The 288,358-nt window shown below is 43.5% G+C and overlaps 1 protein-coding gene across 4 annotated transcripts; it reads right to left on the reverse strand.

The window, feature by feature from the left end:
* Nucleotides 1–21,690: 21,690 nt before the first annotated feature.
* On the reverse strand, nucleotides 21,691–242,357 carry GRIN2B (glutamate ionotropic receptor NMDA type subunit 2B). 4 transcript variants are annotated; one of them, XM_072335356.1, is made up of 14 exons: nucleotides 241,840–242,357; nucleotides 240,561–241,035; nucleotides 206,943–207,371; nucleotides 157,643–158,241; nucleotides 117,045–117,159; nucleotides 70,792–71,000; nucleotides 70,298–70,469; nucleotides 69,472–69,625; nucleotides 67,791–67,916; nucleotides 64,558–64,787; nucleotides 49,206–49,366; nucleotides 46,914–47,101; nucleotides 44,665–44,903; nucleotides 21,691–42,846 (listed from the first exon to the last, which is right to left on the reverse strand). In XM_072335356.1, the coding sequence occupies exons 3-14, from the start codon at nucleotides 207,351–207,353 to the stop codon at nucleotides 40,939–40,941; spliced, it is 4,512 nt and encodes a 1,503-aa protein (XP_072191457.1). In that variant the 5' UTR covers nucleotides 207,354–207,371; nucleotides 240,561–241,035; nucleotides 241,840–242,357; the 3' UTR covers nucleotides 21,691–40,938. The 4 variants fall into 4 exon arrangements, with proteins under 4 accessions (XP_072191457.1, XP_072191448.1, XP_072191439.1 ...); XM_072335347.1 differs by lacking the exon at nucleotides 241,840–242,357 and adding an exon at nucleotides 241,499–241,525; XM_072335338.1 differs by lacking the exon at nucleotides 241,840–242,357 and adding an exon at nucleotides 241,428–241,496.
* Between the last annotated feature and the right edge of the window lie 46,001 nt (nucleotides 242,358–288,358).

Here is a 288,358-nt window from a genome sequence, read left to right on the forward strand (position 1 = left end):
TCCTATAGCACATGGGGATTACCTAAGGCAGTTTTGTCTCCCTGTTTTGCCTCTGCACTGACAGCAGCATTGCAAGTGCTGTGACACCATAGCAGCACACTGGGACACAGATGGCAGCAGGGTTAAGTGTGCCCTTAGCTTAAGCGAGTCAGTGTTTATTTCTCTCCATATGTCTGATGTTTAAAATCGTTGTATGACAAACAGGAGGAAAAGAATATATCAGGAGAAGGAAATAACCAACTCTTGTCCTGCTTCTCTTTGGCCAGTAAAGTGATAAGACAGAAAAGACTGAGCAGGCTTTTCCTCTGCTGCATTAAGAAGCTGAGAACTGCAGAGCAAATGAAGAGTATATTTGAAGATAGCACAAATCCTTGATAAAGCCTCTCTGAAACTTGCAAAAAAAATTTCAAAGTGTATAGGGAAAGCTGGGATTCTCTAAAGGATAAATCCATTACACAGGGTGAATGGAGGAAGGGAGACAGACAGATGGTCAGGCTGGGCTCTCCAGAGCAAGGCAGGGGTATAGCATGAGCTTTAACCACTTTGCAGCCCATAGGATCAATGCCAGGGATGAAATGAAGCACTTCAGATGGGCCTTCAGTCTCTGCTGTCCTTCAGTCTCTCATTTCAGAGTCCCAGTATGCTAGCACTGAAGACAGAGACTGCTGGAGCAAACATGAGTATGGCCTAGTCTCCATCTAATCTTGCTCTCTTCCCCAGGCAGGGAAAAGGCTGTGAGCAGGATAGTTGCAAATATGGTGTTGACGTCTGTGGGAGGAGCTGTAGGTACAATCACTAACTCAAAATCTCAGTTTTCTCCAGTGCCTCCTAGAGAGCAAGCAGAAGCAGGCTCTGCCTTATTTTCTAGATCTGCACTAACCTTAGCTACCCCAGTGTGAGATCATTTGGCCTAAATTCTCTGTCTGCTCTTCAAGGATTTCTCTTCCTCCTACCCCCCATTTCCACATCCAACAAATTAATTCAATTGAAATAGGCCTGTAATTAAGAAATTGTACAATTTGTTGTCAGGTAAATACAGAATATGCTGTCTGGAGAAAGACATTTCTTTCAATGAAGATTAATTAGACAGAGCTCCCATTCCAGTCTGTCTGGTAGTTGGGGAAAACATCCTTTAAATTGCTGTAGAGAAGAGCCAATGATCTCCCTGCTGCATATCCAGCATGCATTTCTGAGGAAGGCTCCTCAGAGGATACAAGCTATTTATCCCTTTCATAGAGTCATAAAATCATTAAGGTTGGAAAAGACCTCAAGGATCAAGTCCAACCATCAGCCCATCTGCACTAAATACATCCCTCAGTGCCACATCCATGCAATTCTTGAACACTTCCAGGGATGGTGACTCCATCCCCTCCCTAGGCAGTCTGTGCCACTGCAGCACCACTCTTTCAGAGAAGACCCAACCTGAACCTCCCCTGATGCAACTCAAAGCCATTCCCTCTCTTTCCTATTGCTGTTACCTAGCAAAAGAGACTGACCTCCACCTCACTATAACCTCTTTTCAGGTGGGTTTGCACTCTTTCAGTTTAAGAAGAGACGCTGCCAAGACCAACTCACACAGCATCAGTGAAAAAGGCCAAGGAAATATTCTTTCTATCAAAAATAAGCAGACAGTAACCAACATCTGTGGTGCCCTAAGCACTTAGTGGGAGGGCAGGTCAGAGAGAAGAAATAGGACACAGCTATACCTGTTCTTGGCAACAGATGTTTTGCCTTAGGAGTTTGTGCTCCTGAGAGCACACCAGGCAGGTAACCAGATCATGACTACAAGCAAAGGACAGGAGCAGGCCCCGGTGAAGAATGAGAAGAATTGGTATAGGAAAAAGCAATCACTCACCCATGAGGAGACTCACACACTTAATTCTTGCTAAAGGACAGCAGATTACCCCAAATGAGAAGGCTCCTCTGCATCCATCTTGCACACCCACACATGAGCCTTTCCCCTATGCCTGAGATTCATGTCCCAATGCAGCCAACAGCACTGGCAAAGATAAGTAAAGAAAAATTTGTGTTATTCACAGCGACTCCTTCCTCATCATCACTTTCACATGGATAGCATGGGCTTCATGGTTCTCAGCAGCAGATTTTGACCTGAGATCATAGAATAGCTTGAGTCAGAAAGGACCTCAAAGATTATCGAGTTCCAATCCCCTGCCATGGGCAGGGTTAACAACCACTAAGTCAGGCACCAGCTCAGGCTGCCCAGGGCTCCATCCAACCTGGTCTTGAACACCTCCAGTGATGATCCACAACTTCTCTGGGCAGCCTGTGCCAGTAACTCATTAGCCTCTCAGTGAAAAAACTTCCCCGACTTCTAATCTAAGTCTCCCCACTTTTATATTAAAATTGTTCCCCCTTGTCCTATCATTACCTACCCATGTAAAAGATGAGAAGGGTTAAGCAGACTGGCCACCTCTGTTCATCCTTGCCTGCAGTAAGCAGCAAGAGGAAAACACAGTTCTAGAGAATGATCCTAGAAAATCTCCTGCTTAGGCATTATACTTTGTTCATTTAGTAACTGTGACAATATTTGCTCTCCTTCTAGTAAATTCAGCTCTCTGGACATTTAAAGGCAGAATCCCAGAAAGCTGGATTAACAGACTGGGAAGGCATAGGCATTTCAGGGAACAACAGGTCTCAGGTCTCATTTGGGGAGGCAGGCAGCTTCCAAGTAAACTGTTGGCCCTGGGTAGTGACTGAAATGCTACCAGCATTTCCAGGAAGGAAGAATGAAGTAATTGTAAGAGGAGGAAGAAAGCCTTTGATGCTTAGTTTATTGAGAGGCATAATATGATATATGAGAGATTTAGCCAGCATTATTGAGAACTGGAGACTGCCAAGTCCTTCAGAAGAGAGATGCAGAGTTGTTCAGGATGCTTCCAGAGAACTTATAAGAGACAACATCATTGAAGGTTTCTTGTAGGAGTACTGGGCTACTCCTTCAAGCTTGACCCCACACTGATTTTGTCAAAAAAGAAACAACCCAAAAACAAAACAACAACCAAAAAGACAGAAACAGAACTAGGAGAGCATCTTCACATTGCTGCCTTCTCAGTTATTAATCCCCTTACTGTTGTTCTATACATTGAAACAGCCCATTAAAGTAATTAAACACCTCACAATGCCTTCCACTGCAGATATTACTTGGCCTCATTTTAAAAGAAAGTTATATCATAAAGACTGTAAGGTGTAAGATTTCAGCTGCTGCTATAACACCCCAAAGGCAAATACACCTTGAATTACCAAAACTCCAAATATAGAGGCAGGCATGAATTCCAACAACCTGCACACTACTGGCCTAGTCTTTAGAAAAAGCTCCCTCCTGGGGCTAGGGGGAATGTAACACAATGGAAAGCACAGCAGTAACAGCAGAATAGCAAGGTCCTAGGCTAGAGCAAGTGAGGATTTGATCAAATACAACAGCCACAGAAATAAAGGAAAAACTCTATTTACCTTCAGAAGGCCTCAAGTATGCAAGAATCTCCAGAGAGATACCCTTGCCTCCACTACCAACCCTTAAATGAGGTCTGGGATCCTAACTTCAGCCCTTCCAGTCACTCAAGTTCATTGCATGCACCTGAACTCCTCTGTATTGTCCCTGCCTTTCCACCAGATGCTCAGTCACTGGTTCAAACTGAGCTAATTTATTTGATCACCTAGACATCCTTGGTGTCATGCAAGATCTACTTCTCCTATCTGTCCAGCCTTATCTTTCTCATTTTTATGTTCCTTCAGGTCCACTGAATTTGGCCCATGAGGGTTGAAGCTGTTGCTGAGAAAAACCCACCACCACCTGAAGAAAGGGAAATTAAAGCTATCTTTTGGTGTGGGAATACAAGAAGGACTGTACAGAGCAGCAGCTGTGGAGTAAGATAAACAACATAAGAACCAAGGACACCTCTAGAAGAAGAAAGAACAGCTCGTGGCTCTGATTGGATATGCGCCCGCATGAACGGTTGAAGAAGTGTTTGTGGAATGTTCTGTTGACATATAGGGTGAATGTGAAAGCTAGGAAGAGAAAACTTGTGAAGATATATAAGTGATGTGAGAACTTGTAATAAACAATTTGGATCGTTCTCATCTGAGTCCATGCATCAGATGCAGCAAGTTGGCTTTTCTCTTTCTGATTGGCAGATAGATGCAGACAAAGAGAGTTGTGCCGCTGTACAGTGTCCAAGAGGTACTTCACAGAAAAACTGAGAGGATGATCTTAAGAAAAGTCTCTCTTATTCTAGGAAACTCAGAGAGACAGCTCAGTTTTAAAGGTACGACATACAAGTGAACAGTGACAGCTCAGGAGCCCAGCCCCCCTTCCGTATAGGAATTATCCATGCCAGTTTCCAGCTGGAGATATTTGTGTCTCAGTGTTGGAGAATGACATTCTATACTGGAGACAAACAGTTATGGAGAAGTTTCCCAGTGCTTCAGTATCTCTATATGAGGGAAGAAGCTGGTTGGCTCTATCTCTGGCATCTCCTTAGAGACTGCCAACAAGAATGCAATTAGTTCCAGTTGCAGAAAGCTGTTAGTCTTATATATGTGTCAGCAGATGTGCTGACCACATAAAAACAAGCTTACAAAGCTGGAAAATAATAATTTTCCACTTGCATAAATTTCTTCTCCATCCTTTGCGCTGATACAGTAGTCTGGGCAATGCCCACAAGTGGGAGAATTCAGGTAGCACCTGGAGAGCACCTTGAAGAAGGAAAATGTTACTGCCAGGACAGAATGTAGGGGGGAATGTTGTGGAACTGCTTTCCAGGAGCAGACATACAAGCCACATTTTTTTGAATAAAGATGCACCCATGGGGATTCTTTGCAAACGGTGTGCTGGCCAAATGCCAGCCTGAGTTACTGCATCTCAGGTCTCCTTCCGGTTCACATCCTCACTTGTGCAGGTACACATCTGTTAGGGGTAGATTATATGTGTCCTATTTCCCAATGAAACATTCAGGGGAAAAAAAAGAAAGGAAGTTATGGTTCTATATGCATGAGCTGGTAGCATTCTAATTACAACAGCCATCCAGAGGCAAATTGGGGCCATTCATTTAGGATGTGCATAGAGAAGTTTTTGTTTTGCAAACACCAGATCTAGAAGCTTACTTTCCAAAAGTCCCCTGAGATTTCATGAAATCACCAGAGTCCAAGCTTAGCAAGCTTAGTAAAATCCTACGCAAGTCTGGGAAGCTTACTTCAGTAGCTTTCAGCAGTCTCTGGTGTTACCACTAGCTGTAAGGTAGTAGTTACAGACTTTAACTTCTACCTGTAATAAATTACAAAAGCAAGTATCCTGTAAATAAACACAGACCAAATGAGGCTGTTCACCATCTACCCTGCCCACAGCGCATGGTTTCTCTGTCCCATTACCTTTTATCTGTACTCTTCTGTAAGTACAAGCTGCCTTTGGAGGCACCTCGCACTTGCAGCACCTGAACGAAGAGTACAATCACAACACAAGCAATTAAAAGTGGCCTCATAAAACAGCTTCATCCTACAAAGGGACTGTGGAAGGTGTCATGTCTGACACTAAAGCCCAGATTCATTGCTTCATAAAGTCCCAGGAAACGGTGCTTGGAGCAGAGGAATTAGAGAGTCTAGTTTGGCAGAAGACTTTGCGCCAGACTGCCTGAAGGATGCTAAGTACATTCATCTTGTCCACAGATGAATGAAATGTTATCAGTAGAGCCAGAGAGGATAATTTGACCTTTCAATCTCTCTCTCTCTCTCCCCCCCTCTCTGCAGCTCAAGGAGAGAAAAATAAATTCTTCACAAGTTTCAAGTTCAGTTCTTCACAAGAGTATTGCCTGGGAGTCATGGGGGCTCACAAAGCAGGAATAAAGCTGCAAAGCTGTACTGTAGCAAAGGGACCCCCAGCTCCAAGGCTCCTGAGCTCCAGCACTGGCCTGTTTTGCAGTTTCAGCCTTTTGCCATGGCTTGTCTCTTGAATAGGCAATGAGCAGTGTGCGTATCTCTGCTCAGTGAGAACGTCACTAGTGTAGAACAAAGCTACTCTCACTAGCAAGTGTTGGAGGAAGAGTGCTTCTGCCCTAAACCTAATAGAGGACAATTCCTAATGCCTTGCCATTTGCCCCTGTCCTTCATGCAAAAATGGCCACCAATGTTTTTGCAGAAGGTCGGTGAGCGCTGGGGATAACCCTTCCCTGCCACCGGCTTTTCTCTGCCTTGCTGCTACTATTCCTCACAACAAAATAGCCCAGCAGCAGTCCCTGTCTCAGGATCACAAAGAAAGAAGCATTTTTGGTGTTACATTTCCAAATTCTTCGGTGTAGACCTGCCTAAAGGCAGTGCAGGAAGCTACCTTGTTTCTTTGGATCACCATGGGGTCTCTGGACATTACCTGGTAGAAGTTTTACTCTAAAAGTTATGAAATTATGGTTTGTTTTGTTTTGTTTTTTTCTTTTTGGCAGAGAAAGAAGAAAAAGATAATTGCAAAGCTTCTGTGGAGTCCAAGAGTGGGAAAATGTGTTCAGCAGGAACAGTACAAGCACCGCTTGAGTGTGTCTCAGGAGCACAGGGAGAAAAGAAAGCAAAACTCAACACATCATCTCTTCTATCAAGATCCAATGCTCCATCCCTCTAGTACCAGCACTAAATGTAAAATCTGATTTTCCTCCAAAAAGCAGCCTAATTGATGCACAGGAGCATGAGCATATTAGCAGGACAGGGAAGCACTGTGGGTCTTTGTGTGTGTAGACATCAATGGGGGCAGAAGGAGGTGGGCTGGGCCCAATGTCCCTCTGGATGTCAACAAAGGGGATCAGAGCTGCACAGGGGCCACAGAAAGTAGTACCTGCAAGGCACCATGGAATGGCCCAGACAGGCCCAGAGTGTTCTGGTGCTCACGCCAGTGCACAGCTGACACACTTGATGGGAACTGCCATTTAAACAAGCCAGTTGTTAATAAGTGAAACCTTTTAGCCCTAATTGGTGGAGAACCACAAGTCTGGAAACCTCCCAGAGCTCTTCAATTATAGATCATACCCCAGAACTGCTGGGAAGAGCTGAGTTTCGCAAGTCACCACAAAACTGCTGCTGCCCATCCCAGCACACAGAGCTGGGCATGGCTGGGGTAGGCCTGCAACAAACCCCATGGGCAGGAACACCTGCAGCTGGAGACTCTGGGCCTGAATGAGAAAGGCTTTCTTTACAGTAGTTCGCAGCTCTTCTGCACATTGTCCTCTGTTGGATGCTTTCCTACCTCACACCCATCAGCTCAGTGGGACCAGCTGACCCACAAAAGTTTTGCAGCCAAACAACCCCAAGGTGTTTCCAGCAGCAGTCCCCTTGCTGGTTTCCTGCATCTCCCATGATTTCCTTAGTCTTCTCCCTCCAGATGCTTGACAAGGTGCTTTGTTTCCACACCCAAGCAGAGCCACCACACTGTGGTCAGAGCCTTATCCCTAAGCTGTTGGCATTTCCATACCTTCAGACTGTCTCGCCTTTCCCTCTTGATGCCTGTCTCATCTTCAAGATGAACTACCTTCTCCTGGGCAGCCCTGAACACAAAACATGCAGACCACTGAAAGAAGTGTGAATGATCCCATGGGTGAATGCCTGCACCATGTGAGGCAAGCAGCCAGCACACAGCTAGTTATAGGGACTCCATTAAGTGATAGCAACATCCACTGAAGGCAGCAATGGGCTCTGAAACCCCTCTGGCTCCACTGCTTGAAGCCCATGTGGCTCCACCACATGAAACATTCAAAATGTTTCATTTTGAAAATGCCTAAGGGACAGCTACATTATAGCAGCCAAAAAGAATAACAAATTAATAATAATAATAATTATTATAGTAATTAAAAAAAAAAAAAAAGAAAAGAAAGAAGAAAAAAAAAAAAAAAAAAGAAATGAAATGAAAGAGAAAAAGGAAGAAAATAAATTTCCCAGCCTGACTCCAGAGCAAAAAGCCCAGGTAAGAGGCAGGATAACATCTGACTCCCTGCTATTTTTCTGTCTCACCAAATATTTAGTATGACCAAGCCCCATCTGTGGATTGGGAGCTGTGGATTCAAGTCAGCACACTTTGCCAAACAGCAAGAGCCTTGTGATTCAGCATTTTCTGAAAGAAGCTCACACTGTTGGAAAAAATCCTTCCCAAGCCCCCAGATCCTGCTCATCCTAGGAGACACTACAACATATACAACACTTCAGGAGTGAAAATCATCCCCATAGGTTTTAGATCCATAGCCTGGACCCTCTTCTTTCTCCAAAATGAAGTAACTTTTCTGTCCTCTGGTACAGCTGTGTGCCTTCAGTTTCAGATCCCTCAGTTTTAACTCACAAAGATAAAGAAAGGAATAAAGGGAGGTTTTAGGTGACATAACAGGGTCTGGACTGCTTCTCTAAGGCCAGACTACTTACTCCATTGCCTGTGTCTTGCAAGGACTTTAGCTGGCTGCTCCTGAAAGCACATTAATACTAGTAAACAGAGTAGGGAAGAGAATGTTCTGTGTGTGTAGTGGCTCTGGGTGGGAGCCAAATCCCTATTCCAGGGCAATCTCTATGTAGATGAGCTGCTGACTGACCCAACCAGCAAGACCCCTCAAGGAGAATGCATGCTGGCAGGGAGGCACCACGAAAGCCCCTGCACCAGGGAAGGCTGGGCTCTGCAGGTCATAAGCACACTGTATATGGAAGTGGGGAGTACTGTGTATGGATGCTGAGGGCCAGTGGTCATCCCCACCCCTGCTCCTCATACTGTGGTGAACAGCTAACCTCTCAGACATATTCAGATACAGGCATACACAAGAGCTTTCTACCTCCTACTGTCCCTTTCCTCCCAGCCTTGGGCTCTCTTCCCTGACTTTCAAGCTTTCCTTTCTGCTTCACTCAGCAGTCTGTGTGATCCGCTCAGCATGGCTCTTATGCAATGGCCAGTGGCACTGCTAATGGCTTCAACAATCAGTCACTAACAGGATCTGTGACAGACTGCAAAAAGACCGCTTGTACATGTTCATGCCAAGACCTTTCTGGTGTTTTTCATATGCAAACCATATGCTACAACATGCTTTTACTGGCACAAGAATGAACATACCAAATGAAATCCACACAGAGCATCACGTTCGGTTTACTTTTTGGATCCTGTAGCAATGTGCTGTTCTAGCCCACCCCCTATATCTATGGGCCATTGGAATACCAGGCTACACAGCACAGTGGTATATCTCCTCTCAGCAACAGACTGCCTCCAGCATAGTGTTCCTCAAGCTGGGCTCCACAACTACTTTTCCTAAGGAGTCAGCCTTTGTAACAAGGCAGTACCGAAGAATGATAGAGAAACCAGAACAAAACACAGAACCTCTTCAACACAAATAAATATATTTGAAATGAAGAAGCGGGTCTGTCTGCTTTGGAGCAGATTTGCAAGAAGACTGAGTTCTGGAGTTTGTTGCCTTTGGGCTATCACCTGCCCTAACCTCTTGATTTGTTGGTGAGAGAGGGCAGCAAAGCCACCAGGGCTTGGCTGTAAGAGCATAGTTTTGAATCAGTGCTCCCATGTGCCAGCACATACACTGACATGAGAAGGCAGTTCACTTAGAGTCTGCTTCAAAGGCTGGAGCTGTCTTCATCTCCTTGGTCTCGCTTAGGAATCACCTGCCCTATGCTCTGAGTTTCTGCCACTGCTCATTGTTGCAGATGATCGTACAAAGAGCTGTAACAGCACAGCAACAATGTCTCATACTTCTCCAAATTTCTGCAGCATGCAAAGCTGCAGACAGCAAAGCTGTTCTTGACATTTTGCAACTTCATAATCTGCCAGTAGGGTACAACAGCTTCTTGTTGCAGCTCTAGCAGCTTTTTGTGCAGGTAAGTGATTAGATCCTGCCTTCTCCTTATGAGACTTGCAGCCATTCGCAGAGGTGGCAGACTGTGACAGGCCAACCACAGAGGTGATGAGCTGCCCTGAGGAGCCTCAGAAAGCAGAGAGATGCACAGTTTAAGAATGTAGGTCCATGTGGATGCTGGAGAGCACAGAAGTTAGAAAGGTCGTGTAATACGTGAGCCCAATAAAGAGATAGGCTTTTAGATGGTTCACTCTCTGAGTAGGTGAACTGTTGTGAGGAAGGTGATTTGACAGCAATGAGAAGTGTTACCTGGGTGCAAAGGCGGCAAACCCACTAGGTCAGAGCCTACAGGGTAGTAGGCAGGGGCATGAAGCAGAGAGGCAAAAAAGAAAAAATCCTGTGTTCACCTGGGGAACTCTAGGTACATGTGAGATAAAGGAAGGAAGAAGGTGCAAAGACTGCATGTGAAAGGATTGGGCTGGTTGTTAACACAAGTAGTCATTCATAGAGCTCCAGAAGTCACACATCAGAGCTTTATCGTCACCTGCTGATCTAGGAAAAGAGTGATGGGTGATTCCCTGTGCCCAGCATTTGGGAAAGAAAGGTCTTCCCCTGTCATATTCATTTTCCCCACGGAAAACTGGATACAGAGGTTTGTAATACTCCTCAGCCTTCAAAATTTTCATTTCTATTTCTAGTGACTGGACCGTGCCTTGGGTACTCAGCAGGGATTTCTGTGACATGAGATGCTGGGCCATGAGTAACTCACCAGAGGACGCAATTGGTGTTCAGCAAGGGACACATAAGGCTGCTGAAAATATTGATCCCTATTCTTGCAAATGGGATTTACACATTTGTATTCCCATTTCATATCACATATACTGTAACACAGAGGAGCTCATGTTATTGCCTTGCCACGTGGAGAACAGTTTCTCTCTCTTCCCAGAAGAGAAGAGAAGAGATGGGGGAACTGGTATGAACCACTAGAAAGTTAGGGATCACCAGTCTGTGTGCCACTGTGCAGAGGTCACCACATGGTACAGCCCAGTGCAGATTTCCGGATTATGAAAGCAGTTCTGAAGTCAAGCATTTGAACCCTGCACTGTTGGACATGATAGAAAAGTCACCACATTTCTGATCTGGACAAGAATGCTGTTTGGGAAAGATGCCCCGTTTCTACCAGAAGCTGTCTGGCAGCCTATAGCATTGATCATCCTATTAGAAAACATGGCAGGGAAATAAACCAACATTATATGAATATGAAGTATTTTTGAAGTGGATTATTTGTCATATAATTAATGCTCCAAAATAGCAGTTATTTCAAGAAGTGGACTTGACCACTTGGCCTTGGAATGGCCATGACTGCTTACATGGCTGCAAGAGCTTTGCCTCAATGGGCAGGACCGGATGATTGCCAGGCTTGTTTTCTAATGTCTCCTCTCTCAGCTGAGATGTGTTTGTAGCAGTGATCACAGCAGCATTTGTGAGAAATAAATGTTTATAATGCTCTAGCTGAAAACTGCTAGCAGTTACTTACTGCCCAGAATGAAGCACAAGCAAACACTGCAGGAACAACTACACACCTAATTAAAAAACGCTGCAGTATAAAGGCCAAATATTAGGGCAGACAAACAGCAATGACTAACTTGCAGTAAAGCAGAGACAATCTCAGCACAGTGAAAGACATCCAGGCGCAAGGGCTCTGTGCCGTGCGCATCAGGAAAGCATTAGAGAGGAAATATTGTTCCCAGCAGAAATAAATGTAAAATAAATTAATGAAATGTCTCTGAAGGACAAAGCCCTACTGATGATTTAAATAACTGTTTTGAAACCAGCCTTCACCACATACTGGTTCGTGATTGACAGAAGGAAACAATAAAAAAGGCAAAGGAAACATGACAGAGATTGAGCCAAGCACAGCTACACACAGCAAGGACTCATTTTGATAAAAATCATTTTCTGAAACAGTCACCAAGAGGTCTTATATGGCAAAACTAAACCTGACATCTTTGCATTACCAGGACCAATTACGCGAGTAGAGCTTGGAGTAAAAAACCTCACCTGGGCCTAGTTTACAGGATGATGTGCCAGTGAAGACATCAGTACTTGACCTGAGATGCTACCCAGAGGAACAGAGCTCCCTTTGGCACTCAGCAGATGGATCAATGCTTGTTTTCTCAAAACTACATTTTTCCTCTTTTTTTTTTTTTTTTTTTTTTTTTTTTTTTTTTTTTTTTTTTTTCCTACAACAGAAGTTCATGAATTTTCCTTTACTGCATGCCAAGAGAGGAGTACTTAGTAGAGCATAAAGAAATGACTGAATAAGATTAGTTAAATAGAACCTCTGTGGAAGGCAGCTGATAAAAATACAGGAAAGTTTTTACCAATGGGAAAAGAATGTGTTAAAAATTCAGGACTTAAAATAATGGATTGAGTGATGCTTAAAGTCTTTCTGCTTTGTTGCAGTTGAGTTGCTGCAACTGCATTCCACATACAAGGAAAGGTTGGGGGAGCTGAGGCTGTTCAGCCTGGAGAAGAGAAGGCTCAGAGGGGATATTGTTAATGTGTATGAATGTCCTTCCCACTGGCAAAGCAAGAAGTAACAGGCGCAAACTGGAGCACAGTTTGTTTTCCTCTGAACACCACCAGGCAGTACCTCTGTCCAGAGAGGCTATGGAGTCTTCTCCTTGGAGATATTCATAGCCATCTGGACATGGCCCTGGGCAGCCTGCTCTGAGTGCTGGACAAGATGACTTCCAGAGGTCCCTGCCAAACTCAACCATTCTGTGATTGTGTGAACTTAAATGGCAAGCAGAAAATCTTTGAGGGTGAAAAATATGCTGTCAAAGACCACTTTCTTAAGATTAACAGTCCATGGTATGAGATCATAGAGAAGGAGTTGTTGGGCAGTCTGACTAACTATGGTGTCTCGAAAAACCCTAAAGACAAACAGAGAAAGGATCCTAGAGGTTACCAGTCATCCTTGTTCTGGGTATCGTTCAGAATGAATGACATGGGAAAAAAAAATTACTTTTGTTACTATGAAGCAATCTGTTGCTCTGGATCCAAGATTAATTAATAATTAAGTTAATTAGTAACCAAAAAACTATGTGTAAAAAAAAAAAATCACCAAAAAACAACCAAACACAAAAAGCCATGTGCTGGGACAGACAACAGACCTCTCTAAAAAGAGGGTCAAACTGTTTCTTGCTAGAGAAATGAGAAAGAATTAGATGTGTCATACCCTCTAAAGGAGACCATGTGGCAAAAGTGACCATGACACGCTTTTACAAAGACAAATGACACCAATGTTTGAAAAAGAAGGCTGAGCACCAGCCTGGGCTAAAATACAGCCTGCCACTGGAGAAATCACAGCTCGATCAAGAGTCCAAGAGCAGCAATTAATAGTTTTAACTGAAAGTAGAAAGGCAGACTGTTAAAATACTTCTGCCCACTCACATCCATGTTATATTCCTTTGATGTCTCTCAGAGGTAACCACCTAAGAGAAACAGAGTTTGCACCTCCTTTTCCAGGACACACACAGCATTGCTAATCCTGCTCTGTGTTTGCAGTAGGTACTCATCCCTCAGGGAACTGAACAAGATTTACTAGCGACTGAAAACAGCCCAGTGACCAGAAAGGATGTTTTTCTTGAACCAGGAATAATTTGATCATTAGAATAACTTTCTTTTCCCAATGTCTGACTTTAGTTTGCTAGCTTGATGTTATCTCTGGTCATGGTTTTGTCACAGGCTCAATATGCTTGCTTTTATAAAAATAATATAATATCACATTAACAAAAAGGGATCAGAATGTGTGGTGCCAAGTCACTTGTATTCCCACAGTACAGTGCCTTTATTCTCTGGTGAAAATTGACATTTTTTCAGGCATATAGGTACTTTTTGGGGTTTAAAACAATAATGTTGAAGCCTTGTTGTGCGCCTCAAGGCCTCTCTGCACCCTCTCTGCAGGATTACATAGAGATACGATCTCTCTCCCTATCAGTTCTACCTCCTTGTACAGCCACAGATTCCTTACCTTTAAAACTGAGGCACTGAATAAATCACTCATAGGGTAGATAAAGCCAGCCACCAGGCTGAGTCTGTTTGCACTGGGCCCTTTGCAGCCCTCCTTGAGCTGACACGCAAACCTGCTGTCACATCCTTGCAGCTGCAAGGACACAGAAGACCATGGAAATGGCTCATCATTCCTCTGTGCCTGTCACAAGAAAGGCAGTGCAGTGGACTGTACTGCCAGGTGATAACTCCCTGTGGAATATTTGATTCATGTTGAATGCCTCAGCACTTAACAAAGCAAAGCAGATGAACACCAGGTGTACGAACAGTACAAGAGTTCCAGTACCAAATATCTAACTCAATGCAAAGAGGAAAGCCAGCCCTGGTGCTCACCAGCTGATCACACTTGAATCTTGCCAGCAGGATGGATCCTGCGCTACTCTCAAGAGCAGGCAATTCCCATGCAGAGCTGTCTCTAGTCACTAACTCACTCCATGAGTTTGCTTTTGATTTGGGATTAATTTTCAAGAGTGCCCATGTGGTTTTGCATGGCTGTTTGTTCCTGAAAGCATTTAGCCTACCCTTCAGAGTTCTGCTTTTCTTCCACTGGAAAAAGAAGCCCATCTGGGAACTAAGTCCCTGCTTAAGCACTTACAAATGTGATAGAGGTTGCAAAAACAAGTTGCTTTTTTTTTTCCCCCAGGAGGCTTACTTACATTGTGTTTGTACTATGGCATACACCTTTGGAGACAACCTTACTACAGACTAAAAACATGCTTGATTCTGCACAAGAACAAATGATGGATAGGCCCTGCAACTTGCCCTTGCTGTGGCCTTTGCTATAACCCTAGATGCATCAATAGCAGATAAAGCAGTTTCTCTCCCTTACTTGAGCCTTACTCTATCCACAATTGTGTAATCCTCTAATGTCTTTGTGTCCCTGCCAGAGATTAATTTATGCTTTTAATCATGTTCAGCTAAATTTCAACCAAGTTCCAACTACCTGTTGGGTCACAGTACTGCTATATAAATGTCTAATCTTTAAATTTACTAGTTCATGCACTGGTCTGTGACAGTGGTTTTGCTCTAGACAGGTGGGAATTGATTAATTCGTTCCTCTCTGAGGGGTGTTTTGAGCAATGAGAACTCTAGCCAGCTGGAGCAATGGGGGGAAAAGCTGTAAGTCTCTCTAAGGGCATTGCCTGGGAGCCTTGCTGTGAATAAATACCCTGCCTGAATTTCTACAAAAGCTATTGCATTATATATATTTGATGTATGTAACAAGAGCAAATCCCAGGGACTGATTAATTGCAGGGTGAGAAATGAAAGCCCTTTTAATCCATAAAAAGGGAAAACATATTGCCTTTAAGACTTTCTCTCTTGTACCAGGCTAACTTAGAGTGTCTGCTGGCCTGTTCTTAATCATTCATCATCTACCTGTTTATTGCCTTCAGCTCAGTCTCCAGCATCCCCACTTTCCCTGTATATCAGATCATTGTTCCCCCTGACAGCTTTCCAGCCCCTCTTGCTTTGGATCATTTGAATTGCCCTTCATTGGACCTCTGTGATTTCTGCGCTCCTCATTAATTACACCGCTCCTGTTTTCCCTCCTCGTGTTTATCCTTCTGTTTGTATCGGCACACCTCTGCTTGTTTTACAACCACCTGGCAACACATGATGACAGGGTGTTGAAACAGCTTAGCTGCTAAGGACTGGATAGCCGTCAAAATGCCACGTTAGTTACACAGGTGCTGCTGACTGAGGAATTGGCTCAGACACCCAGTCACCTACAGCAGCACACATTCAGATTACCATATTACTGAGCCAAGGATTGGGGAGACCCACCTGGTCAAAAGCAGTAGTATCTCCCATCTGTGTGGGTGAGAGCAGAGCAGCAGAAACATTGGGGAGGTAGAGAGAACTGCTATTGCCTCCTTCCTACACACTGATTAAGTTACAGGGCTTGAAAGAGATACTTAAACCTCTTTTTGGGGGGGGTTATTTATTTATTTATTTCTCCCCACCCCAAATACCACCAATAACATCACTGTGGGGCTGTGATCTCATAGAAAAGCTTGAGTTGGGAAGGACCTCAAAGATCATCTATTCCCCACTCCCTGCTGTGGGCATCAGGCATCAGATAAGACTGCACATGGCCCCATCCAACCTAGCTGTTCACACACTAAGGAAGATGGGCATGGATGCAATTTCTACACAATACAGTTGTACTGAACAGCCCTCCCACCCTCTCCTGCCCAGTGCTGGGACCATTGGCAGCTCAGTCAACCCTCCGTTGACTGAGCTGCAAAGCTTAAACAGTAGTTGTGTGTGCAAAAGGGCCACTGGCATCTCTGCAGACTCAGACTCAAATCCCATGTGACAGACATACATGTAGAGATCATTTCACTCACTGCCGAAGCACAGTGACCTCCAGCAGTCAGCAGTACTTAGATACTCAGGATATCACAGCCTGGTATCACAGGTAGATAAAAGTTGTACAGGACATGTCTAATTGCTCTGGGAGAGCAACCTCCCAGCTCAATCAATCACTGCTTTCCAGGCACGTGTCACCACACAGTCAAACAATGCTTCCGTTCACTGAAAATTGTTTAAGGTATTGCTCACAGAGCATTGAATTTGAGAATTGAGTTGGAAGAGACTCTTAAAGGTCGTCTAATCCAACCCCTCTGCAATGAACAGGGTCAATCAGATTGCTCAGAGCTCCTCCAGTCTGACCTTGAATGTCTCTCCAGGGCTGGGGCATCCGTGACCTCACTGGGCAACCTGTGCCAGTGCCTCACCACCCTTACTGTAAAAAAAACCTTTTTCCTTATATCCAGCCTAAATCTCCCCTCTTTTAGTTTGAAACCATCTCCCTTTGTCCTATCCCATCAGACTCTGCTGAAGAGTCTGTTCTTTCTTATATCCCCCCTTTAGATACTGAAAGGCTGCTCTCAGGTCTCCCTGGAGCCTTCTCTTCTCCACACTGAACAGCCCCAGCTCTCAGCCTGTCCCTACAGGGAGCTGTTCCATCCCTTGACTCTTTAAAGCAAGTGCGCAAATGTGAATGGTTTCATCATTGGCTGGATAGACTATACAGAGCCTTGCTGTAATGAGCTGGGCAGGACACCTTTTCTATGCTGGTGCTGCTTTGTCTACAATTACCAAATGGGGTACAGCAGGCAGATTCCTGGGCAGGGTTTAAATGAGAATATCTGCACAGCAGCCCTTGAACCAGGCCCTAAAACAAGGTGTATGCAGCAGATTTGGGCACTTTGAGGACATACATTTTCTTCCACATTGTTAACTGAAGAATTTGCCTACAAAGAATAGGCATCGTCTCACAGATTAATCATTCTGTGATTGCATCTCCTGAGTTTAGACATATGCAAACACATACACAGCACTGTGTATGTGGCTGATCACTGAATAAAGAACAGCATTCTGATAGTTGGTGCAAGGAGCACTACGCTGCAGTAAGCTGTCTATGGGAGGACTGGAGAGTTCAGGGTCTTTTCAGTGTATGGATGAGCATTCTTTCTTATGCTTTCTTAGAAGGGTATTATTGCATATAGCCCTATATAGTGAATTGCATAATCACACAAAAAATAATTTAAAAAAAGGCGTTACAGCTTTTGTTGCTGCAACAGTGCAAAAGATAAAGAAAGGACTATAAATATGCATGCACACGTACATATGGAAGCCACAAGATATTTAAGGAGTCAGAAGGAAAAAAAACACAACACAAAAACAGTTGGCAGTTTGAAGTCATGGCTGGAAAGAGATTAAGAAATCCAGTTATGTCCATTCAAAATTACAGGTAGAACTTTCAGATAAGAAGAAATCAATTATACAAGCTGGAACTGGGCCAGGACACTGTTCTTTCTGCAACTACACGGCGTTATCATGCTTGAACATGCTTGTATCTAACTGAAGCAGAGGACACAATGCTGAGCACAGCTTTTCTCTGAAAGCAGGAGTGAGCCAACACAGTCCTCTCTGGGTCATTCTGTTCCAATTGTCATGGGACATCATGTACCTGATTGCAGTTTTTCTACCACCCTGCTGACCAGTAAATCAGTCAAGATCCAATCTCTGGCAAAACCATCTTCAGTCATCACTATCTTTCATGCTCTTGCAAACATTTGTTTTAGTGTTGTACCAGCTGAGAAGATGGCTCAGGAGGATTTAGATACGGAAAACATTCCTGTACAGCTGCCACTGCTGAACAACACACGGGGACCTCCACTTGCACAGTACTTTATTTACATCTCATGTGGCAGAAAAAGGGGGAAAGGGAGAGGAAACACAACATCACAGCTGTCTGTCAAACCTCATTCTGCTCTTTCTGTCCTGACTCAGAGCATCAAGTACATCTTACACCAACTGATCTTCCTGCAGAACCCTAATTTCCCTTTCCTGTTAAAGCTTTATCCTATGCAAAGCACTGTAGCAATAACTTGTGCTGTAGGGCCCTCTAATAAGCCTTCCTAATTTGAGAATAATGAATGCTGAAGGGTTCACATCCTGTGGGCCATTCAAGGAAGAGGGCAGCCCAGGATAGTAGAGGCTGTGGAGGACACTAATACATCTTAATTGCTTGCTAAACTCTCGCTTGTCCTCCTGGAGTGGAAAGGGGTCCTCTCACTTTGTGAATTTTACTGATGATAATGAAGTAGTTCCCTTGCCTGTACCTTGCATGGGGTAATACGGCACCTGGCACAAAACCTTGATTTGAATTACCAAATTTCTGCATACCACAGGGTGAAAGCTGAAAAGATCTGAGTAGATGGTGTTTATGGTGCTTAGCTGAAACAAGGCAAGGAGTCAGGAGACCTTTCCCACTCCCATGGTTTACATCTATTTGAAAGCGTTTTCTGAGTGACATCCCCAAGGGATGCTGCACCCAGAAAAGGAGTACTGGTTCCCAAGAATCTGTCCCAGAAAGAAATCCTTTGTGCTCAGAACCTGATACTGAACTGTAAGGGAGACATATCTCCCCTATCATCTCTTCCACCTCAACTTAGATACCAGAAGTGGGCTCCACTGACACACCTTTAGCTGTCTTCTGGTGAAGGCGGCCATGAGTCTGGAATCCCAGCAAAGACCTGCTCAAGGAATTAATTTATTCGGAGATTTGTCTGGACTAAAAGAGGCATCTATACAAGACTATATAAAAAAAAAGACTTTGTCCAGAGTTCATTGACTGGATGGTAGTTAAGTTCAGTGAAAACCTAAGCACGTAGCTGAGATTTCAGCCCTAAGGCTTAGGTGAGCCTCTACAGGCATGCATACGTATATACACACACTTCAATCATTTTGGCAATTATCAAGATAAAGGCTCACCTCAGTGCAATTGAAACCAGATATTAGCTTTAGGCTTGTGTTCTAGAAATGTAGAAATGCCTTCTGCTCTGCTCTAAGCATAGAAAAAAATCTGGAGACATCTGATGCCAGACACCCAGTGCTAGGGAGATATATACCTATCTCTGTGGCATGGGTACCAGGGACTGTCTGTAGCAGTGAACAGCTGTTTTCTGTCACTGTCATACAGGGCTGTGTTTAAAAGCTTTTCTGTAAATCTTGGCTCTTCAAAGAACCAAAGGTGACAGCGTGGGCTAATAATATCAGAACAAACCTAAACTTAAGACACCTTAGTATCATAAGGCTAGTGATAAGGTGATTAGTTTCCTCCATATATTTCCATTCTTCCTTTTTTTGTCCATAGCTATTCCTGAGCTACCAGCTCCTGGCTGAGGTGAAAGTCAAAAAAAGAAGGAAAACTAATCAATCTCTTTCTAGTTTCAGTCTGCTACATTGAGGAGATTCAGAGAGAACCTGAATTTCTTTATCTCTATCTCATTTGCTGATAACATCACTAGACTTCTCAAAATTATTTGCTTCAGCTGCCAGTTGAGCTGTTTGAGAAGTTCTGCCCGGATTTTATTTCACTGATATTTTGCACAAATAAAACCTAATGAGGAAGTATTTTTCTACTGTTTGAATATTTTTTTCAATTCCTTCTGATGACTATCTTCGCTTTCCTCTTATGCACTCCATTTAGTTTCCCATTCAATTGCTTTTACTCTATTAGCAGTTTTGAAGTACACAGTTTGGCCAAAATGTGAAAAGTTTCAGATCTGAAACAGCAGACTGGCAGGCATCTCTTGTTTCAAAGCAGAACTTGCCAATTTAATTTAAATAATAAATCAAAGAAAAAAAATTAAATAAAAATAAAAACACAAAAACTATGAAGAGTATTGAAAATTAGTGTATTTTGGAAAGATAAAAGAATGAATGTGCTTGGAATTTCAAGCTGAGTTCCCTTCAGCTAGGACTTAGCTCTGGATTGCATGTGAAATATACTGAAATACCCCCCATCCTTTGGCTGAGGAACCAGGATATGACCTAAAGTTTTAATGAGCTATACTATATTACAGTGATGTGTTGGAGGTTACCCAGTTCTGCTGGCAGTGTCCTGCATTAATGCAACTCTGTCCCCAACCTGGAAGAAGACACTTTTGTTTTCTTAGCAAAAATATCAGGTTCTTTCTGAACTGGCCCCAAACAATCACATTTCATTTTTGCGCTATCTATACCACCGTCAGAAGAAAATAAATTTGATTCCCTATCTAAATAGGGATGTTCTGAACTCAGAAATACAAAGGTGAGCACCTCTACCTTGTGCCTAATGCTCATGGGCTGAGATTGAAAATAGATAGATATGTAGGGAGGTAGATACATAGAGAACAGTTTTTTGTTTTTCTGTTTGTTTGCTTTTGCCATATGGTGTGCTTATATAAATATAAACCTCTTTATCTTTACATCCACTAGCCATAGATTTTCCTTCCCTGCTTCATATATCCTTCCCCTTGTCAACTATTTGCATTTATTAATGTTTAACTTCTATCGGCTGTTACAGACCTCCCCAGATGAACACTGCTTTCTTATTCTGAGTCTTGCTTGCCATGTCTGAGTATTTCTGCTGTGTTCTACCCTTTTAATTGCACCCCACAGGTTGTCTAACATCCTCTGTCTGGCTCAGCTGGTCTATTTTATTTATTTATAGTTCCCCTAAAAATATCTAAAGGCTGACTATCCTCTCACCATTAAAGGTGATACACTGCTCTGTTTCCAAAACTTTCTACTTCTTTGTGCTTCTTTATAAACCCAAGGCCTTTTCTGGTGGTTTGACCAGGGCAACCTCTGCAAAGGTTCACTCCTACCTTTCCCCTAGCTTCTGTGTGGTACTATGGGCCATGATTCTTGTGGCTGGTGCCAAGGTGAGTTGACATCACTGGAGACTTTCCTACCACCTTTGCCACTCTCTCCTCCACTGTAACTCCAGCCTGGGCTTCGTTTTCTGAAGAAAATGTACTAATGCCTTGTCACTTATTGGCCTGACTGGAGGAGCTCAAGACAGCTCCAAAATCCAACGGGTTGTTTTTTTAGCAGTTTATCAACAGCTTCATGCTAGCCTTCTGTATACATCCCCCCTCCAGTTTCTTGTAGGTATAAAGTGAGATACAACCCATGGATAGAGTCTCCCATGCATGCCTCTTCCTCAGTGTGTATTCTTGATTGTGAAGACAGTGGATGTTATTCCTTCATCCACTCTTGCCAGGTGACCCCAAGATGCCAGGCTCAATCTACAGCTGCTAGTGAACACCAGGGGAAAGGCATCTCTCAGGGGACATTAGATCCCAATTTCAACTCATCCCCATTTCAGACTTTTTAAACATCACAGATATAGTGCAACACTCCCAGGCATTCTCCAGGATAAGTGTAAAATGAACCAAGACAAACAAAAGATGTTCTGAATATGGGTTCAGATTTTTTTTAACCCTGATACTCTGTGGTAGTTTTCTTTATTTTTGAATATAAAGTGACAGAAATAATTTGTTTTTAGAAAAGAGAAAGTATCTTTGACTATTTACAGGTTTTTTTTTGTACATCACAAAGATTTTCACGTTTTCTTGGTTTTTCTTTTTCTTCTTTTTTTTTTCTTCTTCTTCTTTTTTTTTTTTTTTTTTTTTTTTTTTTCTTCTTTTTCCCCTCCACATCCTTTAAACAATGATGAACTGGAACAACAGTTCACAAAAACCCTCTTCCCCAGAAAACAAACCCCGATGAGAAACAAGAGAAATCAAAGGGGGGGGGAGGGGGAGAAATCATCTCTTTTCATAGTTTTCCAGGAAATCCATTTCCTTAAATATATATATTTATATATTTATATATATTATTTTTTTCAAGTTCAAACACCAAACTTCAAGAGAGAAAGGAAAACAGAACAAAACAAGTGTCTTCTCTGCCTCCCCCCTCCAGAATCCATTGATCCCTGCTTGTCCAAAATCAGAAAGAGTTATTTACAGAAAGAAGAACCAGAGGGGGAGGTGAGGGTGTAGGGAAGAGGAGGATGAGGTGGTGACTGGTGGAGAAAGGATAATAGGATTAGGGCCTCAGAGAGATGAGGCAAGCCTGAGTTTGACCATGCTTTCCCTTAGGAAGACACTACACTGGGGAAGTATCCACAGTGTCCCCTTGCTACCACACTCAGTACAAGGGTGCTGCCTTTCTTGGTCATCATCTTGGCCCCACACCAGGTGCATGGTGGTCACTGCTGTTCTGTTCTCTGAACCCCCCGCTGCTCCACCTCCACCTCCCCCCCCCCCTCCTTGCCAACAGGCTGGTCTTGTGCTACCAGCCAGAGGTATTCTGGGGAACAGAGTCCTTCCAGGAGGTCAAGACCAAGGTAACAAGGCTGTGATGGGCAGCAAAGTTTCCTTTCCCTCCCACTCATTACTGTCACTGCTCACCTATGTCATCCCAAGCCTCAAGTCACCTAAGCTGCTTGCTCACAGCAGCATGGCCCCAGGGCCACAGCATTACATGAAATTCATCCTGTTGCCAGTTATCCTTGGCATCCTCCTGTTCTGTTTCAGGCCTGTAAGGTATCAGCAAGTAACAGGTGCTAAGGAAAGACTTATCCACAGATAAGCCACCTTTGATCCTTCTTCTCCCCCCCTCTGCACCGTATCACAATTCCAACTGCAAACTGATGGAAAGCTTTTGCCAGACAAGTCAAAAATGACATTGCACAGAACTAAGTTTATGTTGCAGATGTGAGCCTGTAATTTACACATGATTTGAGTGCATTATGATGTATTAATCAGGAAACACTATGTAAATGTGTGTAAATGCAAACCACAATCTTAAATCAGTTTTGCATAATACAAGTAAACAAATTAATCTCCCAATGCAGTTGTAAACGTTAATAAAAACTTGACATTAACCATTAAGCTTAGATAATGTTACTTGATGAGAAAGCAGTACATGTGCCCTTGAAGTGCAAATGAGTAAAATTTACATGTCCAAGCCACGCGTGTTCTTAAGAACTCAAATTGCTGCTTTCTGCAAGTCATGTAAGCAGTACTTTTCCCATCAGCAACTTCTTTTTAAAACACTACCTCCTCCCTGAAGAGCGTAAACTACCCAAAATTAAATGTAAGGAACCCTTGAATATTTGAAGAGTGGCAGTGAGTCTGTAAGCAAGAGTATGCATAATTTAAAGGAGCACTGGCAAGACAGACCTAAAATGTTGGTGTCATTATGAGGCTGGAACTTGTACTGTGCTGAGCTATAGCCTTAGGAAAAGTGTTTCTATCAGCCTACCCTTTTGAAAAGGGAAGGATGTTAGGTCAGACTGTCCAGTTGCATGTTCGTCTGCACTTCAAAGCATCCTGAAGACTTTGGAAGCAAAGCCGGAGAAGAAGTTGGTTGGGAAGTTGAGTCACTTTTGAAACAGGTGAGGCTGTCTTGGATGATCTCAATCAAGAAAAGCCAAGTTGGATGTATACTGTGCATGGTGCAAAGAGGTTCTTGATGAAGCCTCTCCAGTACAGCAGCCTGAGGTGTTACTGCACACTGGTGGAACTGAATAAGCAAATTGTTATCTATGCAACATCTTGACCTTTATAAAAGCTGAAAGCTTTTAGCAGCCCGACAAAAGCAAAAGAGGACTACCTGTAAATAGTACACTACGATCTTGATATGTGAGCTTCCAAGGATGGGAAATTAGTTGTGTTTTGATTCCTAGAAGAGCCTACATGATCAGCTCAGAGAATTCACTGTAAGGTAGCAGAAGAGGCTGAGCCCCATGCACTGCACGTCTTAGAGAGTCTGTACTGCCCAGCACCTCCCTGAATCAGGAAAAAAAGAAAAAGAGAAAAAAAATACAGCTCCACTCAATGGAGGAAGTGAAGAGAAGCAGGAAAACCAAACAGCAAGATATCATTCTCCCGAAAACTCACATGTAGCAGAATCTGATTGCTCAGGGCATGGCTTTGCAAATAGCACTGTCATCGTTTCATGACCTCTAGAGGGGTAAGAAGATATGAAGAAGTGATAACAGGAATATTTGTGATCTGTGCTAAACCTGCTGTGGCCTTCTGCTCCTTTATGGATCACATACTGACTTCCTCACTGTTCTGGGTAGGAAAATCTCTGCCTGGATAAGAAATCCTTGTTCCCACATGAGGGCAGCTCAAAGCTCAAAGCAAGACAATACAAAACAAAAACACAAACCAACCAAATAACAACAAAAACAGACAAGCAAACAAAACCAATCCAACAGGCTGAGCCCCTGAATGTCTCTTCAGGTTGAGGTCCCTGAATCTCAAATCATTTCTGTCTTCACAGGTTTGTTGCACTGCTTCTAACTGAATCCCAAAGAGATTTGTGCACTATTTTCTCCAGACGGCAACCAGGAATATAATATGTGAAAATAGGTGTCTTTTCCTCCTGCCCCTTGGCTTTACCATAGTTCATGCAATAGACCACATCAAGTCACTTAGCACACTGGATCACAGAGTACCTCAATTTTTTCCCCTATAATGTTAACACGTTTCATTTAATCACTAGAAAATTAGATGCAAATACATGCAAGATTCCAGGACATTTGCATAATATACATAAGCTATGGCATCTGTCAATTTACTTGTAAATGCTAATATCAGTGTATTTTAATTTAGCATCAAAACTGCAAACTCTTTGAAGCAAGGACTATGGCAGAGCAAAGCATCAAAGGGACAAATCTTATCTGAAAACAAAACCTGAATGGTTTTGATCAATTTTATGTCAGGGTTTCACCTTGCTGGTTTACCATCTTGCTTCACCTGGTACTTGCCAGATTAATGACTGATGCTGACCTTATCCAACTCTTCAGCAGCACCATTGTTACAGATGGAGTCATTCTAAGCAACGCAAAATTAGCTCCAAAGCCACCAATCATTGATTGTATGCAATGTGCATCCTCAAGTGAACCTTTCTGAAGAAATCCCAGACCATGTCCTACCCACTTCCCAATGCCAAGCAAGAGGCTCCCACACCTTCCAGGGGCAGCTTCACAGGTTAAGCTCCAATCAGGGCTGTCCAGACCCTCTCTGAGAGTAGCTGCTGGTTGAGATTATTATTACAGTTTTGTAGGTATAAGAGAGCTAAGTTACTCTACCTAACTATTAAATACTCCATCTCCTTCATAAATTCATTTTCAAAAACGATAAACACTCTTAGATTTTGTAGCAGAAATTTCAATCAGCATCTGAGCAGCTAAGTACTACTGGCTTTCAATGAGATGGAGTTTGTTTTAATAGATATCTTGAGTGCTTATAAAAATCCTTCCTGACTTGCTGAAAATTGCGCAAGCATTTATTGATTTCGTCTCTGTACTCAGTGCTGCTGAGTCCAGGCACCCCCAGCTATCCAGGAGGTGTATTAAGGATATCATGCAAGCTACCCAGGCACAAAGTGTTGAGACTTCTGGACTTGGAGCTCATCTCTCAAAATGAACACGGCAGAGAAAGTGGCACTGCCCTTTGTAGCAGAAACTAGACTGTGAAATGCTGTGGAAACACAGTGCCTCTGTATAGCACAAGCCAAATATTTGCCCTATTCCAACACTGAAAAACAATACACAGAGTCTATAGAACAGAAGCTTATCTTTCTTCTTTTTCAGGAAATTTTCTTTTGGGGGCAATGGATATAGGCTAGAAGTTAACATGCCTCCTCTCTTTTGCTTAGGCAAAAGAATTTGCATACAAATCTTGAATGAGTAGCAAGCATGTTAGCATTCTAGTGCATATCCTTTCTAATAGAATAAAAACAACTTGCAGCCAAAAGATGATCACTTATCCAGAGCTTAATCTTGCAGCTGGCAGACCTCAGTCACTCACCTTGGTGAGGATAACTATCAGAGAACCACAGAGACAGGTCCAAAATGTCATGCTTCTCCAATTTTAATCTAACGCCTCAGGTATGAAAGTGGCCATGAAGCCCTAACTCTCTGCATGTAAAGAAGGGGAAGGTCAGAAGGGACAGCAAACCAGGCTGCCACTGCAGCACACAGAGAGACCTGATGTGAAGGAAGGAGAACATCTGAACAGTTAGAGCCTAAGAAATATGAAGCTGCAAAGCTAGCAGAAGTAGCTGGTTCATTACAACTGGTTCTCTTTGGTCCCAAATGGTATATGTCCACTTGTGTCTTAACACAGCAAAACTCAGCTGACAGAGCTAAAAAAGGAGTATCTGCACCAAAAAACAAAGCAAAACAAAAAGCATCATTAGAGTCTATGGAAGTGCATTTATGCCCTTGGAAAAGTTCCTACATGTGGAAGGCCAAAGACAAGCCCTGAACCTGTTTGTTTCAGTAAGTGAAATACATCAGTAAATATTCCATGGGTACAGGACTTACAACCTTTTCTTTAATTGTTTTTAGGCCCCTTGTTCAGATGCAGAAAAGACACATAGGAAAGCTCTTCTCCACTGACAGAATCTTGGTTTCCCAGTGGACCATGCAAATAACCTGTGAGGGAAAACAAACAGTGCAGCACTTACATTAAGATAGACAAAGAGGTATTTCAAGGAGAGCATCTGTTGCTGGAGTGCTCAAAAAATTCCAGGCTCCTGACCTTGACATACAAGGATATTGGCCCTTTGCTTTCAAAATGTATTCCACCCAGATACATATTTCCAGGCTATGATGTGCAGGATGCGCTTACCATACTGAAGCTGAGGCTCCTCAGGTGCTCTTGGCCCCTGCCTTACATCTTCCACGGGGCATCCTGATGCCCATAGGAGAGAGATGGACTGCTTTCCAGATAGAGGAGAAAAGAAGGTGTGGGAATCTTTCTCACTCCATGCCACATTCTCTTGGTGGTGAACATGCTGCACACTAGCATAGCAGAATATAGACACTCTCACATCATTCTCTTCCTACCTATCCCTACTGCTACTGCCTTGATACCTGACTCTGCTAAAGGAATAGTAAGCACATGAATAGGAGGCAGCTGGTGGAGCAGCAGTCACAGGGTGATTGTCTAGGCTAAAGCTAGCGGGAGCCTGTGATTTGTCTTGCTGTATTTGAGGGAACAACAGAAACACTTAGCTGATAATACAAACACCTATCTATTTCACACTGGGTAGAGATGTAAAATACCATATTCGTTGAAAGAATGGCACCTGGAATATCCAAGTTAGTGGAGGAAACTGAATATCCCCTACACTGTGTATAATGACTTCTCTACTCTCCTGGTTTATAACACAAGGAACAGTGCTAGCTTCTTCCCATAAGGAAGCAACAAATACACCCTTTCCTTTACATGCATGACCAGAAGGCCACAGAGGAATACTGTTCCTCACAGAAAGACAAATTACTGACAAGATTTGATGGCAAATGGATGGGGCTATGAGAGAGGACAAAGGGTAAATAGCTAGATACTCACTGGAAGAACTACCTGTATTTATAGTTACATATATAATGGCAAAAGCTTCACAAAGCATAGGAAAACCAACCAGCTTCTAGGAGAGTCTAGAAACCAGTGTCTCCTATGCTGTGACAATTCCTTGACTGCTACCCATCTGATGCTCCAGTACCTAATATTATTGCTTCTCAGGAGGCAAAGAGAATGAGCAAATCACTTCTTTCAGGGGAGCAGACAATCTCCATCATTTCTAAAAAGGGCTGGAGTGCTGAGAGAACAAACTGTTTTGTTTGGAATGGGGAGAGGCCAGACTGCTTCTTTTAAGACACCTGTATTACCTTTCTTTTTAAGGAATGAATGACAATGCCAATATACCATGTAAAAGCACAGTACTTTGTTCCCTTACTCAGGAGATGTGATGAATTCTCAGCTTAACTCCTGTGCCTCACAGAACAAAACCCGGAACTTTGCTAGCCCCTTCCTCAGTGCCTCAACTCCTTCACACCTGCTTCCTCAATACCACAACCTCCACTTCTCAGAAAAGGACAAATCAAGTAGAAAAATATTCATGAACACTGTTGACACTCAAAAGCAATTTGTAGTTACTTTAATTTGCCATTTTTTTTCTTTCTTCTTTTATTTTATTTTATTTTTTTTTTTATTTTTTTTTTTTTTTTGAGCCTTTGGAATTCATTCAGTTCTTATTTTCAAGACTCTCTCCATAGCTATCAGAGATAAAAAATCCTTTTCATATAAAATATGAGTTGTGATTTTTCTTCTTTTTTTTTTTTCCTTTTAACATAATCACAAAACTCCAGTATTCAAGATTGAAGAAAAACATCACATATTGTTAATCTTGCCATAAAAGCCACAGCAGCAGCATCCCTCTCTCATACACCACTGCTTCTCTCTCTCTTTTTTTCCCCTCAAAAACTAAACAAAAACACCCTCTGCACAGCTTTTGTTCTTGATAATTTTATTTTGGTGGTTTTCATGCTACATAAAAATTAGTTTTTATATCAAAAAATTATTCACAATATTTCCAAAATAGTTCAAGTTTTTTTTTTTCCTTTTTGTGTTTTTTAAATATTTTTAATGTATTTTCATTTCTTTCTTTTTTTCTTTTTTTTTTTTTTAACTGCAGCTAGGGTTACAAAACATCCCATTTCCTCTTGCCACCACCAATTCGCTGTCAGTTCCCTTTTACATTTGTATATGTTAAAAAAACAAAGAGAAGAAGGAGAAAGAAAGAAGGAAACAAAACCTTATTTTTTATCATTTACTTGAAAAACAAAAAGTCATTTGGCACTCATGTCTCTGTGGCTCTGATTCTCACCAGTGGAGTGGCTAGAGGTGGGTGTGTGCGCGCGCATGTGCGTGTGCAAAGGGGATGAGGAGGAGGCAAAATTTAGGCAAAGATGGTCTCAGAAGCGAATAGGGAAATATCCGCTGTGTGCAACAGCTTGACGGGTGGCCAGGTTCATCACAAGATACCAACAGCTCAAGAGGAGGTAGCAGTGTTGGGCAGTAGAAGACTTACACTAGAGGTGTGTATTCCTTTTCCTTTTGGTTGATAGACTGAGCTAATCAAATGTGCTCTCAAAAGTAAATGTACATTAGTTAGAAATCAAATACAGCCAGAGTTAATCTCTGTCAACTTTGAAGATACTACCTGCCCCAACCCCAGTAGACACAGCAGTCCTCCACTGCTGCTCGCAGCCACTTCCAGGTGCCAAAGGGTGAAGGTACTGGGCTTTCTCCTAGTGGCAAGACATTGATATCTGGACAGATATCCACATTTAACCCACACTTCATGGCTTGTGAGACTCTGCTGGGCCCTAAAAGGCATTGTCCAAGCCAAGAGTCAGCCCTATCCACTGGAGGCAACGCTGGACAGCTCTGTCCCAGGCACAGCCATCTACCCATCTCCATGGCCTCACTCCTGCGTGAGGAGACCTGTGTGAGGAGGAGGCAAAACAGGGAGCTGCGGGGATGGCTCAGACCAATACAAATCTGTTGGCCTCCTTTCTGCCTGTTTATCTTCTTTCCCCCACCTCTCTCCTATGAATTGTGGGTGAGAGTTTTCTCCTCAGCCCACTCTCCAGCCTGCCCCAAGACAGAAGGTGATCACACGTGGCTTTTAGGCCAGGACCCTCAGCAGCCACCAGACCCCTGCTCTGATTGTCACCATAGAAATTGCCCAAAAAAGGCCTCTCTCTCTCTCACAATGGCAATTCTAAATGGAGTCAGGAGGGAGGGACCCAGGGGTCAGACTCCTTCCTTGCCTTCTCCCACCCCAAAGCTCACGGAAGTTAAACTTGTTTCTAAGGGAAAAGCAGAGAAAATAAAAAAGGAAAGAAAAGAGGAAGAGTACCAAGAAAACCCACAACTCCAAACCAAAACCCACCTGTGCATCAGTTTATTAGTTTGCCTTCTGTGACTCCACAGGGAAGTCGATGAAAAGCTACTACTTCCTGAAAGGCTGCTGCCTTCTCTGTTGACCAGCCCATGTCTCCAAATACAGATGGAGCCTTGGTCACTGGCAAAGAGATGCTTCAAGATAGCCCTGCCATTCAGGAAAACACATACAAAGGAAAGACCCCAAACACAGCTGAACCATACAAACAACTGCACAGAACTGAGGTCTCGGAAAGTTGTATTGCTGAAAACACCTCCCTGTTCCCACTAAAAGGACTGCAAAACAAACAAACAAACAAAAAACAAACAAAAGAAATCAACAGATAATCAAGGAACGTATTATTTCCGCATAAGAAATTTTGAAAAATGCAAAGCTAAAAAGAGCAGTTTGCTGCATTTCTGACCACGTGTGAGAGAGAGCCTGCTCCAGAGATAAGAAAAGCACCCAGACAGGCAAAGAGGCCTCCAAAGCTAGCAGCTTTCTTTGATAACATCCACACTAATTGCTGTCTAGTGGGGAAGTCATTTCCTACAAGCACCTCTTGAAGGCTCCAGCTTGCTAGGAGCTTTTAGGTGTATAGCATGTTGGTAATAGTTACAATACATAAATACACATGTACATATACACACACGCACAGACATATATCTTCTCTTCCATAAAACACAAGCCTGGCAGAGCACAGGATACAATGTGATGGAGAGGAAAGAGCAGCTGAACATGGAATAAAGCAAAGGAGGGGAATGGACGCAATCTGGTTGAAGGAGTAACTGGCGGCCACAAACCATTATGTTACATTTTGTTATATATAAATAAAAGGAAACCATCATGAGGCCCAATGGCACCAGCTCTAATAGTCTGGTGAAGCAGACTTTAGATGAGGCACTAGTCCCCAGGTGTTGCTCCTTCCTCATCGGATTAATCATGACATTTCTTCATCAGGTCCTGATTGTCTTTTCTGGCTGCTGACAGAAGACAGCAGTCTCTTGTCAGCAGTTTGGCCAGTTAAAGTGCTGTTCTGGTTGGCACTGTAGGGGCCTCCCAACAAGTTTTTCTCTCTGGTGCTACTGGCTTAGAGATCTCTCTGGGAAATGAATGGGATGGAGGATGGCTGCAGAAGGTTTGCTCTCTCCCATCCTTCCTGCATACGGTCTCCTCTGAAGAAAATGAGTTGCCCCAGAACTTGGAATTTGCAAGATCCCTACACAGCTACAAGAAGCAACTGTGACATTCTTCCAGGAAATGGGTATGGGAGACCAATCTAACATAACTCAGATTCCACCTATATCTGATCCAAAAGCAAGGAAGAGCAGGCTAGTGCTTGATTGCAAGTGGAATTACAGTGTTTGCATTGCCCTGGAAAGCAGCAAAAAGAAAGGCAAGATAGCCTCTTGTTTTAGTCACAGGGCAGGATTGGCTAGACATCTTTTGACTTTACCAGTCAGTGCAGGTTTGTCTTCCTGCTCCAGCTACTGGTTAAGGCCTAAGTAGGTAATGAGTGTGGCACAATGGTTTGAAAATGTGGCACAGTGGATTCAGCACATAAGTGAGTGAAAGCATGAAATAAGTTTCTGACGCTGTATTCAAACCATCTCCAGGAGGAGCCTGTGTCCCAGTCTTGTTATAGATTCAGACTGGTACCCCAGAGTCCTAACATAGCAGCCATGGCAGGGCTCACCAGATAAGCAAGAGCAACAACAGGACTGCCAAGGTACATATGGGTACCCATCACCTGGCTTTAGCAGCATACGGCTTCAAACACTTTTCGTTCAGCTCAAATATGTGTACACACCTAAGCACACATACAGGCTGTGGCATCACACATACAAATGTGAACAAGCTGCATAAATACACATACCGCTATGAACCTACCCCTGCTCCCCAACAGATAGACACATGCAAGAAATACAGACAAGTAGCAACAGGCATGCAACATACACATGGTGATCCCAAGCAGAGGGAACCCCTCAAAGCTATATTCAAGCAAGGTGAGTTCCTGGGAGATGAGTCCTGGAAAAATGTGTTGCAGGAAGAGGCCCACACAAGCAAGAAATCCACAAAGAACATTCCAGGCATCTAAACTCCCTGGTAGCTTCCCCAAAGCTCCTCAATTTTCACAGGAGTTTAGCTGCCTGTGTTGATGGATCTAGTTCCAAGGCCTGTAAGGAAAGCAGCAGGAGAAAGCACAAAGCTATCATCTTATCCCTTTAGTTAATGTATGTCTGTTCAGAGGCAGGTATAATCTTTCTCCAGGTGACATGGGGCTTGCCAGCCACTGCTCATGGGTCTAGACAGAAGTTCTATGGGACAGATGCATTCTCTCCGGATGCCCTGCAGATGCTGCAGGTATGTCATGTTTGTGGCACACTGAATAAGCAGAAAGGAGCCTGGTGACACTGACAGAAGTCATTCACTGTTTTCGCCATAAGCTAATTTATGAAATGTACTCCCAAGGAGACGGCTGCCATATAGAAGCACATCCTTAGGGGCAGCATTAGATGGGCCAGTGTTTTCTGGCTTCATTCGTGTTTAGAGTTCTGCAAACAGTCAAGCAAATGAAAGTCTCAAATACACACCTTCTCCCAAATTGATGAGTGATTTATCCGCAAGTATAGTGGCCACTGTGGATCTCACTGGGAAAGCCACATCAAGGTTACAGCAAGGGTACATGAGAGGTACATCTACCCTGCTCATTCCTCTCAGCAAAGCACCATTTCCATTTAGCTCCTGAGGTTTTTCCCACCCAGAAATCAGAGATTTAGAGCGACTATGAGTTGGTAGAAGCATCCAGGAGGAGACTGCTGCTCTTGATAACCTCTGAGTAAACCTTTTCAGCTGTCATACAGCACAGCTCAAACCCTCAGAGTCATGGCACTACATACACATACACAGAGACTAACTGACCTTTTCCCAGATTGTGACCAGCAAGCAGACTTAGATGTCTTCAGGGATGAGCAGCCAGTGCCATGGATGGTAATCTCAGCCTTTGGGAGATGGTGGGTCAATGGAGGTTTGAGAAGAACCAATGCAAGTTTTCCATAAGGGAGAGAATGAGGTGTCTTGGCATCTGTCTAGAACCACTACCACTGCCTCCGTGCATTTACCGTGCCATGCTGCTACTCTGTTCCCTTACTGGTGTGGCGCTAGAATACAAATCCTAGTTACCTAGTGTCAGGCACAAGCATATATTGACTTATCAGGCTCAAAGGGGCAAAATACTACTAGGTACTCACTCCCAGGTTTGCGACAGCAGAACATCATATAGGTGTTTAGAATCCAGTGGCCTCTAGTCAATAAAGGAAGGGATCCTCATGCTTCTAAAGGATAGCATACTCCTTTCCAACAGCCTTGCTTGACTGAGTAAAAGACTTCACTGAGCCTGACGTGAGAAATAGAGAACTGAATAAAAACTATGTCTGCCCCTGCTCTAAACTCACCAGTCAGCTACCAAAGAAGGAAGGACGGTTCTCTCTCATGGCTTTCTCAGAAAAGAAATTTTGCTGCTTCCTTGCACTGATTAATTTGCCAGACTGATCATTTCTTATTCTTTCAGTGGATAAGAGTAGAACTCCACCTTAGCGAAGGAAACAGAAGTCAAAACCAGCTACCAAATATCATAATCTAATGATCTAGTTAGGGCTAGAATTTTCCAGGAGAGAAGTAGGGTCCTGCCCTTCACTCTTCCGCACTGCACTGCACAGTCCAATGAAGACACAAAGCAACAAGACAGTAATAAGAAGGGCAGAGTGGGCAAATAGCCAGCATAAGTCATCTTGAGGGAAGAGGCGCTGAGATGAAATTGGAGAATCAGGATGTGTAAGATGGGAAAAAAAGTAGATAAGAGGCCAGGGAGATGAGGCAGTAAACTGGAGTGATCAGAACACCTGAAAATGAGGTTCTGCTCGGAGGAAGGACAGAGAATATCTAAAGCAGAGGAAGTAAAGTGGGTAAGGATGGCACAGAGGGTCCAAGATGGTACCATCTAATCTCCTCTCCCACTGGTACAGAGAAGGCTATAAAAAGAGGGAGATGAAACGAGTTGGTCAGGAGGAAATGAAGGTCCAGAGAGAGATCCCTGTAGTAACAAATGTAGTCTGCTGACATCTAAGAGAGAGTACAACAGGGACCAGGGAAGAGAAAGCAATCAAAAAGCAAAGCACATAGAGAAGGAAACAGCCCTGTGCCTCACACAAACAATCCCTAGCAATCAACACTGCTTTTATTACAGGAAATTATTAACACCCTCTGCTACCCACCACCCCTCACCAAATCCCAAACCTCCCCTGTCTGGGGACCCTTTCTTGGCACACACATATAACATCCAGATAAACTTTCCGAACCAGCAAAAGCAACCACTGAAACAACTTCAAACACCACAGACCAATAAAACCACAACTTAGAAGTTAACTTTCCCAGTCCCTCCCCTCCCCCCCCCATGCCATTATTTAATAAGGAAATACTGTACAGATATAAAAACCACCCTTTCCCCAACCTGAATATAATTGCTTGAGTTAGTTTCTGTACATATATACATTTATATTTACACAATAATGCTGCAGTCAAGAAAGCAGATGATGTAAAAGTCACAAAGTGAAAACATAAATTAAATAACTACCAGCAGAATCATAGGAAAGATCGCGTTGTTTCTACTTGGCAAAAACGCACCGTGGGACAGAGTAATTAAGCGTACTGCAATGTACCGTGTGTGTGTATGTATGTGCGTACAAGTGCACAAGCCTCACAGCTTCCTGCTGTGCCAGGCTTGTTCACATGTGTTTCATTTCCCCAATACATTTCATATGTGTGCACATGCCCAGAGGAACCCCCGCCCCACAGTATGGAATTTGTCTGACCTGTTGGAGTGCATACCAGTGCTTGCTGTTAGCCTTGAATGGCAGGAAGCCAGCAGAGTAAAAGATGTGTAGCTACTAACACAATGCAGAGGCCTTCCTTTACCTCAGCACCAGGAAACTGTACCCTTGGCATTGGCAGACCTGAGTCCTGCTCTCTGATACACAGTTTTACTGCCTTTTTCATACACAGGCAGATTCACGCTGTGTCCTTTTTGCTGTCAGCAGTGACAGAAGGGTGCCAGAATTCACTCAAATGGAATTTGGGAATGCAGAAGAGATGAAGAAAGAACTCAAAGCCAATCACAAAGTGGGTTTTTGTTGTTGTTGTTGTAGTTGTTACCGTTCTAATGGCAGACACCCAGGTCTGTCTGCAGTCAGCACCAGGGAGGTCCAGAGAGCCCGTGATGAGGATGAAGCAATAGCATTCATATTGCCAATGAGACAGTCAGCGCCCCAGTTTGCCTTTTGAGGGGGGAGGAGGGAGGGAGATACAGGTATATAGGTGGGTGAATGCAGCGAGGGTCTATGGCTTGGAAATCTATTTGGCTGCAAATTGAAAATAAGCCCTTGTGGGGACAACAATCAAGTCCCACTAGTTACTATCTCAATGTGCCCTGCAGCATCCAGCAGCATGGTAGGTGTGTTCCAGGTGGACACGCCAGGTGTGTTCAGCAGCAGGGAAGCACTTATGGGAAAGAGTGGGTGCAGACAGGGATTGTGGCTTGGAGTCTGTCCCCATATGTTGCCAGCAATCCAGTTCCTTTCTCACACGTGGCTCCCAGAGGCTTCTGCTAGGCATTTGCCACAGAGAGGCAGCAGAATTGGACCCTATCCTTTGCCAGCTTGAATTGAGCAGGAAGGGTGAAGTGAAAATCCTTAGAGAAGCAGCACAAAGAGTCAGCGCAAAGTCCCTTCATCAACACTCATTTTTATCTCCTCCTCTTTTTCTTGTCGTTTTGGCAACCAAAAATACATGGGAAGTGCAACCTCCCACCCTTCTCCACAGGAAGAGCTCATCAAAGGTTGCTTGACTGGAGTGGAGGATGTGTGAAAGGCCTAAGTCTGATCATTGGCTGTGTTCCCAGGTTTGCTTCCATCTGTTGATAAGCAATGGAGGTGGGAGGATATGTCACATTTGATAGAAAGCTCTAAAGCAAAGACTTGCCTATAAAGATCCCTGAGGTATCTCTGATCACTCTAACCTGCCACCACCATCATCTATAGTCTACATCTCCCCCTCTCTCCTTTGCTGACAATGTTGCTTTGAGAAACAACCCTGATTTGAAGGTACAAAAGGGCTTTATTCAAGATGGATGCTAGTGTCTTCTTGGAGTGAGTAGCTCAGCATCAGTATGCATACTGAAGAAGTCAGAAGCAAAGAGGGCCATCTTGGCATTTCTTAACTCCTCCACCAAATCTTTCAGGACCACACAAAGGAACCTTCCTCCCCATGCGCTAGAAATTGAAATAGCAATTCCCTACGGGCAAAGCTCACGCTTGCATATTGCTGAGCATTTTGAACATACTGGGGTTCTCACCTGGAGAGTTCTGATGACGTATGCTGGATATCAAAGATAACAGGATGTTTGTTTTGTTTTTTTTTTTTAACTGAGGAGGTGGGGCCGGTGTGCTTCATTATCTCCACTGATAACAAGTTCTGACTGCAGCTCCTCTTTCCTATTTATGAGGTGATAAGGTGAGTTCTGATTGTGCCCTCCATGGAAGGCATGATGGGAGACAGGACTGCTACACCAGCACATGTTTCGTTGCGCCACAGTAAAAAGCTGGTGTGAATTCCCCAAGAAGGTTTATGATGAGGAGATCCATGGCTGCAAGATCTACCTGCCAGATGCATTCCACTGTGCATGGCACACTCCTGATTTTTTTATTTTTTTAAGTATTTTCTCCATCTCCTTCATACAAATCCTCCTTCATCTGAGTACCTACATTCCGGTATCACTTCAGAACAACGCGGCTCATGGAAATACCTCTCAGAGAGCCATGCCTAGAACTAGATAGAGGAGGCAAATGTCAGAATCATTACCAAAAGCGCCTAATCTTTCCCAGGAGGCTGGCTGCAAATATACAGTAGAAGTCACACACCTGTAGAGGATGCAATGATTTTTGATCATTATTCATGCGTGCAGAAATGTTCAGAAAGGGGAAACGATCCCAGCCACTGCCCCCAGAAAATACTGGTGTTTCTACAGGAGACAGAGGGAAATGGCAAGTGAGGAGATGTGGAATTTTGTCAGGCTCTGGTATGAAATCCCATTCTTTTCAAGACAGGTAATAAACAGCACAGGGGTGGTATTCTAGTATAGACAACACCTGCTGCTAATATTACCTGATTGATTCACTTAGAATACTTAGAATGAAAATACACCAAATCTAAAATTCTAAATATATAATCAGAGTTTAATAACATCATTGGTTTATTTTCTGGATTATGAATTACACCCTCCCCCCTCCCAGCCCCTCCCCTTCACCTCTGTTCCAAAATTTGTTGACCTGTCAGAACTAAATTAAACAAAGCAACCAGAAAAGATCACTTATAGAGAAAGGAATAACCTGATGGACACATGGCCTAATTTATTGTGGGAGAAGGCAATACACCAGACTCCTGTAGTTAGACCAGTGGTTCAGTTCAGAATTTCCAGTTCTTTTCTGGTTGCCCTAGAGCATTCATTTGAGTGGTTTGTGGCACAGTTAATATTTGCAGAGCACTCCCAGTGTTAACAGTGCTACACAGTATCAACACTAGATAATGATTTTGGCAAACTATTATTTGCCAATCAGTGGAACAAGGGACAGACCAGTTTGGAGAAAATACGAACCAACTTTCGCCCTGGAACACATAAATCAGAACCTTTAAGAAGAGATTTGAAAAAAGTTCCATTAACTTCTTTTTGGTTTGTTTTCGGCTTAATTTCCCTGCAGAGCCACCCTCCAGGTTTTCTTGTTCCAGGTGGGGAGGGACGTAAAGTACTGAAATAACCACCAATGAGATTAGCTGCCCTTGCCAGCTGTCAAGTTCCCCCCCAAGCCCTTAGGAAATAACCAGAAATTCTCACGAGCTTTCCCAGGTCCAAGATTTCTAAACCAATGTAGCATTGGAGAAGTCTCTTAATGTCAAGTGATGGTCCAACCTGAGCGGCCAACTTGATGGTTCACCCCACCACTACCAAGACAGCGTAGTGCCTTGAGGCTCAAACTCCACAGAGAGATGCTGGTACAGAGAGTTTATATGCAAAAAGGAATTGGGGGTGTTCCCATCAAAACATGAAACCCTGCTGGCAAGGCTTGAAGTGACGTTCCGGCGTCTTCCATTCATGAAGATAAGGTGACAGGGCGATACAGGGGGCCTAGGGGTACACAACACACGTGTTTGTTTGTTTTTTTTTCCTCTCTCTCTCTCTCGCTCTCTCTCTTCCTCATTCATACGGCCTCGACCCGCGTAAACCGCTTCCAAAAACGCAGCCTGAAAAGTCGTAGAAAACAAACAGAACAGAAACAAACTCCCCTCCCTCCCACCCCACGACCTGAATATTCACGAGAAGAGAAACACCAATTTATACAAAAACGCAATAAAAAAGAAATATTTACAAATGAAAGGAACGCCTTCTTAGTGGCCGCTGTCAGAGGCATCTGACAAGCTGCTGTGTATTCTGGATTGCAGATCGCTCTGTTAATTTGTTTGGTTTCTTTTCTTTTTTTTTCTTTTTTTTTTTTTTTTCTTTTTTTTCTTTTTTTTTTTTTTTTTAACCTTTTTGTCTTTGTAATGAGAGAAGAGGGAAAGAATAAGAAGTTCCCTTACCCCAAAGACTAAGGGGTGGCATTACAAAGACTCTCCCCCTCTTCCCTCCTCAATTTCCTCAGTGAAATCTAAGAAAATGTCCCCTTCACAGACCTTGCCCACCCTCTCCTCACACTCTTTGACCTCACAGGCAAATCCCACCCTCCCCCCACCCCAGCTCTAAAAAATAAATAAAATAAATAGGTAAATAAATAAAAGGCCTTCTGTTGGCTTAAGAAGAGCAAGATAAGATAAAATCAACCAGGGTGCGGTGAGGAATGCGAGCGAGGTGGCTTTCAGCTCCAAGAGGGGCTGCCGTCTCCATTCAGTCAGTCCCCAGGAGTGTCCCCACGCCCTTAGCACAAGGTTCTCTCAACCCGCTCCCTGGTGAGCCATGGTAATTATGACACTGGGACACACTCGGTAGAAACAGGAGGGACTCTGCCACATCTCTCAGGATGTTGGCCCATGCCTGACCTCAGGAAAAAGAAGACATATGAAGAGGGAGTTCAACTTCTCACTCCTACCACTGCTCCCTTTCCGTTAAGATTAACTTGCATCTAAAATGATACAGTGGAAAATAAAAACATTCCTATTGATACTATGTGCACCAGGAAAGCTGTCACTACAACTGCAGGGATGGGAAACCCTAGGCTATTCCAGCTTTGCACTTGTGCTAGTATCTCTCTCACACACTGAGGCACACGTACATGTACACACACATCTCAGCCTTGCACGTCTTGTCTTCAGCCCTCAGCACAAGTTCCTGTGCTCTCTGGCTTTTATTCAAGCACACCCATTGCCAGGAAGACAAGCTATGTACTTCCCCTGTACATTCAATAGTAAATATACATATGTATTTCCCACGGGTGCAAACACCCTCTTCCCATTTCCACATGTCCAAGGAGGCATCAAAACAGTCCACCCACACCACTGCCACCACATGAACCTTTTCATGTGGCTTCTGTTGTTGTTGTTGTTTTTTTTTTCTCTCTCCAGCACCATGCCACCATTGGCAGAGGACACCCCATTCTTTTTCTTCCATCCTGCTGGCCAAGGGTGGGGAGGGCAGAAGGATGAAAATGTTTCTTGTCCTGCTCTCCTTGCTAAAGAACATGCCAAAACAGGCTTGGTGTCCTCTGAAGAGACAGTGACAAAACTCCCCACCATTCCCTACTCTTTAGCTCTGTTCCACTGTGTGTTATCCAGACACCTTATAGGATTGTGAGTTTATTTTGCTTTCTCCACAGACATTTCAAGTATAAATTCATTGTATATACTCGCGTATAGGCTAACCCATACTAAATACTGCTCCCACCCTCGAAGTAAACCACAATTAGTGAGCAATTCGTAGCTAAAAAACCAATCCTGCTTCCCTTCCCCAAAATTCCTTTCATTTCAGTGCAAAACAGCATCCTGACAGAGCTCCCAGAAGCTCCCCTGATTCAAGGGTTGCTCTCCCAGACTCAAAGCCCATTTCCTTTCCAACTCTCCCATTGCTCTGTCACAGACTTAATGCCTGTAATAGCCACAGTGAAACCACTCACCAGACCTGCAAACAAGCCTTCTCTCTCTCACCCCACATCTCCCAGCAAACAATTCAAAATGTCAGCGTAAAATTCTCAGCATATACGCAAATATATATATATATATTTCAGCCCTAAACCCCCATAGTCTTCACAAAATAATGTAACAAGAACCTCATTATACCTAACATATAAGTGCATCATCAAGTTAGTCATGTTATTCCTCCTTCACTTTCTCCACATCTTCAAACATCACTCTTTTCTAGGCAGTTTTAGGAAGAGTTGCCTGAACAAGCATATTTTCCTGCATGTTCATTATACTTCTGCTGCTGTCTCCTCCTGCCACATGTGTGCATGCACATGCCTTTCTCTGCTGGGAGTCAGCGAGAGTGAAATGCTAGAATCACTATTGCTCCCCCTCATCCCACCCCTTCCCTGCCTTCTTCTCCTCGTGAAATCATGAATGAGGATATCCAACTCCAACGTCACTGTAAAGTGCAATGGCCAGGAATGGAGGAGAATGGGAGGAGAGAGAACATGGAAAAAGAGATAAAAGGGGAGGGGTGGGAAAGAGGAGGAGGAAGAGGGGAAACCAAAGAGGTGGCACTTGTCACCAATGCTGTACTACTCAGAACTCCAGTATCCCACAAACTAAGGATGACCAGGGAGAGTAGCCGATGGGATTGATCCCACCCCACCCTCCCATGCTCCACATCCACCCCCAGTCCCTCCCCACACTCCTTCCCTCTCACTCAAACGTCAGACTCAATACTGGAGAGTTTCTCATAAACATGCCCGTTGCTGGAGCCATTGAAAGCCCTGGGGTTTTTGTTGTTAGGCACACAGGGGTTGGACTGGTTCCCTATACAGATGTCCTTCTGGAAACGGGCTGGCACAGCCCCATGAAGGGCTGAGACCACCGGCTTGTTGGTGGTAACGATGGCTCGGAAGTCTGGCCTGGCTTTGGGCCCTCCTGCCACCACAGGCTGCCTGAAGAAATAAGATTTGCTGCCGTGGAGCAAGCATTGGTCATCCCCAAAAGTGGGGATGAAAGGGTTTTGGGTGACCCTGTCAGGGTAGAGCGACTTGCTGAGCATGTACCCCCCGCTGCTGCCGGGGTTGTTGTGGTGGTGGTAGCTGGTGGCGGGCACTGAGGACTTGTTGTTGGCAAAGGTGGTCTCACTGGCTGGCATCTCAAACATGTGGGCGTAGGGGCTCCCCTCCAAAAAGCGACCCTTGTCCTTGAGACTGACGCTGCGAGGGGCCAGGGCCGAGTCATCCTTTTGCAGGTCCACAAAGGTATCGTAGGAGTGCTGCCGGCGGAGCTTGTTGCGGTTCTTCTTCTGCACCTTGGAGGCAGAATTCGAAGGGCTCTGAGGATATTTGGAGGAGGAGGTGGCACTGGTGGCCACGGGCACAGGGGCAGGTGGCTGGTCCAGCTCTTGGAGAGAGTTGTCCTCACTGATGTCATACAGGTTGCCTGCTTTCTTGCAGGCCTCACACCGGATGCAGGCCTGGCGAGTGGAATTCTGCCCCACCACTGATGGCGTGTAGTTATGCACCTTAGAAGGGCAGCTGCGGCAGAAATTAGCCCCAGACCGGTCCTCCCAGTCTAGGTTGGTGAGATTCTTCTCCCAGGGTGCCGGGACCCCACTCACAACACCATGCTTGTGCTCATTGCTTCCGCCAAACTCACCCGAACCGTGCTTATGGTGGGCTCTGTTTGTGCAGGATCCACTTCCTCCTCCTCCTGCATCCCGCTTAAACTCATCTCCACGCTCTTTGTAGATATCCGTCAGGTCCACATGTTCCCAGTGTGGTGAGTTTTCCTTGGCCCGAAACTGGTCCAGGTAGAAGTCCCGTAGCCCTTCCTTGTCCCTGAAGTAGCGTTTGTGGTCGGGCGAGCGGGGTGGGCGCCGGCGGTAGGCCAACTCTATCTCATCGAACTCCCGCCGGGACTTGGCAGAGGCTGGACGCTTCTTCAGGCTGTCCTTGTACTGCTGCTTCCGTCGCTTAGCTGCATTGCCTTCAATGTTGCCATAGGTGACTGTGTGAGTGGAAATGTCAGAGACGTCTGAGCGGATCAGGTCATCATGGGCCCCACTGCCCCCATAGCGGTCACTCTTGAAGGAGAACTTGCCATAGAGGTCACCCAGCTGGCTGTGCTTGGCAGGGGGCAACCCCAGGTCCAAAGGCTTCTTCCCAATGGACCGCGACTGGGCGTTGAAAGGTGGGTTGTCACAGTCATAGAGCCCATCGATGGAGCTGGTGCTTCCAATGCTGTGGGGACGGTGGTGGTGGTGGTAGTGGTCCTGATATACATTGCTGTCCTTCAGTTGGAGGTTGCCAAAGGTCCTCTCCACCTCACTAATATAGTCACTAAATAGATTCTCCTCACATGGGGGGTTGTTGTAGGACTTACAGTCTGAGTGGGTGAAGCTGCGGCGGTGCTCAGAAATATCATAAACTGATGATTCGCGGCGGATGAAGTCCAGGGCACTCTGTGGTGAGCCGTTGACCCCTGATAGGTTGGCCATGTTCTTGGCTGTCCGAAGCAGGCGGAGGATGTTGGAATGGGTGTTGTTCATAGTTGCTGTGGGGGAGTTCATTGCTGACTGGCGTTCCTCAATGGCCACACCATGAATACAGCTGTAGATACCCTGAAATGAGAGAAGGCATGAAGTTGAGTGGTCCTGCAAAGAATACACAAAAGGAAACGTGGCTGCAAAGCACCCTATGCAGCAACAGCACATTCCTATAGGGCAGAAAAGACTGTCAGACTTCCAACCCTAGCTCTTCTGCCACTCTATCTTGCCCTTCACAGTTTTTCTTTCCCCTTTTATTTATCCTCCTTTTTTTTTTTTTTTTTTTTTTTTTTCATATCGTATCTGAGAGATGGAGGAATAACTGCTAGTATCCATAGGAGTTAATCAAATTTAGTAGGTATAACATAGAATTGCAAATAGGGAAAATAATATCCTTGGGAATGGAAACATCAAGACAAAGGATTCTGCATGGATGAGAGGAAGGTCCGTTTTGCCTCTTGAAATTCATCTGGACATCAGTGAATCAACATGACAGACACTACCGTAAAAAGGGAACAGCTTCATTTGTCATAAACTTAGCTACATTAATCACCAGTACAGATTAGAAAGGAAACAGAGAGCGCAAGACTGCTGAACAGGTATTTAGTTCTATTGCATCTGTTTGAGTATGGTACAATAGAATTTTTAATTGCATCCTATTAAATTTAGCAGTGATAACAAGCTCCAAATTGACATCCCTGAAAGTGAAAGTCCTCTATTCAACCTCAAATCAGACAGCAGAAGTGCCTGATTCCTCAACATTCTCCACTAGCTCATTTCATCCATGATAAGACTGTTTGCAAGGACTACCCCAAGGAGAAGAAGAGGCTTATTTAATCCCTAGCCTACCAAACAGAGCATTCTGATTAGTGTTAATAGTGAAATGGACACTACCACATCATGTTATGTTTTTTCAGCAGCTAATAGTTGATTCACTCTTTTCAGACTTTCCACCAACCTGGACCAAGTCTAACAGATAACTCCAGACTGAAAAGACACGTATTCAGTTAACGATCACCAAATACAGTCCCCTATCTCATCTCTAGACTAAAACAGGTTAAAAACTAATGACATAGAAGAGAGTCTGTGTCCCTGCAATCAAAGTCCTTGTCATTTCTTCTCAACAGTATGTTATGCTGCAATCATGTAGTCATTGGACAATCAAAGTTAACTCTGTTACAAGAGATACTGAGGTAAAAAATGCTGAGATTTGACCTCACTTCAGAAGAGATCAAGAGAGCAGACCAGTGACAGAAGGAATAAAGAGAAGCTCCAAATGGGACACTGCTATCTACAATAATAGCAGGAAGATGACTCAGAAATTACTAGAATCTACTTTAAATGTAAATACTGTCCCCTAAGGCAGATTTGCATAGAGCAATTGCTAAGTTCGTGTGGTCATCGTCTCTAGAAGGATTTCTGCATGGCTTAGTGCAGGGCTTGTGGATAGGGACTTCTGAATGTTCATGAAAGAACAATTCTAGTAAACACAAGTTCAGGTGAACAGATGCAACACAGGAGACAATGAGAAACTCCTGAATTTCTAGCCATGTTAATCAACATTACTCGACTTACTGTCCCCAGATCTGGCCTGCTTACAACTCACTGAGATGGAGCAGATTATTACAGATGCCATCTTTTTATATTGCATTTTCAGTTCCATTTGAAATTTCCATTTTCATGACCATAATGAGGCAGAGACCAGAGATGACAGAAGAACAGTAAATGCTCTTGTTACATTAACACGGGAAAGATGGCATCCTTTACACTGCAGACCATCTCTCTGTAACATCTGTTTGACAGTCTGGGTGGATTTCCCCATTGACAGTACCTACAACCATCTGAGTAAATCCTGATTGACCCTTTCTCTCTCTGCTAGCTAACAACACTTACCCTGCTGATGGAGAAGACCACACCAGGCTTGCCAGAGCAGACACCCATGAAGCAGTGGCGGAACTGCCAGTAGAAGAGATGTTCACAGATGAAGGTGATGAGACTGAGGGCCATAGCTGCTCCCAGCATGTAGAAAACACCTGCCATGTTATCTATATCCAGCTGGCTGCTCATAACCTCGTTCTTCTCATTGTGACAAATGCCAGTGAGCCACAGTGCTTCCAGCTCCTCCATCTCCCCTTTAAAGACACAGAGAAGGAAAGAAATGTGTTAGCCACCCCTGCAATCATAGCATCATAGCACAGTTTGGGTTGGAAGGGACCTGCAAGACCATCTAATTCCAACCCCTCTTCTGTAGGCAGGCACACACCCACTAGATGAGGTTGCTCAAAGCCCTGTCCAGACTGGTCTTGAATGCCTCCATGGAGGGGGCATCCATAACCTCACTGGGCAACCTGTTCCAGTGTCTCACCACACTCTACAGTAAAGAGTTTTGTCCTAAGATCTGCCTATGGATCTCATTCTGAGGTAGTCTGAAAACAAGAAGCATATCAGACTGCTCTTCTAATAAGGGTAGATGCAATTAGTCACAGAGAAGGCAATAGGATTTTTCCACAGACAGATGTTAGGCACAAAACTCTTTACCGCACAATACAACTATCTTTATCTGTCTACTATGATTTTCTGAACAAGTTGTCCACCGCATAACTGAAGACACCTCACAAACTTCCACTTTCATAATAGGTCAACAAAGGGAAGATTAGTGACCAACGCTGTTAAACAGAAATTAGTCACTTTTAAACGAAAACACTGCCAGCTTAAAATTAAAAATGCTGATTTTATTTTTTTTTTTACATCAAGATGTCTGATTTTTGAATTTGTTTCCATGGTATCTACAGCTCATTAAAATGAGGTACAATGTTCTCTAAAATATGTTTACACTTTTACCAGTTCTTCTTCCCTTCAATGTTGCCTAAATGTGACATTTCCAAACCCTCTGACCAATGAAAAAATATTACTAATTTGTATTAGCTAGAAACAAATGTTCTGTAGTCTAATTTCATACCCCACTTCCTCTCATTATGGCATTTTTCAGGAGAAGAGAGAGCAAAACACACATACACACACACATACTGAGACATCCACACAAACTAATTTTACAGGTTGGCAATTCTTTTCATGCTGCTAGGGAAGTCAGCATTTCACAATTTCAACATTCAGCCTGGCGATAGGGAAAAAAAATCCATATGTTTATATGGCATCATAGTACACTCTTAAAAGAATTACGGAGATTTTATGTTTTTTTCTGAAACAACACTTATTAGACTACTCAGGAGACAGAACACCTTATCTGTCAGGTGGCCAATATTCTGATGAAGTATATCAGAGCTTTCTTCTTTTCATATTTATTATGCCATATGTTATTTTCAGATTTCAGGAAAAAAAATTATAGATAAAATAACCCATGAATTTTCCTTATTTATTCATTCATTTATTTATTTTTAATGACTCAGAAAGGTGCAATATATAGCATAGAAAGAGAAAAACAGGACAACATTTTCTAAAAAGAGTTTCTTACCCCATGAGTAACTTTTTTGAAAGCACCTCTTTCTCTGTTATCGACAGATAACAAATGAATGAGGTAACTATAATGTTCTGATTAAATACTCAGCCCAGAGTATACTTCTGAGTCTCAGATTCTTCCTTGTTTGTTTGTTTGGTTGGTTGGTTTTTGAGATTTGGGTAAATCTGAATTAACTTTTTCACCCATTATTAAAGCTGATTATATAATCAGTTTTTTGTTGTTGTTGTTTTTTGTTGTTTTTTTTTTTTTTTCTCTAAATTCTGCATGGCTGGATCCTGTTGAGATTTAAGTATGGGGTAACAATGGAAAGTCCAACATTGTTTGCAGGTTTGGTCGTGGCAAAACTCCACAGGTAGCCGAAAGTTCACAAAGGAAAACGTGATTTCACATGACATTCCTCTCACAAGATACTGCTCATACACACATCTGAGCTGATTCTATGAAACCAGTAATGCTTTTGAAGTTGCTTTTGAAGATATCAACAGTATAGAACAGGTGACACCCTGCACATTTCTGTTACAATGTCTTTAACAAACTCTTGATAATCTCCTCTTCTCTATGTGGATCTGAAACACCAAAGCCAGGGAGATAGAAAACTATTCTATACATGCAAAACTTGTTATTTCTTAGGAAAACTCTACCTCCTCTTTTCCTTGTCACTTACCATCTCCAAAAAGCTGTAGAATAGCAAGATCAACCTGGCGCTTCCAGCCTGAGTCCTTTTGGATGGCAATGCCATAGCCTGTGGAGGCAAACACTTTTCCACTCCCGATTGTCACCAGCTTGCAGCCTTCATCTCTGCCAGCCATGTAATTCAGCACTGCTGCATCATAAATGAAAGCATCCAACTTCCTGCACAGGTGCAAGAAACAAGAAGTGTATAGCACAGAGAAGATACGATCTGTATGAGTGCAAAGGTGTTCTGTGCTAATTAGGACAGAAATTAACCTCTTCCAGATAGAGTACAATAGGTTGCACCTTCAGAGTTAACTAAAATCTGAGCCTAGAATCTGTTTACAGGTGGAACTAGATTATAAATGAGGTCTGTCTATTTCTCTCTCTGACTCTTTGATAATTGTCATTTTTTTACTGAAAGAAAATTTGGAAGACAAACATAGTGCAAGATAAAGATGAATGGAAAAGAATTCCAGGAGATCTACAGTCCTAAGAATAGCTTACATTTCTGCACTGCCTTTCATGTGAAAAGAACCTAAAATACTTCATAAAATACATAGGTATTAGATAGCACAGCAGAGCTTGCAGTAAAGAAAAGATTTTTTTCCAATTCAAAGTGCTGGCATGACTTAATGGAGTAAAATATATATTGTATTTCAAATTAAATGTAGCTGGGCCACTGTAACTCCTTAGTTACTGTGAAAAGTGCTACCACATCCTTACCAATGTCAAGTGACCATGATAACAGTTTTATGGCTTACTGTGCTAAGTAGCTCTTTGGTGAAGACTGTTCAGCTGAAAACCACAAGAAAGGGTCTGTTTCAACACAGTGAAATGCCCATATAGGCTAGGATGGGCAGACAGCACAACAGACTGATGAGAACCTTCTTACCTCAACAAATTGATTTCGGGCTTAGGGGTAGTCTCAGGGGGCTGCATCTTCTATACAACCAGAGACAGCCAATGAGTAAATCCACCCACTAGATCTGAAATGAAGCTCTTTCCAATAAAAGACTGAAGACCTTCTACCTTACAAATTCTCACACCCACACTACCTTTTCAATATGCCTCCTGAACATATATTGCCAGTATAGTGATTATCTCAGTTCAAGTGCATATCCATGGGGAAGTCTGTCCAAGGGTTGATACAAAGCCAGGATGACATCCACCACAAGCGATGAGCTCTGTTTCATCTATATATTTCCAGGAGAGAGCATATTTATTTCCTGGATGATGACTACTGGCAAATGTACAACCCCAGGATAGCATCCAACAACGGTACAGTAATTTATAATGGGCTATGTGCCTCTGAACCTGGCAAACAGGTTTAGGAATAGTCAGTCAATCTAGTAATTAAATTGGCTGAACATCTTTGTTCGTGCTTTGGAATGAACTTTCTCACAACAGTGTGACATTGTTGTAAGTGAGAAGGTGTTGTTTCATTTCACTAGGGCTGGGTTCTGACAACCACAGTGGGCATTTTTGGGAGGAGGCCTTTAATTATAAGGGACAAAGGCTTACAAAGACTAATAGGGGTTTTAAGTTAGCTCCTCTACAAATTCACTGCTATTAAGATAGAGTGAGATGTTCAAAGATACTTTCTGCTGATTTTTCCCACATTTCCCAGATTACCCAAGGAGACACTCCTATTTAATACACTTCCTTATTATTCAACTGGCATCTCTGTCAGCTCTTGATACTAAAATATTCCAGAGAGAAGGACTACTTGCAAACTATTTGCTTCAAGCACACCTTTCATTACACTGTATTAGCTAGTGATACACTGGAGTGGGATTAGTCTGACAAAGATTCTTTCAGCTTCCTGATTAACATAATCTTTTATACACAGAAGGAGAGAAAATAAGGGAATTTCCAGATGACAATGCAAAATGTTCTCAAAAAAACTTTGCCCATAGAGGTTTGTGAGCATTTCTTGTGTATACATAAGGACCCGTAGGCATGAAACAGCTTGCTGAAGCAAGGTGTTTGGGACTAAGACATGTAATGCTAACACACACAAAGGTATAGATGGTCCAACTTTTTTTTTTTTTTCCTCCCTCAATAGTATTAAAAGTATTGAAAAACCAGAAACACTTATGCAGAAGTGAATAGTAAGAAAAAAGGCTAAGAGATTCACAGAGATATTCTCCTGTGTTGCTGTGGTATAGTTATACTTCTGATCATGGAATGATAACGGATGCTCATTTCCAAACCCCACAAAGATTTCCCAGACAATCATTCAAAGAAGTCAGTCAGTAAGTTTGGAAGAAGAAATCCTCACCCAGTCTTCAATGAGAATAGGGCATCATCCACTCCCCTCTGATTGAACTTCACCATGTAGCTGTGCATTTCAGGGTAGTTGTTGCGAATGTTCCTTTCTGTGCTGCCATTGGGAACTGTCCCAAAGCGGAAAGGGGGTGAGAAGTCATTGGGTTTCTGGAACTGTAGAAACAGAAAAAGAACATTTCTCACAATCATCCAGCAAGAAGCAGTCATCTGCATGGGAGAATACACTCTCCTTAGAGACTCAGTGCCCATTATAGCACAGAATGTAGTTCTGATTTTACTATCAGATGGAAAACGTTATTGAGAAGACACTGTATTTCACTGTTTTCAAAGACAAACATTTCCTGTTTGTGTCCAAGAAGTGAAAATGAGCAATCTGGTCTTTCGTCCACTATGGATAAAGTACATACATAATCAAAACTAAAAGGAGTTTAGAGAAAAGTGAAAACAAAAAAAAAAAAAGGGGGGAGGGGGGGAAGTAACAATGTCTTTGCAACATGGTCAAAGAAAGATTTTCAATAAAATCAATGAGAATTTTACCCACATAGTGTCATCTAGTTTCTAAGAAGTATCTATTTTCATTTTATTGACGCCTTTGCATTTCCTGATTCTGACTCAAGTCAAAAAGCAACTAATGAGGAAAGATGCCGCTCTGAACAGCTCCCTCCCACTTCACCAAATAAAGGATCAGCTCTCAAACTTTTGGGCAAATGTCCCAAATGAAATTCTATTAGTGGTTGCAAGTCACTAGTAACATTTGATGCCCTGAGCAGAGCTGGCAGAGTGCTCAAAACCTTTTGCTGCTCCCAAGAAATACACTCATCATAACATCCCCCTACAGCTGCAAGGCTGTGAGATTTTGTATGCCACTTGTTTAACTCAAGTCATAATCAATGCTTTCTGGGGTTTTATGAGCAGTAAAATTTAGACTGTGAATTATCAAGACTGCTTAAAACCCCTAAAACCAGTAGATGGGAAGTGGCACAGAACTGTAAGCCAGGAACTGAACAAGCAGTAAAAGAAAAGATGCAATGGTAGATCAGATGGATGGAAGGCCCTTTCATCTCTTAATATATCAAACAGTGCTAGTTTAGGGCTCTCAAATGTGACTGTATATTTGGATAATCTTAAGAAGTATGCTAAGAACATGATAACAATCAAGCCAAAGCCATTTATTGGTTCTCCTGCCACGTGTATCATGCACTGTTGTCTTCTGTGGTGGAAATGTGGCTACTGTCTATAGCTATAGCTTCAAAAGCATGCTGTCAGGTCTAGCTATTAAGTCCTGCCCAAAGCTAGTCTGAAACCTGCTGGACCCAGCTGAGGAGTCCAAAGCTACTAAAGCAGGGTAACTCATTCAGAGCATTTCAGGAACAAGGTCAACAAGGACTTGTGCCTGTGGGTAGGCTGAAGGCACAGTTCACATCACCAAAAGAAATTTACTGCACCTATTTCTCTAAATCAACTCCCAGCTGTGCAGAGAATCACCCCTCATATTCAGGTGGAGAGAATGGACTGGTTCATATGTACATATGTGTGTGTGAGATAGAGCACATGCCCTGCTGCTTTAAGCCAGTACGAAACACCAGATATGTTTTTTGAAACACAGACTGGCAAATCACCAAAAAAAAAGAGAGGTTTCATATAGCAGAAAATAGGCAGTAAGGTGCCTCTTAGAAACTTGTCACACTCCCAAGGGATGAAGACAAATTCAAAGCTATCAAAACCTGTACTGAAAGCAAATTTTGATGGGAGAAAAATCACTGCAGCATAAAAAAAAATTTCTTTCTTACCAAGCCTGTTATAGCAGCAGCTTAGGAGACCCATCACAAGCCATTCCAGGCCAAAGGAATACAGTTTCTCTCCTGACACGCTGAAACTGGAGTTTCCAAAGTGGGCATCTTGCTTCTTCAGAGGCTGCAGAACCCAAACTTCTGGGCAGAATAGGAAACCCCCATCCACAAAGAGCCCTCCAACACAAAAAAGCCATCAGGGCAAGCAGAAGGCAAGCCTGATCAATATTCCACTTCAGCATGCCCTTTGGAAAGGCAGCAGCTATGAGAGCTTCTCTCTGGGCTCACAAAATATTAAGGGAAGGAGAGGTTCCATTCAACATCCATTTCATGCCTCCTCCATCCATCCCTAGTGATGCAATCTCTAGATTTGTCTGCTCCTGGCCGTGAACGGGAGCAAAAAGGGACTATAGTGTCAGGTAGACCTGTGATAAGGAAAACAACCCTTCCTCTGAACAACCCTTCATTTTTTCTGAGTTCCAGGGCTCCCCCTTAGCACCCGCCAGCCAGAGGTAAAATGCTCTGTATTTCATTTTTAACATTCTGAGCAAACAATAAATAAATGAAAACACTCCTCTTGAGGGAAAGGACTGTTTCTAGCAACTGGAAAAGCATGCTTCCGGAGCAAAAAAAGCAGGTTGATGGCTTTTGCAAACCCATGTACTATACTGCACTGCACGTCAGCCTATCATCCCTCACTCCCTGTTAATTCCTCAGTCAGAACAGACCTGCAAATGCAAATTCTTCTCCACACACCCACATGCGCACATACTTCAACCACAGAGTGGTGGACAACAAGACAGGGAACAGCTGGAGAGGATCCATGTGGGACCCACAACAGAAATCTTTAGCTGCATGTCTAAGAGCAGCACACATACTCATCTCCAGCCTCCTGGGTTTGTGTTTGCAAAGCTGAAAAAAAAAATGATGCCTAATTGACTCCAGAGCCCATGAAGCCATAGACAAGCAGCTATTTCTCCACATTTAAGAACTAATACTGGTACTGGCATACAACTATCTATCAGGAAATATTAGCTGAAAATTCCTTGTACTTGCTGCTTGACAGCATGTGGGCACAGCTCAGACTAGAGATGGAAGGATCTCCAAAGAGCTCACCAGAGCCAGAAATGGCTGCATCCTTCTGAGCTTTCTTGTGCCCCACACAACTCACAGTAAAAGACCAAGAAGGGCTGTAAACATGCCCACAAGTGGGGAAAGCATGGGGATTGATGGGGAGGGAGTATGTCCTCTCATGGCAGTGGGGTGGAGGACTTTTTGCGGAAGAACTATAGAAGACTCATAATGAACAAGGTTAATCGACACTGCTGTCAAAGAGTTTGGTAATGAAAGACATAAGCCTTTCCAAAGGGCTGGGAGGATGGGTCTAGCCCAAAGATGTCAGACTCAGGAAGCAAGGACACTTTGGACAGACTGGCCTAGGAGTCTGAGAGATGTGAGATAGAAGCAGAGGCACAATGCAGGTGCTATTACACATAGACAGCCTATGCAGAGGTAATCTGAAGGCTTCAGTAAATATTGATGAAGGAATTAACTAGAGATATTGACAGAAATGGTCTGAATTTAGATTAATGAGAGAGCTCTCACATCATTTCATGGAATCATTACCCCTGCCAGGGCCATAAGTCACAACTGCTTTGCCCTGGGCATCTGCAAACAGGAGCCACGTGAGACTCTGGCAAAAAAAAAAAAAAAAAAAAAAAAAAAAAAAAAGATGATGACAGGGGAAGGGAAGATGAGCAACTGCACTGATTGCTGAGCAAACACAGCTGCAGAGAGTCACAGGGAGTGCGGCAAGCAGGGTCTGCACATGTAGAAGCCCTACCTCACCCCTACCTGAAGAAGGACCCTGTCCTGCCACCTAGTCCTACCTCCCTTGTGGGCACTCCGCCTGCTAGGGAACCTGAGAAGCTCGGCTGCAGACTTGTACCCAAGGAATGCTGGCTGGATGTGCATCCCAGCTGCAGCCTCCCATTTGCGCACCGTGGATCTCAGTCATGAGATGCTCCCCTCATACACAAGGTGACGTGACAGTCTCTCAACCATGAAAGAAGATCCCTGAGACAGCTGGCTTCACATCAAATTTAGCAGGGAGGTGGAAGCTGCAGATGGGTCCCTTCCCTGTCTGACCTGGGGGCGGGAAGCAGGCACCAAGCATGCCTGAAGGGCAAGCCAGAAGGCAGCTTTGGGAGAGACCCCGAAGGCTGCCCACCTCTTCAATCCCTCACTCAACAAACTGAAATCAAGCAAGACTAAGCCCAAATTGGATGACAGCTTTGAAGAAGTAACCTCTCAGAGTCAGAAAGCAGAGATCTTACTGCTCTGGAGAGTGATAAGCACACAGGCTGGGGGCTATTAGCACATCCCGAGTGGAGAGCCCCTTTCCTGCTCCCCCTGCATCTCGCTATGAGAGCTGTCAGCAGCAGCAGTGAGAGTGGGTTTAAGTGACTTGTCTGGCAGAGCTGTTTCATTAGCAATTTGGAGCCGTGCCGTGCAGAAAGCAGCATTATTCTCAGATGTTCGAATATCAATCTGCATAATGAAACAGGTGATAGGAGCTCTTCCCATTCAGGCAGCTGGGATTGGAGAGGATTCAGGAATGAGGGGAAGGGGTTATGTCTAATTGGCCACAATTAATTTGATGAGAATTTTTTTTAAAGATTTTGTCTATCACCAAATGGCTCCTACAGAAAAGCACATCTGCACTTATTTATCTGCCTAATGTAGGCTCTGTTTACGCTGTAAAGTGTTTGCCAATAGCATTGAATGCAGATTCCCAAACTCAGCAGGTCTTTCAGCAAAAAGGCTCTTTTTTATCACTTGATCCACTTTTATACTTTTTAATAAAAATAATTCCATGCGACATAACATAATGAGCTTCTAAAATGTTGTATAAGTAAATTTATATGTAGTATCTTACATGCACATAGCTTCTTTGTGAGGGTTCCTTTCATTTTCTTAGGTCCAAACCCTCAGTTTTCTACAGCTTGAATCTCTGACTCTCCAGAATAAGGTCCCCAGGTTCAGCTTCTCTGTTTCCTACTAGTCCCAAAGTTCTAGAGCCCATATTAGATACTGAGTTCAGTTCAATTGCCTGAGTGCGTAAGGGTCATTTGAAGTGCCCCAGAGAACTTCACCTTGCAAGCAGGTCCCTCAAAACCCCTGTGTGGGGCTATGCACTAACCACCTGAGGGGACTCTGGTTACTCCAGTGCACCTATATTGGCTCTAGACATCTACATTTGCACAACTGAAACCAACCACTTAACCATTTGGCCCTCGGTGCAGGTTTGCCCACCAAAAGCATAGGTAGCCAGAGGCTGTGGGTAGCATATGATCCAAAGTGCCCACTACTCTCTTGAATTTGCCCATCAGGGCATCAGTCAAAACTTTTTGCACAGACACCTCTAAACAGCGATCTGCTTGCTCTTTTGGCAGCCTTACAACCAGCAGATATCTGCTGCAACATAAGCCAAATATCTCTTTAAAATATGGCATTTATTAGTGAACTGTAACGTAAGATTTAGTGGCATAAGGCTAGAAAAGCATAGTCCATGCCTGAGTGAATAATTTTAGCACAATCTCTCTGCAATGCCCAAACATCCTTGATTGTCCCCTTTTGCTCTGGTTCAGCTGCACATCACTGCAGTCAGCTTGCAACTTTGTTCATTGCCTGAGAGTCCAGTTGGGATGTTTGCACAGGAGTTTCAGTCACAACTTGTTAAGGCTAGGCCAATGATTTTCAGTCATTTAAATCTTGACAGACCACTTGTGGACAGCAGCATGTCTTGCCCTACCTGCCATGTTTCTTTATCTTCTATTTCAGCCAAGAAACAAACCTTTATAGCTAACCAATGACTCTCAAAGAGAGGAGCCTTGTCCTTTTCATATTCCCCAAATACATCAATGTTGTCCTCCAAACCACACCATGAACAATGCTGCAAAATAACAGAGCTGGATCTGGCCTTGAGAAGATGTCTTTTTTTTTTTTTTTTTTTCTCCTCTAGTGAGGCTCCCTTAAACATCACCATTCATGACAGCTCTTCATTCAGCCTTTAGTGGAAGATGGCCACCAATGAAGACTTCCCATTCCTTGAACAATCTACCCCAGGGATCTGCTACTGGGAAGCTCTTCCAATTGTCTGAACTGAAGCCCTCCTGCTGCAAGATAAGTACTATTCTCTGTTACCTTCACTGTATACAGGGAAATCAGAATAGTATTTTCCTCTTTGAAGGTGACTTTTATGTTTTTGAAGATCCTCGAGCTGTTTCTTCCCCATGTTGAGGATAAAGAAGCCCAGTTCTCTCAATCTCTCAATCTTTATATGTAAACTGTGTTATCTACACTTCCAGCTGTTCTTAGTGCTGTCTTTTAGTTGCATCCAGTAGATCATTCCTTGACTTGCCTTTGGTTGGTAGACATCCTCCTAGCCTCCACTGCACCAAGAACAGTCTGATCAGGACCCCAAGATGTTGAGAGAACATTGCATTTTAAAAGCTCACAGCAACATAAAGCCAAGGAAATAAAGGAGCTGCTAGTAAGAGGCAATGCTCATTATCACCCTCCTCAGTGCCTCTTTATATTATAACCTTCCCCCTCTGCTCTTTACTCTTATCATTTGCAGTTTGCAAGGTTTTCAGAGCTGTAACTGTGTCCTGATCCACATTCAGGTAATGATCGGTTTCTTTCTAGAATGTCAATCAGAATTGCCAGCACCACCTGTAGGGCTTCTGTATTCTTTTCTTTGTCCAGCTTGACTACACACATAGGCACTTCCACATAATTGTGCCCCGTCACCTATCCTGGTAGAGGAGGTGATTTACAGATTCACAGTGTGCCAACTGTTCTATTGTTACATTGGTACAGGGCACTTTTACATTTCTACAACAGCTTCCCAGCTAGGAGCGTGCCAGCACAACTGCAGAAGCATACTTCAAACCTAAATCATTGCACTGGTACAATAATCTGTGAAGACAACAGACTAAAGAGACTGTGCTGCTCTTTCTTCTATTACTCATGAATCTCTCGTACAGATGCTTCTCTAGCTTCACTCCTAAAGCACCCTTCTTCCTTCTGCAGTCACCTAGCTTTGACATTACTGACATTACTTTTACTTCTAATTTATAACTCACAGCCACTCTCAAGTGACCACAACTTTTCAGACCTTCCTTTTCTCTTAGCTCCAATTTCTCCTCTTCTTCCGCATCCCCTGATAACATGACCTTCCACTGCCTCAGCAGTAGCTGAGATTCCTCACAGCTCAGAATCCTATAACCTCATCAGCAATCCCAAACTGTCATGCCCCATGGCAGAAATCAACCCTAAGACTGCAGTTGCAAAACACTACTTTATTGTTTCCACCAGTCAAACAGCACATCTTGATTTATAAACAATTAAAAGAGAAGAAGAAGAATGAACAGCATAAAATCCAGTTCAACTCAGTAACTCAGTTTTGGAAGGGCACAAAAAAATCCTTGGGTGTCCTCAGACCTCGATTTTGTGGTTTATCTTATTGTTAAATATCCTGTGATGTTTCAAATTCTCTGGTCTTGTTTTGCATAGCACTTTCACCCATGAATTCCTCTAGATAAGACTGAAAAAGGAGTTATCAGTTACTGCAGCTGACGGCAGCAAAGTTGGAAAAGAATTAAATTAAAACCTCATTTAAAGGAAGATGTAGGGTCAGAACCACACACACTCACACAAAAATAATAATAAGGAAAAAAAAGTCTGTGAATGTCTGGTGGTGAAACTGTGGGTCAGGGAAGGAAACAGAGCAACCTAGGGACAATGCAGAGGTGTGAGGGGTGGGGGTAGGTAAAAGCAAAAGAAAGGAGTACAGATATAGCAACTTTAAAAATAGTTGTCCTTGTAAAATAACTGAGATGAAAGCAGAGACCCAATTGGTGGAAGAAGCCGCCATCACATGCAGTTATTGCCAGAGCAATGCACACAGTAGGACTGTGCAGACTCTTTGCAAGCTGGATTGCTCTGTGCAGACCTGCCTTGAGCTGCTTCGGCATAGAACAGAAGATTGCAAACCTCAGGCAGTACAGCCCTCTCCCTAACAGATGGTATTTCAGGGGTCCTACTTTCTTCCACAGCTAGACCTACATGTACATGCTGGGACCACACAGCCCTACTGCTGACCCAGACCTTAGAAGCACAGCAGGCCTAGGGGCCATTCTAGGATCAGACCACCCTCTACCAGAAAAACAGGCATATCTAGGGATCTAAAGTTCGACCAGAGAGCAACATTCATAGTGGAACCACTACCACACAGCTCCTTGTGCAGCCAGAACACTAGTAGGCATGGTATTATGTGAACATGGTCTTATCTGTTGCAATTAAGTGGGCTATGTGATATTAGCTATGGCATAATTTTGCTTGCATGTACATAGAGACTGGAGATAAATAGCCTGTTTATCCCAAATCAGATCATGTTATGTATTCTATCCATGGAAGTCAGCTTCCTTGGAAGTCAAACACGACAGGGCAAAATGCACATTCTGAATAATCCCAGGCAAGCATAAAACAGAAATGAGTGAGGCAGAAAGATGCTGGTTAGTATGCTCATGTTAATACCACTGAAGTGTAGATATTCACTGAGAGGAGAAAATTGACTGATAAAAAAGACCTTGAGAGGAGAGGTGGCAGCTACGTACGGAAGAGTTTGAAATCTGCTTTGTATATGAGACAGCTGGTTAACAGCTTACAAAGCTTCCTGAAAATTCAGAGGCTACAGTTTGGTGAGAGAGGAATTCAATTTTTCAACCCTTTTCAGTAGGACAGGCAAGCCAGAGCCTTCTATCTTCCAAGTACAAATAGTAGCCAATCGGTTTTAGCAACTTGTACACGGGTAACAACCCCCGGGTAGAACGGTGGAACCCTGCCCATGTGTGGCAAACTCCTTGAAGACTTCACCGGGGCCAAATAATTAGAAAAAAGTAACACAACAATTAATCACATTAGTGTAATTTCTAAAACACCTTTATAGTCCAGGAGGTAAAGCAAAAAGCATGGCACTCGAGGCAGGGCAATAGAAGCATCCTAGCAACAATCCAGAGATGGGAGATAATGCTTCCCTTTAGCTTGCTACAGAAAGCTTCCTCCAATTGTTCCACTTATTAGTGGACAATAGCAGAGAAACAAAAGCCACATCATGCCCTTGTGCATCCTGGGCTCCCAGATCTGGAGGACCTGAAGCAAACCAGCCTGCTGGGCCATGGAGACTCAGGGAAATTTGACCTTGAATAGCCAAAGGCTATGGGAGACACAGGGCTCCTTTCCACCAGGTGAATGCAAGATACAGCCTGCCAAATATTTCTCAAGTATGTAAATATAACTTGAAGTGTTTCAGTCGCTAGGCAAAAGCAATGAAATCTGTGGGAATGCGGAGGGAGGTAGGCGGCTGTTGTGTATTTTTAATCCTGTAGATCTCATCTTCCCATTCCTACCCCACCAGCATTTCATCCCCGATCATTCAGATGAAGGAAGCCATCACTCCCGATACAGGCTGCCAAATCCTGGCAGCAGGGCCATTGTGTTTTATTCGACTGCAGAGGGCCAAGTACATTTATGGCACTGCATAAATAATAAATAAAAATATTCATCGCTTCTCTCTCTGCTGACTTACACCGACGCGAGAAGCAGGACAATCCTTTGCTTCCCTCCTCCCTTCCCCTGTTACGCAATTCTCTGAAGACGACATTTTCCAGGCTGCCAAGCAATTAGCACAGAAGCAACCAAGTTTGCCCAGCGCCTCCAAAGGGCCAGCTGTGGGAGCTGGTGAGGAGGAAGATGAAAAGGAAAAGCTGGCTGCAGTGGAGACCCTGGAAATGTAAGCAGGGATGCAAGAGCTGGAAGCTAAGCACTGTGTGGTGGCCCTGTAGCTGACATCCCTCTCCCCTCCAGCAGCTCCCACTTGAAACACGGGCAAAGCCAACAGTGCTGTGTTGCATTACTCCCTTCCCAGCAAGGATGAATTTGGCCTATGGTCTTCCTTTGTGTATCCACTCCTCTTGCACTGTACCTCACTCAAGTTCTCAACTAAACGGCATTTTAAGTGCCACTAATCCTTAAGAGTCCCATTACAAGTTTTACTGCTGCTAAATCCCTCCAGATTGACAGAAAAGAGAGAATCCTAAGAGGCTGAGCCAAGGCTAAGGCATAGCGCAGCGTTCTCACTGCTCAGCACTACACAGCGCTGAGCTTGAGCAAGGAGAATGACAAAGAAAGTAGGACTGAAGGGGGGGATGGGGGGGGGGAGGAACACACTTGAAAACCCACTGACTTTAAACATTTACAGCCATAAAACTACTGAATCACTTTTCAGCACATGGGTATGGAGGTTTGTTGAAAGGTTCTCACAGAGCATAAAGATCATGCCAAGCTGAACAAGGCAGGATGATTAAATCTATAATAAATGGACCCATCTATGATTGTAAAAAAAAAACAGAAACCCTGAGTTCATATTTATGTACACAATAAATGTCGTTGATTATAAAGATGCATTATGACATGATAAGCTGTTCCTGTTTATTAATATGAATATATTCAAATAATATGTAATTATACAGAAATATACTGCATTATATACCATTTCTATATAAATATTGGTCTTTAGGAACTGATGATTTATGAACAGGTACAGAGAAATAATCAGATTCTAAGGCATAAAACTTGAGACTTTCAGAGCTCTGAATTTTCTGCGCTTCATTGTGAACCACTGTTTGTTATACCACGCATTAAGTCAGTACTGCTAATGTTATATATAAAGGTCATATTGAAACAAAGAACTGAACACAGTTCAGCTCATTTACAGGAAGATGCCCCCACCAGAGAAGCACTGTGGAAAGAAATTCAACTGTATGGGGGCATGATTAATTTTTGTCCAAGTAAGGTGCATTCCAGACCACAACTCTATCCATATTGAAGAAAGGTTCTGATTCATCACAAAAGGACTGGATTGGAAGTGGCGTGGCCTTGCCTGCATCTAGCTAACTTGTAATCTCCATTGAAGACTCCACACAATAAAAATCATACTTCTGAGAGGATTACATATTTTCTCCTTTTGGACACTGTCACATAAAACTTCCTTTGTGTCATGCAGAAATCCATGGAACCAGGAATGTTCACTGACAGTAAAAGCTTAATCCTGTGTAAAGTTCGTGCTGCCTCCAAGCCAACCAATTAGACACCCACCCCTCTGACACACCTTTAAGGGTACTACACTGAGCCCCACTTATGGTCTCCTGGGAAAATTTCTGAGGAATGTATCTGCTCTGAATTTCTCTGAGTCTTCTCCAGAGCAGGTATTTGTTGTAATGAAGCTCAGAAAGACACTTAACTTCAATCATGTGAATAATAGCCCATTGACTTTAATGTCGCCACTCATGAGCGCAAAGTTAAGCACATGCTTAAGTGTTCTGCATATTGGGATCCTTGTATAATTTACATTTAATGTGCTGCAAAGCAGAATGTAGAAAATAATTCATTTTTCAGTTTCATGGCCAAGCACCTATTACTGGAGAAATAAAGCAGATTCATTTTGCTTTGTATCAGCCTGAAATGTTTCATTCACCTCAGGATAATGTGTTGCTTTGTCTTTCCATTAACTCTTTCCTTCATTACAGGAAATAAATAAATAAATAAAATCTATTTTTTTCCCCCTTTGCTTAAATGTATGTCAATTTTATGATTAAAGCCTCTAGAAGATAAGTAAGTAAAAAATACACATCAGAGTTATCAATCAAAATACTTTAAGTACACTAAAGTAATGTACTTTGGCAAATATCAGATTTTGGCCAGTTTCAACTCCAAAATTTCATTTTTTCTGGAAATAATGGATATTCATTGAAAAAAAAAAAAAAAAACAACAAAAAACTAACAAATAGCTGACCCAGGCTTCATAGAAATAAGCTCTTTGTCTCAACATTTCGTTAATATCTTAAAAAGAAAGTAAGTTAAATACATGTGAAATTGCAGCAATCTATATTAATTTGCAAGTACACAGAAATCCATTTCTCTCCTTTTTATGTCAATTACAAAATTACCATTCTGATACTTTATTAGCCTCTTTGGCATTTCCAACTAATTTATAGGCATGGATACTATTTTTTTTTAATTAGTATTATTATTATTAACCTACTGCATTCTAAATTATTTTATTTAAATGCCCTGCTGGCTGTCCACATTTGCTTTTATTCTATTACTACTGTATATGAATGGAAATTATGTATAGCTATTAGATTATTTCACACATTAGCTCATTTATATAATCTTTCCTGTATTTATTGCCTTCGTTAGACTGAAATACCGCAGGCACTTGTTTCTCTAACGAGTCTGAAGCTCTCCCATTATAGGAAATTGGGTTATATCTCCTGATTACAGTCAGACAAAACCAGGTGCATGCGCTGGCTGCAGCAACCTGTGACAGGGCATCTTGCTGGCCAGCCATTTGCAAGACACTCTTCCATGGGGAGGCCTGGTCAGGGTGATGAAGGCAGGCCTAAGCACAGGATAAGGCCTGCAGGTCTTGCAGGATCAGAGCTGCTCTCCAGGAGGAGCAAGTTTCTCCCCCCTGAATCTGCCCATGTCTACACCAGCTGTAAGAGCCACAGTTTGACACATGATTTAAGCAGCCATGAGAGTTAACATGCTAACTGTGGGTTCCTGGCTCAGCTCTGGTATCAATTTTAAGCCAGCTGACAACAAACAGGTGGCATTGAGCAGTGATGCTCACCCAAACACACCATCAGGGCCAGGAGAGAGAGCAGCAAATTGCCATGAAGCTCAGCACAGCTATCTACCACAGTACCAACCACCCATGCACAGAGGTCCCTGCTCAAGCAGATCTGCTCAAGCATACCCTCAGCACAGCAAGGACATGACATTAGTCCCTGTCCTGCATGTCACTTGAACAGAAATGCTGGGAAACAGCCAAGACACCTTCCAAGTCCTCAGACAGCTGGAATGATTCAGCCCGCACTTCTAGGGATGTAGCAAGTCAACAGCCGTAGGCACCTCTACCTCTCAGAGCAGCTCTTTCTGAGCAAGGACCACGCTGTCCACAGAGAACCCTGGGTGGGTGTTCCATAAGGGCAGCCAGCCTGACCTTGATAAGCATTCACCTACCAGGCATAGTAAAGGATTTTGTGAGTGCATCTGGCATTTTGGATGCTCTGCAGTTCTGTCTTCCCCAGGTACTGTCATGCTAGCAGGCCTGGTTCTAGACAAGTAGGAATGATATCCTTTAAAGTATCTATACCTTCATCCATCAGGATTCCATTCTCTGCTGACTCCTTGTGCTGGCCACAGCTGCCCTTAGCGGCTATAGAAGGCCAGGAGCTGATCTACCTCAGTTCTGCTGTGGATATCAGCAGTCACAATGGAGATAAGAGCCTGAAAACTTAAGCCATTCCTCTTGGCCACCTGTTGTAGGTCAGCAACTGCCTCCTTTGTAAATCTAAACTGGCTAATTTAAGCTGGCAGGAGAAGGGAAGAAGAGCACAACACATCCCCATCTTCAGGGTATGTGCACTGAGGGGGTTGCAAGCACTGTGCAGACAGAAGGAGAGAATAAGAAATTCAGAAGAGAGAACTCCTCCCAGACCAGGTCATCCTGAAGCAGGGCTTGGGTACTTGGGTGGCTGGTCTCAAATTCTGCAGGGTGCCTGCACACACAGAGTGGAAGTCCACGAGCCCAGCAGATCAATCTCTTGCTCACCCTTTTGGATGCAGTTCTTCCCACTTGTCTATTCCCAAAAGACAGCAGTTGGCCTTCATTTTTAACAGCCAATTTTCATCTGGTTCCAGATACTCTCGTAGATCATAATTTTACCCATATGTTGCACTTGCACTAGCAGCTGTGTTTGAGGCATATCACAGCCACCTCAGTATGTACTATGGTCTTTCTCTTCCCCAAGAAATACAGCACATGCTTTAGGATATCAAAAGCAAACACAGGTAAGTAAGCAAAGAAAAGTAGAAGAAAATGACCTTAATCCAGTACACACAAGAAACCCTAGAGTGATATCGACCGAAATAGGGCTAGAAAACTATATCCAAAGGCTCTATGAAGCTCCAGGAGCTACCACTTCAATTGATATTTCACACACATATCTCTGCAGGTATGGAGAGTGTTTTGAAAAACATGAGAAAGAAAGCATAGCTATCTCTATGAGCCTAAGCATAGCTCTTTCTATGAGCCTATGCACAGCCTGAAACAATAGATCAGAGGTATGAACTACCCCATTTAGCTCAGACAGTTGAAAACCTAATGGCGACAAACTAATGTTAACTCTGGCAGGGCTTGTTGGTTTTGAACAGTGCCTTTCAACCTGAGGGAGTCCATGGCTTCTCAGGAGCCTGTGCTACAACCTCCACCTGACAGAAGAGCATCCTTCTCACCCCCTCCTCATCACAGAACACTGCAAATGTGGAGACACTGTGGAACAAATTGAGGCTGGGATGAAAACAAATAACAGGAGCATCTCTGCACGGATTGTATTATTCTGTGTCATATTTCTTTCCAGGGAGAAAAAAGAAACAGTGAACAAAAAAACCTCTTAAAAAAGAATTCTTAGCCTGATGCACAGGACACTGTATACACAGGGGGACTGACCACAATTTATTTCTAGACTGTCATGGGGCACTAAAGAGACAGTAACTATAACCAGACCAGCGGTAGCAAATCAACACACACATTCCTCTTTTTGCTGTTATCCCTAATAGCAGAGTATGTGACCTGTTGCTATGTGGTTGCCTGACAATGACATGACCCATTAAGAAGCCCCAGTGACTGAGTAACAAATACAGCACAGGCAATTGAGCCGCACAGAACTCAATTCCTTGTGAGTAACCTTGCAACAAAACAAAAATAAAGCAGTGCGCATAGCTTCAGATCCTCATGAGCCAGACAGCGCTAACCTGCATGCATGAGCAATCTCCTCAAAATCCTCAGTGTGCAAAGCCCAGCAAAAGCAAATGCTCTGTGAGTACAAAATGCACTGCATATAAACAAGGCAGTGAAACACAGTGAAACAGGGGATGATTTTTTGTGCTAAGCCTTCAATGGCCTTGAAAAAATGACAGTCTAGCTTAAAATGCAAGCAATAGTAAATCATCAAAGCCAAGCTGATTTACCCCCATAGGCAGAACTTGTCCCCAGAATAAACTAACAGATCATATTTGCTAGCACAATAGTCACAGCTCCCACACAGACAAATTAGTTCATCCTGAAAAAACAGGTTGCAGCCATTATACACATCACCTTCAAAGCAGCATTAATTCATTTCTTGCTGCCAATCAAGGCGTAGTTTGGGATCATGCAAGCAAGCACAGTTCAGTTTTGTTTCCATAATTCACTCCTGAAGTGCTTAAAACGTGTAAAATTTGAACTGAATACCAGTGAAGAACAGTTGTGCTATTTAAATGAGGGACTACAGCAATGTTGTAACTGAAACAATCTGAATATTTTAGCAGTAAGAGTAGAGGAGAAAGAGCAACACAACCTCTTCTGTGAAGATCCATTACCTTTTTGTCGCTCAAGCCGGACACCTGGTCCACATATTCCTCTTGGATCATGAAGGCAGCCAGATTGGCAGTGTAGCTGGCCAGGAAGATGACAGCAAAGAAGGCCCACACTGACACCATGATCTTGCTAGTGGTACCTTTGGGATTCTGCACTGGCACAGAGTTGTTGAACACCAGCCCCCACAGCAACCAGATAGCTTTGCCAATGGTGAAAGAGGGACCTCCTGGCTCTAGAGCGATTGAGAAACAAGATTCCACAGTGAGCACCTCAGAACAAGTAGCCCGCATTTCTCTTTACATACATGACTTCAGAGTTAAGGGTAGTATCTATTCCCATGAAATGAATGTCCATAGCTATGCTCTCCTGTGTTCATAACACTATATCTAAGCAAAGCGTGAGCCTGAAAAGTTATTTTCTAAAAGGTCCTCAGGCTTCTGTATTCATTCTGTTCCAAAGATTTCCAACAAATCTTTACATAAGGGCTTTTTTGTAGCTGTTTAGTACACTAATAGATGTAGATGTAGAACACTCCATTTCACTTCAAGTATATTCACCAGAAATAGTTTCCTGAGAATAACTCTATCCTCATTTCTAGCTGTTTAGTAGTGGTTTTGTTCCTGAACTCCTACCATACATCTGTGCAAAATATGGCCTTCACTGTACAGGTGTAAGAAAGAGCATCATCTGAAGGGTCTAGAAACACATCTGCAAGAGTGTTTTGGTACTGAGTCTGTTGATGTTACATGAGCCAGAGAAGGACCCAGCTCTGTCTCCATGTACTGCATCTAAGCTACATAACATCTGGCATATACTTCAGTCTCTCTCAGAAAGATCAGCAGTTTCAAGAACAAACCCAATGTTTACAAAGCTGATATTTTCTCCTTATCCACTTTTCAGAGTAAAACACATAGACCAAAAGCCAAGCATGCTCATGAAACATCATGCCTGAAACCTTGTGAAATCCCGTCTGGCTCTCAGCAGTCCCACATCCCTGGCATATGCAGGTTCCATTAGTGGGAACCAAAACATATGCTCAAATTGAGCACAGGAGAAACTGTCACTGAGACTGCAGCTGGAATTACTCAAAGGATCCTGCTTCAGGCAATGAGAAAATTCTCCTGGGAGAAGATTCTCTGGCACAATTCAAGTAGTGCCTGCCACCTTTCTGATGGTGCTACCCAGTCTCTGCAACCCTTTGGTTTAGCATCCCATGCTTCATGTCCTCCCTTGGGAAGTTGGGAGCCTGGTGCTGCTGCCTGTGATTAAGGTTGGCTCCAGCAGAGAAACAGAAGAGAAAAAAGTCAATCAATGACTCCTCTCCAAAGCACTGAGCAAGGAAAAGTATGGATCATCTGAAGGCATTAACCGTGCGTGCTCTTTATGCAGCTGAAAAGTGCAAGGGGCTCACCGTGTAATCTGGGAATTGCACATTAAATTCTAAGTAGAATCATTATCTGGCAAAACTGGAGCCTCTAGATGCAAGGAGACAAAGTTAGTGTAAGAAATTGGTTTGACACTCCTTGCATTTTACATGCTGGAGTGGTAACTTTAAACTCCTCTTTACCAAATGACTGAGACATCTGAGTCATGTTTCTCTGTGAGGCACAGTACTTCAAGGTATAGGTATGGACTTGTCCCAAGACATGAGTGCAAGCCCTGTAAAACATCAGTGGGAACTGTAAGGTGTAAGGAAATCTCAAGAAGTTATTTTCTACAATCTTCCTCTCTCCACAAGTCACCCCATTTGCTTTCAGCCACAAATCAAGATAGCTATGGGAGTTGCTATTCCATACCAGGGACAAGGCTTCCAACTTTGAGTGATCCGAGAACAATAAACCAGAGTAGTTGGGGGCTAGACCAAGACATGCTTACTTAACTGGGAGAGAAAATTTCAGGTGTCTTTAAAGAGAAAATCCAGTTCTAGGGGAAATTAATACTATTGTAGACTATTTGAATGCAAACAAAATATCATTAGCAACAGCATTCATTACCAAAGAGGCACTGCAGCCTCCTCAGCTGCTTTCTACATCTTTGCATTATGTATGTCAGGGATAATACCTTCCTGAGGGTTCAGTACCATTCATGATTACTCAGAAATGTTGATATTACAGCTGCAGTTCACCTAACTTAATAACTGCACACCTGTGTTAAGAACTGCTTCTTGTTCCACATCTATATTAATACCTCCCAGGAGAATAACAGGTTTAGCGGTATTTATTTGTATCCGAAGATCTATGTTGCCATGAAGGCACCTCACCTCACAGTTCCATCTTAAGAGAGAAAAGTTCTTCACTTCCCCATATATGTGGTTCTGCCTGCATTCCCATAAATGCTTATTTTTTCCCAACATGATCTAGTGGAAGGTGTCCTTGCCCATGGCATGGGGTTGGAACTGGATGATCTTTAACATCCCTTAAGTTCACTCAAAGTACTAAATTGGGAGCAAATGAATGCATTTTCTAATAACTCCCAATCCTACCACTCTCAACTGACCAATAAGTCCCAGAAAGATTTGAAATGTTGATTTATTAGGGCGTGAATGAAGGAGGTGACAACAGGCTCAACTTGCTGATTGTCTTCATACCAATAAAGGAAACAATTCTGCCTCTCAAGTTGTCTGTCCATCCTCTCTTTAACTCATTAGGCTGTCTTCTGAAGATCATAACCATAGAGTTAAGTCACTCATTCCTATCTTTCCTATTGCCTTTACAATATAATTCCTTGCCCAATACAAGAAAAATGAGATTCTCATTTTCACAGTTGGCTTTGGCAAGCCAGAGAGCCAATCTGGAGAGGACAATACCAAGCTGACAGATACGGGCTCTGGAGTATGGCAATACAATGGGAGGCCGGCAGTGTTGCTTGCTCCCCTAGGAGATGTAGCACTGAAAGGCAGACTGAAAACGGAGAGCCCTCTGATTGCCTCAGAGAGAGCAACACTGCAGGCACTGCCAGCTACCAGGATCCCTATCCCCTTCATAAGAAATGAACTGGAGCTAGTGCTTGCTTTAGAGATGAAAGCATCACAGCTCAGTCTCCTGAGCCAAGTAAATTATCCATTATCCACATCTGTTTGCTACAGAGATGTTTTCCGCCTCCCTCCCTGCCCTCTTTAAGCACACCTCTTAGAGTGGGCTAGATCTGTATCACATTTAAGCAATGGAAATGTCAGTAATGTAGGACCCAGGACTGGAAGCAAGAGAGGACTGTGGCAAGGAATGGCTCCCCTTACCTCTGCCATCAGCAAGGCACCGATTATAGCCCACAGGGCTGAAGTACTCGAAGACAAAGACGGCCACTGCAGAGATGATAAGCAGCATCACAAACATCATCACCCATACGTCAGCACTGAATGGCTCTGGAGAGGAAAAGAAACCCATGCTGAAAGGCTTGATACACAGCAGCCACCTTGTCCCTCCCTTTCTTTGCCTTCTGGAGCACTCTAATGACAATGTGTGGCAAAATGGGCTTGGAAGAAAAAGAAGTTACAGTGAAGCCTTCAATCCTAATCTGAAAAACATCCTGAATCAGTAGAAGCATAGTTTCTTTTTCTATAATGATTACATTGATTCTTACAGCCACATTTGTGACATGTGGCTCCATTTGGAACCACATGCAGCCACTGTGTCATGCATTGATAAAATAAAGTGCATTGATAAAAGACTGTTCCCAGGAAGTCCTCCAGCACCATCTGGAGAGAGTGGGGAAAATGAAACAGAACTGGCAGAGTTTCAGACAAGCATCCAACTTTCAAGTTGCTACTGAGCCAAAGAGCATCTCCAAATTTCTGAGGTTCAGCCCTAGTGACTTTTTCAGCTATTCCATTCTTGCAGCAATTGGAATACTGGCTCATTCTAGAATTCTTAAGTGTTTCCATTCTGCAACTGCTTGATCTTTGCCAGTTTTCTCCACCTCCAAGAGTGGAAGAGATAAAGATGGGACTGTACCAGATTAAGGAAATCTAGAACTCTGGCCCACGCTATAGTCAACTTTGCAACCTCAATTTAGTTGCAATTAAAAAATGTTGAGTTTATATTATTGCTGTTTTTACACACCCCAGGTAATACTGGTGGAATATTGGAAGTCAATTTTCCTTGGCTAAAGACAAAAACTGCTGGAGAGTGAGTAGTAATGAAACAACTTCTTCAAGAAATTTGGAAAAAAAAAAACAAAAACTACCCATATAAAATTACTTCTGTTTTTAAGTGTTCTCAGGTTCCTGGGAGAGAGAAGACAGTAATTATGTAACTCACATAGTGTGTTTGCTGCAACATAAAGGATTTTGTGAAGCCAAATAGTAGATAGTAAGATGACAGAAGGAAATGCAGTGATACTTGTGCATTCTCCAACTACCCTCCTGCACTGAAGAACAATAGAAACCATTTTATTGGAATGCAGTGTCAGCAAAGAACTGATGGCTTGACCCTTCAAGTTCTGTTTGTTCTCTAACTTCCCCCAGTGTCTCTAGCAAGCGAGGATTGAGTTAAATCTTTATAAATCATGTCTTTGAAAATACAGCAGTTCATTGCTAATTGTCATCACAAAGAAGTATACACTGGCTTACCAGCTATAATATTTGAATCTTTTTTTTTTTTTATGGCCTACACTTCTTGAACATGCTATTAGTTGAGTCACTGGGAAACCACATGCTGTAGGGTAGATGGCAACCCCGAGGAGACGATTCTTTGCTAGGATTACTGAGAAATGCCCTGGAACTTCTAGGCAGTGCCTATTTGCACTTGCCTGGATTTTGCTTGCTTGGAATTTAAAACTAAAGCATTCACAGTTTATTTTTACATACCTGTCCCACGAGTACTCCTAAAAAGGAACTTTCAGGCCAAGAATCACAAGTAACCTTCACCTAATTTTTGACGAACACTGGGCTAAATTTTAATTTTAGATTAAAATGATACCTAAGAAGGCAGAAGGTGAGACAGTTCCATTGCTACGTGACACCATGACGCTGATTCCAGTCTCAATGAAGGGCACAGAGAAATCCACCACTTCTGATCGTTCCTCATTAATTGTGAGGGATCCCACAGCCATATAGGCCCGTTTGGTGACGACCTAGAGAAAAGAAAAGAAGATTTCACACAAACAGATTGAGGGCTAGCCACACTCAAGCACCATGCATGTATCCCTTCTCACCATTCTGCCTCTCCATGCAGTTCTTTCACTCCTGTAATCCCATTCCCTATATTTTTTCTATCATTTCTCCTTTCTAATCTTTCATCAGGACACCTTCTTCTTTCAGGGAATCTATAGACATTTATCTTCCCCTCAAAGCTGCTATGTGTATAAAAAATAAATCCACAGAGGTCTTAGGATAAACACATCATCCACTGAGAAGATGTCTTATCTCATTTTTCTGTCCTTGCTTTCTCCTCCTTCTAACACTGCAAAGTCTTATTTCATTCTTTATACATCTTATATATGATCGAAGCTTAATCTAGGCTGCAGCCTTTTTGTTGCACAGATATCACATTCTTTCTTTGACTATAAAGGCCAATTTTGTGACACTACAAGGAATAATAATTAATCTCTGAGCAGGAAAGGTGGTCATGGTCAGAGAGTCAGAGCAGTTTAATTCACACAGTGCCCAGAAAGAAGTCAATCATTTCTATAGAGTCACTTCTGTCCTTTCCCTGAAAGGGAACAGAATAATGACTGGAGATCAGACCTGACCTATAGCACCCAGCCCAGGAATGAAGACCACCACACCCTCCTTTTGCTGCTGACCTCTCCAATCATTCCATTCCATGTCCCATTGATCTTTTTCCCATGCTTGCCATTAGTCACCAAGTAAAGGTCATAGGTGAACTTGACAGACTTTGAGATTTTCTTGAGGATGTCGATGCAGAACCCCTTGCAACACTTCTTCATATAATCCGGCTCCTCATCAGTTTTGTTCCTGAACCATCACAACAAAAAATGAGTTGAAAAAAAAAAAACAGAGAAAATTCCTTTAATTCCTCTCTGTGATCAGTGTGAGCTTCCCCTCCCATAGCAAAATGAGGAGAATTTCACTTGTGATATCTGTGTAGGAGAATGAAGGGTCACACTTCAATGACTTTCCCAGTGGGGCTAATCATGAACAGGCACAGGCCAGGCTGGGCAAACTGAGGTGACTTTCCTAAAAGGAATTATCAGGATGTGCCAGTATTGGCCCAGTACCCTACTGCTTGATGAGAAGGGAGAGCACAATAGTAGGAGACAAACTTAGGAGTACATACTCAGTCACAATGCGTTTTTGGCAAGGGACTGTGTTCCTCATGCAGGTGCCACTGAGAGGGTCCACATTCTCCACAATGACAAATGGTGCCTCTTCCAGGGTCACTATACTCAGGTGATCATCCTCGCGCTCCTCAGAATCAGGATAAAGCTCAAAGCGGGGCCACACGTAGTACTTCATCTGCAACTTCTTTTCCTTCCATTTCCCCACCTGTGGAGACATACAAAATACAAGATAGACTTCTAGCTGCTCCATCCCTCTGCATTAAGCAGATTCCCAGGCAGAAGAACCACTCTGGAGTGCCCAAGCATGCATGAATGGGACAGAGATGTTTTGGGGAAGAAGGCTCTGAGAAAATGGGTTCAAACCAAGAGAGAAAAAAGATTAAGAAAGATGTCTGTGGGTGTCTCATCTCTCTGATGGTCTGACCCTCTGGGGAGCGAACGGATGACCAGAGGGGTACCATCAATATGGACAAACAGACATGACATCTTTCAGCTTTCTCAGCCAAGCAGCAACCGCATATCTTGTAGTCTCCTGAAAAGTTCAGCCTGCTAACCACAATAAAAACTATTATTTTCCTGTTAAAAGAGACAAGAAATACATACTGAACAAAAGTGAAACAAAAATGTAATTTTGAAACAGAGAAGCTGAAAAACCTCACTTGAAAAAGTCAAAACAAATCTTATTTTCTTTCTCAAAATTTTGTTTTCATTTGTTTTCAGTGACATTAATCGCATTAATTCACCTTAACCAAAGTTAGCTTTATCCAGAAATAACTCCTTCTGGAAATAGGTTGCCCACTCTTAGTCAGGACTGAGTTATTCCAAGTGACAGAGCAGAGGCGACTGAAGAGGGGGATGTTCTGCAGTTCTAGGTGCGCCTTCACAGGAGATAATCATATACAGAGATGCATGTTTAACTGTACTCCTCCTAGTCCCTGCTAAGGGCTTACTAATATACCTACTCTTGTCTTTTCACAATGATGTGTTTACACATCCTAGCTGGAAACGAGGAATTGTTCTGTTTCTGACACAGAAAATCAAGCAGCATCTAAGATTTTTATTCTCACAATTTATCCATAAAGATATATCGCAATTTTACATCTTTTCATTCTCCATTGAATGAGAGATCGCTGCTTCAGAGAGCAGAAAAGGAGGGGTGGGGACCCCTTTGTTTTATACCTACTGCCACAAATAAGAGTTGTTTTGAAGCTAATCCATTCCCTTAAGAGAAGATATGTGTAGCATGCCTACTGCCAATGATAGACCGCTTCTTGCAAAAAATTCCAGGAAAAGAAAACACCTGAACATCAACTACACTTTGAACTATCAAAGTCTCGCCTTTGTTCTCATTTCCTCCCATCACAGTTGACACTAATTAGCACCTTGGCTCACAGCTCAAGCTGAGTGGGCAAGAAACTAATGGGGCTTGAGAAGGAACTTTCCTGCTCCATCCTCAAAGGAAGCCCTCCAGGCCATGAGGGGGGAGAGGCTGTGTGTGTATGTGTGTGTATGTGGGAAGCTTGTGTGACTGCTTTTAGCGGTGTACCTGCTTGGTGGGTAAACAGAAAAGCTTCATTTCACCGCAATCCAACACTACCTCCCACCACCCCCGAATTTCAGTCATTTATTTATTTTAACGACAAGAAGGGAGGGAGAAGCACTTATTAGAGGCTCATTAGGTGTCAGCGGTTATTCTGTGAAACTCAAAGCCCAGCTGGGGTTTGGCATTTCAGAGCAGCCAGAATTCACATAAAACACTTGTCACCTTCAAAACAAACAAACAACCGCTTCATCTGGCCATGAAAGAAAAAACCCACTCTGAGGACTGGTGGAAGGGGAAGAAAGGCAGAAGAAATCACCCAGAGACAGCAGCCTCCCCATCCACCCTGCAGAGCAAACACGGCACCCTGTGGAGTGCAGGACTGTGGTTTCTGCAAGAAGCAGGTGAAAGCGGCCATGCAGCAGGCCGCTGAGTGGGTAGGGAGATGTTTTAATTTTAAAATACACTTTGATCAACAAGTAGAAGTCAGCAGAGTGGGAGCCCAGGGAACTGGTGGCCCCTTTTACCCATAAATGAGATTATGTTGGCCAGAACAGCAGTCTCTACTCACACCCCTATGTAAGTCTGCATGTAGAAAGTGCATTTCTGAGGGGACAGAGAGCATATACCCATATGCTCACCCACAGTCTGCTCATCCTTGCATTTCCCACTCATTGACCGAGCAGGTCAATTTATCATCAGCTGTGCCAGAGATTTCTGCAGCACAACTTTGGCCTTCAAGTAACTGATCTCAAATCCCTAAAACCAGCTCAGTGAAGCCACCACACAAGTAGAATAACTACGCACACAGGGCTCAGGGGGGAGCAGTGATTAAGATGCTGCACAGAACAGCACAGACTTCAGCTCAATAACATTAACTTATCATAGAAATAAGCAGTTGATGAAAGAGACATCCTGCAGTATCTCAGCAGCACTTAGATATCACAGTAATAGGCATGATATAAACCCCTAAGTGATAAATTAGATCAGATAGGCAAACCCAACTCGTAATTACCCAGAAGTTCTCTGGGACACAAAGAGGACTTCATAAGGCTGCATGCTAGGCACATTTCACAGCACTGTACTACATGGGCTGATGTTATGAAATTAGGATGACAGCAACAGTCATGGCCTCCTGTGCACTAGAGAATCTAATCTGCAAATACAGTTGTATGTGTCCCTTCATTATTATCCCAATGAAGTCCTCATAAATTGTCCAAAAAAGAGGGAAAATAGGATGTAAGGAAATGGCCTACTTAAATTAACTATGGACTGTCTCAAGTGTATATGCAAATATTGCACCTCATTGCTAACCTGTACAATCAAGCATAATGTATAATTATTTATACACTTGGAGACATGTACTGGGCATGAACCAGTGATACAAAGGAAGTCAGAAAAGATTTGTGAACTGAGGGAGAGCAGACTTCTGCACATGCTCACACATGCAAGGATCAAACATGTACACCTGTAGTTAAAGACAGGCTTTAAGCCACACATGGACAATGACAGTGAACATACTAAGAAGCACCTCAAGCACAGGACAGAGACAATGCAAGAAAATAAAAATATGCATTGTATGCTAGATAATCTGCTGTGAGAGAGAAGAAGCAATTCACTGTGGGGACAGAGGTTAGCCTCAAAAGAATTAAATGTCACAGATTTGTCCAGATAATGATGCCTGCTCTTTAAGAATATAACCTGCCAAGCTGTGCAGAGCAGAATAAGGTACTTCTGAACTCTCAGGATATTTGGTATTAACAGCTTGTAAACTGTTATTACTTAGGTTTTGCTCAGTGCTTGCCTCAGCAAAAAGAGGAAAAATAAACCATCCTCGGCATCCTACATTTGTCAACCTGCAGTTTCAAGACTCACTGGGCGTTCTCTGATCAGAGTCCAGTTATCCAAACTCCCACCAGGATTACTGCAGGGTCACACAATCAGCAAAAATAAGGATGCCAAAGACCATTAACAACAGCTTATAAATATTGTCCAAAACCTAAGTATTATCCTGTACACCAGGGGAGGGGTCCTAGAGCCAAATTTTCACCTTGGTTTCCCATTCTCTGTCTATATCACATCAGATCTTATCAAGAAAGGGAGGTCACTTAGACTGGGGATTAATCTGGAGGCACTGAGGGAGGAGAGAAGACAGTTTTCACCTTAAAATACAGGATCCTACTTCAGATTAACAAGCTGTTGGGAGAAAAAGACCAACACATTTAGAAAACAAGCAAGTGAGAGCAACTGTAGAACAAAAAGTCAATCAGGATGCTATCGGTTTGCCTACGTGTATAAGCTATAACAGGCAGACAAAAAGTACAATTGCCTATAATAAGTCAGAGCCTTCCAAAAGCCTTCCAGCAGGCTGGCAAATTGCCTTAACCGCGGTATAATGCAGCCAGAACAAAAGTGTTCTGCAGTATGTTAATGCGTATCTCTAATGAAAGGCATTGTAGCATATTAGCTCCCCGAAACTAATTCTTAACAGAGCTTTGCTCCCCTCCCAAGAGAAGCTAAGGCTTGTAACAGTCATTTGTGACAGATGTTTCCCCAACCTGTCCTTTCACTAGCAGAGAGACAGCGGTCTCTGTGGGCAGTCTAACTATCCTTGCCATTAAAAAAGTGTGTTTTTTCCACCCCAACCCCAATGTCTAACCTAAATCTTCTTGCTGCAGTTTATACCAGGAGAGTGTATTTCCTTATTCTTATGCATGCGCCCTTTCCAGTGTTATCAGGTCAGTAAGATATTTATAACACAAGGACTGGTAGTCTCATTCAGTGAATACCTTAAATGCTGCATTAGCTAAAGCAACTGCCTGCTCAAGTGACCAGCATTCAGTCTAACCGCTTATAAAGCCCTCCCTCAGATTTATAGTGCAGACAAAGAAGAGCTTCTCCCATAAACCTCCAAGACTGTCTGTTGTAGCCACAGCAGAAAACAACCTCACTGTTCCTCATAGTATGCCAGTGAAGGACCACAAAAGCATTTGGAGAAACTTCCAACTAATGTCAACAGATGGAGAAACAAAACCACACCAAAATGTGGCCCTTCAAGGACTAAACTGGGGAGAAAGATTCAGGGTTTAAAGAAATGGGGGGTTTAGACACAATTCTTGTGCAACATACTCAGGTACATTGTGTTTGATTTGTGGTTTAGGATTCTGATTTTGAAGAGACACCAGGAGAACTATGCCTGGGTAAAGTCTTATAATAGTTTGTGTTTCATTCAGGCTCCCATTTGCACCATGCCTTGCACTACTCTATTAAAATTTTATCCAGTTTCCTAACACTCCTGGTACAGAAGAGGTGCAAGAAAAGGAACAAAAAGGTATTTCATTTCATTTAAAGAACAAAAGACCATTCCAAACTCACAAATCAAACGCTTTCTGCTTTTTCCGAAACATTTTTCCTCCTTTTTATTACGTTTTGTTTTCCAGGAGCTGAGGGACTTTTTCATTCCAGTGGGGAACATACAGGCAACAGCACAGGGCAGGAATTGGAAGGCACCAATTCCCTACTTTGTCAAGGACCTCTGGGACCTGATCTGCAAAGATATCCTCATGTCTCTGCTCCACGTTGTGTAAAATGGAGATCATTGTATGTTCTCACTTCTGGGGTGCATGGAGTGAATCAATAAAGAAATAGTCACGAGGTTCAGAAATACCATGAAAACTGGGAGATACAAAGAGCTAGATGTGGAAACTCTTACAGTTAGTATGGAAAGCTTTCTGCTTTTTATCCTTTTGCCAATTAAATGGAAAGAGCTTATGTAACTTTTACATATGATTTTAATACACAAAAAAGGGAAAATCAAATATAGAAAATGCAAAGGTTGAATATCTGGCAGAAAACAGCAATATTACTGGCAATATAGCTGATACAAAAACACACCTTACCCCCTTCTAGAAAGGTTAAAGAGTCTGGGGAGAAGTAAGAGCTTTGTCAGTACAATTCATGTAGTTTCTAAATGAGGACATACAGAAACCAGAATAACTAGGCAGGACTGAAAAGGGCTACTGTAGAAATAACAGAAATACCATAGAAAAAATAGTTATAACTGGGACACTGCCAGCAGAAGGTATGTCCTGCTTGGAGTACATAAAGGCAATGGCAAATCTGAGAAGTTGGTTTGTGCTGCAGTAGACTGTAAGTGAAATAAATCATGCATAAGTAAAATAAAATCATTTAGGATTAAAACAATTTTCAGAAGGCCAGTTTAAGGTATTTCACGGGGGTTGTAATAGCACTGTGGTTTAACCTAGCAGGTGGCTGAGCACCACACAGTTGTTTGCTCACTCCCCACCTCCCCACATCTCAGTGGGATGGGAGGGAGAATGACAGAAAACAAAGTAGAACTCATGGGTTGAGATAGAACTATTTACTAAGACAGAGAAAAGGAAAAGGATAATAATTGTGTGTGTGTGTGTTTATGTATAAACATATGTAACAAGTGATGCACCCCCCACCATCAATGCCCATCTAGCCCCCTGAGCAGCAGAAGAGAGACAGATGCCCTTCTATCCCCTTCAAAACTTGCTCTACTTGATATCAGACAATCTGGAATATCCCTTTGGCCATTTTAAGTCAGCTGTCCTAATTTTGTTCCCACACAGCTCCTTGGGCCCTTCACTGCAAATGTCCTGGGCTCCATACCATTTTGCTTAGCAGTAGCTATAAACATCAGTGTGTTACCAAAACTGTTTTTGTCCAAGAACCAAAACACAGCGTCATACCAGATACTCTGAACAATTCTGTCCCAACTGAAACTACTACATGTAGAAACACACTGTAGATCCACAGACTCAGCCTTCAATACAGTCAGAGATATTCTTACCATTATTAAAGAGAAATTATATCAGAAACTAAGTCATTATAAAAGACTTGAGCATCACTAGATAAGGCAGGGAACAAATGCAAATTTGAACAGCAGCATCTGGATGCCTCATTTTTCTAGATTTGATTGGTGACGCTTTTCTTCACCTCAAAATTGCTCAACAGACAATAGGTTATGCTGTTTTACACTTGGTTTGGGTGAGCAGCAAAGAACCTTACAGAAAAGCAAGTTATCAAAAATAACCTTGGCTTGATTAAGGGAGCAGAGAGCCTACCTTAAAGGAGGAGATTAAAAGGCTTGTTTAACCTAGATAAATGAAAGCCAGGAGAGGATATGATTGCTCTGTATAAATAAAGGGAGGACAGATACTCAAGGGAGGAAGGAAAGTTGTCTTGTTTTTTGGTTGCTGTTTTTTTTTTTTTAAGTAGAAAAACAACGTTGGCACAAGAACAACTAGTTATGAGAAAATCTGCCTTGAAAACAAGATGGCTTTTAATCACCAGAGGAGGGAGGTTCTAGAACAGCCAGCCAGGAGAAGCAGGGGTTTGCATTGGGCCATATGATGTTGCTGCCTAGAGCAGCAGAGAAGGGACCAGATGAGCCTTTCCAGTCCACTGGTCTTAAGTAAGCAAAAACAGGAGCAGTAATTCCTCTGTGAAAAGCCTTTTCTCTTTGCAGTCTGCAGATGTCAAAACTTGTATCCCTGTCCTCCAGCTAACCCACGTGAACACAATGGCTCTTATTTTTAATGTCTCCACCTCTTTAAGTTCATACTTTCCTCATTCAGCAACAAGATCTTCTCCGGGGCCCTGAGAATAAAACATCCCTCTTAGCCTCCACCCAGGCTAGTTAAGCTGTGACTCTCACACTTACACTGCTGACTTCACAGCTATTGCCAATTGCTGTGAAGCTACAGGTCTCCATCCTCTCATAGGCAGGTAGAAAAGAGATTCCACGAAAAGCAAAAAAAAAAAATCTCCTGTTTACAGACACTTAGGGTGATTAATTAGCAACATCAACCAATGCAGACAAGAAATGGTTGTGAATGCTCTACAAGCAAAATTAATTAACACAAAAACAACACTCCTTTGTGAGCCTCAAGTTCACCTTCCACAACCTGCTGGGGAAGGCTGCTTTTTCCACTCCACCTTCAGAAGCAGGAAGTGTCTCTAACAGCCTTTCAGTCAAGCATGTAGATTACAAGAGATGGTGGACTTTTCTTTCCTCTATCTTTATACTGCACCTAACATACAACAGAGAGAGGCTTAGTGCATAATGCAGACAGGGAGAAGTATCAGCTCTGGCTTTACAACTCGTTTCTGCAATTCTGGGAAGAGTTTGCAGAAACACAGTTCCCCAGCTCGCTAAGGTCTGGCATTTACATAGCTTTTGCTATTTCTGCTGAAACATTTCTTTCTTGGTGCATTTATATGCTTTTTGCAATTGCTAAGGTCCTGTCCCCTGCCATGATTAGTATGAGAAGGTTAATGAGATATACTTTGAGTGCTTCTGTCTTCTGCAAAGTCAGTGAACTATGGAGCTCCACTGGTGTCACAAAAAGGTCAGGACTGCATGAATGCCAAGATGCCTTGGTAAATCATTTCTCTAAACCAGAGGGTATCATGAGAGCACTACAGGCATAAAAACAGCCTGAAATTATAGCTTCTTCTAGGTGACGGTGTTGTTTCTGGTGGCAGCATTAACTTGGTAGTCCAGAAAGTGGTGCATCCAGACAAGGCTGATGCACACAGGAGTTGTATGGCTTTCAGATATACATATTAGCTCAAGGTTCTCAGTGCTCCATGATGTATGGGTGACTAAGATTTATAGAAGTGCATGCTGTAATCAGCACAGGCATAACGAGGAGACACGAGGGGAGAGGTTAGGGGAAGCTGTTTGTGGCTGTGTGGCCTGTGATCTGAGTAGGCTGAAGGAAGTAACTCAGCAAAGCAATAGCTTCTAGAGGGCAGAAATGGGCAATAGGATTTTGCAAGAATTAGAGAAAATTAAAAAAAAAAAAAAAAAGTACACAAAAAGCACGACAGAGTGAATTTACCATCCAACACAACTCACCTCCAGTTAACAAGTAGTAACACCCCTGATTTAGGCTCTTCAGTAATGTTGCAGCCTCTGGAACCATCATGCCCTTCTGAAATGATTCTGGGTAAGGACTGGGGAGTTTAATACAGTGTCCTAAACACCAGCAACACCAGGCTATTCTGATTCTGATCTGGGGAAAGCCAGGGAGCTTACATTACTCCTATCCTTGCTCATCTAAGATGAAAGAACAGTTCACCTTGAGCATCTGTATCGCTCTCCTCTGCAGAATCATGAGCTGGGAGAAAATGTAGCTGGGATTTTGGTGTAAGACTGCATGTTTTGTATGACATGGGGTTCAGGAGTGACAGAGGTTTAAAAGTGTATTTTTATGTGCATGTATAAGCATCTAAATGCCTTCTGAAAGCATTTTGAGGTATACAGGAGGGCATCTGCATTGTGCAGGTGTGTGTCTGCATCCAGTACGTGTCCATGCATGTAATGCCCTATCTAATGATTTTTCCCCTTGGCTTTCCCTGTTGAGTGCTGGGCTTGAGTTTGCATTTTGCTGAGCTTTCATTTCTTTCACTCAGGCTTTTTTCTTCCCCTAAAACATGTTACACAGAGGGAGGGATGGATTTGCCAGTTCATGCCGCAATCTGGGAAACAGTTCAGAGCTCTGGCTGATAAGTGGGTCCTGTACAGTGGTGTGTGAGCCCCTAATGTGTGTTCCTCTGTCCAGCAACACCTACTCCGTGCACAGCGCAAACATCTTCTCCCAACATCTCTTTGGAACGGAGGCTGAGAGCATACTTAAAAAGGCAGATCCAAAGGAAAGCCAAAGACATTTCTCTGTGCTGAGGAAGGCTCTGTGTCAAAGCAGGCCCCCAGTGCGGTAGGAAAAGCGACAACACAAAGAAGGATGTAGTGAGCTGCCTAAACCCTGCTGTTCTCTGAGCTGTGAGAGAAAGATGGAACACACTGCTTTGAAAAACATCTATGAAAATATCAGAGAGATCCCTGAACTTGCAGTGGGGAGGTGCCATGGCAGGTGAAGAACTACAACATCCTGCATACATGAGCCACAGACCCTGCCCTCAATGCAACAGCCCCACATGCAGAGCCACACAGGCATTGCTGCATGAACACCTCTGGCAGAGAGATGCAACACATCCAACTCTTCTCTCACTGTGGGCAAGAGGGGAACACACCTCACTCCAGAGGAATTGCTGCCTGCACTGGAAGCAAGATTTCAAGGAAGGTCTGCATGTCCTGCTCCCTCCCAGATTGGCTATTAAGAAAAATTACTTCTCAGGAAGAATGGTGCTGCAGTGGCACAGGCTGCCCAGAGAGGCGATGGAGTCATCCCTGGAGGTGTTCCAGAACCATGTGGATGTGGCACTGAGAACACGGTCAGTGGGCACGGTGGGGATGAGCTTACAGATGGATTAGATGATCTTAATGATCTTTTCCAACCTTAATGATTCTGTAATTCTATGATTCCCTGTCCCATCACCACTCAGCACCTAACACCTGCCTAACAGTGGTCCTGCACCCCACCATCATGTGCAGTCCCTGCTGCAAAGACTCCAGAAAGACAGCCCACAAGCTGCAGAATGCACTGCTACAGGCAAGCACTGGGCTTTGCTTGAAAAGCATGGTGCTCTGCCCAAACAGCAGAGAAGACCTGGCATCTCTATCTGCACCCCACAGGCAAGACCTGACCCTTGGATAGAGTCCACCAGTGGGACAGCTGGTTCACCACACACGTGTGTATTGCTGCCATGCTGCCTGGAGCCAGGAAGCATTGTGAGCAGCAGGGAGCTGCTCTGCCAAAAGATTCACTCCTTTCCCACCCATACACAGGTGCAGCCAAATATACACACAGGTACCCCCAGCAGCAATGATCCTAAGCTGATCTGGGCTTGGAGTCCAGAACTGCCAAGGGCCCAGCTGAGGCCATCTGGGCTGTGCAAAAGGAGTATGATCAGACTTGAGTACGGTTAGAGAGAAAGGTAACCTTGAAACCCACGTCTTGGGAAGGAGAGAAGAAGCTATCTGATTTGTCAGTCCTAGCTAGCAAAGAAGGGTTAAGCCAAGGACTGCTCCTGGGAGCATGGCCATAGGGAGATAAAATTTTGCCATTCTCTGAGCACAGATGGACCTCAGGCACACCTATTTTTCAAAGACTCGTCTGTCATTTTGTCCCTAAATATGTCAACAACAAAGCAGATATTGTGCAATTCCCTTTCTGCAGCCTGAAAGTAGAGGAACAGGCACACAGCAGCAGCCTTGGAGACATGAGATGAAGCTGAGGCTCTCAGCAGGTTGCAAAAGGTGTTCTGAGGCACATATTAGTCCACATCTGAAATGGCTTCTTACAGTCTGGAATTAGCTGGATGACTTCATATGCATATATAAATGTGTGTACGGTATGGTTATCTCTATTATAGGGAGAGTTAGTAGAAGGCCTGTAATTAGCTTCTCTGACACTTTCCACTACAAAAGTCTTTAGGCTGGTTCTCTAAGAAAAGCCAACATCTCCAGGTTTTGCAACAGGCATCTGAAAGTCAACGGGGAGGCTACCCTGAGTCTAAGGACATGATTTTTACTTTGGCCCATCAAATTTCATTCAGTCTTAATTGCATTATAAACTGTTAAATAATCATCATTTCTTTCCTGTCACTTTCTTGTAGAAATCCTGGGAGACAGCCCAAATGGCATCTGAGCATAAATGTTTCAAAAGCTAAGCCATCAATGCAGTAAACCAGTGGGGATGTCCGTACCAGTAGGACAGTCATAACAAGGAACACCCTAGCTATAGCAGGTCAAGGGAAAGAAAAAAGCCATGTTAGACCTCTCATAGAACAGAGACAAGCCATTTAGTTGCTCCTCTACCTTTTAAATGCACCTTACTGTGAAATGGTCACTTGCACTTGGCCATTTAGGGTGCAGAAGAAAGGCCAATCACTGTTGACTGTGGAAGACACACAGGTTAGTTACCAGGTTGAAGAGTCAGACTCAGTACCGACGGCTCTGTTTATATGAGAAGGAACGATATGTTTCTACAGAAAAGATTCTGAGGTTTCTCCTTGGGGAAAAAAATAAAAATAAATAAATAAATAAATATTAAGAAATGAAAAGAAGAAAAAAACCATAAAGCAAACTGCACGGAAGGGAACTTACTTATATTGAATTATTAGGAAATAGGAGGTTTATGATTTCCTCTTCAACCTTTCTTTCTTCCCACTTGTGTGTGGACATTTTGATTCAAGTTATAATTAATGAGTGCATACAACTTTCTCCACGGGGTCCCTGCCTCAATCCCTGAATTGGAAAGACACTTGAAGCAAAAGAATTAAAGCGGCCCAGGAAACAAGACTGGCAGCTCCCAGCTTGGCTTCACAAACTAAAAATGAAATCACTGTTCATTTATTTTGCTGTATGTAATTGCTTATAAAGCTCTATGAATGTGCTTGAGCCCTTACAAAACCAATAAACGGGCCAATAAAGTATCAGTGAAGAAGGAGAAAAAGCTGCCCATGAGGTACTGAATCACCAGGCACTGGCAGAGGAGAGAGGAATAAAGAAACAGTAATGGACAGCAAACCAATGAACCAATGCAGAGATTATTCAGTCCCACTTGATTATGGGAGCAGCATCCCTGACCTTGCCAAGGGGTTTGAAGGGGCAAACAAAGCACAGGTCAAACTGGAAGGAAGCACAGAGGGATGGGAAGAGGGTGAAGCTGGCAGGTGTCTCGTGGCCATAGTGCCCAGAAGAGGAAAGGAAGGCACCAAGGCTGCAGATTATGCTGGCAGGTTTCTCACTTTGCAGCAATAGTTTTGTAACTATTTTATATAAGGGAGTGGGAGACCTTATCTGCATGGGAGGTGTGGACAGAACCAACCTGGCCTGATCTGTAACCCTGAAGCAGAAGCATCGAGGAGGAGGTAGCTGACATAGGGACACCGGGAGGGCTGAACACAAGCCAGTTATGGTCCAGATGCTGTCCAGCCACGCTAGCCCAGCAGGGATAAGCTGCAAGCTGAGGCAGCTTGCCAGGCTCAAGCAGCTGCCTTGCACCCCACCATGCTGCTAAGTCCCTGTGGCATTCATTGCTCTGCACAGTGTGGACTTACCATCGCCAGCTCACGCCAGCACAGGCAGCTCCATGCTGGATTTCACAGCACTGACTTGCCCTGAGCAGCTTCAGCAGCTGCTCAGAGTGCAGATGCTTTCTCCCCAAATACCCTGGGGGGAAGGGACCCAAGTGCTGGCTGTGATCCTGTCCTGTGCTTGCTGTGTGACTTTAAGCACGCCATCTAAGCTTTCTATAGCTCAGTTTTTCCCTCTATGAAAGGTTCTGAATAACCCACCCTACACTGCAAAGGGGTTGCATGTGAACAGGGATATAAGAGTTAGGAGCAACAGCATAAGTCAGTACAAGCAGATGCTTTGACTTCCCCACCCCAGAGGAAATCATGCAGTTCAGGGCTGCTCCTACAGCACCTCACACCCCACATACGAGGAAGGGATTTGTCACGGAAGGGTGCTGGCTGCGGCAGAGCGGCTGCGTGCATCAGCATTCAGCAGTGGAAATAGCGCTGGCTGATGAGAGAGCAGCCATGCAGCAGGTCAGCATGTGGAACAACAGCTGTAAAAGGAACAGCAGGATTTTATATAGTACTTGCTCATGAGCACATTCTTGGGTCACCTCCAGCTGCTCTGGGAGCTGAGTGGCACAGGCGAGCAGGCAGCTGTCTTTCCTGGCTCTCTAGAGACACCTTTCCTGGAAGAGGGAGAACAGTGATGCTCGAGCTGGCACAGCACCACTCAGTCCAGCCCCTTCCAGCTTCTGAGAAGCAGTCCCACACCATTCCCATGCTCAGTGCACACCCCAGTCAGTGCACTCCCCAGGCCTCAGCTCTCCCTGGAGATGGCTCCATACCACTTCTCTGACAACCAGGACCCCATGCAGTTGGTCAGTGCAACACAGGGTGGATGTGGGTGCAAGATCCTTGGACGGTAGGATTGCTTCTCCTGTCTACTCTCATCTGAGCACTCCTCCAAAGCAGTTCCCCAGCTGCAGCTGAGAGCTGTGGATCACTGTGTGCTGCTGACTTGCAAACAGAGGAAGCACCCAAGACCTGTGCAGGAGAAACAGCCTTGGAGAAGAACCAGGTGAGCAGGTGTCCCTGGTGATAAGATGGACACTGGGATGGGGTTGTCCAGCAGGTGCAGAGCAGCCCCATGGCCACATACAAACACAAATGTGCCCCAACACCAACTTCAGCCCTGGCTGTTTGTCTGCTATGCCAAAAGCATCCAGTAAGCCTTGTTTTACTCCTCTTGTGACAGACAAGATCATGCTTGTGACTGAACAGACATCATTTCTCATCTTCTGATTATTTCACCAGGCATCCTTAACATTCCATTAATGTCAGCCTTTGTGAAGCTAAATATGTACACTAAGCACATATACAAATACATATAAATACATCTCCATCTAGCAGAGAATCCAATTAAGTGAATATGTTACGCCTTAGCAATTAATGAATTCAACAAGCTGAGCTGCCTCTTGCATAAGATTAAAGCTCACGCAATATCAGCCACAACAAAAAAAGGACCTCAGATTCTCCTATTTGCTCTCCACAAGGAAATAATTAGCACCTAAATCAAGAGGTAAATTCAGGTGTGTTTGCATTAGTCACGTACAGCCTGTCCTTCAATTCATTGTAGCCTAAGAGAAATTCAAGTCCAGCTGTCCCTGCACGCAGCTCTTTAGACATTCCTATGCCTTTAGCTATCTTTCTGGAAAGAAGGTCTGTAAAATGTTCTATGGGTTAAAAGAAAGCAAATTCCATAACTGACCAGAGCTGGCACTCTAACCACTTCACTGATGCAAGTACTCCTTCTCCTTGCATTCAGCTGCTATTTATTGTTTCAGTTTGTTTAAGTGCATACGTGTGTATGTGCATACACACGCGTGTCAGCATTCTTTTGTATGTTAATCTTTCTCCAGGACAAGGTTTTTTTGTTTTGTTTTGTTTTATGCAGCTTCTGCCTCTCAGCAACAGACAATACCGAGCCCTTTAGGGACTGCTCATTCTCTCCATTTCTCACAATACTTCTTCTTTGCATTCATAAGACATTCCCTGGGGGGAAATCTCTACATAAATAAATATTTAAGTAGCCACTAAACCACAGAAGACGTAGAAAAGCACGCAAGAGACTTGGCTGCAGAACTCAGGGCACAAGGGGGAACAAAGAGAGGCATGGCTGGAAGGGTTGGGAGGAATGTTGCTGATGTGAACTGGAAACACAACGATCTTCTCCTCTCCCCTTACCCAATGCTAGCTCTTACCCTGTGACTTGAGCTAATTGATTTCAGATAGGTCTGAGTTAGTGCTGCCGCACAAATCCAAAAACTATGAACATACCTTACGGGGAGTTTAACAGAGGAAAGAGCCTTGAAGGGAGATGCCAAAGACAAGGCTAAAAAGCTGAGCTCCTGATGTTGAGCCTTTTTTTGCTTCATCAGCTCTGTTGTTCTTCCAGTTGCTGTCACATTCCAGGTGGAGACCTTGAATACCCAAGAGCAGCTCAGAGCCTCTTCTGTGGTCTGGCTGGGTGTGGTGCAGACACCAGCTGTACCCTTTGGGCTGGGTACCAGGAGAGCCAGAGGGCTGCCCACTCTCATCCCTGCTACCAACCTCAGCAGAGGCTATTAGAGTATTAATGACTCTGTCAAGTGTAGCAGCTTGTGGATCCCATACACCTGCGAAATTATGTGTGCCTACACCCACAGCGCCACAGATTTCACAAGTCACTCTGAGACGATAAAGAATAAAGCTTGCATCCTTTCTAGATGATTTGAGAAATGCTGGTTTGAAAGTGGATATTATAGGGAACAGGGTATAAAATTGGCCACTTATGTCACCCATGTAAGATGGTAGTTTGAGAGGTAATAATCATATGAAATGTGCCATACCCCAGGAAGCCACACACTACTTGTATGCTTCCCAGCATATCCAGAAGAGCTAAAAATCCCTCAAAAAATCCAGTCAAGAGTCAGTTTCATGCAGAGCTGTGGGAACATAGTGTGGCATTCACACAGAGCCTGCAGCAAGCACCATCAGGCTTGAGGCACAACTTGAATGGTCAGAGGAGGACATTTTCTGTGTGCTGGCATGCTGCTGTCAGAGGGAGATGCTTCTGAGAGATCTGGAGACCTTTTCTTCAGGAGACTGACCCAGATTTTTCACTTCCCTGGAGAGTTGAGAAGGTCAAGGAAGGTCAAGGCCCCATAGGTGGCTCACAGGTTTTATTTTCTGCTCTGGATACAAAGATGCTGGCTGCTGTTTGAGTTTTGGTAGGAGGTCATCGCTGAGATCTTGGGATCCAAAGTGAATGCAACCAGCCAATAGGACAAGAGGTAATGGTTTTAAATTGCACTGGGGACGTTCCAATTGGAAAAAATTCTACTCCAAAAGAGCAGTGCTGTGGTGGCACAGGCTGCCCAGGGAGGTGGTGCAGTCTCTGTCCCTGGAGGTGTTCCAGAACCCTGTGGATGTGGCACTGAGGACATGGTCAGTGGGCATGGTGGGGATGGGCTGATGGTTGGACCAGCTGATCTTAGAGGTCCTTATAACCAGAACGATTCTATGGCAGCCACGGCTTCACTCTGTTTCAGTAATTTCTGTCCCAGCAGAACGTTTGTATTATCATTTTACCCTGATTCAAGTTAGAGTCTTCTGGGGAATGGAGACACTTTGGGGAAAAAGCTCTTTATTGGTGAGAAAATAACATACCCACTCTGTTTATAGGCATCAGAAGAACAGCCACTGCACATATGCAAATAAGTGTGCTCTACAGGAATGGCAGAGAAGATGGTTTCTTACCTGAAATCTGCATAGTCAGAAAAGTACGTCATCCCCTAGGCAGCCTTCTTACACTCCTTGTCTCAGAAATTTAAACAGTGGGCAGCATCCACCAGAGCAGGAGATGAAGGTGCTGTCTCAGTGTGGCATGTACAATAGAACACACGAGAGCAGCCCATTCCTCCCAACCATTTCCACTTCTCTGTAAGTAGAGTGGAAAATGAAGACACCCTTCTCACAAACAGCTGTTAAGATGTCAAAGCATAACTGCATTTGCATGGTTGGGATCCCTCGGGAGTTTCACCCCACTCAGCTATCACAGCTGATTCCCCAAAGTGGCTGTTGAATTGCCAGGCTCCTTGCAGATTGCTTTCTGTGGCATCAACCCCCTTCCACCCCTTGCCTTCTCCCTGTCTATGATTACCCCTGCCTGTCAGCACTGCAGTAAATATGTGTGTGTTTCCAGGTCTCTCATTTCTCACTTTACAGAATTCTCTCGCTTAAAAACACTTTCCCATCACAGCTTACACTAAAATATAGAACAAACAGGAAATTCTGAAAGGCTCACCTGCTCCATTCACTGTGTTTTAAAGTACCTGCACCTAACTAGGAACTCCTTTATACTTCTTGCAGGAGCTTACTGCACTTCTGCAATGGTAACTTTGTTGTATAGATGCCTGTGCTCATAAGTGAAAAAAAATCAGGTCTTATATGAGGGTTGGACAAGGTACCTCCAAAAACATAAGTCTGAAGAAATACTGAAAGCAGATCAGTGGGATTGAATGAAGGAGAGCTCTGTGCTCCAAATCCTCAGTGTACGAAAGAGGCCACTGTGCGGGCACAAACGTAGCCAAGTTCCTGACATCAGTGATGCAAGTCTGAGGCACAGGATTAGGATCCAGGTCTGTATCATATCATATCATAGTATCATAGTATTGTGCGAGTTGGAAGGGACCTTAGAGATCATCGAGTCCAACTCCCGGGATTCGAGCCCTCTGTGTAGCAGAGCGGCACTTCTACCCCCTGCTCCACAGAGGGGATTCGAACCCGGGCCCCCTGGTGTTGCAAACGGGAATTCTACCGCTGCGCCACCGGGGCACACTGTTGACCTTCCCAGACTGCCCTCTCCCTACTCCAACATCTTTTTTTATATGGCCTTGACAAATATCTGTGGGACACCCCACTCGTCCATTCAAAAGGCTGTTTCAGAGATCATTTGCCCAGATACCATCTTTCCCCTTTCTTTTCAGCCTTCCCTTTCCTCTCTGCTCAGCTACATCAAGTGCTTTTTTCAAGATGCTTGATGCCTCTGTTCTCTCTGTCAGTATCAAGATGTGAATGATGACCTGTTTCACCTTCTGTAGGATTTTAGAGACCCATTAACCTTTCTTCAGTGTTGACCTCCTTCATGAGTGAGGTCCCACGAATACCAGTGAAGTTATGGTGTTGCTTTTCCTCATATTCTGTTCTGATTTTGCCCAAATGGCTGCAGGTAACTGACAACAGTCAAGTTGCTGACAGCACCACAAAGAGTACAAATACTGCCTGATTCCCCCTTTGCATTCCCCCAGCAGATCAGTGCAAAAAGATTCACTGTTATCAATGAATTAAATACACCAGCTCTTCACAGAGTCTTTCTGAAGTATTCACAATAAGAAAGTCTTGGATATTTACCACTATTCTTCATCGGCCTGCATTCCTCTGCATTGACCCCCTCATCTCTTCTGGGTGCCCATGTTTTCTCTGCTATTTACATTAAGTGTTTAGTGGTTATAGCAATCATCTTGGTCTCTCTGTGCTGCTCCCAGCACAACGAAGCACTTGTTAATGGCAGGGATTTTCAGAGACTACAGTAATACAAATAATCAAAATAAACATAAGCTGCCGCTTCTGCAGAGTTCATGAATCAATCTAACCAGAGCTGCTGTTTGCAAGAAGGTAAATGACAGCCATATTGCAACCCAAGTGCTATTCATTACAGGCTTTCTCTTTCTAATTACTCCTCCATTTTCACCTCTTTCCTAACTGCCAGTTAGGATGGCTCTGCATTGCTCATCCTAAGGAGGTAGGCCTGCATTGCTACAGAGGGTAAAGTGATCTCTACAAATAGAGCTAATCCACAGAGCAACAGGGGAAATTGAAAGGTTTGCAGTGTTCCAGATCTGCCTCTGCCTGACAACCACGAGATCACAGACATGGAAAGTCTGTCCTGGAGTTACATACAATATATAAAAATTATAGACACATATATATCGCTTTTATATATTTAATTGTAAATGAAAAAAAAAAAAATGGCAGAAACTCAAAAAATGAATTCCTGTTTTATTCCATTCATATTTCAATAGCCTCCCTACTGTCCCTCCTTCCTCCTGACACCAGACAAAATGCACACTTTAAGACACTAGCTGCTCATTTCATGCATTTGCCAGACTCTGATTAAACTCTCAGATAATAACCTTGCAAGGTAGAGCCAAACTTGCAGCAGTACACGGCGTTCTCGTCATTGGCTCCCAAAAATAGTTTCTTGCCAATAAGAGTCAATCGGTTCTGGCTTTGCCAACCTGAACTACTGTCCCCCCATCCCAGGGGCTGATGACACAACCTGTCCCCTACAGAAGGGTTATAAATCTCTAAATGTAGCCAATAATTGTGTATTGGTTGCTGAGAATACCTCAGTTTTGTAACATTCATGTAAAATAGGCTTCCACAATTCCTCCTTGTTTCTGTTCCCTGGTGTAAGGCAGATATGAATCTCCCGGACTGCAACATCTGTGAGACAGCATTTGTGGGTTTTGGTCTACAGCATCTTCCGCAGTCTCATGAGACCTAGTGGTGATGATCACAGGATGGCAATTTTAGCTTTGTCCCAACAACACCTGCTGCTAGGTATTAGTGTAGCTGGCTGCAAAGGGGAGACAGTGTGGGGAATGTGCAGGGTGTATGAAATTGGAGACTAAAAGGATGAGGAAGGAAGAGGGAAGAGGGAAGAGGGAAGAGGGAAGAGGGAAGAGGGAAGGGAAGAAGAGAAGGGAAGGGAAGGGAAGGGAAGGGAAGGGAAGGGAAGGGAAGGGAAGGGAAGGGAAGGGAAGGGAAGGGAAGGGAAGGGAAGGGAAGGGAAGGGAAGGGAAGGGAAGGGAAGGGAAGGGAAGGGAAGGGAAGGGAAGGGAAGGGAAGGGAAGGGAAGGGAAGGGAAGGGAAGGGAAGGGAAGGGAAGGGAAGGGAAGGGAAGGGAAGGGAAGGGAAGGGAAGAGAAGAGAAGAGAAGAGAAGAGAAGAGAAGAGAAGAGAAGAGAAGAGAAGAGAAGAGAAGAGAAGAGAAGAGAAGAGAAGAGAAGAGAAGAGAAGAGAAGAGAAGAGAAGAGAAGAGAAGAGAAGAGAAGAGAAGAGAAGAGAAGAGAAGAGAAGAGAAGAGAAAGTCTCAGGACAGAAGCAAACAGAAAAATGAAGTGCAACACCATCAATGAGCAAAACCAAGCCCAAGAAAGGGTCATTCTGGGGACAAAATCACTCCATTATGCCTTAGTACTGCTCATTTTGATGTCTACATTCCAAAAATTTACTGTTGACGTCAAGCAGTGAAACTACTTTGAAGTCAATGGAATTGCAGACACTTATGCCAGAGGTGAATTTGGCTCCCAAAGGACTTTTCTATGCAATCATTTAGATAATGACCCTTCAAAGCTTATAGCCATAGCATGACAGTGGGAGAAAAAGGGCCAAAAAGGCTACAATAGAATAGCCATCTGTTATATCCAAATCTAAAGCTCAGCTAACTCGGGATGGCACAAAATAAGGGCAAGAAATACTGGGAATTAACAGGCCCTCCTGAAGGAAATTCTACCCCCATCTAAGATTACGAAACTGCACAGTGTTAATATAGGAGTGTTCATGCAAACTGCATCCCAGAATATTTTGCAAAGTTAAATACAAGACAGCAAATGGCATGCAGCATAAAGAATAGCTGGTGCACTGAGCAATCAAGAGGCAGTGCAAATGGCCATATAATTTCGCCTTTTAAAAGCAACTGCATAAAAGCTCATTCATCCATAAAAATGCTGCGTTTCTGTTTTCTGCCTTCTTAGGAGCTTTCCTGCATGCCCTCTTTATCGCCAACTACAGACTTCACATCTTCTGAAAAGAGTAAGAACAAACACCTGCCCTTCTATGCCAAAATATTGCCTCCACACTTCAGGGCTGCTTTATATAGCTCCTAAGTTTTATCAGACAAGACTAGTCAAAGAGTTCACAGGGTCTCAGACTCACAGCATATTTGAAGTATTGCACATGACAAAGGGCTATGAATATACTCAATAAAAAATATGGATGTTAAGACATTATGTAGTGAATACTTTTTGAATTTGAAAATTAGGAGTGAATTGGATATTGTTTCAGGCATGGAGGCATCTATTTGTTTCTCACTTTCTCTGAGAAACTAAATCTGCCACTCTGGCATCCATCTGAAATCTAGACATCATGTTACAAACCATGAGATCAAGCATTCAAAATCTTTTCAACAATGATGTCTACAAGAGTTGCCAGCCCAGCTTACAACACCTACTCAGATAGCAAGTTGCAAGTACTTTTCTTTATGCTATGGTACAGGTATTTGACTTCCTTACTGCTCTCAAGATCTCTCACTTTCTCCATATCCATTTTTAGTTATCTTCTAGTAGTGTGCAACATCTTGAGAGAATGATCTCTGGAAGTTGTTTTTAGTGACAATGTAATACTAAAGTGAAAGGTGAAAGTCCAAGGGAATTACAGTAGCTCAGATGGAAGAGGATCGAAGGCACACACAAGAAGTCCAGGAGAGTGGAAGACAGACAACTTAAACCACTGTGAATATACAGTTTTGACAGGCAGATAAGCAGTGAACAGATATATGCATACATAAAATGTAGATTAAAGAAAAAGACAAGGTCAATGATAAGTCCAAGTAAGTCAATAAAGAGAGAACCCTGGCTTGAAGAAAGCAATAGAAGAGTTAATATAAAGCCTTTATCCCGCTGCCACAGTTACAGATGCTGTGCAGAAGACGGCCTCCCCCCATCAGCCTTTTTGCCTTCACCTTGAGGACCTCACCTTGAGGACCTCAGAAACCATCTGGACTTCCACACACACAAACCCTTCCATAAGGGACCAGGTAAGAGTCACAGAATCACACAGAATCACAGAATTATAGGGGTTGGAAGGGACCTCTAGAGATCATCGAGTCCAACCCCCCTGCCAAAGCAGGCTCCCTACACCACGTCGCACAGGTAGGCGTCCAGGCGGGTCTTGAATATCTCCAGAGAAGGAGACTCCACCACCTCCCTGGGCAGCCTGTTCCAGTGCTCCGTCACCCTCACCGTAAAGAAGTTCTTGCGCACATTCGTGCGGAACTTCCTATGCTGGAGTTTCAGCCCATTGCCCCTAGTCCTGTCCCCACGCACTACTGAAAAGAGACCAGCCTCGCCACTATAGCTCCCACACCTCAGGTATTTATAAACCTGGATCAAGTCCCCTCTCAGCCTTCTTTTCTCAAGGCTAAACAGACCCAGTTCCCTAAGTCTCTCCTCGTAGGGGAGATGGTCCAGGCCCTTCACCATCTTTGTGGCCCTCCGCTGGACTCTTTCCAAGAGATCCCTGTCTTTTTTGTACTGGGGAGCCCAGAACTGGACACAGTATTCCAGATGAGGCCTCACCAGGGCAGAGTAGAGGGGGAGGATCACCTCCCTTGACCTGCTGGCTACGCTCTTTTTAATGCACCCCAGAATGCCATTGGCCTTTTTGGCTACAAGGGCACACTGCTGACTCATGGCCAACCTGTCGTCCACCAGGACGCCCAGGTCCCTCTCAGCAGAGCTCCTTTCCAGCAGGTCTTCCCCCAACCTGTACTGGTGTATGCAATTATTTCTACCGAGATGCAAGACTCTACACTTGCTTATGTTAAACCTCATCCGGTTTCTTACTGCCCAGCTCTCCAGCCTGTCCAGGTCTCTCTGAATGGCTGCACAGCCTTCAGGCGTGTCAGCCAATCCTCCCAGCTTCGTGTCATCAGCAAACTTGCTGAGGGTGGCCACTATCCCCTCATCAAGGTCGTTGATGAAGATGTTGAACAAGACTGGACCCAGCACAGACCCCTGGGGGACACCACTAGTCACAGGCCTCCAGCCAGACACCGCACCACCAATGACAACCCTCTGCACTCTGCCAGTCAGCCAATTCTCGATCCACTTCACCGTCCACTCATCTATCCCATACTTCCTCAGCTTTGTTATAAGGATGTCATGGGGGACCGTATCATGGTCCTGGTACAGTCACTAGTATTATTGTACAGTGCTGTCAAAGCCACTGCTGCAAACAGGGAAGCTCAGAAACTGAGAATTTGTTCCATGTTGTCCAGTCTCTTTCCCCTTCTCCCCAGTCCCCCTTAACTCAGGACTACACAATTCCATTTTATTAAATTACTGCTTTTTTTGTCTTATATTCTATATTCATGACTGTTTTCACTGCTTCCCCTTGTTCCAGCTTTTCCAGACTTGTTCCAGTTTGTCCAGCTCTTTCACAAAGAGCTATCCACAAAACTGCACCGAGCTTTCCAGCCTTACCATTGCTGAGCAGAGCTCAGTGATTACATCATGCGCCTTGCAGGCTGAACTCCTATTTATACATCCAAGTACAGCATTTGCCTCTTTCTCAACAACAAACAACCATGTTCAGCTTGTGATCCTTTTATGCCCCCCCAATCCTTTTCTGCAGAACTGTGATCTAGTTGATCTTTCTCCACACTGTATTTATGTCGCTGATTATTGCTGCCCAAGTACAATAGTTTGCACTTGTCTCTATTGAATTACATCTCACTTTTCCAGCATGTATCTCCAGTTTGCCAAGATCATTACAAATTCTAATCCTGTTCTCCAACAAATTCAGTCCCCCTCAGCTTGCTGTCATCTTCAAATTTGATATGCAAATTCTTCATCCATCACTGAGGCTGTTAAAGAAAACATTGAACTGAACTGAGCATGGGACAGACCCTCACAGAACCCCAGCCAGTGTTCCCTTCCATTTGACATTCTTATTCATCCTCCATGCATTTGTTATTAGCTCTCCTTGAGACCTTGCTCCTCTAGATTGCTAACAAAATGTGATGAGAGAGATGGTAAAAACCTAACTGGAGTCAAAGCAGATGAAACCTTCAGTTTCACCTCTGTCCACAATGCCTGTTACCCTGTCACAGAAAGATATTAGACTGATCTGACATGAAGTGTTCTCAGCAAATCCTAGTGGACTTTTACATGTTACCTTGCTATTGTTCAGGTGCTGACAAGGAGTTTGGCTGATAATTCATATTTTTTCTGAAGACAAGGGTTAAGCAACAATGATTCCAGAAATCTGCAATTCCCAAACTCCTTCCTTCTCTACCCACCTCTCCTCCCCTCACTGCTCCAGCTATTTTTTAAAGACAAGCGTTCAGGTTTCTCCAGTATCCAGCAGATACTAGCTGGTAACAGCTTTACAAGTGCATATCCATTGCAGTGCATTTACAGAACACTTTCTGTAAATTTCCTTTGGAAAAAAAAAAAAGGGGCAGGTTACGTATGTAATGTGCTGCTGCAACAGAAGTAAGGATGTGGTTACCCTGTCTTGGGAAACATGTACCCTTGCCCTTGAGCAAGTCTCCCTCATTGCGATGACAGCAGAAGAGAGACTGGTATTAACATGCACCAGACCTCCTGTTGACAGCACTGGCCTGCTGCTCATCCTGCCATTTCAGTCCTTGACAGCAATAAGCAGTTTGGTCAGTGCACCTTAGACCCCATCTGTGACACTTCAACTATTTTAGTCCTTCCTCTCCCTCCACACTTCTTGTCAACATGCCTCTGTCCTGCTCAACCACACCTTGAGCTGCTCGGGTTTGCTCACTCCATTCCACCCTTGTGCAGGGACCAACGTTAAGATGACGGCTTGCAGCTTCCCTGATGTGACACTTCTCAATCTCTCTTCTACAACGTCCTTCACCAGCTCCTCTAAGACATTTCAGTCCTGACTTTCTGCTCCCTCTTGCATCCACAACTATGTCAGTGCATTCTCCATGCTGACCAAAAGCAGCTAATCTCAGGAAAGCAACAAATCATCCAATAACTCAGAATGATAATCCAAGGCATGGAAAGCCAGGAAGTGATCTGAGGCCTGTTGTGCTTGTTACACTTAGGAATGAGGATATGCTGGGTTGAAGAAGAAACTCACTGGAGGAAGGAGTCTGAACTGTGCACTGAGGTTAACGCCATGTGTTGGGATCAGGCACAAGATCTAGGCTGCATGAAGTCAAGTAGCTGAGAGCGTTGGAGGAAGGAAGTCCCTCTATATGTACTGAGAGAACAATTAACTGGTATCCTGGGGAAATGGTGCTGTTCCAGGGATGAGCTCCGATGGACAAAATAGCATTTTCATGTACTAAGTACCACGTGCACTCTTTAGTGCGGACAAGGATGCAGGTGCTCATCAATTATTGAGCTTGCTTGAAAAGGCATTTAGGAGGGAGCACAAGAGGCTGGTCTGCTGTTCTACCTCAGTCCCAGCTGGGCTGCTTTTACAAACCCAGTCAGTGAGAAGGGAAATAAAAAAAATAAAAAATAAAAATAAAAAGAATAAAAGGAAGTAGCTAAGTAGATTTGGAAAGACAGAGAAAAGGGAAGAATCTGAGTAAAGAGCTCCTTCTGCCAAAAGATGTGAGGCATCTTGTAGTAACATTTCTGTACTACCACCCCCTTTCTTCCTACTCTCTGAGATGAGAGCAGCATCTACTCTTTTTCCTAGGGTGCAGCCCACGCCCTTAGAGGCCAGCTCCTATGCTGCAGAGAAGACCCTAAATTGGAGTCAGGAGAAGGCCAGGGCACACTGTTGTCCCAGTAGCATTATTCCCATATTCCTATTGCTCTGTTGTCCCTGACCACAACTGAATTTGCAGTGTTAAGAGCTGCCATGTTTATCTAATTCAATGGGCTATGAAACATCCCTTACCCGATGGGCTATGAAGACAGCCCTTACCCTAAAGCAGCCACCAACATTCAAACATATCTTTACATGGATCTGCAACAGAAGACTGTGTCCTGAGTAGAACAAGATCATGAATCTGCTGCCCCTCAAACTGCTATTTATGTTGAACACAGACCACATTTAATGTTTGTTCTTGCTCTAGAGACCAAATACAACTTCAGAAAGTCAGATGTCCAGGTGTAGCTCTCTCTGGAGATTCACAGCTGATGAGCATTTGAAATGAGAACAAATCTCAAGGAACAGCTGCAATCTCAAGGAACATTCATTCACAATCACTCAGAACTTTTCTAATTGTGAACAAGATTTCATCAGATGCAAACAGCCATATATCCACTGAACAAGCACAAGGTTAAAAATGAACCCATCATAGATTAATCCTACCACTACAAAGTGTCCTTTTATTAAAAAGAAGTAGTTATATGAACTACTACCTAAAAGGTCAACTAACTAAAAGGATGTTGTAGCGAGGTGGGAATCAGCATCTTCTCACAGGTAACAGTCTTGAGAGGAAATAAATAGCTTTAAGTTGCCATTCAGAGGCATTCAGAGGAGGTTCAGGTTGGGAATTCTCAGAACGAACCGTGCTGTGGTGGCACAGGCTGCCCAGGGAGGTGGTGCAGTCTCTGTCCCTGGAGGTGTTCCAGAGCTGTGTGGATGGGGCACTGAGGGACATGGTCAGTGGGCATGGTAAGGATGGGCTGATGGCTGGATTAGGTGATCTTAGAGATCTTTTCCAACCTTAATGATTCTATGATTCTGTGTATTGGGAAATACTTTTACATGCTGGAGCTTCAGATTGTGGAGCTTACTGTCATAGCACAACAGCGAGGTCACAAAGTATGAGGAAATGAGGAAAGGACCAGGCATTCTCAGCATCAAGAACAATGCCAAGAATTACAATGTCAGTGATTAGAAAGAAGCAAAGATGGAAAAACTTGGGGTTATGGAGGTGGTAAAAATTCTTGTGATACAGACTATAAATTAAGACTGAAAGAAATGAAGTAGCAATTGGCAGTGCATGCAGACAGAGAGAATGCGGCAGTACTCCACACAAACTACAAGGACCAGTATCTCAAATTCAAATATAGAAATACAAGCAGGACCAAGACACTTCCACAGGCACTCAGTTAGCCACAAATAACCTACATGCATATCTACAGCTTTCTGTAGATGCCAAACACCTCTCATCTGTCCCATTCACAGAGTATCACATGCAAAGTTTTGCCTGACCTGCAATCAATACATTGAAGCATGCACCTACTGGAAACATCAGGGCAACAGGTCTAGATTCCCACCCAGCACCAATAATTGCCTGTTCACATCTATGATGAGGATTTCTTCTGGGGTTACATTTGGTAGACTGGGTGCAGCGGTAGGAAAGTGTCAGCTAGAGGCTAGCCTGGATGTTGACAAGTCAAGTAGGACACAATATTGCTTCACCAGAACATCACAACTGGCATTTCATCTGCCTGATGTCTTTGGCCATTGAACACAAGTCCCAAATAACAGCCAGAACAAGATGATATAGGATGGAAAAGAACATCACCCCCAAAACTAAAAATATGGGCTATTTTCCCTCAAGCCGTACTACTGTTGGAGAGGTTAGACCATGATGCTGTTCATATAATGATGTATAAACTACACCATGAGTAGATCGACCTCTATTGACTGTCCTGGCCTAAGGGAAGCTCTGAGGGATGAATCTTTCAGCAAAAAAGTCTAGCAGAAAAGTGCTTGTCTCTAACACAAAAACTTCTTTCTTTTCCTGAGCCCTTGGGGACCATACACTTAAAATACCCTAAGGACAAGGCCTTATCCTCTGAGTCCAAATCACTGGACATTTAAATAACTCCACTAGCATTTTTAACTGTTCTCAAGATCTGTGGAATAGCCTGGAATAACAGACCAGAGATCACACTCACTTTGCTCTCCAGAGAGCAAAAACAAAGGCAGTCCTGTCTTGTTACTGAGCAAATAGGACATCCTGAACCACTCTGAAGTCTCCCACATCAATTACTGCCAATATTAAAACACAATGAACTCATAACCTGCTGTGGAGATGTGGATTCATAGCCATGGACAGAAAAGCCTGTAGCATGGACAGAGCTTTCTTAGCAGCTTAAGAAAATAACATTACTTCCCCATGGGTCATGTTCACCATGAAGCTAAATGACAGAGGCCTTGCACTGAAAGACACCTTTTAGATTTGATGTGCTCTGTCAAATAGTACTTCTCACTATCACCTTTCTCTTGCCACAGTTTAATTTCAGCTGCCATTTCTCCATGTTCTGCTTTCTCAGCAGCCAGGAAAGTTACTTCTGGCCCAGTGTTATGAAGAGATAAGGACATTTTCACCTGTCCTTCCATAGCTCCTCATGGTAAGTCTGTACACTGATAAGAGAGGAAGGAGGAATGAGTTGGTCTAAAGCACATGCCACCCAACACAGACCCCAGTGGTGTTAACAGAAAGAACAAGAGAATTACTAAACGCCAAGACCTTCCTTTCTCTTCAGATGCATTAATGTGTTGAAGATGGGAGTAAGCAGAAAATTTTCATTCTTGAATTGATTTATTTCAGAAATTGGTCCTTTTTCAAACTTTATTGTCCAAGACTGAGGATGGAAATCAAAGTAAATAAAATTGTGTCTCCTTCAAGTGGATTTAGAAAATGGATTATCAAAGACAGTTTTAGTGAACAGCAGCAAAAGAGTTTAGGGATTTTATCTGGATGTGGCAAAATACAAGAGACAAGGGACTCTTATGAGCTTTCTACCAAATTCTTCTTCTATAGCCATGGTTACACAACTGCAAGTATTTCCAGATGACTGTCATAAAATGGGAAGAAAAGTGTTGTCTCAACTGCATGAGCCACCCTCTTCAGTGATAAGCGATAATAAAGGAGGCCAGTGTGGATCAATCCATCCACAAGCCAGAAGGTTCAACCTGATGTGATTTTGCTGCTGTTGCACCAGCAGAACCGAACAAACACCACTATGCACTCCTACAGCACCAGGGCTTGAGGATATCCATGGACTGCTGTGTTGCTCCTCATTTATCAATCAAGTCCAATTCTCAGGGACTTCTGATGTGAATTGTCTACAGACAATCAGTCACCTCACTAGGGAAATTAGATTCATTATCCTAACCCAGAAGAAGGACACGTTGTTTGATCAGCCCCTCACTTTTGTCTTCTTGATTAACAAAGGAGCCAACATATACCTCACCATTGCTCTATCACTTCACATTGCATACTTGCACAGAATCACAGAATGGCCTGGGTTGGAAGGAACCTCAAGGATCATGAATCTCCAATCCGTCCACCACAGGCAGGGCCATACTTTCATCTCCTACCTCCCTGCATCCCTACCAGTCAGAATCTGCTTCACCTGTTCATTGCCTATTGCATTTCATGTGTTCACTGTGTGTAAAAGAGAGAACCTGTGAGAAACCTTTCTCCAGAAGAGAAAACAGAAAAAAGACAAATAGTTTATTAACCAACAAGGAGGTTCCAGGCACCACAGACATAAGATTTGCCAAACTTCCTAAGATCATTGTTTTTATTTATTTCTTATTCAGTGCTGTGTATTATTTCAATCTCTCCAAGTGCAATAGCAATAAAAATGAAAAACATCCATGAAAACACTTCCAATTAACACAAGGTCAGAAAATGACATTAGAGACCTCCACAGCCCATAAAGAAGAAATACATTCAACACCTCCCCTACACCACCATTCTCCTCAGGAACAGCCAGAGAGAGCAGGCTATGCAACTTGTCTTAAAGGTCAACAACAGTCATATGCATTTTACCAAGGGCACAGAAGAAAGTATCAGTATCTAGTACACTGCACAAAGATCATACTACTACATAAGAAACAAATTCACAGACTTTTAGCTCAATTAATCCAGCTAATTTCAATGCAGACTAAAGCATAGCACTAAAAAATGCTCAGGATATAAATCCAGAGAGGGATCCAGAAAGCAAGTTCACACCTCCAAATGCACCCAGAAATACAACAGAAAGAAGACCCATCTCTGAAAAAGAGATGAACTCTAGGTTCAGTGCATGGGCGTTATTCACTGAAATGGATTAACCTTACTATGACTTCAGCACAGGTTCTTTTACAGCACTGTGTGCCATGCACTAGGAAGAGAGACAATGAACTCAGTAGGAAAGGCGCAAAACACAACAAGTAAAATCAAAACTTTTTTTTGTTGTTGTTTTCTAATAGCTATGCTGCCATTGTTTGTCTGCATGTCTAACAGCACATAGATGGAAGACCCTGGTATCTGCAGGTCAGCCATCCAGGCTTCTTTCATAGGCAAACTGGAATACTGCCTGATGCTTCTGAGACTCCATCCTTCTTCCAGCCAAGACTCAAAACTACCAAAAATATGCACTAATATTCCTATGGAAGCCTCATTCTCCCCAGACCAAGAGCCCTTGTGTAGATAAGTAATTACCTCAAACTACCCTGTAGTGAAGGGAGCAAAACAGATAAGTTAATAGAAAGTATGTGCGTGATTATTACAACCTTAACAGCCTCATCATCCCCAAACTTGGCCTGAAACAGGTGAAGAAAATCTGAGGTCTTCAGTTCTCCTTCTAGACAGACATCTCAGAAATCTTGCAAAGAAGCCTCTGCCAGGCAGGCAAAAAGAGAGCTCACCTACTTTAAAAGATAGCTCCTTCCACTGTCCCTTGGAGTTGCTCACAGAAAGCTGGTAACCTGGTTCCTCTTTCAACAAAGGTGATGTCAGAAAATCCTTGAAGCCAGTTACAGTTTCTACCAAGGTTCATGCTACACTGCAGGTAGGTAGCTGATTGAGCACATTACAGTGTATATACAACTCATTGCTCTACAAACTGTTCTAGAAATGAATGACCAGTAACAGCAAAATTCTAAGCAAAAATAACCATTTTTTAGTCTCTTCCCCAAAATATGAGTTTTTAAACAATGACATTATCAATCTCTTTTCAACACTGAAATCACAAGAATTATTTATTTTAACCTTTCCCTTTCTCATCCCTTCTCCCTTTCTTCAGCTGTCCTAATGTTCTGGCTTTGCTGAACTTTACACCAGTACCTTACCAGAGCTATTTGGAGGGGAAGCTTGAAATGGCTCCCTGGGCCTGCACACTTCAGATGAAGAACATGGCAAGGACTATGGTGCCAGCTCACCAGGGGACAAAGGTGCTGCTGTGCCCTGCACAGAGTAGGGGAAATGAAGTACCGGTATAACACAGACCAGTCCAGTTTGCAGCAACAGAGCAACTTCTAGAGAAGGAAAGGGAAGAGGGGGCAGGGAATCAAGGAAAAGATCTGCATGATGCTCTCTAAAAGGATCATGTCTAGATGGCCTGTGAGAGAGGCCCTTCAAGCACAGAGCAGCTTGGTTTTGCTTTAAGGTCTAGAAACCAACCTGCAAAGCTGTGAGGCTGCATAAATATTTCCCATTAGTTTTTTATACTCCATTCCAACCATTTCTAGGCTTTTCCTACTGCTCGGTTGTGCCCATGCTCACCATACCCTTCATCAACCCTCAACAGGGAAAGAGACTGCAGCTTCAGAACCTTGACCTTGCACTGCTATTCTTCGCTAGCTGTTTCTTCAGAAATCAAGGTTCAGTTATTCCTGTCAGCGTCTGCATGGTTTTGCATTTATCATTTCAGAACTTTCTGGAGCAGAGATGGTAATTTCCTCTGAAGGAGGTACACTGGCTAAGAGTATGTTCTTTTTTTAACACCAGAATCATCTGGTTCATATTCTGGCTTCCTGAAACACACAGAAATATCCATTTGAATATAAATGAGAGGAGGTCCCTGACACTGTTTCTTTTGCTGAAAATTTCAAAACAGCATTGAAAAATTTGAGAATAAACAAACAAATAAACAAACAAAAAAAACCCAACAAAGAAATCAATTTGTACAGGTTGTGGCAACAAAATACTCTGGAGTGTCTCTTTTCAAACTTGTGAGCTTTCTCACAGAAATTTGGAATGTCTTAAGAAAAATAAGTACCACGTATAAAAGATGTATTTTAACTAAAACACATCTTTTTCTCCCCTCAAAAAATAAAATAAAAATAAAAATCAGATGATTTTCTGTAAGTAAACTCAGTGTAAGCGATATTTGTTCAGAGTCACTCAAGTGTGCCCCACTCTCTCCCCCAAGGACTTCACTTAAGCATTGTAACACATCAGCATCAACAGATCTTAGGATTATATCACTGAGACAAGCCCCAGTGAGCATGACAGATAAGTGAATCTTAACCAGCGCTTCTTCCAGATAACAGTCACACTTTCATAATATTAATATTTTCATTACATCTCATTTGGTGCATTTCTCTAAATTAAATGTTACTAGGAGCTTGCCTGCAGGGGACAATTTACCAGTAGAAGCTATAGCAATTGACAAGTCCTCAGCTTGAAGTCTCTTGCTGACCTTCCATCATCCCTTTAGGAAGCCTCTGCTGCCTTTCACTTCACCTCTGCACAGCTGTAACCATTTTAGAGCCAGCAACTGAGGTGGGACACAGCATCCATCACAGGGGCAGAGAGAGAGTTTGCAGCATCCCAGGGGTATGAGGGACTTCTTCACCCTCCACCCCCACCTGTCCACTGCGACCCTGGCTGTGCTCCTGGCCAAAAGAAACAGTAATATCCTATAACATCCTCCTCTTGCTGTTGGACTCTACAGAAAAAGTCCACTGGTTCCCCATACAGTTTAAATTGTAGCACCCTAAGGATCATGATTGCTTCCTGCAAGGCCAGCAGGAGCCTTGGCTGCAGACACACATAGCCTACGCAGGAACTATGGACTATGGTGCCGACAGTAACTGCACTTATGAGGCAGAGAAGAGACCTTGTTGGGATACAGGCATGTTCTCACTTCAGCTTGCTGAGGGTGGTCTCTGCAGGTTCCCCCTTTATCAAAGGAAGCAAAGGTGCGTTTGAGAAAGGGTGTGAGCCAGCCACTCTGAATTGTCTCCTGGAGCAATCAGTCTCAACACTGGACTGATGTTATAAGCATCTCTTCCCTTTCCCCTCTATTCCCAAGCTCTGAGCCTGCTCAGCAGTACTGGCACCCCAGCTGCTATGGGGACTTTCTGCTAAACTCCCTCTGTCTTCCAAATTGGTGCTTAGACATCCCATCTTCCTCAGCTGCCTCAAACCTTCCACATTCCCCTTCTCTTCCCACAGCCAACGCATAATAAAGGCAAAGGTCCTCCCTCAGTCAGACTTGCTTTCTGAAGCAGGACTGCATAACATCTATTTCTTTGCTTACATTTACTTTCAATTCAAATCTTAACTGAAATTGTGGGGGGCTTTTTCTCTCCCTCACCTACCCCTCTCACTGCCCTCTATGTGAAGTATTTATCTCTTTGAAGCACTACCAGATACACTATATAGGAAAGATAAGGCAGAAGAAATTAAATTGTATTGTTAGGTATCTATAATTACCCCAAGTCATTTTTTCCATAGTACAGCAATTTCAAATCTCTCGCAGCACTTTCTTTGGAAACCAGATGTTGACCAAGTCAGCTGTGTGCTAAGAATGCATTTTCATGAGTTGCGTTTCTGAAAGTTTGCAGAGGGGTGGTGGTGGTGGATGGGGATGCTCCTGGAAAATTCCACCCGCACAAGCACAGCATTGGTAGTGCAGAGCTCTGCCACTCTCATCAGGGCACTGGAGGGCTTCTCAGTCCTCTCTCCGTGTTTCAGAACAAACTGGGCTCCCTCCCTTCAAGCAGAAGGGGAGGGAAATCTCTTTGGTGCTCCCACTCACAGAAGGGCAGAGGGGCTGGCTGACAGATGAGCATGTCTGGGAGAGGGAGGATTTCCCCGGGAGGGCTGCAGAACCAAACACAGAAAGGCTTGGAGAAGGGAGGATAACAAATGTGGTAGATGCCCCTCCTGTCAGTTCCTCTCTACCTCCCATTTCACATTCAATATTTGCAGCAACAAGGCTCCCACAATGCTCCCCAGACAACTGGTTGGCATCTTCTAAAAGAACCCCCTGATCTTCAGCATAAAAACACTTCTGCTTTAACTCCTGCCTTCTCATCACTCTTTAATTACACCCACTTGGACTGTCCTAAAGAAGTCCTTCTTTATTCTATTGATTATACTCTTCACACGTTTGCTGGAAATTGTCATACTCCCTATCTGGCAAAAAATGCAGCCTGAGGAAAATCTGTCCTCTGCAGCCAGGTGAGGGTCCAGTAAGACACAGGCTATCAAGAGAAAGTAGGTTTTAACTCAAGTTCAAGTAACATTGAGCAGATGACCCTGGGAATACTTTAGAGTGTTTATCTGAGATAAGGGAATTTCTTAATGGAGAGAGCCCTCAGTGCAGATTTCACCAGACTGGACTCTGTTAACCTTTATTTGTAAGACAGTGTCCCCATTAGTCCCAGGCTGGAGCAAGGTGTCTGAGCACTGAGCAGGAAAATACATACACATACAGGGTTTATTCTCAGACCAAAGCATGGAGGAGAACAACTGTTGAAATACACCATTGGTTTGTTCCCTGGTCATTGCAAAAGCCAGGACCGCAAATAACAACCCACAGTAGGAAAAGGGATGAGGACTGGAGCTGGAGAAACCTACAGATGCAGGTTGATCTATGCACAGGAGGAGCTCAAGGGAAGCTGCTGTCCACAGAAAGCTCATCTCCAAGGCTGAAAAGCTACAGGAATGCAGTGCTGCCATAATCCCAGCAGTCTACAAAGCAAACATAATTAAATGCAGTGATACAAAGAACTCTGGCCTCAGTGAAAATGAGCACACATCCAAGAAGGAAAGCAAATAGCTCCCACTTCTAAAATAGAACAAAAGTAAAACACTGGCTTCTAAGGAGTGACCTGAACTATCCCAAAATCTGAAAACATCCTGATGATGCTTGGAGCAAGCAGTTAGGCTCAGAGTTCAAAACCTGATCTCAGACAACAGACTGCAGAGGAAAGATCTTTTTCTATTATTCCCAGCATCCCAGCCTGGACAGCGGGACTGTTAAATGATACTACTTAGAGCTCAAGCTGATGGTGAACTTCAAGCACATCCCTGCTTCCCACTGCTGCACCCACTGTAAGTTGATTTACCAGCAATCACTATTTCTTTTGGAAAAAGAACAAAAGCCAAAGCATCACAGTATTACATAATACCAAGGTAGATTTAGTGGAGTATGAAGGGATGTGCAGCACCTATTAGCAGAGCTGCTGCAGTGTGCACCCTGTGTTATGCAGTAGGGAGCAAGCTTCCCCCAGCCCTGCAAGTGCTGGCCCTGCATGTTCCAACACTGACCCAGATGGTGTCTTGATCAGGCTGCGCAAAAGCATGAGTTTTTGAAAGCAAGGTCTGAAAACACAGAAGAAAATATCAAAGGTTTTTCTTCGGCATAAAGCCAGGTTTGCTTGCTTTTTTCAATCTTCCATTAATCAAACTCTTCCATTCTGCATGCACACAAAAGTTGTGTTGTTATCAGATGTTATTAATAAAAGTGATGGAAATTTGGATCTAAACAAATGACTGCTCACTGGGAAAGAAATAGCATTTTTCAAAAGAAAATAAAACTCCTTCCCAACAATTCCACCTCTCTCCTCAGAGGTGGCAGAACCGTAAATTTCAGCCTTGGTTCTGAATTGGACCAGAGGGATCTGAGCTCCATTTTCCCACTGCCTGGGAGTCTGTCCACACCATCTGACTAACAAGGCACCAGGATCTGGTGGAGACGCTGGCATTCCCTCCTCCACGTCACCTCTCTGCACAGTATCTGAGAGCTTTTTTGAGTTTATACAGAAATGTCTGTTTCCATTTACAGCAGTAAAACTTCTGAAGGAAATCATTCAGATTTGACCAGAATTAATGAATGTTCTCATTGATAACAAACCACTTTTTTCACAGAATCATCTGTTCCTCCTACCATATTTCTGAGGCTCAGGCATTATCATCTGAAGCTGTAGACTCACGGAACCACAGAATGCCCTAGGTTAGAGGGGACCTCAAAGCCCACTCACTTTGTCCCTCTGCTGTGGGCAGGGCTGCCACCCACCAGCTCAGCTGCCCAGGGTCCCATCCAACCTGGCCCTGAACCTCCAGGGATGGGGCACACACAGCTCTCTGGGCAGCCTGTGCCACTGCCTCACCATTCTCTTAGTAAATAATTTTGTCCTAACACCTAACTGAAATCTCCTTTCTTTTCATTTAAAGCCATTCCCCCTCATCCTATTACTATCAGTCCATGTAAAAAGTTGTTCTCCCTCCTGCGTGTAAACTCCCTTCAAATACTGGAAGGCCACGATGTGGTCTCCCCAGAGCCACCCTCTCTTCAAGCTAAACAAGCCCAGCTCCCTCAACCTTTCTTTGTAAGACAGGTGCTCCAGCCCTCTGAGCATCGTTATGACCCCCTCTGGACCTGCTTGAACAGCTTTGCATCCTTCCTGCACTAGGGGAAAGAAATGACAAAGACTTTATCTTTTCTGGTCTCGATTCATGTCACTTTTCCCCAAGACTGGGGACACAATGGCCAAAGTCCACTTAAAAACTCCTCACCTCCTTCTGCTTGAGACTCCTCTTTCTTAACCGACACCACTCCATGGTGCTGCTCTGCATCATTAAACAGCCTAACCTCATTCCACCAACGAGTGGCTGAGCGTTACTCATAGTGAAATGCCGCCTGTACGTTAATTTTGTGAATTGCTTAGGATCCTTCTGGAAGGAAGGAACAATAGAACTGTAAGTCATTATCAGCACAGGAACTGAGGAAATAAACTTAAGGGGAACAAGTGCCAGAAACTGTCATACAAAACGCAGACCATTTCGAAAGCTTAAACAGGAACAAGAAAAAGGCTGTCAAACAACCTTCCAGGCTTGACATGGTGGGAGACACTGCAGAATGCGGAGAGCTCAGCAGAAGGAAATAAAATAGGCCTGGCAAACTCCTGACTCAGCACACGACAGCACAGCCCCCAGCACATCTTAGAAATAAACCTGGGTCTGTAACTCCATCCCCTTTCCTGAGGAAGAAAGGCCAAGGGACAGTGACTGAAACTCAGACACTGCGACACAGCAAGGAACAAGTGAGCGCTGGCGTCTAACGTTACTGAAGGCAGTCTGAAAAAATTACAGACTCAGGGAAAACACAGTTCAGGCAGAGGGAAAACAAATGACGCTGAGCATATTGTGCGCTCAAATCAATGGCACTAAGTGCATGTCAGAGTTCATGTGCAGTGAGGGAAGCTCAAGCATGCAGCAGCTGCAGCGATAACCAGTTTTATCACTAGATACCTTTGCAGAGCAGCATCGAAGGTAACACATAGGAGTGCAGAGAAAACCACAGGGGAAAAGACTGTCTCAGTCTTGGAAAAAATACTGCTAAGATGCAGAATTGTAGGGGGTGGAAGGGACCTCTGGAGGTCAGCTCCACGCCAACCCAGTAAGCAAATTCAGGAATAAAATCCAAGCAAGGAGCATGTGAGAACCAAGCACTGGCCAGAACCAACACCAGAGGACCAAAACCAAGCCAAAGACACCACAAACAGGTTACTCATTGAACAGAAGTCTGAGTAATTTCATGTTAAGAAAAAATTGTTTCCATTTAATTCAATTGCATTGGTCAGACTTCTACGCCAGGAAAAGCAAACTGCCAAACCCCCAGAAAAAAAAATGGAGGGAGAGGAGGAGGAAGAAAATCATAATTTAAAGAAAAATACAGGGCCTTATGAATATGCAAATGAGGGCACAGCATCACCTCCTTCCTCTCAAGCCCAATGGAAAGAAAACAGAGCCTCCAGTTAATAATATTCAAGAAATGTAAAAATAGAAAAAAGCAAAGGAATCAGAGGCCAAGAGAAGACATCAACATGAGACAGAGTCTCAAGCAAATGCAACCGAACAGATGAAAACAATCCCTTGGGCAGTAGGGGCATTGCCACCCCCTGTGAGGCTCTTTCAGCAGAAGCTTTGCTAGCGCTTTCTCCAGGCACCATTTGGTTGCTTGTTTCCCCTCTACCCTCATGTATCCACGAAATTCAAATTAAAGCCAACAAAATTCTCGTGTTTTTCTCCTGACTGTTTTTTTTTTTTTTCCTTTGCAAATTTGCAAAGAGTTTGGTCCTAAAGAGATCGGAAAGGAGAAGATTCTTAAAATGTCAGCAAATATCACTTAGTTATTTCACAATTAAATACTTGCTTAAAAATGGCAATATGCAAAATGAAAGCTTTAGAAATTTACATTTTCAGATAACATTTCTTTTCTATAAAGAAAACGGTCTATGTTGCAAAATGGTTTTACTACCTTTAAATGACCTGAAAGCGTGTATTTCAGGTCCAAAAATATTCTGTGTTAACTCAAAAAGAAATTTGATTTTATTTTCCTCCACCAAAGTACTCAAAGCAACAACTATGCTTCTTCCTTTCTTTTGTAACCAAATCACATCTCCCTTTCCAGATTTTTGAGGATGTCATTGATTGATCTGGAATGATGGGATGGATCCTTGATTGAGCACTGTGACAAGAATATTTAATTACTGTACCCATACTTTAATACTCATCTTCCTTCAGGATTTCACCTATCACCTGAATTAAGATATGAATATTTACTGTCAGCAACTTGGGGTAACATATTTCCACAATAAGCAAAAAGATCACAATGAATGGATACGGGCACAGAGCAGCATGGTACATGCCACAGAAACTCCAGTCCAGTGGTAAGCAGGAGTAGTTTTGACCACAAGCAATATGGGTCTCGTAAGCCTGCACAAAGCCAGTTACAGTTCTCTGCTGCCTATCAAACCCTTCACTAGAGTTAGGCAGTTGGTGTGTAAAGCTTGCTGCCTACCAAGCTGACTAATGTTGTCTGATTGTTCCCTTGTACTCCCCCGTTGGTCCATCTGTACCCATCTGCTGCCTTTTGTCTTCTAATTAAAAGTGTAACTAACCACTTTGGGGTAGGAGCCACCTTTCTGGTTAGCTATCATATATCTCCCTACAGTGCAGAGTCTCAGGTCCATCACTGGGTGCTGGGGAAAGCAGTGACAACACACAAGAAGTAACAAGTGTTAAGGGAGTACAGCTAGCACCTCGCTACGTGGCATGGGGAGCCGGTCTGGAAGAAAGCCCCAGACCAGAACTCCCATCCAGAATGCAATTGAAGCAAGAGCAGTCTTTTCCTGTGGACCACGTGACCTTAGTGGACTTTTCCAACCATAATGATTCTATGATTCTGTGGCTTGACAGCATTACCACATCAGTACGTCAAACACAGACCTCAGGGCTGCCCTGTCCAAGAAGTCAGGCTGGCAACCCCAGCACAGATCAGACAGCTACTATCACCCAAATCAGCTATGCCAGAATGGAAATGAAGGCACTCCAGTACTGACCACGCAAAATAAAGATGCCCAGATTTTCCAATATCTGATTTGCATTAGAGGACAAGGTCTCTCCAAGAAGCTGCCGTTGTTTCAATGTAAGAATTCTCTCTGGTAGCCAAGGAGTAGGGCCTGGTGGAGGAGAGCCAGAACATTTTTCTGCAGGCTCATGAATCATACAAATATACTCCAGAATTCAAGCAAACAAAGTCAGCTACTGCTTCAGCAAGAGGCAAAGAGAGCAAACAGCTTATAGTGTTGCAGTCCACGGATAGGATAGGAGGATGCATCCAGCACCTATCCTCTTTGGTCAAAGAGGTGGACTAGCTTGCTACTGCAGGATGCGGTAATCTAATCTAACTCTCTGATACAATCAGTCAGCAAAGATACCATTTGATAAGAATGCCCACAAGATTTAAGTCTGAGGATTTTTCAGAAAGACTATTCCATTTATCACCTGATAAGAAAGCTTTGTGTTGCACTTGCAGCTGCACTTCTCCTTAGGCATCAATGAAAGATTATCATGGCCAAAATTAGCCATAAATCCATACAGCTACACCCTGGGCAACTGTGAGAAGCCAGGCCAACTCCTGGCAGTGGGTGCAGCATAGGTGTACAAATAAAGCCATCTGGTTGTCTGATTGAATCAGGGTCATTAGCAGAGATATCAGTGTGACCTAGATAAGGCATCTAGGGGGCACAAGCTTGGGAGTGGGGTATCCATAAAGTATGTATTCTTTGATGCAAGCCTGCTGTCTAATGAGAAGCAAATGATTCAGCAAATTATGATCTCTTAAAGAAATGTCCAGAAAGAGCACTCTACAAATAAGGGGGAAAACGCATACACAGACTCCCATTCTAATTTCAGCTATTTGTGCTTAAATCCAGAGAGGTGCATCTGCCCTAGGAGAAGCTACTTCCGTCTAAAAGCTGGTTCTATGGGAACAGAATCAGTCACTAAACCTGAGTAGGTTTAAACAAACTCCTATGCTATTTCTCTTTGGGGACAATGAGTCATAAATCCCCATGTGCACAGGGAAATTAGCAAAACAAGATGGACTGGCAAAAACAATTCAATCTTGTCTCCCCATAAAAAGAGTTGGTGGGATAAAAAACATTTCCTCTGTGAAGTCCTTGGACATGCTGACAAGATGCCAGAACTCTGCACATAGAGCAGAACCTGACCTGCAGAAATAACGTCCCCTCCTAGTGAGACAAGCATACCTGTGCAGGCATGTGTAAGTGATCAGAAAGGTTTGCACAGGTGGGAACCAGACAGCACAAGGAGGAAACTGCCTCAAATGATCTAGACATCTTTCCAAAGGCAGGGAGGGGAGGGTCGTCAGAGAAGTTGCTCGGATTTGCACAGATGCAAGTTTCACCTCATAACCTAGCATTCCTGCCTCTCTCCTAAAAAGCCTTCTTTAGCCAAGGAAATAAATAAATGAATCTAAATCCTTCCTTCTGCTGAACAATGTAACGTGCCCATGATTCGCGCTGGTTCTTCAAGAAATAGCCAGTGCCACACAGGTCCTTACTGAAAGCCAATACTGATCAGATATTCAGTCCTTCCTTTCCCTGTTTTTCTACTATGGGAACACTGAATTGCGGAAGGAAATGACTGTAAATATTTCTTTTAACACATAGAAAGACTTCAGACCAGCCCCATATATCTTCTTCCTTAACAGAGAGGATAAATCTCCCTTTGAGCTTGTGATCCACACGGAGATGCTTACCAAAAAGTCAGGGTCATTACTGTCTTCTGGTCCTGCAGAAGCAGGTGGTGGTTAGTTTCTCATCACTCTGAAGTGTGCCTCACTATCAGAAGGTAGAGCCTCTTTAGCATTTCTATGGTGTTCACCAGCCCTTCAAAGTTGCAGACGTACCTCCATAAGGTGACATGTACCTCCATAAGGGCTGTTGTTTGCAGCCATCAACAACTGGCTTCTTGCACCAACCACCTGCTCACTTGAAAGGTACATGGTAGAAGTCTGCAGAAATGACATTGTCACTAGTCCAGGATTGAAGTTTTTGCTGATCAGCCTACCCATGACCTACTTTTTCTTTCCTGAAAAATGAGGGCTCTTGTGAGACAACGTTCACGTTCATCTTGCTCATCCAATCACAGAAATGTAGGCTGGCAGAGAATCATATGACATCACTTATTGTATCCTTCTGCTCTGAGGCAGTACAGAAGAGAGACAGACCCTGCACTGCTGGATATTTTTTTGTGTCCTCCAGCAAATGAGCCTCACCAGCAAATGAGCCTTGCTATGTCACACCATGCTAACAATTAGATGGCTCCCTACATCCCTAACTGAAATCTTTCTGCTTGAAAATTTAGCATGATTTCTTCTTCATCCTATTCACTGTGGACATGAAAAGCAACAGGCCATGATGTCCTTTTTCAACAACATTTCAGATGTCCAAAGTCTTTTTCTCCTTCCTCTTTTTTTAGATAAAACAAACCTTATCTTTCTGTTTTATTTCCATCAGTCCTTCTTCCTCTTCACAGCTCCCTCCTACACTCCAAGGGAACCTTTCCTGAGCACAGATTAGCATAACACCTCTGTGGTAAGCAGGGAACAGGGTTGCATGAGTTCACTAATTCAGAAACACACCTTCTTTCTACGACAGGACAAAGACTTTAAAACTGAAGGAGGGGAGATTTAGATTAGATGTCAGGGAGGCAATTTTCCTCAGAGAGGGTGGTGAGGTGAAAGCACAGGCTGCCCAGAGATGTTGTAGATGTCCTGTCCCCAGAAGGGGTTGAAGGTCAGGTTGGATGGGGCCCTGGGCAGCCTGAGCTGGTGCTTGATCTAGCAGTTGGCAGTCCTGCCAGAGGGAGGGGAGTTGGAACCTGATGATCTTTGAGGCCCCTCCCAGCACAAGTCATTCTATGATTCTATGACTCTATGCTTCTATGATTCTGTGGACCCAGGCTAAAGACATTTCTGAACAACCCACGCAACAGCAAGTGTTGGGACCACTTTTCATCCTACTGCAATATCACTCAGACTTCTGACAGAATGTCACACAGCAAACGGCTCCATTCCTGGGGGGCACTAACATCTGCAATGGATGAGGGGAACAAGCTAGGAGCACCTTGTGAGCTTCTAATCATGGCTACACCCATGGCTAAAAGAAGCAAAACAGATGCTAATTATTAATTTTTAGGAGGTCAAAAGCCAGGCACTGATAATTAGAGGAGCAGCAGGCAAACATTCAATCTGCGGAGGAGGTGAGGGTTTGTAGAGTCAGAAGATCAGGTAGACTGAAGCTTGTGGAATGAACTTCCTGTCTAAAATGGCTTAATGTGGCATCTCAGCCAAACACATCACCTGGGGTTTTACAAGTCCAGCCAGGAGCAGGAGTTATAAGAGCATTTGAGGTAAGACATACTCTAGGACACTTGTGAATCAGAGGATGCTGCTGGGCAGCACAAGAGATTGCTGTTGCCAGCCAGATGGAAAGGTGCTCTGAATCCACAGAGAGAAAAAGCAGAAAAATTTTAGCCAGGGGGAGGCTGAGGACAACTGAGTGATACAGGTGATGCAAAACTCACAGCTCTCCTTTGTTAAAAGCCATGCTCAGGAGGGAACCTCAGTGACAGTGAGGTCTGACACTCCCAATGTCACTAGAGGAAAAGGGGCTGGGAGACGATGGGACATGATTGCTGTGCCCTGCCTTACAAGAGAAGGTGGATGTGAGCAAGAGCTGGAGAGCAGTGCTTGCCAGCTCTCACAAACTGTTCATAGACCCAGAAGTCATCACCATATGTGAAATTATAGAAGAGCAGAGGGAGAAGACAATCAGTAAAATAAAGCCTGGTTGAAAATTCTTCCAACACAAGACACAGACACAGAAATGACTGCAGTACCTAGCCTCTGGCTGGCCTTACAGCACCTCTGACCTCAGCCTATTGCTGCACTGAGGCAGAACCCTTCTGGAGCAACTCCACTTGAGTGTCTGCCCCTCTACAGTAAATACAGCAGAGGCACAGAGGCACTCAAAAACACACCTAGCTTATGTATGGCTAGTGAAGCAAGAGCTCTACTAAACAGCTAATTAAGAGCTAGTGAGGGAAGGCATGTAGCCTTCTGCCCCTAAGGAACAGTCGTGCTGAGAAGTGAATGAAGCACAGAACATTCGTTATGAAGAGAGGAATTGTTACTCATACCCACAATAGCAGAAAGGCTCAGGCTACTGCCCCTTTCCAGAAAGTGGCAACTATCCATGTTTTTCCATGACTTTTCAGCCCTGCAAGGCTTTCATTTGTCTGAAGGACACAGGAGGAGATTTGTCACTATTGGGGTCTGGGGACAGCTGTAGCTCTTCTGGAAAACGAAATCCTGTTCTGAAATAGCTGGTGCATTTCTCAGTATTTTTCTTTCCATACTGAGCTGAAAAATCAAAATCTCAGCAAATTTCACAAATGGGAAGCAGGTTCAGGGACTGTCGGCATCTTTGCTGCTAAGAAAATAGAAGGCTTCACACCTGTTTTAAGATCTATCTTTCTATACCACTAAATCCAGAGGAGACTAATAAGAACAATCATAAGACTAGAAAACGTGAACTAACAGGAGAGACTGAACAAATTCTTGTTTAATCTGCAGCACAGACTAGGAGACAGAATGATAGAAGCCTTCAAATATATACAGAGAAAATAAAAAGAGGAAGATAATAATTCTCCATGTCCACAAGGGAGATGCCAAGTAGTAATGGGTTTAAACTGCAGTCAGGGAAATCTAGGTTAGACATTAGAAAAACTTTCCAGAGTAAGGAGAAAGAAGGCATGGAAGAGATTGCCTCAGGATTTCATGGAGTTTCTAGCATCGAAGGACTCTCAGAACAGGTGAAACAAACATCTGTCAGGAATCATTTCAGTCTAGTTGATCCTTCCCTTGGGCAGAGGGAGGAACTAAATGACCTCTTGATATTCCTTCCAGGCACAACATCTGATAATGGATAAGAGTGTGCAGTGCTGTAATTAAAGACTGAGCAGTCATGAATGCACACAAGTGGACTGAATCAGTGTTTGCCGTGCAGCTACTTTCATCTCTTGTCTCCTACTGCCTGAGTGTTTGACTAGGAAACTCCTGTTCTTCACAGTTTCTTCTGTGTATTACTCAGAAGTTGCTAGGATGAGACATCTTGCTAATTTCATAGAAATCAGTGAGAGTTTGGATGAGTTTACACTGCAATAGAATTCACTTACAAATATATTTGGATTGTGTGCTAATAATATATGAATAATTTATGGTTTATATTGTGGCATTGCCTGTGAGCTGTTGTTAAGGGCCAGCATTCCACTTAGTGTCCCTCTGCAAACGTGGAACAAAACTACGATCTTTGCCACAGAGAACTGTTTCACTCTTATGTTTTAATGTTTGCATTTCAGCTGAATGGAGAAAATTAATAACAGGACATTGTGGTTCCAGATATGAATTTTTTTTATTTTTTTATTTTTTTTTTTTTTTTTTTGTGATGAGAGTATGCTGGAGAGAATTTCAATGTTTTCCAGAAAGAAAACATTTAAACAGCTCAGAGTGTGATTGTAACAATCTGATGTTCACATTGAATGAGATCCCTCTTCAAGGGGAAACATTTGCGCTCAAGTTCACCAGATCCCTTCCCCTCATTGGCTCAGCTGACAGATCACAGATACCCTTTCAGAGACTGAACAGGTCCTCTAATCATTAATGAAAGCACCCAGGACCTCACTGAGTGTGCAACACAGTATTGCATGACAGAAGAAGGGTGAAAACAGGACTGTGTTTACCTGTCCGTCCATCCTCCCATCCAGAGTTGCAATGCATTCCACAATTGCCCACATCTTGCCCTGCAAACAGTCCCTAGCAGGGTTTATGTTCTTACTGACTTGTTTTCCTTCTATGACTACAGACTACTGTTCCTCTATCAGTAAGTTTGCAGATGACACCAAGTTGGGTGGGAGTGTTGACCTGCCTGGGTGTAGGAAGGCCCTACAGAGGAACCTGGACAGGCTGGATCGCTGGGCTGAGACCAATGGGATGAGGTTCAACAAGACCAAGCGCCAGGTCCTGCACTTTGACCACAACCCCAGGCAATGCTACTGGCTTAGGGCAGAGTGGCTGGAAGACTGTGTAGTGGAAATGGATATGGAGGTATTGGTCAGTGTTTGGCTGAACATGAGCCAGCAGTATGCCCAGGTGGACAAGAAGACCAATGGCATCCTGGCTGGTAGCAGAAATAGTGCTGTGAGCAGGAGCAGAGAATTGATTGTCCCTAGGTACTCGATGCTGGCGAGGCTACACCTTGAGTGCTGTGTTCAGTTTTGAGCCCCTCACTACAATAACAACAAAGAGGCCCTCTAGCAAGTCCAGAGAAGAGCAACAAAGTTGTGAAGGGTCTGGAGCACAAGCCTATGGGGAGCAGCTGAGGAAGCTGGGATTGTTTATAGTGAAGAAGAGGAGGCTCAGGGATGAACTTACCGCTCTCTACAACTACCTGAGGGGAAGTTGCAGTGAGCTGGGGGTCAGCCTCTTCTCCCATGTAACCAGCAGTAGGACTAAGAGGGAATGGCCACAAGTAGTGCCAGGGGAGATTCAGGTTGGATATTGGGAAATGCTTCTTCTTTGAGAGACTGGTCAGCCTCTGGAACAGGTTTGTCCGGCCCTCTTCAGAATGCACTTCTGACATCCCTCTGTTTCTCCATAAATTGTTTCTGACTTTGGTCATGCAGTCATGGAGAGAAGGATTTTTTCTGGCCAGCAGAACAAGGGGGCATTTTTCTAAGCCATACACATGATCACATCCAGCTTGAGATCTGCTTCATCTGTTGAGTGCTCTACTGAATTCTCCTTGCTTTCGCTACAACTTCTCATCCTCATCACTGTTCTGCATCTTATAACTACCTCCAGCTACCCCCTCTGCTCAGCTGATTCAAACTTTTCAGGAACACTTGTTCCAAGTCTGGACCACCGACATTTATGTAGGAGGTGAAACAAACTAAAGCTTTGCACTAACACAGAAATCCACACCGTTTCTAAAATGGTGCTTTGGGTCACATACAAATTATTCAGAAATACGCAAGTTTAGATATTTGAGCAACTTGACATGATCTCATGTACACATTCTACCACATACACCAGCCCATTGCAAGTGACAGAGGCCTGATATATCAAGTGCATTTAACAATGGCATATCACTAAGTGTGGCTATGGCTCAATCTCAGCCTCCCAGCCATGCAGCTAAGTATTTTCCGTCTATGCCATTGAAACTCATGGTGCAAAGGAGATCTCTTCTCTGAAAGACAGGAAAACTTATGTTCAGAGGTGACAGAAGGGAAGCTGATGAATTTTTTATGCATGCTAATGGAAGAATGTAATGGCATCCTGCATGGAGATGACAGCAGCTTGGGTACTGGAGATAATAGTGGCCCAGGCTGCAAGAAGGAGATCGTCAGCTCTTCATAAGTAGAAAAGGTGGGGGGATCACTTGCTCAGAGCCTTCTTCCATCCTTCTGCTGCCTGACACAGTTTGAGAATTACCAAACATGTCCTACCCTCTCCCACTTCCTCTCCTTGGTCAGAAGGATGATCACCAGCTTAGGATGCATCTGGTATCCGTCCTCACTGAACGACAAATTCCTGCCTTCGAAGGTGACGTTAATCAGGTACCTGGAGGAGAGAGAAAAGAGCAAGATGAACATTAATGCTTGGGAACTGAGCCTGAAACAAGAGCCTGCCTCCCTTTCTGCAGTTTGTGCCAGGGTGACAGAAGTACTATACGAACAACTGTTGTTAATCTGGGGACAGCAAAGGAAAATCTAAAAGGAAGTGGGTGATAGAAACAGAACAAATAATCCAGAAAATGGGGCAATCACACAAGGCACTTGCCCACACTTAGGACTTGGGTACAGAAACGATGTAATAGAGTCCTCACCAAATGCCTGAAAGCAAGTCACATATGTACCTGTGCCCACAGTCTTTGATTCCCTCTTTGCACACAGGGCAGAGAAATCCATAGCAATTAGCTGTGTAAACATGGTCCACACAGCCTACATTTTGCTCACTCTCCAAGGGGAATTTCACATTTCATTTGAGGACAGCAATGGTTCACACATAAAGCAGTGAATACACCCCCTCCCTACCCAAACATCCAGGCAGCAATAAAGGAAGCTGCAGGGAACACAGGAATGTACAGTGCACCTGTGAGATACCCTGTTCCTATTAGAGCCAGCATGTCCTGTGGGGCTCAAAGTGATTCTCAAAAGCAACTTAGGAACAGGGTCAGAGAGTGCTCAGATAGCCCAGTGAAAGTCCTTTTCACTAGGACAGAGCCACGCCATGTACCCAGCAAGATCAAACTACAGGGTGATCAGCCCTGCAGATCCCTGCAGCCAACATTAACGATTCCCTTTGTCTGGAAAGGCTCCATCTCTGCTGTGTGAGGCACCCCGCTTTGGGCCATCTCTTGTCAGCTGTACAAATGGACTATTAAACAGTCCAGGCTTCAGTCTCATTTATCCTCAGGCCTCTTCACTCAGCGCCGGCAGTGGGAAAGACCTTTAAGTGGACTGAGATTACAACTACACTCATTTCCAGGCATTTCTGCATTGCAAGAGCATGTTGAAGTGGTGTTGCTGCAAAGGGAATCAGGTCTATTGTTTTCTTAACTGTCAGACCATCCAGAATGACACTGTAGGGAAGAGGGGGAAGCAAATACACATTTCACAGTTCAGTGGCTTATAAGACATCTCCATGGCACTCTGACAGTTTCCCCTGTTCATATATTTCACTTCAATTCGCAGTCCTGTTTCATGAAGTAGGTTTTACATTCGTACACCTGCTCTAGCACCAGTAGCATCACATCATAGGAGAGGCAGAGGTGATCGAGCTGCCTGCAGGGCAGCCCCAGGACACTGCCCGCCTCTGCTTCACCCATTCTCCTGTAAATTACACAAGTAACATTTCCATTACAGTCGCAAGAGGCTCTTCTGCTCTATTACACCCATGACACTAGCAAATATTTCCTAATACTCAGCCTCAGTTTGTCCCTTTGAACTTAATTGGAACCAATTTCAAGGGAAAAACAATCAAAACAAAAATAAAAATCACTCAGATTACTGTTCTTTCAAGGGGTTCACACTTACCCACAGAGAAATCCATGCTAATTTAACGAAAGTATAGGTAGTAGGCAAAATTCTTCAAACAAACAGAAAAGCGGCTCATGATTTTAGTTTCTTCCATTGCCCAAAACATTATTCCTAAGTTTATTCATCAAGAAAACTCATCCATTAATTTCCAAAATCAAATGTAATTGCCAATTACATTTAATTCAAAAGGAAATTCCATGCTTGCTCTATGTTGTGACCTTCAGAAGTTGTACACAGTGTTGAACACACAGCCCTACAGAAGTCCAGTGGGAAACATTGCAATAGGCCTATTTTCAAGGGCAAGACTACTTGCTGTTTTCCAACAGTCAGACTCATCCAGAACCCAAAAACTGAGGGAACTCCAAATCATTAGTCACTTGGAAAATCTCAGCCACATAACTGTATCTTAGTGTACAACAACCCATGACTGGACCACACATGGTCTTCTGGCTTTTCATCCCCAGCTGTTTGCATTGCTCTGGTAGAGAGGAATGCAAAGCACAGACCACCATGGGCATGTGTGGCCTATTTGACCTACGAAATGCTCTGACAGTGATAAAGGCCTTTCAGTGGACTGGACCAGACTCTGAGCACCCTGATCTCACTGTAGGTGTCCCTGTTCACTGCAGGAAGTTGGACCAGATGGCCTTTAAAGGTCCCTTCCAACTCAAAAGGCTGTGATTCTATGACTGAGATTACACCTATATTCCTTTCATGACCTCTGTGAGATGGCTCTCAGAGAAATTACAAAGCAAGGCTCCAAGAAGATGAAGACACCAGTAGCCTGATGGGAGTTGCAGCTTTATGTGTCAGTATTTAGAAAGCAGTGTCAATGTGTATTTAAACAAACAGCGATATTAGGTGGTTCTCGATCCTCTTTCCCCTCCTACCCAAGAATGATGCCACTGTGAGAATCTCCCTTGCACAGCCTGACAAGAGGAGTTCACATAAATCAGCAAGAGATGTGACACAAGAGGGTGTAACTTCTGTTCGTTTTCTACCAGAAAGATTAGAACAGCTAATAATATTCAAGGAGGGATCATCAGTGACTCCGATCCTTAGAGATTTACACTTAGAGCAGCACAAAAATCCCGCACTTCACACCTTAACGACTGAAATTAGTCTCTAAATTTGGCACAATAACTCTTCAGAGGGTTCTCTCTGTATCCCGTTAGTAACATGTTTATAAAAGTGTGCAGGAAGTGTGCAAAAAATAAAAAAAGCAGCTCACTATCCCCACATTCCAGTGGCTCACAGGTTCTGTCTCGTATGGGTTAGTCCTCTGTCACCAGTATATCAGCACAATCACTGCCCACTCTGCCCAGAGGATAATCAGTCTCCAGATGAGCAACAAGGGGCTGAGAGACTCCCTGCATATGTGCAACAGGGGCAGCATGAGGGCAGAGGGCTGTATGTGTAGGTGAGGTAACACAAGATGAAGCTGTGCCTGAAAGATGCAGAGAGGGCTTGATGCCTAATTTCCCTGGTGTATGTGACTCCAATATGGAGAGAGAAAGAGAGCATGATCATTTTAATTAATTTCATTTGCTAGAATCACCTTTCAGCAAATATTTTTGCTAGCGTGGGTGTTTCTGGAGCTGCTTGTTGTAGGCATGGAAGAGTCCATCCCCTCTGCAGCCCAGCACAGACACAGCAGTTGCAGAGCCCAACCGAAGCTGTGTGGGAGCAAGATGCAGATGACATGGAGGAAACAGACATTTTTCGCCTGTACCACAGGGCACACAGCAAGGAACAGAGCAGAATAGAATGTGTTCTTGGACACAGAGCAGGTCAGATCCAGAGGACTTGGCTCCCTATCCCAAGCTCAGACCACTAGGTAACATCACCCATCCTAGAGATCAGGCTGCTAGCCTTTCAAGCTAATGGTGAGTGTTTCCAAGGCTGGTTGGCATAGGAAATAGAGCATTAAAACCACATCAGATGGCAAATTTAGGACCAGCAGAGAGATGATGACATTTTAAATGGTTTCAGCTAGTGATGGGGAAAGCCTGGAGAAGCAAATGTGGCAGGCTGAGGGGCTATGGGGAGAGACAGAAAGGGTGTCAGCTGAATTTTAGTCTGCCCTAGAGACAGCTCTGAAAGGGATGTGTTTAAAATCAGCACAAACCACTCTGACTTCTGCCTCCAGTGTCCTGCTGGGAATCAGCTCCTCCTGCAGCTATGGAACGGGTGGGCAAATCTGGACAGAGTGCTGGCTCCATCCTCAACACTCCCTGAATCACACACGCACAAATACACACATGCACAGGCGCTCCCCTGTGCCCTGTCAATGCTTGTTACACTCCAATGCGACAAGCGGTCTGATTATCCCAACACCAACCGCCTCCCCCAGTAAGACAGGCTGTACAAATAAAGCAGCCTCTTTGCCATCCGCGTCAGGGGGTCATCTCTGCAGCCCAGCACAAAAGCGAGGAAGGAAAGGAGAAATGGGGTGTGGGTGGAGTGTGGGGAGGAAAGGCGATGGGATATCTCTGCCTGAAAGAATTTGCAAGGTAAAAGGTATTTGGTGCAGGGTAAGGGGAGGGGACATAGACTATCATCAGCCTCCTGGAAACTCAGCATCGTATGAAATACTGAAGCCAGTTCAGCAGTGTAATGGCAGTGAGGGGAAGCAGTGCAAAGCATTTACCCCAAAAACTCTGCATGGTCAAGTTGCCTTTGTGTTCCCTGGCAGACAGGATTACACAGTCACCAGCCAGAGGTGCAGGCTGCAGGCACAGCTGCTGGCCCAGCTCTGTTTCCTGCAAGGATGCTGCATTGCTGCATCCTAGCACGGCTGCCTGCAGCTCCAGCCACATTACACGTGCAGTTTGGTGCACACAGCTCTGGTGCAGCTTCCAGCTGCAGCTCCCTTCCTTCCCACATGCCAGCTGCTGGACCAGGATGGGCAGACGGAGGAGTGGGTGGACTCAAAGGACAAGGGGAAGGGGGCTTAGGACCAGTACCTCTATCTAAAGATGGGAGTTCTGACCTTCAGATGGCAAGTGATTGACAAATAGAGGTATAGCCAGCACTAACTGCTGTTAATAGCTTCTTCCATTTGAGAGACTGAACAGCGTACACTTTTTTTTTAATGAGAAAACTACAACTGATCCCTTCAACTTCTGATGTAAACCTCCATTCCCTAAACCCAAGGGAAGCCTAAAATAATACAGATATTATTTCTCCATACTGTTGCTCGACATTTCTGTGCCTGCCTCTGCCTCAGAGGACAGCCAATACATGCACACATTCATCTGGACCCAGCTGTGAGGATGTGAGGTCCCTTCAGATAAGGCAGGCTCCAGGGGACATCAAATACAATTTCTCATTCCCAAAAAGATCATAAAATCACAGAATGGTTTGGGTTGGATGGCACTTCGAAGCCCACTCAGTTCCACTCCCCTACCCTGGGGCAGGGCTGCCACCCACCAGCTCAGGCTTCCCAGGGCCCCATCCAACCTGGCCTTGAGCCTTCAAGGACAGGACATGCACAGCCCTCCAGGCAAAAGATGAGAATTCTGTGTGGGCCTTAGATCAAACTTCCCTACCATTGGTACTGGTCCTGGGTAAGCCCTGGGAGGCTCTCCCATTGCTCTGTACCTTGCACTGCTCCTGCCGCTGTGGTGCTGATGGCTCATGATGCTGAGAAAGCTGTGCACATCTGGCTGCGTCCCTGTAACATCTGGCCAATGTCAGGTATGATTTACAGCAAAAAGATTCCATGCAAGGGGCATGAGAGCAGCTGATTTAACATAATAAGGGGCATGGACTCTGTTCTTTCCGCAATTATGAAAAACAAAAACAAAACAAAATAGACAAAAAAAATAGAAGCAGACAGAGAAAAACTAAAACTTAAAGAAACAGCATCCCACTCTTCTTCATTTACTTCTTTTACCCTCACTGTCAGTGTTATCACTGACTCTGGGGAGGTGCATGGAAGAATGAAAATTAGTGTAGAAATCAGAGCAAACAAAATCCAAATTGTGTAGCTGTCGTACACCAAAAAATCTGTCCAGGCTGCAGCCATACTTTACCACTGGGAACCAATCTGACCTCAGGCTGTGAGAAATACCCCAAGCTCAAGATTGTTTTTATTAAGCAAAGAGGTTAGGAGAGCATCTAGATTAGGAAATATCTCTCAGGCCACAAGATAGTAGAGATATAAGAGATTAATTTAGTTTCTCCCTGCTGCCCACACCTTTTTAAAAGACAAGAAGGCACATGCTGGTCTGGAATAAATATTCCACTGACATTGATGGAGTGATGCTGTCTGATCTGCTGAGGTTCTGGCCTCTCACCTCTAAGAATGTTGAATCTTCTTGATGTTTGGTCCTGACCTGTGAAAAAATCCATTTCTGGTGGAAGATAAATTTATTCTGACCTGTCCTTGCTGTTCCTCCATCATATTCTGCAAAGTTGTTTTGAAGACAATATACATGTGAGGTGAGCCTTCCCAGTGATTCCATCCCAGTGACAGTTCCCATATACAACAGAAGGATGAGCCTTTTTCCATCACTCCCTTTCTTAATAATAAAATAAATGGCACTTACACTTTCTTTCCCATTTCCTTGATTTCCCATCATGAATTTATCACTTTAGAAAGACTCTGAGCTGACAGTCACTCAGGACTGATTATATATATCTATCCTTAGAGTGTACAGGGAACCGGAAAAGTGGCAGGGACATTTTCCTACATGCACTTGATTCCAATGAGTTGGGGCCGTTCCTGAGGACAAGTTCACTTTCCACAGTCTGTGCAGTCCCAGCCCTTCTCCCAAAAATGCTGAGGAACTTTAAGCCCTGTATCACAGGATTTTGCAGCACACACAGCTGACCGTCAGGATTACCCCTGAATGGGGAACATGGGGTCATCTCCAATCTGGGGCAGAAATGATACTGATGCTTAGGTGAGAGGTAGTTTGTCCCATGTCTCTAGTGAGCTTCAGAGTTTCCACAATAACATTTTTTGCCAAGTACCAAATACCATCTAAAAAAGGACAGGACAAATATTCATTTCCCTCCAGTTTGCTATGTCAGTCCCAATAGTACCTTGGAAATTCAACCACAGCCAAATTTCTCTCATATACACCCTAACTAGCCTATTTTGACAAACATGGGAGCCAGAAAAAACACCTATCAAAATCACCTTCTTAATAGGAAAGAGGGATAAGAATTTGACAAAAACATTTGCTTGTGAAGAAGCCAACGTTTTTTCAGAAAGTTAGAAACATAAGAGCTGAAAACTGTAACAACATTGGACAGAAAATGAAACTTCTGGCATGGTCGTGCTCTTGCCTCCTGCCCCTTCTTTTGTGGACAAGAGTCCCAGTGAAAATACACATAATGTGCCATTCTGTACAAGTCCTACAAGGACCGGCATTACCTCAGCAAGAGGAAGGGATATCACTGGAGATTCAGCATGTTCAGGTTTAAAGGAGAAACAGGAACAAGTTCCCATACTCCTAGTCATCAGAGAGAGCAAATAGGATTTCCGTGTCAAAAGATTTCATTTTAAACCCAAAATATTTGATTTACAACTTTTGTTCAAAAACTATCAGTTTTGCTGGTAAAATGACACAGTCCCAAATAGCTTGAGAATATACCTCTACACCTCTGGCCTCCCTGGATATAAAACTGAAACAAGGAAAAGTGTATTAAGAACATATCCTGGTTAAAGCTGAAAATATCCATAAATCTCATAGGAAATCAAACTATTCTCAGAAAGTGTTTTTAACCAAAAAGCTTTGATAAAAATATATATGCTTCCGGATTGACTCAACAAACCTTTAAGTAACATAAAATAGATAACAGAAAATAGCTGTAAGGTCAAAATTGTTACAGTGACTGGGAAAAATAAAAACTAAACATTCTGACCAATGTTGGATAAAGCCACAAAGCTTTGCCAAGTTAATAAAGTCCTACAAATTACTGATGGCACACATTATTCTTAATTTTCATGTTTTCCCATCTTTTCTTTTTTATCAAGAGTGGATAACATACCACTTTGAAGGAAACACTCAAAGGTGTTTCTCCTGTCAGAAAGGACTAAAAAGCTGCTGTGGAAGATTTACATGGTGCAGTAAAAGCATAGAAAATTACATTTGTCAGAACAGCTGACAGTAGGTCATAATTATGTCTTGGTATCCACCTAACAGGTCACTGATGGAAGCCGTACCACTAGGAACAGGCAAATACTGAAAGGCTAATCGCTGTCCTTCAGATCTGTTTATCTGTCTTAGTGCATAGTCATGCAAACACTGGTAGGGCAAGCCATCACGGGACAAAAGTCAAACAAGGCTCAACATTTTTTTTACCCAGGCTGATGTTTTTGAGCTTCTTCTATCTGCACAGCCTTAAAAAAATATGCCAGTTCAAATACTGGCCCCTTACAGTGAATTTGAATCCTCAGACAACAGTCTTACTTTTCTGAATTGTCTTTGATCCACATGACTACAGACAATAGCTTAAAACAAGTGACCAAATGGACATGAATCTCAACAGACTCTTCTGTTGTCTGACGGAACCTGATGTCATGGGAGTTAACCATAGGAATATCTGAATATACTGTGTTCTAGTGACTTCATTTAAGAAATATGATTTGTTACTTACATTACTGCTGTTTAGTTATAAAAATTCAATGATGGTTCTCTCCAAGAAGGGAAGGATCCTTGTACCCTTTTCCTGCAGTTAAAACCCAACCTGAGCCTGTTGGAATCATGGTTGATGGGCAATAATGGTGGCAGTGCCTGATTCTATGATCTCTGTATTTATCCAGAGCTCATTACAGTTTCTATCTCAGAAGTCAAGACCAGGAAACAGGTGAGCATATCAACTTTCCTCCAGAGCTGTTTTTGTTTGCAGAAAAACCCTCACATCTGTCAAAAAAGTCCCCCCACTTTTGCAAGAATCCAACAAGGTTAAAATAGTTGGAGAAACTGAAATAAATCCATTTATTATACCCCTTGAAACAGCAAGCTAACTTAACTTTTTCAACCCACCGAGAAACCACAAGTGATTTTAAGGTTATTCAATTTTTATCACGTGTTGAAAGCATCCGCACTATATGCAATACATATAAGAAATATCAGAACAGTTTGTTTGGAAATGACCTACAAAGACCATCGTATCCAACTGCCTGACCTCTTCAGGGCTAGCCAAAAGTTAAAGCATGTCACTGAGGCGATTGTCCAAACGGCTCTTGAACACTGTCAGGCAAGGGGCATCAACCACCTCTCTAGGAAGAGAGTGTTTCTCTTCCAGTGTTTCTCCATGATCACGATGAAGAAGTTCTCCCTGAGAAGAGTGAATGTGTGGCATTTACACGAGCAGAGTTACTGCCTGTAAGGCCACTCGGTCTAAAAAGTACGGCTGGATTTTCCGTGTCTGTAGCTGTTCAGCCAAGATGGCACCCTATCAGTCTCTCCCCTCATCATCACATCTCTAAAGGGGAACTGAATAAAACAAACAAACAAACAATCACCTCTGTCAGCGACTGTGTGTGTGTGTGGGGACAAATTCTGCTGCCCCCTCCTCCCCCCCCCCCTCCTGCCAGAGGAGCTGTTCTCAGCTCAGCTCCCTTCTCTCTCTTTTTCTCTCCCTCTGTGGGTTGATGTTTCCATGGAAACATGTTCTTTAGTGCCACTGAAATTACATTGCATTTAAAGCATTAACCCTTCCTTGGGCTGAAGAAGGTCTCAGAACAATTAGGGTCTTTTATTATTATTTTTTTTATTCCCTCTCCTTTAAACTTCCTTGTCATTTCTCTTCCCTTGCAGCAATAGGAAACCCTCATTCTTCCTCAGGAGACCTCCCAGCTAAAATTTTCCTGATGAGGGGCACAAGATATATCAGCAGTGGGGTAGTGTCTAATTTAAGATTTCTTCTTTTTTTTTTTTTTTTTTTTTTTTTCTCCACTTATTTTTACACAAAGCCATTAACACATTTCTCTCCACGCAACATGCAAACAGGGAAAACTCTGCAATAGCAAAGAAATTGAAGAGTGAGACAGAAGGAGAAGCAAGCAAGCCACAAGCTGGCACATGGGAAGAATACAGCTTCAACTAATACCAGAGTTGGAGCACTGAAACCCCTCATAGCTCCACAATGAGCAGCAGCTTATTCATTGCAGTGTCATAATCACAGATCTCACCACTCCTCCTCGAGCCTGACTTTTCCTTCTCTTCACAATCACGTCTGTAATTAGCCACTCTTGTCTTTGCTTGCATTTAGCACTCCAAACACCACTGTAATACTCAGTGCAATCAACATCCTCGTCACCGCCAGTACCCTTCCCTCTGCCACTGCTTTTCCACCCAAATTGCCATCTCTGATATTCTTCCTATTGGTACTCTAATGCCAGACACTGGCATTATCAACACAGCTACTGCCAGGGCACTGCTCCTTTCACTGCAGTCAGTTTGACCACTGAGCCACAGACACTTTCTGTGTCCCACATGTGGGCCAGTAAGGCACTGAAAGTCATCCCATCCAGGTGCTCCCTAGATCCCAGGTCCAAGCTCAAAATTACACTGCAAATTCTCAGCCTAGAGCTTAGCCCTACCACAGTGACAGTCATCACCTATGTGTGTCTTTCCTCCACTGACATCATCCCTTCTTCAAACACTGGGAGTTAAAGCTGCCCAGAGAGGCTGTAGAGTCTTCTTCTCTGGAGGTATTTTAAATCCACCTGGATGCCTTCCTGTGTAACCTACTGTAGAGAACCCCCCTCTCCAGCCTCCAGCAGGTCCCCTACAGCCCCTATTATTCTGTAATACCAAGAACCTCTTTCTAGTGTTTCATCTGGTACCTACACTCATGCATGCCTCCTTTCTGCTCCAAAGTTTCATCACTTGACAGTATACAGCCCCCTTTTATTATCTGTACCTGCACAGCTATAGGGTCCATATTCCCTTGCATCATCTATTTTGGGTTGCCCAATGAACACTTCAAGCATATATACCATACCATATATACCATTCTCTGCTCTTGCTCCAGAAGTCAGAGCGTGAAGCCTCCTGCTTTGATCTGAGTGCATATGTAGTGCCGTAAGGATCAGTGTGGGAGGAAGACGCTATTCTGAAGTGTATGATAAATATGGATAACAAACTCAACCTAAGTCTTTTCTGCTTGTCTGTAGTGGGTTCCCAATATGGGAGATAGAAATATCATGGGTACACTTTGAACATGGCTGGGAACACTGCCAAAGTCCTACTCAGAGTTCACACATTTACATCATTTATATCACATCCGACTTGCGCTTTGTATTATTAACTTTGTAGAGTGTTTTGTGATGTAGTTTATAGTCCAGACTCTGTTAAATAAATGTACATGTCCTCACTCCCTTCCTTTTATTAAGAGGGTGATGTCTGGGGCTACACACACTCTTGCTAAGAACCAGAGGGTGACTATGTCTGCTGTTGTGGTCAGCACATTTCCAAGTTCTAAAGTAGTGTTTTGGAAAACCTTCTGGGATTCATCCCTGGGACCTGAAATGTGCAAAAGGAAAGGAAATATCTGCCCCTAGGTCACCAGTTCTACTTCTAGCCTAGGTTGGTAGGGACTGAAGACTTTTTTCTCTGCTGTTGGATGTTCAGAAACCTTTGTGGAATGTACAGATGGGGTCCACATGAGACATGTTCAACAGGGCACCATGACTACTCAGGATTCTTCCTCAGCAGCGTCAGAAAACATTGTGCAATAGTGCAACTGATGGAATTATATTAATTTAGAACAAAGTGAAGGCATATTGATAGGAGAAGAGGTAAAGTATGACTGATATATCAAGCTTTTAGCTTTCTGCAGGACAGGCCACAGTCCATGGCAGCTGAAAATCCACCACCTTCCAGGAATACATACGAAAGGAGTTACAATGACCCAGCACTATGACTTTATGATTTCATATATCAATAATTTTTCCAACAGTCTAAAAAGACTCAGGGTTATACCCCATCACTTACTCCATGTGTCCTATTTAGACTCTGACTACCATGACATCTGAGGCCAGGCAAGCAGCTGAGTGACTCAGATGCCTGACACACACAACAACAATGGGGAAAGGTAACTATAATGAATAGGTTAGGTGTCTGCAGTAGGTTGTCTGAACGTAGTTCTCTGTACATAAGAAAAATATATAAACAAGAGAGAGAGTCAACTTCAGCCCCAGCTGCTGAATCCCCTGTGAGGTAAATGTGCCATTTTACTTCAGAGTTGCATTTGATTCTGAATGATTTCTCCTTCTGTAGGTAAAGGTCAGTTTAAAGAAGCCCCAGGTGTAATGCTAACATCACCTCCAATCAAAGATTCTCAGGAGGTCTGAAACAAGTACAAGGTCCACATTTGGCCTATATTATCTGAATTCTTTCCCTTCTCTCTCCTGAAGTGTCAAAGTAGGAAATTTCCCAAGAATATTTCTTCACTCAGGAGAATTCCAGGACTCCTTACACCTAGAAATACTGTGAACAAGCTTTTTCCAACATACATCTGGAGTTCCCAAGCCACAGTGCGCACTGCAGGAAGACTGAACACAGCACAGATGGAAGCAGCAAGTGTGCTGGGAGTGAGACCAGAACATTTCCATGCAGAGTGCAACAGGGAGTCAATTCCCACATCTATCACCAGCTCCTTTCAATTCAAACAACTAGCAGCAAAGCTAGTGAGTTTATTCAGACTTGTGCTTCAATGAATTCACCTTTGACTGGTGCTTAACTTAGTACATTAAAAAGTAACCCACAAATCTCACACCCAAGTTCTGGACTTGGCTTGATAGTTTGGGAATTGGCATAAGTGCCAGGTGGGCTGACGTGAGCTCTGATCCTCATCTCATTCAGTACTTTAAGCTGCATCATTTCCGCAGCTCTTGCCATGCACATATTGTGGCAGCATATGAGTTGTCTGCACCCTCTTCTCTTGGCAGTGCTCACTATGATCCTTTCAGAAAAAGCAATCTCCAGAGGAGGCATCTTTCTGAAATCTTTCCCCCTTCCTTTCACTCCAGCACTACTTGGGTGTTTTAAAACCATTGAGCCAGGCTTCAGATTCCAGAAGACACAGTGCTTTGAAAGAAAATTATCGCAATGAAAGCACTTCCCAAGCCCATACCTCTGTTGGGTGCCCATAGGCTGGAGCTGCCTTCTTCAGCTTCTCTCCCTCCAGGATCTTGCCAAGACAGAGGCAGAGACCTCCCTCTGCCCAGGGACAAGATTCCAAAGATGCAGATGGAGCCTCCTCCACCCACACACAGAAAAGCAAACTTTTAGCACCAAAAAAAGAAATGGGGGAAGAGGGAGTGAAGGAAGGAGGGGAGGGCAGCTGAAATTCTTTGTGGATTTTAACTTTTCCATGGCAACAGGCTTTAGAAGCAGTAGGGCTTGGGAGGGGGGTGAGGAGAGGGAGTGAGGCAGAGCGCTAAGGAGGGTGTTCCATGCACTGGTACATTGCCATGGAAACCCACTTGCATTGCCAACTGCCAAAGTCAGCCAACATCCCAGAAATGGGCTTGGAAGGGGGCCCAGGAGGGGCTGGGCAGGGCAGTCATCACCTGCATGCCCCATCTTTTCCCCAGTCTCTGCCAGCCCTGCTGCTGATGCCCTTGCCTCTGCCAGACAGTCAAATTTGGTTCAGTAGAAGAGTGGGAGGAAGCATGGATCAGTAAATGAAGCAACCAGGGCAGCCGGGAAGGAGCAAGGTAGAGAGGGGTGATTCTTCTGGTACCCACTGGTTTGCTTTCTACCTTTACAGATCGATCTGGACCATGCAGATGTCACCATTTTCACACCCCAGATGGCAGTAGAAAGAGGATGTCACTTCTAATCACTGAAATTGAGATGGAAATGTTACTTCATTGCAAACTTAGCTACTGAGGAAAGCAGGAAGGCTGTGTCTGACTAAAAGTCACCAGGTCCCTGAGCAGCGACATCTCCCTTTTGACTGTGTCTGTCTCACCGGTACAGTAAACGTCCCCATCCATCTCTAACATATGATTGAATTCATCACATCATGGTCAGGTGAAGAATAAGAGGAGATTCTGCTAATGGAAATTAAGCACATTATAAAATCATAGAAACATATAATGGCTTAGGTTGGAGAGTACCTCGAAGATCACCCAGTTCCACCCCCCTATGATGGGCAGGGCTGCCACCCACCAGCTCAGGCTGCCTAGAACCCCATCCAACCTGGCCCTGAAGGCCTAAAGGGATGGGGCACCCACAGCTCTCTGGGCAGCCTGTGCCACTGCCTCATCACCCTAACATAAGTTAACACTGCCTTCCAGTCCTCTTCTGCAGCACTCAGAGGGCAAGCAGCTTAGTGCAATCAACAATCAGCCATTCACACCCCTTCACACACTGTATTTCAATAGAAGCCTTCTGCTGCCATAAGAATCTGTTAAGGACAGATTTTGGAGGAAGAACTTAAAAAGGACCAACAACTTCTATGAACCCTTGCTAGTACTTATAGTTGTACCCCTAGGATTGAAAGGGATGGATGAGTTGTTTCAGGCTGCAGACGGCTGCAGACAGCAGGAAGGAACTGACTCCTACTCCAACCACACAACTGGCTAAGCAAATTGTGGAGGAAGATTCCCTTCTACTGAAGCATCTGCTGTAACCCATCTGATTGCACAATGAATCAGTAGTATGAGGACAGACTGCTGTCAGGGTTGGGGGAGAAGGAGGAAAAGATTGCAAATCGGACAGCTATAAAATAGGGAGTTAGCAGTCTCCACTTGGTCAGAGGAAAGGACATTGACCAGATGAAGATTTTCATGCTTCTAAACAATGTTTGGATTACTACTGATCGTATAACATCAGTGAAGTAGCTTAACTTTTAATATAATAGTAACTTGGTATTTCAACATCTTTCGAAGCAGAGGATCCGAACATTCTCAGTACCATTTATCTCTTTGTATCACCCACACTGATGAAATAAGGCATCCTGCAGTGACAATCCTACATGACTATTCAGCAGAAGCAAAATCTGTGTCCTTAAGCTCCATGTGAAGAGCCCAGTCACACCTGTCTGGATCACCAAGTGATTCATTCACACTACTTTATTTATTATTGAGACTGGAGCCCAAGCCCAGGCCACCAGACCAATTCTCACCTGTCCTTGCTGCTGGTCATGGGCAAGGATGATGGTGGTGGTGTTTCTCCCAGCTTCCCCACCATTAAAGAAAAATCAGATGACTTTTCAACTCCATAATTTCCTAGGTGTCTAGAACTAACCTACCACAATCATTGATGCCTTCAAGAACTCATCATCAAGGTGAAACATTTTACCAGATTCCTACTTAGACTGTTGATGGGACCTGAAACTAAACAGTGTTTTGAAGGAAGAGAGAGGAAATAATAAAAATGATCCATTATGAACTTAAACAGTAAGCTGTTCAATGTGAAAAAAGTTGGCATGTGGTTAGTTCTTTTCAGGTTTTAACATGGACAATGCTCAGAGATTAATAAATTCATTAAATTTAATTTGGTGCTGATTTTCAGGTCTTTACTGAGAAGATCTTGTCAAGCTGCTCAACTGAGACCACCTTCAAACAGCTGAGATCGTGAGGGATGTTTTTTCTCAGGCTGGGCTCACTTAAAATCTTGAAATATAAGTATTGCTCTGCAAGGCAATATGAGGGCTGATAGTAAGCAAAGTAATAGGCCTAGATAAGCCAAAGTTTAGGGTCATCGCTAGTAGTGAATTAGGGTCTAATTCAGAGCCTGAATAAGGTACTATGCCTTGTGGGCAAGATAAACTCCTTCTCTGCCCTAATTCTGACCCAGTAACTGAAGTGACACTGACTCCAACCAAAAAGTCACAAGTTCCCTTCTCCAGCCATACTGAATGTTTGATTTCAGCAAAGGGGAGTACACAAAGGACACTGCTCTCCTACAGGGACAGTTCTCACCCCAGAGCCTGCCACTGTAAACTCAATTAACCATGCACCAACAATTGGAACCAATCACAGTTATTTTCTCACAGACTTTATCATCACAATTACTTTTCAGGAGCTCTTCAGTATAGCACGTATGAGTAAAAGAAGAAAACACCAAACCTTGTGGCCCAAAATCTGTTGCCAGTGACCTTCTAGGGAGCTCAGGTAGCAGCCCACTCCCAGCTGTTCATCATTTACTGGTCAGTCAGTACCAAACAGGAGCCTCCTCATGGAAGCTGGACTCCTTTCTTTTGCCCAGCACTGAACTTATCTCTATATCTCCCTTGTTTGTGTCTCCCTCCTCAGAAATAGTTAGACTATAAAATGTGTACCTGTATCACTTATAGGAGCTTTACTGGCCCATCTGTGAAACTGTTCTGTCTCTTGAAGGCGTGTGCAAGAGACATTCTTCTCCCCCCCCCCCCCCCCCCTCCTCATCCTCCACTGATGGATTGGGTCTGTCAGCTTGTCAGCTCTCATTGGGCACTGTTTGACATAAGTCCACATCGGGGCAGTGAAAATCTGTTTGCAGTCAGCTCTCCCAGTAGCTCCTGCAGAACTGGGGAGGCTGACCCTCTCCAAAAAATGCTGCTTCTGCTGGCTACAAAAATGCCACAGATGACGGTGATGTTAGAAAAAAGCCTGAGCCAGAGCAGCAATGCTACATGTCTGTTTAAGCTCTGCTGGTGAAGGGCAGAGGAAAGGCAGAGATTTGGGAAAGAAACTTCATGGCTCCTGGAACCCACTCACAAACACTGCCACCCAGAACAGTAGCCAGTGACTACAGAAGAGGAAGTTTGCTCAGTGAAGGCTGCGAGGGGATGCAGCTCAGTGCTACGGCCCTGAAACAATGTTCTGAGAATTCCTGAACTCTCCAGCTGCAAATGTCATCTGTCAATACCAGTCTCTCTACTTCTGGAGCAGTTCTGACAGGGGTAGCTGAGAAGGGACACCACAGGCTAGCTAGGCCTGCAGTGCCTCCAAAGGCTAAGTTGCTATGTTACATCAGGGAGCCAGTCATTCAAAACAGGGTTTCTTGACTCTGCTTTCTTAATGTCTAAAAAAATTACACAGCTTGAAATCCCTGAAAATCCTACTCAGGGTCTTTGTAGAAAGCCAGAATCAAGGCTATAACGGTTATCACAGTGTATTGGAAGGAAAACCATTAGAGATCAGGAACACCTAAGTTGCTGCCATCATCCTCACCTCTCCACTTCAGTTTTTTTCTGACATGGGAAAGAACATGCAAGAATACCTTAGTTTCTAGGAGGGAGACGAGGTGCTATGATGGACAGTTCAGAGACTAAGGAGACTGAGTACAGCCCACAGAGATTCACAAAGGGAACCAGTTTGGTGGGGAAAGTGGGAATTATGATGAAGAATTCCCTTGCAGGTCAAATTTCAGCCTTCTTCCATTTCCAACTGCAGGCCCTGAGCAAAGACTCAGGATGAAAATGTAGAGACCTTAACCCTACTTAGCACTGCAGCCCTTGACTGAGAAAACACTTAGATGAGCTCTTCAAATTGTAATTTTTTGCTCTCCTGCAATGTAAGCTTTGTTTAGGCAGCGAAAAGAGAAACACTTGATTGGATAACTGCGTTTAGAAGATAAGATTCCAGATAACATCCATTTCCACCATACTGCATTCTGTGAGACAAGCAAATAAAAACACAGCTCAAAGATACCACTACAGCGAACAAGATTTTTACAGTAACAGAGAAACTCAGATTGGAAAAGACAGTTGCAAGTGACCTTCTAAGCCCCCAACCCAAAGGAGGGCTTGCCTTAAGTGATCTTTTTACACATCTTTTCATACCCACTTTTCAATGAGGTAACAAAAGATTGAACTATGACCATTAACTTTTCACATACTGTTTCATTCACCTGTTCTCACACCTGTTCTCACACCTGCACAACACACACACAGGTAGTTTTTAGCCCTGCCTTCAAGCAATTGTGAACAGAAACAATGAGACTTTCCATTCTCTCTAACAGAATGACCCAAATAAATAAATAAATAACGATAATAACAAGGAACAACTGCAAATCACCCTGCAGCCAAATATGACGGCTAACAAGTAGGAAGGATGTTGGATCAGGAAAAGAGTCAACGGAAAAAACACATAAAGATGAGCCTGTTCTCCACCTCAAAGCCCTGCCCTGTGCATTGCTTTCATCATTATCTACGACAATAGTGACAGAGGAATCCCATCCTGGAACAGAGCTATAAAAGCATCTGTGACTCCCTCCTATCACAGCCCAAATTAATTTCTTCCTGCCTCTGTAGGACTGATATATGAAGTCCCATTGAGCCTTGTGTAATAGCTGGGGCTAGTACTATTAAGAGAACTGCCTAATCTATATTGGTATCTTTTGAAGCTTTTTGCCATAATATTTGCTTAAGGCAGCAATTTCCATACTTAAACTAGACACTCTATTTTACATCTTCTCCTTTTAGCCTTTTCCCTTTCACGTATTTTATGTTTGCTGTATCTTAACTCCAGGACATACTATTTGCTTTTGGACTATGGAAGAAGGCATGGAGGAATCATGGAAGGAAGTCTCAGAAAGTGAATACTGAGATGGATGAAATATTAGCGAACTCTGTCAAAGATGAAAAATGGATCCTGTTGAATGACTGAGAAATTCCTATGAAAGAAACAAAATAGTTTGAAAGCACTACAAAAGGCATCATCATGTAGAGGGGAAGAAGTACGTGAGAGAAAGGATGTACCTCTTGGAGCTCCTCAATGGGGAGACATCTCGCTGCACCCATGGCAGTCCTAGGCTACAACTGGTAAAAATATATACTTGTATAATGCCTTTAATAGGAGGGCCCTTTTGATTATGAGTTTATCTGTATCTGGTGTCTCTTGACCTTTCTATCCATGGATGTCTCTGCCAACTCCTGGGACAGGAAAATCCTACCTCCAAGCCTCTGATAATTATATGGAATAACAGGAGCTCGGCTGTGAGCTGCCATGTAATAACACAAGTACCCCAGCCCTGACTGGGTCTTTAGAAGTGTACCGCTTGCCCAAAGAACCACCGTGCTGTTTTGGAAGTGCCTCAGACAGCAGCAAGCTCTGCAGCGAAGGGCTTGGCACTGACTTGGGACTAAAAACAGAGCACTTCTTATTAAGGAGGCTGATGTCAGGGGGTGGGAAGATGACATGCAGGGGAAGGACATGTGATATTCATTCAGTAAAAGAAAAGCAACAGCTGAAAAACGCACGAGGTTCATATCAAGCTCTTTTCCTACCCTACAGCTTCTGGATGCTGTGAAACCCAATTGTCTGGGGTGTTTTCTTCACACACACCACACAAACACACCCCATCAGACTCAGCCTCCCACAGATGGAGAGGAGCAGATGCCCAAACCACAGACTCAAGAGAGGGGGCCTGCAGAGAAGCATGTTTAACTCAGAGTAGGACTGGTCCAAGCCCAGAAATTACTGCTTGCTCCAGTCCCTAAGCCTCAGTCACTTTACAACAAAGAACATCCATAGTGCCTGTGGGAAATGCACACAGTTTGGGAACACCCACATCTTCCTTCCACATCCCTACCCTTAATCTTCCATCTTTCACACACTGTCAATGCTAGAGCCTCTCCTACTCCAAAGACCTCTGTGCTGGAAGAACTCAGGGCAGCAGAGCCTCTAGTTTACATGTTCCAGTACAGCAATGCCACCCAAGACAAGGGCCAAAATGGGAACCTTCTCCAGACTGGGACAGTTGCTAACCCCCAGCCTGCACCTTGTGTAGCTTCAAGTGTGCTCACAGCCAGAGCTTTGGTCTCAGCATTCATGCCTAGAGGTATTCCCACTGCTTCCTGTTTCATTTCTACCCTGTCTTCCAGCTGTTTCTCACTGTGAATAGGTCCTGTTTTGCCTTCCTGTTTGCACAGCATTACACAGTCAAGAATCTAGGATCACTGCTAACCATATTTGAAAGGGAGAATCAATAGGGGTAACAAGACAGTCCATTTCAGCTTCAAGAGACAGCCAGGGAGAGCTAACGAAGACAAAGCAGCAAGGGAGGCAAAATGAGACCAATGTACAGACAAGGAAGATGGCTCAAAACTCTTATTTTCTGTTACTCGGGCGTAAATGGATTTGTTGCCCTGCAGCAATGTACAATAGCTGAAAACTGGTCAACAAAGGCCCAGAGGGAATTAGGACACTGTAGAGTCCCAGAGAGCAGACAACACGGGTTCCATGCTGAGCTACTGCACACTGGGAGCCCTGCTAGAGTCCCCACATGTTTAAAATACTGGTCAGCATTTTTTCCATACTGTGACCAGAAGGACAGAAGACATCTGCTCCACTGACCACTTTCCTCCCCTCACCTGACTCAGCCATGTGCAAAACAAGCTAATAATTCAGTCATGCATATTCACCACACTCACTGCTGCCCACATGCTCACCCACCTGCTTCCAGAATAGGCACCCCCCCATTGCCAGAGTCCGTCAGGCATGTTTCTTCTCCCACTCACACCGTCCCACTCAGCTCCATCCACACCCCTGTCTCTGTCTGCCTTTAACAATTATCTGCATCTTTGGGAAGGAGCTCTGCCAATTTGCATCCTAGTGTTTTTTCTAACTGCACGTTCATTTCATCAGAGAAAAAAGCTATAAGCTGGAAATAAATTTTGCCCTGTGCATACCCATACTTATTTCCAATAAGTGTCCACTCTGGCTGCACAAGGAATGGGAAGGAGGCAGGAGGGTATTAACAAGCCCTTTGACATGATACCCCTTAGAAATAGAATGGTTACTGCTCTTCACATCACTCTCTTTCTCTTGAATAAAATACAAGCAGTGAACTCACTCCAGACACTAATCCTGCCTATTTTTCTCTGCCCACATGGCCATGTATGGACACATTGAGAATTCTGGCTCAACTGCTGATACATCATTTCTAAATTCTAATTCTCAAATGCCAGGCTCAAGTTTTGCAAGGCATGAGAGAGGAAATGGCTTCAGACACTCATTGAACCTCAAGAGAAGGTGATGCTCTTGTGCAGACAGAGCCAGTAGCTATGACATCATCATCACAGAATGGCTTGGGTTGGGAGGGGCCTCAAAGATCTACTTCCAAGCCCCTGACACAGTCAAGAGTTGCCAGCCACTAAAACAGAAGCCAGATCAGGTTGCCCAGGGTCTCATCCAACCTGGCCTTGAACACCTCCAGGATGTTTGACCATTTCAGATTTCAAATAAACTTACTCAGGGAAGGTCCCCTAAATTTGAAGTCACCACATACGCTGATACAGTTTTACTAAAGTCTTCCTTCTGGAGCAATTTTATATCACAGAAAATAGATCAATCTCCCTTGGAGCAGCACCTGGAGCCTGAGCCCACGGTATCCAGGGAGAATACCTGCACAGTGGGGTTATAGGGCCAGCTCCATTTTGGCTAAGATAGTTTTAGTCGTACCGATATAAAAACATATGTGCTGCCCCACAGCAGCTGTTCCTTGGGATGACAGAAGTACAAAGCAAGATTTCTTCCCTAAGTCCTGTAATCATCTTGCATACATAAATAATATCAGTCCATGCAACCAAATCAATATTTTCTCCCCCAGGCTGTTCCATCCTTCTCCCTTGGTATGTTGCCCAGGCTACTCAGGAATGTGAGCAAAAAAAGACAAAACAAAACAAAACAAAACAAAACACACAAAAAACACTGCTCTGACTTTTTTCCTTGGATACTGGTTCATGAATATCATGCTGAGAAACCAGAATGATATCCTTTCTCTTAAACCACTTCACTGTGTTCCCCTCTCCACTGCTAAAGCCTCAGAGAGAGACTGTATCTCAGCTATACAGGTATAAACCTGCCACGGCTTCATTTAGTTTTCCTCTGCTGCCCAGTTCTTCTGTGGCGCTCAGTCTTCCTCACTTTGTACACTCTGGTGTTACAAATCTATACCACGATAATCAAGGGCAGAGCTTGAGTCTGTCTCTCCGCTAAGGAAGGTTTGCTGTAAAAGTGTATAGGGAATTGTACTTCACAGGGCAAATAGATTCTGTGTCCCTAAAGGATCCCACCTGAGACAGAAACCGTGCTTCCAATTCATCTGATTGCTATAGTTATATGTTCACACCACTCCATTACACACATCTTAATTAATCTGCTGATTGTTCCCATATTCTCTCAGATTAGGATATCCTCTCCTAGAAAACATTAGCTTATTAACCCCAGTCACTCCTTCTGAAGTAGTCCCAGAACAGAACATTGCCTACCCGCTGAATGCCAAGGTATTCATAATGTTCTGGTTTACCAAGAGGCATCGCAAAATCTCTCAGAAGTATTTGAGTGGAGGAACAACACACAGGCTGTTTCAGAAGCATCATTAAAACCAGACAAACCTTTCAATCCATTTAGCAGAGTGCCTGAAGGTTGCCTTTTCAGAGAGGGGAAACAGCACACTGAAATTGAATACACGCAGTGCCACAGGCACCAGCCCTCTTGTACATCATTTGAGATGCTGATGTTTTTTTCTTGCTTCCTCTTTTCTTTCCATCTATGCTCAGTACATTTCAGACTCATGTGAGGAAGCATCATAATGGCTTTGGAGATTTTTCTTTAACCCTAAGAAAGGTATAAATTGGGCAGTAGGCAGGGAAGTTCCCTCTGTTGTGTGAATATCAGTCAGAAAGGATTACTTACCAGCCATGAGCAGGCAATTCATTGTTCAGTCCTGCTCTGGTCCCTGCACTTTCTCCTACGGATGATTCCAGGCCACTGCCTGACATGGGAACTGGCTCAAAAGAAAGATAATGTCAGCTCTGAACTGGACAGAAACTACCTTGTTTGTCTCACACCTCCTACCACATTGCCATTAATGGGCAGGAGTACTCAGATGAGGTTCAGGGCCATCACCCATTCCCCAGAACCACATGAGTTTCTGTTCCTGAAATCCTCTCCTGGAGAAGAGAATGACTATAACAATGTCTGCAGACATGATGCTTTCCACTGTTTTTTTTTCCCCAAGAGGACACCAAGGGAGGGTACATCAAGAGTCAGAAGATGATGCCTTGCCAGCTGAAGCAAATTGTCAAATCTCCTTCAGCATCCTGACTTCAATCTTGTCTCCTCTTACAAACCAATGCACTCTAATGCACAGCCATAGCTTTCAGCTGGAGTCTGTAACCTTATCACACCACTGGGCTCCTAGAAATTTTGTCCAAAGGTAAGAAGAAACAGTACCACTGGCACTGCTTTATTTTCATGAAGCTTCCTCGTGTTAGGGGACAATTGATGAGCTGCATGGGTTAAAGTACTTAGTTAAAGACAGGACTTCAAAATACAGCCCCCTAGCCAAACACCCATGGCTGAAGCAAGGAGGGACGGAGGAAAGGAGGAGAAAGAGAAAGACAGCATGTGGAGGGTTGGATTTATTCCACTCCGTTGCTTGTTTGTTCTAACTGCTTGGCTGGTTGGTTTTAGTTCCACGCTGGGGACTGGCACTGGTTTTCTTTCATTGTGTGACATGCATTTTTAAATGAGTATTAAAGGTGCTGAAAGCCTGGGGTAGGCTTTTCTTTCTTTCTTTCTTTTTAAAGGAACTCTGATTTGGACACAAACTGAAACAAAACAAATATGTTGACTGAGCCCCATGTTCGAGCCCCTATGTACAAGGACATATTCAGCAAGTAAGCAGACTTTCTTTAACCTCCAGACACAGATATAGTTGAAAACTTCACTGCTGGGGCCGATGCCATTTTCTCATCATGCTGCCCTCTGCATCCTCTCCTAAAGCCTTCCTCCCAGATTCTTCTAGCTATGCCAAACGTTATGGTTTGGACACTTTTTGTTGGAGTTTTGGAGTCCTGTCAGTGGTGCCCAAGGACAGGATAATAGGCAATAGGCACAAACTGAAACACAGTAAGTTCCACCTGAACATATGAAAGAACTTCTTTACTGAGCAGGTGATGGAACACTGGCACAGGCTGCCCAGGTTGTGGGGTCTACTCCTTGGAGAACTGCAACAGCCACCTGAACATGGCCTTGGGCACCCAGCTGCGGGCATCCTTAATGAGCAGGGTTTGGAGCAGATGGACCAAGAGGTCCCAGAAAGATCAGTCATTCTACGTGATTCTGCGTGATTGAAATTTTCCACATGAGATGCTTATCCCAGATTAGATATTTGAAGAAAATGGACTCACACAAGCAGTCTGTCCAGGAACAGGCAAGATGAAAGAAGCTGCTTTACAAGCGTTAGAGAAAAAAATGGTGACCTTTTTAAAAAGCTCTACCAATCTCTGCGCTTTCAAGGGACTTGAATTTCTATGAGAGGGGAAAGAAAAGGTTCCATTTGTGTCACATGCTGACTTTTTTCCATACTTGTGAAAACCTAGACAGGTCATAAACCTTTGGAAATACTGCAATTTACACTTGTTTAGCAGAGACATAACAAAGCTTTTCAAACAAAACCATTCAAAAATCTCCTCACTGGGCCTTCTCAAGAGCTCCAGGAATGCTGAGGGAGGTGATCTTGCCCTTCTGTACTGTGAGACCTCACCTAGATATTGCATCTGGATGTGGACTCCTCAGCACAGGAGAGACACAGACCTGATGGAGTGCATTCAGAGGAGCACCACAAAACCAGTCCAAGAGATGGAACACCTGCCTACAAGGACATGCTGAGAGAGCTAGGGCTGCTCAGCCTGGAGAAGAGAAGGCTCCAGAGAAACCTGAGAGCAGCCTTTCAGTATCTAACAGGGGGCTGTAAGAAAGAAGGGGACAGACTCTTTAGCAGGGTCTGCTGCAACAGGACAAAGGGAAATGGTTTCAAATCAAAAGAGGGGAGGTTTAGATTGGATATACGGAAAAAAGTTTTTACAGTCACAGTGGTGAGGCAGTGGAACAGGTTTCTAAGAGAGATGATATTTGTCCTGTCCCTGGAGACACTCAAGGTCAGACTGGAGGGGCTCTGAGCACCCTGACTGAGCTGTGAGTGTCCCTGCTCATAGCAAGGGAGTTGGACCAGATGGCCTTTAAAGGCTCCTTCCAACTCAAATGATTCTATCATTCTGTGGTTCTGAGGTGCATCTCTGGATGTGGGAAGCAAGTGGAGGAGGACTGCATCTCTGAGGCTTGCAACTCCCCTTGTCCAGCCTGCTCTCTGCACATGAAGATGGCTGGAAGAGGAGGGTGGTGAATTACAAAGTAGACAGAAAGAGCTGGAAAGATAGTGAGGATGCACCGACTTGAGGCACTGGGAGAATAAAGTACAGAAATCAAATAATCACGGAATCGTTAAGGTTGGAAAAGACCTATAAGATCATTCAGTCCAACCATCTACCTACCATCAATATTACACACTAACCCATGTCCCTAAGTACTACATCTCCTCTTTTCTTAAACATCTGCAGGGATGGTAACTCCACCACCTCCCTGGGCAGCCTGTTCCAATACCTCAGCACTTCCAAGAAGTTGTTTTTCCTTATATCCAACCTGAACCTCCCCTAGAGCAACTTGAGGCCATTCCCTCTTGTCCTATCACTGTTACCTGAGAGAAGAGGCTGACCAAAGGAAAAGAAAACCGGGACACGTATCACCTGGATTGTTTGCAGGAAGAGACTAGAGTTTGCTGGGGCTGAGGGAAAGGCAAGACAAGGAGCCAGAATGTGAGATAAACAAAAATGAAAGGAAACAAGGTGTACAAAGTCCAGAAGCATTAGCTGGATTTTTCTAGATCCAGTGACTGGATCTTAAGTGAGATGCCCGTAAGGCAGACTGTAGACTTGCTAGGTAAAAGCTGGACTGGGGCAAGGAGACTGAAGGACAGAAGAGATGAGGCAGGCTGGCAGAGACAAGACAAAGGATGTCAGTGGTGGAGAGAAAGGCTGGAAAGGCCTTAGTCACTAAACCATGAACTTTGCCAGTGCGTAGCCTCCTGCTCCTTGCTCCCATATTTCTTTACAATTAGCACAGATGTGAAATCTTAAACATTTCAGAAACAGAAGAAAAAAAAAATGGTAAAAGAAAACAACAGAGACTGGCATTTCTTCTCTGCTACTGAAGCCAGTTACTGTTGCATTATATTTAATGCAACAGTAGCTGCCTGAGTAGAGGATATGAGCTTCCAGTCTGACTACTGATGCATACAAGCATCAAAATGATGCCATACTGTGGAATTTTTGGGAGATTCTTTCACATTTTTGCAAAATGTTGGAAACTGCAGGCACGTACACAGTAGAATCAGCATGAAAAATATTATTAATTAAACAAAGTCAGGCACTGCAAAGTGGGGGAAATGTCAGCATTACAGTTGCTCAAGCAACCTGAGCAGCACCCATTTTGTATAACTACTGCGAGTCAGTCCCGAATGATATAATCAACATTTTTCCTTGCAGGACCCCTGTCTCATTCAGTTCACCACATGGGTTGAACTAGGAATCAAATCCACAATTTGGAAAAGGCAGGAGCAAGGCAGGCAACTACTGAAATAAACAGTAGAATCAGATGGCTAAGCCAATTGAAAGCTGCATCCCTAACACTGCACAAGTGTCATGTCGATGACAGTAAAATCTCTTTAATCAGATTCTTAGCAAACAGTCACTAAATGTGTGCACTTCATTTTCTGGTTGCCCGAGAAAAACTGGATAGAAAGTCTGGTTCTGCTGGTAATTCCAAGCAATAATTGGTGCTGTACCAAGAGTCCAAATTTGGCAAATCAGTGAGTATTAAATTTTGACTATTCTGAAAGAAAACATTGTTCAGCTCCATTTATTTAAATCTGAATATTTTCAAACCTTTCTTTCCCCCCCCCCCCCCCCCCCCAAGCAAATGAAGAGATATTGAAATACTTAAGTATTTTGAAAAAGAAATTAAATGTTTCATCTAAAACATAATGAAATAAATCAATCAAATTAAAATGGAGAAATGGTTTGGAGATTGTTTTGTTTTTCTCCTGGATTCAAGTTGATTTCTGCAAAACAAACAGGACACAAACAAACAGCCCATATAACCTGCATGCTGTCAAATCTCCATTTCTGAATTTAAAGAAAAAAAATCAGTGATAAAACAGTTAAGATTTGGGGGTGAGGATTCAATTTGAGAAAGTGCTGCGTTGAAGTCAAAGAGAAATTTGCTTTGAACTCAGAAAGCATTCTGTAAAGATCAGTACTTTGAATAACAAAATTCTAGGTGTCTCAGATGGGCCATAAAAAATTAATAGACGTTTCTGACCTTAATCTTGCTGCACCTCATTTCTCTGCCTATACAATGGATTTACATAAAGAAGCTTTTGTCCTCTCATCTCACTGGAACAAGGTGAAAATCAACCAAATTCACAATGTAGTCAGATAGTACCCTGAGGTGTGCCACAGACAGCACCCTGGGACAAGAAATTCTCTCCACAGTAGCCTGTGAAAGCAGGCACAATGCAAAGCTTAAGGCTGCACATTAAACACAGAGAAAAAACCAAAATACTGAATCACTGCTCAGTCGGGAAATGTCACCCATCCTGCATACAGAAGCATGCAAGGGTCCTGTGCTGAAAGATAGCATATGGGCTTGAAACCACTGCTTTGTAATGCATAGGCACACCAGTGCCAAATTAAGATTGCAACCTTAATTCTGGCATTTTCTTCTGTTTGAAGTGCTTGCCTTTGCAACCTAAATAATATTCGTCTGACACAGTTGTGTGTGCATAATATATGAAAGGCTCTTGGCTCGGGGGCCTTGGACTTCACAGAACATTGCAGCAGTCCCCCTGAGTTTTCCTCCCTTGTTATTTTGCTTCCAGCTCATACCGGTTTTGCAGCACTGTATCAGAGCATGTCTTTCCCTATCTCCCTCCTTTACCACATGTCCTTCTCAGACCTGCTTTCTCTCCTTCAGCCTCCTACCCCACTAGCTTAACTCTCTCACACTGACTTTCACTGCTGCATTATTAATTATTTGCTTGGGCAATCACGATCGTAGGATTCCAAGCACAGAGTTAGATATAAAGCAGCAAATACAACGGCAAGATATTGCCTAATTTCAAAGCAGAGCTGTATTAGTGTGAGCACTGTCTTTTTGCAACCTTCCCAGCTCCAGTCAATGCAGCAAAGGTCCCTGCCTCCACCATTTGCTCCTTTCTGACCTTCTTCCTAATACCTGTACTGGTGGGAGGCAGAAAGAAAATCCTTGGTTTACCTCATCTGCCTACAATTACAGGTCCCAAGCACTTTACAGCTCCAGACCCCCAGTACAGTTGCTGCTAGCCAGCGGTTATTATTTTCTCACATTTCTTTACCAGAATAGAAGCTGCTTCTCCCAGGTAACAGCAATAGGACTAGGAGGAACAGTCTCAAGTTGCACCAGGGGAGGTTCAGGTTGGATATTAGAAACAATTTCTTCTCAGGAAGAGCGGTGCTGCAGTGGCACAGGCTGCCCAGGGAGGTGGTGCAGTCACCGTCCCTGGAGGTGTTCCAGAGCCATGTGGATGTGGCACTGAGGACATAGTCAGTGGGTATGGTGGGGATGGGCTGACAGGCTGGACTAGATAATCTTAGAGGTCTTTTCCATTCGAAATGATTCTGTGGTTCCAAGAAGAGGTGAAGGGAAAGCTTTCCATGCCCCGGGAGGTCCCTGAGGATCCCCATCAGGTGTGCTCAGTTCATAGAGAAAGTCTCCTTGCCTCTCATTCCCACCTGCCCTTGTAGACTCTTCAACTTTACTAACAATCTACTGTCTTACTGTCAACCAGAGCAATAAAAAAAAAAAAAAAAAAAAAAAAAAAAAAAAAAAAAAGCATTACACCAGTTTCTTAGTACTCATTAGGAACTGCCCAGCAATATATTTCTTGTCTGCAATTGGGCAGTTTTATCAAGTCTAAAACCATTAGGGTAGGGGTGACGTTTCAATAACTCTACATGAAGGGAAAAAGAATTTGGAAATTTTCCCTTTCCAAATGACTATGTCAAAACTCAAACAAACAAAAAAAACCAAAACAAATAAACAAACAAAAGACTATTTCAAAAATAGGAGAAATTTAGGACTCTTTAATTCTGAAAGTTTTTTTCATTGTTTGTTTTCTTTTTCCCTATAAAGAACACTTTTCAGAAGATACCAAGATCAAAACAATATGAAAAGATCAGCCTAGCCCAAAAGAGACGTGTGGTTAATCTTGGCATTGTGACACTAATCAGTGCAAAATTCCTCTTTTGCTCCTTGTTGTCCTGTCCCATCATAAATTACTGTCCAGTTCCCATCTCCTTCCTCCCTCTCCCTCCCTTCCTCTCCCTGGTGATCTGTGAGAAGCAAGAAAGATTCCTGGGCTAGAAATTAACATATTAATGAAGAAAGAGCCTTGAAGAAGGGTAAAGAGATGGGGAGAAACAAAGATGCGAGGCAGGCAGAACAAAATAACAAAGGGAAGATGTAATGAAGAAGGGACACAGAGCCAAAGCACAAAGAGAAAAAAAAAAAAAAAAAAAAAAACGCCTTTCTCAGGAACTTCAAACACTTCCACGGGAAGAAGAGATGAAAGAGAGGAAAGAAAAGAGGTGGGGAGAATGGGATGGTTCTTCTGTTTTAAAATATGATTTAATATTTCTGTAGAAGAGAATCACCTACTGAAGGAAGGATGAGAGAGATGGAGGATGGAAATGAGGGAGGGACACAGGGGAGTAACAGAAACACAAAGGGGACATGACTGATAGCAAGAACAGTGGGCTCATCCCTAGCAGTTTGCAAATCACAAGAATGGATTCATGGATACATAAGTACAATTTTTGAGCTTTGCCTATGGGTTACTTTCTTCCATGCAACACAGTTCTCTCCTTCCACACATACTCCTGCAAGCCTGCCACAAAATTACACTGGAAAAGCAGAAAATATCAATTAGCAAGGACTGCTGTTGATCTGGCAGGCTCACGAGTCCCACTCACAGCTCCTCTCAGTGCTCTCTCATACAAACAGTGGGAAACCTTTTAGAATCAGTATGTTGAGGAGGAAGTCACAAAATTGTTATTTAACCATCAAAGCTCTTGTTCAATCTTCTGTTCCTCCAGTTGCCTACTCACCATTTACATCTTTGGTTAGATGCACTGCAGATAACTGTGTTCTAAATTTGATCTTGCACCCACAGCCCTGCATCTCCTTTCTTCTGGGACACGGTGCTTTTTATGATGGTAAGAGGAGAAAGACCAAGAACCAGTTCTTACTCAGCCATCTCCATGTGGGACTCTTTCTTTTCTGAGGCTTAAAAAAGCTTCCAGCATAATCCTCTGTCATAAGCATTACAAATTTCTATGGCTGCTTTCCCTTGACTTCTCCTCACACTACAACTAAAGGCTGAAGGAACTTGATGGTGTAGGTATCCCCTCTGACCACCTTCAGCCAGAGCCAAGGTCATAACATCCATGCAGCCCCCCAGCTTTTGTTGGTGCTGCTCTGAGTTGTGGAAATGGAAAGGTAGAACATAATGCACACAAAGAATTAAAGGTTGGTGCCACACCCACAGCCCTCCCAGATGAGTAGCCTGCATGTCCTATGCAAATGCCATAAAACTACACCCAGTGATGTTTCCCATTCCCCAAGTGTTCCTCCTACTGCACTACCTCTCTATGAGTCTTCTTTGCCATTCTGCTAGTGGTGATCTGCTTCTGCTCTATAGACTGGTGGCTGCAACAAAGATTTCAGAGCTGCTGCAGTTGAGCACCAAGGTGTAAGATGCTTTTTCCATGATTTGCAAGGATCCACAAGTGGGTTGCGAAAAGGCAGGCAACTGGCAACAGCACAAACTGCCTGATCCCTCATAGAAGATGATAGATGTCTCTTACTCCAGTCCTTTATGGCTAATCCAACACCAGAAAGACTACATGCCGTATGTTCTCCACACTGGCTTACATGGTACTATTAGTGCCATCCACTGTTGGGGGTGCCATGCTCTTGTCATTCAGTTGCCTCACCACCAAACTTTCTCGTTAAGCAATTTCATGGAACTATAATAAGCCATCCAAAATCAATTTCACAGCATTGCTAAGCTCGTGCCTTCATCAATTCAAACCTGAGCTTTCCATGAAAAATTGCTTGGAGAAATAAATACTGATCAGTATATTATTTTCAGTAAACTTCTCACTCTAGCCAGTCAAAATGAAGCCTTTCCCCAAACTAGCACCCTTCCACAGCAATGAGAGAATCCAATGTTGGCACCATCTTCAAGGTGCTTGTTTCATCTGACCAGAGTTCTCACACTGGCAAAAGGCAAGGCCTCTTCCCCACAGCTACAAAACCAAAATAAACCTGCGAGTAGAGCTCCCTCCAGCCATCTCAACTCCATTTCTCAAGGAAAAGGAAACAAAGAAGAGGATCACAGAACATGCAGGAACCTGAATGATTGGTCCTGCAGCACCTCCTGGATTTGGGTAAGTCAAGGGCTGGAGAATCCAGCATCCCCTGCTTCCCCCAGAACAGATTCTTGACTAGAATACATGGGAGGAATACTGAAAAGTAGTTGCTAGATGTCCAGATTTATTCAGAGGCTCTAAGCATTTGTACTTTGCACCTCAAAGTGTTCATAGTCCCTAGGTGATACTGAAGAGCATTCCTTCATGGTTTAATCTCTCACTCTTCTGAGCTCTCACCACGCCACGCATCACTGCTTAGACACAGAAGGTAAGCATAAGCATCTTCAAGAAGAGGGTGGAAAGCATTTCTTGCAGCAGTCTGTGTTTGAGGTACCTCATGTCACTCACAGGGCTTAATCTGTAAATGACACATCATTTTAAAAAGGGAGGGTGCTATAAACAGCATCCTTTTGGTGGTACCATCTTTTATTTATGGCATCTGTTGCCTACGTGGCTGCATCCTCCCAGAGGTTCACTGAAATCAACCTTTTTCAGCTGGCTCTAGTTATCAACATCTACGCCCAGTAAAAGGCAGTCTTGTTGGACTTCCTCAAGAAGCCAAGGGCTGAGTTTCCAAGGAAAACAAGCAGATAATCAGTGTGGGATCTGGATGCATCTGAATATGTTATAGTCTTATGAAGGAGACAGCGCCCAAAAGCACGTATCATCTGCTGGTAAACTCTGCAGGCTGGTGAAGCTGCCAATCTCTTCCCTGAAACCACTTCTGGAACTGCTGGTTGCCTGCTTCACACAGGCACACGAGGAGCATGTGTGCCACTGTTGCTAATCTCCTGTGCTTATTAAACAGCCCCATTGTCTTGGCTAAATTCCACCTCCAGCAATTTCATTCTGCCAGCTGAAATGCTTCTTGCAGCACCAGTGAGGTGCGGCATTCATCTCTGCTTCCTACTACGTGCTGTTAAACTTTTCGTCTATTTCATCCCAGAGGTGGTTGAATTTTAGTGGTGAATTAAGCTGACCCTTTCTACCTTGTAAAGTGCTTTGGAATTGCAGATAAAAGATACTACAGCCTGCCATAAATAAATGTAAGATGCTGACACTGCTACTGGAGGTAGCCATCTTGCTGAAAAATGATTTCATTTGTAACACTAATATTACAGGCAACAACACTGGGCAAGGCACGGAAAACTCATTTCCATCTCATTTTAATACTGCTTCAGAAAACACAGAGCAGAAGTCAGCATGCAATCATTTGTGTGTTTTTAACCCCTTTCAGGCCACAGGGATCCGTGGGCTTTCAGCCCTGTGCGGGAGTTCTCTTCCACACCACCACATCCTCAGGGAGCGTCTTCTCATCCGATTACCTGCCATCTCACCAGATCCTCCTGAAGACCAACCCAAATCTGTTTTTCAAGCATTTTCCATGGTGCGTTTCTGTAGAGAGGAGCTCTAATCACCTTACAATTCTTTGCTCAATCACGACAGGTGTGGAGACCTGTTAAGTGTGATATAGCAAGCTCAGAAATCTCTCCACAGGAGTGGAAAAGAGTTCTCTTTGTGGGAAGAGGGCTGGCAGCATTCAGCCTGATTGATCATTTCAAGGGCACTACGGTTATAGTTTAATATTCATTTCATATTAAGGTGCTTGCAGGCTTGAGTGGGAACGTTTTATTACTTAAATCAGAAGAGAATATGCTGTAGGAATGACAGGGCAAGCAGAGGACTGGACAAGCTGGCAGGTCTCTGCCATTTCTAGTTCCTTCCTTCCTATTTCATTCACATTTAAGCATTTTAAATACCACATTTCTAGGTTATCCATCATCCAAATAATTCACAAAATATAGTATAAGCATACTGAAATACACAAAAACATCACTATGGTAACATACATCACCTTCAAATGTTTATATTAGTTTCAAAATCTTAATTTTTTTAAACCTTAACAGACCAGGCATTCCTTAAATAACATTAGACATATATTTGATTACACATATAATTGAAGTGCAGCAAGCTCTGAGTTCCTCATAGAAAACAACAAAAAACCCCATTGCTGGATAAATATTTGAAAGCAGAATAAATGCATTATCTCACACTTTCACAACTCAAAATTAGGTGAACAGATTTTTTTTTTTTGCTCCAATTTTCCAAAACATTCACCAAGAATGAAAAATAAAACTCACCACATGAAATAAAATGTGTTTTTAAAATTATAGTTGTCTGAAAATAGGGTCATGCAGAGGGCTGTGAGCTACTGAGAGGTCTAGATTCTGTACTGTTAACAGGTGTTTGAAGCCGCCATTCCATTTGGTCTATTTGAGATAAGAATTCAGCTGTCCCACAGATATGCAAATGCACATCTCCCCAAAATTTGGATGCAAGACTCGAGCACGCCCTCCAAGCAACGATTCTGAGAGGAATTTCAGCACTGCATCCCATCAATAACACTCTAAGCCTCAATTCAGAAAAGCACTTAACTGCGAGCTTAGCCTGAAACGTGCAGTGTTTTCTTCGGCTGAGCATATGCAGCAAAGACCACTTTAACCACTGCTGAGCTGCAGGTGCCTCCGGATGGGAACACAGCAGTTCTTCACAGCACCACCACACAGCGGTATAGGGCAGAAGGGGGAGAAGAATATCTCATCTAAAGTCAAACTGTAGGGATGGCTTTAAGAGTGCAGAACGTCACAAATGAATCTCAGCCCAGCGGCACCGGTGTTAATACACCGTCTCTCGAGCAAGAAGGGCAACCTGATTTAATTTTTCTTTTATTTGTGGATTTCTGCCACAGATGAGCACTGTTCCAACCCCCAGATCAGAGCCACTAGGCGGCGTGCCAGGCAGGTGCCTTGTCACACCGCATTGGGAACCTGAACTGCATCAAAGGGATGAGAAAGCTGCTCCGGAGTTGCACAGGGAGCCATAGCAACGCAGTAGATCCTATTTTTAAAAACTTGAAAGATAGGATAGTAAGAACATTAAGTCTGAGGGGAGAGAGAAAAAAAAAAAAAAAAAAAAAAAAAAAAAAAAAAAGCTGAAGGAAAAAGAAGTGTCTCTATCAGAAAAAAAAGAAAAAGCACATTCCTTACAGCATCCAGTAATGAAACCATAAATGGCTCACCATCCATTTTTGCAGGTGTGCACGTCCAGAGTCCAAAATACCCAGAGCCAGAACACAGCAGTGCCTGAAGGAAGGCAGCTGCTTCTCACCTCCCCACCTCTGATCTGCTAACACAAGTTTTCAAATCCCCTGGGGCACACTGGACCCATAGGACCCCGGCTGCATGTTGTGATGAGGAAGATCCCAAACCACAGCCCAAGATGGGTTTGTGGTTCCACACCACTTCTTTCAGCTCTGCCACAGAGGATTTTCATTCGTCCTTTAAGAAGAGTGCAGAGAGGCCAAGCGCACAAGTTACAGCATATTGTGACCAGCAAGCGAAGTTGCCACAGTATTAGCACTAATTGGACTTGGCTACAGAGCAGGAGATGTCTCAGAGGGCTGGAAGCAGAACATGGACATTTTCCCATCTGGAAACTGATGGCGCATACTGAAATTCACTCCCAGCTGGCGGATTTTGGAGGCCTTTACAAAAGAAGCTGTCTTCTAATCAAAAGATAGCCCTTGCCTAAAGCCTATCACTTCATCTGAATCCTCCCACCCTATTTTAATTGCATAGAGAATTATACATCCAGCTGTCCACACAGAGGAGAGCATCTCCTCTCCCCCTCACAGAAAGCCTTGCTCTGCAAGCCTAAGGTATCCTGCACCATCTGAGGAACAAACATTTGTGCTACCCTCCTTCACTTGGTCATATACTCCCTTCCAGAAGCCAGGGGTTTTCAGTCTCCTATCAGCACACCACGTTGGCTTGATGCTGCAGCCCTCTAGCAAGGCATCCAACGAAGTGGTGACTGCATGAGCAACAGAGAACAAGGTGACATCCAACAGGAGATGTGGGAAGGGAGACAGGCCCCATCGGAGGTGAAAGGCACTGCTCAGCCCTGGCCTCCAGCTGCTGCTGGAACCGTGACAGGAACATGCAGATTTCAACAGCAGGGATTTCTAATCTATCAGCAGAGCTCACTCCATGTCCTGCCAGCCAACACTAGCCTGACAGCAACCGGATACACTGACCAGCAGGAGTGTAACAAGCTGCTAACAAGATGCTGGCTTAAAGGCTCTGAAAGGTCAAAAGTTACACATTTTCCCTCATCCACCAAGTTCTGAAAAGGGCAATTTTCACATCTGTGGGAACACGCCATTTATCTCTCCTCTCTCCTCCTTTGAGGAGTGAAGAAGTGAGTACTAGCACTATGCCTCCCAATGCTGGAGCAGCACAGGGTTTAAGGGCTGAAGCAGGGCTTCCCAGACAGCTGGCAAACAGCCCCAAAGGCAGCAAGACTTCAGGGCTAGCCAGTGCTTCTAGCTGCTAGCACAGTATTCATTTGTCTATCCTACAGATAGAGGACAATGACACAAATACTGAGCTGTGGGAAGGTACACCTCACTTGGATGTGAGACAACCTCCAAAACAGTATCTGCAAATGACACATGGTGATCCTTGTGTCTGACATGCCAGGCAACAGCTACTGTGACCAGAGAAGAAAGGGCAGGACAGTGGGCTAGGAACAGCCCAGAAAGGGAGGGAAGCTTCTGCCCGGAAAATATCCTCAGCACCAAACTAGGCAAAGCAGGTCCAGAGTGATATCTGGATGGCACCTTTCAGAGATAGAAATAATTATAGTCATGGATCTACAGGGGACCAATATATTTGTACAATCCTGCTGCAAGTACTTCCTCTACTCACTGACTTCACATTCAGCTGTTCCAAGTCCCAGCAATTCCTAACTACCCACTAGGGGAACACGGCCCTCTGAGAGCAGAGCTTGCCCTTGGTGTCCCAGGAAAAACTTTCCAGCCATTCCTCAGAGGCTCTTTTGCATTTCATAGACTCACAGAATGGCTTTGGTTGGAAAGGACTTCAAAGATCATCCAGTTCCAACCCCACTGCCACAGACAGGGTTGCCAGCCACTAGATCGGGTTGATCAGGGCCCCATCCAGTCTGGCCTTTCTTAACTGGCTGGAATGAAAAGCTCCAGATGAAAGCTGGTTTTTCCCCCAGGGTGGAAGTATCATGTCCAAAAAATGCACCAAACTAGCTTACCAGCTGTTTTCATATTTGAGGAATCTGAAGCGCAGAATTGAACCTACCTTTGTTCCCCTCTTAATGTATTTCTTTGCAAAGGCAGTATAATTCCACATTTGTATTTTCATTCCAAAGCAAATGCTTCACTGCGCTTTTTATTAAAATGAAATCTGGTGTGTGCAGCCTGGTGTTAAATGAGAGACTATTAAAGCCAATCAGTGGAGAACTCATTAGTAACCCTACAACAACAAACTAGTAGTTATGGCCCAGCATTCACAAGCAGCCATGACAACCAGTAGGAAGAACCCAGGTCTTGTTGAAGGCTATAATAAAAGCATAGTTTGTGTAGCCCAACAACTGAATATCCATACAAAGCGGCTGTGCTTCTATTCCTCAAATGACATGTGCCAGAAAACATTTTCTTTTATCATGACTCATCCCTGAATATATCTCTCAAGAACGCTCCCATCATTTAGTTATTTCTTCCCATTTCTAAAATATAATGAGAAGCGCCCATCCTGAGCTCAAGGAAATCTGTCCCATCAATTAAAATAACAAAATAAGCAGAAGGCTGCCTCTGAACACATCCACCTCTGCCCACTCACTCCTTAGCAGCCATGCTGAAGAGAGAGTAGATGAGCTTTGCAGTATGCCTCGAAGGTTAGTAACTCCACTTGGAAAGGCCAAGAGGGAAGAATTCCAAATCTGAGCATCTCTGCAGAAGAAAATCATGTTAGAAACTCCTTCTCAATCTCCAAAATCCCGTGGCAGAAGACAGAAGGGAGCACAGTGATTTGCTGAACACTCAGGAGAAGACCGGTTATCAAGATAACTACAAATTCAGTAGACTGGAACTTTCAAACCAGGTAGCTTTCTGGGACAACGCAAGGAATAAATAAACAGATACTTATTAAAAAATAATAATAATAATAAAACAAAGAATTAAAGAGTGTAATTGAACTGGAAAACAGTATTTGAATAGTTGAATTCTGTATGATCACCTAAGCCTATTAACAGCATAAATTGAAATAAATCCCTCACTAGTGGAAAACTTTCTCAAGAATCCTTCAAATCTTTCAGAAAGAAAAATAATTATTGTAGAACAAACTTTCCTGATGGTATTACGGTTCTACTAGTTAGCAGGCTCATTTTCTAGGACAAAAATCTGCAAAATCACACTTCTGCAGTTCCAATCTGACACAAAGGAGTACCAGCTTCAAGACAGACGAGGAACAGTTGCTATGAGACCATTATTAACATGAGGAGATCCACACCAAACACCTATATTGGTGAGAAATGGCATTTAGATAACAGTCCATCCCAATTCTTTTTACGACTGTAGCCATACTTCAAGCAAAGCTTTCTCCGTTCAAGCACTGAGAAAACCAGAAAAAGTGCTAATGAAATAGCAGGTAAAAACATGGAGAAATATCCATGCAGTAGGACCATTTGATTTTAGATGCATCCAGAACTACCGCAAAAGGGAAAGAGCGAAGGATTCTAAATCAGAAATTGAGAAATGACAAATTCACAGCCCGAGCGTATACAGTGCTTTAGGTGAAGTACACATTTTTTATTATTATTTTTTTTAGTTGTATGTGTCACTTTCCAAATAATAAAATGGGTAGATTCCTTTACTGCCTTCCAGCAATGGATTTGAAGCAAATCAGACCACCTTGGATTAGCTTCAGGAGTTTCTGAAACCCCAGCTATGTGGTGATGTATTATCTGAGGTCACACACACACTTTGCAGTCTCCCCAGACATCAAACCCACATACATACATTTCTCTATTCTGTGTAGGCATGCGGAGGGGGAACTGTAAGCTGCAGATGGCTGAATATAGTATTGCCAGGTCCGGGCCATGTCTAAAATTAGTTTTCCAGAACCTTCAGTCCAGTCCAAAGCATAACAGGACAGGTTTAAAGCTTAGCAAATAGTAAATTACAGTGAGTTCAACAAGACTTGAAGGTATGAACACGGATTACATCCATGAACCTCCGCAGGTAGCAAGGCGAACTCACATCTTCATCTTCAATTTCTTCCCACTTCCCTCTCCTCTGTTTCCTCCTGCCCATATCCCAGGCTATAAGGCTGAGCTTGAAGCTAATCACATTTCTAGAACTTTGGATTTGCAAAGACAAATGCTGATTTTGGACACCACTAACTTTAAAATGCCAAAAGGCATCTGAAAGTAATTGCATGTAAAAAGAAGCCCAAGCACGTAACTCACTGAAATTCATGCTGTTCAACCATATCTCTCAAAAGTACAGACAGGGTACAAACATTTGCAGAAGGAAGAACTCCCATACTTGCAGATCACAGGTCAGTGTTGTGCAATGCAAAGCAATTATTTACTCTGCGGCTGCAGAACCAACTTCCACACAGTATAGTGATTGCTGCAGGCACCTGAACTAGCTCAGAGATCTACGCAGAGGCAGAATGGAGCTTGGCATGGACTAATTGACTTGGCTTTTCAGAGAGACTGGTGCCAGTGTCCAAACTAAGCTGGGTGTATCTACATGTACACACAGCCATTCCCTTAAATGTTATACCCAGAGTGGACAAGGGAGAAGAAACAACATGATTTGGGCCACAAAGGTTAGAAGAAATATAATACTTTCCAAACTGACAAGAGCTGCTTCAGTGTGTGATGCCCAGGCTTCAGGGCATATCTACACTGCACAATGGTGCTGTCATATTTAGAGATTTGAGTGTTTCTGAGCTGGTGCCTCCTATCTAACACCAAGAAGAGCTTTGCAGAGATCTGTTGGGTCATACATAGCATAGCTATATGGTATGATGCTATGCATCAGCTAATTAGCAGAAGGTCTCTGCAGAACACAGCATCTCACAGCAGGAGACAACGTGTTGTTTTCTAAAGAAATGCTGAAAAGTCACAACATACTCTCCCCTTCAGAATCTCTACTCACTTAAAAAAACAACCTGCCTTTATGTGACTCCTGATAGCTTCATATGTATTAAGTATATTTATCCTGTTTAATCATTCCGGTGATGACTCAACAGAGCAGCAGAAAACACCCTTTTTCACTAAGCCTGGCTGGAAAGGAAACTGATAAACGCAATGGGCAATTTTGGTGATTCAATGGCTTGCAGACAACAAAAAGCCAACGTACAGAAGAGGAAAACACGACAGTGACACCTGCTAATATGTCAGTAGATCACAGAGACAAAGAAAGAGCAGAAAGCACCATGGACAACCTCACAGATCAAAGAGGAGACTTTCATTTCAGCCCCCAGCTTTCAGGCAATACAAAATTGCATTCTGCTTTTCAGTCCACCAGTCCCTCTATCTGCCTAATACGATTTGTAGTGAGAGGTCACAGCACACAAAACAGTCCATCACATTTACAGTATTCCATGATTCATCATGACAAATGAACAAAGATGCTGTGTTCTCTGCATCCACTTCTCATGACAACTACTACCTGGATTCTCCCTCTCATACTGCAAAGGAATCAACCTGCCCCAGGATATTATATGGAAAACATTGGAGAATGACAGCTGAGCAGGTCAGAGGGCACATGGCTAATTGCAGATACTGCACCTCCCAGCTCTTCCCATGTCTAATTATCCGGGTTGCTTAGCTACACACTAAAATTCTAGCTGGGATGATAAAGGAAGATCTAGTAATCAGAGTGCTGTCCTAGAAGTTGTTCCGCCACAGGCATCCTCTGTGACCTTAAACAGGCATCTTAACACTGTTTCTGCAGAACATCTGAAACTGGATCAGACAATCAGATGCTTATTCAAATAGTGTTTCCATGGGTTTTATATTTAATTTAATCTCCTGATGGAGATGCCTAGGCTCTCTATTCAGTGTGCACAAGAGAGAATGAGATCCAAAACAGTCAGCAGACAGTCACCAATGAGATGCCAATGAGCAGGATGATAACATAAGTCCCTTTTCTTTGAAGTAAATCAGATGCTTAAGACATCTGAGGACTTTAAATGACTCCAGAATAAAGCAGGAGTTTAACACAATTGTATGTCTTAACTCTCTCTAGATCTAGTTCTCCAGACCTCTCCACACTTCCTTCTCTCCTCTGATTCAGGTGTAGCAGAAAACAGAAGGACACTCAGTATTTAGACAACAGGTGTCATGGAAACTTTCCAGTTGGGTTACACAACCATCACTTATGAAGGAACACCCACTTATGCATTGCTGGTTCCTGGAACAGAACCTGGGCCCTTCTAGGTTTAAATACAACAATCCCCAATACTTGCACTAAGAACCAACTTGCCACCTACGGACCCATTCGTGTACAGACTCTCCAAGGAGTTCAACACTGTAATAAGAGCAAATCTGTTGTGCATCAAAGGGCACACTCAGATTTTTGCATTATGCCTTCACCATGCCTTTATTTTGTGCTGGCTTCCTCCTCATATGATATGGATGCTTTCCAAAGGAGTGACAGTAGTGACATTCAATGCTCACAGCAACCCAAGTGCCACCACCAGCACAACTCCCCTTGGCCAGGTTCCCAGCCAACACCGCCCATGGCATTGAAGCAACAGCCTACCAAAAATTATTCTGGTGCTCAGAGGTTCTTTGCAACCCCTCTTTTGTAAGGCTAGCCCATCCCTTCTCCTTACCTGTTGAGCATGTTGGACTGGTAAATCCTTTTCTCCTGGGTGTTGTAACAGCTGCTCTTGGGCTCGGGGATGAAGCTGTGTTCAGACAGCATATCAGAAGCAGCCGTGGTGATTATGGCTATTCCATCCCTCACTCTAGCAGGAAGACCGTAGTCCCATTCATCATATGAGACAGAAATGAGCCCGGTGGGGAACTCGGATGGCACTGTGTCTGTATCCCCTGCCACCAGGCTGGGCACGATCCACGTGTAACCATAGCCTGTCAGACCCACAGAGTTGGCCACCTCAAAAATGTAGGTGGCCTCTTCCTTGGTGCAGTAGAGGAGAATAACAGGGCTTTGGAGCTTTTTGAGCTGGTTCTGGATCTTTGAGTCTCCATCATCCAGGGACATGTCCAACAGGAGGACCTCCTCCAGTTCCCAACCCACAAAGCTGTGCTCAATGGTACTGCGGATCTTGTTGACAAAGTCCTGGTAACCAGGGAAGTAAGTAGTGACAATGGAGAAGATGTACCAGTCATATTCTTCCATGATGTTGAGCATGACTGAAGCTTGCTGTTCTATTGATGGGCCAAACTGGAAGAACATGGATGACTCATCCTAGGAAAGGAAGTCAAAGAGAAAGAGAAAACAAGAATAGGTCAAAGGAAAAAGACAACGTTCCTAGTCAACTCATTGAGCATGGAGGGGGAGGTATACAGTTAGAATCTTGCACTTCATGTCTTGGCCACATTTTAAGGATTTTTAACAAAGTGAAGCAAGTGGGAAGGAAGTAAAAGCCTTTTTATGACCAGCTGTCCTTAATTTATTTTTAAAGGCATGTTGCTGAAATTACTTACATGCTTCAAATGTTAGGCATGATTTGAACAGATAGAGAACAAGTGGTGCACAAATGAGGCCAGAAAGAGAATATATGCAGAATAGACTATGTTTGAACAAATTAACAGCTTTAATACCAGGATTATCACAACACTGTATGTAGGATAAAGTGGGCACAAGGTAGCTTTGATTTTTTTGCTTGTTTGTTTAAATTAATTTATTTATTTTTTAGCTTGGGACAGTACTCCAGCTTAATATCCAGACTGAAATGCAACTATATTCGGCACAGTTGTTGGACACAAACAAATCTGAGAACCTCTACTGCAAGTTCCTCTCAAAACAAGCAGTAGCATAGAGTACTACAACTGTGAAGACTCATTCCAGAATAATATTTTTTTCAGCCTCAGTATGTTTTATATCTAAACCATCTAGGGTTTTGTTTATGTCATATTTTATAGAAGTGTTCATTCATTGCCTTCTACCATATCAGGTTCATCTTTTTAAGAACCAAAATGTGCACCATTTTATAATTTTCAAGACTCCAAAGGCATTTTGCACAGATCATCTTTTCAATGGCATAGTGTAAGCCTTTTTCGTCTTAAGTTTTCACAAGATACCATCATTCCAATATTTGAAAGATTCAGTAAAATCCAAATCCCTACTTTTGCCAAGTCTTGATAGAAAGGAATGGGAAAAAAAAATAAAATAAAAAATAAAATAAAGAAAAAAATCCTAATATGCTCTCGTACAATATGATATCTGTCATTTAAAACCAACTGCAAACTCCCACTAATTTTTACAGGATAGGATTTGATCAGAAACAGTAGAGGCAGAATTACTGTTATCTTTCTGCAGATATTCACAATAAGGAAGTTCTCCAAATCCAGTCACCACATCCAAAGAGATAACAACAGTCCCATCTTCTTCCCTGCCAAAAAAGCTGAACCAGAATTCCAAAAAGAAGTAGTCAGGAGTTTTATATTAGGAGAACTCCTTGTGTAAACACCCCAAAATGTTATCTCAAGACATTCTCAGCTGTAACACTATAATTTGATGAAAAGTACAACAATGATAGCAGAGTAACAAAGCCCTAGGCTGCAGCAAGTGAGGATAAGCCCAAATGCAGCAGCCATAAACACAGAAACAAAGGAAGAAGCCTGCTTACCCTTAGAAAACCTCAAACACACAAGGATCTCCAGAAAGCTACCCTTGCCTCCACTGTATGCCCTTACATTAAATCTGGGAAGGGCTGGATCCTGGCTCCATGCCTTCCAGTCACTCAGTTGCATTGTTTGCAGCTGAGCTCCCCTGGGTTGGCCCTGCTTTCCCACCAGGTGCTCAGTCACTGTTTCAAGAGCATTTTCATGACACCAACTTTCTACCAAATTCACTCTCTGACAGTTTGGCAGGTAAAGCTGGTTTTCCACAATGGTGTCAGTTAATCAGGAGTCCATCTGTTCATCCATCCCTCCTTTGCTCGTGCTTTTTATTACCTATTGCTATTTTTTCTATCTGTAAAAATACGCTAAATCTCAGCAACTCCAGGAAAAACAAAACAAAACAAAACAACAACAAAAAAAAAAAAACAAAAGCAAACAAAAAACAAAACAAAACAAAAACCTCTGATCTTCCAACCAGCCTCGTTTCTTTTTCCTGAACTTCCAGAGGGCCACATCCTATTCAAAGTTCTTGCTCTCAAGCCTTTCCTATGAGTTCTGGTGATTAAACTCTATTCACTTCCCCCACCCACTCATGAAAGTGCTCTTATGGCTGTTCTTCACTCACTAGAAAAATAAACGTACACAAAGAGAAAAGAGAGAAAAGAAAAAGAAAAAAAGAAATTGGAGACAGGAGCAGCAACTGCGCCTTGCGTTCTGTGGAAAATAGTTCAAGTTTTCTGATCACTGGAATTCACACCTCTCCCCTCCTACAATTGTGCTCAGGAAAAATAAATAAATAAATAAACAAATAAAGAGATACAATTTATCTTTGAAGCTTACAGAGACAATCAGGAATTCCAGATGAAAGATTAAATAACTGTCACAGCACTTGCCTGATATTGAAGACAGCCTGAACAATCATCCTCAACACCCTTCATTGCACTGTGCCTTTGCAAACCACCTGTAGCAAACTGATTGCTACACTATGAGTGATAACTACGTTTTTTATATATTAATTCAACAAAAGATTTTCTATTTTTATGCATAGGAATCTCTGTATTGACAGCAAATTTCCAGTTTCAATCAGAGAGGCTAAGAGTTGAAGGACCTGGCTACTGAATTCTAGAAAGATTTGACATACAGGATCTAGAATTCTGGATGCTTTCCTTGGTGATCAAGAAGGGACATGAGATGGCAAATCCAATAGTTATTTCAAGGCAGCACACTCAGGACATGCATGCAGAGGCGTTACTATATGTGGTAGCAAGGTGCAGGAGGTACTGCCATCCCTGTGATTCAAAACCCCATCAGACGCTCCAGCTAAAGCACATGCTGACAGTTCATTCCACATGACTGCACAGCACAGTTGAAGGAAATTCAGTCTCAGACATTCAGGCAGAAAATTCAGCACTCCTCACTAACCAGAGCATAGCAGAGCATCAAATATCAATACACAAAACAGGCAGCTTTACTAAAACCGAACTTAACAATTCACCTCTACCAAGAAATACATACATCCCTCCTCAAATCAAAGAGCACAAACTATTTGGCCGTGCATGTGATAACTGCTATTACACAACTGCCTATGTCTTTATTACAGAAGCTATAAGAAGATGCAACTTCTGTTCAAAATGAAAGCATTCAGGAGGTGCAAGCCAGCCCAAATTTTGGCTTGGCAAGATATTTTTTGGCACTTAATCACCCCAATACTTGGGCCAGCCAACTGTTCTTCATTCCCTAACCAACTCAGCACTCAGAAGACAACAAGAAAAAGAGGGGGTGATGAAGAAAGGACACACAACAATGAGGAAGAAAGTGTTCCTCTCACAATAAATCAGGAGAAGTGCTGATGGAGCTCAACGAGAATCTCAGTGAGTGCATTTTAGGAAGAAAAAAAGAAAAAAAAAAAAAAGAAAAAAGCAAACAAAGAAAAATGACCTCTCTCATTTTTTACCACACATAATGGAAAATAAGGGAAAAAGACAAGGTACCTGAACTGACAGAGAACCATGGGGCTGTCAGAGCAGGAATTTGATTTCACTGTGGTATTGCGGTGAAAGACTTTAGATTAGGAGACAGACCTACATTTTTTTATCTAAAGGTTCATTAGTGCTTTATTAGTTTAAAATAAAAAAAGAATGTTTTGTCCCTCCAGGCATTTAAAGTTTCAGAAAGCACCGCAAGCTCCTATTTTAATACTGCAGAAATTTCATACTTCACCCTCCCCTTTTTCACCTTGGAGCAGCCAAAACGTGATTCACCACTGCTACTAAAAGACATATTTAAGTTTGGAATAGGGATAGCTTGAGTTAGAAGAGGTTCTTATGCTGTGTATCACCCAGGTGAAATACAATCTCATGACTACCTGAAAAAGGCTTGTTTTCATCCTACAGCCCTTCACCCGTAAACTTGGGCTCCCCATAGCGAGCTGTTTCAAGAGAAAATTAAGATGCGGGTGTCCCTCACCCAGTCTGGGGGAAGAGAGGCTCCATTACAGGATCTCAGTGCCTCCAGAGATCCTACTACTCCCCCACTGTCACCCTGTGAGGTCAGGGAGCCGTAGTTTGCAGAGCAGAGCTGGAGGAGGAGCTGATCAATTGACACAGCACCACTCCCGAGCTGACAGATGGCTTCCCACAGAAAATCTGCTCAAGTTTGCCGCTGCTGGGACAAGTATTGCCTCCCCCTCCAGAGTGTTTAACCCCTTAGGGTAGAAGGCTGGATTGCACTCTGTGCAAAGACACTCATCCAGAGGACTGCCCTTGGAGACAGTTCCTACATGGGTGGAGGAGGGATTTGCAGAAATGGCACAAGATTCAAGGAGTTACCAAGTATTACTGCCACAACTTGGAAGCTGTTGAGTACCTTTTGTTCCTCGATGGTAGGTCCGCAAAGGTGTTGCATGGGGAGCTAGGCACAGCCTCACTCTGGACCTGGGCCTGGACCTGTGCCCAGGCCCAGGTCATTGGCCTCTGGCTAAGATGTAGACCACTCTGAGAAGCCCTCCTGCATCTGCAACAGTTGAAACCAAGCTCTGCCCTTTAGCAAACAGTTTACCTTATCTGTGACAGGTCACAGAGAGGTTCCCAAATTGCTTTTCTTCCAAGTTCCTTCCTAACAGCCTCTCTGGATTCCCCAGGCAAGCAAAAGCAATTATTGCCTTGCAAATATCTTTCTATCGAGAGCAAAACTCCTCAGTAGGTAGAAAACTTGACAACATTTCTAAAGCAGAGGACATGCAGAACCACTAAGAAGAGCTGCCGTGGGTCATGTACAACTGCTGACTTAGGAAATGAGGAGACGGACATTTTATTTCTCTAAGTCTCCTCCGTGCAGGCAATGCAAATGTAACCTGGTTCTGTGTCATGCTGAGTTGACATGATGGCTGAGCCTTGAACAGATTTTTGGTACCAGTGGGCAAGTCATTCAGCAAGTTTAGTGCATGTGCCAGACCCCACAAGAGCCAGGTGTGTCAAGCTATATGCAAGGAATGTGAGTGAGGAGCATGTCAGGAGCATGTGTTTGCTTTTCATATTTGGAAATATATATATTCTTTTATTACTATTATTATTATTATTATTATTGTTGTTGTTATTGTTATTATTATTATTATTATTATTATTATTATTATTATTATTATTATTATTATTATTATTATTTTACCCCAAATGCCCTTGGCTATCTTTGCACAGGTGCAAAAGAAATGCAATTTTTACTGCTCTGGGAGTTGCTCCCTTGTGCTAGGCTTCAAGAAACATCAGTATACCTTAATGGCAGGGGTTGGAACTAAATGATTTTTAAGGTGCCTTCCAAACCAGGCCATTATATGATTTTACGATTCTATACCTAACCCCATTTGCTGATGTACTAATAAGGATTCTGTATAGCCATAATTTATTGACTGGGGTCAGCCCAGTTCTTCCTTTCCAGGGCCCCAGTTATGATCCTCATGACTCAGGCCACTATCCCTTTCCAAAACTCTGTTCTCATTTTCCTGATTTAGAAGAAAAGCTGTTCGTGTGTCTTTAGTACTGTCTTGATTTGCAAAATTCCTCTATGACCTGCAGACAAATCACATAGAACTGCATCTTGTTTAGACTTCAGCCCTGCCTACCACAGATTTTGTAGGAGCAAAAAGGAGTAAGCAAGAACCAAATAACTTCTGGGAAAACACAGACCTTAATTTCCCTTCCTTCTTTGCTTGAAAATTGAGACACAAATGTGTACCTATTTGTCACAGTCCTGGTGGGATACCTGATTCACTGGGAGTTTTATTGTTCGTGATGGAAAATGCTGCAACAGTTCAAAGTCTTATAATTAAATTTTCTATATTTCTGAGTCCGTTTGTTATAACAAATCTGACAGGAAATCAGAATCTTTGTTGCTTAAGTGTTCATTTACTTCTGTTTATTCTTACCACAAATGCATCACTGCCTCAGGCTAGCCTGGAGACAGAATCTTCTGCTTATTTGTTTTTTCTCCTCACATTTAATTTTTTTATTTAGTTTTCAACAACTCAATACAATAAAACTCTGTTTTTAATACTGTGTGCTGCCTCACCCTGTGAGTCCTTTCCTTGAGTGCTTGCAGCAGGGTGTGTGAGAACACAATGACACAATGCCCCCATGGAGGGACTGGGTTCTAGAACATCATCCAACACACATATATACACATGTCCACAAAAACACATACTCGCAACAAAACCTACTCAAAGTAAAGTTGCAGCATGTTAGAATGTGTCATTTGTTGATGTCACTCTTTTAGTTGATGCCACTCTTTTAGTTGATACTATTTAGTGGGATTTCAAAACTCTACTGTCTTACTGCAATAGATTCCCTGGGTTGTTACTGATATTGGCTTGTTCAGCAGATGGAGAAGATGACCTCATGCAATCCTTTCCCAGTGCTCTGATTCTCAGATGAGCAAATCATTTTTGGTGTAAATCTTCAGAGCTGCTCTGGGAACATGCTGTCAATGGGAAGTCTGAATTTGTTAGATGCATAAATGTGGTTTATATAACCACATTATTTATCAGTTCCCTCACTTGTTCTAGTAATAACTACAGAATGCACTGTCCTTATTAGATGGAAGGACATATCTCAAAGATGGTATTATAGAGAAGTGATTATAAAAGCTGGTGGATGGCTAAAAAAGAGAAACACTTTTATGTGTCCCCACTGATGGAAAGGCAGGCAGGACAGCGTGGCCACTGTGCACTCATGTGGCATACAACAAGCCAACATACTAAAAGACATTACAAGAAAGAGGAAGGAAAATTAAGATTGTTATAGCTGGAAAAAGCATGTTTCAGGGACAGACAACACATAACAAGAAGAAACCAGGCTTCACTTTTTCCACTGCTGACACGACGATTTGAAACTTGTCAAGGCAAAAATAAAGCCCAGACTGACAAGGTATCAAAAGGTCTTGACCAGCTGAATGCTGTACAGATCCAGTTATAGCATGACTAATTAGTAGAGGGCTAGAAGAACCCTTTATTACAGGTGAGCATTCTGCTGTCATACTCCCTGTGAGGAGGGTCTTCCAAGTGGCCAAGAAAAGGGTCTGCAGTACTTAGGAGAATGTTGCTGACTCTCTAGGACTTCTCTGGCAGCAGTCATCCCTTGTGGCTGCTGAGAATTACCGCAATAAGAAATCTAGAGTTGCTAGTGAAGCTCAGTTTTGATACCTTGATAACGGGTAACCAAGATTCACATATATAGTGACATTAACTGTATACTTAAGTATCATCATATACACAGCTTCCAATCATGATTTGGGCATTAATCTCTTAGTAATAGTGAAAACTGGTTTGCTGCCAAACTCTAGCCCAGGGACAACTGTGCAAGTACTTTAGGCTCCAAGGAGCTCCTGAAAGCCATAATAAAAAGGTTTTTGATTAAGGATGACTCAAGGGCTGAAAACAGCTAAGTTTCTCTTTACTACATGCAGTTCATAAAAAAACAAGAGAGTCAAGCAGATAAGGATCATTGCCCAGTGTACAGAGTTCTAAAACAACCCCAAAGGCTGTTTGTCAAAGGTGGAACGTCCATTATCTATAAATTTTATACACAATCACTGGTCAAAGCAGACCAGTACATGATGGTATTCCACACCAGCTTCTCAGAGCATCACATATGGATGCCAGCACTTTTCCACAGAGGGGAGATAACAGTTAGCAAGCTGCCAGGATAAACAATTTTCACACTGGGCCTGTTGCCTTTCCATTTTCACCTCTGTATGTGTGTGCTTCCTTATTTGATGAGCTTACATATAAGGGATTAAACCACTGGTCACTCTGGAGAGATTCCCCTTATGCCACATAACTACCACACTAGGTAGTACAGGCCTAGTTCCCTGTCTCTTAGCTCAGCCAAAACCACTAATTGGCTTAATATCCTGATATGGCTGACCCATAACAGTTAGAGAAAAGTCAGACTGCCCCATTACTCATCCATCCAATTACATCATGGTGTTTGCCTAGGGATTCTTTTCTGGCTGCCTTACCCTCCAGACTAAGGACTGAATTTTGACTGCAAGCTGAATGGTATGTCATTGGTATAGCCATATCAATCAATCGAAGCCATAAAACTATTCAGCACTCTTAAAAAAGTCCAGTCACAGTATTTGGCAAGATGTCATTGAATAAATTTTGCAAATGAACTATCTGAGATGAAATACTATTTCTTTTTATCATTTCTAAATTAGCTGCTCTTCCATTTCATCAAATATTCCTTTGGTCTCTTATTATGAGCAAACCTGATTATGAGCTGAACTTCCAAAGGTTCACAGAGTCTATTTAGATAAGCCCTGAAAGTTCAGCGATGTGCCCAGTGCCATCTGAGCCTCTCAGGAAATGAAGGTCTCCTCTCACAGCAGCCCAGCTGTGTACTATACCCAGAGTGTGCCTGTGAAGGCCTTTGTTCCTCTTATCAATCATGACATACCAATGCTTTCCTTTCTTGCAAATTCTGCAATGCTCATTTAGGCAGTAATGTTTAGTGGGAAAATCTGTTGGTTCCTCTGTGTCCTCACAAGTAGCACCTGGAGCACTGATGATCGGATAGAGAAGTCAGCTGTGCCCATGCTCTGAGCTGGATGCACCACAGCCAAAGTAAAGTAGTCACTATAAGGTAAAGTTGACCAGGACTTAATCTTTTCTTAGAGATTGTCATTGTTAACCATTTTAGATCACTTTTAGGGTCCAAAAGAGTTTACACACCCTTTGGATCAGAGCTGGCTTGCCTCCGTTAGGTTAGAGTGCAGTGTGAGCAAGCAGTTGAAAGTAAAGCTTGTGTCGACGTGCCCTTCAGTCTCCTTACGCTGTGGAGCAGTAGAAAGCTTCAGCCTTTATAAAATGGAGGCAAAATCAAGAGGGGAGATCTGACTAGATTACAGAGACTACAGATTTCCCATTGCCCCATACCTAGCTACCTCTTCTTCAGGAGAGACATAATTAAGGCTCTAAACACTTAGAAAGAGAGAGAGAGAGAACAAGAGTTCCAGCCCCCACTGCTTTGGTTCCAGTTCAGCACCAGTGTTTCCCTAGCAACCACACACACGTAATATAGCCACGGCCATAAGCTCCTTAGAGCTGATGCTGGATGCTGGCAGCCACAGAAGATGGCATTGCATTGCTCCCTGCAGTACTGCACAGGGTATGGCATGTCCACTGGTGTCAAAACTGTTACAGCTGGGGCTGGGCATTGTTACCTCCATCCACCCACCTCACTTTCTCTGGTAGCCTGCTGGGACTACAGAGATGCTCAGGAAGAGGAGTCCTGACAGAGTACCCACATGGACCTCTTGTGCTGAGTGACCAATGGGAGCCTGCAGGGACATCTTAGGGGTGCTCACCTATGTGGTTGTTCTTTCACTGTCTTTGAGGTAAGGAAATGGGCAGTTTTTGAGGCTCCTTGGAGATAAGATCTTGGGTAAGATTGTACCCTTTTTCTTCTTAATCCACTTTAACCCACATGACCAGGAAGAGCTCTGATCCCTCTCAAAAGCAACAAAGGCCAATCAACACTTTCACTTCCCCCCAACACAGAGAGAGTGTGATCTAAAGCTTCAGAGTTAGGAGACTGCAGGACTCTGAGGCAGTCCATCCTAAATCTACAGACAAAGAAATGACACTGCCTCTTCCTTGCAGAAATCAAGACATCCCTTCATCGTTCTGCACACCCAGGCCTCCTCCTCCAGGTAGTTCTGACTGCTTCTATGCTTCTTAGCTCCATTTTCCACCATGGTGGGAGAGGGACATAAGGAGTATATATGCTCCTTTGAGTCCCTGTTACTATTTCCCTGTATTCATGTACTATTCTTACCTGGGAATTCAATCCCACACATACAGCAAGGTTTATTTGGTTAGCCAAGGCCATTGGCTTCTTGCCTTGAGACTGCCCTGAGAGTCAGGAAGAAGGGAAGCTGGACTCCCAGTCCACCTTTTCTCTTACTTAGCCTAGAAGTAATCATTCAGCCATTTCATACAGCATCCTGAGATGGTGAGGATCTACTCTACTCTTCACTTCATCCTCCAAATTAGATCCTATCACTTTGGTAAGGAGGTGCTGCTGGCTCAGAGCACACCTCCTCCCTGCCCTGAGCTGCCCCCAACATGACTCACTCCAGCTCACTCCAACCTGTGTTTTACACCAGTGGCTGGAATGTCAAACCCAGCCATGCACAAGGCAAACAAACAAACAACAACAACAACAAAAACAACCGCTCAGTATGGTGTGTTTTAAGAGGGTTTTTATCACCTTCCTCATGCTGCCAAGATAGTATAAAAAGAGCCTAGGAATAACATGAAGAAACAGTATCCTGGTCCATTTTAGTTCAGACATCCTGCTGGTAAGCAGTTGCTTCACTAGCTCATTGTGTGCATGTCTGCAGCAGGAAACAAGAAGCCTTGAGATGGCTCTAAGGCATCCATGCATCAGCACTGAGTGGACACTCCACCTCATATCCAGTACAAAAGGAGAGCTAACTAGTTCTAATCCTGGCCTGCACTGCCCCAGCGTCAGTCTTTCTGTTTTTTTAATCTAGATGAGGACTCTCTAATAGAATCATAGAATCATTAAGGTTGGAATGATCACTAAGATCATCTAGTCCAACCACCAACCCATCACCACCATAACCCACTAAACCATGTTGCTCAATGCAACATCTATTTATTTTTTTCTTGAAAACTTCTGGGGACGGTGACTCCACCACCTTCCTGGGCAGCCTCTAAGCCTAAAAAGAAGAACCAGAAGTAAATTCCTGAACCATAGGGCCTGGACTCTGAATTCAAACCCTGTTTCAAAAAGCAACGGTATCACTAAAGTGCATTATAAGAATTCTTACCCTAACAAGCTATATGAATTTCAATATGCAAACCCCATTTGTAATGCTTGAAGGCCTGATCCCCATCAACATAGGTTGTGGCTAAAGCTAGTTACCCCTTGTGCTCTAGGATGGATGAAAGCATGGCAGCACCTATCTTCTCCCTGTCTAGTTCTCCTTCCTAGTCATCCAGTGAGCAGTATCTGTGACAGAAATCTGCTGTCATGCCTGTCTTGCTCACCTAATTGATTCACAAAGTTTTAAACAATTATTGATTCTCCTCCTACCCACTGTGTAGACTTTAAGACCAATAAAGCACATGGAGTTATTTACAAAGATATTAGAAAGGAAAGAATCTCCCTCCCTAAATGTTCTGCTTGAGCTCCCATCTATTAAGTCTCAGAACTTCACTGGGAGGCTTCCTACCGCTTTTCAGACAAATATATGAAGTCCCCTGCATGCTCAAACATCCATCCAAACATTTGCAGGATGTTCTGCCAGATTCACATCTGCTGAATTACTGCTTCCTATTATTTTGTTTTGGGATCACAGCTCTTTAGTTCCTTTTCTTTGTCCTGATGATTAACAACAATTTGCCATACACCTTGCTGTTATAAGAGTGAGACAGAAATTGTCACAAACCAGCTATTTTAGGAAAAGCCATTTCTGAACTCCAGTGAATTGGAATTTCATTATTTGTAAAGGAGTGGATCACAGGAGATCTGCAGAGGTAAAGCTTGCAATCTCCTCACAGTTCCAGGAACACTTCATGTGCACAGTTGCTACAGTGATTGGTGCTGGAAGGGCCATTTTATCTATCTCCATGCTCTAAGCAGATGAACATTGACACACTTCATAGTTCAATGAAGAGGATTTAACGAGGGAAGCAGTTCATCTGACTTTGCAATAAGGATGCTGTGAGTTTCAGTTCTGCATTTCTCTTTTTCTTTTCTCTTGGGCAACAAACGTCAACGAGCTCGTTTCCAGTCAGCTTAACTCTGTGCCAGAGTGCACATAATTAAATCGAATCATAGAATCATAGAATAACCAAGGTTGGAAAAGACCTACAGGATCACCCAGTCCAACCATCCATCACCAATAGTTCTCACTAAACCATGTCCCTCAGCACAACGTCCAAAGATTCCTTGAACACCTCCAGGGTCAGTGACTCCACCACCTCCCTGACAGCCCATCCCACTGCCTGACCACTCTTTCAGAGAAGTAGTATTTCCTAATGTCCAGCCTGAACCTCCCCTGGTGCAGCTTGAAGCCATTCTCTCTAATCCTAACATCAGTTACACAAGAGAAGAGGCTGACCCCCAGCTCACAACTGCCCTTCAGGAAGTTATAGTGAGCAGTAAGGTCTCCCCTGAGCCTCTTCTCCAGACTGAAATGGGATTGTTCAGGAGCTCCTTCAGCCACTCCTCATAAGGCCTGTGCTCCAGACCCCTCACCAGCTTTGCTGCCCTGACTTACCGAAATCTTAATAGAAGGTGCAACCTATATATTCCATGCATTTGACAAAACGCAAAAACAGCAGCATAATAAGTGAGGTGCTTCTTTTGCACATTAAGTTTTTCTATTTATATTAGGTTTTGTACTTTAAACAAAACCGAGGCGGGGCTTCAACTGCCATATCTTTTTCAAGATCACACATGCACACAAGGCAATGAGGTTTCTGTTGAAGTTCAGCACAGCAGAGAAAAGGATTGATGGAACAGCAAAAGAATTTGCCTCTGCTGACCGTTAATAATAAAAATAACAAAAGCATCTGTGAGAATGAAAGCCAGGGTGAGATGTGTAAAGTATAGAAATAATTCTTTGACTGATTCAAAGGCAAAGCCAATGCATCTTGTTTTCCTGTGTCTCCTGTTGTCTGTCCTCTTTCTTAACAACACACTCCAGCACAACAGGGGAGTGGGAAGTAGATGGAAGCATCAGCAGGAGCTACAGTAAGCTGGGGAGAAACAAGCTATTCAGTTTGAACATTGCCCGGCTAGGGTCTGTGATAAAAGATGAACAAATAAGATACGAGAAGGGAAAGAAAAAGCCATATCCAGCAATGCACATCCTGCAAGCAAAGAGCCGTTGGCCGTGATGCTTTGTCTTTTCCTTCCACTTTGTCTCTTTCTGTCTCATTGTTTCCCATTGTCCTGTACAGAGGCTGCCTCCAGGTTCTCTAGTGCATGTGGGTATACAGAGAGCGGGAAACAGGCACATGCACGTAGGCAACTCACATGCATGAATAGCTCCAGATAGGCAAACTGCCTCATCTCCAGTGTGCCTGTTCCACTCCAACTCAGGCCAGTAGTGCCTGGAGAGGGTTACCATTTGACAGTGATTCCTATGAAATGAGGTGATGGCGCAGTCTAGCCTTATTGAGAATCAGCATCTACATCACCGCACAGGCATTCACAGTTAATTAAGCCTCTGGTTAGTACTGTCAGAGAGAAGGCAAGGATTACGCAGGCTGCTTCACTACACAGCCTGGCCACACCCCAGCTTAATGCCTTTAAATTATGAGGAAAAGGATCACAAACACGCATTTAATAGACCTTATTCTGCCTAACAAAGTACTGTTCTTCAGGACTCATCTTTTATGGTTATCTGACTTCAGGGTATCCTTTCTGAGACTCCTGCATGTTATGAAGAAGTGCTTTTTCTCCTTTTCATGCAAAACCTCTGAAGTACTGTAGCTTCCTGAGAAGTGCTCTGCTGAAAACCCTTTCCTTCAGGTCTGGTGGCTAGTGAAAGAAACTCAACCTCTTCATTATCTTGATGGACATTGAATATGTACATCTCTACACTATGCACCCATCTGCACTGGGCAGGAGCTTGCATCAGCAGCTGTGCACCCTTCATCTCAGAGGACATCCTTCTCTTCTATGTGATAAGAGTGGAAGAAACAAAAAAGTATGTATATTCATCATTTTGGAACCAGCACTCTTTAATTCATGCAGCCTTGCAGAATTAGTATGTTTGGTGAATGAAATACTTAGCATGGGAGATATCAATCCAGTGTTCTACAGCTGATTTGATGTGTCCAGCTGCTCTTACTTTGTTTTACAGTAATGGCCAGCTAAACATAAGCCAGCAGTGTGCCCAGGTGGCCAAGAAGACCAATGGCAGCCTGGCCTGGATCAGAAGTAGTGTGGCCAGTAGAACCAGGGAATTGATTGCTCCCACTGGTGAAACCACAGCTCAATTATTGTGTTCAGTTTGGATCTCTCACTACAAGAAATGAATATTGAGTTGATCAATTATGTGCAGAGGAGTGCAGCAAAGCTGGTGAGAGGGCTTGAAAACAAGATATGAAAAGTGGCTGAGGAAACTGGCATTGTTCACTTTGCAGAAGGTGAAGCTTAAGGGAGACCTCATCTCTCTCTACAGCTATATGAAGGAAGGTTGCAGTAAACTCAGACACTTTCCTCAGTGACAAGTAATAAGCTGATAGTTTCAAGTTGAAGTAGTGGAGGCTTAGATTAGATATCAGGAAGAGTTTTTTTCACATAAAGAGGGGTCAAGCATTAGAACAGGCTGCCCAGGCAAGTGGTGGAGTAGCCATCTTTGGAGGTATTTAAAATATTTAGCAGCTAGGGACATGGTTTGGTGATGGACTTGTAGCACTAGGTGAATGGTTAAACTTGATGACGTTAAGGACCTTTGCCAACCTAAACAGTTCTGTGATTTTATTCTCAGAGCTGCTAATAGATCTCTTTCTTCTATCACTCATCAGGCTAATCCCACTAACTTCAAAGTCTAATCTTCTCTATAGGTGGAAGTGAGAGTTTGGTCAGCCTCCTCGTGCATGCAGCAGTAGGTTATAAATACAGCCCCTGTATTCATCAGTGAGAAAATGCTGATATTCCTCATCAGCCTTCTTTCCTGTAGAATCTCTCATTCTAGTGCACTCCTAGGATATCCAAGAAAGGAAGAAAATGTAACGTTTTTATGCATTTTCATGCTTTAAAACATAAGTACTCCATCCACATATAGATGGCTGAGAGTCCTAAGTCTCCTTTATGAGGGGCACAAGTTCCCCTTCAGTTCCTCCTGCTGAGTGAGACTTTGCACAGCCCATTACATATTCTCCTACTTCACTGCTATGCAGCAAGCAAATTCTTGGGTCCTCAGAAGACTTTTATTTCACTCCATTAGTACCAGCATCTCTGTTTCAGAAGAGATAAATGCTACAAGCCCTCCTGGCTTTGGACTCAGTCCTTCTCAGGGCTCCTCTGAACAGGGCAGTTTACTTCCTTATGCAAGGTCAGTTGTATGAGTTGGACATCAACAGAGAAAGACCTATCCTCCAGGCACACTGACGGCAACATTTTAAAAGCACAAAGCGATGCTGCCCAACAGTTTATCATCTAAAGTAAAGATGAACAACATTTCAGATAGAAACAGCAGGAAGACTGCTCACAATTCCCCCTTCTGGGATTTAGACAGAAGATGCAAACCAGCCCTATTTAAGGTGAGTCTTGGTAAAGAACTTTTCAGGACTGTGAGTGGGCTGCCCTCTCCAACCTACAGCTTGCACCAAACTACCACCTCAGAGTATAACATCACTGTTCATTCCTTATGAACTCTGAAATTAGACTACTGCTTCTTGAAGCACCTAGAGATTTTGCTATAGCTTCTAGTTTCTCCCTGTAGTGTTCTACTCCAGGTATTGAATGGGCTAGGTATTACAACTGAAAAGACTTTCATTTAGCAACTTTTTCTTATGAGTAGATGTACTCAAAGCAGAGGATATATGCTTGATGGGATCTGTTTGCTCCCCCATATTCGCATAAACTGTGGGTTTTTTTTATCACACTGTATGACTGTTTCAACTTCCCAGCAGCATCCTCACATTTCCAGAGCTCTTAAAGGCATGCCTGGATTGTTTAATGTCACAGTCCCATGTCAGAGATGCCAGAGCTAAGCCTGGTCAGCCTAGTAAACCCTCACAGAATATCAGTTCCCTGCAGAAGTATTAGCTTAGATCCATAAAGAAGAAGAGTGGTGCCAGTACAGCCCCTGAGCTAAATTTGTAATGACATGATTGTACCACCCCTCAAGTTAGCCATCTGGTGTTGCCCAAGTGCCTACACTGTGCTATACAGCAATGCACTCCACTTGGGCACCCAGCATCTCAGGACGTTTCCCGCTACAGCTGCCACAGCACTTATGCCTGCTGCCAACTTCTCAGGCCCCTTGTGCCCCTCCGCCTCAGCAGAGGTTACTCTCCACTCCATGGGGAGCAGGAAACATCTCAACTGCAGTCTCTCTAACTCACCTGGGACCCTTCTCCTGTGTCTCTCAGACCAATGGATTTTCTCCCTAGTAGCTCCTTGCCCAGCAGTGGCCGAGCCAGGCTTAGGAAAGCAAGAGGCCAAGAGGACAGCAGACATCATGTTCATGTCCACATTAATGTGCTTCCTGATTACGAATCCAACTTTGTTCCCATGGCAACATGCAGAGCTGCGGTAGCACAGTGCCTTCATGGCCGTACTGTGTACCACTAAATCCTCATGCTGACAACACTGGCCACCGCTGCGTCCTTCTAGAAGTGACCCGTGTGGCACCCACAGCTCATTCAGCTCCTATGCTTCTCAAGGCCCAGAAGATCTGGGCCTGGAACCTGAGGGTAAAGCAGGGAGAAGTGCACTGGCCATGGCTGAATGTTTCTCCAGGCCTCCAGCAGTCAGAAAAAGTCCCTGCTGGCTTAGAGCTCAATCATGAGCAGGACTGAATTGCTTGTCATTTCTCGACCATTTCTACCATATGTCTTAAGGGTTGTCTACAGACAAGGAATGATTGGGAAAATTAATCCAAATTAACTAAAGTTGTGAGTTTAGCATGAATTCATTAAATCACATTAGCCTTGAATGGACACAGTTCTTCCAAATTAAAGCAACCCTTAGAAGAAAATTGAACTAAACTGAATTAAAGTCCTTTTAATTCTGAAGAACAGAGTGCCTGCATGGGTTTTGATGTAATTAAGGAACAGCAATCTGGAAAGGATGCCCCAGCCCTGCTCTTCCAGACAGCCTCTCCTTATTACTCTTTTCAGGAACCTGTCATGCTTTTGCTGAAGAGGAGTTATGCTCCCTGCTTTCCTTGCACTGTTTGGAAGCTGGGGCAGAATCGCTCTGTACTGATGAGTTTCTGCTGGAGCCTGTTCCTGACCAGTTAATATGCAGTTGCTCTTTAAGTTAAAGAGCTCTCCTACTGCCTATGTGTTTTCCCCTGTTCATGTTTTAGTGGAAGGCAGTGTTTTATATTCCTCCATCCTGCCTTTTGCCATATTAGGCAAGCCACACAGTCTTTGTCTCCTCTTGTAATACATGTTCTCCCTTCTCTGATTAACCAGGTACTTTTCTGGCTTATTTTTACTTTAATTGGGATAACTGGAATTATACATAGAATTTTACCCAGAGGAAATTACAGTAGAACCTTTCATATTGATACTGATACTTCTCTGCCTTGGCAGGAAATATCCTGCCTGGTCCCTAGGAGAATAACTGCCTTTTATGCTGATTCTCGTATCGAAAGCTCAGTCATCACACCAGTAAATAATACTCCCACTTTTTCTCTTCTCCATTTGCTTCCAACTGATTATTGCATTGTTTTGGGGATCAATTAGTAGAAGTAAAGAGTTTTCCCACACAGGCCAGCAGACTGTGCAAAGTCACCCAGACCAGACAGAAGAAATAGAAGTATGTTAGTGGTTCACTCTACTAACAGTTTTCCCTGCTCAAGTCCTTCAGAACTAGCATGGGTTCCACTACATGGATCCAAATCAAGCACTGTAGATCCTTCTACCTGCACATCTTTGGATTTTACACGAATGCTTTTCAAACTACTTTTATTGCCATAGTCTTCAAAGCTATCCATTCTCTCTAAGTGTTCAACATTCCACTTTGCATTGATTATACTGCTCATAAACAAGCATAAATGTCCTCATGAACCTAGTTCTTCACACTTCTACAACCATAAGCCAGAGCCAGTAATTTGGAAATGCTTAACGTTCTCAGGTTTAGAAAGCTTCAGATTCAGAATGAGACTACATTTCATTTCTGATGTGGGGGGTGAGAACAAGGGATTCAGGTCTGAAATAGGTAACTAGTCAAAGCAAGATAATCGGGTCCCCCATCCAGGCAGGCATTACCCCTTACAGGACATAAGCGCACTTATAGTGGGTATCACATAAATGCAGCCAGTTAAAAAAATAAAAATAAAAATAAAAAACAGTCTTCATATAATAACAATCGAGGCTGGGGACTATATTACTATTGGAAATCATGGCACTGAGCAGCAGAAAGAAGCAAAGAGGTAAATTATTGGGTTCTTACTCAACACACCATTATTGCCATTTAGCAGGGACCAGGTTACTTTGGTGTAAAATTAGACTTTTGTCCTAGTAATTTAGGCCCTTTAAAAATTTTTATTCATATTTATTCCTGTGTACAAGTTCTACCTGCATATTCGTGAATGGAAATGTGCAAAAACTTGCAGAAGCATATATCTTCCATGTTTATATGCAGGTATTCAAGCCAGAAGTCCTTGTGTGCTCATTCAACAAGGGAACAGAAACAATACCAAATAGAGCTCTCTGACCAACCATAATTAAGTAATGCAGCGTGTATCAATCCACAGAGTAAATATTTTCCAAAAAGTTCACTGAGTAAGTTCAAATAAATTTGAGGAAATTATGATCTGCACAATTGATATTCCATGAGCCCAAAAAAGAAGCTAAATTCACTGAATAAATTATGTGTTGTGAATTAGTCCCCCAGCTCTAGCAATTACTATGGCTGGATTATTAAAGTGGATGGATAATTTAGCATCAATAGTACTATTTTTTTATTATTATGGGTATTTAGATAATAATACTCAGTTTTTCTATAGCACTGTTCAAAATAAATCAAATGTCAGTGTTCCCCTCTTTTTCTACTAAAGTAGAAAACAAACTTCCTGGTGCGTACCAGCTCAGCAGAGTAGAGGAAACACAGCCCACATCCCTGAGCAGCCAGATAAATCCTCCATCCAACAAACTATAGGACAAGAACCAATTAGTACAGAATCCCTTAGTGCACGTCCCATCCCTCTTTACAAGAAGATGGCTGCATTTGGGATTCAGGAAGAGTAGGGATCCTATTTGCCTAAAGCAACAGGCAACAGTTATTGTTTGAAAGTGTCTCAGCACATTTAATGGGCTGGTGAGCACTAGATTTGCCCTTTTAGAACAGGTCCCTTGGGAAAATCCATTATTAATTGTGATCTCTTCTGTAGTGTCACCGAACTATGATGTTCAGCAAACCACACTCCAGACAGAGGGGTAATTTAGTTATTTGGAAAGCTAGAAATGAGACTGAGATGAGCCCATTGCCATTTTGAGAAGAAAAACCCAAATGCAGGATCTTTGCCCAGCTACCTATTGATAATTGATACCCCATCTATGCCAAACACCTCCGTCAGTGCTATTGCAATGTGTGTGCTTCTGCAGGGAAGCAAAGGGTCAATGAGGTCTGAGATGCACTCTGCCTCTCAGTGGAACTTACTTGCAGCTGGGGACAGAATGGGAGGTGGCTGTGGGCCACTTTCATTCGTGCTGCACCTGGGATGGTGATTAAGAATTCTGTGCTGCAAAAATCATCCATTTGACATCTTGCGCCAGCCTTAGAGATATTCTGCTTAAAACAAACATGGCAATTTCTTGGTAGTTTTGAAGCAGAGGGTATGAAGAAAAATATGGTGAGCCTTCACAGTCGTCATGTACAGCCGTGGGTTAGCACTTGTCCATTACTCCCTTCCCCAGGTGCTGTGTTGCTGCCACATGCGAGATTAACAAGGAGGTTATATTTAAACTTCCAAGAGGAGCTGCTGTGCGATTATGGGTCTATTTAAAATCCTCCGGGCAGCTGCAGTACATAATAACAAGTCAGCGGGAGGGAGAGGGAAAAGAGAAGGAGGAGAAAAAAAGGAAGGGGGGGGTCAGGAACGTCACGAATTGTCTCCAAAAAATCGATAGCCAGAAGACAGCAGGGGGTAGAGCCAAGTTAAAGATGCACCCCACAGAGAGGGAAAGGGAAGGGGGGGCATGAGAGAGGTGCCAGTGCCAGAGGACCACTGATGGGGGGGATTGGAGAGGCTGGCATGGAAAGCTGCCAGACCTGAAACCTCACTGCCTCAGGCAAGGACGTCATCCCCTTAAACCCACTCGGCTCGCTCCGGAGGGCTCTGTCACACGCCACTGGGTGCCTGTCCAGGCTTCCTCAGATCACAGGCGTCGGAATGAGTAAATAGCTATTATTAGACTGTCCTCTCCCGCCTGCCCACACACACACCTAACCCTTCAGGTCAGCACTAAACTACCCCCCAGATAACAACCTCTCTGGGCTTTACCCAGTCCTAAGCTTTGCTATGTCCCTTGGGGAACTGTTCCCTGTCTCAACTGTGACGGCCAAGGAAGGGTCTCCTTACGATGCAGCAGCAATGACTGAGATCTTCCTGCCTCAGCACCAAGCACATTTCTGGGGTGTTCTCCCAGTCTTCTCCATCACCCCCTGTCACTGGCGTAGGGGCAATGCAGAGGTTCCCTAGTTGCTCAGAGATGAACGCCTTCAGCTCACTGTGACATCAGAAACCAGTGAGTCCCACAGGGAGGCCAGGGACAGCGGGGCAGTGGTGGGCAGGGGGAGGACACTGTGCTCCACTGCGATAGGAGACTGTGCTGGCAGTACCCAGCTGTGTGCGGAAAGGGGACCTCAGTGCTCTGCTTCACTGGAGGATGAAGGTTAATTCTTTTCTAATTGCTAGTGTGAGACCTTCCAGCCACAGGTGTACTTCAGCTAAATCCCATCCCATTGCACAGGCTTCTACCTAACTATTTTCCTTCAGTGCTATCACAGCTAGCTGCTCGCCTGCCCTCTCATAAACTGTCAGATTTCCATGTCCTTCCAAAGACTTGCTGCAATCCAGACAAGATGACTGCATTTCAGTGCTGACTGAAGCCTTTGCAATGCAGCCTATAAAACACTTTGGGAGCTTTCCAGAAGGAAGATGGTTGAGAAACATCAGCAATAGCAGTCCATACACCTTCTCTGACACTGTCCTTTGTGACCCTTTCCCAGTCCTCTTTTCTCCCTCCTCCCATTCCTACACAACCATTTCCAGAACTGGAGAGTGGTGCTACCAGGCAGGGAAGGAGTGTCTTTCCAGAATGAGATTTGCCTCAATTTCCATTAGCAACGGAAAAGAGAAGGGGAAAAAAAAGAAAAAAAAAAAGAAAAAAAAAAAAGAAAAAAAAAAAAAAAAAGTCCAAATTAAGCTGCTTGATTACTGAAATTAATCTTGTCACTTAGCATTCCTATTCCACGGAACAGGGCCTTTGATTAGCCTCCTTGTTTCAGAATATTACAAGCAGACGTTTATTAAGCAGAAGACAATTTCTCTGCAGGGGGAGAGGGGCAGCTGATTCCCAAGGGAAGGCAGCTCCTGGGATAAGACAGCCCCAGCTATGCTCACATCGCTGACACGCAGGGGGTGCTGCTCTGATAATGCAGCCAGGAGCCCCCAAGGATTCTCCAAAATCCTCCCCCCAACATATGACTAAGGCCCATCCTGCTGTTACTGCCATAGGCTTGGTATTTATAAGGCTGGCAGCTCTTGCAGCAAGTAAGCAATCGCTTACTATTACCATCACCCTGACAGCCCTCCAAGGCTGTGAGGTGCTGTGCCTCCCCTGCCTGCTTGCTTTGAGCACTAAGGGAATGGAGCCGGGCTGGAAGCACTCCCCAGGGCAACAAGCAGATCAGGGGACTCACGTGTGGGGCTTCCAGCACTGCATTTCCCTCCCTGCTTCCTCCCCAGTCCCATGCAGCATCACAAACCACAGGACTGTGACTTTGCACATCCATGCTGTCATAAGCTGCTGTGAGCATTTCTGTTCCATAGGGGGTACTCACACAAAAAATCACTGCCTCAGTGCAGGCATACACTGTGCTTCTGACCCATCACGGTAAGCCATAACTGCCTGAGTGGCTGAAGGAAGAGCTCACAGAGGGCAGCAGGATGCCGCCAGCATGCCTCCAGGATCCTGCCCTTCTCTAGGAGGTGCCAGACAGGAGTTCCTGGTACTGCTGGTACAGAAATGGAACAATAGAGGGTAGGACTTCATATCCTAAGTCCTTTTCTGACTAAATACCCTAGTCAAAGGATACTTGGACACGGTAACATGTTCACCGTCATCCCAGGCAAATCATAAGCAAATTTTAAGTAAGCTAAACTGATGACCAGGTTTCGGTGCTGTCATCCAGCACTGAAAGGTTATAAAATCAAAGATCAACTCTTTTTGCTGTTTTCCCTCCTATGCAAGGGACGTTTTTGTATTTCAGACCTCATGCACAGTACTGATATTATAAAATGGCTGCATTCCAGTCTGTGTGCTACAGCACCACAGTGTCAGTGCTCCATCTTCCAGGAGGAATACAGAGAAAAGGGGACCATTAGAGTAAGGCCTGTGTATGCTTAAAGTACAACTGTTTACAGGCTGTTGTTCCGGAAACTGGCAAAATTTGGCAGTTTTCAAACCACTTTCATCAAAGTGCCTCCAACTACTTTACAAACACTAACCAACTAAGTTTGAAAGCAAGCCAAATCCTCCAGGTGCTTGTTTGCCCTCACCAGTGAGGCCAAACTTGCTTGTCGCCTGGGGAAGTAAATACGTATCATAATCATTTCTGTTTTACAGGCAGGCAAACTGAGGCATTGGGAAACCTAGTGGTACAGAGATGAGCCAAGAGCAGAAGGAATCTTTTCTTGCTTTGGTTTTTCAGCAGTCCTCTGCATCCCCACTCTTTGTGATGCAGCCACTCAGCCCCCAAGCTGCATTTAGTAGCACAGATATAACCTCAGATCAAAGATCCCAGAGCTGACCAAACTTCTTTGAACCTCCAAAACTATTCTGAGGGGCACAGCTGGAGGCTGAGACACAGGTGTGCAACAAGCTCCAATTTTATCTAAGCTGATTTTGGCCTGCTCAAATTTTCCTCCCCCAGGGTGGTGGGCAGAGCATATGGGCTGATCAAGAAACAGCACTCTGATGAGGCATCTACAGGTTTGCTGAGGTTTTGTTTGCGGGTTTGCTGCTTCTTGGGTACCAGGGCTGTGTGAAGCATTGAAATTCCACCCTGAGCAGCAGTGAGCGGCAGAACCTGGTTTCCATAGCACTGCCATGGAAACCGCGCTCTGCGAATCTGTGCCTCCAGGCCCCTCTGCGGCTGAAGCATCTCTTGCTCATCCCCAGCACCCACCTCCACATTACAAGCCCCCAGACCTCACTGCATCCTTCAGATTATTACAGGGTATAGTGCATAGGAAAAGTGGACCCTATTTGGTTCCATCCTGGAACACTGTATGTAAAATTGAGCTTGGAAGAAAAATACTAACAGCATACTTGTTTCCCCCCTTTCCATACACAGAAGTAGAAAAACCTGCAGTTAAAATTCTTCAACTTGAATTCACAAAAGTCAAATCTTGCTTGGTGATATATTAAGGCGCAAACCCAATAATCTCATGCAATGGGTCCTTTTACCTGCCTTTGTCTTTCTGGAACACTGGCTTCAAAAAAGGAAGAACTTAATTAACTACTGGAATGTGGAAAAGGGTTCCCCTTATCTTTTCTTCTTTTTTTTTCTTTTTTTTTCTTTTTTTTTTCTTTTTTTTTTCTTTTTTTCTTCTCCTTTCTGCTCTCCATCCCATTGCTCATATTAAATAATAATAATAATTAAAAAAAACAAACAAACAAAAAAAAAAAAAAAACACCCTCATGACAAGGGCTCAGTAAAGTGGGTAAAATGGAGAAAATGGAGAAAGAAAAGTCATGACAGATGTGTGCAAAATCTGTGCTATTTCTTCCCTGCATCTGCTGATTGCTTGGAGAAATGCACAGCAACATGTACCTGGAACGGGCATTTCAACACCTCTAACAGGTGCAGCCTATGAGCATTAACAAGCCACCTCCCCAGGCTGGGAGACCAACATCCCAATAGGTCAGTCCATAACAGCCTTGGCCATCATGAGGAGTTTGAATTCTTAGTGCTCCAACCCTCTATCCAGAGACTAGAACAGGGACAATAAGGTCTAAATTTTAGAGCAAAAACACTGGAAAACCAAGTGAAAGTCAAGACATTGATCAAAAGGCAAAAGATTCTGCTCATGTTCCTGCACCACAGGTCTTCAGACAAGAACCATATCCAGACTGAGAAAAATCCAGTCTCTTCTCCACCAATACTCAGGTCCCTTAAAGATTACTGAAAAGGATATTACGTTATCAGGACCAGTCACACTCAGAAATTTTGTCCCAAGGGGGTTAGGAATCATCCACAAACAGAGAACAGAGCTGCTTTATATACTCTGAAATGGCCATTCTCTTCTGACAAGCACAGAGGAAAAACGAGCCCTTGGACAGGAGAAGGACAAGTTCTAACTGGCTTTAATTTAGCATCCATCAAAGGCACAGGCCCTCAAATCTTCCTTTCCCAGGCAAGTGTCACAATAACAGCAATTAACAAATATCAAGATAATATCAAATTTTGCATATTTATAACCTGTCCACTGCCAACCCAAGCAAACACACTGAACTGCTCTGTGAGGCAACCCATGATGTCACATGAACCAGCTTTTGCCCCTTTGAGACCTGCATGTGGAGCAGGGTTGAGCATATCAGTCATGTTGTGGCCAAGGCAATGTCTCTTTCTCCTGTCCTGGCTGTAACTCATTTGACACCTTGCTAAGCAAAATGACCGATTCTTTGCATTTCATTATGGAACATGAAGAAGGTCACCTGTCTTCCATCATTTGTGTCCACCTGACCTGACAGTCTCCTAAACAGAGTACTTTCCTTGTCACCAGGCCTACCTGTAGCTTTTCTTCTCCAGCATGTATGTCAATAATATCATTTTAATGAAGTAAGGAAAGTTCTCAGACCCCAAATTTGTTGAGCTTTTCAGCTTGGCTTACTTGTCCCTTTGCATAACTAACTTCAAATCCCAATTGGCTCTGTCCTCACTTCTGGAATCCTGACCTCTCTTGGACAAAAAAAGCCTGCAGAGAGCACCCCTTACTCAACTGATCCCATGCTGCAATTTAAGAGCTTAATAAAGACCAAATACATCCCCCCCTCCCAACTCTTTCACTCTGTTCTTCATTACTTTAGTAATAACATCTGTTAAATCATGTGTGAAGAAAACTTGCAGCTACATGTCAAAATCCATACAAAATACTTAAAATTCATGCCTGCTAAGTTAGCCTATTGTTAGATGTTACTATGTCAGGTGTACCAGGTGCGGAGAACCAAATTTGGTATGCATGATCACCTACTTAGGTGGAGTGTCTTCTAATAAGGTTCTAACTTAAAATGAGAATAATAGCTTAGGACAAGTACATATTGTATTGTTTAAATTTTGTTCCACGGGTAATATGAAAAGATGAGTGACTTTTGTTGCAAGGGGCCAACTTTCTTGTACCATTAACTTTTTCACTTGACCTGGCCTACATTTTTGCTATGTCTGTGAAAAGCTTTGGCAGCCTCTTCAATATCATTGCTCTTTTGGTGCCCAGGATAAAACCTGTTTGGCCCCTCCCAAGTTTCTTTTAAATCCCTAAGTTACACTTACATAATCTTCAGTCTCTCATCGCATATTAACTGGACATCTTTGCTTAGAAGTGCTGTCAAGACCCAGGCTGCTGAAACGAGACACAGATTTTCCCACAAAGATCTTTGTTCTTTTTCCTTGTCAGCAGGGCGATATTGGTGATACTGTGATATACCCACATTAACAAATCTTCCAAGTATGTCATTTACACTACATTGGTTCTGGTTCTTCACAAAGCTTCTCAGATCCTCCGATAACAGATTTATGAAGTTTTAATGCAGCTCAAAATCTCCACTATCTAAATGTTTGTACCCTACGTATTAGAATTCCTCTTCTTGCAGTAGCAGGAACTGATCTATTTTTAAACATTTATTTATTCTTTCAGAGTCTATGTGTCCAGCTTTACACGCTTCCCTTTACCACTTGATGATTCTCAGACAAATAAATCTTTTGAATTACTCTAATCTTCACTTAATATCAAAAGGGAATTTTTTAGGATAATGAATCATCATCTAACTCGGCTCCTCCTGCTTTACCCCACAGCCAACCAGCTTCCATCATTCTTGGAAAATAGCCTCATATGGTATCTTTAAGAGATCTCTACTGATTTTAACCATAGAACAACAGATAATTCCTTCTCAAGTTCCCTGGGCTGTAAGCCACGCTTATAGTTCAGTTACTCCCCTCCAAAATCTAACTCATCCCCATATGTCCTGAATTTCCCTACTTTATTATTCCATTAGTTTTTCTTTCAAGGCTAATGTCATTTTTTCTGGCATCAGACTAACATACTTCCACTTCAAAAAGTATCCCACTTGCTTTAAGACTAACAACAAAATCATCTGCTATTGCAAAACTATCCTTTCAGACAGAAAGAGCTGCCCAGTTTTAATGATGTTGGCATCTTCCTTAACTATATTGGGAAGGCATTTGCAGAGTAAAGCACAGCACTGCAGTTCCTACACTCTTTTCTCAAATGTCAGCCCCGAGTTGGTTATTGTTTGTTGCAACATCAGGAGCTCCCTGTGCCATTTCTGGTGGGTGCTGACTTTGAAGCAGAAAGGTGGCCAGAGCACTTTCTGCAGACTTCTCCTTTGGCAGTATGTTGAATTCCTCACCAAACCTGCTGTGTCTCTGACTTAGTGATTCTTCTGCTTGGGAAATTCAAGCTATTCATCCAAGGTTAACCATGGATACTCCTGTGTTTGTGGTCTCTCTCCCATCACCCACAGAGTTTTGTTGCCTCCTACCACCATCTTTCTGTTTACCAGGGATTGCCTTAACCTCTTAGATTGACAGAAAGAGTCTTCATCCTTTCATCTTTCACAGGCCCTCTTGAGTTTTTTTGTCTTTTTAATGCTGTGGTTCAAAACCACAATTGAATTTGCACTGGCTGCCAAATCACTCCATTTATACTCTCCCAGATCAAATGTAACCTCATACTACAGCTGAAAACACCCAAGAACTGCCCATGTCCGAGCATGGGACCTGACCCCAGTTACCTACTCTTTTCATTTTGCTTGCAGGTTTAGAGTCAGTTACAATGCAAGTCTTTCCTTGCATCACCAGTATTTCTAGAGACACAGTGCTGGCACGGCTTTTGTCTGTTCTTTCTTCTACTCATCAAATTTTCTTAGCTCCTTTTACTCCTGTTGCCATGTGTTTTCCAGCAGTTGCTCAGTGCTTAGATGCCCACTTCATTCAGCATTTACTGACAGGCCACACTGTAGGAGTAAGGAGAACAGCTCTTTACCACAACTGCCTACTGCTGGCTCCTGACAAACCATCTTAAAGTTGTATGTACCACAAGTCCTGGAGAACATGTCCTCTGTGCAAGGACTTGCTCAGGCAGCTCAGAAATGACAAACCAAAATGTACTCTAAAATACATTTCTACTAATGGTCAAAGCTTTCTTGGAAAGGCCTAGTGATCACTCCATTTTCCCAGGGCTTCTGGTCATGTTAAAAAAAAGCAGATTCTACTGTATAGTGACTGGCCATCCTTGTAACAAACTCTGGAAACAGATTCAGTCAATCATGCAGAGCTGCAGAATGTGTTCCCTTTATCAGGCACATCTGGCTCAGTTATTTCACCATCCATGCCCCTCACAGAGCTGTATTTCTGCACTCTCTCATTCCCTAGATACTATACAAATCAATGTAGAGTGGACCTAACACTGCCTTGCAGGATGATCCAGAAGACACTGTGCTGCTCACAGCCATGCAACATATCCAATTGCAGAGAAGAACAATTGCAGGAGGCAAAATTCTAACCATCTTGGACAACTGCCACATAGAGTCCAAGCAAAGCACCTCTCCTACACACTATGCTACTCATCAGGCTTTCATAAGAACACAAATCTATACAGAAAAAGGATGCACTTGTTTCATAGCTCTAGTTTATAAATACTAGGCTCAGAGAGCAGCATGTTCTAGCCAACTCATAACACATCCATTTTTTAATCTATTCTCTTTAAAAAATACCTGTAGATGTAAATATGCCAACATGCCATTTTGGACCCATACAAACTCCTTCTGAATGCCGCAGAATAAGATGTTATGCAGGACATCAGCACTAAGCCTTGAGCTCAGCCCCTCTTCAACATATCAGATGCATGTCCTCCCTAATAGGAATCCTTTGCTTCTTTGCCCATCCTTCCATCTCAACTCATCTGCCTTCCACAGATTTCTGACAACTTCAGCTCTATGTTCTTATCAATGCTCTTCATCAAATACAGATTCAGTACTAACATCCTGCACTTAAAAATCCCCTTTATTCCTCTACAAGACCCATGAGGCACTGCTGCCCCTCTGAAGAGGAGATACAGGTCCTCAGCAAGGAGATAGAGCTGGTGTGGCTGAGCCCCAGACAAAAAGAAGCACCAGAACAACCATACAGAATATTTTGCTCTATCCCACCCTGTACCTGCATCTCCATATGTCCTCAGGAGGAGGAAGCATCTATGCATGGAGTGCTGAGATATAGAAGACTCCAGATCATGAGAATGGGGCAAGAGCTTTGCTGGTGACAGGTTCTCCTTTGTTAATGAAAGAGGATCCCAAACAGCTTGAGGGGAATTTCAGTCATGAGTTTTGTCTGAAGGGGAATATGTGAGAAATTCCACTGCATTTCTTGAGCCATCCAACAACAACATTGCTGTTTAAAGTTGGAAGGTAAAAAAAAAATCTCCAAATTATCATGTATGAAAAGTCAAGCTTCAATACATTTCACAAAAATATAAAGGAAATACTTAAAAAACTCCATTTTGGAAGATCACAGGAAGATATTTCTTTTAGCCTGTCACCTACTCAGCTGGCAGACAAGGGATCAGGCAGGGCCACAGCCCCTGTACAGACCGAACGACCTGCCCCATTTCCATCACCATTGTGACAGGACTGATGCTTTCCCAAGGGACTTTTCAATACTGTACAATGAACATTTTCCAGCAGAAAATTGTTCCACCAGTTATCTTTCAATGAAATCTACTGTACGTTTAGAAACATGTAGTAAATACCAGAATAGTGAGCATAAATCATATACCATTCACATTCTGTGATCTACAGTGCCTGTACGAAAGAAAAAAGTAAAACAAGCTCCTTAAAACATCAATCCCACATAAAACAGCAAATGATCAGCACAAGCTTTTGTGAGAGAAATTCTAAGCTGGACTCCAATTTTGCTTCTGTCACTTCATCTCCCTCCAAAGGCTCTGGTTGCCTTCTCATTTTTGGTTAGGAGATTCCAGCTGCTTTGGGCTCAGATCCCATTATTGTCTGCATAGCGGTTTCTTCCATGTCTGTGAAGATCCTTGCTGAAGTCCACAAGGATCTGCTACAGAGCCAGAGACATGCACGTAATCAGTGCACAGAGCCCAAGTCTGACACACCTGAACATTTTCTGCCGCACAGAAACGTGTGCATACTGCACTCGCATGCTGGATTATAAACTCAACTTCATCTTTTCTTGAAAGCTCACATCTTCCCCACCAGCTCTCTCTCCTGTGGGACTCCATGGCTGAGAAAATTAAAATTTCCTTCAAATGCTAAGTCTCCCTTTTTTTCCTAGAGGCTGCTACAATTCTTTCTCTGTGATCTGAAATTGCAGCAATAATTATATTTCCTATTTTGATCACTGTAGTTGACTAACTGTTGTTTTGGCAGTCATTCTGTAGCAGTAATCCACACGTAAAGACTCATCCTGCATTTTTCAATCCAATTTAAAAGGAATTGTTTCTCAAAAAAAGCAAGGGAGAGAAAATGTTCCCTTCTGGCAAGAACTTCAAGCATGTGGGTATTACATGCAAGAATTTTACCTACTTGTCTTATTCATCATTGCATTTTACAAGCACTGATTTAAATTCCTTGCACTTCTGCAAAGGCCTGAGAGTTTCTTTATGTTGCTTTCCCTTAGTTCCCCTTTGATTCTCCCAGCCTTTTAGAGAGAGAACTTTGAATTTTTTGGTTCACTCTACCAGATGATGCTAAGAGTGCCGAGAGCTCTTGTTTTGTTCTTGTTTTGTTCCGAGGCTGTTTGTTTGTTCTAGACTAAGGAAAAGGATGAGGTAGGAATGAAGGCAGGGATGGAGTAGGAGGAAAGGGAATCATTATTAATTCTTGCCATCAGCTCACTCTCTTGGTTTGATTTAAACAAGTTGCCCTAAAGTTTTCTTTCTAATTATTTTTGCTGAAATACCCAGAAGCATTTCATAACGACATTTACATGTATAATGTAGCATTATTAATGTTAAACAAAGTCTTTTAAATCCCCTCCATTTTACAAGCTTCATACCCTTTCAAAGTAAATTCTGTTCACAGTAACATCTTGCAGACACAGGCACGCATCACTGTTATTTTATTATGTGCGGATACTTCTTCCCTTTCCCCATGTGTTTTCAACCTTGATGTTCACTAAGGCATGAAAGAGTAAGAGCAGCACAACAATGAAGATGCTGGGGACAAAAACAGCAAAGGCTGGAGCAAGCCAAGTAAGATGGCAAAAAATTCAGCTTTTTAATCCTACACATTCCAACTGCTGAAACTATCCCTGCATTCCAGACAGGGCAAGCAGTAGAAATAACAGCATTACTAGAAAGACAGGTTTCAGAATATCTCAGTGGCAACAAGAAGGAAAAAGAACTGAAAGTTTAGGAAACAAAGTTTGTATTTGGGAAGCTTCCTGTCTCTGTAACCCAACAAGTCTGAGTTTTCAGCCATCTTTCCAGCTTGCACCACCAAAACTTGCACATTACCTGAGGAAGCTTCAGCTACGTCTGCTGAAATTACAAGAACTCTCTGGAACTTTGCTTCGTTACTTTTAATTGTTGCTTTAATTGGCTTTTTCCTCTCCCAAGCATCAATGATTCGGCATCAGTTGGGTCTTAAAAGGCCTCTGCTGCATCCCACCCTGTGACACAGATTTTGCTTTGCTTGGCAAACCCAGCCATGCCCTGTGCTCTGCTCTCCGCTCAAGCATTGTGGGGCAGCTGGACAGGAGGCTGACAGACATGTCAAGCTGCTTCCACAGTAGTGATGCAGAATATTGCTGGTTTCCAACAGAAAGTACTTCTTCACCCCGGGAGTAGTTAAACAGCGGAACAGCTTGTCTACCGTTATTTGATTTACTGGATGCTAAAAACTTGCATGTGTTCTTAAATGCTAGCAATTTTCACATAGGTAAAGGTATGGAAGAAAAACCCATCCAGGGCAACAGAAGATGTACCTTTTAGAGAGTTCTGAAAAATAACCCCTCGGATGCCTGGAGAATATTCTGAAGATGTATCAATAACTGGTCCTCTATCTGTCACTGGTGGATGCAGAATACTGGGATAAATCATCCTTTTATTTAAACCACATCACACATCACTAAAACACAATTCTAAATTAGCATGTACTGAGGCTGTTAAATTAAAGTATTCTGGGCCAATACAGAAGAGTCCCTGGGGCTACGAGTCAGACCAATTTCCCAGTCCACCTGCTTCATTTTCTTTAAAATTTGTGCCATTAAACAGAATCAAAAACTTCTTTGTGTCCTGGAGAACAAGTGCGTGCCTGATCATGTCATCAGTGCAGCGTGACATTACCGCCGTCCCACAGCAGCCAAATGTGCCAAGCGCATGGGATGGAGCCCAAGGACTTCAGCCATAGCACATTGCTCTGCTATGCTCTTCACTTCACAGCAACTGACCCCAGCTCCAGAGCATCTTTTATGAAAAACAGCGATGCCAAAGCATGGCCAGGCTGGAACAGGCTTTGAAGTCAGTCATATTCTCAACCAAAATTTACTCCTTCGTCTGCACTCCAGACAAGCACAGTTCACTACTTTTGTTCTCTCCTCATTTTCTACTCTGCTATACAAGGAAGTCCCAAAACATACAAGGTAAAAATAAATAAATAAATAAAATAAAAATAAATAATAAAAATAAATATGTAGCCTTGAGGTAGTAGCCTATTTGGCCAGGGGAAGAATTAGCAAGAAAACCTCACTACATAACCTTTGCATTTGTGTCTTGGTGGGTAGAAAATGCCAGACTGTATTGCTCTGCCATGCATCACCTCACACCATTGTGGCAATGCTCCTCAGGACCAGCAGATCTGCTTCCAGTCCTTGATAATATTCAGCCACGCCAAGCAGCCCAACAGGCATGCCTCCATTTCTGTACAGTGACAGTGCTGCCCGTGCCAGCCCATTTCTGTTTCTACTCCCATGGTCAGAGGTGTAGCCCAGGGAATGAAGTTTGGCTGAAGGTATCCATGTGTCAGACTAATCCCAGCTACCACAAAGGACCTGGAAGACCTTCAGCACCAGTGCAGAGATGAGGTAATGGTGTAGGGAGAAGACAGTAAGCACACTGCCGCCACACACCACCCTCCTCTGCTAACCTCCCTGTCTCCTCACCACAATCCTTCCCCACTTCCAATAAGAAACTCAAAGCTCCCCCTTGCAGAGCTGGCACACTCAAAGTTGGCACGGGCTTCAGAGGAATTAATTTGGACGGGCAAAGTCTGATCCCTTTCCTGGAGCGTGCAGTAGAGGAGGCAGCACTCAACACTTCAGACATCAAGGAAAAGGGAGAGAAAGAGATGAGAGAAAACCTCACGTAGAAAAGGCAGCAGGAAAATGTCCTAATTTGGAGAGACAGGCCTCATTGCCATGGCAACCCAGAATCGCCCCACAGCAGCCAGATATGACTTTGTATGTGGTGTTAAACGGCTCAGCCTTTAAGAGAAATGAATAAAGAAAAAATAATACTATTGTGACGGTGGAATGGAAAGTATTTGGTAATAAAGAGTTTTAACACTGGTGCACACTGGCAAGCAAACTGAACCTTTTTGAGTCTAAAGCTGTATTTTTATCCCTGCCGTTATGTGCACACACATTTTTTCATGCCTTTGCTTTGGCTCTGAGGTCACCTCCTCACTGTGCAGCCAGATTCTGCCTCCCAAGCAACAGTAGAAAAATTGCCCTGTTCTCTTCTTTAAAACCTCCTACAAATATCTCCCAGGACAAGGCAGAAACTGGGAACTCATGGCAAACCACATGGGGACAGTGCAGATGGCAGCACGTGTCACTGAAGAAATGGCCACAAGGCATGGGGTGACAGTACCCACCAGCTTTTGTTCCAGTCGCATAGTGCACATATTGCTGGCTGAGAGAGGAACGTGCATCTCAGTGGTTGTTAATTAATTATCTGATATTGCTCCAAGATCTTTCTGCATGCTTTAGTTTATGAATGAATAAATATCATGTCAAATCTCTTCTCCCTATCACTTTTGCCTCCTTCTGCTCTCATCCTTAGGGTTCTCCCACTGCTGATCCTTGTCAAACACCTGAGTTCTATAGGTTTCCTCATCCTTTCTGTATCCTAGACAGAGTTCTTCCACCTTTCCTCAGCCCTCACGAGAAGACACACTGACTTTGTTGGGGCTGCCCCTCAAAGGCTGATAGCACATCAAGGTGGACCACAACAAAGATGAGTAAGGCAAGGCAAACAGCAGAGAAGGAATGCCAGAAATTGACTTTATCCTCTGGAGGTTCCTGAATTGTAACTGAAGGAACAAGTCCCAGGGGATAAGTTTCCAGAGGACTATTCCCTACAGGTTCCTAAGTAAATTAATTGTCACAACAAGATCTCAGGCACCTCTTAAGTGTCTAATCTACTCACGTCAGCTTGTTTTCATAACCAATTTATTCATCAAATGGAAGCAAAACATTTGGCCAAAAGGATTCCTTGATAGCACAGATGCATGCAGCATGGAGAGGACATGCCTTCTTATGGGCTTGGTAACACAGTGATATAGCTACACCTGCCTACTGTTACCAATTCTCATACAAAAACACTTATCCCTAGTCACAGAAACTCTAATGCGTTAATTGAGAAAATCCTTTTCCCAGTATTGCAGTCTAGACTGGAGCAGAAAAAAAGAAAACTGCCTAAGTAAACTCAGTTCTCCACCACCAAACAAAAAAAGCCATCAATGTATGATTCAAGAGATTTATGTGTTTTATAACAGCACACGGCAGGAGCTGCTGGCTGACTCTTGGCACTCCAGAAGTACAAAATACTTCCTAACAGTTTGTACTGTATATTACTGAGTATTATTAAAGGCATTTCTGAAGCCATACAGCATCACACTACCAGACCAGTACAGTGACCAGTGAGTGACACAGTTGGATAGAAGTGCAGCACTCAGCACAGCAGGAATCAAACACCACTCACAACCTCCAGTTGTCCTCCCAGTGGTCAGCATCACAGCATGCTTTTGCCAGCCCATTTTCCCTTTGGCAAGAAAGCTGCCAACCATAGCTTCCATTTATAACAATTAAGCAGATGAAACTTAAAACCCACATGCATGCATAAAATCTTCCAAAGGAGCTCCAGCAAGGGCAGGAAGATCAGAGTGAGAGAAGAGCTGTTAGAAGATGAGCCCCATGGACTCACACCAGAACACAACCAGAGACAGCAAAGGTTAATGGCACCATGGCTCATTGGGGGAGAATGGGCCGTGGGCATGAGGAGCAGCACAGTCTGGTGAGGTCTCCAGCCATTCCCTAAATGAAGCAGTTCCACCATCTGCAGGCAAGCACACTTTGGCATTAAACATTTTGCTTGATGGCCTAATTAATAGAGCACGAAGCAACTTATTAAATCTAAATTAAGGAACCAACTGCCTAGCAAAAAAATACATATCTCTGGTCAGGTAATGGCTGTATCAAACATTTAGATGTGCCCAAAGCCCAGCACCATTCACTGGTAGACTGCAAATAAGCAAAAGTGTAACAGAAGATACTCAGAAATTTTAAAAACAAAAGAGAGGAAGGACACACGGATTTGGGAAGCCTGTCAGATTACCAGACTAGCAGAAACCAGCTGACTGGTTATCCTCCGTCCAGTTCCTCTCTATGTCCTCCTCCATAAGCAGTTCTGTCTTCCACAAGCTTGCATCGATTCCAAAACTTTCTCAGTCCCATCACAAATTATTTCAGCTTTGAGATTGCAGCTACAGAAGCCCACAGATCCAAGGAGAACTCAGTGCTCAGAAATGCACCCAAAGTTCGCTCTGTACCTCCATGCCCTGTATTTCATCTCATTACCTTTTTCAGACCTTCCTGTTTTGTCACCCCCTCAAGATCAAAGGACACCTTGACCTTACTTTCACCTTGAGGTTGGCACCTCCTCAGCTCACCAGAGGCACCTGCTGATTAGAGCATGCCCTGATCTCCTTCAGTGCTGCTCGAGGAAACCAAATCACCATGGTTTGCTATCGTCTTGCCACAATGATAAGGCTGTACAAAAAGCTCAGAGGGTGCGCAGAAGGAAAGTGGGACAGAAAACAGATGTCTGCCTGGTACTTCAAAAAGAAACCAAGATGCAATTCATGTTTTAAGTGCAATTTTTAAGTCTCTGCATTGAAAATATAGTTAAAGGCACGTGTTCTCGCCTCCCACAGAGGATACTAACGGAATAATCCAATTACTGTTGCTGTCATCAGGCTAATTTCTTTTCTCAAGAGGTCTGTTTTTGGATGGAAATATTAAAATCTTCAAGCCTCGCGCCATGTTCTCCTTCAAAAGCTAACTGATAGGAGCATGAGGCACTGAGCAAGTGTCTGTTCACGATTATGTCTCATTTGCTTCTATGATCCAAGCCAGCGTGGCATGTTAACGTGAGTCACAGAGCGCATACATGTGCACCATGCACAAGTGTGAACCGAACATCCAACCCCGAGAGACAGCACAGCACGCATTACATGCTCGCTTATGCAAAACGCAGAGCAGGACCGCACTGGGTGAATCACAGTGAGTCACCCTGCAAGCGTGTGCCAGTGAGGGTGAGCATGCTGCAAGCGTGTTTGGGACACGCTGGGCATGGGTCACTTGTGCAGGAAATCACAGCTCTTCAGACATTCCAACACATGTCTTCGCTCACCTTCTGTGTGCATTTTGAGCTTGTTTTTGCAAGGAAATGAAGCTTTTGCAAATTTGGTACATGCATTCATGTGTATGTGAGTCAGGCTTCCCAGTAACTCTTGAACCTGCTGGCAAATTTCCACCTGATTTGACAATAGGGCAGAGAATTTGGGGAGAATTAAATTCTTACAGTCCTGTACAAAATACACCCTGCAACTGCATGCAATGCCGAAGTCTTTGCCTGGCCCCACAGCAGTATGTATGATTCACCCGCTCACAGGCTCGCACCATGGTTCACTAAGCAAGCAAATATACTTTATCCTGATCAGGCAACATGTCTGTAGTGGGCAACCGCTGTACGCACAGCCACTGGGACACCAGAATACATAGCTTTTCTGCCCAGACGCTAGGCATAAAAGACACAAGGCAAAGTGGACAAAAAGCGGCAGAGGACTTGGGAGGAATAATGGGATTACAACAGGGAGTAGGAGTAGCCAACTCCTGAAAAACTGAAGCTTCTACAGGCACACCAGCTCACCTGAACTGGACATTTCTGAGTTGAAATAGGGTGGTGGGTAGAAAAATGAGGTCCTTTCAATTCCCTCCAGTCCTCACTACTGGGTGAACACTTAGCTTAGTTCCTCTGAAATCTTATCACACAGCTCAAGTTATCTCCTCTATGGATTCTCTGATATCTACTAAGGGCTAGCTCACGTTACAATCTTAGCATATAATTCAGTTAAAGAATCAATTAACCATGAGACATGAATCAACTGAAAAACAGGATTCGTTCATTTGGGAGCTGACAAAACTACTTCCACTGCCCTTACACTTGCTCTGTCTTCCCAACAATGTCAGGTCATAACATTCATTTTCACGTGTAGCCAGATGGTAAAAAAAAAAAAAAAAAAAAAAGTCTGAAACATATATTCTAAAAAAGAATGAGGGACAGTGGATATCAGTGTGGAAATACAACCTGAAATGCCCAACTTCAAGAAGGTGGAGATGGAATTTTTCAAATTTGGGTTGCCTTAACCTGCCTTATGTTTGTGCTCAAACGATTTTAGCCTATGTCTTCAAATTCCACTGCTTCCTGGGAGGTGGGCAGAGCCCATCCAGATACCAGGTGTCCTGTGCCTGGCAGCTTGGCACAGAGTGCTGCATGGAAAAGGCTCTCCCCTCCACCAGCCCTAATGCCACCTGTTCCCCAACCTCCCCACCGCCCACCCAGCACTGCCGCGCTGAGGAACAGAATGAGCCTGGCCCAGAGCCCAGGCTGTGAAGGAGCCCAAATGGAGCCAGGCAACTTCAAGACACTGGAGGTAGGCACTTTTGCAAGATACTCTCTCCAGATACCATTATCTGAAAAATGCACCGTTATCCCACAAGAGTGTCTCCTCTCTGAACAACTATCTTCGTTGTTAAGAATCCATTGACCCCTCTTTTTTATATACAGTACTTTCATAAGAAGATAATCTTCCTTACGTATCTTCTGAGTTCTACTAGGCATAGGTTTTTGGTTTTTTTTTTACTGCCTTGAGTAGATAATTTCAAGGTATTGGTAAATATTGGCTCAGCGTGTACCCTGGAGAAACATACCACATTCTTCTCTCAACAGCCATCCATGCTACACTAGCAACAGGAGATTCCTCACTCCTGACAAATCTTTGTGAATTGGAAGTGATGGAATCACAACATTTCCTGTGGGGTGAATCTCAGAAGGAGGAGGCGATCCCCTTTGAGTGGAAAAATGATTTATTTCAATAGGTCTGAACTACACATAACCACTTGCATGGAAGAACATTTCTGGCAGTAGTGATCTTACCTTGCACTCAGTCCTATACAGAATGTGTAAAACCCATGATTTGGAAGGCTTAGACAGAAGTTAAGACAAGAAATGCCTCCCAGATCTTTGGCCTCTGATAAATGGAAAAGAGATGGTTAATGCAGCCTACTGAACACTGAAATTTCAGCTCAAGTGGATTTGAGTTTGAGCAAGCATTAGACACATGCACAATGGGTAGTAAATTACTAGAGGATTCCCTGTTAAATCTGGGACAGAATTTGATATACTTCATTAGAACAAGTGGAAAGAACAAATTTATGAAAGCTTTCCTCCATTACCAGCCCTTCACTAGCCCCTTTAAGCCAAGATGTAGGCACACAGCCAGCCTGCTCAGTGTGAACCCCTGTCAGCTGGGCACGACAAACCCTTAGGCAAGCACTCACCACACACACCCCCATGTGCTGCCCCAGCTGAGGGGGCGCCAGGGATAATTTCAGTAAGGACCAGTGGGCTCAGCAGCCTCAGCCCTTGGCCTAAGGGAAGCATCCACCTCTATGGAATGCCACTGCAGAGCATTCCCCAAGCTCTCCTTCCTTTAACCACTGGTATGTGACGTGGTGCAGGCACCACCAGACTGCATGCTCAGCTGCGGTGAGAGGATCACCAGCCTGTCAAGCTGGTGATGTGAAGAAAGATATTAACCGAGTAATTAAATCATTCCTGTAATTACTCTCACACAGTTATAAATAATGTAGGCCCACACGTTCTCTCTGGAAGCCATAATAGCGAGAGAATAAAGGGTGAGAGATGCAAATGAAAAGGAAAAGAAGAAATAATAACAATAATAAAAACACTTAACATTCATACCGTACTTTGCATTTTCAAAGCACAGTGCAAACAGTAATTAAGAAACGGGGAGAGTGACAGACAAGAGTGGGTGACAAAACTGGAAGGAAAAGGGAGGGGAGGGGAAGGGGCAGGCATAGCTCTGGAGGCTCAGAGAGGCTGCCAGCCTGGAGGACACGATGTTTAGTCCTGTGGCTGCATGGCTTCTCAGCCTTCACCCCCACACTTCCCCAGCAAGCCGGGAAGCAAGGACACAGATCCACTTTGCTGAAAGCTAGAAGTAATGCAAGGGAGCTGGAGCCAGGACAAAATGCTGAGCAGGTCTGAGCCAGGGCATTGGCAGCTGGTGGGGGTCTCATGCTGGCTAGCAGGGGCCCAGCTAAACCAGCCTTGTGTGTCTTTTCAAAGACCTATCTGTCTTTTTTCAAAGGGAACACTGATGCCAGTGCTCCCTGCACCCCAGCAGTCTTCTCTCACTCCCTCTGGCTCAGCACAGAGAAGCGAAGCAAATATTTGGTGAATGTGAAGCTGAACATGAGGCAGCAGTGTCCCCTTGCAGCCCAGAAGGCCAACTGTATCCTGGGTTGCACCTACAGTGGCCAGCAGTGCAAGGGAGGGGACTGCACCCTCTACTCTGCCCTTGTGAAGCCCCATCTGGAGCACTGCATCCAGGTTTGGGGCCTCCAGTACAGGAAGGATGTAGAGCTGTTGGAGAGGGTCCAGAGGACTGCCATGAAGATGCTCACATAGATGGAGTACCTCTCCTCTAAAGAAAGGTTGAAGAAGTTGGGCTTATTTAGCTTGGAGAAAAGAAGGCTTTAGGGAAACCTTGTGGGCTTCCTCATCACCACTGACTCCAGCTCTTAATGCCCAACACAGCTTCATCCAAGCGCTGCAAGCGTCACCACCTTTTCCTCAAACATTAACTTCATTAAGTCAGGTTTCTGGTCCTAATCTGCTCTCCAGCTGCAAGGCTTCACATGTTTCTGTCTCTTCCTCTGCTACAGAGAGTGTTTCTCCTGTCTAGATCCTGACAGGACCTTGTAGGAAAGTCAGTTCCACCCAGCATGGCCTGTGTAGCCCCCAGTTCAGGCACAGCTTCAATGCACAAAATCTCTTCAAGAGATATGTAGCAAGCATCTGAAAAGACTGCTTCATATATACAGTTTCTCGCAGTTTATAACAAGGCTGAACTTGGGGCAACCTATTGCTGTGGAAATCAACCACATTTTGATTAAAAGTCCTTCCCTGGAAGACCCTTTCTCTAGGTTTGATCTCTTGCTCTAAAGACCAGTGGTGTTCAGATACAACTTTTGTAGGAAAACATGCCAACAATTTTGACACAAACAGAGCAGGAATCTTCTGCCACGTTTTTAAGAGAGCTATTTTATTTTCCAAATAAATAGAGAAATAAATCAATCAGCTTGAGGCATACACCTGGCAATGAAAACTTTGCTCAAGCAGTCGTAGTCTGGCAAAATTACAGGCAAACCCCAAGAGGATCTTATAATGGGGAATGCTGGGCAAGCTTACAATAGACAGTGCTATCAGCCTCACATACAATAAGCTCTCCTGCATGCTGCAGCTATTCAGCCACTTCTAATGGGGGTTACAGCTTCTCCTCCTGGAGTTCAGATTTTCAAATCAAGCATAGTATTTACTTCAGCTAGAAAAACTCATTAACTGCTCACTAGCAATTAGGTAGCTTTTACCTTTTGTAGAGCTCAAAGTACTTTACAAAAACATCATTACTATCTTCGTGAAAAGGGCAAATTACTGTAGACAGAAGTTGAGCAACTTTCTTAAAGTCACATAGAATGCTCATTTAGAATAGAGCTATAAATGAGGACCCTGGTGCAGATCTATGTGACTTTTCTAGCCACAATGCACCCCTTATATCAGTCCTACACATTATATGTACATTTTTTTTTTTTTCCTGCTTGCCTTTTAATTCCCCATCTCTTTCATTTCTCCTTCTCCCTCTTCCTCTGAAAAATACATTTATTATCAGGAACCTCACTGATACACAGCTAAAAGTTACTGCCAAAGCACAGAGAGGAAAAAGTATCACAACAGTCTTTTCTATATGGTTTTGTTTGTTTTTCCCAATCACACACTCCCTCCCCTTTTCTCTTTTTGCCCTGTCAGTTTTCCTGCTCTTTTTCTTCCTTTTTCTCCTCCACCCCAGTCATATAACGCAATCTCCAGTGTTTAGTTCACTCCTGGTTAAAAACAGCTGAAGCAACATTGACTTCATGCTCTCCCCTAAGGAGACTGGAGCACATCCTAATAAAAATGCCTGAACTTTCTTCTCAATACACAGACAAATTATACCTTTTCTCAGTTCATCCTGTTGCTCCTTCTGGCAACAACTTTAAGCATTATCTTCTCTAATTTTAGTCTATCTCTGTTCACTACATATATAAATCACAACCTGACTCATTGTTTAGCCAATCTACAACATGCATCTACAGTTATTTCAGTCTTTCTTCATGTATCAGACTCCTCCAGACCCTTAACAGACTCACATATTACAATATCTTTTTCTGCACCCTATTTTTTTCCACCCTGTGTATATTTAATTCTCTTAACTTCCCTCATAATCCATCCCCTCAAAACTTGGTTAACAAGGCACATAAAAGGCAAAGAGATTCTCTGAAAATCTCTGTTTCTCCCCATCCCATGTTTTTGGGGGAACGATACGTGGTTCTGAAGCAGCTGCATTGGGCAATTTCACACTCAATGTTTTCAATTTCATTTTGAGACCAGCTTAGAGTAAGGACAAATTTGAGTGCAATTATTTCAGATTTTGTGCGATAAATAACTGCTTGGGGTTGTAATAAAGGACTGCCTGCTCCTAAATGAAGAAACTAATCTTTTTGTCCGGCTGGGGATTGCACAAATTGATTTAATACTTTTTATTATTATTACTTCAAAGAAAGAGGTTAGATCTCATCAAGTTCACAGATTTTCTGTAGATAACTGCACACAGATTTGGAAATCTACACAAACATCACAAATGTCAGGGCAAGGAAACAAGCAAGAAAAGGACATTTCCATAAAAGCCCCATCATTTGTCAGGGTCAAGCCGAGAGGAAAAACAAAACTTCATCCTCACAAATATTTCAGTACATCTATTTCAAGTAGACAATGCCAACAGCTCCTTTAAAGGTTAGTAGGAAAGGAGTTGGCTCCGCTTCTCCTTCCCTCAGGTAGGTTGCAGTGGTTGCATTCAGAGCCAGGCAAGGAAAGGTCTTCTGACACTCAAAAGAAAAGATCACTATAACAACAGCAGAAAGCTAACACTGAGTACTCCTCCAGGAGGAATTACATGACCCAAAATAAAAAAGCTTATAAATAGTTGCAAAAGGTTGATGTACAGCAATCAGACTTCATGTTTGTTTGACATACGTTGTCTGGGACAACTTCTGCAAAGGAAAGTAATCTACAGAACCTATAAGCTTCCTCACATTCAGTGTCCCAGGTGTGTCCTAGGACTACTGCTGCCCAAAAGAGCACCAGGGTCCCTTGGCAGAGCACAAGCCCCAGTGGCTCCAGGTTTTCCTCTCCCCAGCCTTGGTGCCACTCAAGCAAAGATGGCACCTTCAGGCTTCAGGGGTCCGAGGCTCAGGGCAGATATTAAATGTATCAAGTAGAGCATGTTTGAAAGAAAGCTATGTTTACATAAAATATGTACATAATAGATAAAATATGTACGTAATATATAAATGAGGGGGCTTTCTTGTTAATAAAAAAATCAAACTCTGTTGTTTTTTCTTATGAGTCTCAAAAACACTACCTCCCAAGAAATGAAAGCCTTTAGATGGCATTTCTCCTAAGCACTCTGAAGAGAAAGTAAAAGGAAACTTGAAAAATTAAAAAGGAAATTAAATTTTAAAAATTAAAAAAGCTATTGTATTATGATATTTAATAAAAGAAAATACATTTACCTAAAAAGCCTTTTTTCTTTTCTTTTTTTTTTTTTTCCACTGAAAGAATATTAACAAGAGTACTTCAGCTCTTGTTTAGGAAACGAGAGTTAGCACTGACGGATTTAATGGCTCTGGGGAGAAGCTAAAGCTCTTAACAGTTCATTTCCAGGTTTCCTAATATCTGAGGGATTTTTAATGCTGCAATTTATTTGTAAAGTAATAACAGTAGTAAGTTGTTCTAGGAAAAGTTTGAGATATTAATCAAACTGAACAGAGGCACACTACCTATTTTCCTTTGTATTAAAAATTTCATTTTGTATGGATGGATTAAGCACACGTAAACATAAATTACTGATCCACCTGGCCTGTGATTACATGTGTATATTCAAACAAAAAGCAACAGTGTCACACAGTAACAGCTTTTATTCTCTGTATCTTTGACCTACCTTTTTTTCCTCCCTCCCCAGCTTTTACAGAAGACGCAGTTTGAGGACACGTTAAATTTACTTCATTATTTGTGAGTTACCGAGAGCTTTCTTTTGGCAGCAAAAGGAAACCAAGTACCAAAAGCAAAAGAAGAGTAATAATCACGTCCTGAATAAAAATCTTAAAAGCTAGAAGGGGAACTGCTGAATTTATTTATAAGATCTTTTCTAATCATGAAATAAGTCTACGAAACATTTAAACTATTACTATCATCAAGTGCAGTTTAAGAGAAATGAAAACGTATTGTGAATTTACATCAACTTTGTACCATTTGGCTTCGGAGGGAAAAAGGAACAGAAATGTAACAACACTGAACCATACTCTTTCAATATTTGCAGATCAAAATGTGTCTTTTTTCCCTTTAATCAATCTTTTTCCTCCCCCCCACAAATAAAACCATTCAAAGGGAACTCTTCCTCTTTGTTTTACTGAATTTCTTTCAAACAAGGACTCTAAAAATTTTTGATGTCAAGTCTACTGAAAATGAATCAAATTTACGTCCAAGAAATGAGGTTTGCATTCCCCATACATCTCTCTTATTTAACCTCTGAAAACCTGAGAGTGAAAGTGCTTTCCTTTTAATTACATATATTCTGTTTTTAGCAGCACTGTCCCAGTGTCTTTGACTTTGTCCTGGTTTTCAGCATATATCTAGGTGCTCAGTTTATCCAACTAGTTTTGACTTCCCTGGACCCGTAGCATCATTTTACTACATTCACACCTCTCCTGCTGTCCAAGTCTGGACTTGCTCCCTCTGCAGTATCCGTGGCCAGGGCAAAGAGCTATTACATCAAACTTTGGCAATGAAAGAGAGAGATGATGTGTCTTGGTAATCTCAGAAAACAAAAAGAAATGGGACAGGGATTTATGCTGTGGGACTTGCAAGGTAGAAGGGGAAGTTCCAGGTTGGCTATTAGGAAAAATGTCTTCTCAAGAAGAGCAGTGCTGCAGTGGCGCAGACTACCCAGGGAGGTGGTGGTGTTACCATCCCTGGAGGTGTTTAAGAAAACTCTGGATGTGGCACTGAGGGACAAGGGCAGGGGCATGGTGGGGATGGGCTGACAGTCAAACTAGATAGTCTTAGAAGTCTTTTCCGACCTTAATGATTCTGTGATTCTAAAAGAAATTGCACTTTGGTGTGAATAGGGAGGAGGGGAAGGGAGAGTGGTGCAGGATGCAAGGTACTGAAGGGAGTAGCAGTATCATATAATTTTTCCCTGCCATTTTATTTCCATCAGTGTGGCTACTTTGTGTGAACAAGCTCTAGAGTGTGAATAGCAAGGGCTGCAATGATAAACAATGATAAAGGAGAATTTTCATCTGGGAAAACATCATCACCCTCCTCTTCCAATATTTTTCCTAGGTGTTGCCTATGCATCATTGTGTTATTCTAAAGCTGCACCCAAGGCACTTCCTGCCCTTACTTCTCCTACTTTCATTATTACCGAGTTCACTTTTCCTGCAATTCAAAAAAAATAAATAAAATAGTCTGCTGTTATAAAACAGACCAGTCAGTCAAATATACACCATTGTTATTACTTCTTCTTCTGCAACTATTTCTTTACCTCCTAGTTCTGGGCAGAAGCGATAGTAGGTAATATTAAAAACATAATGAAAAAAGCCCATCCCAGGTTTCCAGTCTCAGGTCTGCAAATACAAGATACTGGTTTGCACAGTTATCTGAACTGAAGCTGCATTTGTAGCCTTGAAAGTTTCCTCCCACCATCAGTCTCCTAATATAGAGTATCCTCATCAACTCGGTATTTCCACATTGTAATAGAATTTCTACTTTCAAACTTGGGAGAAAGGAGAAATTATTTTAAACACTGGAATTGGAGCAGATGTGCTCACTGGTCATAAGCGCTTTGCAGTCCTCAGGACAATGCTTAAGATCAGGAAGAACTAAACTATGAGGCAACTGTCTTTGAGGCAACATCAGGAAAAGTGAAGGGAGCAGAGCTTCAACAGATGAAGCACTTGGAACCCTACATCCTAGCACTTATGAAGGTGAAAATTTCTCTCCTCTCCATTTCATCTGCTCCAGACTGAACACAGACCAGCAGTGATCCATGCAGTTCCCTTTCTTATCAGGGGTCCTGGTGAGATGATGCTATGATCCTAATCTTTTTTCAAGGTGTTGGTACCGAAACAAGGAGCAGGCATTTGTTTGTAGAGTTGAAACGGTGCACTCTTCCAGCCTGCTCTACAACTGCAGGACTTGCTCCTCTGAAAGAAGCCAACTCAGGGGCTATTGGAGCAACAAAATGACAGCTTCAGCTCCTACTGCTTGATGCCACTGCTGACGATCTCATCAGAGTCTAAAGGGGATGAACCAGTGGTGAACAAGACTCTTTCTCAGCAAACTGGTCTCTCCAGTGCTGGAGTGTGGCACAGCACGTCTGTGCTGTACCAATTTCCTGGAACTAACCCCAGATCTCAGTGTGCAAACATCATCTGGTCATTTTCCTCTGATGCCAAATTAGGCAGAGATTAAATGCAACACTTTGTAACAGCTAAACAGGTGGGATTAGAGACATAAACTCCAAGGAGAGAAACAGCAAAAACATATGCAAATAACTACATACTTATTGTTCAGAGGAAAAGGCTAAACAGGGAAAACCCAATATTCTCCACAAAATCTAACCAAATGCAATATAAAAGATCAAAAAATTTGAAGAAAATGATCAGGAAATCCAGATGTTGATTTTTTTTTCCCACAGTATGCCGCCACCTGCTATGGTGCACCTAGGGGAGGATTCATGGCATTTAACTTGAGGCATCAGAAGGAAATAGGGGTACAGCTTTCTTCTGTGATCAGTGGTGAGTTACAGAGCTGTCCCACAAGCATTTCAGGGCACTCTGAGGTGGGTGGGATGAACTATCCTCAGGTGGCACCACCCTCTCCACAGCAGCAATGTCTAGACCTCCAGCTAGCAGGTAGCAAACCTTCAGATACACACTGACTGAGGACAACCTATACAGTATCTCAATCTATGAGCACAGTGGGAAGGGAAGTAAATTCAGGCTGAAATTTATCTTTTTCCTTCCTCTCTCTCTCTCTCTTTTTTTATTTTTAAACTGCCCTTCTGTGTGTGTCAATTCACCAGCTTCACAGTACATTACAAAGCTCTTTTCACACATGGACCCAAATATCCTCCCAGACAGGGTTATCAACCCTCAGTGAAGCTGTAACAATTTCTCATATTCCTCCAGGGAAGGTGGTTCAATGGAGTTTTTTGCTTCAGCTTCCAGAGAAGAGGGGCTTATCTGTCACACCAAGGTGCCTGTGGTTTGCACTGTTCTTTAGGTTTGCACTGGTGTTATTGATCGTAAATGCAGAGGGAATGCAACAAAACTGTAAGTGCAGGTCTGAACCCATGAAATGCTGAGCAAGTTCGATCACAGTTGACTGCTACAGGCATTGGGGGGATGCTGACAGAAGCAATGCGTGCTTGCAGGAGCAAACCCCAGCCACACAACTCATTTGCAAACTATATGGCTAAGTATAAGTAAAAAGCAATGCCTCTGTCAAGGCCCTCTCTGGAAAACAGATTAAGGATTTACCAGTCTGACTTCAGCATTTTTAGTAGAATATCAATGTATTTACACTCCACCATGTTTTAATTCAATTCATCAAACAAATACAACCCATTAAACATTATGCACCTGTGAAACAGAAGCTCTAAAGGTCAGCATTTTCAATTCACGTTTAAAGAAATCTTGGCCTTTCCTGAAACCACAGATCTTTGTATGTAACGTGCTTCCCCTGCCTGCTAAACTACAAAAAGGGAGCTTGATAAAACAAGATCTCCATTCATAATGCTTCCACCTTCACGTTCTCTGTGGGCTGCCTGCTTGCCAAGAGGCTCTTTAGAACTTAGCTGGTGGGGTATACAGGGCAGCCACATGAGGTGTCACCTTCCCAAGGAGAGATGAGAGAGAGGAAAAAAGAAAAATCTTTGCAGAGTTCAATAGGCCAAATCTCCATTTGAATTTTGGTGGAGTAAATCTGATCTAATCCTACCACAAGTGATGGGACTGTGCTGGATTTACACTACAGGGCTTGGAAATCAAAATTTGGTCTGCCAAGTGCAAAATCACAAGGACCTTTTCCCAGCACAGAGGAGGTCTGGCACCAAAAATACTAATGCTTGTTTGAAGAAGGTATAAAATGCCACCATAAGTGTGAAACACAGCATTCAAGTGTTGCTCCAGACCTGCTTTACACAGATATTAACAACTGTGCAATGCAGGAGGACCTCATAACAGCACTGTTGCTGAGCTCAACAGTTCAAGGAGCATCTAGACAAAGCTCAAAGACATAAGGTATAATTTTTGGGTGGTCCTTTGTGGAGCTATGGGCTGCGCTCAATCCTTATGGGTCCCTTCCAGCTTGGGGTATACTATGATTCTATGAGGTCTTTTAAAGAAAAAAAATGCTAACTGTGAGTAGAATGAGGCAGAATGACTTCCGTAATACATGGAGAGGGGAGGAAAAAAAAAAAAAAAAAAAGCACCAAAAAACACTGTAATTATTTTATTAAATGACTACTTAAGTTCAAAGACTGATTTGAGAAAATAACACTGTGTATTAAATGTATATCTTTTGGCAACTGAACACTTGGTCAAAGAACGAGAAAAAAATATCATAATTAATTTATTCCCATCTACTCACCTAAAATAACCTGCCCTGGGTTATTTACTTACAAATTAAATTAAACAGAAAATGCCTGGATTTCGCAGTCCACTAAATCTCCTTCTGAGGAAACGTTGCCAGTGGTCAGCTTAATTCCCCCCCTTTATTCAATTAGACCTGATTCTGCCTAGTTAAATGTCTCAGATTCTTTGAAGAGTGACTGCAAAAGGAAAAGACTGTCTGCTTGTGCCCCTGCTTGCTTCTGTATGATGCACATAGCACAGTCAAGAGGTTCTTCTCCATAAAGGTGCTGCCCTCATCTCTTTCTCACCAAGTCTGCAGGGAAAAAGGCAGCCCACTTCTCTTCAATAGTCTCCATCAGTACATTTGGGAGTCTCTGTCAGTCACACTAGGTGGCCAAATGCACTCTCAGGCATGAACTGCTGGGCCCCTGCTCCTCCCACAAGGGAAATTTCTGTTGAGTCGGACTGCAACCCAAGGATGCTCCCCTAAGCTAGCAGATACCAGCTGGCCAAAGCCAGTGCTCTCTGCATATTGCAGCTTCCAAAAGCCGAGGTTGGAAGGCCTGTTTGTGCAGTAACTGCCAGGAAGACTGACTAGAGACAGGGAAAAATGAAATGTCAGTGACATGATGGAATAAAGAAACACAGTGGAAACGAGAGGGCTTAGCTGGACCAGTTCAAACTGGTTACTTGCTTTAGCTAGCACCTATTTAACTTCAGGAGCTGATTAACACTTCTGAGAGACAGTAGCTTTATTAAAGATTCAATTATTTTTCAATTAAGATATACGAGCTGTATTAAACGTCCCTGAAAATGCCACAACGTCCTACAGCTCCTTTCAGGAAAAACACAAGCTAGAATTCTTGGCATTTCTAAGGTAGAACACTGGTAAAAATAAAACCTTTTTTTTCTTTAAAAAAAAAAAAATCACAATTGTCAAAGTCTTTACACTTCTTAAAGAAGAAGAAAAGAGCTCATTCTTTTGCAGCTCTCTTCTATCTGTTCCTTTCCCTCCTTGGTTTTTCTCTGTTGCAGATAATTCCACGTGATTAATAGGCTCTCCTCAGCCGTGCTACACCGTTAGCTCTTTTAATCTCTCTTTGAATCTGAGTCTCTCTAATCCCCCCAGCCCTTCAGCCCCAGGAGACTCCACCTGAGGATCACAGAACAAGATAGTTCTCTCTGTTTCAACTTTAAATCTGCAAGTCTACAACTGAAGCAAGTTCAAATTTACCTTATCTGCCATGATCATAGAGGAGCCTCCATGGATGCCCAGGATGGGAGTGAGGGTCTGGGCAGAGATGAAGTCCAGGATCTGGGCAATGGCTTCCTGGTCTGTGTCATCAGCAAATACCACCCCTTGAATCTTCCGATCTGACATGAGGTCACAGATGCGGGTGATGATGCTCTTGGGATCTGTCTCATTCATGGCCACCAGCTCCACCCGGGGCACCACTGAGAGGTGGTGGAAGTCATCTTTCTCGTGGGCGTCTTTGATGGCCACTTCGTCTGAAGTCCCCACTAGGATGACCGCAATGCCAATGCTTGGGTGGCTTTTTTGCGCGTGGGTCCCGCTTCCTGTTGTTGCAAGGACTGCCAGCACCAGCCAAAACCTTGGAGAGTAGCACTCCACCCTGGACCTCATCTTCAGCTCTTACACTCCCTGAGAAATAAAGGAACAAAAGGAAAGAGGGAAAGTGAGAGAAAGGAAAAGTGATTAATTGACAAGTCAGTCACGCACTCAGCACTCAAGGCAGATCCACCTACCTTCCTTAGTTGCCCTCCCACCAGTCTTTCTTGCCCAATGCCCAGTCCTTCTGTTGCATTCATAGCAACGTACTAAGTTCTGTTCTCTACCCCAGAGTTTGGAGTCACTTCAAAGAATAGCTGTCAGCAGAAGATGGGATCATGTCATCTATCTCAGGTCCCATGTCATGCTGAGACCCGAGTCAAAACCAATTTTGAGAATTGAGGAGAATTGTCCACTGACAGCTGTTCAGCTGTCTTCATGAAACTAATTGCTTATGTCAAGCCCATGTCTAAGTGCTTGCCCTCAACACAAAGGAATTATTAATGCTTGTGATCAGTTTGGCCTTCTGATGGATAGCAGAGAGGCTGAAAGGACCAGACAGACAAGACTCCCTTTTACTGCCTCAGCAGAGCATCTCTAAAGACAAATGGGCAATGCCATTGAATGGATGTGGGTGGGTGGTACTCTGCATATGCACTGCATACAGCCCTCCTACCCAAGGAACACAGACTACTCATATCTTTAGTAGTCAGTCAGTCTCATGTCTTTCACCTACACAAGGTCCATTTGTTTTTAAAAAGACAGGAATGCAAAATTTCCTAATGATCTTAGCTAAAAATGAATCAGTGAGGTATGGAGAGGACATTCTCTCTAAGACCACCATGACTACGCTTTTTTCCAAGAAGCAGAAGGACTCAAAGAGCTTATCCTCCACTACCACAGCCAAGGAAGTTACAGTGATCTTTTCCTTGAACATATCCACTTCATTTTATAATCGTAACAGAAGAAACAGGAAAGCCCAGAGAAGTCATCTCTTCAGCTCCTGCCTGAACAAAATTGTTCCTAGCTCTTTATTCACTCTTGATTTAATAGTACCTCACATTTTCACAGCACTTTTCATTTCAAAGGAGCTTTACAAACACTAACAAAGTATTCCTCACAGCACTTGCAAGGAGCAAGTATTACCAAAACCCCTCTGATCTGGTGACAAAAACAGAGCAGTGACCTCCCTGGCCACCCATCATCACTTTGGGGAGCAGCACTGCTCAGCCCGCCTATCCAGGGCCACTTTGCTGTCCCAAGCTCACTTAGAATAAGTACACCAGTACTACACCATTGACCCTCTAAGCCTTGTGGAATCCAGAAACGGGACTTTTCCATGCCCTTCACAGCCATACATATCTCTATCAAATGAACAGATGGCTGCAGTAGCAGGGACAATACCAACAAGACTTTGGGGAGGTTGGAAGCCCACTCAGCAGCCTGTGTGATGCCAGTCAGCCCCAAGAAAAGGGTTTACGTGACTCCATCATGCCTTGACCAGGAGAACACTTACTCAGTACCTGCTCTCTCTCTCCCTGCTCAGCATGGCAATGAGAATGTATCCTGCATTGTTATTACTGGATAAATAACAGGAGAATAAAATAGATATTAAATATGCACCAGAGGAACCAAATCCACTTAGGAGACTGAAAGGGACCATGGGTACAAAGCACCAATCGATTCTAAACTCCCTGACAGATCTACTTTCTGAGAGATGCTCACAAGAACCAAGGGACTTCGAGAGTTTGGCAAAATGAACAGCTAACTTCATTCCAGCAGGACTGTTATCCTCCAATTACGAGTCACTAAATTAGATTCCTTCACAGTGAAATGCAGTCCCCACTCCTGCAATGCTTTATTAACTTTAATGCACTCTGTAAGCTCTCTGTCTCTCACTCTCTTGCTCACTCACTTTAATGCTATATTTGCTCTCTTTAAAATATGTCTCCTGCGATCTCTGCATAGTCTCACACAGTATACTACGCTTGGTTAGGTAATGGCTAGCTGTGATATGCAGGGAGCAGACTGTAGGTTTTTCCCAGCCCCTCTCCCACCAGTAATACTTTACAGGGCCTTCCAACACAGAACTCGGAGAGCAGCAATGCAAGAACTACGCAGGCAAATGTGACAGCTGCCTGCTTTCACACCCAAGCACAGATTTTTCCCATAAGGAAAAATGCTGGCCAAGAAACCCATTCCCTTCTCTTCATCTGCTTCAAAGCCAATTAATCTGTAGCATCTACTTTCAAGAGACAGCAGAAAAAGGCCCAGATCATGAAAAGCATTTAGGTGCCATCCTACTGAATGTTTGGCTTATGGGATGTACCCCTATACGGATTTTCTCTTTAGTACAAGATGATGGGGTTCCCTGCAAAGCGCTAGAGGCTGTGTCTTTGTCCAGTGACACAGAAAGTTGCCAGGGCTAAGAAAAGACTAATGTGAAGAGGTCACAGTGCCACCGCAGCCAACTGGCATCTCCCTCCACTGTGGATCCTCAGCCATTAGCCCTATCCTGACTCAGGAAAAGCAATACTTAAGTAACCTGTGCCTATCCAACCACCGAAGACAAGCCTCCCTCCATCTCTTTCTCAGATATAACTTCTCTGTTAGCGTGTTTCAGGAACACAGACACTGGTTCCTGGCATGTGGACCTGAGGCAATATCAGGTTGGGTGCCCCGGTAGGATGAGTGACAGGAAGGCTCTTTTCTGTCCTTCTGCCTCTCCAAAATAATTCAGTAAATCTCAAACTCCATTCTAGCCAGTAATGTCTCTTGCTCTCTCTGTATTTTTATTTTATTTAAAAACATTATTCCACACTATTATATTCTCCCTTTGTCTCTGGTATAGAATGCATGACAAGGATACCAGACAAAGTGCTTTTACAGACATATCTATATTTAGGCATAAACATGCCTGTAAAATGATTATAGCTCTATAATCTTATTTTATTTACCAATAAAGCATATCCACCGTTGTAGAGGAATACAGCATCTACTTAATGCTGCAGAACAATATTACACAATCACTGTTAAAACAGGGAGGGAGACTAACTTCTCCAATTGAAAATGCAAGAGGAATGTAGGTAGTCAGACAGCAATTATTCAGTTGGAGTTTGGCCAGGACCAAAAGGTTAGACTGCTTAAAAATATCATGAGAACCTTATTTGACAGTGCATTTTATGTGGATCAAATCTAAGATAAGTACTAATAGAAAATTATTAGCTGCACAGCCAAAAATACAGCTCATCGTTTAGAGATATTTCTGGGAAAGTACACAAATAGGTCACTGTGCATTCAACCAGGCTAAGTGTAAATAAAGTGCTACACCACGTAGAGCAAAGTGAGGCAATCTTTAGGTGGGACAAAGAAACTGAGGCAAAAGATAGGGTCAGCTCTGTTGCGTGCTGATGCCAGTATCCCCATCTGCCGCAGGCAAGCCAAAAGGTCAGCCGTGTGCAACAGGCCCTTGGGAATGTGTAAGCAGGGCCCCAAAACCCCACCTCCAGCAAAAGAAAAGGAAGTCCTGTGATGCTTCAGTCTCAGACATAAAGCTGCCTTAAAGGCAACTTTCCTGAGACAGGACACTGAACATCATCAGAAGAGTGTAGGAATATAAGATCTGGACAATAAATGAAAAAAATCAACCCTCATGTTTACAGCCTTAGCTGAAGGCAGGAAGAAATCCACCTCAGATGTGAGATACTCCAGGAAGCTGGAAGATGTTTTGTGCCTGGTATCCAACGCACCACCAGGGAACAGCACAGTGCCCTAGCAATGCTGTAGGGAAGTGACTGCACTAGACAAGCAGAAGACTGGTGCATATTTAAGTCTTTCTCTACCAACTCCCATACACATAAGTTGCAGAAGCCCAGAAGACACATACAAAGAAAGGAGCAGGCTTGATTCAAATCCCACAAACTGTTACTCATAAAAGCCAGGGGTTAAGTCTCTAAAAATCACTCTGTAGTTTACATCTAAGTTTCCCCAACTCCCTGATTTTTGTCAGCCCAGTTTCAACTTAGTACAGCATTCCACTCCCATGGTTATCACCACCTCTCTACTCCAGACATGCTGTACATTGTCTGCCTCTGAAGAAGTACCCCTCACCTCCTAACACTGCTTTAACCATTCTCCTGCCATAGCGTCAGCACAGCTGGCTTGTACACTAACAGCTCTTGTGCTGACATTCTCCACACTACTGCTCACCAGGTAGATGACATAAGTGTTCATAAATCTTCTTCTGGCTCATGGCCCTGTTGTTCCTGGAACTTTGTAAACAGAGACTGAGATGAGGATGGATCTAGGGCACAATGGATGTGTCCTGGAAGCACCTGCACACCTCAGGTACAGATAAACTCTATGAATGACACTGCAGGAAAATATTCATATATTCAGAGCCAGAAAATGGCAGAGTCTACAGTCATCTGAGGTTCCATGCCCAGTGATGAAAGTGATGGCTATCCAGCACCTGTACCAAAAGGGTTCATTGTGGTGACTGACTGAGCTCCCTGCAGTGCATTTCAGTAGTCTTCGACAACAACTAATGAAGTTTAATATATTTTATAGGTGGTCTTCAAAAACTGGCTATTCTTCTACTGATACATGAACTTTAACAATGGCAGAAACATTTCTCCAAGGCCATTTGGGCAGGTCTCCTTACTGCTTTTCACAGCTCTTCCCTCTCCAGCAAGTATTATTGTTTATTTCAGTGCTGGCCCACAGATGCATTTCCATATAACTCTCAAATCAACTTTCTGTTTGTTTGTTTTAGAGAATATGTCTTTCATCCCAAACCAGAGCCCTCAAAGCCCTTGGAGTGCTCTCATCACTATTAGCTTTTCCTCCGTGAGAGGAAATAGGTGTGGATGTTCAGTTATTTCAGTTCTACTCAATTTACTATCTTTTCACCTGTTTTCCCTTATCAATATAGGCAAACACTCCTCACTAGCCCAGGCAGTATCAGATTCATCTCATACATTACATAGATATTCCTCCTCATCTCTAAAGGCTAGACTGTTTCTGTCTGCTCAATAGGTCTATCCAATGATAAGGTCCAAAAAAGCACTTTCCCTTTTTTTTCTGTCCTACACAAAGGAGCAGTTCTCTCTTTACAGTTAAGGAGGTACAAAGAACACTTTGATCATCTATTAGACCCAAATAATTCCCAACAGATGAAGAACCGTGTCTCATTACTGTAAGGTTACCCAAAGGTAAGTTCCTAGCATCCTTCCCACTTACTTCCACCCACATATTTTACATATCCCGGGGACAGCGGTTACAGCCATAGCCTCCAAGCTTCTGTTGAGTCCAGTATCAAATGATTCACAGTAATTACAAACAAAAGTCCTCTGCTTAACAGTCTCACCCTTCTCCCAGTCATTTCACGATCTCCACAGCATCTGCTTTATCACACTACCTGCCCTCAAACAATTCAAACACTAGAATTACCACTGCTAGGAGATGCCTTCAAGGCTCACATTCAGAAACATTTCTCTAAACTCAGCTTAAATTTTCCCTTTCCTCAGCTATCCTGTTACTTTAATAATATCTCCTTCATTCAGCCTAAACAATTTCTCCCTCTCAACTCACCATTTCCACCCTGAAAACGCTTGGAAGAAGGTTATCTGATCACCCCTTGGGACTTTTCTCTGCAGCAGCAGAATTTCAGCTTTGTTCATCCCTACTCCTAAACTGAGCCCCCTTGGGCCCTCAGCAGGATGAGGATAGGAGGAGAAAGGAAGCATCAGGGAAGGGAGAGCAGGAGTGAGCCTGACCTGCTTCCCCAGGCTGGCACACAAGTGCAGAGCAGTGAGAGTCAGTATGACATACAAAAGCCATTAAGCGAGACAGCAGGTCAGTCTGGCATTATGCAGTGCCAACTTCTAAATGCCAGGGCATGGAGGCTTGGCACAGCAACTGCTCTCTGCGAGCCTGGCTATGGAGCCAGGCCGGAGCCGCTGCTCCCAGGGTAATATCTCACCTCTAGCACCCTGTTCGGACAAGTTCAAAGGGACAAGATTCCACCACCTGTAAGGGTCAGCTACCGCAGCTGTCACTCTGCACACACTCCATTTCAAACTAGCTTTTCAAAGCTTTCAAGGGCTTTTCACCATGCATGGTATCCCACTTTTGAACATCCCCTACTCTGTGTCAGGCTCAGAGCAAATCATTCAAAGCATGAGAAGCATCTCCATGCACACTGCCCCTCCAAAAGTATTCCAGCATGGTTGAAAGTAGCTTTGCTTCCTAGAGAGCAGGACTAAGGGAAGCCAGATTTGAACAGGCAGAAGAATGCTGCATCCAGAACAACACCATTTTTTGCCAGATAAATCAAACAAGAACAACGTGGTAATCCATGCTACATTCCCTCCCTTCCTTCTTTAATTCTCGTCTTCCACTTTTTACTTTCAAGCAGAATTCAGCAGCTCATTAATAACCTAATTATATTAAAGACTGAGATTTCTGAAACCTGGGATTTAAGTACCCCTAACCCATTAGTATCCATGAAAAACACCTTTAACTTTGGTTAGATGGTTTGGAAAAGCACATCCACTGCACTTCTGATTATATGCTGTATTAATTTGAAGCTTGCTACTCAGCCTTGATCAACTCTGCATTTTATGTGCATTGGCAGATTACGACACTGAATTTTAAAAAATTTGAAAAAAAATCATTAAAAAAAGTATTATTTTTTACTTCCAAGGATGGAAGGACCTTTCCATTCCATATACGCTCATACACTGCACTCAGTACCTATTCAATCCCTGAATCAATTCTTTGAAGAGAAAGCAGAAACCAGGCAGGCAGCTGCCAAACACAATGTTGGTTCTTTGGAAGCCACATGTAAACACTGTAAAAGCCACATAACAAAGGTTTCTTTCAACACACAATGAGTAGAAACAGTATGACTTTTTCTTCTTTCTTTAGGCGAAGTGATTCCTTCTGCAACACTGAGAATCCCAAGCAAAGCTTTTGAACCAGACGGTGACAGCCTTTAATTGCATCTGCACTTTGGATATACCCCTCCAGTTTGTTGCCAGGCTCCTCAGATATAATGAACAACACAAAGTAAATCTTTAAAACAAGTGAGCCCATCCCCTCAGAAAGATATTCACAGGTGCATGTTTCAGCCTTGAAGACTACGCAGCAAAAGCAAGCTAGGAAACTGTACTGCCTCTGCTGCTTGTGGCACCTCTCAGCAAATCTTAAACAGCCCTGAGCATAGTGCCAGAGCTCATGAGACCTGATCAGGCTATCATAAAGGAGTTACAAACAAATAAACAAACAAACAAAAACACACAAGAAACAGCAGGTAAAAAGGCCCAGTGTCCAAAACATCAAGATTTGAGTGGGACTAAGAAGCTGATAAGTGGTCCAGGTCAACGTTATAGCACTACAGACATTGATGGGCCACATCCTGCAAACTGCCATTATCCCTCAGGAGCTTCAAGGCCTCTTGATATGGCCACTGATATGCAGTGCTTTGGGAGGTAAGGTTCATCACCATGTGCCCCCATAAGAAGGCCAACATTGTTCATTAAAAGAGCTGGGGAATTAATCAAGAGGTAAGAGGGACCAAGAGGTGGTTTTAGCACAAGTGAAAAGACAGACCACAGCAGTCTGAGTCAAAAGGAGCTCAGAGCTGTCTCTGGTCAGAATGGATGACTACACCCAGACAACCCTGTTCTCAAGTTTTCTTCCTTATAATTGCCCATCCTGTGGCAAAACAGCCCTGTGAAGAAGGACATGGGGGTTCTGGTGGATGACAAGCTGGACATGAGCCAGCAGAGCGCTCTTGCAGCCTGGAAGTCCAACTGCATCCTAGGCTGCACCAAAAGAGGGGTTACCAGCAGGGCAAGGAAAGTGATTGTCCTTCTCTATTCTGCACTTGTGAGGTTCCATCTGGAGTACTGCATCCATGGAGCTGCTGAAATAGGTCCAGAGGACGGCCACAAAGATGATCAGAGGGCTAGAGCACCTTCTTATGAATAAATGCTGAGGGAGTTAAGCTTGTTTAGCTTGGAAAGTCCATAATGAGACCTCATTATGGACTTCCAGTACTTGGAGGGAGCTTATAACAGGAGGGGACTAACTTTTTACATGGGTAGATAGTGATAAGGCAATGGGGAATGACTTTAAACTAAATGAGGGGAGATTTAATTTAGATGTTAGAAATTCTTTACTCAAAGAGCAGTGAGGCACTGGCACAGCTGCCCAGAGGAGCTGTGGGTGCCCCCTCATTGGAGTCATTCAAGGCCAGGTTCAATGGGGCTCTGGGCAATCTGAGCTGGTGGGTGGTGGTCCTGTCCATGGCAGAGGGTTGGAACTGGATAATCTCTAATATCTCTTCCAATCCAAACCATTCTATGATTCTATGAAATTCATGTCTTTCCTTGCCTGGCTATGATCTTCAACAAATGATTTGTGTTCTTATTATTGCTATTTTAAGGAAAACAAAATCTATCTAGGAGAAGTAACAGGGAAACCTACTATGCGACATTAAAGAGTGTCATTCAAGATGCTTGGAGCTGTATACTATCACCCCAGCAATATCATAAAAATCACTCATCCCCTTAGAAAAAATTGATTCTTACAATAAATACTGAAGTCAGGATGTAGGAAGAATTGATGACCCCAAATTAGGAATTTTTTTTGTAGCTTCATTTTTCTTTTCCCTTTCTTCTGTCGTTCTTACCCTCTTTTGCTCTCCCCTTTCCTAGTATTCCTCTCCCTCAGTTCAAAGACCAGTAAGGCACCAGCCATCAAGCTGCTGGATACGTTTTCACACTAAGCTAGTGCTGTGCACCAGACCATGTATTGCCTGCGATTCTATGACAGGTCAGGGCCAATTTGTCTCACCAAGAGCTTCAGTCAGTAGCATCCAGAAAGCTCTCCCAACCCAGCATCAGCTGACCTCTCCCTCTTTCCAGCAGTACCTCATATCTATGGAGTTGTAGTGATAGAAACATACAGACAAAGCCATATCTGGACAACGGCTAGTCACTGGCTGTTGATGCTGCAGGGATAAGGATGGAAAGTCTAATTCAGCACAAGCAAACAGATTAGATTTGGCTGAACTGAATGCCATTTCCATGCATTTTTTTTCCCCATCAAATTTCTCCACTTTCTCTTTTCTCCAGCATGTCAAATTTGTTCATGCTGGCTGCTTAAGCCACTTCTCCCAGTAGCTCCCCTAGCAGTTCAATCCCCCCATGATACATACAAGGATGCATCAGCATATGCCCCCTTCCAGCCCAGCTCCACTTCTGGCTTCCTCAGGGTGCAGCCCCACTCTCTTGGGCCACATCTTTCTACACAAAAGTTACTATAATATACATTTGCAGCAGGTAAAAAAAAAAAAAAAAAAAAAAAAAAAAAAAAAAAAAACTTTGGTAGAAAGATCAGGAAGGAACAACCACCAAAACTAAATAACAATCACAGTAAAGAATATACTATCAATAAAGAAAAACTAATCCCATGGGAAGAATATAGCTATGGGTTATTTAAGCTTTACAATCAGTTCATACTTTTGAAACAGTATAAAGGGGCTCAACGTAATAGAAAAATCATAATTTCAATATCCCCACAAACTTTCTTCAGTCTACAATATATGTCCTAACCTACCATCCTACTCAGCTTTCTGCATTCAGCACTTACCTCTACTCCATCTTTTGCTCTCCATGGCTCCCACAGTCATTCTGTTCCTCACTTCAAGCACTGTTACATTTTTTGATCCACCAATGGCACCTCTCAGCTTATTTGCATTCGCACTGATAGGCATCTGCTTTTAAATCTTAAACGCATGGAGAGGATGAACCACAAGCAGTGAAGCCTTGTTCTAAACCTTTACACCATCATCCAAAAATCAATAAGCATTTTTTGAAAGTGTAAACACCACCGTTTTCTTCTTCACTCTTTGCCTTATTCTCCTCATCAGAAAGGAGATGCATCTTCTCTGTTTCACAGAGACAGGTTTAATTATTTATTGTACTTAAAGTATTTCCAGCTCTCAAGTGATAGGAGCTCCAGGAGTTGAGATTATTATTATTGCTTTCCACTGCACTTCCCCAAAGGCAGTAATGTCTTCTTGTGAGATCATACCTAACATTACCCACAGGATCCCAAGACAGTGTATTAAAACCTGTCTGTCCAAGATCTTCAGGACAATAAATCCTAGCTTAGCTAGCAACAGAGAGAAAGGAATCACTGTAATACCACAAATGGTCATAGTTTCCAAGCAAAATCCCTGATATTCAATATCAACTTTGCCATATTAAGTCAAACTGCAAAATACCACTGAACAGTAGTTTCTGACAAAACATTGTGTTGTCAGCAAATGCCAGTTTATTATGCCTGTTTCTCATGAAAATATCACAGCTCCTCGTACATTCACACCAAAGCAGCTTCCTGGACAAGAGCAAGAGCAACGCTGAGCCATGGAGAGTGAGGCAGAGCTACAGTGGGCATCCAGACTCTGGGGTGTGGACTGGAGGTCTGGAACTTTGGAGCAGCAGGTGCCATCCTTCTGGCAATTTTAATCCAGATCTGAAAATCTCCTGTTTTATCAAGGTATCTGCCTGTGGGTCTGCCATGGATCCAAGGAATCTGGTACCTGCAACTCCCAGACTATGGAAACATATGGCCCAGCTCAATATTGAGATTCTGTAAGTGAATTAAAGTACAAGATCTCCTAGGAGAGCACCTCAGAAGTGGAGATCCTCAGATCCTGGGTTCAACAGATCTGGGGAAGGTACCAGAGCAGAGTCACTTGGTTCATATTATACACCCAGAAAGTCCTGTAAACTCTGATTCCCTCCTAGACAGAAAGCCTGTCGTTACACCAGGGAGCCTGGAGACTCAGCATCCTGGCTGGGGCAACCATGTCAGAGGCACCAGAAATATGGGATTGACAGAGAAATCTTCAAAGGTGATTCCAAGGGCTACAGCTTCAGACTAGGCCATGAATGAAATCGTCCTATGCTGCAAATTCTATAAACCCCTGGGAACTGGGAGAGGAAACCAATAGGTTTGGTGGCAACCACATTCAAATCCCACTCCTTTCACACTTAGAGCAATCCTTACAGGAATCCAGCTTCCCAAAGACAGAAATCGAAGCCTGTCTGCCATGTCAGGGGCCAGCTTAGAGTTGCTGTTCTCCCTCTGAGAGTAATTTCTGGACTGGGTCAGAGTCACCACTCAGCCAGAAGGGGTGGGTTTAATGAATATGGTGGCCAAAGCAGTCTTCATATTGCCCATTCTGAAGTGCTGGAGTAGAACTGAATCCTGTCTGATGAAGAATTTTTGTATAAACCCAAAGCTGCAGTGCCATTCAAGTGCTGCTGTTACAGCCCTCAGTCCACAATAGGCTGTACAGCCTTTACCTAGGTCTCACCTTTGTTTGCATATGACAGTACCAACACTGACATCCTGAGCAGCCAAAGATTGCAATCTTGCAAATATCACCCAGCTCCTACAATGGAGTGGGGAAAGCACACCATGTTGCCTGCATGAACTGCCTTTCCAAAGTTGGTCATGAGTACCAGTTGTCCTCTCATAGCACCCTGGAGTTTCCCATTTCTACTTCTCATAGCAACCCTGGCATTTCTGCAGGGCACACCCATACCACAGGGCTGAACTGCAAGGTCATGGCACAGCTCTCATTGACTTCATCAAGAGCAGCACCGACTAAACATGTGCACACTGGAGCAAGCTTGGAGACAGATTTCTCATATTTTCCATGCAAGAGGAGAAAATATCATCTGCCCTTGGATGCGATGCCTCTCTGACACAGTTCCTGCTCTGGTGTCCCATTAGGAAGACAATGACAGGAACTCTTTTCAAAACCAGGAGGCATTTTTTCCCACGAAGCTGTGTGGATTTATAAATATAAGGATGCTCAAGTAAACTAAAATCCATAGTGTCTTTTGCATGTACCTGTTTCTGTGTACCTCTATGCCAAAGGGGAATGTAAAGTCCCTGCAAGCTGATCCAGAAATGTTCAAAACCCAATTTTCACAGGTTTTTAACACCTTTCTGAGAAACTGGGTAACATGAAAGGGCTCAATCACTCTTCACATCTTTGTCTTGGGAGAGAGAGAGACAGAGAGAAAAGTTGGAACAAATAAGCTGATATGCATTATCACCTGGCTGTGCTTCCCTGAAATGCTCTCACATCCCTTTCCACTGTTTTGTACTTATCTTCTGAGCCTACAAACCTCCTGGGATCTTATATCCTCTCCCACACCTAGCACAGTCCTGTTACCACCCCATCCAGAGGCTGGAAATACTTCAACAAGACTAAAAGCAACGTGCACATTCACTCCTCTCCTACATCACAGAATGCATCAGACCATGGCTGATCTCCTGGCCCTGGAGCTGAGTTGAGCTGGTGGTTAGCTGTGCAACCCCTCCAGTCAATCCACTTACCCAGGCTGGTCTGACATGTGGCTAAGGGACTGCCCTCTCCAAATCTACCTACCTTAAAGCTTCCTCCACTGCAAAAAATATTATTTATTTAAGAAAAGCAATGGGCTAAAAGTATGTATACATATTAAAAAAAATCAGGTGGTCTGCCATTAAGGAAAGAAAAGCACTCAGGCAGTGCACAGGCTCCCCAAGGGAGGTGCTCAGGCCTGAGTTACTGCCAAGATAACATCTGCAGGGAAATAAGCCACCAGATGCACAGGAATGGAAAGGTCCAGAGCAATAAGGGGAAAAAAAAAAAAAAAAAAAAAAAAAAAAAAGAAAGAAAGAAAACAAGAAATGAAGCAGGCTGGTTTGCCCATAGTAGTTGCACTTTACCGAATGTGCAGGTGTCTTTCACTCTTCTTTTGCTGAAGCAGCTTTCCAGTCACCCCAGTATCTGCTTCAGATCATCAGGCCTGCCATACCCCATTCCAGCCTGTAAGGTTTATTGACTATTACAGCAGAGCAATAAAGACAAATCTTTCTATAGCCACTCTGACCTGATGGGCCCATGCTCCTCTTCCTTCTACCTAAAGGGTAATCTGGAGAAACAGCAATGTTTGTATGAACATCCATCCCATGCCAAAAGAAACGTGAAGAGGATGATGCTTCCACAGATGGCTGGAAATTTGTTACAAATAGGAAGAGAAACCCTTGTGGAAAATTTGTCACTAGCACTGATAGAAATCTCCTGGACTGGCTATGCAGCGCCTCTGGAGCAGTCAGCACTGGATACCAGGGGTGAGGAAGCAGGGGTGTGGAACAACAGTCATACAGGCAGTGAGAATCACAGGCCTCCTTTACCAGGCTGCTGGGTGCACCAGCAACCCTGGGGCTACAAAGACACATTCAGGCAGGGAGAATGTTTTGTAACTAGAAAAGAAAAAAGATGCATATACTACCAAAGGAAATAGGATAATGAATCAAACCATATGAATAGCCTTAAAACACTTCAAGCAATGAATGAAAGTAAGAGAGCAAGCTCTCAAGAGGACTCTGCAACATAAGATATGCAGAGCACAAGCCTATGGAGATCACTAGCCCATGGAGACTATGCTCTCCATCCCAGTATCAGCTCAGAACCACTGCTAGCACTGGTGTTCATCCTGGTTTCAAACAGGTCCTCTAAAGGACCACCACCTTAGGCACCATGCCTGCAAATTCAGGCGGCTGCCAGGCAACTGCATTTTGTCCACATGAAACCTTTAGCTGTCCAACATACTATAGGAATCAGCAGACAGTCCTTGCATCTTCTGTATTGCTTTCTGAGCTCCTGAACTCAGCACTGTGCCAGTATGGAAAATACAATCACATATAGAAAATCCAACTAGAGTTATTTTGTTTTTTTTCTTCCCCCACACAACTTGATTGGATTTCTGTTCTTGATAGTCCTGATCTACCAGGAATATCTGCCAGTTGCATCATCATAGCTGTCACAGACATCTGCTGCAAGCCCACAGCTAGTGAAACAAGGCAATCCCATGGGGATGGATGACCATCACTGGATGACTGAGTCCATTGCCTCTTCTACCATCCCAGGGAGAGGGTTGAATCGCCATCCCTGGATGTGTTTAAGAGCCATTTGGATGTGGTATTCAGGGATATTAAAGGATATCAAAGAGGAAAGCCAAGGGGGAGGAGACAGCAGGGCAGAAAAAGCAGAGCTATGAGTAAAGGTGAAAAGTCAGAGGGACACTGAAAATAGGAGATAAAGACAAGAGAGATAGCAGAGAGGCAGTTGCTTTGCAAGCTGTAGCTAAAAATCTCCCAACGTTTACAGCAAATGATGCATGAAAACACACTGTCAGGAATGTGATGCCCAGAACCTATTGCTACTAAATATTTAATCTGATTGGCATGGAGCCGTTAAAGCCTCAGCAGTGGGATTGCAGGCTTCTACAGAGCAACAGGTAAAGCAAATACATCAACATGTGGTGAGTGATTCACCTTGGCTGCCATCAGCCTTCCCAGCCTGCAGCACCACGCAGGAATAAAAATTTGCTGATGGATATTAAAAAGGAGCAGAAAGAGGGTACAGAAATGATACAGTTTATGTTCTTCGGTTCCGCTGCAAGCTTAGAGACACATGGAAGGTGGGTGTAATGAGTGCGTTGTTCAGCAATGACAAGATGCTGTTCAGAGATTCTCATATAATGCAGTTCATGCTTCTCTAGCACTGTAAAGTCCCACAGCAGCATGGTCACACCGATGCTGCAGCTCTAATGGCCTGCACTTCTCCACGTGTAATCCCTGAAGCCAATCTGGAGTAAATTAATGGTTGCCTCCAGCAATCAGCTGCTGCTGTCTGTCAGGCAGGAAGCAGGTCAGAACGTCCTACATTTGGGCCACCTAATGCCAGCACATGCTAGCACAGCAGCACTGGTGGAGTGCATGCAGGTAGGGAGCATTTGGGGCAGTAAGCCTCATTAGCACATAGTGCAGCACAGCAAGGGGACAGCCATCTGCTAGCAGGGGCATAGACGTATGTACATTTGCACACCCACTGTAGCTCCTGCTCATACAGCCTCCACAGTGGCTGCATTGGCAGCAGCTCTGCTATCCTATACAGACTCATATCTAGAATGAAGTTTTCACTATTTTTAAATATAATGTAACATTTTAAGCTTTACAAAGTAGATTACACATACAGATACCCAGATCACATTCCCCATCATCACCCAACACACCAGCAACACAGGTGTAGTACTTTGTAAAGACCCTACAAGGACAGAACATAGCATTGGCACTGATAAGTCACGAACTGCGTAAACCAAGCAGCTTCCTTCCAAAACATGATAGACATACCAGTATGTAGTCAAAAAACATAAGAAGTCATTACAAAAATGCATGGAAAACAGTGTCTTGTACACTTGTTTCACAAAGGACAATGAAATGTGACAGTATCCAAAATCCCACGTCACGAAGGACATCTGCAGATCTAACACTGGCTGCTGAGTCTGAGGAGCCTGGGATGGGGATTTTGGAAGTAACAACACTGGTGGTAATTTCCCCAGTCTTAGAGCCTGCAGAACCAGGGACTCATCACAGAGTAGTATTCACCAGTACAATTCCCTCATCATAGTTCCCTGCCTGTATTTCTGGTTGCTACTTCTATCCCTGTCACAGCTGTTCAAGGAGCTGATTTCATCAGAATATGCTTTGTGAAGTGCTTTTTTGTTCTTCCTTTATTTCTTTTACTAAGTGCAAAATCAGTGAAGAATGTCAAGGGTAGAGTCCTGAAAGTCAAGACCAAGTAAAAGGTACTTACTTATGGCATCATCAGCTCCAAAGTCCCACAGACCTCTCCAACACAAAAGAAAGAGCAACTGAAGAACACAGTCGTGGTGTGCACATACCCATCGCTGCAACCCACAGATGAACACGCACTGGGCATTGACAAACCCTCGTGCCATGGCTGTAGGCACAGCCACCCCCAGCTTGCACTACTCACTGACAGCTGCTGCCTGCAGCTGAAGGGGCATGAGGAGAGGTGCCTGCATTGCAGTCACACCACTGAATGGTCCAACAGGTTGTCTACAGCCAGCAGCAACAGTCGGTTTGCACAAAACTGCCAGGGCACTAGGATACCTTAGGAAGCAACTGCTGGGACATTAGCTTAAAACAAAGAAATGCATTTAATGATCATAGTTGTTTATTAACTGAGTAAGAGCCACGAATAATCCAGGGAGAAGTCAAATATGGGATCACTCTGACCTGTCTCCTATCCACACCACGAGCTTAGTCTTCTCTGTAAGACAGCACGACCCCACCTGCTTGCAGCATTTCAGTTTCTGCCTTAAAAAGATGTTCTTCTGACTTTACAAGAAAAATCTGTTTCCTTGATCCCAAGACTCCATGACTCTTTGAACTCCTTAAAATTGCCCAGGAACTAGCGGTGTCACTGGGACACAGTTGCTGCCACACATGGAGCTAAGCTGAAACACTTATTTTACAAATAGCCCTCTACTTGGGAATCACAAAAGAATAAATTCATGACGCTCTTCACATCAGGCTTACAGAGCTCTTTACCCAGAGAAACTGGAACCACCAGCTGAGAGACTGTGCAGATGCACAGCTCTTCTTCTCATCCTCACTTCTTTCCCCTCAGAGATGCCATACTGCTCACTCTTAAAAGCAGTTCATGAAATTGTTTCCAGGTGTGCGATATCCTCCTTGTGTCTGAAAATGGACCATCTCTGAGAAAACGTGCAGGATGTCTTGGATACAATTTGATAAGAAACAGTGAGAATAGCACTTGCTTCTTGATATTTTCCTGGGCTTGTCAAAATGAGAAGATATAATACTGCGCAAGGACTAGAAACAAATAACACCTAATTAAGGTAATTCATTCATCAAAAAAAACATCTACAACAAAAGGACAAAAAAAATAATAATAAAAAAGAACAAGAACAGCTAATCCATGTTCTGCTAGAACTAGCTCTTTATTTTTAATATGTTTGGTTGATTTTTTTTTAATAAGTTTGTATTTCCCTCCATTGCATAAAGAAACATTGAAATAGATTGAAATAGATCACCAAAAAAAGAAAATACAATTAAGCACAAGCATTAGCCAACAAGTCCTAAACAAATAACCTGCAAAGCAAAACCACCACATCACTGGCTTGATTACAAGCCCAAAAGCCCTTTAAATACTCTGAAATCACAGAAATTAGATGAGCTCTCTGTATCACAGCAGCTGTTTTGCCCCTCCAACCCCACCCCCCTTGCTAAAATGAGATTGACTTCCCCATGCCAGTGTCATCCCCTGGTAAGCAGGTGTCTAATGTCACCCTGATGTCTACAGTCATGCAATTCCCACACACCCTTGTAGCATCCTTCCACCCAACACTTTGTGTTCTCCATCATACAGATGTGAATTCTCTCAGCTAAGGGTCCACTTCCTTCCAGATCCTTGGTAGCTAAAGAGTATAATTGGCCCAAACTCTTTTTATAACAGTCCTTTACAGATTGCTGACAGCCAGGTTTTCACCCACAGTTGTCATACCCCTAGCTGGAATACAACCGTCTCTCTTTGCCTGTTTTACACGTGTCTGGTAGCATTCACCCTTACCCCTTTGCTTTCACCCCTCCAGCCCCTAAAAGCTGTTCATGCTTTTATTACAGCAACCACACCCTGATGCGGATGCAGCACTGCGTGATCACAGTCAAAAGAACATACCAGCAGTTTTTCCCCACATCCTGCAAATCAGATGTGAGGATTGCTGTGGGAACACCGCATCCCTCCCCACCTCTCCTGACAGATTTGGGATGTTTCTCCTACCAAAGCTCCCAGGGCTGCTTTTGTTCAGAGAACGCATCGCTCCCTGCGGAGCGGAGGCGCTGTCCGTTCAGCACTCCTGGCGATCGCTCTCCTATCGTTTCATTACAGCTCCTTCTCCTCCGGTCCTGCTCATCCTCCTCACCGTGCAACCCGGGCATCGAACCAGCAGCGCTCCGCAATACTTCACGTTCTCCCTCCCTTCAGTGTTTACATTCTTAAGCACACACTTTACAGCAGTCATCACATCACCCTTTTAATTGTCATCTGGCCAAGCTAAATGTAATTAGTTACTTTAATCTCCTCTCTTAGATCAATCCCTCCAGCATCTTAATCATTTTTGTTGCTCCACTGAATTTGTTCTAATTTGCTGCCATCTTTGGGGCACTGAGTTCTCCAGAAATGAACTCAATAGCCGAGGTACACTCAAACCAGGCACATGAAGAAAATATGACTAGAAACATGCAGAAAATATTTCTTTGCTCCAAGATGTAACAGTTCTGTTTGTGCAGCCCAGAAACCACATCCACTGCTCTGCTGCCGCATTGTATTATGAGCCCATATCTCATCTGCTCACCAGTGTAACCCTGTCGTCATTTCTGGCATTACTGCTTTCCAGGGGTGTACCTTTCTTCTCTGCTTTCTTTACGAGTGCAGTCTGATTTTAACTCCTACTACTCAATTTATTATCCACTCTGCTAATCCCCAAATCCTATTCCAAGGTATGACTGCTTAGCCAGCTATATCTCTCAAATCTCTTTGATTTCCAATGAAAATGCTCTCACAAAGGAAAGTCACAGAGTTTGTCATCAGAGTTAAGACACATCCCTAAATTCACAAGGCATTATGGGTTTCTCACACACCACTCTTCAGCCCTTCAATGAAAACTGCCAGAGGGTTTTCAGATGCTGCATTTGGGCTTTTGGGAGCTGCCATGTTAGGGCTTTGCACCAGGTCCCACTGCTCACAGAAAAAGCAGTGACTCCTGCAGAGCCATACAGAGCCCTGAGTGGAGCACTGAACAGCCCATGGGTTAAGCATCACCCAAATGTGCCACTGCCAGGGAGAAACACTGCCTGCCACAGTATACACCCTCAAAGCAGCACAGCATCTTCGTTTCCTAAATGGTGTTCTTGAGGATCCCCTTTCTCCTTCATCCCAAAGGGTTGAAGGCATCTCCAAAGACATCATATTTGCATACATCACCCCAGATGCTGCCTGAGAACAGGGCAGTGACAGAATCACAGAATTATAGGCGTTGGAAGGGACCTCTGGAAATCGCACAGTCCATTCCACCTGCTAAAGTAGGTTCCCTACAGTAGATTATACAGGAAAGCATCCAGGTAAGATTTGAATACCTCTAGAGACTTGACAGCCCCTCTAGGCAGCTTCTTCCAATACAGGAGCCGAAGGAAACTTTCTAGAATTCAGAAGAGAAAAGCTTTCCTTCTTCTCCAAACTTTGCCCCTCTAAAATTTCTAGAACTCTTTCCTCTCCCCTCTCCCAACACCAGAGTATCCAACAACAAAAACTAGTTCAAGGGCATGAGGTAGAAAAAGGCAACTTGCACTGGCACTAGTACCAGGCACTACAGGGCTGTTCTGACCTCAAGCAAGCAGTAATGCCACCAAACTCAGTTTGTCCAGCCTGAAGGAGGGGGAAAAGATGACAGAGGAGTAAGGAGAAGGTGGAGTAATTCAGGGTCAGGGGTGGATGGAGACCTCACCCCAGGCAGCACTGACACATTGCCCCCGCAGCTGTTCAGTGCAGTAGGGGAGATAGTACTCAGCACATCCCTGCTTCCTCTGGCCACAAGGCAGCTGCAGCTCAGCTGTTTATAAATGAGGTGTGTGTGTGTGTGTGGGGGGGGGGGGGGGGGGGAAGAAGGATGATCCTTGCTGCTGCCCCTTGGTGCAGGGAGACCTCTATTCACTTTGAGGCTGTAGCACCAGCCTCTCCCAGCTCACAAAACCGGGGGAAATAAAGCACTGAGAACTCTACCTCCCACCCTCTCCTGTGAACACATACTGGTAGTGCAGGGAAATTTATAACCCAGCTCTCTCAGTCCCTCATGGTCCAGGCTTTCCCAGGATCAGAGTGCAATTTACTGCTAGTAAAAGCCCAAGGAGGTGCATAAATCTGCCACCACCACTTCTCATGACCCATGTCTGCCCACTTCTTCCTGAGCTGCAGCAGGAGAAGGTCTTTTGCTTAATTTCTCAGTCTTATCTGCCAAGAGAAAGGAGTGAGGAAAGAGACTCAGCACAACTCAAATCACTTGAAAAGCTGCACAGAGTGTGAATTGGTTAGATTTATGACAGCATTTAGCATTACCACAAAGATCTTAGCTACAAATAACAGAATCCATTTCAGAAGAGGGAAAATGAAGTGGACAGGACAAAGGTACAAAGGTAGAAGGAGAAGGAACAACATTCCTTCAATGTTTAGAAAGTGCAAGATGGCACACATGCACACACACATCTCCCTCAACTCTACACTTTATATTCAGGTGAAGACAGTGGGTCCTCTTCGCAGGAGATTATCTCATAGAACTGGGGATACTTTTAGCCCAAAAGGGAGACTAGGCCTTTGCATACATCTAGAAGAAAGAAACTCCAGCCAATGCACCTGATTGTCTACTGGCACAGACCAAGGATAGGCACTTTTTGCCAAATGCTGATCAGCATATACTAGACCAGCTCAGTCAGGATGGAGAAGGTCAGCTTGGCTTCAGTCAATTGATAGCTGACTATGGCCAAGAAAAATCTTAGTACATCTCTTACCATCCTGCTCTAGCAAGCAATGAAAAAACTCTGTCACAACTTCTCTAAGCCCTCTGGTTTTGCACCAAAGAACTCCATACGCTCAGTGTGCTGCAAGTAGTGCTTGAGGTTGCACAGCTATTCCCCAGTATGTTTTTTCTGTTTACTGATATGAATGTACATATAATGCCTCATTTCCAACTAGGTTAAGAGGCACAGCTTAAACTGCTGCTTCTAAATGAAATTTGCCTTCTCTGCACTGCTATGCCATCCTTTCACTGGGTGGACTATCTGTAGACACTTTTATCCAAGTTAAACATGTCTTCAGCTGGTGTAATAAATGTGTCATTTCAGTAATGCCACGGTTTGAGTCTTTTGTATATGAACCTCTCTAAACCCCAAGCACCACCTAAAGAATGTGTAAGTTATCCAGTAGGAGCATTGGACCAAACACCTTCTGCCATTTTCTGTAAATTTGTTGAATACTCATACATCCTACAAGAAAGAAAATTAGTTTTAAGCGAAATTCAGGTCTTTAACTCTTTCTTTTTTCTCCCCTTCTAGATATGGTAAAATCAAGTTCTATTGATTTTCCAGCAAGCTTTTTCTTGCAACTTTTAAAACACTCTCTCATATTTTTCTTCCAAATTCATTCAGATTATAAGAAAATACCATTAAGTTGCTTTAAAAGTCTCAATTTCTATTCAAAAGGAAAAAACAGAGATGCCAAATGCAGCCATTTTATGAAGTTCTTACCAGAGAGTAATTGATTTTTCTCCTCCAGACATAGTCCATGAGGATTTGGGGAAGGAAACGACACAACTTAATCTTATCCTCACACTGAATCTCAACCAGATTCTATACTTACTGCTGTTTTATACTGCAGGAAAAGCAATACATTAGGGTGTCCTGAAAACACCTGAAAATTTATGCAGCAAAAGAAATGCTGATGATCTGTTGGTATTGCTAAATACCATGTCATTTAATGCTTAAAAAAAAAAAAAAAAAAAAAAAAAAAAAAAAAAAAAAAGGAAATGATCAACTGCAATGACAAAAAGTAGCAGCCACTGTATGTAGCAAACGTGAAGAATTTACACAGCATTCATTACAGACATCAAAACAACAACCTAGACAGTACCTCCATAGCTAAGATGCTCCTCGGATGAAAAACTCAGAACAAGCTTATAAACAATAATATTTTGAAATGAAGCTGATTAAAAATAAAATCAAGCAATTACATCTAGTACCACAGAGACATCCAAAACTGTCCCAGTCCTCAGCAGAACCAATGCTAGGATTCTGTCCAACTTCAAAAGGACACCAAGTCCTGTTTCTGATCTGCAGCTAAACACTTGTGTAGGTACACATCACAATTTGTTCTGCCACAGTTGACGAACTACACTACTACAGAACACAATTAATTCAGAGAAGATGCATGGATATCTTTATTACCCTGTGCACTTGAAAAGTCCCAGTTAGACAGCTGGGGTAAACTTTAGCTCTAATTTTCTGTTTTGTTCCATTTTTATGCTTCATCATGCAAGCAATATTTCTTATTAAACATCTGCCTTGGTTGAAGTGGGCACTGCCTCTAAATTTACGCAGACAGGCATGTACAAAGATGCATGATTAAATGTTGTTCTTATACCAATTCTGTCCTGGGAAGCATTGGCTGTAGATAAAATAAGCCCTGGCCATCCCTCCTTAACCTTCAGCATCCTGAGAGACAGTTCTCTGGTGAGTGCCAAGAACCAGCCCTACAATACCTGGTCATGTTAAGGAAGCTCTTCTGTCAACTTGCTACTCTAAAGCTTGAAATCAAGGACTGAGTCCAGAGATGACATATGGGCCATGTGGACTGAATCAGCTACATGTGCATCCCTGTTTCTTGCAAATTCAAATCACATTTGGGAACCATTTACACCAGAATGAGAATTGGGAACCTCCAGACCTTTGTGTTCAAAAAGAGATGGACTATCAAGTAGCCGTTTTTCCTACAGTGAAAAAAATAAACAGCAGACAACCCAGGATCAGCAGACTGCATTCCTCCTAGCTCCTGACTGTTCCAAACTGAGTGATGAAAGGACAGTACAGTTCCAGCCTCTTCCAGTCCCCATCTACAACACCCTTAGCATGTACACACATACACAGGACGAACCATTGACTTACAGGACTTTAGGAAGCTCATCTATATAGGTTGCCTTTGTCATCAAGAGAGATTAGCTTCTCCAAGGGGGAACTCGGAGCACATCCACTGGGCCTCTGCTCTTGAAAGGAACTCCCTCTTTCTCCACTGACTCAGTGGAAATCCTCTGGAAACAAGTCCCCCACAACTAGTGTTAGCTTTTGCAAATGCTCTCCCTCTCCATATAAAAGTCAAACATCTCACCAAGCTTATAAGAGCCAGTGTATCATGAACGACAAGAGGGGATACACCAAGGGATACAAACTGCAGGAATGAAAATCCCAAGTGATTTTAAAGATCTAGAGACAACTCTAAAGAGCTGCCTGCACATCACAGAAAATTCTTCAATAACTCCAGTTTCCTGTCACAGAGTCTCTGTAGTTCTCATCCCTCATCCTTTGTTTAAGAGCAATTGCTTGAGGATCAGGTCCCTTAGGAATTCACCTCCTCCTATCACATTTTTTCCCACCTAGACTTAGCACTGAAGCTAGATGTACAAAGAAACATCTTATTGTCACTGGGAAATACAAACGTATCCAAAGCAGAACAAGAAGAAACCTTTACTGGTAGTTTGGAGGAATAATTAGCTCCTGGGTCTCCCGTATCTCAGAGGACTCCACAGCCTCTGGGCTATGGAAACTGCTTCTCCATTTCTTTCATGCTGAAGTCATTTTCCTTTATATAAAGTAATTACTTTATACCAGGCCAAAGAAACAGAATACCTCCACAGCCCAGTCGTTAGAGCACTCCCTCTCCAGCACAATGAATAGGCATTTATATAAAGTAGAACAGCTCCAACTGGAAAAGCTCCAACTGAGAAAGCATTACTGCAGAGGACCCAGGAGCCCAGGCCCTCATGCTGACTAGAACAAGTCCCCACTCCAAGGTATGCAGAACAGGAATGCGTCATTGAAAACCTAGTTACTTTTCTGCTTACAGATCAAGTTAATTTCAACACAGATCTATGAAATTGGTATTTATTTTGGTGGGGCAATCAATCCATTTCCTGGTAAATTTGCTCCATTACAAATCTCTCCTGTCAAAAACCTTAATCACCACCTCTGACATCATAAGCTGAAATCAGGACTCTTTCTGACAAGCAGCAATCAAGGAACAGCCAGAACACGACTTCAACTTAACGTCCTAATGGAGAACTGTGATGTATGCTGCTAACCAACAATGACCTCCTATTGTGTCCCTCCTAGTTTCTGAAAGTTATTCCTCTCTCCAATATATACATATATATATATATATATATAGAGAGAGAGAGAGAGAGAGAGAGAGAGAGAGAGAGAAAGAAAGAAAAAACATCAATGCATTGAACAGAGTTGCTCAAGTCAGATGCCTGCTGTGGGCACACAGCTCCTGCTTCAGAGAGCACTGAGACACAGGCATTTGGCTCCTGCTAAGTTCTACAGACTCTGTGATTCAAAGAGACTTTTAGCCCCATTACTTTCCATTGAAATCATTCAAATTAAAAGGGGATGAAGCACGAGTCTTAACAAGTTCTCTCTGAATCCCTGTTTTGAAAGTTCACAAAACTTCCAAGCCAAAGATTCAGAGAGAGCCTTCTGTGAGAGTCACTACGTCTTTCAAAGCAACCATCCCACAGCTATCCTATTTTTCTAAGCTACTTAGCTTTTATCTCCTCCTGTTTAGCACATGGGCCCCCCATCACATAATGAAATGATCATAATGTCTTTTCTAAGATCGTGTTTATGCTTTTGTAGTATTTACCACTTAGCTGCTTCCATATTGAGATTTAAAATCTTCCTCCAAGCACACTTGAATATGTGGTACTTCAGATCACATCCAAGCTGCTTTTATACTTCAACTTTCCCAGTTTCAGGACTCTATCTTTGTAATTTTAATTATATATGTGGGTCACTCCAAAAGTAACACCTCCTGTTTATTTTCATGGCAACTACGCTAGTTACAAAGAGCACAGTAACACTATTCGATAGAGCAAATTCTCAGCTACAAAACAGTATTTTTCAATGCAGGAACCACTATTAGCTATGCTTTTTCACCAGCAAGGCATGAGAGCCTGCATGACACACTCATAAAAATCAGCACTAGGGGAGGAGACCCATTGTCATCACTGCTGAAACGCACCACCCACCACCACACTATGTAACATCCGCTATTTGGTGTCTATAAGCATTTGGCAAGTGTCAATGAATGCCAATGGGTGCTATTTTTTCCACCTGGAGTGACTCAGCGACAAATCTTTGCTTCATGCATGCTTCCATGTCAGACGCCATTTTGTCAGAATGCCCCTCTGCTGCCATCTGTCATGCTGCAACAAAACGTAATGGGATATTTCAGGAAGGTTAGACCTCTGCTGGCATCTCACAATGCCTCTGACACTGTGGGCCAACATCATAAAATAGGAGGCATTAGTTTTAGAGCAGGTCCTCATCTAATATTCACTTCTTAAGTAATAAATTTGAGGAAAATTTCAAGGTGCACCAAAAATGTGACGCTCTGGAGAGGAGAGGCAAAGAGAACAGATTATGTCATCTTGTCGCTTTCATTAGCCTCTCCCTTGGGGATTGTCAGGCTCTGATGTTTCAGCCTGACTCTGCTGAAACACGTCTGACATGAGGGAATCTCCCCTGAGATGCTCAGGCCACTAACTACAGCAGACAGTGACACCAGAGAAATACAGAGGAGAGAGAGGGGTGCAGGGATGTGCATATCCTTCCTCTGTGCTTTCCAAGCAAGTGTATGCTTAAGTGCAAGTAGCTGCAAGCTACTGCATTTTTGTACGTTTCCTTTATCACAATGCACTTCAAATGCATTTATCATCAGAGATTAGTAATGAAAAATCACCAGCAAACCAGTCACATACATTTAATTAATATCCTACATTATCCAGCACAAAGACATCTAAAGCAGCAACCCTTTCTCCACCCTCCTCCCAGAACAGCTGCCAGCATACCTACTCCTCTCCACACATCCGCTGAGCCACCCTTCTCACCACTCTGACTTCAAAAGCATCGAACCCCAGACACTGAAGATCCAGGATTGCCCTCAGAACCAGAGCCAGCCTTAGGCTCCTAGAAGATCTTCCACCCTCCGTTTCCAGGACCTTATTCCCAGCAGGAGATGGCTGTACAGAAGAGATCCCACACAACAGAGAAAAACCATAATCCTTTGTCATGGGAGACCACAACAGCAGATTTTGAGATTTACCTCTTACTTACCCATATCCGCTGTGCCCTGCTTGTGGCCAACAGCTGGAGGCAATACACAGTCACAGCTGCCTCCAGATATCATTAGGCTATTACGTCTATCGCCTGAAAACAATTTGCTGTTCATTAGGCAATCAGCTGTGATGTAGGACACAGCAGTGTGCTAGTAAATTATCAGCAAGTTCATGACACAAAACCTTATCTGTCTCATTTAGCTCCTAGAAACCATCTCATCTTCTGGTCTGTTTAGAAATACTAAATTTCTAATTTTCATATTTGTTTCCATTTGCAAAATCCTCCAAATTTATCAGAGGCCATGCTTGACAAGAAAGAATAAATACCTCCACAAGAAGGAGTTGTGTGTCCTAGCTCCTCAACTGTGCATGGCAACCCTACCAAAGAGATTAGGAAAAGAGGTGAAAAATAAAATGTTTAATCTGTGTATGATAAAAAAGACAGTTCAACATGTCACTTCCTCCATCTGAGTTTGAACTTGTCCTAGATACCAGTACAGAAAACTCTTGATTCTACTCAGAAACACCAGAGGCCAAATTTATGGACTGGAAAAAAAAAAAAATAAATAAATAAAATAAAATAAAATAAAATAAAATAAAATAAAATAAAATAAAATAAAATAAAATAATGGGTGTTGTATCTCAGTAATGTACAGTAAGAGATGAACTGGAATAGGCTTAAGGTCATATAGTACAGTTCTCCAGTGCTGGCCAAATTCACAGTCTCAAAATGGCACCTTCAGCCTTCTCAACTACGTGCAGGACAATCTCTAATGATTCAAACTAAGGATACCCCTCCCTGAACCTATTAATAAAACCTCCTATTCAAACTCCAACTCTACACAGGTAGTTTCTAGTTTCTCCAACTCAGAGCATAGGGAGACACAGCTGTGGAGAACAGCTTGAATGAAGTGATGATTCTCAGAAACCACTATGCTTAAGATCTCCAAATTATCAAATGATTCTACAGAAGCAGTGAATGTGATGAGGACAAGGCACCTTTAAACTGTGGCTCATTTTGCAAGACAACAGAATATAATGAACTGGTAAGGTATGTATTTTCACATGGGTGAAGTTTCCTACAGAAGGAGACACAAATCTCAGACTAGAAGAGCCTGTATTATTGCAGGATTCAAGTGTTGTAACTGCAAGTGCTGAAACATCGCTGGACCTCTTTGGGGAGTTTCTGTCTGTTACAAATTCCAAGCGGAACTCAAGCCATGACACCATTCAACACCATCATATGAACTCCTACACGCACCAAATAAGATTTAAAGCAATGGGGCCAGATTCTATCACATGGGGAGTATTTCCACAGATTGGACTGTTGGTCCCTGTCTCCCGCACTCTAAACAGATTGACCTCATTAACTTTCTTCTAAAGTTGCTTGATTAGGCACACAAATATTACAATCTATGGTTCACCTGAGGCAGACTTTATTAGATACAAACCTGATATTTCAGCACCTACATCCAGCTTTAAATAGCTTCAGTCAGAGCCATCCTGCCACATTTATCAGCATCTTCTGCTATCACCTAAACCATTCTTGCAGTAAACATTTAATTTGATGTTTAATCTCTATTCTATCTGCTTCATCTTAAATTCATTTATTTCTCAATTTATCCTCAGTGACTAATGAGAATAATTGGCCCCTGTCCTCTTTCTGTAATGGCCTTTTATGTGTTTGCAGACAGTTAGGCATCCACCCACAGCTGTTTTTTTTCTCCAGACCTGAGGCTCTTCCAACCTTTCTTTACCTGTCTTCTTTTCTCTGATCTGCAGTCGTTGCCTTTGTTCACTCCCCCACGTCCTCCCCAGTCCTTCACTCTCTCAAAAGCGCAGCCCCCATACAGAACACAGTTATTTAAGTGAGGCTTAACTACATCTCTAAGTAGATATTAGACATTATTTCACTATTTTGTACTAGTGATTGCATACAAAGCTCATGCATGGGCTGGAGAGAAGGTTCAGTGGAGGATGGCAGTAACTGGAGTGATTCATTTTTTAATTGGTGGTTCAAATGCAGCCTAGGAGTACATTACGCATGAACTGTTTCCCTCTCACAACTAGATTGCCTCTATCACTTTTGGGTAACTCTTTAGTTCATCACATGGAGAATCAATTGGACACAAGGTCCTGTGTGCCTAACATGTGAGTGATGAGTAGGAGCAACAAAACATTAGCTCATGGTTTATTCAGGTCAAACTGATGGGACCCCGTGCCTGTTTTGGTGGTAGTCAACAAGGACATGCTACCAAGAGACCACAAAGATCATATTCTCATTTCCCCCTTTAAAGTGTTTCTTCCCTATAGGTGTTTAAGCACAATCACACATACACACTGATATTAGTGACACTGTATGTGCTCTGGGAATAGAGAAGCATCCTCAGTATTCACAACTGGAAACCCAGCACTTCACCTAAGCCACATTCGGACGCTCTTTACAGTTTTGAACCTTCCTTGAGCATAAGGATAGAGAATAAGGAGCAAACACTGCAGAGGTCTCAACATCGTATCCCTTCACCTTAAGCCACCTACACTCTCATTCATAATTTTTTTTTTATTTTTTTATTTTTGTCCAGAAGTTTAATTAATGCATGTTTATTTCTCACTCCAAAATACATTGTCTTTGATTGTGTTAGAAAGGGGAAAGATCTATCCAGCATACCTCACAATCTCCAAACACCCTCTGTGCTAGGAAGCATTGGCTGGCTGTGAGTTTCAGAGTACACTCCCTTCCCCTCTCTCCTGTCTTAGTAGCCCTGAGTACAGAGAAAGCAGTATTTTTATTCCTCACGCATTAAGCACATTCAGTGCATAAATTAGTGAAACCAAAGCCAGTCTCTCCTGCCCAGCGCTCTCTCTCCTGCTTCTACAAAAACCAAATGCTAAACAAAGAGCAGGATAGCCTCAAGAGATCAAAATTAGTCCTGGTTTGAATTGACTTGATGACAGCACTGCCTAGTGCCACACCTTGGGTTCAAAGCCCACAGGGATGCATTTTCCTCTGCAGGTAACCTAAGGCACATAGACACACACGTAGTTAACTTTCACACACTGCCATTCAGATGCCAACACACAGCTCTAGCAGGGAGCCAACAGGTTGCACCTCATGGCAGCCATGAGCTCTTTAACTGTAATGGGTGGGTTGGTTTGGTGGTGCTTTTTTTCCCCTGAAATAAAAATGTAGTCAGAGCATTTAGCCCATCTGGGTCCTGACTCCCAGTTAGCACCATGTGCCTGATTTTTCCAGAGTAAGTGCCAATCTATACCAGCCCAGAACCTACTCTCCTGTCTTCTGATGAGTAGAGGAGCATGGCAGATGCACAAGAGGGATGCTGGAGCCCCCTTGGTAGCTGGAGAAATTATCTTTTATGTTCTCATAATGACACACTTAGCTGAAGCAGGAACACAAGAGGAAGGAAGAAAGTAATGATAGCAGGAAGACCATGCTTAGCTTTAAGTCTCTTATTTTCCTCTAGTTCTCCTTCTACATACGTCAGCACTGCTATCTACAAACTGCTTAATCTTACCCAGGGCAGTAGCTAGGTCTGTCTGACTGCAGTGAAGCCACTTCTTGAGAGAGTTGTTTTCATGATGGAATCTTGTGGATGGGTATGTAGGAGAAAGGTCAGGGTAATAGCAGATAATACTACCCATCCACTGCTTGTTTTTCTATCTCAAGTATAAATACGTCTCATAGGCAGGTCACAGGAGAATCAGGCAATGCTGGAGCCCAGGTGCCAGGCAGACAGGATGCTACCAGCATCTCACTGTATATCATCCAATACACGGAGTCATCTCTTCTATTAACTGATCCATTCTTCATGATAAATTGAGGTCAATATGCGAAGGCACTTTTTGGTGTAAGCCTCAATGATCCTTATGAGTCTCTTCCAACTCGGGATATTCTATTCTATATTCCCTAGCTACAAGATAACTTATGTGCTGCCCACCACACCATGCTGAGAAAGGGTGTACAGGTAGTGTGGGGCTCTGGCATTCCTGAAGTTCATCTAGGTTGAACCTCTAGGGAACAGCCCTTGGACCACCTCACAGGCAGCTTCTGTGCAATTTAAGAAGTAAAAGATAGCAGGAGGGAATGAAGCCCATTGCAGAGGCAAACAGCGCTGTCCATACATCTTCTCTCATCCACTCATCCTCTGCCAGCTTGGGGGTTATGAGAGAACAGTACTGGGAATCAAATCCAGAACTCCCACATGCTGCTGCAGAGACAACAAGTGCTAAAGCACCAAATTCTGGTAGCCAGGTAGTAAGAGTCCAGCATGGGAGTCCAAGCACACACACCTCCATGTGCTAACGCAGAAAGGCTCCAGCACTGGAGCTGGCATCTACCTGTCCTCTTCCAAACTAAGCATGAGGAACAGGCCCACCTCAGCTCCAACAGCAGGTGAAATATGAAACTGAACATTTCAACTTTCTCCCTCTGTATGCTAGAGGTTGGGCACTGGATGCTGGTTTGTTGGTTGATAAGAGTTTTAAACAGAGATAACTAATAATCCAAAATGAGCATGAAACAGAACAAAGAGGAGATGAGGGTGAAGAGCTAGGATTTTTATTCCTGCTCTGCATTTTCCACATTCATCACGCCCTTGCATAGGCAGACACAATGCAAAACCCAACCATCAATACAGGTATCCCAAAAACACTGCCCAGAGCAGGACAGCAGAGACTGCTCCTGATGCCTTCCTTTGCCCAGCTGTAGTTTCACTGACAAAGGGATCACATGAGGCACCAAGATCCAAGCATGCTGAGATGGGCTGGTGTGCATCGCCAGGCCATAGCCCAGCATCCCAGAAAGAAAAGCAGGAGCTCTGGCCACGCTTCTTTCCATCTCCCTGTTGAAATTCACCTTGACCCACCAAGGCAGAGCTGAGTGAAAGCTGAAGCGGGTCTCCTCACCCCAGGCTGTGTGTCTATTCCACCCTCTGCCAATCCCCTGACACCCATGCCCAGTACTGGGAGACATGCTAGTGCACACCAGGACTAGGAGATGTGGAGGCAGCAAGAACTGCTGCTGCTTTGGAGGGACGTAGGCGAGCATTTGCAAATTGCCCATACCCACACATACAGAACACCTCACACCTACACATGATGGCTGCGCTCCTCAGAACTGCTGCTGGGGCACACCAGGTCACCTCACATCCCTAGGGATTGAACAGCAGGGCAGACTGAGAACCTAAGAGCTTGAGGTGCTGTGTACCTAGCCCCTCCTGTGCACCCAACACCAAAACAGCCACCTCCATGCAATGCTTGCACTCCCCTGGAGGTGGCTATGCTTGGCAGCCTGAGGCAACAGCAGAGGGTGCCGCCTTTTGCCCATATTGAAGCTTGCAGGGGAAAATGAGGAAAAAATCCTAATCAAAAGTAGCAGCAAGAGAGACCAAGAGGTAAATGGGGGTGGGTCCACATTTCCTGCTCCCATGAGCAGCAGTGCCATGAGAGCCCTCTCCAACACTACCTCCACCCAAATCTGGACCAGATCACATCTGGGAAGTAGTATGGGGCAATATGGGACCTACCGGGGCCCAGTGCCTTCAATTAGGGTTGGCATCAGAAAGTGACAGGCACCCAGCACCCTGCAGCCCAGCCCAGCCACCTGTCCCTCCAATCACCCTGAGGAGCAGAGGATACCCAGCATCTGCCCTCCTCCTCCCTGGCCCTGCTCACTGAGGAATGGGGATGCATCCCATCCACCCTCACAGTTTGTGCTCTTAGAGGCTGTCGTGGGGAAATCAGACCCAAATGCGGTGGACAGTACTGGGGTCTTGGGAGGATCCAGCATCAGGCACAAGATGTAGGGCCTGAGAAATTCCTCCTAGAAGCAGGAGAAAGGCTCTCATGCACTCTCCTCTCTCCATGCAGGTAAACTTTCTACTCCCACATGCGGAGGGAGAGGGAGGGAGCTCTCTGGTAGGGAGGATCCAGGCACTGATAAACCCTGGGAACCCTTGGATATTTATAGAAGCACAGTCAGAATATGGCAGGGAAGGTGGCTGTCAGCCCCTCCGCACAGAACTGCTTTTCATTTTTAACAATTGCCCAGCAAAGCCCCTCCAAAAGGAAAAAACAAGCCACTGGAAGGACCAAGGCGAGCAAGAATGCTCTTGGTGCCATGGGAATGGGGGCCCCCTGAGCTCATCTATAGCAGCAAAGCTTCAGGGGGCTGCAGGATACAGCCCCTTCCTTCCTCCTCCTCCTCCTGCAGCTGTGAGCCTCCCCCGCCCACTGAAGGCCTCCGGATCTGGTGTAGGGTGCCAAGCAGAAGGAGGGCTGTGGGGAACCCACACCGGGGCTAAGGGTGAGAATAAAAGGTGGGGGGAGGGGGAGAACTCAGCCCCATCACCCCTTCTCTAACCTGTCATGAGGGCATGCAGCCCCACGCGTGCTGTTAAGAGCTTAAAATAAACCCAGCACGCTCAGCACCTCTCACCCGGCGCTCTCAGCGGGGCGCGGCACAGCAGCCGCATGCTCTGCACCCCCCCGGCGCTCTGCTCCCTTTGTCTTGCCACCATCTTATGGAAAAGCTCACATGGCATGCTATGTTCGGGATGCACCGGTGGCTGGATTCACAATAGCCATTTTGCAAGCAGGCTGAGGAGGGGGCTACCCACAGTGGGGAGGGGGGGGAATGCGGTGAATTGATTAAAACATGTGAGGTAGCTCGAATACGTTGCCTTGTAGATTCGGGTAAAGGCTCCTGACGTGCTTGGACTTAAAATAGCCCTCCACCTCCACGCGAGCAGCTGCACTCGCCCAGCACTGGGCGGGCTCCTGCCGCGGTGCTGAGGCGGCCCCCAGCCCTGCATAGGGCCGCTCACAATGGAGAGGCCAGAGTGGGTCTGGAGTAATGCAGCACCCATCTCATAACAAGCACATTTCTATCTACCATTGTTCCTTAAGAGCTCTATTTTCACATCACGGCATGACACGGAGCTGCTGGACCGATGGAAAGAAAGAACCAACGTACAGATGGATGGATGGGAATAACTGTCATCTCCCCCTCTATCAAAGCCACGTTCTCTCTCCCATAATCTGCACCCACACTACACAGCCCCCTCCCCTCCTCCCTTACAAAAAAAACCAAATTCCTAAGGGACTTTTCCCCCCACCATTCACAGCACGTAAGTGGGAGCATCCCTATCGCCTTCCCTGTATCTCCTTCCCTGTATCTCCTATCTGATGAGCCAAAGGGGAATCAACATGTCTGGTGAACATTGCCTCCTTTCTGAGCTCTATCTGGTTCTGCAAGCAGCAACCCCAAACCTTTTGTTCTACCACGAGTGGTCTTCCCTGAGCACGGCTGCGTGCAGAAAGCAGGCTGCCACCAGGAACGCACCATCAGGAAATTCCCTACCTTGGTTTGTAGAAGCAGAACCTCTAGACGGACAGATCAAGGGAGAGAGCATGTTGGGAATGTCCAGGCTCCTCTTCTTGCTTGCATATCCACATAAGAAGAATGAGGGTCGGGGGGGGGCAAAAGTTGGGGAACAAGTTAAAAATAAAAAAAAAAAAAATCCTATTTGGTTGTAAAAACAAACACAAAAAAAACAACAAACAGAGGATTCTTGGTGGCAATCTTGCGCCTTGAAGCGGTGCAAATTCAAACGCTGGAGAGCATCACTTCAGAGGAGATTCAGCGCGAGCTGTGAGGATCGTCAAATGCAGGTTCCAGAGTAAGCATTCCTTTCGCCTGTTAGTGATTATTCTGAACGATTATTTTCTCTCTTTTTCTCGCTCCTGGAGTCCTAGTGGAGGAGGCTGTGTTGAAAGCAACTGGAGGTCGGTGCTGTTCTTCTGTGAAGCATGATTATCCTCAAAGCGTCCCCTTCCTGAAGGGAAAAATGAGCATCAATTCGCTATTAGAGGGGTCTGAAGGGGGTAAAAACCGCTCCCCGACAAAGACATTCACACATTGAGAAGAAAGGGAAGCAAAACGCATTTCCCAACGGCGCACACAAGTGGAATCAGAAAAAAAAAATAAAATTAAAATAAAATTAAAAAATAATAATTAAAAAAAAAACACAGCTGGCACGAGTCTATAAATAATTCAGCTACGGGCTGACTACACCATTCCCGGGATAGGCATGCATACGAGACGGGAAAGCGGGCGCGATGTGAATCGCAGCGAGCGAACGCGCCCCCCGCTCGGCGCGGCCCCCTCCCCACGCACGCACAGCATCGCGCCCACCCCCAGGCCCAGCCCCCGGAGGGCCGTGCCCACCCCTCTGCAGTGCTGCCGGCCCCGCTGCCCGCCTCAATGGGCACACGCGCTGTGACGGGGGGCCGCTTCACCTGCAACGTGGCCGGATCGCGCTACGCCCCTCACCCCCACCCCTTCCCAACACACACACACGCATCGCCCGCCTCTCCCCCCCTCCTCGGGAATGCATCCATCGGTTCTTTAGGGGTTGGGTGGGTTGTGTTTTTTTTTCCTTTGGGGGGGAGGGGGAGTGGGTTGCTGGGGGCGTACCTCCACCCTACCACCTCCAGCATACACGGACAGGTTTATAGCTCTGCAGGCATTTATTTAATGAACTCGCAAGTGTTTTGTGTTAGCTTTCACCCCGACCATGCCCCCCTTTCCCCTCCCATCATACTTCCAGCTGTCATAAAACACAGACCCACATACATACCGGCAAATCCTTCTCCAAGCACCGGGCTGCTCTGAGCAGCTACTGCCCCCCTCTCTCCCTGCAAGGCTGAGCCGCCTCAGATATGCCCAACTTCTTCTGCCTCTCTGCCGGTACAGATAGGGTAGGAGATATGGGGCGGGGAGGGGGAAGCGTGCAGAGCATCACCCTGAAATATATATTTTAAAAAAAATCTTCTGCAATATAAAAGCTTCTCCGGAGGTGAAGAAAGCAGGAAGGCAAACTCATAAAACGGCTTAATGATTACTAAGAATAAAATACACACATGGAAAATGGTGGGGAGGGGGGGGATAGGACAAAAATAAATAAATAAATAAATAATCACAGCTTAAGCAGGAGAGCAGAAAAGGAGGGAAAGGAGGAGGAGAGACAGAGAAGGAACGAGAGATGAACCCCTCCCCACCGTCCGGGGGAGGACTCAGCCTCCGACACCGGGCGGGGGCGAAGGGAGAGCCCGGGCGTGGAGCAGAGGTGCGGGATGCGGTGCCGGGGTTGAGGTTCGATGCTCCAGAGGTGCAGCCCCGGGGGCAGCGCTCCGCGTGGTTGGAAGAGAGCAAAGAAAGGAATGCTAAAAATAAATAAATAAAATATTAACAATAACCATAAAATAGTAATAATAAGAAGAAAGGAACAGGCGCCCTGCCAGCAGGCAAGCAGAGGAATAGGATCTGAATGAGAAGAAAGGAGAGCCGAGATAACGCTAATATCCAAATTGGATACTCCACAATTAAGCCCAGTGCTTTAATTGCTATTCTCGGAGCCCCCTGGAAGCTAAGCAGCACAAATTCAGTCTGAACAGAAAGCAAAGTACGTTTGCACACATCTACCTTCTGCACTGCCCACTCATGGGTGCCTCTGTCTGCACTCCTCTGGGTGCCCCCAGCCCCCCCACCCCCTTGCAGCAGGGCTCTATGGCCAAGGCTCTCTATCTGTCCCCACCACAGCCAGGCTCAGCTCGGAGCATCCAGGCAGAGCAGAGAGTGCCCAGTTGCCCCACAGTGCAATGCTGGGAAATTTGCCCCAAAGCAGGACAAGCCAGAATGGATAACAAAGCAGAGCCCTACCAAGCAGGCATGCCAAGGGCACCCTTTAGGGCATAAAGTCATCCAAGTATCACAAAGACTCATCCTGCCACTGCCTGTGTATAAAGCTTGGATTGGCTCAGCCAAACATTGGCCATATAGAGACAAGAGCAGTGGGAAAAGCCCTCCCTACGCTGCCCTGACAGCTACACTTCAAGAAAGCAAAGCCCAGGTCCAACACCACGTGCCCTGCCTCAGTGCTGATCCAGGCTACATTCTCTCCTTTGCAGCTTCCTCAGTAAAAGTATCATTCCCATAAAACACATAGAACGGCTTAGGATGGAAGCAACCTTAAGGCCTATCTAGTTTCTGTCTCCTTGCAATGGGCAGGGTTGCCATCCACCAGACCAAACTGCACAGGGCCTCATCCAACTTGGCCTTGAACCTCCAGGGATGAGGCACCCGCAACTTCTTCCTACCTGTGCAGGCTCTGTGTCAGGAGTTGTGAGAAGGATTCTCTAAAGAGATGAGTAAGGACAGCTAGATTTCACATGCTGAAGAACCACATTCCAATGAGCAGCCAAGCACTCTAACTCAATTCCAGTCCTTAGTGACAGGTATATCTGAAAGGCAACGTGAAAATAAGTCAAAATTCCACACTATTATGGCAAAAGTTCCCAAGGGAGAAAGGCCACCTGAAAGCACCAGAACATTTTCCAACTCCAGGGTCTTCAAATTCCATCCTCACAGTTCACATAGGCTTTGTTGTTTTGCAGAGAAGTTATGTGTGTCAATATAGACACCCTGGAGCATGTCCAAAGACGAGCAATGAAGCTGTGAGGGGTCTGGAGCACAAGTATTATGGTGAGCGGATGAGGTACCGTCTTCTTTCAGGTAACAGTGATAGGACAAGAGGGGATGGACTTAAGTTGTGCTGGGGAGGTTCAGTTTGGATATTAGAAAAAATTCCTTCTTCAAAAGAGTGGTGCTGCAGTGACACAGGCTGCCCAGGGACGTGGATGTGCTACCATCCCACGAAGCATTTAAAAAACCTGTGGATGTGGCACTGAAGGACATGGTCAGTGGGCACGGTGGGGGTAGGCTGAGAATTGGACTAGAGAGTCTAAGAAGACTTTTCCACCTTTAATTATACACATAGCAACACACCATCTGGAGTTCGCATGAGTTGTTGTGTCCACATACACTGGGTGTACAATACAGTTTTCCATGTAGCCACAGCAGCCACATGCAATAGCAATACGTGCTTGAGCCCCTTGCTAAAAATATACACCAAGATCTTAATTTTGACAGCCAGGATCTTCTAGAGTGCATTGGTAAGGTCTGTTAAAAAGGTTTTTCCAAACATATTCAGGCATGCTTAAAATAAAAAGTTACTATGATCTTTTTCATTCTTATTTCGATAAAAAAATGGAAGACATATTAGCCAAAGCCTGAAGTAATCTGAAATTATCTCAACAGTTGGAGGAAAGAAATGTAGAGTGATGCTAAGTTGCTAATAGCTGAAGAGATTAGTCATTTGACTTTCCCATTTCTTTCACTGATAATAGTAATGATACAAGAATAGCAGACGGGATTTGGCTAAAGGATGTCTTTCCTCTATGGCAAGAAGGGATAAGTCAGAGCTATGCGGGTCCTCCTGAATTCTTCTAGATGAAACAAGAGAAGGAGCTTGACAGAGATGAGAGGGAATGGCTTTCATGCAGCTCATTCCTTAGAAACACAAAATGGAGGGTTAAAAAGAAGTATCTTAGGAACAATTTCTGAAAAGGGAGCTGTCAATCACAAGAGAACAGCTACAATTATTTTCAGCAAGTCAGCAATATTTAAGATTATCTTTCCCTGTAACGTTAAGAAAAAGGAATTAATCAACTGTAAGTTTTCTTTCTACAACAACACAACTCCATAATTGCATGCTGCACCCATGTCGTTGTTCCCTTTTAAGGGTGAGGATTGTTGCCTTTCTGCTTAAAGGATGTATACATTACACATCAGGTCCAAGTTCCCTATAAGAGCTTATAAGGGCTCTGAGCATCTGATCTGGAAGGTGGTCAGCTCCCCCCACCCAAAGAAATCAGACCTACGCGTTTAGAATTGGTCACACAAAACTGACAGCTGCTTCAGAGCACCTTCTCCTAGAGATTCTACACAGCATCTAAATCCCAAATTACTTTCACATTAAGATGTAGTATTTATTATAAATAATGGGTGTGGAGGTAGGAGGTACATAAAAATTGCTACAGAAACTCCAGCAGTATAGTACGATGACACTGTTTACACTCGCTAGCTGGGGCTGACTTGATTTTTTCTCCAATCAACTAAGATGGATGAACCACATAAAATGAAACAAATAGCATCCCTGATGGGAAATTGGTTTTTCAAACATCTCTTCAATTCAAAACCACTTAAATGTTATTTGTAAGAGGAATTGAGGAATTTATTTTAAATGTGTCCATGTTTACTATAAATTAAGTGCCATATTATACTTGTCCTGCCAAAGATAAAAGAATGTGATAAAGGATGCAAGTTCTTATGTCAAAAGCAACCAGGGCTGGATGTGGCAGTGACAGAGCTGGGGAGGATGTAGAGCAGCAGAGCCACTGTGCTCCCATAGGGCAGCATCTGCCACCCCTGACAGCAAACAAAGCACCTACTCTATGTTTAACCCTCATTAAACATCCTCCCAACCACATAAAACTAGAGGCCACTTCTAGTGCAGTACCCACTCAGATAAACGGGGTCTGCAGCAAAGGGAAGATGGGAAATTCATGGGTAGTCTGCACAAGAACAGATCTAGTGGCATCAGTGTCAGGAAAAGACACGTCCATACAGAAAAATGTCTTATGATCAATGAAATGGATCGGTTGCTTTGGAGAATTCACGCTATGAGAAGGTTTTTCATAAGACTCCTTTGGGTGTTTGCCCCAGAGCATGGTAACCAGGGCTCCCAGCTGCTTTTATGCAGTGCTCTGTGCCCTGCTCCATGCAGACAGACAGGTTCTAAAGTGGCAAAATAAATCCCTGCCTGTGTCCAGGATCTTCCCACTATCCAAACAGAAAAGACACTGGCAAGCCCTAGTGCTCAGGTTCTGAGCCTGCAACATTTGCAGAAGATCACCATAACAGTGGTGACACAGAGCCACAAAAAAAGGATGCTATTTATCATGCTGCATGAATAAATTGTAACAGATAATTAAAGGGAAAGCAAAGAAACTAAAATCTGACAGTGTCACAACTGCCTGGCTGAAAGACTAGGCTGAGATTTGTCACAGAACCATTTGTCTTTTCTTCTGAACATAGCTCAGGACAAAGAGATACTGGAGCATAACTGAACCTGGAACCACTGGAAGGGGTTCTGGTCAGTCTCCAGCAAATACTCTGGACACGAGGAGACCACTGATCCTGTTTACAGCCTCATAGGTCACTCAACTGGGTGGCCAGCAACCCCGCAGAACAGAATAGTGATCGGTGCTGCATTTGCTTTGAAGCAATACACATGTTCTCTCAGCAGTTGTACTAAGACACTTAACTGAGCTACCATCATTTTACATTGCAATAACTGCAGCATCTCCTACTGCCTCTGCCATGTCCTGTCTGTCACCAGAAATCCTACATAGATAATGGACTGGTATTTTGTCACACAGAATCAAAAGAGTGTGAAGTAGATTAAAGAAGAAATAGCTTTCTCTATGTTTTCATAGGCTTGTTTCATTCTTGAGTACAGAATGCCAGGCTCACCAAACTGGGTTTTCCTAGATGGTCATTTATATGTGAAATACATACACATTAAACAAAGAAACGATGGAGTTCGTTCTTTCAAATGGAAGCGTGTTGTTTTTAAACTCCACATTATGCACATTATGATTTCAGACTGACACTGTCATCTCTTTTAAAATGATATGTGGTTCCTCTACCTGTAGTTCATACAGAGTGAAGAACCTATCTGTCAACAACCACCATGTCTAATAACTATTAATTATTAAAAGCTGCAACATACATCAACCAAGGCACCGTACAAACATGAGCCATATATACACCACCCCTTTCGGTGTGTGATTCAGAAGCACAGAGAAAAAGTTGAAGCACTGCCTCACGCAGGTCTGAGAAAGAAGCCTTTCTCCTCTGCCTCTAGGGTGCAAAGATCATTCCAGTGGCTGGAGATTTTGTTCTCCCTCATTAGTCTTAACAAGGCATGGTTTCTTGATACACTTCAATGAATGGGAAACCATAGCCCTCCAGGAAATCATCTTCATCCTGTTCCAACCCTACCAAGACAAACAGATACTTCTTTTCTTTAAATTAAGAAAACAAAACAAACAAACAAACAAACAAACAAAAGAATCAGCTTTCTGCTCAGTGAAAACCTTATTGGTTCTCTCCAGTTTGAAGTGGTGACACCCTTTCTTCTCTTCACTGGAGGAGCTGCAAAATGGATTAGGTTGATTGCCTTCATGGTTTAAAGGAAACTGGAAAACTGCTTTCAGTAAGAGATAAGGCGTAGCTTTTGCCGGCTTATCATGATGAAAAGCTGAAAGACTCTCTTCAAGGAAATGCCTGCATTCACCTACTCTCCTTACAGGGTGTACAGCAGCTAAGAAAATCACCTGTATGTCTGAAAGCCACCTCCAGTGTTCTAGCACAGGATCCATCAGAGCATTCAAAACTAAATTAAAATCCCAAGGAGGAATAGGGGATTTAATTCTAGGATTAAGCTTTGAAGTTGCTCCTAGGAAATAAATTATTATTGGATGAGGACCAACACACCAATTATCTAGTTTACTGCTCATGCTACTGAGAGCTGCTGCACGTACCCTGAGGGACTGGATACCACAGTTCTACCTAGCCAGTCTTGTCTTTAACACAGTATTCACACAAAGGCAAAAGCTCAGCTAGTTGCATTCCAAGATACTTAGCTTCCCAGCTCCCATTATTAACAGGGAAACTGCCCACTACAAAAATACAAAGCAGTAAGATACAGCTGCTTAAACTCCCTGCTTTTCACCTTTTATCTTGCTTTCTGTGGATAATAGAATAGTTAATAACACACCACTTCTTTGCTCTATATGTTATAGTAGGGTCAAAGTACTACAATTTCGGTGCTACCATAAATAAGCACTTAATTTTTCTTACAGAGAAGGCCTACACACTAGTTAAGTACCAGGCAAGCCCTATTCCATTGAAATGGCATCTAGGTGAAACAGTGAGACATATGCAGCTTTTCATTTGCTGTTCCACAGATTTCTTCAAGCTACCCAGAATGCCTCACCTTCATATATGCAGCCTATACACACATCAAATCCATAACGCTTGTTTAATAGTACATGGCTACAGCACAAACCAGCTTCCAAGGAAAGAACAAGTGAAGTGAAAAAGCTCCAAGACAGATAAAAAGCGTCTGGAGCAAAAAGGAAGATAGACGTGAGAGCTGATATTTCACTCAGACTAAATTCTAACAGTTAATCAGCGCTATTATAAACTCACTCAGAACGCTAAGTTATCATGGGTAAAAAATAAATCCTTCTCTCTGAAAAATATGCACGTGTCACCCTTGAGGCAAAAGCTGGCAGCAGCAGTGTACACAAGTATTTGATTTTCTCACAAGGATTGCGTTCATTTTTTTTAAACACTTTACAACCCTAGAAATATTGCCAAAGCAGAACTGATTATTTTGTTTCTCCAAAAACATAAGGTTCATATGTTCTGTCCAGGGCATCCTTTCACTCTTTAAGGAAAGGAAGGGATGTATGCAAAGCAAAGATGAGACTGCATCCACCTCCCACATCCTCCTCTGTCTGCAAGACATGCCAGACCTTTTGATATCATTTAATACATATATATTTAGAGATGACGACCCAGTGCTGAGAATTCAAGCTGGGAGCAACCAGACCACGAGGACTGCACATTTCTTACTTCTGCAATGAAGTCCTCACTTCAGATCAAACTCACCAACACAAGGTATATGGCTAAAGAAGGAAACCACAGTGTCTTCTAGTGGGATACAAACCCCACTGACAAATAGTAGATTAAAAAATAATAATAATAACTTAAAAATAAATAAATAAAAATTGCTTACCTCTTACAGTTACATCTCACAAGAAATACAGCCTCTATCCAGAAAGATTCTGCTGGCCATTAAGTGAGGGTGTTGAGGTGTGGATCTAGGCTCCACTCCTTCTGGTCACTCAGTTACACTGCTTGCAACTGAGCTTCATGCATTAGCCATGCCTTTTCACCTGGTGCTCAACCATGGTTCAGCCTGTGACCTGGCAATTCCACTGCATATGGGCAGGAGTTCTGAACCTGAATAGGTATAGAGGCCACAGCTCTTCTACAGTAGTTTGAGTAGTGAGATTTGACTGCCTTCTCATTGTACTCAAAGCCAGCACAATTGCTTAACTATTGGGAAGTGAGTGGATTCACCCTAATGAAAATGTGTCGAAGCAGAGACACCGCATGGTCTCACCAGCCAGGCTCCCTGCTGGTGCAGCCATCCAGACAATCGCTGTCACTAACAACTTCCCAACAGACTCAGCTTTTCCCCAGAAAAGTTCAGAGTCGATAGCAGCACTAAGTCTCTCTGTCCTTCTCATTCTTCCTTCAGGTGAAGCAGATGGTATTGCAAATAACTTGCTGAGCAGGAGTGGGGGAGATATGCTAGCGAAGGAAAGCGTTTGCACTGACAAGGATTCTTAACCAGTATCTGCATGACTTTATAAAAGCAGATTCCTTCTCCAACATAAAAATAAGGGTCTGTAAGCATTCTTTGAATCAGAAGTAACAGTGATTTCACCAGTCAACCAACAGCCTACAAGTCGGGGATGTTCCCATGAGGTCCAGGTTAGGTGCTTGCTCCAGCACTTATTCTATGTTTGTACTGACCATCTAATTTAAGACAAATGTTTTCTGTAGGTATATTTTAAAGTGAAAAATGATGTCAGTTAGAATGCAGCTGCGGTCCTGAGATAGTTCCTTCCCGGAGGCAAACAGAAGAGAAATGTTTAATGAGATAGAAAGTAGCTCTGAAAACCTCTGCATCCGTGGTCAGCAGTGTACCAGCAGGATCAGGGTCACCTGCTCATGTGCCCACATATTTTGTAGTTTTGTGAAATGAAAAGCATGTGCTAACCCAAAATATACACAGAGAAAGGAGAGAGTATTTACCCCCAGCAAATGAGATCACTGTGCTGTCCCAACATCACCACACCTTCCTGAAAAAACGATACCTACTCTTGGCAAATTACTTTATGCAGATAAGATGGAAACAGCTCAGGCAAAAGAAATCCAAGTGAGCCAGCTGACTCCCAGCTGACTCGATAGTTCAGCCCTCCAGCCGTAAGAAGCATTAAGATTTCTGTCAGACTGCTCTATATTCTAAAGAAAACCGCCACTTTCTTCTTTCCTTTACTCAGATATCCCCTTACTTAGACATCTAGGAAGAGGCAGTAAGCAAAATACCTCTGGTACACCTCAGCTGCCTCTTCTAATCTACCATCAAAATGAAACTGAGAACATTAACCTCTTCTGGTTTGGAATCCAGAAGCCTAGTTTTGCTCTCATGTTAGGTCTGACTCAAATTCAAGCCTCAGCATTTTTGCTACATACACTACACACAGGCTGTCATGTTCTGACTACTCTTCTTGCCATATAGCAGCTGTAAACCTGACCAAGACCAGGCTCTACTTACATATAAGCTCTCTTTCACCTCCAAAATGATTAAGAAATGCACAAAGCAAGGCTTGGCTTTACCTGAATAGCCTCTACCCTACAACAGCCTGCTAGTTTGCCCTCTCTCCATGTATTACTGTCAAGATCCAAGTGCTTGTTGTGTTTGTATTGCCTGGTTGCAGGGAAATGGAAAGTATGAACATACATGAACAGGTTATGCCTTTTCCACATCCATTACCAAGAACTGAATTGAGAAAAGTACAAAGTGTTCTATCCCTCTTCCTTCATCACCTTTAGAAAACGGCCACCCAAAGCTTCGGCCACACTCTGGCAACTTTCCCAGTCCAAGGACAGAGGCTGAGCATTAGAGCAAGGCAACATTTATTTGGAAGGACAGCTCGAAGCATCTCACGGTGAAAATTTCGTTGTCCCCTGGCCCTTGCAGACAGGTTTGCCTGAGAAAGGGAAAAACTGTTACTATATGCCATGTTCTTTTTGTACCGTTCCCCTGTATACTCTTGTGTTGTTTGCTTTTTCAACAAAGCCATTTGTCCTTTGTTGTAACCTTTAGAAACAAGTACAGAAATTCTCCTGGCAAAAGAGCAGCTGGGCCTTTCTGCTCAAGCCCCTGTGTTGGTTTGGAGCCAATACTGTGGGCTTGCCATGCTATCCAGTTCTTTCATGCTTATAAAGAGTGAGCCTGCAGGCTGTTGTGTCCTTGCTGGTCACGTCCTTATTCTAGGTCAAGGATGGCCCTGTGTTTTCATACTACCTGACAGAACTGTACATCTTTTTTGTCCTTCTGAACAGATCTGTGTCTCTCACATAACTCAATTCCTGTAGGACCCCAACTTCTTGCCTTTGCCAGATATCGGTATTTTCAGATTATAAAACACTTCCTACAGAGGTTACAGTAAAGACAATCCCTTTGTTTCACAAGGAATAGCCCACTATCTAAAGAAGGAAAAATACAGGAAAAGATGCTAGCAATAACATCAATTTTCCCACATATTTTTATCTTCAGCACCATTAGAGGAGATCTGTATCTCAGTTATACTGTTCCTTGGTGGCATCTCAGCCTGATCTGTCTATGATCTTCATCAACAGAAGAAAAGCCAGCAACTCACACATATGGGATCCAAAAAGCATGCAAGTGGAGAAGAGGATCAGGATTATTTAAGGTGAACTGCTACAGGTATCCAGGCAATGCAAAGCTGACAGATCAGTTTGAGCTGATGGTGATCAGGTGATTCCCACTGTCTCCATCAACTTCTATTCCCGAAAAATGAGATCAAGCATTTTTCCCTCAATGCATACTAAGGAACGAATGAAGAAATATGACTGCCAGGGAAAAAAAGAAAAGAAAAAAAAAAAAAAAGAAAAAAAAAAAAAAAAAGATTGGTTTCAACTACCATCATTTCAAACATCTTCAAAGAACTGCACAAGTGACTGTGGGAATCTCAGTCTGCAATGGTGGTATTAAACCTAAGTGTGCTATTCTTGTTATCTTGGAAGCAGACTGGTATTGTGTAGGTCTCTGCTATACATGATGATACCTCTTTGCAATTCTGAAAGTAACTTTCAAGAGCACACTTGAATATGACATTGATACGGAGCAGAGGAGCTCACACAAAATATATACTGACTGTACAGGCAGTTTCTTTGCTTAGTGGGAAGAGGCTGGCAAGAATGCTGATACTGGTTAACTTCCCAGGCTATGGAACAACTGTACCAGGCAGGTGACTGTCTCTTTCTCCCTTCAAACCATCACCAAGATCTGCATTACTCTTTTGTGCAGCCACTGGGAGCTGTAGCTCAGCTGCACAGAGTTGAAATAACTAATCACACAATCCCAGGTAACAATGGCAGACTTAGTGTTCTGAGATTGCAGGCATCTAGCATATGTACCAGTGATAAATGTCCCCTGGAGTTACTTCTCAAAAGACCAATTTCAGAGTTTACATCAGGAGGACAAGCTCTTTAATAATATATTCTTTCTTTTGAAATCCAACAGATGTCAAAACTCCTTGACTCCTCTGTGTGCTGCAATGAAAGGAGTGCAGTCTCTGCCCTACTGAACATGGGGGGACGAATATAAACCATTGGCTTCATTGACTGCAGTTGATCACAATGAAGTGCATATTTGACACTTGCACTTGAGACTATTTGTTTTCAAAAGTCTCTAGATGGCTGTGAGGGTCGGAAACAAACTGGAAACTTTATGCAGAAGTTCTTGGCTCTATGCAGCTGTCATGGTGCAGCAACAGAGGAATGGCAGCCATCCTTCACCATCAGCTCCAGAAGTCAGTGTGTCAGATAAGGTGGGCTGGGAGGAGCCTCAAGAGGCTGCAGTCCAATCTCTTGCTTGAAATAAGATCATCTGTGAGATCAGATCAAGTTCCTTAGGGCTTTAACCAGCTGAGTTTTGAAAATATCCAAGGGTGGAACCTCTCTGGAGAACGTCTGGTGCCTTTAGTGTCCTCAGCCAAATCTCAATGAAAGCATGAAAGCAAGCCCTGAACAGCGTTTGAGCCTTTGTGAGAAAGCCCATCTCATCAGGGCAGACAGCAGCCCCTATGCATACCAGTGTGCCCCCACAAGGTCAAGGAAAGGCTATGTCTTCACATTGTTCCCCAGTGTTCCCACGCCTTCATGTCACATATACCTCCTCAAAACACAGGTCTGTATCATCAACTGCTTTGCCCACATCTTTGCTTGCCAGCTCCCCTCCTCCACAAAAACCTTGAGGTATTACACACATAGACATGACCACAGACAGTATTCCTCTACTCCTCAACTCTGAGCAAAGCACAACCAGAATGGGTCACTGCTTATTACGTACACTCTCCTCTCCTAGATCTCCCTTCCCCTCCCGGTAGTGATGTCCTCCAAAGATCTCCCTTCTCTGATACTGGCAGCTGAACTGCAACAACATAGTTGCCAAGCAACATGAATCCTCCAAGCAGCCAACCATGGCAGATCACAGCAGCTCATCACAGATCATCTTGAAAGCCAGTGCACCTGCCTCCATTTTGTCTCTCAGCAGCTCTTCCACCCACACATAGCTAGTATCTACATATATCCACTTTCTCCTCTACCCTGGTTGTCCAAAAGCATCAGTGTGGGCACTCGTGAGATTGCTGAGTAGCCCATATGCACACAAACAATCAACACATGCTCACAGACAACGCATGCGTGCACAGAGGCCAAGGAAGTTCAAGCAGGAATGGCCTTCCCAGAGAGGCCAAGCACCTCTCTGATTTGCGTAGAGTTCCAATCTTCTGTACCCCCATTGCCTCCTTTCTCAGAGGGGATGTCACACACTGCAAAAGCTCAAGACACTGTTCCAAGTCATCCATGCAAAGCTGCCACATCTCCCCATAACATGCCGACCAGACTGCTCTGTATAAACATGCATCCGAAACACAGATTAGAGCATCTTGGGTTAGCAGCCATATCTGCAAAGTAGGCCTTACAGGTCACATGCATACCCACCCCTACCTCCTACACCCCGTTCACTCTGCAGCCTCTCCACACCTCAGCGACTGCGGGATCTCTGCCTGCATCTCCATACCCAAAGCTAAAACTAAAGGAAGAGGCTTAGCACTGAACTCAGCCTATCTCTGTTTTCATGCCTCTCATAATCATGCTGCATAACAAGGTCAGCTCCTCCACAGCAGCCCAAGGCAAATGACTGAAGCACCCACCACCCACTTCATGTTTTCCCTCCCAAACAGAGCTTTTGCAGTAGAATATCTTCCTCCGCGTCACCCCAACCTCTGAAGTGTTTTCATCTGCCTTTAGAAACACAAGACACTCCTTGCAGATCCTGAGCAAATGCATTGCATGATCATGCTGTAGAGGAGAGTGGTTCAGACACAGCTTTTCTTGGGCACCTTTGGAACAAGCTTACTAGGATATATAAACCATTTCTGCAGGAGACAAGGAGATAGAGATTCTCAATTGACTATTTGCTGCAGCCACACTGGCACAGCTCTTTCTTCCCTCTGCTTCTTCCTGAGGCAGCCAAAATACCTCCTATGACCAGTACTTGTGAGTCCCAAACACCAACTCCTTCATCTTGCTGTCTATTAGCTTTCTGTGGTATGACTGACATCTAAGGACAACCCAGATAGATAAATCACTTTTGAGGCATTCCATTTTTACCAGATGTATCACTAATAGTGGTTGGGAACACCATGACAGTTTGCTCTAAGATGACTGTATAAGCACAGAAGGTTCTGAGAGCCTTTTAAAAAGATTGTCAGGAAGGCCATGGCAGTCTTCTCTTGAAGTTATTTGTGTTTTACTCTGTGTCATGTCACACATAGCCCAACACTGAGGCTCTGAGGAGGAGACAAAAACCTCCCTGGCACAAGCATTGAGAGGAATCTACACAACCAGGAAGGGCAATGAGGAAATGGGGATGTCAAGAGGTACGTTGTTTGCTCACACTTAAGAAAAGCAAAGATGTTTCATCCTGATTAGAGGGTCATTTCTTTCCATTGCGTGTTGCTTCATATCCTGATCCTGAATCTGGGAAAGGGATCTGGTCCTAAAACTGAGTGACAGGACTGACAAGGTATGTCCACAACACAGTATATTTAATATTACAAATATCCAAATGGTGACATATAGTACTAATGTGTCTGTACCCTGTCATTAATCAGCCCAAATGTGGTAGTACTCTGCTGACATGAATTCTGGATTTGGTCTGTTCAGACCCTGCCCATATATGTCCACCTCCAGTGGTGGTGTGGTCATACCACTGTATAGATTTAAATGGAGTGATTTGAAAGGGTTCAAATAAGTAAATCATTTCTTTTATGTGAAGTGGCTGCACAGATCTAATGAAATTGTTATTTGGGACAACCTTCATTAAATTAGTGCGAGTTCACGTATAGACAAGGCTTTCTTTTTGTCAGTAAAACCTTTCACTAATCCAAGTTTTGATTAGCATTCACTACTTGATAACAAACACAAATTGTTAGTCCAGTCTTCTAGTGTCTCTCTCTTCGCCTGGCCTCAAGTGGAAGGACTGGGTCCCTGATCTCAGAATTCATATTTAATGAGTTCTCGCCTTAGACTACAAAGAGCCCAGTAGGACAGGCGCTTCTTCCATAAAATTAACTTCTTAAAACTATCCATACAGCCATTCCTTGAGGAAGAATTTAGGCAAGGCTCAAATCTCACTCTTACAAAGAAGCTATAATTTCTGGAGAAACAACAGTTAACCAGATCATGCTGTTCCATCAACTCATCTATGGGTGCTGTATAGGGATGATGGTATTATCCTATTTTTCCTTCCCAGCTAGTTAATAGGAAATCCCCTTTCAAAGGCAATTTCCATTTTAAATCACCCACTTTAAGAGAGACATGTTTAATACCAATAAATCCGCTTTCTTAAAAGAGACAGAAAAGCCAGGCTCATCAGCTGACTAAATCCTCTCCCCTCCACACCCCCATTACTGCCTTGCAATCTGTAGATCTTGTAGAAAGGTGATCTAAGACGGCTGTAGCTCGCTAGCTACACTTCTGAGCACTAAGCTGCTCCTTACTTGGTATTCACTTTGTGCCAGACCAAGGTCACAGGTATACAAGGAGCCAAGACTTCTCATGCTGTAAGAGAGAAAGAGCCTCAGCCACTGATGCCAGATTTCCACATGCCTCCCATGGGAGCCCTGCACTATTTCGCAGCACAAGTCTGTGCAGAGCAAGTGCTGTTCAAGGGCTTAATGTGTGCAATGATGTTTCCCTCCTCAAAGCTTCTTGCAACACACCTACTAGAACTGGTCCCTGTCTCCCAGAGGGGATCTCTGTGCTCAAAACAGCTGTCCTGAGAGCTTCTGCTCTGACGTGAGGGCTTCTGCCAATTCAGGACCAGTTCTCTTAAATATTTTCATCAATGGCTTGAAAAAAAAAAAAAAAAAAAAAAAAAAAAAAAAAAAAAAAAACTTGAAGATATATTAAGTAAAATTGCAGGAGACACTAAACTGGAAGAAGCTCTTAACTCCCTCAGGAACAGAGAGATCTTGACAAATTAAAGAGCTGGACAGTCACCAACCACGTGAAGTTTAACAAGAGCAAGTGCCAGATTATGCACCTGGGATGGAACAAGCCTGGATTTACGCACAGACTAAAGGATGAGAGGCTGGAGAGCAGCCATGCTGAAAGATTTCTGGGAAGTCTCAGTTGAGAGCAAGTTGGATGTGTGTCAACAGTGTGCCCAGACAGCCAGGAAGGCCAGCTGTAGCCTGAGGTGCATTAGGCACAGCATTGCTAGTGGGCTACAAAGATGGCGAAGCAAAACATACTAGGAGCAGCTGAGGTCTGTTGGTTAGCTCAGCGCAGAGCAGAGGAGCTGACGGAGGCCTGATGGCAGCTGCAGCTCCTCACAGGGAACGGAGGGGCTGCGCTGAGCTCTGTTCTCTGTTACAGCGATAGGGCCAGAGGGAACGGCATGGAGCTGCGTCAGGGAAGGGACAGCTGGGGGTGAGGGGCAGGGTCTGCACCACAGAGCAGTGGGCATGGAACGGGCTGCCCAGTGCTGTCGGCACTGCCCTGAGCTGCTGGAGTTCAAGGAGCATTTGGAGAATGCTCCCAGACATGGGTTTGAATATTGGGTAGTCGTGTGTACAGCCAGGAGATGAATTTGATAATCCTCATCCGTCCTTTCCAACAATGATACTCAGTGATTCTACGTGAGAACCCCACTTCCTTATCATCATCACTGCCCATTGCCAGAGGGATTTCCAGAATCATGACGTTCAGCTTTACCTCATTCAATCTAGAAGCAGGAGGGAGCCGTTCCAAGAGTCTCATATGCCTAAAGGAGAGCAGAAGCCAACAACATAGGCAGCGCTAAGCCAGTGCTCCCCCAGAAGCCAGAGGAGGGTGTCCTGGCAGCACCCTCCAAGGTCAGGACTGCATCAGTGTTGGGGCAGTGGCACTTGCTTGTCTTACAGGAAGAAAAGATAAGAGGATGGGTAGATTCGAAACTTGAATACACTTCCTCTTGCTGTAAGGAGGACTGGGAGCAAAAACTACAGTAAGGCTTAGGGAAGAGAGAGGAAAAAAAAGAAAAAAGAGGGGGGAAAAAAAGAAAAAAGATCAAGGTACAGCAGAAAACCTTGGCCTGTTTGCCCTCAGTGCTGCCAAGAACAGTTACAAAGTTACCCATGTGATACTGCTCTGCCTCATCATGGATTTCCAGTTGCCAGACCTTCTGCTGGCAAGTACAATGAATGCTGTGTCGCTGCATTGGTCTCTCCTGGGAAGGAGCAGCCAACTCAGGTCACTGAACAGAGGGCATGGCACAGAGATGGAAATCCTGAGAAGAACTTTGAAATCTTATCTGAAACACTTGCTGAAGATAACAGTGTACTTTACTTCTTTATATGTTTTTCCAACTGGATGTCTGGCCACCTCAGAAAAATAACTTCTTTGGACGTATCCCTGTTTCTCTACCATGTATGTAGGCTTCAGCTCTTCAGACATCCACATGAGTATATAGTTATTCATGCCAAAAATAGGGTGTTATCTATTGAAGGCCACACATGTACCTGTATAAGGTAGGGCCTGTTGGAGTGTCAGAATGAGCCCAGTGACTGAAGACATCCCTTCAGTGGTGTCCCAGCCCTGCAGCAAGACCAATCCAAGCATACTCTTTCCTTCAAGAAGCACTATTTGGACAAGGCCAGTTGACAGAGAACTGTTTCCAAACCAGCTTCCTGTCTAAGGAGAACAAAAGGAGAAAACAGAATTAATTAGGCACCTATTTTGTGTCTTATAGTTTAATACAGTTTGGCCTCATTTTGCTCCATGTACAAGTATCTATATATATTGTGTGCCCCGGTGGCGCAGCGGTAGAATTCCCGTCTGCAACACCAGGGGGCCCGGGTTCGAATCCCCCCCTGTGGAGCAGGGGGTAGAAGTGCCACTCTGCTACACAGAGGGCTCGAATCCCGGGAGTTGGACTCGATGATCTCTAAGGTCCCTTCCAACTCGCACAATACTATGATACTATGATATGATCTTTGGCTGACTGGGTATCACTCAGAAGCACAGACGGATCTTCTGCTATAGGAAACCATCCTGCCTTTGCTGGAGCAGGAAGCCTTCCTCCTTCTCCCCCCTCACAGCACTCTTTCCAGTCTAGAAAATAGATAATTATATTCGTTTCCATGCTCTGTTTAACCAAAGTGGTATTTCTTAAACAGTTCCATAAACTTAGACAAAAGCACTTCATTTTCAGTCTTGCACTTATTTTCCATTTGATGTTAAGATCTGTTCCTTGTTTTGAGACTGAATAATCCCTTAAAATAATTGTTATCCCAAGGTAAATGGGGAGAAAGAAAGAGGGGAAGACATAGGACCAGAAGATTTTGGGAACTATTGCACTGCAGCTTGTTACAGTAGGTCATAGCAGTTAGGTTATGTTACAACACAATACCCATATAAGGATAAAGTATACAAGATTTATATACAACTAATACAACACATTTTTCTCAGTACTCCTGCACACAAAGGGGAAAGAGAGCACAAACCTCATGTTTGGTTGACAAAACATTCTGCTTGAACAAAGTATTTGTGCTAGAAAAATGAATTAATGACCTAAGTAACTTCTGCCATGCCACAAGGTGGAGTTAGGTGTGTGCTAGAATGTTCCCATCCTTCTGTATCTGCACTGAACTGTTAAGCAGATGCTCACTGAAGAGAAAATAGACTGCAACAAACTGGCACAGATCTGAATTTATGGAACTGCCATAGAGATAAAATTCATTTAAGAAGTGTGGTTTCCATTTTCTTCTGATAAAAGCTATTGAAACGTTAAAAATATCTACTGTTTTCATATGGCATACTATACATATAAGTAAGAGAGGGAGCAGACTTCACTTTATTAATGTAAAATGTAAAGATATTGCCAGATCTCACACCGGACCTCATGGGAGAACCAATTTGAAGTTTCTTTTCATTGCAGGGAACAGTTTCTGAGCTCGTCAACACAACTAGCAGCACTCAAGGTCTGGTCCATTTTGAAAACTGATATCAGTGTATGGGAGCCCCATGGACCCTGGGAACTACAAAGAAAACATTCTGTGCGGTATGTCTAAGTGGAGACCTCTGCACTGTACATACAGTGAATTGCCTTTCTCCTCTTCAGTAGATCTGCTTTTCGATCATACTCCCAGCACTAAACTCTAGCCACTATGTAATACAAGAATATTCCAGTCACGTCAACCCCACTCTACCTAAACTAAGACAAGAACCTAAAGCAGACCATTTTCAACCCTGGTGCAAATCCCTTTCATTCTACCCCAGCTGCTTCAGCTGCATGTAACGAGCTCCTGTACTGTGCAATGAGCAGTCATTACAAACTCAAACAGTTCCATTTATAAATTGGTTTCTCCTCTCACGATTCTGATGAGGGCTCAAGCAATTACTATACCAAACTAACCTACCTCCAAATCAAGCCTTTGTTTCTGTACTCTAGGAAGATTTAAGAGCATGAATTTGAAGTATCCTTAGCATTTGGATAACAGAAGCAGGAGTAGAGAGCTACAATGGAGAGTTATCCACCCCTGCTTGTTCTCAGATACCTTCCAAGTCAGGCTTACAGTTCCAGAGCTGGTTGGTTAGTTGCCACATCAGCCTTCCAGGGTTACATGAAAGCCAGACAAATCCAGCATCCTAAAAGTCTTCTATTGCATACCAATGAGAGAAATTGCTATACCAGCCTAATTGATGATCAGGTCTACTGTAACAGTGGGAATGAAAATTAACCTGAGCACCACTAGTCACTGCACAGTTTCAGTGTTAAAGTAGAACAAGAGAAATCTGAGAAGTGTTTTAAATTCCACTTTTCCTGACTATGAACCCCCACATCTTACATACATCTCCTGAGAATCATTCAGCATCTCAGTGTCCTGAGCCCACTATGTTGTGCACCGTTGTGCTCAATGTGCGAGGCTTCTCACTCACCTTGGAACAACTGTGTTGTCAGAGAAACATGGCCCAAGGTGGAATCTCATGCAGGTTGCTGCAGAAAGTTTTCTAGTCACTAGCATAAGAGAAGAAAAATAAAAAATTAGCAGAAGCATCAAGATATATACATGATATATAATATACAAGATATATAATATATGCATGTATAAATGGATATATATAGTAGGAGGCTCATAGTTTTAAGTCTTTTGTTTCCAGAGAGAAGCTACACAACCTTCTCCTTCCAACTACATTCTCATACAGAATAGTTCATTTGGGAAGGACCTACAAAGATTATCAAGCTTGACCACTTCACAGCTGACCTGATGTATGAACATACTTGCACTCCCTTAGTTTGGGCAGCCTAATAAAAGAATAGCCCAAGTAACCATCATTGATGTCTCCAGTACTGCCCAGAAAAGCTGAGAACAGACCTGATCACAAAATTGCTCAAGCACAGACACTGACTAATGCTATATAAATGCTTCCATGACAAGGAGCAGAGTCAATGCATGGGTGGGGGTCCCAGCTAGGGTTGCCCAGGACAACTAAAGGCTGTCCATGCAGCCAGGGCTTTGGGAGCAGCTCACTTTGGCAATACTTAGTTTCTCCATCTCCCATCTATGGGCCGTGAGTCAGCTTCCATTGCGGTTGCTCTGAGTTTTTTACCTAGCAACAAGAGAGACAGATAGATTGGGGGGGGTTGGAGAGATATTGAAGCACAATATAATGAGAAAGATAGAAAATAAATTGTCAGGGAGATTACCCCAGTATGGTGCCAAGAGCTACTTGAGCGACTAAAGGACAAAGACCAGTTTGCAAGTAGCTAAGTTCTTTCTATGCTTAATCCTCCCTGGGAGACCATGACCATGTCTCATGGAATGAGGGACACATCCCATTCTCCCTCAAGCCATACTGAGGATGTAGGGGCTTGTGTGCTTTGGCCTGTGTGCCAGAAGTTCTATATCAGCTCGATAGTGACCAAAAGGCATTGTCATTTGCTGTGTATGAGCTTAACACACACAAAAAAAGCCTCTTAATACAGGGCACAGAGGGTAGCCATGATGCTGCCCTTGTTCTGCACATGGAGGTACTGCAAGTGAGCATCTCCATGGATGATCTTCTGCCAGCTGAACTGAAGCTGTGGAAGGATGGAAAGATGGGGCACCAAATGCTTCCCAGGGGATAGCTCCCATCAGGGGCCAGAGCACTGCACCCTTTCCCAGGACATGCAGCACTGCAGCAATCACAGCTGGTGGCAGGCTCAGGACCAGAGGAACTAAGCTGCCCCACCATCTCTTCCCAGAGAAGAAGGTGCTTTTAGAGATTCAGGGGTCAGCAGTAGGGAAGGCTGTGCCTCCACATGCTCTAAAAAAAGGACTTTGTTCCCGCTCAGCATTTTTTTTTTTTCCCATCTGGGCTAAATCCACTCTTAGAAAGAGATAACTATCTCCAGGGAAACAGGCTCTCTACACTCTCTGCCAGCTCCCCCTCTCCTTTTGCAGTAGGGTCATTCTGCAGCAAGACTGAATTATGCAGGCACCATGGGACTGCCCCAGGCCGGAAGAATTGTGAGCACAGGATGCTCCAAGATAACATGTGCTGGTCTATGTAATCAAGCCAGGACCACCATGGGACCTTCTAGAGCCTGTCCAGCCCCAGAGAGCTCACACAGAAGTGACTAGAGAGATTAACTCTGTTCAGAAATCTTTCATTACCCAGACTGACTCGTGCAGTCTGCTTTGAATCTTCTTCTTTTCTGCCCAAAATAGCTTAATGTTCTCAGCACCAGTCTTCTTTGAAAGCATGCTTGCTCCCCCTTCTTCTTCTGTGGAAAGCCAGACATGCCCTGCTCACAGAGGTCCTCCCCAGCCACCCACAATGCTGTCCACCCAATAGGGGCCAGCAGTATTACTGCATCTCCATCCCCAATATCATTCCTCTCCGTCCCCATCAGGTCACCACAAGTCAATGGGATCAGAACATCTCAGGGGTAGCATATCACCACATGACAACAGGCTGTGACCACTGCAGGTCCCTATGGACACCATTTCCAGCTTGTTCTGGCCAGTTGTCATCTCCTTTCCCCACCCCTCTCGAGAAGCAATTTATGTTATGGTGGAAGAAGGTTTCACCCCTGTTTCTGGGCCCTACCCTCCAGTTTGAGCCCCAAGAAAATTCCCACAGCAGATTCATTTTGGAGCGGTTTGGGTTGTGAGAAAAAAGAACTCTGTTTGAGAGAGCTGCTCTGCTTTAGTGTCTGAGCCAGGAAAGAGATAAGCCCACAGGGGTTTTTCTGGGTTACAGAAATGTAACCTATGGATGGCCATGAGACTTCTCTATGGACTCCATCCCAAGTAACCCAACTGGGAACCAACTCCCAAACCTGTTCCTGATTCAGGGTGCCCATTCTCTGCTCAGGGGCAGAGACACCCCATGCACCAGCAACCCAACCAACAGATCTTGCTGAATGAATAAGAGCACAGACCACTGGTAGACACGCACCTCCCGCTACATTCCTATACCCCAAACCTTCAGGCATGTCACAGTGCAGAAGCACAGCCCTGACACAATGCTCGCCCAGAGTTTTGTTGCAGGATCTGTGCCTTATCGCGCCTCAGCATCTGAAAGCAGACTTTGGCTAAGTCCTACACGCTGCTATTTAAAGTAAGCCAATTTGTATTCATTCTGCTTGCTACATTCACCAGTTGTTCAGAATTGTGTTTGAAGCTGAAGGGAAGAGGAAATGTACAACAAGAAAAAATTATACACTGGTAAATTTTGTTCTAATCCCTTCTCCTCCCATTATTGCTTCCCCTTTTTTTTGAGTTGCTTTTTTGTTTTCTGTTTTATGTATTATTAGCTTTAGAATAATTTTGACTGAGAAAATATGTAGCTGATAGGACAGACTAATTACACTACCTAGAAGAATTAATTACACCATCTGTGACTGACAGCAGAGCTTGACTCGCTGCTTCCTGGTAGATGGAGCTACAACACCAGATGCCCTGAATCTTCCCTTGCAGAAGACAAAAGAGGAAACATCATTTAAAAGCCATTACTTCTCTTTTTGAGCAATTTAACATCATTTAGTGACCTAGTCTGACTGGCCAAGTCAGGGATGTGGTTCAACTGCCTTCCTTTGTGATCTTAGAAGGAAATATTTCTACACCCACTCTGGCCCTCTGCTCCTAGCAACCAGCTGGCTCAGTAGCAAAAACGGACCAGGTCCCATTTGAAAGACAAGAGGCACAGTGTGGCTCATATCCCTGTAGGCACTCTTCTACTCTTTCAACCCCTGGGACCAGTCTATGGACAAAGGCATCACCAATCAGGTTTCGTCTGTGAGTTGGCACATGGTAAAGCTGTGCCAGAGCCATGCTAACAACATGGTAGTCAGGATGGAACTTTATATAGTAACGTTTTAATGGAGCTGTTCCTGCCCTTTTTGCCTCCAGCTCTGCTGCAGCTCTTCTCCTCCCACTCCTCTTTTAAACCCACGAAATTTACACAGGAAAAGCTGTTGTAGTTGTGATGCTAAAGCAAATATCTTTACTTCATAAATGCATCTTCAATTGAAATTCAGGACTCCTTCTCTTGCTGTAGTTCATCAAATGCACATTACTTAGAAAAAAATGAACTCCTTGACACTTAGGCTCCAGTTTAGACCAGCTCTCAGTACTGACCAACACACCACAGTGATCCTCAACCTGTGAAACACTAATCCTTCCCTTGGTGAGCAATAAAGAACTCCAGATATCCACTTATACCTCATGTTTTCCTGACTTTGTTTTTGCCCCAAGTCTTGAACAGCATCTAAACTGTTGTTTGATTAAGCCTAGAGGCTTAATCAAGCCTCTAGTCCTACTTTGCTGAAGCAAGGATTCATGACTCACTCGTAACAAAGATCTGCACAGATGCATTTCATACAGGAGAAACTTCCAGGAATCTTCATCTTCTGGAAGTTGAGGAGGAGTTTATGAAACATGAGCAACAGAACTCAGTGTCTTTACTTTCCCCATCCCCAGATTATTCTCATGTCTCTTATTCTCATAGAAAAGAATTAGTAGCTTGCAAAGTCCTCTTCCCTGCTACCTGCATGCATTCCCAGCGTTCAGGAGACACCACCAGTGTCACTTGGAATGACCACTTTTTGCAGCTGCCCAAGTTTTGTATATACATGTGAAAAGTGGTGAGAGAGCAAACGAGCAGAAAGGAGTTATATCAATGAAGGAAGAGGAGCAAGCCAGAGAGGACCTAAGAAAAAGGTCCTTTTGCTTCATATAGGTACGTAATCTGAAGGGGAAGAGTTGCTGGGAACAAGAAGGAAAATGTGAGGGGACAAGAGAGATGCAGTGAGTGATCAAAATGAGAGAGGAAAAAAAGGAGCAGATGGGTAGAGAAAAGACAGGGAAATGCCAGCCTGCTGCTTGCAATACTGGAAACAGTGATGGGGTGAAGGACTTGAATCTGTTACATGATTTTCATGTACACATTTTTCCAGAAGCTGTTCCTGCATTTCCAGCTGAGTCTTTCTGTGACCTTGAAATGTCACTTTATTTCTTTATACCACAGCTTACTTACCTGTCACTTGGGTGCAGTGATAGTATTTCTGTCATTAGAGCATGGGTATGCTTAAAGAAAAAGCTTCAAGATCACAGGTGGAAGTGCAAACTATTGTCACATTTAGATAGACTTCACAGATAAACAAGTAAACTTGCTCAGATGACCATATGCATCTGTAACTATACATACATCTATAAAAGTATATTGCAAAGATATGTATCCTTTTATATTTATTTAGGCCAGGCTGACATTTCATGGTTGCTTAGTTACTGGAGAACAATAAGGAGAATCTGTTTAGTATATATCGCATGGAAAAGGGAAGGGAGAGGGCAGCTGGGTATCATGTCAGACACAACCACTTGTCGGGCAGACTAGCCCTTTTGATGGTGAACATGGAGGAAGGCAAAAAAGATCAAAGCTGGGAGGAGTTCAGATAGGAAGGCAACAAGTTGAGGTATGCGGTGTGTGCAACTCTTGATTTTCTCATGGCAGCTCTGTACATTCAGGTCATCAGGATTCATGAAGTGTTACTTCTGGGACATATTCCATCCTTCTAATTAAACAGCCATTAGAAACATCAGAAGTAGTTAAAAAATCTGCCTCTCCATATACCAGACCTCTACTGTCCTGATCTCCAATTACAGCAACACTGATACCCTTGCATTCAAACAAAAGACTTTGCTAACTGTAAGGAAGAAAGAGTTTTGCTGGTTATGGTGAAAAAAATAAAAATAAAAATACCACAGAAGTCAGAGATAGCAAAGAACTCTATACCCTCTCACCTCCAATTATTCTCTCTAAGATTTGCCACCAGTGCATTTCAAAACATGCTTAGGCTGCATTTGCAAACTCATGAAAGATCCTTAAGGTGTAGAAATGGATCTCACTGGTTTACTTTATGCTAAAACTGGTCATCAACAATGAACCTTCTTGATGGAAAACAGCTTTTCCATATTGACATCTTGTTTCACTAACTCTCATACCAACTGTAGCATAATAATGCGATGGAAAATACAGTGATAGTAGCAGGCAAAGTCTTTAGCAGCAGCAAATAAGAACAAACCCAATTTCATCAGCTGTGGATACAGAAACAAAAGGGGAAAAAATAAAAATAAAAAAATAAAGCTGCTTATCTTTTGAAGGACTCAGGTATGCCAGGATCTCCAACAAACTACCCTTGCCTCCACTGCCAACTCTTAGACTGCCAAATGCTGAGAGCAGCCCCTAGGCTGGCCCTGCTTGCCCACCAGGTGCTCAATCACTGTTTCAGGCCATGTCTTAGCACTTCTGGTACACTAGCCCAGAAAGCATAAAGAAAAGATTTGAATTCATCCCAGGACACCACAACAGTGGTTTCTGATTCACTGTTGTCTTGGGAATAGTCTCTGGAGTTCAAAGTTCCCGGAAGGCACTTCTAACTGCAGACAAGGAGATGAAGATAAAACTAAAGATATAGTGTATTTACTTGCTACAATTCATATATTAAGAATAGGATTGTTAAGCTTAGAGATATGCATACAACAGTTAAAGAAAATGAAACTTTTGCAGTAGTTGAGCTGCCAGGAGTTTTCTGCTTCATCCAGTTAAAAAGATGCTAAAACACAGCCCTTACATCAGGGATCAGCATCTTAGGAACAACCCTTGTACCAGGCATTGCTCAGACACATACTGGATATTTTATCCTTAATCCATAATCCCCTCAAGGGGTTCCACTGCAAATTAAGCTCTCCCCAATATCCAAGAATCCCTATGACTCATAACATTAATATTTAATCAAGATATGTTAGCATTTCTTCCAAATGATTATTGACTGTCCTAACTTCAGAGCTGTTGTTGTTGTCCCTTGATCATATACAGGAACAAATTCTGACAAGATAGAGAAAAAAAAACACCCTGTACTGATGAAGTTCAACACCAATTTTTAACTTGATTCAGAACAAGTTGTTTTTATTCTCTTAAATAAATATTTCTAACTACCACAGCATATGTCTGAGTCTGAACCCTAAGGACCACATAGCCCAGTGCTAGGACTGCAACAGGAAACTGTAGTGGATTAGGGAAAGACAGTGCAAATACACAGTGATCCTTCTCCCACTGTACTCTCCCAGCAGCCAGTTATCCATGGCTGAGAGATTTCCTGAGCCAAAGATCACATCTGCGTCAGTGTTTAATAGATCTTAGTGTCCTTTTTTTACCCCCATAAATGTGTCAAGAAGCTCTCAGAACTATTTATAATTTTGCTCTATGCACTGTCCTGTGAATCCGTTGGTTTATACATGCACCATCTCAAGAAAGTAAGTGCCTCTTTTTGGTTCTGGATGAATGTTTTACTGGGAATTTCTATTTTTCATATTAATACAGTCACTTCCTACCCCTCTCTGTGAACCTCATAGATCTCTGTCATATACTTCTCAGGCATCTCTCTTCCAAACTACCAAATAATGGCAGGGTTCAAATCTTTCTGCCTTATGAACTGAAACATTGAAAAGTGCACAGAATGGTTAAAATAAAATAAAATAAAATAAAATAAAATAAAATAAAATAAAATAAAATAAAATAAAATAAAATAAAATAAAATAAAATAAAATAAAATAAAATCAATGACATATAAAATAAGTAGACATTACACAAACATATTAATGGAAATATCATGCACAGTCCATAACTGGCTCTGGGTGAAGACTGGATAGGATAGCAAACAAGAAACCCTGGGGAAAACAGTATGCTTAGGACAAACAGTGCCTGTCCTGCTATTGAAGAATGTTGTCCCATCAGAGCAGGGAAAGTAAATTTTTTTCTCAAAATTCAACTGCTAATCTGATCCCAGAATCAGCTATACTGCCCCAGAGATCAGATGTACACCATTTTCCTGTCAACTCCATTACAAAGCCTGTTCCACATGAGGCTGAACTCACTCAGCAAAAGTGGCTAAGACTGCCTGAAACCTGATCTAAATTATAGATCAAGCAAGCTTTAGGCCAAGCTTAACTGAGAAGATTTTTTGACTGTCTTGAATTTTGGAGGCATACTCTTCGAGTCTGAAATGTGCTTTTTTTTCCTGTAGTCCTCTACCCTGGTAAGCACAAAATATTGTTTAATCCCTTACACAGGATGTGAGTTTTCCCACTGCCTCACCAAGCTTACCTCCTGGTCTGTGTCATAAGCAATGCTGGGAGCAAAGCAAATGACATACAGGACCTAAAGAACCTACAAAATAAAGACAAAGACCCGGAAACATCCAACACAAATTGCAACTTAACTTTATTCTGCATCCTTTACCCTCAAAGACTGTGACACCTACAGCCAGATGCTAATAAGAAATATTAAAGTGACCTTTGGCACTTGACACTGCCTACCTACTTTGCAAAATTTATTTACTTCATGTTCATCATGCAATCTGAAATCATCCAATAATAATAACTATTCTAAAAAAGTCAACCACATTTTCATATTTAATGTACATACTGCAGCTAAATAAAACCACTTTTGAGGGGTAAATAATTGCAGAGGAAGAGAAAAATTCAAGAGCGTAGGCTATGAAGATGCACTTTCAGCTGAAATGTTTTAAAAAGCGATTAGTTGAGACAGAAAAGCAAGAAAGCTGTTCTTATGTGGCTCAACCAACAGTGGAGGAGGATTTCACACTAACTGGGTAGATTAGTAGAAGAAAGCAAGGAGATGAAGATGAAGAAAGGGAGGGAAGCAGGCTATGGTCTAGTAGACAGACAAGAAATGGAACCTGAACAAGAAACTTTGCCTCAACCTGGATCTAGGTGCAAATTGCTTAACCTCTTCTGTTTGACAGCTTTTCCTTTTGTCCAGAAAGTGGAATGGGCTGGAATTTACAGATGGGGCATTCTGAGGATCAGAATTGTGAATAAATTAAAGAACATAAGCCCCCAAAAGACATTAAAATATTTTATTTTTGTTTTGTTGTTCTTGTTTTGGTTTTTTTTTCTTCTGGAAATGCCACTGTGTTTGAACTGCCTATTCCCAGCTCCTTCACATGTGACGTTCACTAAATCAGCAGCATTCATAAAAGCGGGTGGTGACTTTGGATCATCCCTGCTGTGACTGTGGCCACTCAGAGATGCAAAAAATCCAGCTCTTGCCCACAAGTGTTGGTCATTTTCCCTCCAAGCTCTTCCACATCTGCAGTGAATTATTCCCTTTTCCAGCCCACATTTCCTCATGTTGTCCTGGCTCATGGGATACAGCCCATCAGATAGTATTCCCCACTTCTCCTTGGCACCCCTGCTGAGATTCTTTTCTGCTCTTCTACCCCTAATGCAACCTACCACGTGAGTTACAGTGAAATAATGTGGAATGTAACAGGATAAAAAACAAATGCAACTATGGAAGCATTCAAGCTTTCCTGTTTCTTTCTTACCCAGGAGAAAGAAGTTTAGAGTCCCACCTTTTCTCTTTTCCAAGCCTGGTATTACAGTGTGAAATATGAGTGGAGCAAAATGAACCCATTTTCCCTGAAGGTGACAAGGGAGGAGCACTGTGCAGAACATCTGCTCCCTCCACTCTCTATGGGCAGGAGGTCAGTTGCCCTTTCTCCTAGGTTAAAAACACAGGTTTCCATTCTTTTTCAGATCCTACAAAAAACAGTAGCCATCTGTTCAGTAAAACCAAGGGCATGGGTGGGTGCCATGACCTGGCCAGAGAGGTAAGGGAGCACAGACCCAGACCAAAGAGAAATAGCATCAAGAGATGAGGAGACCTTTTCCACACAGACCTGCCAGGTGTGCAGGCAAGGCAGTGCCAAGAGGCTGTGAAATAAGGAGAGCATGCAAAAATCAGGTCATGAATCACACAGGAACTGCTTCACTGAAGAAGAGCTGATCCGAGCTGGAGAAAGCTATTGCAGTGGATAAAGAGGGTAGATACCTGAGAATTTTTATGTTTTGGGGGTGGGTCCATACCTGATAGTTACCCTTACCTCGTTCCACTGACAGGTTCTTCAGAGAACCTCTGAGCTTGCCAAAGTTCCAAGAGAATCTATCTGGCCAATGCTCTCAGTCATACCATCCGATTTTTGGGTGGTGCTGTGCAGAGCCAGAGTTGGACTCAGTGATCCTTACGGGTCCCCTCCTACACAGGATATCCTGTGATTTTATGATGTAAAAATAAGGTCTTTTCTGGAGGTAGAATTGACACTACGGGCTGTACAGTACACACCCATTCCCCTACCTGTATTGACACCACATCAGCCTTCACCCCACAGAAACATCCAGGCCAGCAGCAGGATGAGCAGCATGAGGAGATGAAGCAGGAGCTGTGTGGTGTATCTGCGGGGAGCGCTCTGCCACTGGAGACAGCTCTGGATGAGCACATCTCTGAAAGACTGCAGCTGAAAGATTCTATCTGCCCAACAGCCCCATATCCCTTCCAACACTATGGAGTTTGTCATGATTTCTCCCTTCTTAAGGGTCCTGATGTCCCACCTTGTGCAAAATGAGGTTTCAGCTGCTTTAAGCAGTAGCGAGGCAGAAGGCTCAGCTCTCAGTGTGAGAGCTGCCATTTCTTTTCCCTTCACAGACAACAGTCGTAGCTTACACCAAGAGTAGCCACTGCTGTTTCTAGTGGGAATGAAGCGTGTCTCCCCAGGCAGCAAGATATTTGCCAGGCACCTCACAGGAAGCAGGCTGGGTTGGGAAAAGGTTCCATTCAGGAAAAGAGACTGGAAAGCAGAGGGGTGGTTTCTAGAGCAAATTAGATGAGGGTTGTGTCAGATGTCAGGTGGGGGGCCATCACTAGACCAACAGTATGTGCAGGGGACCAGAAATATAGAAAGGAATAAAAGAGAGGAGGAGATCGAATGGAAAAAGGAGAATACTGTTCAACAGAAAAAAAAACAGCAGATGAGATGGGAGAATGCAAGCTGGATAAATGCTATTCTGTTCCCCCTCCTTACTGAGCAAAAGCACTTTGAAAATAAGTCATTATTATTATGAACATAAAGAAATAATCCCAGTTTTGCTCTATCATCTGTCTGCTTGGTTGAGAAATGTCAGATGCTCGGGGAGGGGAGGAGGAAAGGTTGACATCAGACAACATCCATTTGTAAAATTGTATCTGCCAGCTTCCCAGCAGCTGTGATCTCCTGTTAATATCAGAAGTGAATGTGAGAGGCTAGGCAGAGGGGAGCTGGGGGTGGAGGAATGATGATTTTCAGTTCTCACAAGTAATACTTGGCACTAAAGCCAGAGCTTGGTAACAAATTGACTCAGTCACCAACTCGCACAGGCTCCCTCTCTAGTAATGGACTTCTCTCTCATTAGCAAATACGCTTGTCAGTAAAAATAAATGTACTTGCACCCTCCCCCCCTTGTGCTGCTGACATAGCCGTGACTGACAGATCTCACAAGTACCTCAGTGAAAGGAGAGGACAGTTGCTGTTAGCAGCCGGCTTGAACACGGGAAGGAGCTAATAATAATATCTTATATTTACATAGTGTCTTCGTGTCATGATTCACAGCACTGCAGAGAACAGAGAGCAGTCCAGTAAGCTCTGAATGGTTTTCAGTAAGTAAATTTGAGAAAGGGCTCTCATTCTAAAATTCTCTGTTCAGCTGCTGAAAGGACTCATATTTTAAGTTTATTCATTTTCTGTTAGTGCTGACAGTGAACAATACCCAGAGTTATCAGCCTAGAAAAAGGAACGGAAGAAAGCAGACGGGTTTTCTTTTGTTTGCGAAAGTGAGAAGGCCCAAAGATCTCCTTTGGTTCTGAAACACAACTGCAAATACCTGTGCCTCATCCCAGTGACAAAGGATTCTGGCAAACCTCAGGAAAAACCTCTAAGACATTATGCCTGAGTTATCCGAGTGAGGGAGGAAGAGATGGGAGAAAGCATATTTGCTACCTTTAAACAAATAATTAATCAGATCCTTTTGCACTGAAGTGTGGAGCAGTCGAGATTAACACTTCAGAGAGGAACTGTCATTACACTAGATTGGAATGAAGGGAAAATCTCAATCATTTCAGAAATGCATCTAGGTATTATCAGCGTACACGCACAGTAACACCAGAATGTCATGCACTGAATATGCCCAATGGTCTGCAATGGCAGCTACAGTTTTGTGCAGAAGTGAAGCCTCTACTTCACATCAAAAATCATACGTTACAAAAATCTCAGCAAAAAGCCATTATGCACACGCTCCACAGTCTATGTCTGAAGACACTATTTTGAGCAAGAGCCGTATGTAAGTCTCCCAGCACATAGTGTTCTGCATGCATTATCCCACTTCACGTTACTCACTGCACATATCCTCCTGCCTGAACTGTCAGCTGCAATCTCACCGAAAAGGGCAACGGAGTTGAACCCATTTCCCTAGTGCTTAATAACATTGAATCCATCCGCTTTTCTGGGATTCAGTTTCTCCTCAAGGTGGGAGGGTTTCTGTCAAGGCCCCATATTTCCCACAGCAGAATTTCCCATGGAATACATTTTATGCTGCAGTATTTCTTCTTAAGCTGCAGGATCTTGCATTGTTCAGGGAATAACATTCTACTCTTAGAGCCGTAAGGAAACCTTAAAATAACAAACAGATTCAGTCTGATGCAATGCTGTCCTCCTGAATCTGCAGAGAGCATGGAAGCATCCTGTTCTATTCTCTTCCAGTTTCCTATCTCAGCCAGCTCTGCGACACTTCAGCACTTGTTAGAAAGGCATAAAAACTTCCTTGTTGCATACTGGCATATAATCCTAATTAAAACAGAAACATTAGCTATCCTTGGTTCACCTAAATGGACAAACCACCTAAATGAACCTGCTGTTTCCCAGCCCCAGTATGGAAGTGGCTGAACTGTATGTTAGCATCCCCTCTCTCATTGCTATCCGTGTCACCTCATTCAGCAATGAACTGCAACCAGTGCAAAAAATTCATTCTATGTTAAAAACAGGGGTGCTGTGCAACACAAACTCAATATAACCTCAATGTTGCCAATGAAAAGGATACAATGTTTTATATTAGGATTCCTCTAGAAACAACATGTGCTGTGGAAGGTAGGGAAATTTCCATCAGAACTGAGACGTAGCCAATGGAAAAATGCATGAGTTTTGTTCATAGCTGTATGTGGCAAGGCCATCTCAGAGCTAGTTCCTGCAGTGAATCCAGCCAGTTCTTTCCCTGTCACTTCTCTCTTCTGCTTACCTGGCACATCCATCTACTGGCATCTTCTTCATCAGTGCTCCCAGACAGTAGGATTCATGGCAGATGTCACCCTGTGGACTGCAAAGAATGGGTACGCTGGTGGTAGTGAGTAGCATTAGGAGTTAGATTCCGACAAAATTTCATTCCATTTGAGGCTGAGAATAGCATTTACTCATGGGCCAGTGTCCTACAGGAAGCAGAGAGAAAGCGAAAAGGTTTCCTTAGGAAACAGGGAAAAGAGGAAAGTGACACTAGCTGAGCCCCACTTTTAGTTCAAATCATCGAGAAACACATCTATTCCTCCTGCATGCTCTGTGACTGAGATGGAAAGCCATCATTTTTCCTTCCCATTCTAACCGTGGTACCATGTTTTGTACAAAAGCCCATCTGTTGTTGATGTTCAGCATGCTCGACAGTTCTCTGTTCCCCTCCACCACAAGCTGTTGCTATAGGGCTCAGCTCTTCTTCTAAATCCCATTTGCTTTCTGCAGCCAACAAGCTGCAGCTCTGAACATCTCTTAAAAAGAACAGAAGACATATAGCTTCTAATCCTGCTGATGGAAGTATTTGCTTTGTAATCTTTATCTCTTTCTCCTACTGCGTAGGGATTCCTCTGTGTACAAATACCCCTTTATTTCTGCACCCACCTGCCCCAGATTTTTGCTCCTTCTGCATTGCATTGAGCACATCCTACCTCCTAGGCCAGAGCCTTCTGATAACATCAGGTGAATAGAATAGGAACAGCTCTATAATAGCAAATTATGTTTTGTTTAAAATCTATATTTGTCATGCCAGTGTGCAACACAGAAGATTTAATTAGCCAGTGAAGCTCGCCTTTGGTATGTTTTCATGAATGCAGTTAGAGTTTTGATGCATGACTTCAGGCTACTACAACAAACAAAGAAAACACACCATGAAATTAAGAAACATAATAATATACAAGAGAAGACACTTGGCTGCTGTTATACATCTCACAGAAAAATGGGCCACCACCAAACCTAGATCAAGCTGCTTAAATCTGGGAACCATTTTTAAATTCAGGTCCAAATTTTGCACTGTAGTCTCAGTTAAAAGCTGAAAGGATGTTAATTGCACACAAAATGACTGCACAGGCCCTGTACGCTGCAACAAGGAGAGAAGCATGGGTGACTAAACGAATGGCCCCGCTGTGACACATTAGTAAAACCACTCCAGCTCTAGCTCTGTCATGCACACCTTGTCTGTCCTCTAGTAAGCAGAAGTTAAACTATTCATTTGATTTTACAAGTATTTTATGAGGATTCATTATTTAACATTTATACTTCCCTACACACAATGCCCCGCGATGTCATTTATTATTGGTTACTCCAACATGCATGTTGAAAACAATGAGCAGAGGAAGCCATTTTCAGATCAGCAAGGGGAAAACTTTCCAGTTTTCCTATCAACTATCCACTCAACTTGAAGCAGCAGCTGTCAGTTTTATTTACCATGATTTCTGGCTCATAGACTTTCCCTCACAGGGTTCATAACTGTTTGTAACCTGCAACCTGAAGAAGCAGCTCTGTATCAGCAACCTTCACTAGATGCGGTTCTGCTGGCAAATTGCTTACAGCTTTATTGTTTTGGCAACACGCATTACCAAGACTGTCTTTGCTACTACTAATTCCACGTAACACAGCATGAGAAAGAAAATAGCACCTGCAAGCAGACAGCTGGGGTTTGCATCCAGGTGTGAGCAGCTGAAGCTTTTTTGTATGAGCTGGTTTACAAGGAAGCCATGCTTGGAGCAAACTGACAAAGAACAGAGTAGGAATGTTTTACCAAAACTGGCTCTGCCACAGCAGGGATGAAAAGAAGATTTCATTCTCTAAAGAGCTGCCAATTCAATACTTTTTTTCTGGTGATAATATTTTCTAAGTTTAAAAATAAACTTAGTGAAGTATGTGCTACTTGACAGTGTATGTCTTCAGTCATGGGGTGGGGTGGGGGTGGGGGAAAGAAAGAAAAGAAAAAAAGAGAAAAACAGACCAAACAGCAGGTAATGCAAACCAATATCAGGTGTAACCAAATTATAGTTTAATACATTTCAAGTATCCCATTTAGCGCCTCAGATCTTTTGAGGAAGTAGGTTTTCCCCACTGAGAAATGCATACACAGCGAATTTAAAGCAACTTTCACCTCCTGTGAACAAAAAGTAGGTTGGATAACTCTTTTAAATAATCACCCAAATGTTAATTTTTCATGATGGAACGAAGACCAGAGCTGAGAGCAACATTTTCCACTCCTAGCTCTCACATTCAGCTTCCCTTTACTGTAACCATTCAAGCCTGGAGTGTAACAAAACATATGGTTAAATGCAGAAAATCCTGCTTTGGCAACTGTTTGCCACTAGGATGTCTTTATGGACAAGGCAGGATAACAGCAGACTGGAGAGCTCTCTGAATACTTGGGGCACCATCCAAGTGATAAGAAGCATGGGAGGAAAACCAGACTCCAGGGTGAAGGGGAAGCTCTCTGTGTGTGTACACATGTTCACACTCAAACTCTTTGTCTGCATGATGGCCATCCTCTCCCTTTCTCCTGCCTCACTTGGGAGGCACTGGTGTCAGACCAGTGGCCAAGAGCAGTGAGCAAGGGTCCTCTATCTGCCCACATGCTACCCCTCCATGCACCAGAAGGAAAAAAAGCCAGCAAGCAAAGAAGCAAGGCAAGTGCTGCTAAGTGGCTCATTGGTTTCTATGGCAACTGGCTCCGCTCTACTCCAGCTGCTTACCCCACAGTCCCTCTGTCACCCTATTTTTAGCTGAAAAATCAAGGAAAGAGGAAAAGTGGTGGGGGTTTGGGAAGGAGAGTGTTAGGAGACCTTCTCAGTGTTTGTGGGGAAGAGGTTAATATGCAGGCAGCCTTGCCTTGTTCAGTCCTCGCTGTTGAGGCTTCCTACGGGATTCCTTGGACCCGAACCACAGCCAGGTCCTGCACTCTCAAGGCCATCAAACACACGTGAACAACAGCCCAGCCATACCTCATGAGTGCACAAAGCAGCTGGGCTGGGAATTTGACCTTGCCATCAAAACTGGAAAGAGCCAAAAGGTTCACTACATGGGGAAAATCCATCTTCCCTTAGCCACAACATCACACAATGAAGAAATGGATGTCAGCGCACCAATGTTTTTTAACTCTTTGCTCTGAAAAGTTTCTCCCCTCCTTCCTTCCTTTCCTTCCTTCCTTCTTTCCTTTCTTTTTCTTTTTTTGAATAAAAAGAAGGGCAAAATTGAGTTCGTCCACAATTTCTCTCTTCTACGTGGTACAAAAAAATAAGAAATAAAAACAAAAAATCCTCACTGGATACAGCAATTCTAGCACAAATACTTCATCGTTAGGAGTTCTGGAGCCAAATTCACCCTGGCTGTACTTTAGTTAATGGATTTTAGTATTAGGGACTTCGGTTGTTGCACAGTACAATATAACAGCTTGTAAATCCAGAGCAAAGACATCCTAGCCTGCAGTTTTAGTATGAATAGGAGCATGTGCTCACAAAAGCATGGGTCTCTTCTGACAAGCTGCCTTTCTGAAATGGGTGTACCCAGCACTGTGATGTACAACCACTTCCACACGAATATCTATTCACCTTACTATTCACCTTCTACTTGCCTTTGCCAAGGTCTTATTTGCCTCCCTCTCCCCTGAAACTTCAGAAATACGTGAAGGAAAAGTCACAATTTTCTTGAAAATAATAATCCTTAAACTCCAAACCAAGAGAGACCGATGTAAAAAACATCTATATTCGCTTATTTTTATTTCAGCTGCCATGCCATTTGATGCTTGCCTTCAAGCTGTTCCTGCTAACAGGGCTGTGGAAGGCTACCTTTGTACCACTCATTTTCATTTGCTGCTTTGAGAAGAGATATTGATCTGTGTATCTCTGCTCACACAGCAAGGCTTCCCATTTTCGAGCTGTGATATTGTTGGACTAAGAGGACAAGGAAAAGATCAATGATTTCTAACAATGATCACTTTTAAGAGAAACAGCATTGGTAAAATGACTTACTAGTCCAAGTACTGCATTTGCAGTCTCCGCAACCCGTTCTATATCCTGGCAGGCATTAAGACTCTTGCTATGGATAAAAGCAGTGTATTGGGAGGGAATCATCCACTTCAAAAATGTTATTGGCTGAGGCACGTGGTGGTATAGACTGCACACTGCTTAAGAGAAACCACACAAGTGAAGTGGGACACAGTTGACAGGGTCCAACAGTGCCCACACAACACAGTGTAGGATGTGTCAGGGCACTGGGAGGGCCACAAGCCTCCCAGGGCTCATCCCACTGCCCCACCACCAGGTATTGAGCACCTCTCCAAGGCTGTGTCCAGGCTGCAGCCAGGCCAGGCTGTGGGCCTGCAAGTGGGCCCAGTTGGACAGGAGCTGTGTCTGGGCAGGGCTGTGGGGAGCTGAAGCCTGGCCCTGCTGCGGCCTTGTGGTTTAATTGCAAGTGTATGAAGTGCTCAAACATTGTATTTGCTAATTTTTTCCTGAATGGCTCTTTGTTGATTTACTGAGAAACACAATGAAAAGGTATTCCCCACAGAACTTTTCTACTATATGTTACTTTAGACACTTTGATCTAGCCCCTTCTGACTGAACTTCATTTCTTAAAGCCACTATCAAGTCCACCTCAAGAGATCTTGTAAAGCTCATTGTTATTGTCCACCCTGGAGGGAAATGGGACACTGGCCTTACAATCCTCCCACGTCTTGCAACTCTGCACATTCATTCTGGGGGCTGCCAGGTAGAAAACCCACGCAGAAAAGAACTGAGAGAACTTGGAACTACACATTTTTCAGCCTGAAAAGCACAAGACGAGTGGGAGAGGTACCAAAAAGCCAAATGCACCATATCTGTTCTGCAAGAAACCTTGCTGCATGAGACCTCCAGCCAGCCCAGAACAGATGCAGGGGAGGAGGGATCACCAGAAGTGAGGAGCACCAAAGGCAGAAGCAGGGGTGATCTAAAGCAAAACAGCAAGACAAGGAAGAAGAGAAGCAGAGAGAAAAATACACATCAGTAAGCACACATGCACAGCCTGGATCGACAGCAGCATGTGCTAGGTGGTGATGGATAACTTCATGCCCTGAGAAGTAAATGAAAGGGTGAGTGACTCCTTTTAAAAGGTGCAGTCAAGGACAGAAGAGAAAATAATCAAATCTGCATCCTCACTTGGCTCTGCAGGTTAGCTAGAGAGTTGGAAGCTCTGCCTACCAAACCAGTTACTTCACCGAGGAACTCTGTCCCATTTTTAGGATTGGAGGCAATGCTCCTGACACATCTACAGATAGAAATCTGATCATTATTTATTCTGATCATTATTTATTCTGTTTTCCGACAAGAGGAGTGTATGAGCACCTCCAGATGAAGTGTGTGTGTGCACACTTAATTTATAGCAAGTAGTCCTGCAACTTTGACATCTATTTTTCATGTCTACTAGCACGAAGGAATGTGAGCCTTTGAATGTTTATCAGAAATGAGCACATGTGCAAGCAATGCTGACAGAAATTTTAAAGAAATCTTCCTTAAAACCCAAGTATTTTCACTTCTTTTGCATTTCTCATTTGTCCTTAGTCAGCACTTTTTAACTTGCAATCATTATTCTCAAGAGGTCATAGGAAACAGACTGAATTAAAACTGTGGCACTGCAAGGATGGTACATAGTAAGACAAAGTGAGACTGATACGTGGACAGAAATCTTAGAGAGATCTCAACATTGTATATGGTCTCAGTAGAAGAATCTTACATTCAGCAAAGCAGACCTTCTGCTCTGTCTCCACCAAATACTTAATGATCAACTTAAAAAGAAAAACCTGTAAAAGATTCTGAAATGAGTACCAGCCCCATAGAACAACCTCCAGATAGTCCATGGTAGCAAAGTGATATGAAACTCTTCAGTCTGGGTGATGCAGCCTAAAAATTACGACAGGACCAACAGCTTCATTTAAGTACCATTGAAGGTCTGTCAACAAATACATGCAGACTAGTTATGAGAAATCCAATTCCATCTGTACTGCAGAACTCTTGAATAAGTCCCTCCTGATGGTGGTCCTCAGGACAGCTGAACTACAAAGCTGGGGGCTACCCATGAACCATTCCCACACCTCCTGGCTGTCTGATCACCTCAAAAACCTCAGCCTCACAGGGGAAGCAAGAAAAATCCAAAACACAGGTAGAGGGAGACTCTCACAAAATAAGCTCTTTGGAGTGTCTGATCCAGCAGATCATGTTCACAGGAGATGCTCAAGGGGAGAAAGTAGAAAAGACATATGAACACCTTTTTCTTCTTTGTGATGATTGGTGGGGTTATTTTGCATAAGATAGGACATTGCTTCATTAAGATGAAATCCATGGTCATCAAATCTCTTTTAGCAATGTCATGTATAGATATTTATCACCTGCTGAGTTATACCTTGTCTAAGTTTGATTCCCTTCATATCAATCTTCTAGTGTCTACTCTGGTTGTTATGGCATTTGTGTGCTCTGGGTTCTAGGTACATGGACATAAAAGGATTGCATCGTGAGGCTGTCTGTTTCCTCATCAGTTGTTTTAAGAAGGCAGAATAATTCCATTACTCTATATGGAGGGGATGAGTAGACTGTTTTTCATTCTCAGGTCTATTTGCTTCTTCACAGTTTGCAGCAGTGATCTTGAAAAAAATAACAGTATAGTTTACAGCCAGGCACTCTTCAGAAAGGAGATATATCGCTGAGAAATATCCACTTAAGTAGGCCACCCTTAGAGATTCTATCACCCAGTATAAAAGACTTGTAAGCTAATTTCCACTGTAACAAGTGTCCAAAGTCCATGTTAGTCTGATGTTTGCAATAAAGGAGTTTGTCTTTAAAATTCTAGCTACACCTTGGCTCCAGTGACCCTGGTTGCCTTTGCTGCAAAGAGGTGTCAGGGGCATTTCAGGATTCTGTGTCAGCAAAAGCAGCATCAGAATGAAAAGGGGAGAGAAAAGCTGTGTTATACAAGACATCCAGGAAAGAAAGAACGAGGCACACATGCTGCAAGACAAGCAGACTTATTAGGTCTTGTTTCAGACGGTGGAAGTGCATGACAAGATGATGATGCTGTGATTTCTTGTGTACTTCAGCATCAGGAACAATCACTAACCCAGAAGACATCTCACAAAATGCTTATGCTGAAAAGCAGGAAACAACTGGCTGGAAGTTAGGATTTCACAGCAGCAATGGACAATGGAAGTGATCCAACCACAGGGAACAACAGTGCACTGGTAGAGTTTAAAACACACATCTTATGAGCATGTGTGTTTCACTGCTCAAAATAGCCTTTTGACTGGATCTGTGAAGACTCAGCTCTGAGAGCTATGGGGTAAAGTACGTCCTGTTGATTTTCTCAGACACCAGATTGTCTTAGGATATTGGTGCTCCCTGGTTTGTCTCCCTTTCCCATACTGAATGGACACGTCTTTTTCTCCCTAATGCCTATGCTGATGGATCCTCAAGGACTTTTCTCTCTGTTGTACTACTCAGACACACCTTTGCAGCAAGTTATATGGCATCACTCAGCAAAGGGCAAAGGTCAAACAGCCAGCTGGGAGTGGACTTTCAAGTAACATCATATTAACCAATTCCTATAACGGGCTAATAATGGAGATAATGTAAAGGACTGCCATAATAGCGATCCGACAGTTTAGTGTTGCTATGCAACTTGTGACGCAGACAGACTTTTGCAGTTGCTTCTTGTTTGTTCATTGAATGCAAAATGACAGTGTCTGGCAACCTTCCATCCTCATCATTTTACCTAAAGCAGCAAGAATTCACATGTGGGTTTTGTGCCACAGTGCTCTCTTCCAGCCACTAGGCTCTGAGTAACCTGAGATGCAGACACCAACAATACTTCTTCCAATTTGAATGAGACTCCTATTGAACCACACTCACATAAATAACTACTTATGCTAACACATATTTCCCCTATCCTTTGGCTAACCATTTCCAGTCCTAAGATCAACAGGTTGTCAGAGCACTCTCTTTGAAAGTTTTTCTCTTGTTGCATCCCAGCTTCTATTATGCTGGTTCACACTCTTTTCTAACTTTGTACACAAGGTTCCTTCAGGCCTTGCTTATCTTTCTTCTACTTGTTTTCACAGACTCACAAAAAGTGGGCATAGGTTTTGCTCCATCTTGTACTATTCACCTGTCCTGCTACTGCATGATCCCGTCTTGAAACTTTGGCCAGTTTTAAAACATCAAGCAATGATGCCTGCAGCTATTTCCTTGGGACTTCAAAAGTCTAAAACAAATCACCAGTTAGGGCAGATGATCTGCTAGTCTTCCTGGATGAAACCTGACGACTAGTAACATCTTTTTGTGCCATCCTCAAAAGCTTTTATTTGGAGGCTGGTATCTCCAGAATATCGAGGTGAAGGCTATTCTGCACTGATATTAACTACTTCTCTTTCCTTATAGTACTTTGATATCTCTCTCCAGACAACCTTTGCCATCCTCATTCAATTTGTTGCCTTTCTTAAAATGTCCTCACTTTCTACAATCTGTTTTGTGGTATTGTTTGTGTGATGGTTAATAGCTGCAGCTCACAGTTGGCTGTATTTCAGGGGTAGGATGGAGAACACAGTGAACTGAAACTCCATACAGGAAAAGATGAGAACAAGTAAAAGAGGATTTGCTACACATGCTATCTCCAGAAAAAAAATATCTTTGCAAGTGTACCTTTGTGCAGACACTGTGGAAATGCAAGTTACGTGATGCTGGAAGAAAGAGAAACTGACTGGCAGCACAGATTTCCTATCCATATTGATGTTTCGCTATTCCAATAGCCTGGAATAAGGCTTCTAGGATATTAAAAACGAGTAGTCCCTAACTAGTAGCCAGCATGTGTTTTCTTCTTCAGAGTGTGAAAAATTCAGTTGTTTCACTCAGGAGAGACTAATCAAGCTGGTTCATTTTTAGAAGGAAATTCATTACTTACTGCTTGAAAGTGAAATATCACCTGTACTAAATTATATAACAGAATATTTCATTTGCTATGTTACTGGTAGGATTGCATAACATGTCTTTATATGAGATTCAATTTGGCGTAACAGAACCCTATATTACAATTGATGGGAAACTATATCAAACTTTAACTAATTTTCAGAACAAAAAATCAGTTGCTTGATGTTTGCTGTTGTTTTTTTCTTTAATTTCTAATTGAGTGTTTATAATTTTCAGTTCTTAGGAAGACACTGAAGACAATTTCATAGACAGAGTACCAAGAAGCTTTGAAATTATAGATGTTGAAACTTCCCTCCAAATGAACATTTTGAGCTTCATCTAGCTCTCACTTAACTTATGATTCATTCTCTATACTAACTCTAAGTCTCCCAGTTTGGAATAGCTTTAAGATTGGAGGCTCTGTTGAAAGCAAATGTCAAAAATACAGTATTGCACTGCATCTTAGCTCATTCTACCAGCATTTGTTGCTAAATAAAACCAGCTCACCAGTACTCACTTACAGCTCATTTTAACACATTCCATATGCATTTTCGAGGATGTCAAAATTATCCTCATCAGAATATATAAATGAGAGTAAAATAAACCGTGAAAATTTTAATGAATCCTACAACCCAGCCACACCCAAGAGCTAAGAAATGCTTCAGGCTCCCATCGCAGTCCTGCCTACAAAATCCTGTGTCAGGGAGGATCTGGGATGGGACAGAATCTTCTCCTCCATTCCTCTGCTCATCCTATTCCGCATTTGGAGAACCTGGACTTTCCATTCTAGCAAATGAGAGCAGTGAAGAAAGGTCCCCCTTCCCGAAGCGCAAGTTGTCTGCTCCTGCTGCCTTCGGAAGGCAGTGGAACCGCAGCCCAAGACCTCCACCTAGTGTCCGCTGGCAAACTAAGCACACTACCCCGGTTGAAAATTTAGGATGACAGCGTGTGCCCTAAAGCTTAAAGATAAAGAGCAAAGAGAGAGGAATGTTTTCCTTACAATACAAAACGAGTCTCAGTTCATTATGAACCACCCAAGCTTTGTATGCTGTCAAACAGAACTGAGACACAAGCTTCTGGCTTAGTTGTGGAAAATAAGATTATCATTTTTCCTTCCATCATACAGAACATACTAAAATTCAAGACTTTAGGAAGATGCAACATGAAAGGAGAGAAAAAGATAAGCTTTTTGGATTAGGTAGGACTATTTTTTTCAAGAAAATTCTCCAGCACCCAAGGATATCTCCTTAACCGTGCTCTGTGGTGCTGCCTTCATGCCATAGTCAGCCTCTGGACTTAAGGACATTCACGTTGGAGAGTCGTTTAAGAATTAGACCTGGCCTCTAGAACAGACTCATGATATACAGGAGTGTTCTTTCATCTTGTATTTGACTCCCTTTTTAAATCATGGGATTTAAAAAGACTCGAGGACTGTCACCGATTGTATCTACCTATTCTTTTTTCCAGTCCCAAGACAACATGATGTGTTTGCTACTGGGTTTTTACCCAAGGCCAGTTAAAGAAGAATGATCTTGGCAGTTGTCAGAGCAGTGCCCTTTCTGTTCAACATCATGCTCATTTATGGGCCTCATATGAAATGTCCTTCACCTTCTCTGCTAAGTTCAGGTTTCAAGCATCTCCAATACAGTTGTTTCCAAGATCTTCTGCAGAAGCCTGTTCCTTTGCAGTTTTAAAACATCTCTCTTGGTCTCTTTGACTATCTTGGAATGAGCCTCTTTGCACTTCCCCGTTCACTGGTTTGTGGAGGCTAAAGGCCATGTTCCCCCTCCAAGACCTGCTGTTAGTCATTTGGGAAAATGTGTAGATCCATACATACACACATTCACAGGAAAACTCTGTTAAGAGGCACTCAGAGCTTACAGTGTGACTCCAGAACTTTTTAGAATACAGAATCACACCCAGGAACAGGAGTGACTGCGTGTGAAAACCACAAAGCTCTCCAAGTCATGAAATTTAGTCCAGCCTCCCAATGACCCACCACTCCATTTCTCTCACTGACAAGAACCCACCCTAACTGCCTAATCTTTTGTTTGATACGTACGTGACATTTTGGATATATTTAAGACTGTTTAAAGTCTGTTTTAGTTGACTCTATCTACATGCAAAATAAAAGAGAAAGCCACTGGCGGAAGAGAGGATTGAAGTGGATGAGCACACATCACCCCATAGGAGATCACGGAGGCAGTGTGCACTACAGACACTTCATCAGCACAAGATTCCTCTGTGCCTCTGTGGGAGCTTCACCAATGTACTCTTAGAAGCTATAAGGTAAAGACAGGAAGTATATTTTATTGACATCACTAGCTAGCATTACTTAGAACAGGGCTAATCACACTTGCAAAAGAACTGCCTTCAAGCTGTTCTATTTATATTCCTACCAGAGCTACCATTAGTACAGTCACCCTGCTGCTGAAATCCTGACCCTGTTGTTGTCAGTGTAGCCACAGACCTGAGAAGATCCGTTTGGATCGTCTGAGAATTTGGCACCTCTTAATACCAGCAAAAGCAGCACTGGTAGGGGGTGGAGTGAGCTATTTGCACAGGACCTGCGTCAGGATTGGCATTCAGTGAATAGCAAGACATATTGAAGGCATTTTATCCCAATATAGAGAATAACGCATCTTCCTCTGCGTTGCTGGTGGTAACTTTGGCAGTCCAAGGAACAATGGTAATTGCTTGTTACTGTGGAAACAAGACCTCCAGAAATAACACTAATTAGCCAGCAGGGTCGTGGGAGAAACACAAGCATACTGTCTCCTGCAAACACATACGATTTGGTTGCACACAAGAGATGGGGCTTTAGGGAGAGGATCAATTTATTTGAACAAAGCAGGCACCCAGCAGAACCTTCCCTCATCTCCATGCCAATCTGGGCCTGAAAATAATTGAAATGATGTGAAAAAAAGTTCAAATATCTTCAGAAACCATCGCTTCTCACCTCCCTGCCTGCCTTAAATTTTGCAGTGGACTGGAGGGTGGGAGCAGTGACTGGGAGATGTTCATTTTGGAGAAAGCTGTTTCTGTTGTTTGTGCAATACACTGAAAAGGAAGTTGCCTTCTAAAATATCTGCGGGAAAAAAAATCTTACTAATATCTACGAACCATTCTGCAGAGGCAAGGGACACTGGAAACTTGAGAGATATAAAAGTCTGAAAGACAGGGTCCCAGCCTGAATTATATTCATTTGGTGAGCCACCACTCAAACTAAGAATGAGGGAAGCATACAGAAGAGGAGAAAAGGCGTAAGAGACATCAGAGAGCTCAGTGCAACCTTAGTATAATGTGTCTTTTTCCCCTTTCATTCTGTGTTGCCCTTGACAGAGAGGAAAGGATGGTAGAAAGAAAGTGAGAATATAGATGGCAACCTGTGAACACAGCTATTTCATGCTCTACATTCATCTGACTTGTAAAATCCCAAGAATGCTGCTTTCCACCCTCAAGCCCTACTGGCACAGCAGCATAGTGGGTGGCTGCATATTTATATTCAGCTCAGCCTCATGAGTTAGGTGCTAAGAAGAGGCACTTTGTCCTGAAGGATACTTCCTTCTGCATGGTAATGGCTCTAAGGCCTTTAAGCTTTTTGCCAAACTCTATAAAATAAATGTTTTATCCTTGAGAAGAGCAGATAGGTATTGGCAGCCGGAAACAGTATACGTGCTATCTAACATTATCACCTTTCTGATGCAGTTGGGGTGGCCTTGCAATAGTCACTGTTTGCTAAACACTTCTTGCCTGCTCAGAAGGAGACAAATGATGTTCATCAGCTATTTGTCCATGTCAGGAGGGTCATGGCACAAAACACCAGCTATGAGCCATTGAGGAAGGAATTGCTGCCCTCAGTACTTTGTCCCCATTACGAATCCTTCTTCAGATGTACTTCCAGCATATTCAAACACAGGTACAAACCAAGAGCTGATGGGGCCTTTCCAGAAAGTATAAACCAGCTCACACAGTAGCTTTTGAAATGCAGTCTCATTCCTTAGGATGAATCCTAAGTGTTTCTGCTCTTCTTTGTAAAGTTTGAAGTACTTTAAAATAGCAGACAGGTACAAAGAACGAAGATAAGCACAGAAGCCAGAGATGGCCCAGGCCAGACAACACTTGAAATCACACCCTGCCTTAATCTGAAGGAATTTATTTATTTCACTCACTTTCCAGAAGGAATAAAACAAGGTGTAAATGTTAGTCTCAGGGGGCTAGGGAAGTGGGCACAATACACACCTATTTAATTAGCACAGTTCCTATGATGGGCTATATATATATATATATATAATTATTTTTTTTTTTTTTAAGGTTGGGTCATTGCTTTACTTCTTATTGTATTTATTTTATTTCCCTTGTTATTTACTATTTGCTTGTTGTTTCAAGAAGCTTCAGATCAAATCGTGGCACTACTGCAGGAGCCACTACTAATCAAGGCACTATTATGAAGATCCCTGACTCTGGCACTTTCCACACTGTATACCCACACAAAAAGAGAAAGCATAAGAAGACTGTGTGTTGTCTACTGAGTAGACCTCAAGCATGAAGACGTGAAGTGATTCAAACACCGTTATATCAGGAGTGAGAGGCAGAGCCAAGAGTTCATTCATAGCAACTTCAGTCCACAAAATCCTTGTCCAGAGCTTTAATCATAAACTCACTTTTACTGCAACATAAAAAAACAGAAAGAGAGTACGGGCATGCAGCATGAAGTAGTTTGATACATGAAATGGAAAATAAAAATCAGAAGTTGAATGATCAAGATGGTGACATCTCCCTAAAATAATGTTATACTGACACAATATTACGCAGCAGGGTTCTCTTAGGTTTTAATCACGTACATTTGTGTCAGCTTTTTCCCTTAACAAAAACATCCAAAAAACTGTCAAGTCCTAAGTCATTCTCAGGCATGCAGGTCAAACAAAACTACATAGAATTATAAAGACACTGAAGCCAAATGTAAGTGAATGAATATGCTCCAGTGATGAGCTGCTGAAACCCCAGTTCAGGATTTTTGCGTTTCCCCAGCAACACTGGATGATGTTGAAGGCAACTGAGCAGAGCGCAATCCAGCAGCTCCCAGAGAGCTGGGCAGACTCAAAGCTGCAGCCAAGGATGGAACCAGTTGAAAAAGAGAAAAAAAAAAAAAATGCCCCAAGCACCGCTTCTTTCCAAGAAAGAAAAGAGTTTAAATCCACGTGGCCTCCTTCTGATCTGGTTATGTGAGCAGCTGCTGAGTGTGCAAGAACCACGTAGCTGTGAACTAACAAGGGGAAAAATGAAACCCAATTTGGGTAATCATTTCTGAGGTTACAGACACAGATTTGCCTGGAGCACCCCACCCCCCAAATCCAGAAGGTTACTATGGTGACAAATTCCAGCTGTAGGTAAGAATAAATTGTTTCTGTATGAAAGCCATTTTGTGGAAACATAAAATCAAAAATTAAGCCCCATCACGTCTTTTACAATCTTTGTTGCCATACATTCACACCCAGATGAGCTGCTCATCTCAGGAATGGTTAATCACAATGCAAATAAGCCACTTTTGTTTTAATTCATGTGTTCTGATAATGGAATTCCTCTCCACACAGTACAATAACACTATGAAAATTTACCAAAAAATGTGGGTATTCATTTGCTTCCAGGACGCATCTAAGGGAATTATTAATACTTTTGATTCTCAGAAGATAGATTTATTCCATCGCTTGACTGTGAATTAGAGGAAAATTACTTTAAAACATGTTTGGATCCAATTCATAGCACCTTAAGCATGGAGAGGCTGTAGTGCAGCCCAGGTGATGGAGACAGTGGGAAGCTGGATGTAGCTTGAACAGCTCTCAGTAATTCAAGGGAAGGTTAAAGCGAAATACACCTGCATTCACCAGGCCTACCTCACAGACCAGCTAGTATGAGCCATCACAGTAAACTCCTTCAACTCCTGTTCTGGGATCCCCAGGTAAATTGATTTTCCATTCCCACAGTTGTCCCAGTCTAAAGAACTTCACTCCCACTGGTCTAATTTCAGTCAGTCTTGGACCAGCTGCAGATGGAGGTGGTCACATAGCCTTGGTCTCCACTATACCATCACC

Source organism: Excalfactoria chinensis, chromosome 1, assembly GCF_039878825.1.
Source record: "Excalfactoria chinensis isolate bCotChi1 chromosome 1, bCotChi1.hap2, whole genome shotgun sequence".
Lineage (NCBI taxonomy): Eukaryota > Metazoa > Chordata > Aves > Galliformes > Phasianidae > Excalfactoria > Excalfactoria chinensis.

Bases quoted from the DNA above. Each gene is read 5' to 3' on its own strand.
- GRIN2B (XM_072335356.1), bottom strand. From the start codon at position 207,353: ATGAGGTCCAGGGTGGAGTGCTACTCTCCAAGGTTTTGGCTGGTGCTG. The intron at 71,001-117,044 runs GTAGGACATGTT...ATGTCTCCACAG, and splicing joins AGGAGAGGAAGTGGGAGAGG to GTGGGGAAATGGAAGGAAAA. The intron at 69,626-70,297 runs GTCAGCAGCAAA...TCTTTTCTCTAG, and splicing joins GGAATGGAATGATTGGAGAG to GTCGTCACCAAACGGGCCTA.